This window comes from Lithobates pipiens, unplaced genomic scaffold (assembly GCF_037356315.1).
Source record: "Lithobates pipiens isolate NorthernLeopardFrog02 unplaced genomic scaffold, aLitPip1_a1.2 Scaffold_3, whole genome shotgun sequence".
NCBI lineage: Eukaryota > Metazoa > Chordata > Amphibia > Anura > Ranidae > Lithobates > Lithobates pipiens.
In genome coordinates this window covers 9,194,349-9,438,141 of record NW_027507790.1, presented here as the reverse complement: position 1 = coordinate 9,438,141, position 243,793 = coordinate 9,194,349, and the positions used below count along the sequence as shown (strand labels likewise).

General features: G+C 43.6%; 3 protein-coding genes across 10 annotated transcripts; 2 read left to right on the top strand and 1 right to left on the bottom strand.

Annotated features, from left to right (window-relative positions):
* The first annotated feature begins 243 nt into the window (after positions 1–243).
* EMID1 (EMI domain containing 1) lies at positions 244–170,291 on the top strand. Of its 7 annotated transcripts, XM_077461242.1 has the most exons (17): positions 247–775; positions 26,981–27,094; positions 27,267–27,370; positions 60,164–60,253; positions 93,601–93,662; positions 93,748–93,862; positions 104,906–104,950; positions 106,089–106,175; positions 131,747–131,866; positions 138,751–138,828; positions 139,091–139,143; positions 144,924–144,977; positions 145,052–145,096; positions 148,489–148,533; positions 157,510–157,594; positions 163,614–163,704; positions 169,059–169,193. In XM_077461242.1, the coding sequence occupies exons 1-16, from the start codon at positions 615–617 to the stop codon at positions 163,667–163,669; spliced, it is 1,314 nt and encodes a 437-aa protein (XP_077317368.1). In that variant the 5' UTR covers positions 247–614; the 3' UTR covers positions 163,670–163,704; positions 169,059–169,193. The 7 variants fall into 7 exon arrangements, with proteins under 7 accessions (XP_077317370.1, XP_077317369.1, XP_077317368.1 ...); XM_077461239.1 differs by lacking the exon at positions 157,510–157,594 and having other exon boundaries at positions 169,059–170,291; XM_077461241.1 differs by lacking the exon at positions 163,614–163,704 and having other exon boundaries at positions 249–775; positions 169,059–170,291.
* On the bottom strand, positions 168,992–198,146 carry RHBDD3 (rhomboid domain containing 3). The gene is made up of 6 exons (XM_077461246.1): positions 198,003–198,146; positions 188,486–188,671; positions 186,094–186,477; positions 180,381–180,540; positions 180,012–180,257; positions 168,992–170,693 (listed from the first exon to the last, which is right to left on the bottom strand). The coding sequence occupies exons 2-6, from the start codon at positions 188,619–188,621 to the stop codon at positions 170,507–170,509; spliced, it is 1,113 nt and encodes a 370-aa protein (XP_077317372.1). The 5' UTR covers positions 188,622–188,671; positions 198,003–198,146; the 3' UTR covers positions 168,992–170,506.
* Positions 198,147–198,148: 2 nt separating this feature from the next.
* On the top strand, positions 198,149–221,323 carry EWSR1 (EWS RNA binding protein 1). Of its 2 annotated transcripts, none has more exons than XM_077461238.1 (17): positions 198,149–198,239; positions 204,718–204,754; positions 204,876–204,927; positions 205,752–205,878; positions 207,621–207,804; positions 207,908–208,075; positions 208,526–208,821; positions 209,927–210,101; positions 212,757–212,791; positions 213,434–213,466; positions 214,491–214,609; positions 216,853–216,982; positions 218,035–218,157; positions 218,268–218,406; positions 218,512–218,609; positions 220,399–220,642; positions 220,740–221,323. In XM_077461238.1, the coding sequence occupies exons 1-17, from the start codon at positions 198,227–198,229 to the stop codon at positions 220,777–220,779; spliced, it is 2,013 nt and encodes a 670-aa protein (XP_077317364.1). In that variant the 5' UTR covers positions 198,149–198,226; the 3' UTR covers positions 220,780–221,323. The 2 variants fall into 2 exon arrangements, with proteins under 2 accessions (XP_077317364.1, XP_077317363.1); XM_077461237.1 differs by having other exon boundaries at positions 212,754–212,791.
* Positions 221,324–243,793: the final 22,470 nt, after the last annotated feature.

Here is a 243,793-nt window from a genome sequence, read left to right as displayed (position 1 = left end):
AGGGACAATAGGACGGAGACACAGGATCATCTGAAAGTATACATATAGGGTATCGTTCGTTGTAAAGCAGCTGGGAGAGGAAATTGGATTTTCGGGAGACAGAAAGAATAAAAGGGGAAGACGGCAGCTAGGAAGTGAGTGAAGAGAGGAGGGGAAAAGAAGAGAGAGGGGTAGGTAAGAGAAGGAGGAGAGAGCATAGAGGAGAGGGGAGAGAGGGGGGGGGGGGAGATGCTATCCCAGTGATTTAAAAACCCAATTGTTTGGGATTTCTAAACCGATTGAAGACAAGTAGGCAGAGTCTGAGTAGACTTCTTTTCTCTCTTCTCCCTGCTGCGTGGGGGGCACATTCTGAGAAAGGCAGGAGGTAAGGGGGGAGTGAGACTTCTCACTTAGGGGCTGTCTGGAGGCCGGATTTGTCCTTAGTGACTTTGAGGTGGGTTTATCGAGGATCACCAGACACTTTTCCCACTAAGCAATTGGACGCATGCTGTCTGCTACCTGCGATTATGTAGAGGTCACCAGCAGTTAACTTCTAAATATTCCAGACACATCCGCGCCCCTGACATTTTAGGACCTGAAGCTGGTGGATCATCAGAGAGTGCACGTCCCTCATCATGCCCGTATCGGTGACCTGCTGGTCCTGTTGGCACGTTCTCCTGTGCCTGCTGTGTGCCCTGCTGGACAAAGGTTGCTGCACGTGGACCCCCGGCACCCAGTACAGATACTCACCGGCGCTGCAAGTCAAAACTAGAGAGTCACTCACTTCATCTAGAAGGTAACCCAGCAAAATCTGCTGTGCTTGCACTTTTCACGCATACATTGCTGTTTGACTTTGAATTTGAAGTGTTCATGCAGGCTGAAGCTTTCTGAGCAGACGGCTGCCCAGGAATACAGGCGCAGGGGTCGCAAATACGCTGTAAACCTATCGCAGAGACTTTGTTAAGTAGGAGGCAGCCTGGTTTGCGTCTGCGTTGCTAATTTGCTTGATAAATCTCCCTCACTGCTTATATATATATATATATATATATATATATATAGAGATAGATAGATAGAGATAGATATATAATCTATATCTATATAGATATAGCTATATATATATATATATATGGAGAGAGAGAGAGAGAGGGGGGAGGAAAGGGAAAAAATATGTTTTTGAGTGCAGCCAATCAGGATTCAGCTGTCACTTTTCTACAAAAGGATTAAAGTGCAAGCAAAAATCTGATTTGTTGGGTTGGTCTCAGTTTTCCCTTTCCTCAGCTTTCATAGAATACAATAATTAAAAGTGCCTTCACACTGCTTTGTTGTAAAAAAAAAAAAAAAAAAAACACGGTAAAAACGCGCATGCGTTTTTGTTGTATGTTTTATATGTTTTCAGTGCATTTTCTCGGTGCCTATTACCCAGCATGTACCTGGAACACTTGAACATGTGACTCAAAAAAAATGCACCGTGCATGCAACGCAGGTGCGCTTTTTTTTATGTGTTTTTGCCACGTTTTCTGTTTGCTTCAATGGAGAGCTGCGTTTTTTTTAAGCGGTTTTGAAAATGACACCAAAGATGCAGCACGCAGGACTTTTTAAAATGCATTGCACCTACAGCGCAGTGGTGTGAAGAGTCCCATGTGATTTAAAGGGATTGGGTTTCTTTTACATTTTTGGCGTTGTAAAAATGCAGCAAAAATGCATCAGTGAGGAAGTAGAGTTAAGAATAGAAATATAGACTTGTACTGCAGGGACACAGCTGTTCCTGATTTATTATACATTCTGATGGCGTGTGAAGGATGTCAGAAGTGCGATACGAAATTTGCATAGGTGTGAATGTCTGAGCATATCTTTTCCTTATCCCTGTGATTTGTGCTTGGGAAAGTGCATTAGGGGAGATTTACTAAAACTGGTGCACGGAGAATCTGGTGCAGCTCTGCATAGGAACCAATCAGCTTCCAGGTTTTATTGTCAAAGCTTAATTGTGCATGCTGATTAGTTTATATGCAGAGCTACACCAGATTCTGAGTGCACCAGTTTCAGTAAATCCCCCTCAGCCCAGGATCACACCAGTGTGATCACAGACATCACATGTGATTCGCACCCGCACCTGCATTGCCACTCACATGCGATGTCTGTGAGATGCGAGTTCAGCCATGCAGTTGTATGGCTGAACTCGCATTAGATTCGCAGGAATAAAAGTGCAGGGACTTTTTTTTTCCCGCACTGAAATCGGATCGCATGGGTGTTCTCACCTGTGTGAGTTCACAGTTCGCACTGTGATCTGTGAACCGATCTGGGGGTGTCATTAACAATGTAATGACACCCGCAGCAGTTCGCAGAAGGCAGTGTGAACTGCCTGCAGGAGAGATGCGATGCAGGAACTAGCGCTGTATTTGCACTGGTTCCAGCAGTGCATCAGTGTAAACCTAGGCTCAATGTGCCATTTAGACCCGTTTCACACTGCTGCGACTTGAAAGTCGCACAATTTTGAAAGTCGCACAATTTTGCGGCTGTGATTTTGCCGTGATTTTTGCTGTGATTTCAGGCAATGCCTGTGTAAACTTGAGGTCTATGGATATCAACTTGCGTCAAAGTCAGACCAAAATAGTACAGGGACTACTTTGAAGTCAGTGCGACTTGAAGTCGCACAGATATGAACGGTTATCATTGGAAATCATGGGGTACAACTTGTCATTCCACTTTGCAGTCCCAAGTCGCAGGACAAGTCGCACAAGTGTGAAAGGGGCCTTAAAGAGAACTTGTCAGTTCAGAAAGATGGGATCTGCTATTGCAGGCTCGGCTGCTATTGTCACCATCTTTGCTTGACTACAAAGGACTAGGGCTGTATTTTCCATAAGGACCAGTGCCTAGGTCATCGGTGTAGAGACAGCAGGACCTTGCCTTAACATTTAGGCCCCTTTCGCACCCTTTTTGCAGGGATAGGGACTACTTTTGAAGTCGTGTGACTTGAAGATGCACAGATATAAATGCTACTCATTGGAAACGACGTGTGATGCGACTTTGTAGTTCCAAGTCGCAGGACAAGTCGCACAAGTGTGAAAGGGGCCCACAATTGTCGCACGACTTTAAAGTCACGGTGGTGTGAAAGGGGCCCAAAGGCCCTTTCACACTGATCAGTTTTTAATGCGCTTTTGGTGTTTAAAAAGCATCCCTCTAAATCCCCTGGAACTCTTTACACCAATGAGCTGTGGGTGTGCAGCATTTTTAAAAGTTGTACATGCTGCATTTTTAGTGCGTGTGTAAAAAAGGCACCAAAACCTCACCTCCCTATTGAAATGAATAGGAAACGAATCACAAACACACCCACAGTGCTTTTTGCTTTTTTTGAAGTCCAAGTTTTATATGTGCATGCTGGGAGTCAGAAATCCAGAAGATACATTGAAAACGCATCAAAAATGCATAAAAAAGCATGTGTTTTTGCTGCGTTTTTTCAGAGGAACAGTGTGAAGGAGCTCTTACAGACTATTATAACTTTTTCCTTATATTGGTTCTGTTTTCTGTCCACCTCCTGGAGATCTGTGGCTTCATTCACCTGTAGGGGGGAGAGGTTGCAGGGGATTGAGAGGAGTCAGAAGGCTCTTTATTGTTCAGGTTTATAGCTGACAGTTAAAAGTATGATTCCCATAGGCAGAAGCATGATGGGACTTGTAGTTTTGCAACAGCTGGAGGGCCTCCAGTCTGGGACCCCTGATATAGATGTTAAGTAGACCCCATGCTGTGTTCAATAGAACTCTTAAAATAATCAGATACAAGATTATACAGTCCTGTCTAGAACTGGTCAGGAACAAGTGTGCAGGATGAGTTTGTCAGTTAATCTGTATGTAAACTCTGACTATACATTTCTCTTATTTGCTCCCGTTTGTTATTTTTATTATATCTTTTGGAAAAGTAAAAAAAAAAAATTAAAAAATGGCTTCAGACAGAAATCTTGAAAGCTGATATCTTCTTGTCCTCTCTGCCCCTGTACTGTTATCAGTTAGCATTGTTCCCTGCTATTTATGTGGACTACAAAACACTTCTCACTGTTATGGATAAAAGAGTATTATGTAATTCTAACACACACTGCCTTAGTTTAACAATGCTGTTCTGTACGGTTGTCACCCTAGGATAATCTATGAATAATGGCAAGGTTAGCAAGTTAAGAATTGAAGGGTGAAAAAAGAAAACAAATGCATCCACCATATCTAAAGACTGTTAAGCTATAAAACGATGGATTTTGTTCTTGGATTTAGATACACTTTTAGCATACCTCCCAACTTTTTGAGATGGGAATGAGGGACACCTATTAGCAAAAGTATGTAGGCATAGGACACACCCCCTGCCATGCCCTCTTAAAGGAGAATTATACAAAAAAATGTAGTTAAACCCACAAGTACTTTTTTTTTCCCTATTACTATTCCTTTATATTGTCTTTGGACATTTACAAATGCAGCAATTTAGAAGTTGGATGTAAGGTCTAGCAGTGTAAAACACTTATTGATTGATAGATAAATAGTGCATTTTATATACAACTATATAGATCAGACCAAAATGAGGAACAAATAAGGAGGAAGGAGGGACAATGTTCCAAATCAGGGACAGTCCCTCAAAATCAGGGACACTTGGGATCTATGCTTTTAGGCTTGAAGTACAACCAAAGGCTCCTTCATGACACTCTAAACAATTCCTAAATCCAGTTGCTGTAGATGATATGATGCAGAAATGTAATACAGTAAACTAAAGACTTGCTTTACCTCCCCTGACTGAGCCAAATCCTCCTGCCTTTGTGTCTCACATGCTCCCCCTCCCAGACACTGCAGCACACAGTGGGAGAGATTCAGTAATAGTGGCAGTGTCTATTTATTTTCTCTATTTATTATTCTCTATTATTTCCCAGTGCATTCTGGGATGCAGGAACCTCCACTGCCTCTCCCCCTGCACCCAGCTAACACTTTATACATGCTTGCAAATGCTATAGGTTACAGGCCCTTAAGCATTGATTATAAGCAGCAATGCCTCATGAAAACTATATACTGGGGGTTATTTACTAAAGAAGAATCCACTTTGCAATGAAAGTGCACTTGGAAGTAAAGTCGCTGTAGATCCGAGGGGGACATGCAACGAAAATAAAAAACAGCATTTTAGCTTGCACAGGATTGGATGATAAAATCAGCAGAGCTTCCCCTCATTTCGGATCTACCCCTTAGATTTAGAGCGACTGCACTTCCAAGTGCACTTGCAGTGCAAAGTGGATTTGCCTTTGGTAAATAACCCCCACAGATTCATTTTTATCACAACACAACATTTTCACTCCTGTGTGTACGGCACTGTGTGGTGCCCATTCTAATATTCCTGCCAGTCATTGAAGGGCAGCTATGAGGCTTTAAAAAAAGACTGCTTAAATGCTGCTTGCAGTTGTGGTTCGGCCCCATTCACTTACAGAAGACACATTCTGCAGAAGTACTGCCTGGCAAGCATGACAAGGGCAATCCATTTTTGTTGTGCTCACAAAGCATTGCAGCCGTGGCAAGCATGTATATACCCTGGCTTAAGAAGGGGGGGCAGTTGTTAGGGTGTAAAAACATGGCTCAACCACCTATTTTACTAGCCCCCAACCACAAGTGTAATCTAGGCCATAAAGAGAATCTGTTACTTTGCCCATTAAGGGAAGAAGGTCATTAACACTGTGTAAACTGACACCCACCAGAATAGAGATTACATAGGGTTTTGACTCCTGGTGCCAACAGAAAAGGCTGTTTTGAGAGCATGAGGAAAATGAGTATTTGGTTTATTTGGTTCTAGCAAAAAAAATAATAATAAACTGTCACTTTGTCCTAAATAGGTGACAGATTCTTTTTTAAAGCAAATCAATAATGACAGCTCCAATATTCCAGTCCCTATGTGGTTTAAAAAAAATCTAATTAAAAACACACCGCATGAAATAGAAGTTGTTCTATACACAGGTCCTGTTGCTTGTTCCCCATGGGACCAGGCATTGGGAGAGTGTTGGAGATACAGACAGTGGGACTGACGGCCGGTTCACACCACAATTCCTGCATTCCAGATGCGTTTCTGCATGTGCGTTTTTGATGCGTTCCATTTTTACCCCCTTTTTTTTTCATCTCAATTGAGGACAATTTGCCTCTTTCCATACAGAAAAAAATGCAACTTGTTCTACTTTAGTTGACTGCACTGGATCACACTGCATTGGTTTGATCGAGGGCCATTGGAATCCATGTTAAACAGGGTCCATGCACACTGGCTTACAAAACGCTCCTTCTAGACAGTGGTGGCCGCTCCATACGGGGCAGAGGGACGCCGCCCCCCTAATCCATGCGCCCGGCCCCTAATCTACATGCAGAGCGCTGGATGCATGGATTTCAATGGGGTTTCTTTTTTTGTTTTTAAGCACATGTTTAGATCCCAAGGCTCTAATTGGCTTTAAAAAGGGTGGGCTCAGGGTGCAGAGCACTGTGCCCTGAGCCCACCCACTTGTGTGATAATAGTGAATTAATATTTGATATTGTCTTACTGCTTCTCCTCCCAGCCAATCAGGAAGTGGGTCTTAAGACCCGATTGGCCAGGAGGAAAAGCAATTGTATTGGACAGCCGGGAGCAGAAGCAGGGGGGAGGCCGCCGAGGAGGAGACACAGGGAGAAGCTGCCGAAGCTGCCTGTCGACCTGGATGGGGTAAGTGGTGGTTGGATGGGCAAGCGATGGGGGGGTGGGCAGTTTGATCATCTGACCGACCGAACGGGGAGGGTGGAGTGCTTTGTTTACCACACCGCATTGCTTCTAGAGGAGTTTAGCATTTTGCCTGTAGAGGCAGCTCAATGTTATCCTCTATGTCCATTCATATTAGGACAATTAGAAGAATATTTTAAGCTCTGCTTCTAGCAGAAGAAAAAAAACGTTCTGGTTTGAGTTTTTGAGAGCAGTTTTCTGGCAGAAAAAAACGGGAAAAAGCTCCTAAACGCTCCTAAACGCCTGTACAAAGCGTTTTTTTTCTGCCAAAAGAACTTGCCCTTTTTTTTTATGCCCAGTGTGCATGGACCCTAAAAATGCACTGGACTGCATCTGATGTGAACCAGTCCTTATTTTTGCACTTTTTGGTGTGTTTTTATCATTTTTATCAAGAAGCAACCCATTCCTTTATAAAGGCAAAACATTTTTGTTGGTGTTTTAATACAGTGGAAAGGGATTAGAACACTTGTGAGGTTTTTTGTTGTTGTTGATGTCAGTGCCCCCATTAGGGAGATTCGCCCTCTCTATTTGACCTCTTTATCATTATCACGGAGAGTGAAATAAAATCCAAAGATTTTGGGTTGTCACCAAAACAGGAGTAGAGGGGAAATCTTCTAATGAGGAGACGAGTTCTGGTGATTTCCCTCATTTTGAGGGGGATTTCCTCTCACTTCCCGGTTTGGCATGGGACAGGAAGTGAAGGGAAATGTCCCCAATGGGACACAGTTGGCAAAAAACTTGTAGGGGTTATAACCTTGCCTTACTCTATCAAAGATGAAAATAAAATTAAAAAGTTTTTCCTTTTAGTTCTACTATAACATACCTCCCAACTTTCTGAGATGGGAATGAGGCCCACCTATCAGCAAACGTAGGCAGGCACAGGACACACCCCTTACCACGCCCCCTTAAAGGAGAACTGTACAAAAAAATAAGATTGGTTAAACCCACAAGTGCATTTTTACCACTACTATTCCTTTATATCAGCTTTTGGAATTTACAAACGCAGCAATTTAGAAACTGGATGAAAGGTTTAGCACTGGAAAACACTTTTTGATAGATAAAAAGTGCATTTTATATACATTTTATATAGATCAGACCAAAATGAGGGACAAACTAGGAGGAATGAGGGGCAGAGGGACGTTGCTCCAAATCAGGGACAGTCCCTCGAAATCAGATACAGTTGGGAGCTATGTATTAGTTCAGGTTGAGACTACAACGTACAGACTGGAATGGGAATCGTTGTCATTGATGAATTCACTCTTTAGATTGTATTTAATTGTTTTGCCATGAAAAAATGTGTTTCTGCTTGCCCACCCCTCTGGCTGCATTAGAGTTTAACAGATGTAGTTATATTTAAAGGTTATTTTAGGATTAAGGAATGGTAATACGTTCAGGCAAGATAGGGCCCCTAGTAGCTGATGCTTTAATACGTTGTAACCCTTGCACTACCAGAGACTATCTGCATTGTGGCACAGACAGACATGTCTGACATGGGAAGAAGCCCCTCTGCTCGTAGAGCTAGATTTTAGGGGGTCATCCAGGGTTGACATTCTAATAAGCTTTTATAGAAGCGACCATTATGCCATTTACAATTCGCATTGTGAAATGAGCCGCAACTTTTTATTCCAGAACCCCCCCCCCATTTAACAGCGAAGTGTGAATTTAACTGCCTGTAAGAATGCAATGCATTGTCCATTGTGGAGCGAATCAGAATTGCCGGCTGGATATTTGTGACTCGAGGATGTTGAAGCAGGAACACTAACAATTTATATGAGAAAAATCAACAGAGGAAAAGCAGAGATAAACAAAATGTCAACAGAGCTGGCCTTTCAGAATGCGGCGCAGGGCACCTCCCAGCTTTCCCCCTTATACATCACTTTTTCTATTGCATTTGCTAAACTTCTCTTTTTTTTTGATGTCGTACTGAACAAATTTACCTCCTGCTACTTTGCACCACAAAGCATATAATGAAAGGAAATCCGTGACAAAGTGTGAGAAGCACTGGATGGAAGCTTCTGTTCGGTAACACCCGCTCAGCAATTCAGGGCAGTGAAGTTGAATCTATACAGATTTATGGCAAGTGCCATCAGTGAAAAAAGGTGTATACTGGTATGGCGCTCATATACTGGAACTGCATTGCAGTGTATGAGTGCTACACACCAGTATATTCCTTTTTATCCCTATCTTTTTAATGTCCCATAGGATATAAAATGGTGTGATAGCAGATACAATAGTTTGATTCCCCATAGTGTGGGAGTGTCACTAAACCTAGGACCCTGCATTCACTATATCTGGTCTCCCACAGCACACAGAACATGGAAATGTAAATATTATAGTAAATATAAACTGCTAAATACCCTTTCTCATCAGCAGTATATAGCAGCCTTGTGACTGCTATCAGTGCATGGTTAAAGCTGGTAGAAGGGTCAGGATGCAGGACCCCTGCCCATCTGTCTGGACAGTGCTGATTGGCCCTGTGCTGATCACATGCACTCTAACCTCTCTAGCAATACACACCAAACTGAGCATGTGCAACCTGACTCCAAAGGCTCTGTCTTATTTGGACATGTTCTGGAGTCAGTGGAAGAAGAGAAGGATCTGTGCATACAGGATCAAGCAGTCTTTTTCCACAATGCTTAGTTTGCACAGTGAGTATAACAAGCATGCTTTACTGTTTATACAGACTGATTTTACTATTGTGGGTTTTAGTGCCATCAGTGTCACTGTCACTGAACTAGTTTTTAGCCCACCATCTTGTAAGAGACCTCTAGCTGAAACCCGGACACATGATTCAAAACCCGGATGCAACCCTAGTACAGAGCAATCACCTGGCAGATCAGCAGCATGATGGCTATTTATCCAGTGCCATTTTTCCAATGCCATTCATAAACAACACTGGTAAATAAAGGGCCAGTGCTCCACCTATGAAAATCGGTCTGTGGTACATATGTGGTTAATGACATCCCCCTGTTATTCTTTGGATTCAGAAAACTGTATTAAAGAGAAAGTATATTGTATTGGTATAGTGTGTATTATATATTCAGTTATTGCAGCTGTTTACTTTAAGGGCCCATTCGCTTTTTTGGGTTGCAGTAAAACTACACTTTACCATAACACACAATCTGTGTTGTGGTGCAATTAATTTTGAATGGCACCTCAATGCATTGCCACCTTGTGTGTTGCACAGTTCTGTTTTATGGTGGGGAATAAAACCTCTTTCACCCTTCAGGCATTTTAGCGCTAGAAATAAAGCCTGTAAAGCGTCTGAAAACTGCCTCCCATTCTCTGAAATGAGTGCTTTCACACTGGGGTGGTGCGATTGTGGGACGTTCAGAAAAGTCCTGTAAGCAGCATCTTCGGGACGGGTTGGGAGCGCTGTATACAAAATGCCCCTGCCCATGGCAGTGAATGGGCATCGCTTCCGAAGCGCCGCAAAACAGAGGTTTTTAACTCCTTCTTTGGGGTTAAAAGCACAACTTAAATGGCGGTAAAGCGCCACTAAAACGAGCAGCGCTTTACTGCGAACGCGGCCCCAGTGTGAAAGGGGTCTAACTGATTTGCTCATAACTCCTGTACCGGTGACATCTTTACATATGGATGTTATAATATGATAATCTTATTTGTTGTTTTACTGCAGCACCCAGGAGCTTATGGCCTTTGGCTGTCAGAAATGCCCTGGACTATAGAAGCATTCACACTATTCTAAAACACATAAATATGACTTGTCTGTGTATTGCGCTGCAAAAAAAGTTGCTGGTCCATTTTATCTTATGTCAAAGTGTGCTGCCAGCCCATTCAAATGAAAGGGCTGCCTTAAAGCGGAGTTCCACTCAAAAGTGGAACTGAGTGGAAGCTCTGCTGATTTTATCATCCAACCATGTAGAAACAAACATTTTTTTTTATTTTCCTTGCATGTCCCCCTCAGATCTACAGTGATTGCACTTCCAAGTGCACTTGCAGTGCAAAGTGGATTTTCCTTTAGTAAATAAACCCCTTTAAGTTACCTTGTGATTTCTCACTGTCGCCAGTAGATGTCACTGGTATATCACTGGACTAGTATGAGATTTCACAAACAAAACGAACTATGAATATTTATATTTTCTTTAGCCAATAAAGTAGGAGGTTTATACCGCGTGTGCATGCTGGGTGAGGATATAAATATTTGGGACAGGGCATGGGCTCACTCCTCCCCTGGGCTGAGGCCTGAGGAGGTAGTGCTGGACAGAGCTCTGATGTTAGGTTCAATATCCTGTTTTTGGGCCTAATGTGTGCTGAAGTGGTCCTGAAACTGCCTGGTCTGGAGGAAGCTGTGCCAAGGAGGAAGTCCCTTGCTGGAGAGAGCCAGGAAGAAGTCTGGTCTCTCAGAAGGACCCGGTGACTCACTTAGAGGATGCACTGAAATTTGGAAACGTGTTTACAGTGTTGCCGGGTCAGCCTAAAGATTCTGATATTCTGAAGCAGGAAACTGATCTAGATCTGGAGAGTCGTCAGTGATCTTCTACGATATCTGGGACTCCTAACCCTCACCTTCTTAACCATTCTGCAATACAATTTTAAAAAGACAAAAGTGACTGGCATCCAATATCCTTTCTCTGCCTCCCCCCCCCCACCCCCCATTTTAGCCATAGACTCTGCCCTGGAGTAAAATGCTATCCTGCCCCTGCTTCTGGAGGTGCAATCCTGCCTTTGAGGTGCCAGAGGGGTGCTACATATTCATGTAAAACCTTTATCCTAAAAGGAAAAAAAGCTGTTTGCTGTAACGGCTATTAAAGTGTGAGCTGGAGTATGATTTGTTAGTGTATTTAAATCTGCTAGTACATCTGACACTCCCCTCCCCCCTCATTGACAGTGCTGCTGTCCAAAGGTGCTCGTGTGCTCCTTCATCCAAAGTGGAGGTGCTCTAATACACAAGGTATGTTATCGGCATGATCACCAGGTGAAAACAGAGGGCAAAAAAAAAAAAATAGAAAGAAAACGAATGCAGCCACCACGTCTACTGATTAGTGAGCTGCAATATAAAACATTTGTCGGCGTTGGGTTGAATACCGCTTTAATTCGTGAAAACATACTGTGAATCTGGCACAAAATAGGCATTGAGGTAAGATATCAGGCACATAAGGAATACATTACTTTTGTATAAAAAGATTTATAGATTTTATTGTGAGAATGTAATTTGTCTTTTTCCAACTTCAAAGCAGGAAACTGAATCTAATCTGCATGTGTAATGAGCAATTATGGCCGCCCCCATATACACATGCATTTATGATTTCAAAAACAGAAACTTTTTTTTAAATATTGGCACATGCTGATATTATTTACAGTATATCAAGCTGATGCGACTTAAATGCTTATCTAAGAAAAAAAATGATAAAGCAATGTACATTCCCTTTAAATAGAAACTTCCACTCTAGTACACATTGTTGTAGGTGATTATACAATGTCTGTGTGCTTATTGTTTTATTGTTGCACTTTTACTATAGTGTTTAAGTGTTATTACATGTGTATTCACCGTTCGCTGCTCCTTTAGCTAAAACGCACTCGGAATTGTGACCACACAACTAAACCTACCGGAAATAAGCTAGACCTGATAAAAGGGGTCATTGTCCCTGGAGATGATTGTGCAGGTCCTTCAGATGGCCAAGTGTAGAATAAACTGAATGGAGAGGTACTGCCCAACTATAAACTGACCTATGCTAATCGTAGTTGCTCTGCATTTAAAAAAACATTTAGGAAACTTGGTAATCCTCTGTTTTTTCAATATGACATTTAAACCTTAGGATATATATTTGTCTTTTTGCCCTACAGCCTTTTTTTTTTTAACAAGAAAGTAATCCTACAGCCTTTTTGAGGTTGGAGGTGGCCCATTATTGTGTTTCTACTTGTATGTTGGGGTAGTCTGACTTTTTTGCTCTGTATATGCCTTTATTTTTTAGTGTTCTCTTTTTCCAGTATAATCCTGAATAGCAGAAACAGAGCGCTTGCAGTACTTTTATGCATCAAGGATCGGTCTTTGCTTTTATTCAAAAGGCAGCATGTGCAGTCATTATAGAGGTCAATGATCACTTTCAGGTTCATTTACTCTGAGTTCCCTTAGATAGCCAGAGAATGTAGAGCAGCTTAGCTGGAAGTGCGGTGCAGAGCACAAATCCATATACATAAGTCAGTGCTACTCAGCTGTTTCCATCAGGACTATGTTGGCAATGAGCGTCTTTAAAAACCTTTTCCATGTTTCTCTTTACACAGTTTTCAAGGAGGGTGGAGAGGAGAATGAAATTATAACCTGCCGCTGTGCTATATCGCACACATTTGTGCTTTTTTTTTTGATTGGCACATGTGCAAGGAATGGTGACATCTTCATGTGTACAGGCATGTTGTGCTAGTTAAGATCCCCAATATTGTATGCAGTATACTGTAATCTGTAACCCTTTAGAGAAGTCACTTGGGCCCCTTTCTCAGCAGGGGATTCTGGACTGATCCCCTGCTGCGTTTCATCAGAATGAAAACAGATGTCACTCTGTGACCTCCATGTACGTTACAATTTTTCCTCCATCTTGTGATAGAGAAAAAAGAGACACATGTAATACCTATAGGTGGATGAATGGCTGTGTACATCTGTCAGCCTATGTCCACCACATCCATTTACCCCAATTGTCCACCACATCCGTCTGCCTATGTCCACCACATCTGTCTGCCTATGTCCACCACATCCGTCTGCCTATGTCCACCACATCCGTCTGCCTATGTCCACCACATCCGTCTGCCTATGTCCACCACATTCGTCTGCCTATGTCCACCACATCCGTCTGCCTATGTCCACCACATCCGTCTGCCTATGTCCACCACATTCGTCTGCCTATGTCCACCACATCCGTCTGCCTATGTCCACCACATCCGTCTGCCTATGTCCACCACATCCGTCTGCCTATGTCCACCACATCCGTCTGCTTATGTCCACCACATCCGTCTGCCTATGTCCACCACATCCGTCTGCCTATGTCCACCACATCCGTCTGCTTATGTCCACCACATCCGTCTGCCTATGTCCACCACATCCGTCTGCCTATGTCCACCACATCCGTCTGCCTATGTCCACCACATCCGTCTGCCTATGTCCACCACATTCGTCTGCCTATGTCCACCACATCCGTCTGCCTATGTCCACCACATCCGTCTGCCTATGTCCACCACATCCGTCTGCCTATGTCCACCACATCCGTCTGCTTATGTCCACCACATCCGTCTGCCTATGTCCACCACATCCGTCTGCTTATGTCCACCACATCCGTCTGCCTATGTCCACCACATCCGTCTGCCTATGTCCACCACATCCATCTGCCTATGTCCACCACATTCGTCTGCCTATGTCCACCACATCCATCTGCTTATGTCCACCACATCCATCTGCCTATATCCACCACATCCGTCTGCCTATGTCCACCACATCCGTCTGCTTATGTCCACCACATCCATCTGCCTATGTCCACCACATCCGTCTGCCTATGTCCACCACATCCGTCTGCCTATGTCCACCACATCCGTCTGCTTATGTCCACCACATCCATCTGCCTATGTCCACCACATCCGTCTGCCTATGTCCACCACATCCATCTGCTTATGTCCACCACATCCATCTGCCTATGTCCACCACATCCGTCTGCCTATGTCCACCACATCCGTCTGCCTATGTCCACCACATCCGTCTGCCTATGTCCACCACATCCGTCTGCCTATGTCCACCACATCCGTCTGCCTATGTCCACCACATCCGTCTGCCTATGTCCACCACATCCGTCTGCCTATGTCCACCACATCCGTCTGCCTATGTCCACCACATCCGTCTGCCTATGTCCACCACATCCGTCTGCCTATGTCCACCACATCCGTCTGCCTATGTCCACCACATCCGTCTGCCTATGTCCACCAGATCCGTTTGCCTATGTCCACCACATCCGTCTGCCTATGTCCACCACATTCGTCTGCCTATGTCCACCACATCCGTCTGCCTATGTCCACCACATCCGTCTGCTTATGTCCACCACATCCGTCTGCCTATGTCCACCACATCCGTCTGCCTATGTCCACCACATCCGTCTGCTTATGTCCACCACATCCGTCTGCCTATGTCCACCACATCCATCTGCCTATGTCCACCACATCCGACTGCTTATGTCCACCACATCCATCTGCTTATGTCCACCACATCCGTCTGCCTATGTCCACCACATCCGTCTGCCTATGTCCACCACAGCCGTCTGCCTATGTCCACCACAGCCGTCTGCCTATGTCCACCACATCCGTCTGCTTATGTCCACCACATCCATCTGCCTATGTCCACCACATCCATCTGCTTATGTCCACCACATCCGTCTGCCTATGTCCACCACAGCCGTCTGCCTATGTCCACCACATCCGTCTGCCTATGTCCACCACAGCCGTCTGCCTATGTCCACCACATCCATCTGCTTATGTCCACCACATTCATCTGCTTATGTCCACCATATCCATCTGCCTATGTCCACCACATCCGTCTGCTTATGTCCACCACATCCATCTCCCTATGTCCACCACATCCGTCTGCTTATGTCCACCACATCCATCTGCCTATGTCCACCACATCCGTCTGCCTATGTCCACCACATCCGTCTGCCTATGTCCACCACATCCATCTGCCTATGTCCACCACATCCGTCTGCCTATGTCCACCACATCCGTTTATGTAAGTACAAGTAGACTTGGATGCAAACATATTACATTCCGATCAAAATAGAAAACACACGTCCACTTACATCTGGCCATCCTTAGGGTCCATGCACACAGGACTCTCCTTAGATGCCTTTCTCCTGGCAGAAGAAAGACGCTGGACGCTAGCAAATGCTTCTACCGCATTTAGCTGCGTTTACATGTGTTTAGCAGCATCAATTGCTTGTATGTTAATTCATTTCACAGGGCATAATACTAATTTATTTTGGCCATTGAAGTTAGTTAATCCTTTAAGCGCTAAATGCACCTATCGTGCACATTTAGATACATTTACACATGTTTACACATGTTTTTTGCAGCATAAATTTTTTTCTAATAAAACGCTCCTCTCCTGAACGCAACTCTTCTGCATTCAGGGGTGGAGCATTTACTTCCTCTAACTACTGATGCTATATACTGGTAAAAGCTTATGTGTGCATGGATCCAATGGGGTTTATTTAAGAAAAGCAAATCCACTTTTCACTACAAGTGCACTTGGAAGTGCAGCCGCTGCAGATCTGAGGAGAAGACCTGAGATGAGGGGAAGCACTGCTGATTTCTATCACGTACAAACAAAAATTCTGTTTTTTATTTTCCTTGCATGTCCCCCTCGGGCCTACAGCGACTGCACTTCCTATGTCCACCACATCCGTCTGCTTATGTCCACCACATCCATCTGCCTATGTCCACCACATCCGACTGCTTATGTCCACCACATCCATCTGCCTATGTCCACCACATCCCACTGCTTATGTCCACCACATCCATCTGCTTATGTCCACCACATCCATCTGCCTATGTCCACCACATCCATCTGCTTATGTCCACCACATCCATCTGCCTATGTCCACCACATCTGTTTGCTTATGTCCACCATATCCATCTGCCTATGTCCACCACATCCGTCTGCTTATGTCCACCATATCCATCTGCCTATGTCCACCAAATCCATCTCCCTATGTCCACCACATCCGTCTGCCTATGTCCGCCACATCCATCTGCCTATGTCCACCACATCCATCTGCCTATGTCCACCACATCCATCTGCTTATGTCCACCACATCCGTCTGCCTATGTCCACCACATCCGTCTGCTTATGTCCACCACATCCGTCTGCCTATGTCCACCACATCCATCTGTCTATGTCCACCACATCCGTCTGCCTATGTCCACCACATCCATCTGCTTATGTCCACCACATCCGTCTGCCTATGTCCACCACATCCATCTGCTTATGTCCACCACATCCATCTGCCTATGTCCACCACATCCATTTGCCTATGTCCACCACATCCGTCTACCTATGTCTACCACATCCGTCTGCTTATGTCCACCACATCCGACTGCCTATGTCCACCACATCCATCTACCTATGTTCACCACATCCATCTGCTTATGTCCACCACATCCGTTTGCGTATGTCCACCATATCCATCTGCCTATGTCCACCACATCCATCTGCTTATGTCCACCACATCCGTCTGCTTATGTCCACCACATCCATCTGCCTATGTCCACCACATCCATCTGCCTATGCCCACCACATTCATCTGCTTATGTCCACCATATCCATCTGCCTATGTCCACCACATCCGTCTGCTTATGTCCACCACATCCATCTCCCTATGTCCACCACATCCGTCTGCTTATGTCCACCACATCCATCTGCCTATGTCCACCACATCCATCTGCCTATGTCCACCACATCCATCTGCCTATGTCCACCACATCCGTCTGCCTATGTCCACCACATCCGTCTGCCTATGTCCACCACATCCATCTGCTTATGTCCACCACATCCGTCTGCTTATGTCCACCACATCCATCTGCTTATGTCCACCACATCCGTCTGCCTATGTCCACCACATCCGTCTGCCTATGTCCACCACAGCCGTCTGCCTATGTCCACCACATCCGTCTGCTTATGTCCACCACATCCATCTGCCTATGTCCACCACATCCGACTGCTTATGTCCACCACATCCATCTGCCTATGTCCACCACATCCCACTGCTTATGTCCACCACATCCATCTGCTTATGTCCACCACATCCGTCTGCCTATGTCCACCACAGCCGTCTGCCTATGTCCACCACAGCCGTCTGCCTATGTCCACCACATCCATCTGCTTATGTCCACCATATCCATCTGCCTATGTCCACCACATCCGTCTGCTTATGTCCACCACATCCATCTCCCTATGTCCACCACATCCGTCTGCTTATGTCCACCACATCCATCTGCCTATGTCCACCACATCCATCTGCCTATGTCCACCACATCCGTCTGCCTATGTCCACCACATCCGTCTGCCTATGTCCACCACATCCGTTTATGTAAGTACAAGTAGACTTGGATGCAAACATATTACATTCCGATCAAAATAGAAAACACACGTCCACTTACATCTGGCCATCCTTAGGGTCCATGCACACAGGACTCTCCTTAGATGCCTTTCTCCTGGCAGAAGAAAGACGCTGGACGCTAGCAAATGCTTCTACCGCATTTAGCTGCGTTTACATGTGTTTAGCAGCATCAATTGCTTGTATGTTAATTCATTTCACAGGGCATAATACTAATTTATTTTGGCCATTGAAATTAGTTAATCCTTTAAGCGCTAAATGCACCTATCGTGCACATTTATATACATTTACACATGTTTACACATGTTTTTTGCAGCATCAATTTTTTTCTAATAAAACGCTCCTCTCCTGAACGCAACTCTTCTGCATTCAGGGGTGGAGCATTTACTTCCTCTAAATACTGATGCTATATACTGGTAAAAGCTTATGTGTGCATGGATCCAATGGGGTTTATTTAAGAAAAGCAAATCCACTTTTCACTACAAGTGCACTTGGAAGTGCAGCCGCTGCAGATCTGAGGAGAAGACCTGAGATGAGGGGAAGCACTGCTGATTTCTATCACCCAATCACGTACAAACAAAAATTCTGTTTTTTATTTTCCTTGCATGTCCCCCTCGGGCCTACAGCGACTGCACTTCCAAGTGCACTTGCAGTGCACTTGTAGAGCAAAGTAGATTTGCCTTTATTAACCCCCCTAGCGGTAATCCCGAGTCTGGCTCGGGTTAGGATTTTACTGATAGGAGCGGTAACCCCGAGCCAGACTCGGGATCGCATCGCTGGATGCAGGGGAGGACACAGTGAGTTACTTACCTTGTCCCCTGGATCCAGTGATGTCCTCCGCGCTGTGTGATCGAGCTGTCCTTAACTCGATTCACAGTGCCGAATGCCGCCGGGCTCCGTTCCCTGCAGAGTTACGGCACACGGGAGCGGAGAACGGCGGCAAATTCAAAAAAGTATAAGTACACAAAACACACACAGCACTGTAATCTTACAGATTACAGTACTGTATTACAAAATTACATACACCCTTTGTCCCTAGTGCTCTGTGCAGTGCCCTGCATGCACTTTTATATTATAAATACTGTTTTTTCTGCCTGGAATTTGGAGATTGTCCATAGCAACCAAAAAGTGTCCCTTTTTCAGTGTTTTAGGATTTGATTACATTATTAAATATTTTTTATTATTCTTTATTATATTATAAACTTTATCATACCCGGGATGTCTGCTAGACTCTGGTTTGAACATATTTAAGAGATTTATTCCTAAGAATTACAGGAATACAATATAAAACGCCAAATTTCCATGCAAAATAATTGTACCTCTTTCAGCACCTAAATCCAGACTGAATCATACCGCCAGGGAGGTTAAATTCAACCCCATAGGGGTTGATTATTCTAAAGGAATATTGACTGTGCACTCTGCAAGAGCAGTTGCTCCAGAGCTTAGTAAATGAGCAGAAGCTCTGCTGACTTCCATCAACCAATCATATGCAAACATATTGCTGAATCTGATAGTGTGTATGGGGCTTTAGGCTACCTTGAAGGACAACTTTAAAAAAATATTCTGTGACTATTTAGCAACCAGCAAAGGTTGAGACTAAGAAAACCTTGGTCAGAAGTATGTAACATACAGCTCAGGTTATAGAGTATGGCAGTCAAGAGTATGACTGGTTATGTATGAATTGTGCTGAGTGGTAAATATAGTACCCCCTTACATTGATGGTAATTGTAAGGCCCCCTTACATTGGTGGTGAGCATAGCATCCTCTTATGTTGGTGGTTAGTGGTAAAGTTCCCCCTCATATTGGTGGTCACTGATGAAGTGACCCTATATACTGGTGTTCAGTAGTGAAGGAAACAAAATATATCTTTGGCATCGGTGGTTACCGACCTGACAGGGAAGATGATCCCACAATGGCAGCTCTGGCTCTGCTAAGTTATGTCGGCAATAGAAATATAGAGACACTTTCAGGTGGGAAGTCACTCTTCCCAATAATGTCTGAATGTAGTCAAGTTGTCACAAAACAGCAGCAGACCCAAGGCACGTGCCACAGGTGCCAGAGTCTAGTGATAAGCATGTTCAGAAACACTGCCAGGGCTCCTGTGTGAATGAAGCCTGCAGTCAATGTTTGAAGGTTTTATTCAGAAATACATTGTAACAATATTGTTACATTTTATTTTAGTACTTATTTGCCAACCAAAGTCCTTTGATCTTTACATACCGGCAATATCAGTTCCAATAAACCTACAATTTTTAAAACACCTTATTAATCTTTTTACAAGTTGAAATAGCCCTTATAAAGTAAGTCTTCCCCTTTTTTCTGATGTTTTTATTTTTACTTATTGCATGTCATTTGTTTTTATTTGTGTACATTATTTGTTTTGTTTTCCTTGTGCAGCATTAAAAATATCAAACTTTTTTTTTCTTTTTTGAGTTGCTGTAAGATGGATACGTCTCGGAATAACATTTGCAATTTTGTAAGAGGAGTTTGAGTAACCTTTCCAACCTACATATGATTTCATCTCTTCCTATTCGTTGCAATTACTTCCTCTTTTAGGATTACTTTGATAAGCAATTAATCTTAAATGTGACTCTGGTGCCTCGCCTCCTCCTGCACACACCTTTACAAGCGCACATTGTTTCTTCAGGGGTCTCTGGCATACAGTTCAAATTTTTAGGAGAATCTTTGTTTACCCCTGGAGCAGTTTTGTCTGTGACACTCCCTATCCCCCTTCAACAAAAATATGCTTGAGCAATTCCAGTGAAATTTTAAAGTGTATCAAAAGGTGTGTATTCAGATATGTTTGAATTTAATTTTACAGTGGTACTAGTAGTACATTCAGTAGCACTAAAAATGAATTTCATATCTTTCATTGCATAAAAAACACAAGGAGAATAGATAGAAGAAGCTAAAGAGATGCGGGCACTGTGGAAATATGGGATCTGTCACTACAGAGCAAAGTATAGGATTATCTGGTCTTCACCTAGCTTCATTACCATGCCAGTCTCTGACCAAAAACAAGGTCTCCCATCATCACTGTAGCCAATGGATTGCTTTTTCTATTTGGGCAATTCCCCTTTACTTTTTGTGTCATAAACACATCCAAAGTAAGGAAAATACTCTCTTAGCCCTTGTACACACGGTCGGAGATTCCGACGGAATGTGTCCTATCGGACCGTTTTGTCGGATATTCCGACTGTGTGTGGTCTCCATCAGACTGTTTCCATCGGAATATCCGACGGACCAACTTTTCCAACTTGCCGGTAAAATTTTCCGACAAAATGCTCTGATCGGACATACTCCGATCATGTGTAGCCTACTCCGACGGACAAAGTGCCACGCATGCTCAGATCAAATTCCTAGACCAAAGCTATTGGCTACTAGCCTGAACGTAGTCCCATCGTAACAAAATAACGTCATCACGTTATGTACAATCGGATTTTCCGACAACTTTGTCCGACCGTGTGTATGCAACAGTTTCGGACAAAATCCGTCGGACAAAATCCAACGGATTTGGTTGTCAGAATGTCTGACCGTGTGTACAAGGGCTTAGACAATTGACACAGCAACAGATATCATCATTGGAAAATGATCCCTTATTTTCCTGTTCTAGCGGTAAATTAAAATGACAAATTTTTTATTACTTTTAGTCCCTGTGAAAAAGGGGGAAAAAAAAGCTATAGCTACATTTTAAGTTATACAACCAGCTATTTTGTTTTTTTGCAGAAGTGGTGTCTCAAACCTAGGTGTCACAAACCTTGAGCCCGATGTGTAGAGGGAGGCCTCTCATATGGTCCAGGCTTGGGGACCACTGGCCGCAATAGAGTAGTGTGGTATGAGTGCCTGTGTGGTCTTCTGCTGGAAGTGATGAAGAGTTGCAGGTGTGTCACCAGACCTGGCCAGATAGCTGGGACAGCAGATGACAGCAGGAACAGCAGTCCCTATACTGATAGATAGCAGGCAGAGGTGGCAGTGGCTGATAGCAGGTACAGGAAGACACACAGCGCATAGCTGTGTGCATGTGCATTTGCATGCACCCGTGCCCAGCAAGGCAAGCACCCATACCTGAGCCTTAGCATTCACCTTGGAAATCTAGTTGTGCTGTGGCCAGCATGTGCCTGACACCAGGTAAGTATTTTAGGGAAAATGAAAAATGTACACTTCAGTTCAATCCTTCCTGTATTTAAAATGTTATCAAGCTAAGAGTACACACTCATCCTGTCTGGGTTCATTCCTTTTACTCATTCAGAACTCTATGATTAGGCTCTAAATAGTACAGCTCTGAAATGCGTCAGTGGGGGAGGAGCCAAGACGGGATGAATATGGATTCTCATCTTAATAAAATTTTATTACAGGAGCACCAGAGTACAGTCTACATTTTTCAATTGCAATTTCAATCGTTTTGCCTTAATTTAAATATTAAAGGTCGTGAGCAGAGGAGTAGGAGATCCTAGTTTTGGCAATAGATCTACTTTGACTACCCAAAACTCTTTTTAATGGTTTCACCATCCAAAAAAAACAAGAATTTCTGTACCTGGCCCTGTAATGAAACATGCCTGAGTGGTGGAATGCATAGCTTTTTAGCTATTTTGCTATTTTATTTTTCCTTTTATTTTTTTGTAATTCCCGCTGGACATGGTCTCGTCTCAATTATCTAAATAGCTGTGTTGCCCACCCAATAAAGGTTCTTGTTATGGTAGTTTTAGACTGAAGATCTTCTCTGCATGCAGATGTTCTGATACACAGGAACAAAACAATGTGCTAAACATTCACAGTTAGAACTGATTGTTATTCTATGTAAAAGCAAAAAATATATCTATCATGTCTTTGCCCTTGTATAAGCTTGTTTTGTGTTTAAATTTTTGATAAATTTCAGTTTATATAATTATTTTCAGTAAGTGAACATAATTTATGTCTCATAGGCTTTTAGAAGTAGAAGAAAAATTACAGCAAGATACCTATAACAACTATTTAGATTTACCATAGTGCAATTAATGCCAGATGGTTTGTGATTGGTTAATAGAAGTTACTATGCTTTCTCTATCGCATTTGTAAGTGTAACCGCCAGCCAATTTTATTTTAGTTTTGTATAGAGTGGTGTGAAAAGTTAGAACCTGTATTTCTAGGTAGAAAGAGGATGTGGGTCATATGTTAATAAATGCCCCCAGTAAATTATCCCAAAACAGAAAAGGAATTATTACCCATAAATAGATCTCCCAAGAATAGTAGCGGAGGGTCAGGTAAAGACTAGCTATGCATGGAAAGTACCAGAAGCAGATCGTGTAAATTCCTGATTTTATTTAAAGTGATTGCAAAGTTGTTGTTTTTTTAAATAACAATAACAAATGTCATACTTACCTGCTCTCTACAATGGTTTTGCACAGAGCATCCCCAATCCTCCTCTTCTCGGGTCCCCCATTGGCACTCTTGGCTTCTCCTCTTTTCTATGTGCCCCCATAGGAAGCTACTTCCTATGGTAGCACACGTGTGGGCTTAATCATGAACCAGGCTGTGTGGTATACTAACACGCTCTGTCTCGCCCCCTGCTTCCTCCTCACTGGATTTGATTGACAGTAGCAGGAGTCAATGGCTTCCGCTGCTGCCTCCATGTCCAGTGAGGAAAGAGGGAGAGAGCAGAGCCGCTGCTCTCTTGCACAGTGCTGGATCAAGATCAGGCACGGGGGGGGGGGGGGAGGGGGGGGGCTGAAAATAGAAGTTTTTTTACATTAATGCAGAGAATGCATTAAGATTTAAAAAAAACTTTAGCCCTTACAAACGCTTTGCAGTCTCACACAATTAAAAAGAATACAATATGTTTCCTGGGGCTCTCCTTCTTCAGGGCTAGAAATAATAATAATTAAAAAATGCTATCAGTATTCAATAATAAAGGTAAAGACATAAAAGTCACCAAATGCAAAAAACATAGCCAGTACAACTTAAAATGCTACTAATACACACAGATGTGTATTATGTGTAGCACCCTTCTATGTAGGCTGCTAACAGTTTGAGGCAAAATACATTTTCTGCCTGGTTCTTGGGATGTGAGTCTGGGAAACTACCATGTGCTTGTTACTATAGTTACTATAAAGATACAAAAAAAAACACTATAAGCACAGAGTGGCTAGATACATGTTGCACTCAAGGTAACTCGGTTGACAAGTTTGGTTGTACATGTTTTGTTTTCTTCTCTATATGTCCTTGTTCGACTCCTTTTGAGACTCACGACGGAATTCATGTAGAAACTATCCTATCTACAGTGATTGATATATATATATATATATATATATATATATATATATATATATATATATATATATACTGTGGGGAGAACAAGTATTTGATACACTGCCGATTTTTGTACAGCTTGTATAACAGTGTGAATTTGCTGTCCCCACAAAATAACTCAACACACAGCCATTAATGTCTAAACTGCTGGCAACAAACGTGAGTACACCCCTAAGTGAAAATGTCCAAATTGGGCCCAATTAGCCATTTTCCCTCTCCAGTGTCATCATGTGAGTCGTTAGTGTTACAAAGTCTCAGTTGTGAATGGGGAGCAGGTGTGTTAAATTTGGTGTTATCACTCTCTCTCTCATACTGATCACTGTAAGTTCAACATGGCGCCTCATGGCAAAGAACTCTCTGAGGATCTGAAAAAAATAATTGTTGCTCTACATAAAGATGTCCTAGGCTATAAGAAGTTTGGTAAGACCCTGAAACTGAGCTGCAGCACGGTGGCAAAGACCATACAGTGGTTTAACAGGACACGTTCCACTCAGAACAGGCCTTGCCATGGTCAACCAAAGAAGTTGATTGCACGTGCCCAGCGGCATATCTAGAGGTTGTCTTTGGGAAAAAGACGTATGAGTGCTGCCAGCATTGCTGCAGAGGTTGAAGGGGTGGGGGGAGGGGGTCAGCATTTCAGTGCTCAGACCATATGCCGCACACTGCATCAAATTGGTTTAGGCATTAATGGCTGTGTGTTGAGTTATTTTGAGGGGACAGTAAATTTACACTGTTATACAAGTTGTACACTCACTACTTTATTTTACATTGTAGCAAAATTTAATTTCTTCAGTGTTGTCACATGAAAAAATATGATAAAATATTAAAAAAAATGTGAGGGGTGTACTCACTTTTGTAAGATACTGTATATAAAAGTGTACGCACCTTTGTGAGATACTGTATATAGCCCGGGAGCCAGGGTCCTAAAGAGACTCTGCCTGACCAAAATGGCCACCAGAGTCACATGGATCAGCAGTATCCAACCTGATAGCTTCCCCAGTGACCCAGGAAACCATAGAAGGACCATGTTCCTCTTGATTTCCTCCCCTCTGCGGTTCAGCACTATCTGCAGTGGAGAAAGTAGACTGCACCTGCCTACACACTCATAGCATTTTTTTTTCTATATATTTTTTTAATTTTTTAGAGCCCTGTTAAAGGGAAAGAGCCTCTGAAACATGTTGGCTTTTCAGGGTAAAAGAATTTCAATGAAATTACATCTGAACTGTTCACAATCTACTCCTGGCACTTTCCTTTTTGGATATCTAGTGTTTTGAGTTTTTTTTTGCCTCTTACCCATTTGGAATGCCCCTAACGTCATGTCCTGTCAACAATGTTGTCACCAGGATAGGAAGTCAGGGAAAATCAAAAAAAAAGAAGTTGAATGGATTTTTTATCACTCTACTAAAAAGGGCTTTATTGCTAATGTGCCGTTGTTGGGCACATTTCTCGTACTTCCTGTGCCACAGATAGAGTTGTCACAAGGATAGGAAGTGAGGTTAAGTATCCCCAGTGGAATAACTTGAATCTACAGGAAATGGAAATGATCGAAAGACATAAAGATTGGGAAACTAGGGGGATTGACAGGCTGGCCCAGTTGTACGAAGGAAACACAATAAAAACATTTAACGCGCTGAGAGCGGAATTTGATCTACCAAAACATTCATTTTATAAATACTTACAAATTAGACACGCCTTACAGAAACAATTTGATATACTAGGGCCAGTTTGGAGTAACTCCCCCATTTACAGTAGACTAAACTCCCAAGACAGAGTAAGAGGCTTTATAGCAGAAATGTACCCATATATATGTGAAGGGAGTATAGAAAGCCCAGGAAAACTCAAAAGTAGAAGGAAATGGGAGGAGGAATTAGGAACATTTTCAGATGAGCAGTGGATGAGGATACTTGGGGGGGTACTCGATATCCGTTTCGCCTGCCCAGAAGGTGTCACATCTGATGCTGATACATAGAGCATATTACACGCCGAAGAGATTATTTCATTTTGGGCGAAGAGTGGATGATGGATGCCCAAGATGTCAGGAGACTGGGGATCTGACATACATGTTCTGGTGGTGCCCTAAACTGTTTCGCTATTGGTCAGAAGTTATTGCTGATTTGAATGAAATATTCAGAGTGACGGTTAATGGGAACCCCAGAATGTGTGTGCTGGGCCTGAATGAAGGAATAGGAGGATCGGCTTGTATAAACAAAGCAGTAATGAGGTGTATGTTTCAGGCAAGAAAACTGATAGCACAGAGGTGACAGGCAAAAAACCCCCCTTCGATAGCAGATTGGAGGCAGTTAATTACAGAGACGGTTTGGAAGGAAAAGGTAGTATATGTAAGGAGAGGAAATTTTAAAGAATTTCAAAAAATGTGGAAACCATGGCTGGATAGATTGGGATATCCAGTGTAAGGGTTTGGAGTGACTTAAGATGGGGAGTAGGAAAGGTTGGAGGAGAAAATGAGTGAGGGAATAAAGAAAGAGAAAATTTGTGAATAGGTGATAAGAAGGCTGAGATGCTAGGAGAATCACGATCACAGGCTGTGCAAAAGGGACTTTCTGACTTATCCTGCCATGTTCTAAAAGGGGGGGGGGGCAGGAAAAGAAATGCTAATTTGTAAAACCGATTATTTAACTGTATAAAGTTTGTTTATTGTCAAATTATTATGAAAATAAATAAAGATTATGTAAATAAAAATAAAAAATAAAGTATCCCCAGTGGAGGTCACAGACAAAAGCGCAAAAATGTCCAAATTGTGCCCAAAACTAAAAAGAATGCAAATAATGCTTTAGAAAAATGTCTGTTGATTGATTATTGTAACTCATTTCCTTTGTACATAATAAAATAATATCTGTGTATTTTAGGAACTGGTGCTCTGTCCCTATCAGTCGAACAGTGTCTTGCCAAGTCCAGAATGGCACCTTTTTGCAGAGAGTGTACCAGAACTGTCACTGGGCAGCAGGCTGCTCAGGGGGAAGGTGAGAATGGGTGACCTATTTTTCTCTGTTTCTTGCTGCCTCTATTTTATTTTTTATTGCATTGCATTTTTCATTGCATAAATGTCATTTATATTACCACAGCTCTGATTTTCTTTGTACGTTTTGTACGCAGTATTCAGCAGTGGGTGTTATAGTTCTGTTTCATTTTTAGTTATAGGACTGTTGTCAGGCCAACCTATAGAGTCAGCTACAAGACAGTGACCATACTAGAGTGGAGATGCTGCCCAGGATACAGAGGGGCTAACTGTGACGATGGTGAGTATTAAGAATACACGGGGGGTGACAAAAAATAAAAACAGTAATAAAAAAGGAAAGTAGAGGTTTTCAATAGACAGTAATGCAGGAATACGTCATTCTATCCGTGTAAGGGAAAACACACATTACATTACAAATTATGAGCTTGAGAGAGACCTGCACCAAGTCAGTATCACAGTGAGCAATGTGTATTTTTATTATATGGTGTTATTTGGGGGGCATTCCAAAGACAGTCTAAGCATTTGACATTTAAAAAAAATATATATTTGTTTTATAAAAGGTTGATACAACTCCAAGTGGCTCAGCTCCATAGGGAAGTCTCAAATTTGCCATTGGTAACTAGTAAATGCGAGGTCGAGCCACACTGTGTGTGTCAAAGATATACATAGTGCGGCCGGGATCAAACCTGCACAAGTGCCCCCATAGTAATTGATGGGAGGAGGAGTCAGGAGTGTGGGCGGAGGATCCTAGAAGAGGAGGATCAGGGCACAGAGCAGGTAAAGCCTAGTTCACACGTGCCGAATGTAATTGGCTGGTGCAATAAAAATCACCCGACATTTGGCCCGTCTGTATAGCAGCCGATATGACAGAAGCCGTCTGTCGAAGGGTCATGTCCGAACACGGTCTGCCGACTGGCTCCCGTTCAGAGCTCTCAGCCAATGGCTGAGAGCGCTTACTGGTGTGTTTTGGCAGGGGGGCCACCCCCCTATCAGAACACAATAGAACAGTAGGGGAGATTGCTGTCGTAACATCATATTGTTAGTACAGCAGCTCTGACCCGAGCTGGGTTGAAAAAAAAAAAAAAAACTAGTAGTGTGTACGAGGCTTTAGTATAAGGCTCGGTTCACACAGGGGCGACACGACTTCAGGGCGACTTTGTGAGGCAACTTGGAGACGACTTGAACACGACTTTTAGACACGACCTGGGGCGACTTACAAGTCGCCCCAGGCCAGGCAACTTTTGCCGTGGCCAATGAGCTCTGAAGAGGGAACTCCACTCCAAATTTCTGTAAAAAATTTGGCGTGGGTTTCCCCTCCGAGAGCATACCAGGCCCTTAGGTCTGGTATGGATTCCAAGGGGAACACCCTACGCCGAAAAAACGGCGTGGGGGACCCCCCAGATCCACACCAGACCCTTATCCGAGCACGCTACCCGGCCGGCCAGGAAAGGGGGTGGGGATGAGCGGGCGTTCCCCCTCCTGAGCCATACCAGGCAGTGTGCCCTCAACATGGGGGGGTGCCTTGTCGGGGTGATGAGGACAAGGGCCTCTTCCCGACAACCCTGGCCGTTGGTTGTCAGGGTCTGCGGGTGGGGGGCTTATCGGAATCCGGGAGCCCCCTTTAATAAGGGGGCCCCCGGATACCGGCCCCCCACCCTATGTGAATGAGTATGGGGTACAATGTACCCCTACCCATTCACCTGTAATATAAAGTACAAAAAAAAACACAACACACAAGATATAATTGTTTATTGCACAGCTCTGGGGGTCTTCCGTCTTCAGGGGTCTTCTCGCCGGACTCCTCCGCTATCTTCTTCTAGCTCTTTTGCTAGCGGAGGAGCCCAGCTTTCTTCCTCGCCGCCGCCCTCCTCTTCCGACTTCGGGGGTCTTGTCCCCCTCTTCAGATCTTCTGCCGGGCCACCTCGCCTTCTTATAGCTCTTTTACAGGCGGTGGCCCGGTCTTCTGTCGCCGTGGCCGCCTTCCGTTCTTCTTCTTCTTCTTCTTCTCCCGGAGATGTTGACTCGACGCTCTCTCCGGCCGCAAAGCCAGGGACGCGCTGCGCGGCGACTTATATAAGGACAAGGGGCGGGGTCATCGGTTGATGTCACATGGGTTGATGTCACATGGGTTGATGTCACATGGTGACAGTCCCAGCATCCTCCGGGACTGTGACATCGTAAGGGGGCGGGGTCACCATGTGACATTAACCCGTGTGACATCAACCGATGACCCCGCCCCTTGTCCCTATATAAGTCGCCGCGCAGCTCGTCCCTGGCATTGCGGCCGGAGAGAGCTTCGAGTCAACATCTCCAGGAGAAGAAGAAGAAGAAGAACGGAAGGCGGCGACGGCGACAGAAGACCGGGCCACCGCCTGTAAAAGAGCTATAAGAAGGCGCGGTGGCCCGGCAGAAGAACCGAAGAGGGGGACAAGACCCCCTAAATCGGAAGAAGAGGGCGGCGGCGAGGAAGAAAGCCGGGCTCCTCCGCTAGCAAAAGAGCTAGAAGAAGATAGCGGAGGAGTCTGGCGAGAAGACCCCCGAAGACGGAAGACCCCCGGAGCTGTGCAATAAACTATTTTATCTTGTGTGTTGTGTTTTTTTTGTACTTTATTTTACAGGTGAATGGGTAGGGGTACATTGTACCCCATACTCATTCACATAGGGTGGGGGGGCCGGTATCCGGGGGCCCCCTTATTAAAGGGGGCTCCTGGATTCCGATAAGCCCCCCCGCCTGCAGACCCCGACAACCAACGGCCAGGGTTGCCAGGAAGAGGCCCTTGTCCTCATCAACATGGGGACAAGGTGCTTTGGGGTGGGGGGGCCGCACGCCCCCCTCCCCCAAGGCACCCCCCATGTTGAGGGCATGTGGCCTGGTACGGCTCAGGAGGGGGGGGGGGCGCCCGCTCGTCCCCACCCCCTTTCCTGGCCGGCCGGGTAGCGTGCTCGGATAAGGGTCTGGTGTGGATCTGGGGGGGACCCCCACGCCGTTTTTTTGGCGTAGGGGGTTCCCCTTGGAATCCATACCAGACCTAAGGGCCTGGTATGCTCTCGGAGGGGGGACCCACGCCAAATTTTTTTCAGAAATTTGGCGTGGAGTTCCCCCTTCAGAGCTAATAATTCTGTCAAAGTCGCCTCCGTATAGACAGAGATCCGACTTGGAGGCGACCTCCATTGAAATCAATGGTTACAAGTCGCCTACAAGTCGGATTGAAGTAGTACAGGAACTTCTTTTGAAGTCGGAGCGACTTCAGTAGCGTGCATTAAGACGGCTCTCATTCACTTACATTGATTTTTAAATGTTGTCCGACCTGAGGCGACTAGGAGCGACCTGAAGTCGGATCTGAGTCGCCCCTGTGTGAACCGAGCCTTAATGTTTATTTTAGAAAAAAAAATTGTAAAGCTTTACAGTCACTTTAAGGGGGGAGCCATGGTATTTCTCAATAACATCAAAGGAATCCCTTGAAAGGTTTTCAAGCCACATTGCTCAGATATTCATAAACATCTTGACATAACCTGTGTTCTTGTAGCTGTCCTGGTATAACAGCAGATTGGAATTTACCATTTTTTCCCCAAAACAATAGAAGGTGGATCTAATTTTTCCAACACATAGCTATAATTTTTTTCAGCATAAAAATGTAGAAGAATGTCCTCTACTACCCCGTTTCCCCCGAAGATAAGACCTAGCGTGATTGTCGGTGATGGCTGCAATATGAGCCCTACACCCCAAATAAGCCCTAGTTAAAGTCCTTGTAGATCTTATTTTCAAGGTAGGGTTTATTTTTGGGGAAACAGGGTAGGGCTTATTTGGGGGGTAGGGCTTATATTGCAGCCATCACCAACAATCATGCTAGGTCTTATTTTCAGGGAAACAGGGTAGACCCAATAGGCAGTTTTTCAGTGTAAGGTTCAATGGTGCCATATAACTGATTTTATACAGTCCATCACGTATTGCCAGAATAAGGATATTTTAGGATGGGTCCAAAATATATGGAAAACATTTCCTGTAATGCCGCGTACACACGATCGAATTGTATGACGTACTTAGTCCGTCATACAATCCTACGGACAATCCGACATACTTTCTACTGAACGGACTTGGCCACACACGGATACACAAACAGTCCGACGAAAGCTTGCGCGATGACGTACAGCACGTACAACGGGACTAGAAATAGGAAGTCCAAGACACAGCAAAGCACCCTTTGGGCTCCTTCTGCTGACTTTGCGTTAGTGGAAGTTTGGTTAAAGACGATTCGCACTTTTCAGACTTCAGCTTAATTCGTCCGTTATTTTTTTTTTTTATTTATTCTTGAATTGGAATATTAATCATAAGATGAGGATGAATAAAGACATTTGTGATAACTCTGTGTGAATATAAGCAGCAAAGCAACTTCACTTTTCTCGCATTATGAAGAAGAAAAGAATGTGCTATAATAAAAAAATCACAAAATTAGCAGCATGACGAATATGCTAGCTTCAATACGAACACTAGTTTTACAAGACAGAGCGCTTCCGCCCTGTAAATCCTTTCTGGGCATGCGCCATTCTTAGTCCGTCGGACTAGCATACTGACGAACGTATTGTCCGCTGAAACCAAAGTACGATGGGAAGATTGGTGTGCAAACCAGCCTTCTTAGTAGTGATGGACGAACTTCCGACGGGACGTTTCGCGAAAGCGAAATGCGAACGGACCCAAACGTTCGCGAAACCGAACGTTCGCCGCGGGCCCCATTGACTTCAATGGGAGGCGAACTTTGCAAACCTTCATGTCGAATTTGCGGCCACGTGGTAATTATTAGGGGGTAAAACGTAGTCCCACCATCTGGACAATGACATAATACATGTATGAGGTGAATTTGGGATCGATAACTACAAGCATTTTTATTTTATTTGGGAAATTGTTCTAACAATTCAGGACTATGGAGCTAATGAAGGCAATGGAGGAGAGGGAAGGTCAGGGACCAGGGTAGGCAAAGAAGAGGGTGCAGGAGATGATCACCAGCAGCGTGACATACCGGAATGACACATGCACCGTGATAGAGGCATCTGACAGCAGCACCGTAATACAGAGCACTGACAGCAGCACCGTGACATACAGCGCTGACAGCAGCACCGTGACATACAGCGCTGACAGCAGCACCGTGACATACAGCGCTGACAGCAGCACCGTGACATACAGCGCTGACAGCAGCACCGTGACATACAGCGCTGACAGCAGCACCGTGACATACAGCGCTGACAGCAGCACCGTGACATACAGCGCTGACAGCAGCACCGTGACATACAGCGCTGACAGCAGCACCGTGACATACAGCGCTGACAGCAGCACCGTGACATACAGCGCTGACAGCAGCACCGTGACATACAGCACTGACAGCAGCACCGTAAGCAGCCCCAGGAGGAAGTCAGCACAGCACAGGGATGGTGTGATCCCCTCATAATAAGAACCCCCAGGAGGAAGTCAGCACAGCACAGGGATAGTGTGATCCCTTCATAATAAGAACCCCCAGGAGGAAGTCAGCACAGCACAGGGATATCATAAGCAGCCCCAGTAGAAATATGACACCGCTCAACCTCTTCAAAGAGGAGGGTAGGGGCATATAGTACGGTGTGCTTTTTTGGGTCAAGGAAGTGAGCCAAATGAATTAAGAAGGTCTGTGTGCTTGATTAAAAAAATAGTTTATAGACATATACATGGTCTACTGGTCACATGTGTTGAATTCCTCCGAGATCCATGCCTCATTCATTTTTAGAAATGTGAGGTAGTTAACACTGTGGTGAGCTAGGCGAGTACGCTTATCGGTCACAATCCCCCCTGCTGCGCTGAACGTCCTTTCGGACAGGACACTGGATGAGGGGCAAGCCAACAGTTCGATTGCAAATTGGGCAAGCTCTGGCCAGAGGTCAAGCCTGCCCACCCAGTAGTCTAGGGGTTCATCACTCCTCAGAGCGTCCACATCGGCCGTTAACCCAATGTAGTCGGACACCTGACGGTCTAGGCGTTCCCTGATGCTGGATCCGGATGACACCTGTCGATGGGTCGGCTGAAAGAATGACCTCATATCCGAAGTCACCAACACATCTTCAAACCGGCCTCTTCTTGCAGGCGCTGTTGGATTGGTACCCGCAAATCCTTCTCTGGGAGTGGGAATTGCTCCTCTGCCAGCGCACGCAAAAGCAGAATGCAGCATTTCTCGAAGCAAGGCCTGGAAGTGCTGCATTCTGACAGCCCTCTGCGACGGCGGTAACATTTCCGCCATTTTGTGTTTGTACCGGGGGTCTAAGTACGTTGCCACCCAGTACTGGTCCTTGACCCTCATGCTTTTTATACGGGGGTCCCTATTAAAACACTGGAGCATGAAGGCCCCCATTTGCACTAAAGTGGAAGCGGTGTGGTGGCCTGGCTCCTGCTCATCATCCAGGATAATGTCGTCCTCTTCATTCTCCTCTCCCCATCCTCGCACAACAGGGATCCCAGAAAGGTTTAAAGCATGCTCTTCTTGCTCCTGCTCATCCGCCCCGGCACCATCCTCCTCTGACTCCTCATCAGACTCCTGTTGTTGACTTGTCTCAGATAGAGTAGCCCCCCCTGGGAATTCATCCAGCATTGCGACTTCCTCATCTTCCCGCTCCTGCTCCTCCACAGCCTGATCAATGACACGACGCAATGCACGCTCCAGAAAGAAGGCATAAGGTACCATGTCACTGATGGCGCCATGGCTGCGACTGACCAGTTTGGTGATCTCCTCAAATGGCCGCAGAAGTCTGCATGTGTCGCGCATGAGCAGCCACTGGCGCGGTGAAAAAAAACCCAGCTCCCCAGAACCGTTTCTTTCGCAGAGTTCATACAGGTAGACGTTAACTGCACGTTTCTGCTGGAGCAGCCTATCAAGCATATAGAAGGTTGAGTTCCATCGCGTCGGGCAATCGCAAATAAGACGTCTGACCGGCAGATGGTGTCGCCGCTGAATGTCAGCAAGGCGAGCCATGGCCGTGTAAGATCTTCTGAAATGGGCCGAGATTTTCCTTGCCTGCCGCAAGATGTCCTGGACCCCAGGGTATTTGACAAGGAATCGCTGCACGACCAAGTTTAAGACGTGTGCCATGCACGGCACGTGCGTGATTTTGCCCTGTTTCAATGCGCTAAGCAGATTGGCACCGTTGTCACACACCACTTTACCAACTGTCAAATTGAGCGGTGTTAGCCACTCATCTGCCTGTGAACGCAAAGCTGAAAGGAGTGCCGGGCCAGTGTGGCTCTTTGCTTCCAGGCACAACAGACGCAGCACGGCATGGCAACGTCTCACCTGGCATGTGGAATAGGTTCTGGGGAGCTTGGGCGGTGCAGTGGAAGAGACGCTAGCAGCGGAAAAGGAGGAGGCAGCTGAGGAGGAGAGGGAGGAGGATGGAGTAGGAGGAGGAGAAGAAGAGTCAGGCCTGCATGCAATCCGTGGCGGTAAAACCAAATCTACACGGGTGCCACGGGTTACATGCTTGACGGCCGTCAGAAGGTTCACCCAGTGGGCAGTAAAACTGATATACCTTCCCTGCCCGTGTTTGCTAGACCACGTGTCTGTGGTCAGATGTATCTTGGCACCGACACTGTGTGCCAGAGATACATTCACTTGCCGCTGAACATGGCCATATAGCTCTGGGATGCCCTTCTCTGAGAAATACTTCCTTCCTGGGACCTTCCATTGTGGTGTTCCAATGGCCACAAATTTGCGAAAGGCCTCCGAGTCCACCAGTTTATATGGCAGTAGTTGGCGGGCTATGAGTTCTGACAAGCCAGCCGCCAACCGTTGGGCAAGAGGGTTATCCGGCATCATCATTTTTTTACGCTCAAACATTAGGCCCACGGAAGCCTGCCTTTTTGCAGAAAAATGTGAGCTTGGCGTGATGGAAGGTGGAGTGGAGGACAATTGTGAGGAGAGAGGAGAAGGAGAAGTAGAAGACGAGGCTGGACGGTGAGAGCCTGCAGTGTGGCTTTGTGTGTTCCGTTGCTCCCACTGGGCTCGGTGATGGCTGCTCATGTGCCTTCTTAAGGCGGTCGTCCCTAGGTGAGTATTGGGCTTACCGCGACTAACGCGTTGACTGCAAAGATTGCAGATGGCAACGCTATTGTCAGCAGCGGACACGTTAAAAAAAGCCCACACTGCGGAGCCATGTGCCGGTGTCCTGGGAGCGCCAGATGTGACCGTACATGGTCGATGACTCGCTCCTGATACATTTGCAGTCTGCTTTGTCCCTGCTGTGCAATGTAAGTCATTGCTGCTTCTCCTCCCTATCTGCTGGTCCATATCTCCCTCTGAACTCCCCTCCTCTTCCTCTCTTGTGGGCACCCACGTGACATCACTAGACACGTCATCATCAACGTCACCTTCCCCACCGCTATAAGTAGAGATCTCGGAGTAGGCAGCAACACCGGGGACCAACCTCCTCCTTGGGCTGATCTGGGTACTGGCGTCAGACTGCTGAGTAGCGCTTGTTGCTACCTCCTCTTCCTGATCCAATACCAAGAGTGGCTGCGCATCAGAAATGTCCTCTTGATATGGATCGGAAAATAATTCCAGTGACTCAAGCGGAAGGTATGTGGTGGTGGTGGTGGTGGTCGTGTTGTTGGTGGTAGTGTCTTTGGGGGTGCACATAGCAGAGAGTGAAGAAGAGGGTGCAGATCGAGAGGATGAGGAGGGTGCAGAAGAGTAAGGCTGAGCGAGCCACTCAACCAAGTCTGGTGCATCCTTTAAAGTAATTGAACGCACCTTCTGCAACTTCCCACTTTGGCTCAAGCCTGTTGCTCCTGCCCTACCCCTACCACCCCTGCGGAAGGGCCTGCCTCTTCCTCTGCCTGTCATTTTTTAAATGACCCTGTGACAAAACTCTTAGTCCCTATACCGCTGAAGGACTGCTGCAGTATAGGTGAGCGGTCAGCAGTGGTGCACGTCAACCCTATCTATTGTGGACCTATAGCGGTCCTTACAGAACAGCAGACTGTACCGCACTCAAGCCTATGTACCGTAGCACCCTATACCAAGTTACCAGTCCTTATAAGAACTTTTGTGGACCAAGCAGGTTGTGTATTAGTGTTTAGCAGACTGTACGTCAGTCCCTATACCGCTGAAGGACTGCTGCAGTATAGGGCAGCGGTCAGCAGTGGTGCACGTCAACCCTATCTATTGTGGACCGATAGCGGTCCTTACAGAACAGCAGACTGTACCGCACTCAAGCCTATGTACCGTAGCACCCTATACCAAGTTACCAGTCCTTATAAGAACTTTTGTGGACCAAGCAGGTTGTGTATTAGTGTTTAGCAGACTGTACGTCAGTCCCTATACCGCTGAAGGACTGCTGCAGTATAGGGCAGCGGTCAGCAGTGGTGCACGTCAACCCTATCTATTGTGGACCGATAGCGGTCCTTACAGAACAGCAGACTGTACCGCACTCAAGCCTATGTACCGTAGCACCCTATACCAAGTTACCAGTCCTTATAAGAACTTTTGTGGAACAAGCAGGTTGTGTGTTAGTGATTAGCAGACTGTACGTCAGTCCCTATACCGCTGAAGGACTGCTGCAGTATAGGTGAGCGGTCAGCAGTGGTGCACGTCAACCCTATCTATTGTGGACCGATAGCGGTCCTTACAGAACAGCAGACTGTACCGCACTCAAGCCTATGTACCGTAGCACCCTATACCAAGTTACCAGTCCTTATAAGAACTTTTGTGGACCAAGCAGGTTGTGTGTTAGTGTTTAGCAGACTGTACGTCAGTCCCTATACCGCTGAAGGACTGCTGCAGTATAGGGCAGCGGTCAGCAGTGGTGCACGTCAACCCTATCTATTGTGGACCGATAGCGGTCCTTACAGAACAGCAGACTGTACCGCACTCAAGCCTATGTACCGTAGCACCCTATACCAAGTTACCAGTCCTTATAAGAACTTTTGTGGAACAAGCAGGTTGTGTGTTAGTGATTAGCAGACTGTACGTCAGTCCCTATACCGCTGAAGGACTGCTGCAGTATAGGTGAGCGGTCAGCAGTGGTGCACGTCAACCCTATCTATTGTGGACCTATAGCGGTCCTTACAGAACAGCAGACTGTACCGCACTCAAGCCTATGTACCGTAGCACCCTATACCAAGTTACCAGTCCTTATAAGAACTTTTGTGGACCAAGCAGGTTGTGTATTAGTGTTTAGCAGACTGTACGTCAGTCCCTATACCGCTGAAGGACTGCTGCAGTATAGGGCAGCGGTCAGCAGTGGTGCACGTCAACCCTATCTATTGTGGACCGATAGCGGTCCTTACAGAACAGCAGACTGTACCGCACTCAAGCCTATGTACCGTAGCACCCTATACCAAGTTACCAGTCCTTATAAGAACTTTTGTGGAACAAGCAGGTTGTGTGTTAGTGATTAGCAGACTGTACGTCAGTCCCTATACCGCTGAAGGACTGCTGCAGTATAGGGCAGCGGTCAGCAGTGGTGCACGTCAACCCTATCTATTGTGGACCGATAGCGGTCCTTACAGAACAGCAGACTGTACCGCACTCAAGCCTATGTACCGTAGCACCCTATACCAAGTTACCAGTCCTTATAAGAACTTTTGTGGAACAAGTGAGTTGTGAATGTTTAGCAGACTGCAGCAGAAGGGCAGCAGTCAAGTATAATATCCTTTCTATATTTGGAAGAAAGAATATTATACATGTACAAGCCTATTACTGTACCACTGATACCAGTCCTGAAAAGAACCTTTGTGGAACTAATAATAACAGCAAGTCTTTAAAATTACCCTCACTGCCTGACAACACTGCTTCCTTCCTGTCCCTATACAAATTGGCAAAAAAAGAGAACGATTAGTGGTTACTGGAACAGCTCTTTTGTGGACCTTGATAGTAACAGCTAATGATGATGATGATGATGATGATGATGAAAGACTAATCTGGCTGTCCCTGTAGCATACACCGTCCTTTCCCTTTCTCTAAACTAACAAAAGACACTCAGGCTGCTGCAAGAATCAGCAGCACAGCAAACCTATCAACACCTAACACCTATACCAGTCCTGAAAAGAACTTTTGTGTACCAAATAGCTAGTGGTTTATCTCTCCCTACTCCACACAGGAACCTGTCCCTATCGTAACAGAAGAAAGAATGTAAAATGGCCACCGGATCGGGTGTATTTATAGGTTAGGGGGAATGTCCAAGTGTCCATGTGCTGTCATGTCTCAATTGGCTGTCCTGTATCACATGATAAACGTGTCACCAAAGGTTAAAGTTCTTGTATACATTAAACACGTAAGTCCGCCGCGGCGAACGACGGAAAAAGGCGTTCGAACGTGCGGACCGCGAATGTCGGAAATTCGCCGCGAAACGACCGCCGGGCGAAACGTTCGTCCATCACTACTTCTTAGTACTCCGGACTTCACGCTGAAAAAGTCCGCTGAAGCCCACACACGATCGGACTGTCCGTTGAAATGCGTTTCGGCGGACTAAGTACGCCGGACAATCTGATCGTGTGTACGCGGCATTAGATGTCCACATTGTCAACAAGCCAAAGAAAGAGGAGGGTTCCATTTCTGGAGTCTATAGGGTGTATAGTATGCTCTGTGAAGAATTTTGAATTGTACCTGCCTGTCTCTGACAGATACCAGCTTTTTAAAATGTATATTCCATACCTTGCCCCCAAACCACATCATCCGTATCTGGAACTGACATTTTTGTTTGATATTGTCAAGATCCAAGCCAGTGGAGAGTATAGCATGCTGATAAATTATAGATGAGGCTGGTTTTGGGGGAGTCAGTATGCAGCAGATACTTCAGAGAAGAACCGTTTGTACTTGTTATTGAGAGAATTGACAACTGATGGCCTGGGAAAGTCATCTATACATCTAAACTGGTAATTCGAGGGAACAGTCTGTCTATGGCAGAGAGTTTCAAATTTTAGTAAATTCCGATCCTCCACAAAATGTGTTATAGTTTATATTTTGTATTTTACCCAGAATTGGGGATCTGGGATTGTAAAACAAATATTGTAGAGATGGATTTCGCCACAGTGGGGCATTTGAATTAGGGGCTTGCGATTTCCAGCCAAGTCCCACTTTCCAGCCCTAATTGTGGTCCTCATGAAGGGAGTGAGGTGATACAGTGTTTTGAATTCATGAAACAGAAGAGACTGAAATGACTCTAGGAAGTTAAGAATGGCAGCCTCTGCCACTGATCCACATGGTTGCTACTAGGGATGAGCTTGGTGTTCGATTCAAACGCATGTTCAAGTCGAACATCGGCCGATCATCTGTTTGGCGAATTCAGAACTTTGTGGACAATTCGCACCACATTTTTGTGACACGAACAGCCCACAATGCACTACGCCATCGCAGTGCATTGCTGGCTCATGATTGGCCAAGCATGCGGGGTCACAGTGCCGACAGCGAGGAGAGCCATAATTGGCCACAGGCAGGATGCTCAGGGGGTTTAGTACACGGCCCACACTATATAAGACTGCCAGAGCGGCCGCCTTGTGTAGTGAGTTCCCGCGTGCAGGGAAAGAGCAGGATAGGCAGGGACAGTGTGTTCTTTTCTCAGGCATCTTAAAGTTAAAGTGGTGTTGTGTGCCTCCAGCACAGTATACACCTGTATCTACCCTTTATTGCTATTTTTCTCTAATTAAGGCATCTGCAGGAGTTAGTGGGTGTTGTATGCCTCCAGCACAGTATACACCTGTATCTACCATTTTTTGCTGGTGTTCTCTAATACAGGCATCTGCAGGAGTTAAAGTGGGTGTTGTGTGCCTCCAGCACAGTATACACCTGAAGATACCCCTTATTGCTGGTGTTGTCTGTTGCATATCTTGCATATTAGCCTTTAAAATAAACACTTTTGATTTAGAACGTTCGAATCCCATAGACTTTAATAGGGTTCTAAAGTTCGTACAAATTTTAGGTCCGTTCGAAGGTTCTTGTGCGAACCTCGGCTCATCCCTAAGTTGCTAACATGCGGATCAAGCATGTGTGCGGTGACCAACTGAGTGACTAGGAAATACTAATAGAAATCTGGCATGACCTGACTGCCCTGTAAGCTTGGTCTGGTAACTGTGTTGAATTTGTATCATGCCTGAGTACCCCACAAAAAAAAACGCTAGCAATTTTGATAAGTTGCTTAAAGCAGTATTTTGGGATCCAAGCTAGAGAATTGTGAAAGATAACTTAGGTAGGATTTTCATTTTAATTCAATTTATGCAACCAAGAAAATGACCAGGCAGGTTTCTCTGTGCCTTCAGCTTTGTCTTAACCTCCAGTCCTGCAGTACAGGTAATAAATTCAATGCAACGTAATCTTTAGCATTATCTGTTACTATAATACCAAGGTACGTGTAGGTGTCAACGTATTGTAACTGCATGCCATCTGTCATGAGGTCTTTGGCGGTTGAGTCTTCTGGAAATAACAGTGATTTTATGCCAGTTCAAATGCAGGTCAGAGATCTGCCAGAATTCAGTTAGGACTTGAAGTGCCCCTGTGTAGGGAAGGCCCTGAAGCATTTGACATTTTGATCTACTAACGTGGGGTCCTAACTCTGGGTCCTGATGCATACTGGAGCCCTACAACACTTCTTTGTTAGCAAACCATAATCACAAATTTCTCATACAATATAGGCTTGTGAGAATGAAAGCTTGTTCTAGACAAAACAGCACTTTTCCATTGGTTTAGTAAGAAAATGATATGCAACCATTTTTTTTTTAGCTCAGGGCAGGGCACCCAGGGTCTAGGGGCCTGCTAGAAGCTTCTACTGCTTCTCCCTGTGTGCATATACCACTGGCATTTGCTCTTTACTGGCAGCTTCAATCAAAGAGGTTGATTTACTAAGGACAAATATACTGTGCAATTTACAGGTGCAGTTGCGGTATGCAAGTGCAGTTGCTCCGGAGCTTAGTAAATAAGGTAAAGTTTCATGTAACAATAAATACCCAATGACATACAAGGAAAAAAAAAAACAACATTATTGCTTGCACATGATTGGATGATGGAAGTCAGCAGAGCTTCCCCTCATTTACTAGCCTAGTCTCAAAATACCAACCTAATTGCCCTCTTTGTTCCTCCCAAGACCTCCTGCTCTCTAGCTCCCTCATCACCCTCCTCCCATATCCGCCTCCAGAACTTCTCCCGAGCCTCGCCCATCCTCTGGAATTCGCTATCCCAATCTGTCAGACTGTCTCCAAATTTATCCACTTTTAGGCGATCCCTCAAAACTTTCCTCTTCAGAGAAGCCTATCCTGCCTCCATCTAACAACTGCACTATTTTCTACAATAGCTCATCCCCCACAGCTATTACCCTTTTGTATAACTTGACCCTCCCTCCTAGATTGTAAACTCTAACGAGCAGGGCTCTCTGATTCCCCCCTGTATTGAATTGTATTGTAATTGTACTGTCTGCCCTAATGTTGTAAAGCGCTGCTTAAACTGTTGGCGCTATATAAATCCTGTATAATAATGATTTACTAAGCTCTGGAGCAAATTCCCTTGCAGAGTGCAACTTCACTTACAAAGTGCACAGTCTATTTGCCTTTAGCAAATCAACCACATATTTTAGTTTTGCAAATGTGTTTATTTTAGCAATGATTTGCACTACAGTTAGAGCACACAAAATGCAAGCATCCTTTTCTGCTGTGTGTACTTGGATGTTGACATTTCTACTGGTGCTGGAGATTACCTAATAAAACCAATAAAGTGGTTGTAAACTCTTATGCCGTGTACACACGATCGGAATTTCGGCCAGCAAAAGGCAGATGAGAGCTTTTCATCAGAAAATGCGACCGTGTGTAAGCTCCATCGGAATTTAGCTGGCCGATTTCCCGCCAGCAAAAATCTCAATTTTTTTTTCTTCAATTTTTCAGACGGAAAATGTTTCTATCGGAAATTCTGATCGTCTGTAGCAATTCTGATGCGCAAAATTCCTACTCATGCTCGGAAACAATTTGACGCATGCTCGGAAGCATTGAACTTGAATTTTTCTCGGCTCGTCGTAGTGTTGTACGTCACCGTGTTCTTGACAGTCGGAATTTGGTGTGACCATGTATAGGCAAGACAGTTTGAGTGGAATTCCGTCGTAATTCCTTTGGGGAAAACCATCAGAGCTTTTTGCGACCATAATTTCCGATCGTGTGTACGCGACATTACATTTACCCAGTGAAATTACTATGCTCAAGTGATACAGAGATGAATCAAATCCTCCTACATAAGTAGTACCTGCTTATCTGCAGTCTTCTCTATAGCTGTTCAAATTGCAGAATTGATAAGCTTGTCTGAGCTTTCAGAAAGCAGGGGAGCTTAAGTTACACTCTGCAGATGTCAGTGAAAGCTATTGGAGGGAAGGGACACACTCGCTTTACACAGCATACAGGAACAGAGCTGAGGCTGTCAATCACAGGCCGTGTGACAGAGCTCCCTCCCCTGTCACTTCGTTATCTGTTAGTGCCTGGAAAACTTGTCAGAATTGACTCATGCTGATAGAAGAGGAATGAAGTAGCAGACAAAAATAGGAATAAGACCCCTTTTACACAGTGCAGTTCAGCTGCAGTGTTCGTTCCTCCCAAGGCCTTTAGTGCAGAATACCTGCATTTTAGAACTGTGTTTTTGAACAGTGTATATGTTATATATATATATATATATATATATATATATATATATTGCAGCACTATTTTGTGTACTAATCGTAAGTAGGAGCGCTGCACATATATATATATATATATATAACATATACAGGTTTCAGTTTTTTTTAACATTGTGGGAAGTGCCAGCAGCTGTTTTGAATTTTTAGTTTTAGTTTTTAGTTTTGGCAGCACACAAGGTTCCACCCACTTCACACTTTGTGTTTTTGAACAGGCAGAGCCCTTAAAGCCAGTACTATTCGGTACAGCGTTCAGCTCTGTCCAGCTGCAGCCCAAAGCTGAACAGCCCTGTGTGCAAGGAAAACAAGGAAACAAGGATTGGTGATAAAGCTTCAAAGGAGATATCCTTGTCCCATGATAGCTTATAGCAGGGATATGCAATTAGCGGACCTCCAGCTGTTGCAGAAATACAAGTCCCATGAGGCATAGCAAGACTGACAGCCACAAGCATGACACCCAGAGGCAGAGGCATGATGGGCCTTGTAGTTTTGCAACAGCTGGAGGTCCACTAATTGCATATCCCTAGCTTATAGGAATGAATTTCCCTTCCTGGGGTAGATTTCCTCCCACTTCCTGTTGTCTCCCTCCATTTGTATGTAGGAGTCATACATAAGTTGGATGATCATGTTTGTAACTCGGGGACTGCCTGTATGTAAAGCTCATACCTGTGTTAGTCGCAGCAAGATCAGCTTTCATTTTGTATGGAAAAAAATATTTAAAAAAAAATGCTGTAGTGTTTTATTAAAAGAGGATAACAGTGCTTCCAATCTATTTTGCTTTTGTGGGTGTAGTCGGTTTGTGAGCTGCATCTGTGTCTTTTCCTGCCTGTGACAGGAGGAAGATGTAAATCTACAGCGCTTCTAAGATTATTTCGGTCTTTGTGACCTGTGCCTCTCAAGCTGGATCGCACACAGGGCTTCATAACAAACACAGTGAACATCTCTAGCGTCTTGTGGAGGGGAGTAGTCAGTAAAAGGTGCAGGAAGGATAATAAGAAAAATGACAAACAGGAACTTCCAATATAAATGCCTTTTAAACAAACAGTTGTGGAAGTTAGTTATAAATAAACTGTGAGAAGAGCCAAGGCAAGCCGGAGAGTGGACACAAAGTCGCAGTGAACACAGTTTGCGGAATATAAATCTTACTAGATTTCCTGCGTTTGTCACTGAATGAGAACTCAACTTTGGGTGGGCTACGTTCTGTCATCCACCCCCTTTAAATACTTACTGTATATTTATAGAGTGCCCACACATTGCACAGCAGTTCGCATAGAACCATTCATAACAATCCACTTCCCTCGAAGGAGCTCATACTTTATTATCTCTATTTTAATCAGTGGCAGTGCGTCCTTAAGGGCACATGGGTGCCGCCCCCTCTCTCCAGCCACCACCCTAACACCAATAGATAGATTCATGCATTGCATGAATATGTCTATAGCCACCACTGCCACCCACTATTAATATAATATTATAAGCCACCCTTTTTGGGCATCGGCACCTGAATAACAGCGGCAGTTTTTTTTTTTGAAGCACCTGATTAGAGACATAGGCTCCAATAGGCGTCACCAAAAGGTGACCTGGGAGCTCCATGAATATTCGCTTTCCTAACACTAAACTGCCTCTCCGCCAATCAGGTGCTCGGATCTGTTACCCCTCACCTGATTGGCTGAAATGACAGGCTCTGTGATTGGACGCCTATCAGGTATGCTTACATTTACCTTTCATTTGTTTACCCCTTTAAAAAAAAAAACCTCAATCATTGGTGGGTGGTCATTGTTCTTTATCAGCCACATCCACCTCTTTAAAAATATATCCCACAATTAATGGTAGCCAGTGTCAATTTAAACCCCCATCTTCCCCTGATGAATATCAATAAAAAGTATAATGGTCTGGTTTACTATTTTACATTTTTTGGTTTGTTTTGTATGATCTTGAGATTATCTGTTCAGACTGGTGATTCCAACCTGATGGACCAACAGTATTCAATAATGGCACATTTCTGAAGGGACATTTGGGACAATTTTAATATTATAAGCCTCATATATAGCCTTATATAGCCTCATAGTTGTTGTAGTCATTCGCAAAGCTTTAAAGTGCTTGTAATGGATCGGGTTTTTTTGTTTTGTTTTTTTAAACAACAAACATGTCATACTTACCTCCACTGTGCAGCTCGTTTTGCACAGAGTGGGCCCGAACATTCTCTTCTGGGGTCCACTGGCAGCTCTCGCGGCTCCTCTGTGCATCAGATAACCTCCTAGGAGAAGCTCTGTCCAGAGGGGGTTACCTTGCGGGTACGCTCCCGAGTCTGGCATTTGCATCCACAGACACAAATGCCAGACTCGCCCCCTGGTACCCACGTCACTCGGTTTGATTAACAGCAGCAGGAGCCAATGGCTGCGCCGCTATCAAGCTATTCAATCAAGAACCAGGACCTCATGGAGAGAGGGACAGTGTGTCCCCGCCGAAGAGATGAAGGGGCTCAGGAAAGTAAAATGGGGGGGGGCTGGGGGGCTGGTGACTCCAGAAGTATTTTCACCTTAATGCATAGGATGCATTAAGGTGAAAAAACACAAGGGTTTACAACCCCTTTAAAGGCTATATTCCCTTTTTCCAGAAAATAGCCCATGCAGTCAAGGGGCCCCAGTGGCTGTTTATTCCCAGCACTGCATGAGGGAAAACCAGAACCAGTGGTTTTCACATTCTAGCAAAAAGCCAGATTGTGGGGTTATTAACTAGGAGCTTTCAGGCCAGGCCTCTGAGGGGAGCCAAATGGCCTATGGCAGGGATCTGCAGTTAGCGGACCTCCAGCTGTTGCAAAACTACAAGTCCCATCATGCCTCTGCCTCTGGGCGTCATGCTTGTGGCTGTCAGAGTCTTGCTATGCCTCATGGGATTTGTAGTTTTGTAACAGCTGGAGGTCCGCTAATTGCATATGCCTGGCCTATGGGAATGACAATAATATTACTGAACGTTTTACAAAGCTACGGTTTTTCAAACTCTAATGTTCTGGAAAAGGTGAGCTTTTAACCTTTAACATCAGCCTTATGCCTCGTACACACAATCAGATTATCGGACGAATGATTGTCTGTTTTTCTTTTGCGTGGCAATCTGATATCGAAGATGAAGAGGTTCCTAAAGTTAGGAAAATTCTCGTACGACAGAATCAAAAATCAGAAGTGATGTAATGTATTTGTATTGTATCTTTGGATGACAACTCTACTGATTAAACAAGAAATCGTACAATTTGGCATCGTTCAAGGGGAAATTTTTCATGCGTTCGAAAGCTGTGTACTAATGATCAGATTATCATACAATCACTTCAAAAGCAGTATTTTTGTTACGATTTTCAAGTTGTGTGCAGGGCCATAAGGCACTCTATTTGCATCCAACTGACTGTAATTTTCATATTTCATTGAACTCCGCTGAAAATAACTGAAAATAAGGATACTTTGTGTCGACTTTATTTTTTGCTTTCAGCTGGCTTTGCATTTTTATACTATAGTCTATGGGAATGCAAAACCTGCTTGACGGTTCAAACGAAGGAGGTCAACTGCAGGTCAAATATACCTGTCAATAAATTTTGAATGATCTCACAGGTAACTCAAACTGATATCAGACTAGCACAAGCCCAAAGTCAACATAGACCTTTATTCTGCTGTGTTAAGCACTCATCCAGGTACAACTCATTACTCTTAAGAGCCGGGCCTATTTTTTACACTTGTGTTTACAAGTTAAAATAATTTTTTTGCTAGAAAATTACTTAAAACCCCCAAATATTATATATTTGTTTTCAGACACATTAGAGAATAAAATGGCGGTCATTACAATATTTTACATCACACCATATTTGCACAGCGGTCTTAACCACTTCAGCCCCGGACCAATTAACAGCCTAAGGACCAGAGGTCTTTTTACAATTTCGCACTGCACTGCTTTAACTGGTAATTGCGCGGTCATGCAATGTTGTACCCAAACGAAATTTGCGTCCTTTTCTTCCCACAAATAGAGCTTTCTTTTGGTGGTATTTGATTGCCTCTGCGATTTTTATTTTTTGCGATATAAATGGAAAAAGACCGAAAATTTTGAGAAAAAAAGATATTTTCGACTTTTTGTTATAAGAAAAATCGAATAAACTAAATTTTAGTCATACATTTAGGGCAAAATGTATTCAGCCACATGTCTTTAGTAAAAAAAATGTCAATAAGCGTATATTTTTTGGTTTGCGCAAAAGTTATAGCATCTACAAACTAGAGTACATTTTCTGGAATTTACACAGCTTTTAATTTATGACTGCCTATCTCATATCTTGAGGTGCTAAAATGGCAGGGCAGTACAAACCCCCCCCCCAAATGACCCCATTTTGGAAAGTAGACACCCCAAGGAAATTTCTGAGAGGCATGTTGAGCCCATTGAATATTTTTTTTTTGTCCCAAGTGATTGAATAATGACACAAAAAAAAAAAAAAGTTTACAAAAAGTTGTCACTAAATGATATATTACTCACACATGCCATAGTTATATGTGGAATTGCACCCCAAAATATATTCTGCTGCTTCTCCTGAGTACGGGGATACCACATATGTGGGACTTTTTGGGAGTCTAGCTGCGTACGGCACCCCGAAAACCAATCACTGCCTTCGGGATTTCTAAGGGTGCAAATTTTTGATTTCACTCCTCACTACCTATCACAGTTTCGAAGGCCATAAAATGCCAAAATAACACCCCCCCCCCCTCCAAATGACCCCATTTTGGAAAGTAGACACCCCAAGGAAATTTCTGAGATGCATGTTGAGCCCATTGAATAATTTTTTTTTTGTCCCAAGTGATTGAATAATGACACAAAAAAAAAAAAAAGTTTACAAAAAGTTGTCACTAAATGATATATTGCTCACACATGCCATAGTTATATGTGGAATTGCCCCCCAAAATATATTCTGCTGCTTCTCCTGAGTACGGGGATACCACATATGTGGGACTTTTTGGGAGTCTAGCCGCGTACGGCACCTCAAAAAACCAATCACTGCCTTCAGGGTTTCAAAGGGTGCAAATTTTTGATTTCACTCCTCACTACCTATCACAGTTTCGAAGGCCATAAAATGCCAAAATAACACAAAACCCCCCCAAATGACCCCATTTTGGAAAGTAGACACCCCAAGCTATTTACTGAGAGACATGTTGAGTCCATGAAATTTTGCCACAAGTTGCAGGAATATTAAAAATTTTTTTTTTTTGCACAAAGTTGTCACTAAATTATATATTGCTCACACATGCTATGAGCATATGTCAAATTACACCCCAAAATAAATTCTTCTGCTTCTCCCGAGTACGGGGATACTACATGTGGGGGACTTTTTGGGAGCCTAGCCACGTACTGGACCCTGAAAACCAAGCACTGCCTTCCGGATTTAAATATAAAACGCCACCAAAAAAAACTGTTAGCGATCGCAGGGATCAGGCCTGACTCTGCGATCGCTGTAGTTATGTGTTTAGTGTTTTGTAAGTGACAGTGATCGATCGATACTGCACTTGGGTGGGCTGGGCAGAGGGGCAAAACGCAGGTGCTAGCAGGTATCTGGGCTGATCCCGCTAACAATGCGTTTTTTTGGAACCCTAAACTGCTGGGGACGCTAGTATAGATCTGATCAGATCAGATATTGATCTGTTCAGATTCTATACCACTACGGGAGGTTTATGCTTTGCACGTGGGTGTTAGCGGTACTGGCACTAACCTAGCGATGCCTGGGGCGACGCAGACCCTGACCCTAAAACCTAATTGATATCACCCGCCGGGTGATCAGGGGGTTAAACCTTTATTGGGTAATAAATGGTGGGTGCCCTGATGCTATAAAAAGCAAACTAACTAACCAGAGTCACCCGTAACACTTATACGGTGATCACTGGTGAAAGGGTTAACTAGGGGCAATCAGGGAGTTCAAATTTTTATTAGGTAGTATATGGGGGTCCCTGGAGCTATATAAAAACCTGACAGGGAACCTAAATAACGAACTGGCTAACCAGCGTCACCAGTGACACTTATACTGTGATCGCTGGTGAAAGGGTTAACTAGGGGCAATCAGGGGGTTGAAACCATTATTGGGTAGTATATGGGGGTACCTAGCGCTATAAAAACCTGGCGGTGAACCTAAAAAAATAACTAGCTACCTAGCGACACTAGTGACACTAATGCAGCCATCAGAAAAATGATTGCTTAGTGACACTGGCAAAAGGGGGTGAAAGGGTTAACTAGGGGCAATCAGGGGGTTAAAACCATTATTGGGTAGTATATCGGGGAACCTAGCGCTATAAAAACCTGGCGGTGAACCTAAAAAAATAACTAGCTACCTAGCGACACTAGCGACACTAATGCAGCGATCAGAAAAATGATCGCTTAGTGACACTGGCAAAAGGGGGTGAAAGGGTTAACTAGGGGCAATCAGGGGGTTAAAACCGTTATTGGGTAGTATATCGGGGTACCTAGCGCTATAAAAACCTGGCGGTGAACCTAAAAAAATAACTAGCTACCTAGCGACACTAATGCAGCGATCAGAAAAATGATCGCTTAGTGACACTGGCAAAAGGGGGTGAAAGGGTTAACTAGGGGCAATCAGGGGGTTAAAACCATTATTGGGTAGTATATCAGGGTACCTAGCGCTATAAAAACCTGGCGGTGAACCTAAAAAAATAACTAGCTACCTAGCGACACTAGCGACACTAATGCAGCGATCAGAAAAATGATCGCTTAGTGACACTGGCAAAAGGGGGTGAAAGGGTTAATTAGGGGCAATCAGGGGGTTGAAACCATTATTGGGTAGTATATGGGGGTACCTAGCGCTATAAAAACCTGGCGGTGAACCTAAAAAAATAACTAGCTACCTAGCGACACTAGTGACACTAATGCAGCCATCAGAAAAATGATTGCTTAGTGACACTGGCAAAAGGGGGTGAAAGGGTTAACTAGGGGCAATCAGGGGGTTAAAACCATTATTGGGTAGTATATCGGGGAACCTAGCGCTATAAAAACCTGGCGGTGAACCTAAAAAAATAACTAGCTACCTAGCGACACTAGTGACACTAATGCAGCCATCAGAAAAATGATTGCTTAGTGACACTGGCAAAAGGGGGTGAAAGGGTTAACTAGGGGCAATCAGGGGGTTAAAACCATTATTGGGTAGTATATCGGGGAACCTAGCGCTATAAAAACCTGGCGGTGAACCTAAAAAAATAACTAGCTACCTAGCGACACTAGCGACACTAATGCAGCGATCAGAAAAATGATCGCTTAGTGACACTGGCAAAAGGGGGTGAAAGGGTTAACTAGGGGCAATCAGGGGGTTAAAACCGTTATTGGGTAGTATATCGGGGTACCTAGCGCTATAAAAACCTGGCGGTGAACCTAAAAAAATAACTAGCTACCTAGCGACACTAATGCAGCGATCAGAAAAATGATCGCTTAGTGACACTGGCAAAAGGGGGTGAAAGGGTTAACTAGGGGCAATCAGGGGGTTAAAACCATTATTGGGTAGTATATCAGGGTACCTAGCGCTATAAAAACCTGGCGGTGAACCTAAAAAAATAACTAGCTACCTAGCGACACTAGCGACACTAATGCAGCGATCAGAAAAATGATCGCTTAGTGACACTGGCAAAAGGGGGTGAAAGGGTTAATTAGGGGCAATCAGGGGGTTAAAACCATTATTGGGTAGTATATCGGGGTACCTAGCGCTATAAAAACCTGGCGGTGAACCTAAAAAAATAACTAGCGACACTAATGCAGCGATCAGAAAAATGATCGCTTAGTGACACTGGCAAAAGGGGGTGAAAGGGTTAACTCTAAGGGCAATCAGGGGGTTAAATCTTTATTGGGGGGGGTGGTAGGGGGCTACCTTGGACCTAACACTAACTGCCCTCACAGTTTTTACTTTTACAACTGACACTGAATGCAGTGATCAGTAAATAAATGATCACTGCAATCAGTGACACTGTGACTGGGGGGGGGACATCGGGGGGCGATCGGGGGGGTGATCGGGGAGCGATCGGGGGGTGATCGGGGGGGGGGGGGTTTGTGTGCCTATGTGTTATTTAGTGTCAGTGTAGTGTTTGGTGCAGACTTACTGTGTCCTCTCCTCGTAGTCCGGTCAATAAGACCGCCCCGAGGAGAATGACATCACTTCCTCCCTGCCTGTGTATACAATACACAGTGGGAGGAAGCTTCTCATTCGCCAGGAGCGATCGAGAGGGGATGGCCAGAAACCAACGGCCATCCCCTCATCCCGGATCGCTCCTGAAGCGAACCGGACTGCCGCATCCAGCGGGAGGGGGTCCGATCGGACCCCCCACCCGCTGGAAGGCAAGCACGTACATGTACGTGCTTGTGCCTGTACATGCCATTGTAATGACGTACAATGGCATGCGGCGGTCCTTAAGTGGTTAATAAACCCAATTTTTTTATATTGTGAAAGATAATGTTATGGCAAAATTGATACCCAACATGTCATGCTTCAAAATTGCGCCCACTCGGTGAATAGTGACAAACTTTGACACTTAAAAATTTCCATAGGCGAATTTTAAAAATTTCTACAGGTTACAAGTTTTGAGTTACAGAGAAGGTCTTTTTGTAGAATTATTTCTCTACCGTCAGTCTCACAGCGCTATTCAGCCGCTAGCGGGATGATTTTACTCCCTGCTAGCAGCCGAGAAAGGGTTAAAATCACCCGCAAAGTGCTGCTGAAGCAGCGCTTTGCCGGTGGTATAGCTGCGGTGCCCCATTGATTTCAATGGGCAGGAGCGGTGGAAGAGCGGTATACACACCGCTCCAACGATGCAGCTAGCAGGACTATTTTTAGCATCCTGCCAGCGCACTGCTCCAGTGTGAAAGCCCTCTGGGCTTTCACATTGGAGACACAGGAGCCGTTCTTTCAGGGAGCTTTGCAGGCGATATTGTTAGCGCTGTAGCGCCTGCAAAGCACCCCGGTGTGAAAGGGGTCTAAAAAAGTCCTTCAAGCAGCATCTTTGGGCCGGTGCAGGAGCGCTGTATACACCACTCCTCCACTGCTCCTGCCCATTAGAATGAATAGGCAGCACTGCCAAAGCACCTGCAAAGCGCTTTGGCAGCACCGCAACATGGGTGCTTTTAATCCTTTGTTCGACTGCTAGCGTGGGGGTTAAAAGCTCCCCACTATCGGCTGAAAAGTGCTGCTATAACAGCGGTAAAGAGCCACTAAAACGAGCGACGCTTTACCGCTAATGCTAGCATCCCCGCAGTGTCAAAGTACTCTAAGGCCCCTTTCACACTGAGGCGGTGGGTGCATCGGCAGTAAAGCGCTGCTGTTTTTAGCGGCACATTACTGTCAATTTTGCATCGCTATTTAGCCGCTAGTGGGGTACTTTTACCCCCCACTAGTGGCCGAGAAAGGGTTAAAACCACTGCAGAGCGCTGCTGCAGCAGCGCTATGCTGGCGGTATAGCTGTGCTGCCCCATTGATTTCAATGGGCAGGAGCGGTTTACGGGCGGTGTATACAGCGCTCCAAAGTTGCTTATAGCAGAACTTTTTATAGAGTCCGGCCAGATCACCGCTCCAGTGTGAAAGCCCTCTGGGCTTTCACATTGGAGAGGCAGCAGCAACTCTTTCAGGGCGCTTTGCGGGTGCTATTTTTAGCATTGTAGCGCCTGCAAAGCACCCCAGAGTAAAAGGGGTCTAATGGCATAAAACTATTTTCATTTCAGCACAAGCATTTAACTGTTAGTTAAAGCTTTTTTATTTTTAATTAAATACAATGTATCGAGCTCTATGTACAGGCGAAAAATGTAATACAATGTATCGAGCTCTATGTACAGGTGAATGATGTGATACAATGTATTTCGCTTACCTCTTTTAGTGAATCATGATTATTAGCATGCTTTATTCTTTCTATCATGAATTAAAGTAAACTTCTCACACAAAACATGTGACTAACGTGCACAGAGTGCTGTCTTTTCATATGGGTCATTAAAGAAGAGGAGTGGGGCCCATATGTGCATATAAATCTCTGTGGAGGATTATGCCATATAGTACAAGATTATAGAGGATTTTGTGTGTTTCTGTTGGATTAGGTAAAGATTTGTACCTGTCTCCCAGTAACACAAGGGCAGCTTACAACACAGGCAGGATTGGAATTGGTATGCACTAAGAAGGATGCTTCCCATTCTCAGAGTTGATTTCTTAGTACACGTCACTTGTCTTTGGGGTTTGATCTATTTATGATCTATTTATGATCTATTATTTCTAGGAATACCCAGATCTGAATAAATTGAGCCAGATGACCTAAATGATTACAAATATTATTCAAATAATAACTGGTATCTTATAAGCAAGGTGTAGCATGTTTTCATTAAATTGGTATTATAGGATTGGCTCTTTTTTTTTAATAGCAAACATGTCACACTTACCTGCTCTGTGCAGTGGTCTTGCGCAGAGTAGCCTTAATCCTCCTCTCCCCCGCCAGCACTCCTAGCTGCTTCCTATTGACCAGTGCCCCCAATAGCAATAGCAAGCCACTTGCTATGGGGTATTGGTGCATGCTCACTCCCGAGCGCCCTGCTCTATGCGTCCATAAGACACATAGAGCTGTGGCTCAGCCCCGCCCCACCCTCCATTCTCTCCTCATTGGCTTCCTGGCTGTGATTGACAGCAGTGGGAGCCAATGACTCCCGCTGCTTTCTTAGCCAATGAGGAGAGGGTGTCCTGGGACAACCATGGCTCTAATGCACATCGATGGATCGGGATGGGGCAAAGGTGAGTTAGAGGGGCTGTTGGGGAGCTGCACCCAGAAGTTTTTTTCACCTTTGTGCGTAGGATGCATAAAGGTAAAAACCCTTCAGCCTGCACTTTAAACACCAAATGTAGGTCGTTATTGAAGGGTTTAATGACTTTCAAATTTTTTATAAGCTTACATTACCGTATTTTTGCTATTGTACTAAATATAGAGATTTGTAGATTATCCAGCAGAAAGAGCTGTCAGTGGTTTCATGCCATAAAGCTGGCCATATGTGGGTTTAATTTTTCCTTCAACCAGCAGGTTTAACGAAAGAAACTGACCATATTTGGTAGATTGACTTCTGTTTAACCACGGTGGCCATATATAGATCGAAATTCGACCAATCCCTGCTGAACTGGCCAAATTTCAATCCATGGCCAGCTTTACTCTTATGCCCTGTACACACGGTCAGACTTTCCGATGGAAAATGTGCGATTGGATTGTGTTGTTGGAAAATCCGATCGTGTGTGGGCTTCATCTGACTTTTTCTGTTGGAATTTCCGACACACAAAGTTTGAGAGCTGGATCTAAAATTTTCCATTTCAATTCTGATCGTGTGTAGACAATTCCAATGGACAAAGTGCCATGCATGCTCAGAATAAATTACGAGACTAAAGATATTGGCTACTGGCCGTTTATGTGGAGACCAATCATTATACAGTGAAAGTTTCAGAAGCAAGAGAACCTGGGTACAGGGTAAAAGTCCAATAATCAAGGAGGGGTGGGTCCCAAGGACTTCTTATAGAAAGGTTCCATATGGGCCAATACACTTTGTTTTAGGTGGCCCGGGGTGTGAGGGTGGGTATGTCTAAATCTGGTATCCAATGACAACTTGAGTGGGTAGAAGAAACAGGAGAGATAGGGTCTTGTGGAGTCAGGGAGCAATGAGGACTTTCCTGCAGTCTACACGGTTGTTGCAAACCCTGACAAAATAAACTGGGCATATGATGGAAAATTCCATTTGCAAATAAAACCTTATGTCAGAATGATTCAAATATTTAGAAATGTTGGCTGCTGCAAATCATAAATAGGTGGAGCATTAGGATCCTTTTCCAGCTTGACCTAAGCAGTAATAAAAATAGTGCTCAGTGGCTAAACCTGACATTTTTGCACACAAGTTGAAGAGTGAGGGCAGTGAGTCATTTGCCTAACCCCTTTCCCTCCCACAATTGTTCTATACTGTCTTTTTAGCTAACCCTTAGTGCTTTGGGAATCCTTTGTCCTGTATCAATGTGTATGTCAGGGAAAATAAAATAAACATGTGCAGTACATCTCTGCAATACGTGCGCATTTCCCCATATTTTATCCCTTTAAAGCCCCTGCAAGTACAGGGAAAGAAATGCCACAAATGCGTTCAGTTTCAAAGTCCTGTTGTAGGCTGACAACACAGCATTTTTGTGCACAGAGTGGTGTCAGCCCTGTCCAGTAGTCTTTTACTAAACTGTGCCACTCCCACTATCTCCACAACATAGAGACTAGTCATTTTATAGTCCCAACATAATAACTAGGAGGGCTAATTGGATTTTTGAGATAACACAGGAAGTGTAAACAAGAAATAGGGCAATCCTGAATTTTGAACAGTTATAACATCAAACATATACATGAACCACTTTCAATCGCACATAAAACAGAGCAAAAGGGAGCAAATAAGAGGAGTTCATTGTAGGCGTTTACACTAATTTTAAATATTTATTTGGAAAACAAAGATTGTATATGTACTGCACATTAAAAAAGCTATAAAGAATTGTTTTAAAACCTATAAATTCAAAATTAACACAGATCTATTATAGAGTCCCTTTAAAGACCCATAAACGGAACCAGAAGCATATTTAAAACCTAATTGCTAACTTTTCACCCTATGTAACCTACATGTGCCAAAGGACTGCAAACAATAGCCTGTATGTTTGCCCAAAGAGTATAAATTACCAAGCCACATGTGACATCCGGAGCTCCATTCTTCTGCCTATGAGAAGTATATGAGCAATGATGTACCCATTATATCACAGGAAACTCTGGGTACCACCTCAAAGCTTCAGAGACCTGAATACCAACCCAGAAACACAGTACATTCTCTGAGCAAGTTAAAATAATTTTTTATAGTATACTGCAAATGAGATATTCATAACTGCCAACTGCCCCTTTTTTGGAGGGACTGTCCCTCTTTTGAGACCAATCCCGCTGTCTCTCATGCTGTAGTTGTCCCTCTTTTTTGGTCTGATGTGGACATCTCTATACAAAATTTACTGTTTTACTACCAAAAGTGTTTTGCTGGACTAATATTTTTATCTTTTAATTTATATCACTGCATTTTTTATTTTGAAAAGCGATAAGCACATGTGGTTTAGTCAATCATTTTCTGCATATTAGGTCTATGCGGTCCGTGTAACTGGGGCTATAGCAAGGACGTGCCCTTTGCCTACATACAGTGCCTTGAAAAAGTATTCATACCCCTTGAAATTTTTTCACATTTTGTCATGTTACAACCAAAAACAAAAATGTGTTTTACTGGGATTTTATGTGACAGGCCAATACAGAGTGGCACATAATTGTGAAGCAGAAGGAAAATGATCAATGGTTTTCAAAATGTTTTACAAATAAATATCTGAAAAGAGTGGCATGCATAAGTATTCAGCCCCCTTTACTCTGATACTCCTATCTAAAATCTAGAGGAACCAATTGCCTTCAAAGGTCACCTAATTAGTAATTAGAGTTCACCTCTGTGTAATTTAATCTCAGTATAAATACAGCTGTTCTGTTAAGCCTTCAGAACTTTGTTAGCCAAAGTGAACAAACAGCATCGTGAAGGCCAAGGAACACACCACACAGGCCAGGGATAAAGTTGTGGAGAAGTTTAAAGCAGGGTTAGGTTATAAAAAAAATATCCCAAGCTTTGAGCATCTCACAGAGCACTGTTCAATCCACCATCCGAAAATGGAAAGAGTATAGCACAACTTCAAACCTACCAAGACATGGCCGTCCACCTAAACTGACAAGCCGGGCAAGGAGAGCACTAATCTGAGAAGCAGCCAGGAGGCACACTCACAAGAGGTAATGCTGGAGAGGCTGCAGAGAGCCACAGCTCTGGTCGGAGAATCTATTAGTGGTGCATTTCACAAATCTGGCCTATGGAATAGTGAAAGAAAGCCATAAGAAGTCCCATTTGCAGTTTGCAGGAAACCATGTGGGGGACACAACAAACATGTGGAAGAAGGGGCTCTGGTCAGATGAGAGCAAAATTCTGCATGTGGAGGAAAACAAACACTGCACATCACCCTGAACACACCATCCCCACCATGAAACATGGTGGTGGTAGCATCATGTTGTGGGGATGCTTTTCTTCAGCAGGGACAGGGAACCTGGTCAGAGTTGATGGGAAGATGGATGGAGCCAAATACAGGGCAATCTTAGAAGAAGACCTATTAGAGTGTGCAGAATACTTGAGACTGAGGCGGAGATTCACCTTCCAGCAGGATAATGACCCTAAACATACAGCCAGAGCTACAATGGAATGGTTTAGATCAAAGCATATTCATGTGTTAGAATGGCCCAGTGAAAGCCCAGACCTAAATACAGTTGAGAATCTGTGACAAGACTGACAGAGCTTGAGCTATTTGGCAAAGAAGAATGGACAAAAATGTCACTCTCTAGATGTGCAAAGCTGGTAGAGACATCCCCAAAAAGACTTGCAGCTGTAATTGCAGTTAAAGGCTGTTCTACAAATTATTGAATCAAGGGGTCTGAATACAAATGCACACCACTCTTTTCATATATTTATTTGTAAAGAATTTTGAAAACCATTTATTATTTTCCTTCCACTTCACAAATATGTGCCAATTTGTGTTGGTCTATCACAGAGATGGCGAACCTTGGCACCCCAGATGTTTTGGAACTACATTTCCCATGATGCTCACACTGCAGAGTGCATAAACATCATGGGAAATGTAATTCCAAAACATCTGGGGTGCCAAGGTTCGTCATCACTGGTCTATCACATAAAATCTCAATAAAATACATTTACGTTTTTGATTGTAACATGTAAATGTGGAAAATGTCAAGGGGTATGAATACTTTTCCAAGGCACTGTACTGTGTGCAACAAAGTGTCCCTCCTTTATTTTAGAAAGGTGGGAGGTATGGATATTCACCTGCTATTAAATATCTGTCATGGCTGCCAGCTACCTATTCACTCTATTAGCCCTTGTACACACGGTCGGACATTCCGACGGAAAATGTCTGATCGGACCGTGTTGTTGGATAATCCGACCGTGTGTGGGCTCCATCGGACTGTTTCTGTCGGAATATCTGACCGACAAAGTTTTAGAGCTGGTCTATAAAATTTTCTGACAACATAGTCCGATGGGACTTTGTCCTATCGTTTGTAGAGAATTCCGATTGGACAAAGTGCCACGCATGTTCAGATCAAATTCCTATACCAAAGCTATTGGCTGCTAGCCTGAACATAGTCCCTTCGTAACGAAATAACGTCACCACGTTCTGAACTATCGGATTTTCCGACAACTTTGTCCACCCGTGTGTATGCAACACAAGTTTCGGACAAAATGCGACGGATTTTGTTGTCGGAATGCCCGACCGTGTGTACAAGGGCTTAGAAATAGACCAAATTTAACCGTGGGGCATTTGACTTGTATTTTAAATCATTCCTCGGCATGCAAATACACATTTAGGTGCTGGAGTAATTTATAGGTAAATTGTTGCAGACAGTAATATGGTTTTCATGTTTAACGTTTAGCTACGATTTATTTATAATCAGTGATTTGTATAAGAACCAGATGATGTAGCTTGTGAAAAAAGCTTGTACAGAAGGAGACCGTGTGAAAGACTGATGGGCTATATATAGTATGGTGGGACAAATTTGCATTTTAAGTCTGCCTTTATCCTCCAGATTCTCCTCTTTTTATTTAAAGTAATGCTGGTCATACATGACAACTATCTTTTGTTGACAATGCTAAACGTGTGAATAGACCCTAAGAGGAATGTCAGACAGGTGCTCAAATGTGGAGCATTTATCTGGTAGAGAGTTGCTTTGTGTCTCTCCCGCCAGAGCCGCATCAGCTTAGCACAGATCTGAATGGGATCGGTCTTCCACTTGTCATGCAAGCTTGGCAGAGATCAATCCTCATTCATTTCTACTGCTGAGCTGTTGTAGCTCAGTAGGGGGGTGACACACAGCCTTTTTCTGACAGAAATGATCAGATCACCCATCTAAAACTATGCCAACACTTGCTAGTGCTTTTTCATTACTTTCCTTTCTGTGTGCCAAGTGCATATTCCCAGCTTAAAATGTCTACATTTGTAGAAGTATATGTATCCACAGTCAGATCTTTTTTTTTTTTTTCTTGTGTGTCATGAATGTGAGATCATATTCCTTCACTAGCTGTAGTAAAATAATGGAATGCTTTTTGCGTCACCAAACTTTGAGGTGTCCTACCATCTTCAAATATCTTCATATATAGTAACACAAGCTTGGATACCTTCTGGTGGTATGAAAACTGACCAACCATAAAGCTGAACTCCAGACACACTAAAACTTTCATTAAAATATGTTCCTCAATAGTCCAACATCCTTGGCAAACCCAGATATTACCATGTAAATATAGTAGTGACACCATCACTGTGCCGTACACAGTGCCGTTTTTAAGGCAGGGCAAAAGGGGCAGCTGCCCTGGGCCCTGTCATTGTTGTGGGGCCCAAAGCAGCTGCCTCATACTTCCTAACTATCCTGGTTTAAATTCCCTTGTCCCGTGAGGTTTTAGTCCTGTGCTGTGTCCCAATATCTCAGTGTAAATTGCTGCTACTAATGCTGCCCAGCTCTGCCCTATTGTTGTGTAAAGATGACTCGCCTGCAGACCCTGTGTTTACATGTACATTACCGGCATTTATATGTAAATATGGGCGGCATTCATATGTAAATAGGGGAGGCTGGCAGCATTGATATGTATATCATGGCCCCCTGAAGCCATATTCACAGTAATCTCTAGAAACTAATCAACAAGCAGAAATCATGTGTTGTAACCTCTAGCAAATAATCAGTGAGCCGTAATGTGTGCTGTAACCTCTAGCAACCAGTCATTGAGTGATAATGATACAGTGTAACTTCTGGCTACCGGTAGCTGCCTGATCTGATTCAGTAAACTGATTTTGAGTCTAGCCGTTATTTATTGTATGTCTCAGAGCAGGTGGAGAGAAAAACTGCATGGGGGGCCCAAGAAAAGTTTTGCCCAGGGTCCAATCAATATGAAAGACAGCCCTGGCCGTACATAGCGCAAAGCTATAGGAGGGACCATAAAGGCCCACCCACTACAAACTGCCTGCAGAAAATGACAGGAGGGGGCGGAAACAAGACCAGTCACTGGAGAAATAGCAGCAGTGACCGGTCTTTATTACAGGAAACTCCTGCATAGAGGTAAAGTTTTACACCAGATAACTGTGCAGATCTGGAAGAAATACACAAAGCACACCAATGTAAGAATACACATGCCTTTTGCATTTAGACAATATTTTATTATCCCAGAGTTCAGCTTAAATAACTTTTTAAAATACATTTATACAAATACAAGTTTAATCATAAAATGGTGGTTGGCCTGTCTTGAAAAAATGTATGTGTTACAGGCCCTGGATCCCTATCAGAGGTGCAAGACAGCCCACGGATCACTACCACAGTTCGTAAAATGCCCCCTAGGGATGGAGCCACCTTCTCAGGTAACTGGCGACTTAGTGATTTCTGGTACGAAAATCAATTTTTGTGATGTAGTAATTTGTAATGTTACCTGATATAATATAACTTTTGCAAACAATTACTTGCCTCCATGGGCCTGATTTGTGAAAGATGGAGCCAATGAAACTGGAGCTGCTGCTCATTGTAACCTATTAGATGTCTTGTTTAATTGTTTTACCAGGAAAGCCTTTTAATATGGAAACCGGGGCCCAATGGTTTGGCATTCCAGCATTGGTTTTGCTTAAGTTTTATAAGTTATACGTTTTGTAAACTATAGTCTGCTATATGTATAGATATGTCAGCATTGCTAAGGCTTACACCAAATTGTTTTGTAACCTTTCTACAATTAGTTTATATCCATTACCAGGCAGAGTACAGTATATAGATCTTTCCTATCTAAAGGCTGTGTCGATGGGCTTTTGTTCACTTTAAATGGGTTTGGATTACATAGCTACATAGTTAGTCAGGTTGGACTATATAAGACTATGGAAATACAAAACTCTGGTGAAAGACAAGCCAGCTGTCAAATGCCAATGAATGCTAAATGAACCCAGAAGCTTCTCAAACTGATGTCATATTGATGCAATCTACACATATAACATTTTCTGTATGTAACCTATATAAGGTAACTAGTATTGTAACATACTATCAGAGTTATTTACAAAAGGCAAATCCACTTTGCACTACAAGTGCACTGCAAGAGCCCTTGGAAGTGCAGTCACTGTAAATTTGAGGGGGACATGCAAGGAACATAAAAAACAGCATTTTAGCTTGCACATGATTGGATGATAAAATCAGCAGAGCTTCCCCTCACTTCAGATCTACCCCTCAGATTTGCAGCGACTGCACTTCCAAGTGCACAGTAATTTTGCCTTTTGTAAATAACCCCCTATATGTTTTTAGTTAATTATATGTACATAACTATTGTAATATTCACTATACACTATATAAGTATTGTAATTCTTCCATATTGAGAGTAGCAGTGGAACCAGACAGCACAGTGCAGCCTATGCCATCTGAGAAGTAGCATACATATGTGATGGCACCATTCTTTACAGGGCTTCTTGGTCTTTGCAGGCGTTGCACATGTCAGCTTTCTGGTTCAATAATTTTTATTCATTTAAAACCAAGTAACAGGAAAAAGCACCCAATCCGTCCATGCAGGGGATAGAACTGGCAACATAAATATAGGCAGGCTTACACAGTGCTAACAAAAAAGGAGGCACAACCATCACAATCACTTGTAATAGACATGAATACAAAACAGGAAAAGTCCAGGGGAAATACCCTTAGATGGAGGAGCAAACCTTGCCATAAGAAATTTCAGACAACGTTGCAGTATGTTCTGGACACATACTCTTTATGGTCCGGGGTGGAAAGTAGGGTTCTGTCCCGGGGACCAATCCTATTTAATTTATTCATAAACCACCTGGAGGATGGGATAAACAGCTCAATCTCTGTATTTACGGACGATACTGAGCTAAGTAGGGCAATAACTTCTCCGCAGGATGTGGAAACTTTGCAAGAAGATCTGACCAAATTAATGGGGTGGGCAACTACATGGCAAATGAGGTTTAATGTAGAAAAATGTAAAATAATGCATTTGGGTGGCAAAAATATAAATGCAATCTACTCACTAGGGGGAGATCCTCTGGGGCAATATAGGATGGAAAAGAACCTGGGGGTCCTAGGAGATGACAGGCTCAGAAGTGGCATGCAATGCCAAGCTGCTGCAAGCAAAGCAAACAGAATATTGGCATGCATTAAAAAGGGGATTAACTCCAGAGATAAAACGATAATTCTCCTACACTACATGACTCTGGTCCGGCCGTACCTGGAGTATGCTGTCCAGTTCTGGGCACCAGTCCTCAGGAAGGATGTGCTGGATCTGGAGAGAGTCCATAGAAGGGCAACAAAAATAATAAAGGGACTGGAGGACCTTAGTTATGAGGAAGGGTTACGAGCACTGAACTGGAGAAGAGACTCTTGAGAGGGGATATGATTTCAATATACAAATACCGTACTGGTGACCCCACAATAGGGATAAATCTTTTCCGTGGAAGGGGATTTAATAAGACATGTGGTCATTAGAGCTGTTAGGATGTGGAATTCTCTTCCACAGGCAGTGGTTTCAGCGGGGAGCATCGATAATTTAAAAAAACTATTAGATAAGCACCTGAACGACCACAACATACAGGAATATGCAATGTAATACTGACAAAAAATCACACACATAGGTTGGACTTGATGGACTTGTGTCTTTTTTCAACCTCACCTACTATGTAATTATGTAACTATATAAAAACCAAACTGAAAGAGGACACAAAGTCCCATCAAGAAAGGAAGATTAAAGGAAAGGGAAACAGTAACAAGGAGAGAACGCAAGGCCAAGAGGGGGAAGGAGGACAGGGGCTCAAGATCATCAAGGGTGCCAGTCAACACAGGCCCACACTAGTCAGGGTGAGAGTAGGGAAGGCATACGTCAACCATGGATCTCAAATCTTTAGGAATCTGGCATGGGAGTCTTTAGGGATACTGGTGACTGTGGGTTTATTCTAGGTCTGGGCAATTATCCTCTTAGCTGATATAAACAGCTAGGATATATTTTATTGGCGAGCAAACAAACCTGGGATGGGGCAATGTAATAAAGCAAATTTAGCATCCATTCAGGTGTTCAGGTGGAACAGGGTATGCAGTAGGCCGAACACTCAAGATCAAAAGCCTGCCAGTCACGGACATGTCCACCAGGTGTGCTTAACATCTCCACGATGACCACAACCCCGAAAACAGTGGTCACTGGAAGTTGGATTGGCATGGACAATTTTGTCAGGAACCTAATACCACTGTAAGAGCGCTCTATATGCCGCCTCTAAGGTGGCAGTGTTAAACGAGTATTTAGTGACAGAAGACCAGGTTTTGCTCCAGTCTGCCAATTCTATCTCAGATGCCAAGTCTAGTGCCCACTGGGTCACATAAGTGTAGCGCCGGCTCCTGAAGAGCACGCGCTATGTGTTTTGTCATTTAACTTTTCCTGGAACCGCAGTTTGGTTTTGGGTTTATTAACTCTAAATTTTGACCTCAGTACCAGTCTGGCTGGACTGCATGGTGTTCTGCCTGACCATGGGTGGCGCTGTCATCCCTGGCAGGGTCCAGAATGTAGTCTAGTAGGGTGTATTAAGGGTTTATTCTCTCTCGCAACCAGCCCAGTGGGATTGTCACTCTTGCTGTGCATTCTGGGAGAGGGCACTTAAGGTGCTGACATCACATGCTTCAGGGTTCTGGTCCAGAAGTGCTTTCTGGCTGATGGCCCTGGTCCTCTTGACCAGCCCCCAGGACTCTCATGGCCTTAGGTGCGGATCCACCTGACTACAGGTCTCAGGGCTGGCTAACCCGAGGCAAAGAAACAGAAAGTAGGATTGAAAGGTGGTCTGGTGCCATCTCAGTTAGCGGAGAGGCCCAGCAACTGTGAAGGTATCCAGGGGAGGACTCTTCAGGAGAAGGCCATGCAAAGGTTGGCTTCTCAATAAGAGCCTGGACAAGTTGAAAGACCCCAAGGGAATCTGGTCTCAGGTGGTATCACCGGACCGGCTGCAAGATACTGGTACCATACAAGGGTTCTCCAAGTGTTCTACAAACTTTCAGTTTTACTCAAGTGTTCTACAGCAAGTCTGTGGCAGAGACTTGGTTTGATTGAAACACCCTGCTGGCTGCTAGGCCTGGTGAGAGAAGGACTATCCGATAACGGTGAGGATCCAGCTTTGAATGGCTATTCTCTGGATTTCCTGATGTGAGAGACTTTTCCTACTTGAATTAGCACTAAGAATGCCTGGACTTTCCTACCTAAACCCTCTAACCCTATGTTGAGAGACTGTGTTTGTTGACTATTTTTGCAAATAAAAATCCCTTTAAGTGGATTTGGAGTCAGTCTCTACAGTTCTTGGGCCATCTACCACGGGAAACCCCTAGACACACACGAGATAAAGAAGGTAACGGTAAGCCCAATTAAATCAGCCGCTCCTTTCGGGAGTCAGTGCTACATAAGAAAGAGAAGTGAAAGATGATCGACTATTTAGGGAAGCAGAGAGAGTGGAAATGAGGCCCGGAGAGCCCAGAGAGTGCTGGCAGAATTGTTCAAACTTTGTTTTCTGAAATTCTGATATTCAATGCTGAAGCCGAAAATAGCGAAAAAACTTAGATTGCAGAGCAACGTGGGTCTCTTGAGGGTGGCTCACTTCGGGAAAGACCAAGTGGTCATAAAGTGTTGCACATGTGTAAGACCATGAGAAGTTTACCAAGAGAATGCCTGAGGCTGATCTAGGTCTGGGTAATCAAGAAGTTATTAATGATAGGAAACAGAGGTAGGAAGGGAGACATAAGAGAGCTCAAGTATCATACCGAATCCTATAATTTCTTACTGTGTTGCATAATTGGGCTCAAAGTCATGGGTCATAATTTATGTGGAAGCCATAGAAGCATATGCATGGAAAGATGGGCGCAACTGGGGAACTCCAGAAGCACTCACAGAGGAACCTCTGAGGAGGCATGAAGCAGAAATAACTGGGAAATATTTGGAGATATTGGAGACCCGCAACCCCCCTTGCAATCTTTGTGTAAAAAGAGTGGCTCTAGGAATTATGGGGCACTTGTTGGCCCAGATAAAGTGCAAAAATAGTGTGAAGGAACCTGGACGGATAGAGTGCGGATATAATACAAAGGTTTGGACAAGACTGTAATTTTTACTGAGTTGATACGACATATGCAAGACAGATTGCATGAGGACAGAACAAAGCAGTGGAAAATCATTGGTAGCAAACAAGGAAGAGTAAGTAGGGGTCAAACTGATACCAAGATATTCAATGGAAGAGAATGCCCAGCGGAAAGGGAAAGTGGGACTGCAATTGAGCAACCAGACCAGGGATCAGAGCCAGACCAGGGATCAGAGGGACATTTAAAGTTTTATCTAGGTTGATACGGAGGCCCAATATAGACGAAAAGCATGTCAAGGCATGTTGCAGGTCAGGGAGAATGGTGAGGGGATTAGTCAAAGTCAGTAGGACATCGTCTGCAAAGAGATTTCGCTTGAAGTTAAGGCCCGCATAAGAGACTCCAGTCACATTCTAGTCAACACAAAATGCAGTCAGTAGGGGTTCTAGAGCTAAGATAAATAGGGCAGGGGCAGGGGACAACCCTGTCTCTTGCCCCTGTATATTAGGAAAGGCACTGACAAAAACTCCAGCATATTTGACCAAGGCTGTCAGGGGTTGAATATAGAACCTTAATCCGGGCCAAGAGGGCTTCTCCAAAACCCCAGGGAGAGAGCACAAATTGCAGGTACTCCCAAGAAAGGGAGTCGAACGATGCACATGTGAGCTGTGATATGTTGGGGTTTTGTCACTCAGAGGTAGTGCCAAACAGTGAGTTCACTCCATGCCAGTAATAGTTTTCAAAGCTTTCCTGACAAATTTTATTTAAAAGAACGTCAAAAGTCCATACAGGTCTTCTCACGCAAGGGGTTTTCACCATCAATACGAACCATACATAACATTCAGCCTTCTATCTCTCTCTATCTCTCTCGGCAGTTTTACTGCTATGAGTAGTACCCTCCTGACCATCAAACACGTCCCAGTGTTCATGCACAGACACGTACCTCAGGTCTGCATCTTTCCTTGCAGCTTCCCAACTGCTCTTTCCCTCATTGACTCTCTCTCAGGTTCAGACCTTGATCTGTCCTGACCTGGACACCACAGTGCATGCAAGCACCTCTCCCTGCTCCCTTCACAGAGTGACCCCTCCATAGGATGCTCTAACTCTGGCTCTCATATGAAGCCAGCACACACCTGTGCCATTAGTGTGCTTGCTTCTTACAAAATCGGGCGTAAACCACCATATTAAATAGTGGCATGGGCTTGATCTGCCACATAGCTTTAACAGGATGTGTGTTCGGCTCTCTAGGCATACCACCACCCAGCACAGTTAGGATATGGTCATGCCATAAAGTTACAGTTTGGGGTGGAACTGGCACAAATCTAATAAAAGCCGCAGGCAGCGACTCATTAGAGAAAACGTTACCAAGAACAATAGCTTAGCGTTGGCATTTGGGGGCATAGTAGCATGACCTGTAGACAGAGGAAACCTGTGGTGGTTCACACTGGAATCACACAGGACCGCACTCTGCAGTGCGGGAAACACTCATGGAACACAGTGTGAATGAGTTTAGAGAGACTCTTTCGGGTCTGGTGCAGATTTTAAGGGGAACCCCATGGAAACATTTTAAAAAATGGCATGGGACCCCCCTAAATCCATACCAGATCCTTAGATATGATATGGATTTTGGGGGGAACCCCAAGCCGATTTTTTTGTTTTTTTTAATGGCGTGGGGTCCCCCCAAAAGGATGCAACCCAGAAGGCCAGGATAGGTGGGGGAGTGGTGGGCGAGTGCCACTCCCCTCCTGAACCACACCAGGCCACATACCATCAACATAGGGGGTTGCTTTGGGGCAGCCACCCCAAAGTGGCTTGTTCCCATGTTGATGGGGAAAAGGGCCTTTTCCCCACAACCCTGGCCAGTGCTTGTGGGGGTCTATGGGGTCCCCGCACCCCCCTATGTGGATGAGTAGGAGTACATTGTACCCCTACTCATTCACCAAAAAAAGAGTCAATAAGAAATAAACACACAGACAGTTTTGACAATTCCTTTATTAAAAAAAAAAAAACAATGTCCCCTTGTGTATATTCAGCTTCAATTGCGATGAAAAAAAAAATAAGAAGCTCATCATCTGCTCGCTCCACTGTCTGACAGTTATTAAATAGCTAAGGGGTGGGACCACCCAGTGACAACACCGGGTGACCCCGCCCCATGTGACATCATCGACCCAGCAAGCATGCACCTGTCAATGACCTCACAAGGGGACAGGATCGCACTGTGACATCGCCAGGTGGCCCTGCCCCTTAGCTATTTAAGAACTGTCAATGGTGGAGCGGGCAGATGGTGAGAGCCAGTGACGGGTGCAGAGCCTTTGTTTTTTCCCTTGTCGGCGGCAGTGGTGGCGTTCATTGTGATTGACACTGGATATACACCAGGGGACATTGTTTTTGTTTGTTTTTTCACTTTAAAAAAATACCCAATCACATGCAAGGAAAATAACAAAAACAACATTCTTGCTTGCACATGATTGGATGATGGAACTCAGTGAGGCTTTCCCTCATTAACTAAGCTGTGGGGCAAATTCCCTTGCAGAGTGCATCTGCACTTACAGTCTTTTACAGTCTTTTACAGTGCACATGTATATATGCCTTCAGTAAATCAACCCCATTACATCTCATTTTAATCTGCATGCTTATTCTAGGTCAATGGCTAGGAAAGGTGTAGGCATTTAATTTAGAAGGAGGTCAGTAATGACAATCCCTAAAGCCAGTTTTCTAAAAACCCATGCACCCCATGGGTTGTTTTTAAAAGTCTATGGACTGAACAAACGTTTTATATAGTGGACCAAAAAACACAGAGCCCAGGTTTTTGCCGCTACCATATTGTGGGTTGTGACCAAAGCTTCCTGCGGAGAATGGAGGGGTTGGGTTTATAAATCTGCTTGCAATAATCATTCAATGTAGATGACAAGAACCTCCAGCATAAACATTGTGCAACTTAAAAGCATTAACTAGGCAGAAAGCAAAGTGTTACACAGACAAGCAATTTATTTTACCACTAACCCATTGAACAGTTCTATAATTGTGCTACTGTTCTTGGTGATACAAGAGAAAGTCACAGCTTCATAGAGAGGACATTGAGCTAGAGAAAAAAAACAGTACAGCACAGAGAAGATTAAATTTCCCTTAGACAGAAAGAAGCTGTGGAAGAAAAGACGTTCAGTGGAATAACTACCTGCTACAGTTTCTAGTTCATTCAGTGGTCTTATGTCTTCTTTTTTTTTTTTTTAAACAGAAGAGGGTCTTATGTCTTCTTATGCCGCGTACACACGTTCAGACTATCCGGCGGACTCTGGTCCGCTGGACAATCCACCTGTGTGTGGGCTTCGGCGGACTTTTTCTTTCCAAAAGTCTGGCGGACTTAGAAAGAAGTTTTGACTCAAAATTGTCCGCCGGCCGTCTGTGTGCTAGTCTGCCAAACTTTTGAAATGAACGGACTTGCCCACATGGAGAAAAGTCCATTCATTTTGAACGCGGCTCCAGGTAGACGGGACTAGCGCAGGAAGTCAATGTTGCTGCCTCCATCAGCAAGATTAACACCTCGCTGGCCCCGTCACCTGGTATGGACTTAAAGGGGAAGCCCTACACCGAGAAAACGGCGCGGGGGTTCCCCCCAAAGTCCATATTAGACCCTTATCCGAGCACACAGCCCGGCTGGTCAGGAAAGGGGGTGGGGACAAGCGAGCGCCCCCCCCCCCCCCTGAGCCATACCAGGCCGCATGCCCTCAACATGGGGGGCGCTTTGGGGAAGGGGGGCCTGCCCCCCACCCCAAAACACCTTGTCCCCATGTTGATGAGTACAAGGGCCTCTTCCCGACAACCCTGGCTGGTGGTTGTCGGGGTCTGGGGGCGGGGAGCTTATTGGAATCTGGGAGCTCCCTTTAATAAAGGGGCCCCCAGATACCGGCCCCCCACTCTATGTGAATGAGTATTGGGGTACCATGTACCCCTACCCATTCACCTGGTAAAAAAAAGTGTAAAGAAAAAAACACAACACATGTTTTTAAAATAATTTATTGGACAGCTTCGGTGGTCTTCCATCTTGGGGGGTCTTCTTACCGGACTCCTCCGCTATCTTCTGCTCTTTTGCTAGCTCTTTTACTAGCGGAGGAGCCTGGCTTTCTTCTTCGTCATCACCGCCTCTGTCCGGGGGTCTTCTTCCAACTTCAGTGGTCTTGTCCCCCTCTTCGGTTCTTCTTGCCGGGCCTCCGCTATCTTCTTATAGCTCTTTTACTAGTGGGGCCCGGTCTTCTGTCACCTTCTTCTCTTCTTCCGACTTTGGGGGTCTTGTCCCCCTCTTTGGTTCTTCTTGCCAGGCCTCCGCTTTCTTCTTCCAGCTCTTTTACTAGCGGTGGCCCGGTCTTCTGTTGTCGTCACCGCCGCTTTCTCTTCTTCTTCCTTGAGATGTTGACTCGACGCTCTCTCTGGCCTCAATGACAGAGATGCGTTGTGCGGCGACTTATATAGGGACAAGGGGCGGGGTCACCGGGTGATGTCAGATGGTGACCCCGCCCCTTATGATGTCACAGTCCCGGAGGACTTAGTCCCGGAGTGACAGGGCCAGCGAGGTGTCAATCTCGCCGATGGAGGCGGTGGCATTGACTTCCTGCGCTAGTCCCGTCTACCTGGAGCCGTGTTCAAAATGAACGGACTTTTCTCCGTGTGTGGGCAAGTCCGTTCATTTCAAAAGTCCGGCGGACTCCCGCCATAGTCCCGTGGTTTGTCCGCCGGAAAAGTCCGGTCATGCGTAGGCAGGTCTGCTCGTTCAGAAAGTCCGGTGGACCTCCGCTGCAAAGTCCGGCGGTTTGTCCGCCAGATAGTCCAATTGTGTGTACGCAGGATTAGAGAAAAAGCATTTGTATAGACTGAACTTTTACTAAAGAAAAGTTCTGCAACTGTAAAATTGTACATTGGCCATACATAGGCAGGTATTCCAATGGAAATGGTAGGTGAACCAGCTAAGGTCATCTTAAAGATCAATCGACACAAAAGTGACATTTCAGTTGTAGTCCTAATGGACCTACCCATTAAATTCCCTTGCATGTAATTGGCACAGCTTTATTGTTCAAGGTGAACATTCTCTACACCTAAAGAATTCTAGGTCTGGATATTTTATACGTAGTTACATTGGTCCAGCTTGGACCAACGTGACTAGGTGTATATACCAAAGCTGGCCGAAGCCCCGGGAAGCTGGAAATCTCTGAAGTAGACTCTGCTACCCCAGTGATCCCCAACTGACTCTGGGTCCCCTGTCAAGTAGTTTCCATGATGAGCTCTAAACACAGGAGGTTGGCTGCTCACCACAGGCGCCATTCAGAGAATGCTTTGCATTTTCTGAAAGAATGCAAAGCATTCCCTGATTAGACAAGGTGGAGAATGTGTGACGTCACCAGCCAGCCTGTCCACCTTGTCCAGTCAGAGAATGCTTTGCATTCATTCAGAAAATGAGTTATGTATAAAATATCTAGGGCTGAAACAACTAATCGAAATAATCAATAATAATCGATTATGAAAAATAGTTCATCAGCCGATTAGTTGGCCTGCATACAGATTGCATTATTTGTTTACATATCAGAAAATACAGTGCAGCACTCATACAGTTCAGATCACCTTCCATACATGTCAGTAAGTGCCTAAGAGCTTGTGAATGTGTGAGGAGCAATGCCTCATGGGACATGTAGTCCTGGGCAGGAGAAGGAAGTGAGTGATTCTAAGACCCCTTTCACACTGAAGTCGTTTTCAGGCATTTTAACGCTAGAAATAGCACCTGTAAAGCACCTGAAAACTGTCTCCCATTCCTTGCAATGGGTGCTTTCACACCCGGGCGGTGCACTTTGCCGGACATTAGAAAAGGTCCTGCAAGCAGCATCATTGGGGCGGTTTGGGAGTGCTGTATACAGCGTTCCAAAAACACCCCTGCCCATTGCAATGAATGGGCAGCGCTTCCGAATCGCCTGCAAAGTGATTCGGAAGCGCTGCAACACAGGAGTTTTTAAATGCGCTGCTAGTGTCCGAAAAGCGCAGCTTAACCACCGGCTCACACTGATATACATTGGCGTAATGGCTATCCTGCGCAAACTGATGTACCTGTACGTCAGCCTGCAAAAAAAGGATATCGGGCACTTGAGCTCCCTGCCACGGGAGCGTGCCCATGGGTCCCGCGGATTCGATCTCCGCTGGTGGCCCGCGATCGTGGCGAAAAGAGGGAGAACGGGAAACTGCCTATGTAAACAAGGCTTTTTCCTGTTCTGCCTAGTGACATAATACATCTTCTGTTCCCTGTCATCGTCTGTCTTTTTTTAAAACCACAGAGGTTATCAAATACCACCAAAAGAAAGCTCTATTTGTGGGAAAAAAAGGATGTCAAATTTGTTTGGGTACAGCATCGCACAACCACGTAATTGTTAGTTAAAGCAACACAGTGCCGTATCGCAAAAAATGCTAAAACTTGCAGTGCTTTACTGCAAGCACACGGGCGGCCCCAGTGTAAAAGGGGTCTAAAGGCAGAAGTTGTTTTTTTTACCTTGCTATGGGGCACTCTATAATATACTTTGTGGCTTGACTCTGAAGACAGGACACCAGAAGAGGAAAATTAGGGCTGCTCTGTGCAAAACCATTACACAGAGCAGACACTTAAACCCCCCTCCTGTCCAGACCAATTTTCAGCTTTCAGTGCTGATGCACTTTGAATGACAATTGCGCGGTCATACAACACTGTACCCAAATGAAATTTTTAAAAAAATTTCCCCACAAATAGAGCTTTCTCTGCGCTTTTTATTTTTTTAAAAATATTTTTATTTTTTTTATATTTTGTTATAAAATTTTGCAAACATGTAATTTTTCTCCTTCATTGATGTACGCTGATGAGGCGGCACTAATGGGCAACGATAGGTGGCAGTGATGGACACTGATGCGTGGCAGTGATGGTCACTGATGGGTTGCAATAATGGGCACTGATCAGCACTGGTTGGTTACACTGATAGGCAGCACTGCTAGGTGACACTGATTGATTGGCACCACTTGTGGGCATTGATAGGTGGCACCTGTGGGCATTGATAGGTGGCACTCATGGGTATTGATAAGTGGCACTGTGGGTACTGGCAGGTGGCACTGGCAGGGGGTATTGGTGGGCATAGATGAGGCAGAATTGCCTCTTCCTCTTCGGGACCGATGTCCCTTGCACATAAGCCGGTGATTGATTTTTTTTCTCCTCACGCTGTCAGCATGGGGAGAAAAAAAAACAATTACCGAGCTTTTGTTTACATCATGTGATCAGCTGTCATTGGCTGACAGCTGATCACGTTGTAAGGGGCCGGGATTGGCTCCTTACTCGGATCTGTGATCACCCGAGTCTCAGTGACTGGGTGATAACAGCATGCGCCGCGCGTCCTGCAGGAAATATGACGGCCTCACAGAAATTTAGGTCCGCGCTGTGGCCATCATTTGGCTATAGCGCGGACGCCATTGGTTAAAAAAATTAATAATCCAATGTTTGCAATCACTTTAAGGGCTCGCTGCAAAGAAGATCAGTACAGTGATTATCTGCAGTTTTTGTACTATAAAGGGGATATTTCGTTTTTTTAACCCCATCATGACAGGTGATAAAAAAAAAGCTTGCTGCTGCTACTAAATGTCTTATGCTGACCATACACAGAAGTGCAGAATCACACACACACACATATGTATATAAGTCCAGCGCTGAAGGTAGTAGAGAAATGATTAGATGGTGGGTGCAGATGGACGTAGGGGTTAAAACACCTCACACCAACTTCAAAGCATAATGAAACAGACATTACCTTGCCGACAAATATATCTTCTTACCAGAAGTCAGGTAAAATCAAGCATTGGGGTATTTGCCACATCCAATAACTCCTGTCGGAAGCATCACCATCAGCTTTCACATATGGAGCAGAATGGAAACTCTGGGAAATATAAAGATCCTCTGCAGATTCCCAATAGCCAGCAGTGAGACAGCATCAGGCTCCAGTACCAGTCAATGGAAACGATATGTGCCATATTAGAAAACAAGGAGGCACATAGTGAAGTCCATAAAAGCAATCCACAGTCTTTTTTGATTTATATGCCTGCATGCATTTTTCATTTGTGAGTACTCCCTTATTTTTTAATATATCCACTAAACTGATTTTATATATATATATATATATATATATATATATATATATATATATACAGTCTCTCACATAAGTCAGTACACCCCTCAAATTTTAGTAAATATTTTATTATATTATTTATATTTATTATATTTATTATCTTTTCATGTGACAACACTGAAGAAATTACACTTTGCTACAATGTAAAGTAGTGAGTGTACAGCTTGTATAACAGTGTCAATTTTCTTTCCTCTCAAAATAACTCAACACACAGCCATTAATGTCTAAACTGCTGGCAACAAAAGTCTGTACACCCCAAAGTGAAAATGTACAAATTGGGCCCAAAGTGTCAATATTTTGTGTGGCCACCATTATTTTCCAGCACTGCCTTAACCCATTTGGGCATGGAGCTCACAGAGCTTCACAGGTTGCCCCTGGAGTCCTCTTCCACTCCTCCATGATGACATCACGGAGCAGATGGATGTTAGAGACCTTGAGATCCTCCACCTTCTGTTTTGAGTATGCCCCACAGATGCTTAATAGGATTTAGATCTGGAGACCAGTCCATCGCCTTTACCCTCAACTGCTTTAGCAAGGCAGTGGTCATTTTGGAGGTGTGTTTGGGGTCATTATCATGTTAGAATACTGCCCTGCGGCCCAGTCTCCGAAAGGGAGGGGATTATGCTGTGCTTCAGTATGTCACAGTACATGTTGGCATTCATGGTTCCCTCAATGAACTGTAGCTCCCCAGTGTCGGCAGCACTCATGCAGCCCCAGGCCATGACACTCCCACCACCATGCTTGACACACTTGTCGTTGTACTCCTCACTTGGATGCCACCACACATGCGTGACACCATCTGAACCAAAAGTTTATCTTGGTCTCATCAGACCACAGGACATGGTTCCAGTTATTCATGTCCTTAGTCTGTTTGTTTTCAGCAAACTGTTTGCGGGCTTTCTTGTGCATCATCTTCAGAAGAGGCTTCCTTCGGGGATGACAGCCATGCAGACCAATTTGATGCAGTGTGCGGCATATGGTCTGAGCACTGACAGGCTGACCCCCCGCCTCTTCTTCCTCTGAAGCAATTCTGGCAGCACTCATACGTCAATTTCCCAAAGACAACCTCTGGATATGATGCTGAGCATGTGCACTCAACTTCTTTGTTCGACCATGAAGAGGTCTGTTCTGAGTGGAACCTGTCCTGTTAAACCTCTGAATGGTCTTGGCCACCGTGCTGCAGCTCAGTTTCAGGGTATTTCCAATCTTCTTATAGCCTAGGCCATCTTTATGTAGAACAACAATTCTTTTTTTAGATCCTCAGAGAGTTCTTTGCCATAGGGTGCCATGTTGAACTTACAGTTACCAGTATGAGAGAGTGAATGTGAGAATACCAAATTTAACACACCTGATCCCCATTCACACCTGAGACCTTGTAACACTAACGAGTCACATGACACCGGGGAGGGAAAATGGCTAATTGGGCCCAATTTGGACATTTTCAATTAGAGGTGTACTCACTTTTGTTGCCAGCAGTTCATGATCATCTTTACCCCATAAGGCAAAATCTTGCAAGGAGCTCCAGACCAAGGGCAATTGATGCTTATTTTGTATTTCTTCCATTTGCGAATAATCGCTCCAACAGTTGTCTCCTTCTCACCAAGCTTCTTGCTTATGGTCTTGTAGCCCATTCCAGCCTTGTACAGGTCTACAATCTTGTCCCTGACATCCTTTGACAGCTCTTTGATCTTGCCCATGATGGTGAGGTTTGAGTGGAAGAAAGATTCTGTGGATAGGATTCTTTTATACACATAATGAGTTGTTGTTAGGAGCACCTTCTTAAATTGACAGGACTGATCTGTGTACCACATGAGCACATACTGTAGCCAGTCCGTGGGAGCCAGAATTATTGTTGGTTGGTAGGGGATCAAATACTTATTTTACTCACTGAACTGCAACTCAATTTATAACATTAGTATCGTGTGGTTTTTTTTCTGGATTTTTGGTTAATATTCTGTCTCTGTCATTTGAAATACACCTATGATGACAATTATACTCTTAATTTCTTTGTAAGTGGACAAATTTTCAAAATCTGCAGGGAATTAAATAATTATTTTCCCCATTTTATGTGGCTTTCTCTGTGAATTTAACCTCGACAGGCACACTATTCATCTAGTGTAGATGTTACTTGATTTGTATTTAAAAAAAGAAATGTACAGTGTAAAATGATCAAGAAAAAGAAATTGAACGCTGATACATCAAAATATTTCAAGGCAGCTGGTGTGTTGGCGGGTGGCTGCCCTGATGACCAGTGTATGTTAGTGACGTTGCCTACCAGCATGCCTGCCACCTAATGTTTCATATGGTTTTGTTGCAGGGCACGAAAGGGCTGTGCTGTCTTTACCCTTCCTGTTTTTCAGCCTTTTCCTGAGGTCAGATGGGGTTAAATGCAGAGTTCATAAACTCTGCCAAGCCAGCTGGGACAGAGTGGGCAGCTGTGTGGGAATCAGCTGCTTTAGACAAAACTAATTTAACCCATTCGCAGCTATAAACAAGATGGCAATCTTTAGGTTACAAAGCCCCTTTCTTTTTCCAGCTGCCTGTATGCTGCCTGTTACTGCCTGCTGCTGGCTAATATGAAAAGCACAATCCTTTTCGTGAGAGGTAGAAGGTTTATGTTATTCTTTTAGCCCCTCATTTACATAGTCTCAGATACCTGACCAATAGGGCCCAAGATTAGGAGGGGGGCTTGGTGACATCAGAGTGTAAAATAGGTCTCCAGTCTTGGCTGTTACCCATAACCCTCTAGGGGTTGGCGTGAGGAGACAACCTCCCCAGTGCTGCACAATGTAAGCCACTTGTTACCAAGGAAACCACTGTAATGTAGCCAGGAAAAGAGATAATTACAAAAAAAAAAGCCAAAGAGAGAATGAAAAATATGGAACGGGAGAAAATTGATACATTATGAATGGGGTGAAGGTGACAGAACACGGAATGATTTAGTGAGCATGTTAAAAATAAAGGTTGTCTGTGTGGAATCTGAAGGCTGTGCAAAATGCTAGAGAAGAAAGACAAGAATGGTGGTGAAAGAGAGATAAATGGACTGAGGAAAACAAGATTAGTGAAAATGAACAGACTAGAAACGAGTCAACGAAGAGAAGGGGGTCAGGAATAGAAAAGCAACATGTCGGAGACAGAGAGCAAAGAAAGTCAGTTTGGGAAGAATGATTTCATGGGAGAGTAGGGAGGGGAATGAGAGAAGCCGAGTGTGCAAGGGCTAGCGATGTGGAATTAAAACCATCTGTTAGAATATGATGGAGCGACTGACATACACACCGCTCTGTAATTATGTGTACATTGAACAGAAAGGAGATTTCTATTTATGTATGTGTGCCTACACTGCCAGGAGCTATGGCTTGTAATTTTCATAACCAACTGTACATAGTGTGCTGACTAATGTCTGCATAGACATTTATTGATGGAACTATGCTTAAAGGGGAAGTACCAGCTGTATTTCATATGTCTAACAGCTTGAAAAGTTCATAAGAAAAAAGTAAAAATTGATTTATTCAATAAAACAAGAGCAATGGTGGTGTGTAACGTTCAGTAAGCAACATCAACCATTAGTTACTGAGAATTACTATACGTTGCTCTGCCTAACAACCTATTTAAGAAAGGGCCTCATGTCAGCCATACACAGACATATCTTTGAAGCCTTTATAGCTATGGGGTGTCCCCCTAAAAAGCTCCTACACCCAGCATATATACTTTTTTCCCATCTGCCTATTGGCAGTCACCTGATGTCCCAAAGTCCTTCCTCTTGTTCTCCAGTGGCATTGGGTGATTATCTGTGCTGCAGAGAACGGCACTGATGATTTTACTGTATATTTCTAAGCAGGTGTAATCTGCATTCTCCAGGTGACGCTCGCAGTGCCGATGGTTACTGGGGAGCAGCTATTCTATTAGATGCTGGCACCCCATGTGGCTTTGGCAGCCATCTTAAGTCTGTTTAAATCAGAGCTCCAACCAAAAGGGGAAGCTTTGTCCTTTTTGCATCCTCCACTTCCACATTTGGCACTTTTTTGGGGGAGGGGGGACCTGGTACCTGGTTTTGACAGGTACCTGCTCTGACTTCCGGGTAGGATCGCTGCAGCAATCTCTGAGCAATTTCCAGGACCACCCCCCCCCCCCCCACACTTTCTGGGGGACACTCCATCGAGCGTGACTCAATGTTTATAAGAGTTTAGGCTCAAAGAAAGTTGTTTGAATGATGAAGGGTTTATTTTGTACTGGAAAAGGACCGACACCAAAGAATAAGCATTGTTTTAGCCTGAAGAGAATTAGGTAGTACTTTTATTATAACAGGATGGTGCAGGAACAGGATTAAAACATGGAGATAGGCTTTAAATAATAACAAAATATTGTATAATTGCCGTCCCTTTAAAAGGCTTTTGAGCATTGGTATCAACCACTTTTTAAATGTTACATGCAAACGAAATATCTGTCTTTTCTATTAGTAGGGGTCTATAGGCGTATAAATGGTAGACATTTTCGAAATCCTGGGCAATCTCCGAAATCAGTATAAATATTTTTCGACAAAAATTTTAGTCAGGCAGAGTTTAAGTCATGGATCAACAGCCAGCAGAACCAACATGTCCCAATGGAGAAATAAGCATCATTACAGCTATCATAGAATTGGATATTAGATGTCACCTAAAAATAACAGCCTATCATCAGCGTAAAGTGGTAACTTGCCTTTGGCATTTGCCCTTTGAAACCCCACTATAATAACTCTAATGGTCTCATGGGCTGTAATGCCAGAACCCACAGCAAAGGCGGTGATAGGGCACACCATGACTTGTGAAGGGAGAAAGACTCTGACAGCATGTTATTAACTGAATAAAGGCAGTGGGTGCTGAACTTAGATCCATGGAATAAACTGCTTAGCAAAAAGTATGTTTATTTAGCACCTGTCTTGAGTAATTTCACTCTATGCTGGTAAATATCATGGTGGCTTGCAACAATAAAATTTCTGACTGATCTGCGTGTATGGGTTTTTGAATAATTTTTCACAGGCTATTGACTAAAACTCTGGCAATAGTTTTTATTGTAAATTAAGTCATTGATGAACCCACATGATGGGACATGTAGGGCGGGAGAGGAGGCAGACATAGATCAGAAGTGATGCACAAGGAAGTCCCCGGTACTTGGTGTTGTTTTACTGTGGTTTTACCAAGTTGTGTCGTAAGTGCAATTTTAACCTTAATAAATTGGCATGCATTAATGTACTATACTATGGAAAGCCTGTAAATATTGTTTTCCAACATGAGTATGGCCACATGAGTGGTCCAGAGTCTTAAAGGGACCATACTTCGGATATTACTGGAGGCGCTGGGTGGGAAATACAGCAGGAAGGCTTTGAAGTGTCCAGAAATTGGAGATATCTTGGTGGATGATCACATGCAAGTGAGATTGTAATTGTTTGGAAGTGAGAATTCTGTGAGCACTGAGGTGGCATGCATGGTTTAACCATAGGAGCACGTTATATCTATATTGGTGTGGGATATTTAAGAGCACAGAAGAAGCAACGTGTTCACAATATTGGATGTTCAAGAAGAGACTGATCAATATACAGTATAATGTCTAAGGCTGCGTACACACGGGCGGATTGTCTGCCCAACTTAGTCCGCTGAACAGTGTTTCAGCGGACAATCCGCTCGTGTGTGGGCTTCAGCGGACTTTTTCAGCGGACAATCTGACGAACAAAGTCTTACGGAATTTCCGTAAGACAGTCCGTTCAAACTTGGTTTTGTCCGTCCAAACTTGGTTTCAGCGGACAGTCCGCTCGTGTGTAGGCAAGTTGGACGGACTAAGTATGGTGCATGCTCAGAAAGGATTTACACGGCCGAAGGTTGCATTGCAGTGTATAGGACGTCGTTTTTCTAGTCCCGTCGTACGTGCTGTAGACGTCATCGCGCACGCTTTCAGCGGACTGTCTGCTCATCGTGTGTGGTCAAGTCCGTTCATGCAAATTTTGAACGGACTGTCTGTCGGATTGTCTGACGAACTTAGTTGGGCAGACAATCCGCCCGTGTGTACGCGGCCTTACACTCAGAATGTTGTGTTTTGAATTGTATGACACTGATTAACACAATTTATTTTCCTGTGGGGGATATGTTGTCTGGATGATTTACACACAAGTAGTTTTTTAATATAGACATATTGGAATAACTTAAGTCAATTTAATAATTGGTTAAGCAGCGCAGTATCCTTTTTTTTCACCTATCACTTTAAGTTGTGGGAAACATTCAAGTGCTAGCAGCAGCTTATTTTAATTTGTCCCCTAGTTACAGTTAGTTTATTGGTGGTGCAAGAGTCACATCACTTTAAAGAGGAAGTAAACCCTGATGAGTTTACTTCCTCTTTCATTCCCTGTAAACGCAAAGCATAATGGACTACTATGCATCGCATAGTAGTCCATTATGTGTCACTTACCTGACACAGGAGCCAGCGAAGTCACCGCTGTCCCCTGTAGTTCCGAGCGTCCATCTTCTTGGTGGGTCTCCGTGGGTCTCGCTGCTCCGGTGCTGTGATTCGCCGGAGCAGCGATGATGTCACTCCCGCGCATGCGCACGGGAGCCGAGACTCGCGGCATTGCCGTCATCGACGCTGCCCTGCTCAGTGCGCCTGCGCGCCGCTGTCTACGGCGCATGCGCCGTAGATAGCGGTGCCCGTCTTCGGGCAAATATCTCCTAAACCGTATAGGTTTGGGAGATATTTCTTGGACCTACAGGTAAGCCTTAATCTAGGCTTACCTGTAGGTCAAAGTGGTTTGTAAGGGTTTACAACCACTTTAAAATTACAGTATGCTCATAGGCCACATTACTACTATAAAGCATATCTCCCAACTGTCCCTGATTTCGTAGGGACTGTTCCTGATTTGGAGCAATGTCTCTCTGTCCCCCATTCCTCCTCATTTGTCCCTCATTTTGGTTTGATCTATATAGATGTATATAAAATGCACTTTGTATCTATCAAAAAGTGTTTTCCAGTGCAAAACCTTTCATCTGATTTCTAAATTGCTGCGTTAATAAATTCCAAAAGCCCATATAAAGGAATAGTAGTGGAAAAAAGCACTTGTGGGTTTAACCAATCTTGTTTTTTTGTACAATTCTCCTTTAAGGGGGCATAGCAGGGTGTGTGTTCTATGCCTGTATACTTTTGCTGATAGGTGTCCCTCTTTCCCATCTCAAAAAGTTGGGAAGTATATATAAAGGTCAGCATAGAAGTCTTGATAGGATACTAAAATATCAGAAGAAGTGGTTGCTGCTGTCTCCACAAGCAGATATGACACTGACATGTGTAATAGGTCACTGAGATTTGGTTTTCGTGGCTAATAAATGACCTGTGTGCCCCACTCTTCAAAATGTGTTTCTTGAGTCATGAAATTACTTTTCTTCGCTTGAAATAAAGAAAGAGATTTATGTAAGTGTTGACATTCTATCCATGTGAATTGCATGTCAGGATTTGGGTTAGTAAAAAAAGCTATCTCAGCGTGTTAAATGTCTTTTATCTTTTTGGCTTCCCAGGCCCCTGACTTCTTTTTAATCCCAGCTATTTAGCCAATTAACACGCCTGTTAGGAAAGCCTTGAGAGCATCCCATACCACAAAAGAGTGCACTGTTGGCTTGTTAAGGTCAAGGAATTCTTGCATCTGAGCCATTACTCTCTTTTGGTCAGGGATAAGCTCCAGCCAGTATGAATTCATCTTCTATAAACTGCTAGTACAGGGGTTTTGATTTAACTGAACTATCAGGAAGACTGATCCAGAGCAAGACCAATGCTGAACAATGCCAGGTATGTAGTCGAGAAGCAGAAGTAATGCTGCTCTGTTTGCCTCCACACATCAGACAGACAAATCTCACCTGTATAGCAAGCAGATGAGGTCTCTGTTTATGGCCCCTTGTGGTTGCCATATTTATACAGGGCCGTCTTTAATACTGATTGGACCCTGGGCAAAAATTTTCTTGGGCTCCCCATGTAATTTCGCTCTCCACGTGCTCTGAGATATACAATAAATAGCAGCTAGACTTAAAGTCAGTTTACTGTATCAGATCAGGCAGCAGTTGGTTGCCAGTTGTTATAGCATATCATTACCACTTACTGACTGGTTGCTAGAGGTTACAGCACACATTACGGTTCACCAATTAGTTTCTAGAGGTTACAGCAAATGATTTCTGCTTGTTAATTGGTTGCTAGAGATTACTGTACAATATTACTGCTCACTGATTGGTTGCTAGAGCTTATAGCACATCATCTCCTCAGTGCAGGGGGGAATGATCTACATATGAATGCCACCTTTATTTACATATTAATACCGCCGGCCACAGCTACTTATTTATGAATGCCACCACTATTTACATATGAATGCCGGTTATTGGCATGTAAACACAGGGTCTGCAGGTGAGTCATCTGGACATGACAATAGGGCAGAGCTGGCCAGCATTAGTAGCAGCACTTCACACTGAGATATTGGGATACAGCATAGGACGAAAACTTCAGAGAACAAGGGAATTTAAACGGGGATAGTTGGCAAGTATGAGGCACTAAGGTGCCCTGGTCAGATGAGACGAGCATTGAACTTTTTGGCCTAAAAGCAAAATGCTATATGTGGCGGTAAATTAACATTGCACATCACCCTGAACACACCATCTCCACCATGAAAAATGGTGGTGCATGGATCATGTTGTAGGAAAGCTTTTCTTCAGCAGGGACAGGGAAGCTGGTCAGAGTTGATGGGAAGATGGATGGAGCCAAATACAGGGAAATCTTATGCCGCGTACACACGACCAGACTTTTCGAGGGATTAAGTCCGACAGACTTTCGAAGGAGTTCTGACGGAGTTCTGGCAGAATTCTGACGGACTTTCCGAATGAGCGGACTTGGCCACACACAATCACACCAAACTCCGACGGATTCGAACGTGATGACGTACGACTGGACTCGAATAAGGAAGTTCATAGCCAGTAGCCAATAGCTGCCCTAGCGTCGGTTTTAGTCCGTCGGAATAGCATACACACGAGCAAATTTTTCTGTAGGAACTGGGTCCGGCAGAGTTCTGGCGGAAAAATTTGAAGCATGTTCCATTTCTAAAGTCTGTCAGACTTTTGCGAATCAAAAGTCCGTTGCAGCCCACACACGATCGAATAGTCTGCCGTAATCATTTCGTCAGACTTTGGATGTTGAAAAGTCCGGTCGTGTGTACGGGGCTTTAGAAGAAAACCTGTTATGCCGCGTACACACGATCGGAATTTTCTATAACAAATGTTCGATGTGAGCTTGTTGTTGGAAATTCCCAGGCTTCATCTGACTTTTTCTGTCAGAATTTCTGACAACAAAAATTTGAGAGCTGGAGCTCAAATTTTTGGACAACAAAATCCGTTGTCGGAAATTCTGATCGTGTGTACACAATTCCGACGCACAAAATTCCACGCGTGCTCGGAATCAAGTTGAAGAGCTGCCCTGGCTATTGAACTTCCTTTTTCTAGTCCCATCGTACGTGTTGTACGTCAGCGTGCTCTTGCCAATTGGAATTTCCAAAAACATTTGTGCAACCATGTGTATGCAAGACAAGTTTCAGCCAATATCCCTTGGAAATAAATCCATGGTTTGGTGGTTGGAAATTCCGATTAGAGTCTGCAAAAGACTTGAGAGCAGGGTGGAGGTTCACCTTCTAGCAGGACAATGACCCTAAATATACAGCCAGAGCTACAATGGAATGGTTTAGATCAAAACATAATCATGTGTTAGAATGAGAATGGCCCAGTCAAAGTCCAGACCTAAATCCAAATGAATATCTGTGGCAAGACTTGAAAATTCCTTTTCGCAGATGCTCTCCATCCATTCTGACAGAGCTTGAGCTATTTTGCAAAGAAGAATGGGCAAAAATGTCACTTTTTAGATGTGCAAAGCTAGTAGAGACATAAAAAGACTTGCAGCTGTAATTTTAGCGAAAGAGGGTTCTACAAAGTATTGACTCAGGAGGGCTGAATACAAATGCATGTCACACATTTCACATATTTATTTGTGAAAATTTTTGAAAACCATTTATCATTTTCCTTCCACTTCACAATTATGTGACACTTTATGTTGGTCTATCACATAAAATCCCAATAAAATACATTTACGTTTTTGGTTGTAACACGACAAAATGTGGAAAATGTCAAGGGGTATGAATTCTTTTTCAAGGCACTGTATTTACTAGTGACAAATATACTATGTTGTACAGGCTGTGATATGGGGGTTATTTAGCTCACTATTAGATCTGTTTTTAGGGTAAGTTTACACAGGAACGCAGTGTGGAAAACCTGCGTTCTGTACGCTTTTCCCACATTGTTCAAGACACACTGCAGTGTGTGTCAGGTTGCAAACACAGTGCATTTTTCTACAGTTGTACCATGCAATCCAGTTGCTGTGTGGTTTTTAAAGTAGTGCATGCAGGACTTTTGGTAACTTACAGTGTAATTTCAGCCTATTCAAATAGATAGGCTGAAATTTCAATGCACCCAGATTGCATGTGAATCCCACAGGAATGCATAGTTCATTGCTGTGCGATTCATGGTGTGAACCGGCCCTCTCCAGTCCGAGCTGTGTTTTCAAGACTTGCCAGCCCACTTTTATTAAAACAGAAGTCAAGGCAATGCCTTTACATCAGGTTTTTCCATACAGGGGTTTCAGTATCACACAGCAAAACAGATAACAGAAAATTCCAAGCAACCTGGCCTCCTCTTTAGCAGCCCTACTGCTCTTGCACTGGTCTCTCAGACCACCCCAAAGCTCTCCTGGCTCTCTGAACTCTCTCCTTGGCTCACTCAGCATTTTGTTACAGCTCCCTGCTGTATGGGCCCACTCCTGGCCCCTCAATAGGGGTTCTCCTGACTAACACTGCGAAAGTTCGGACCCAAATGACAAACCCAATTACAGTCAATGAGACCCGAACGTCAAAAATCAAAAGTGCCCATTTTGAAAGCTTATAGGCAAGTAATTGGGCATACAATGGTTATAGGAGTCCAGGTCTTGACCTGGGGGACATGTATCAATAAAAAGAAAAAGTTGTGAAAAACATAATTTTTAAATGAGCAGTGATTTTTTTGGATTTTTTTAAGTGAAAGCATAAAAATGAAAAAATCTTTCCAAAATAGTGCCTGGGGGGTCCCCTTAGTCTACCTGTAAAGTGGCAGATCTGTACCATGTCTAGAATCTGCAGCGGCAATAATTGCATTTATAAAGCCAAAAAAATGACATCTTCCCTGCTGGCTGCCTTTATTTTGCTCAGCAACAGCTAGGGGATCCAGATGGCACAATTTAGTGCACTGGGAACAAGATTAGAGAATTTTTGGATACATTCTGGTGTCACTTTGGCTTTGGATGGAAGTAATAGATTCATAAAAATTGGTCTTTGGGTGTCGGTGACGCCTTCCCACAGCAACGCTATAGAGGTAAAACATGATGAAAGCAAGAATTGGCCTTGCTGTAAACAATTGCAATGATATGCATCTGTCAAACAGGAGCAGACAAATTGGTCTTTGGGTGTCGTGGCGGCACAATAATTCAATAGCATACTGGGCAAGTTCTGGCCAGTGGTCTATTCTCATGACCCAGTAAGTCAGTGGGTCGTCAGCAGGAAAGCTCTCCATCTCTGTTTTGGCCCCGGGGTAATCATCCGCCATGTGATGCAGACGTTGCCGATGGCATGTGGAAGCTGACAGCCCTGGGCGGCAAGGGCTAAAAAAATTCTGAAATGCCTCAGTTTCACTCTCCAACGCTCCTCTCTTGACCAACAGAAGACTCAAAACGACGTTTTCCACGACACTGTTGCCTACTAGAGTCAGGAAAAAGGTTCACTAAAATCCTCTTTAACGCGTCCTCAAGAGATTTTATCTTCTGCACTCTCTGTGGGGACGGGATGAGTTCTGAGAACTTCCCCTTATAATGGCTGGTCAAGGAGGACTGCCAACCAGTAATCATACTTCTCCTTTATTCCACGTATTCTTGAGTCCTTTCACAGGCTTTGAACCATGAGGTTGCCCATGCACCTCAAATTTGCAGAGGCTTGAGAAGCAAACTCCTCTGGGTCATTCAGGATGACAGCATCTGGAACTTCCTCCTCCCAGACACGTACAACTCCCAAGGGTCCTGGGGTTGGAAAGCCATCGCTTACAGATTGACACATGTCTTCCTTTTCTTCAAAGCCTATGAATGTGCCAGAATCCTCATCCTCCTCCCCTCTCTCCTCCTGTGTGTTCTGTGACATAGGAATGATGGTGTGTGGAAAGGAAGTCCTCCTCTTCCTCCTGCTGCTCTGCCTCCAGTGTCCTGTCCATAATGTCACGCAGAGTCTGCTCCAGCAGGAACACAACAGGGATTGTATCACTGATGCATGCACTGTCACTGCTCACCATTCTTCTGGCCTCCTCAAATAAATGACAATACAGTGCATGCATCTTTAATGATCAGCCATTGGCATTGGGGAAAAAAAGCTGAGGCGGCCCAAACCTGTCGTTGTGCCTTACAGACACAGGTACTCGTTGACGGCCCTCTGCTGCATGTATAGCTGCTGCAGCATTCCCAAAGTTGAGTTTCACCTGGTGGGCATGTCACAAATCAGGCGGTTTACAGGGCAGGTGGAATTCCCACTGAATTTCAGCCAGCCGAGCCCTGACTGTGTATGACCGCCTGAAATGGCTACAGACTCTTCTGGCCAGCTTTAGCACATCTTGCAACCCTGGGTGCATATTTAGGAAACACTGCACCACCAAATTGAGGACATGTGCCAGACATGTCAACTTTCCCTGTCTAAGGGCGGACAGGAGGCTTGAGCCATTAATAGACACCACCATTCCTGGTTCCAGCTGGCATGGTGTAACCCACATCTGGGCCTGTCCCTGCAGAGCTGCAAGAATCTCTGCTCCGGTGTGGTTCCTGTCCCCTAAACACACCAGCTGAAGCACAGCTGTATGGAGACATGAGGGCACAACAAGCTGCAGCATCGGGCCCTGTCCTGCATCCTTTCGAGTTGCAAGCAGTGTTATCCAATGTGCTGTGAACAAAATATATCCTCCCTGCCCATGCTTGCTGGACCACGTATCAGCAGTAAGGTGGATTTAAGGGATAAAATTCCCTTCCACGTGATGGTAGAGAGATGGAACGGCCTTACGTGAAAAGTAGTAGCGACTGGGAACCTGCGATTGTGGTACAGCACATTGTGTGGCAGAATCCACCAGGCTGAAAGGCAGAAGTTGGACAGCCAACAGCTTTCACAAGCTTGCATTCAGACGCTGGGCATGTGGGTTTAAGGGACTGTATTTTGTCTGCTGCAGCAGATGGGGCAGAGAAATTTGCTGACTACAGTCTACAGCTGGTGGTGTACTGCTGGCAGATGTGCTGCTAGGACCTGGGACACCCTGTGTTATACCATCATCTGTCAGGGGAGGTTGCTGAAAGGTAATGACTCAGTATCGCAGGGGCATACTGAAGTGGGTAAGGAGGAGGAGGAACAGATTAGTGCCCCTTTTGTGTGGCTTTTAGGTGCTCTTGCCAACAGGACTGAGTGGTTGGACGTTAAATGCCTTGTTAAGCATATGGTACCCAAATGGTTGGTGTTTATGCCACGTTTGATGTGCCTGACACATAGTTTGCCGATAGCAACAGAGCGATCTGTTGCAGATGTGCTAAAAAAGGCCCAGACATCTGAGCTTTGGGGAGTGGACCGGGAGATAATAGCTACAGAATGTGATGGAATAGGGTGGCTGCTCTCTCCTCTTTCTTGATATTGGACTCCTTGGGGTTGTGCCGCCTCACGTTCAGTTTCCTCCTCTGCTCTATCTGGCAGCCAAGTCTCATCAGTGACCTCATCATCATCATCATCTCCTCTATCTTCATCATTACCACTGGAGACAACTTGGCAATATGCTGCAGCTTGGGGAACATGAATGCCAATTTGTCTACCAGTGTTCCTCTCTCTAGGCTCATGTTCCTGTCATCCTCAACCTCAGAACCAACATCTCAATCCAGTATTGGTTGGGCATCATCAAGGTTCAAGTGGCTGACTCTGTGGTCAAATAACTCAGCTGACTCCTCAATGGCTGATGCTGGGGCTATGGCAGGAATAGATGTGAACAAGGAGGCAGGTTTATCCACTTTGGCATCTGCAGGGGACTGCACACTTGTCTCTGCTTGCGTGACAGAGGATGAAGAGGATGAGGAAGGTTTATTTACGCACACAAAACGATATGGCGTTAAACTGGCAGTAACGCACACAGAACTATATGTCATTAAACTGGCAGTAATGCACACAAAACTATATGGCGTTAAACTGGCAGTAACGCACGCAAAACTATATGGCGTTAAACTGGCAGTAATGTACACAAAACAATATGGAGTTAAACTGGCAGTAATGCACACAGAACTATATGGCGTGAAACTGGCAGTAACGCACACAAATTGATATGACGTTAAAGTGGCAGTAACACACACAGAAGTAAATGGCGTTAAACTGGCAGTAACGCAATCAAATAGACGGTGTTCAACCGTCACTACACTGACGCTATCTGAACTGTCCCTACTCTAGCTATACACTGTTAAGATTACTGACACGGTCTCACTACACTACACTGAAACTATATGGCTGTCCCTACTCTACACTAATGTATGTATGAATGACACGGTCTCACTACACTACAGTGAAACTATCTGAGCTATCCCTACTCTAGCTGCACACTATGCAAAGCTGAATGATGGTCTTCCTCACTACACTCACACTATCCCTAGACTGACACTAAACTAATATTCTACACTGGCAATTGAAGCAAAATAGCACAGTATAACACACTAACTAACTAATAGTTAATCAAAATCACACTGAAAATGGCTGCCATTGAAAAAATACTTTTATATTGTGGGGCGGCAATGAGCCATGATTAGATAAAGTCATGATGACAGTGTCCAATCATGACTCTGACAGTACTCTGTGCCCTGATTGGCTGAAGTTTTCATTGCTTCAGCCAATCAGGGCTTGCAATGCATTGTTCAGCTCCCCAATGCATAGTGGTCTGTTCGCCGAATGCCCGAACAATAAAATTTCAGCCCGAACTTATGCTCGGGCTGAACTGTTCGCCCATCCATACTCCTGGCATCCCAAGCTCTCTCATTCCTCTGAAACTTACATATCCCTTTGGTCCCCTGGACTTTTTCCTAGTTGTTGCAGCCTTCCCAGTCTACCAGACCCTTTTAGCAGTCCCAACTGTCTCAGTCCAATGGATAGTGAATCTGTCCAACATGGCATGCTTCTCCTCCTCGGCATCACTGCATTTCCTCCCTCCTCCTCCTAGGCCAATTTCAATGCTTCTCTTTTTGACCAATCGGGAAACGGGTCTCATGACCCGCTTCCTGATTGGCCGAGAGAAGAATCAGTGTGACAATAGGGAATATTCATTCGCTATTGTTACACAACTGGGTGGGCTCAGGTGGCAATGCTCTGTGCCTCAAGCCCACCCTTTTTTAAGCTTATTAGAGCCTCTGGCTCTAATCATGTGCTGCAAAAAAAACCTAATTGGAATCCGTGCGTCCTGCGCCACGTATGTAGATTAGGGGGCCGGATGCATGAACAGGGGAGGTGGCGCCCGTGTGCCCTGTATGGATTGGCTGCCACTGCCACTGCTTGACGCACACCCTTGTAAGCTTGAATCTATTGCTGCCACTGTATAAATTGCACTATGCAGATTGTTAGGCTGCCTGGGTTGTGAAAGGGTTCATGTGTTTCTCTCCTTTCCTGGGTTTTTCTTGGGTCCAGCCCCCTGGTGTGAATCTTTTAACACTGGGGAAGGGCCCAGGACAGGAGGCCTGCACATGAGAATACCAAAGGATATTCCCGAGGACTGCTAGACCATGTAGTCCTACCAGGGGCATGTGGTTCCCCTACTGGATCACCCACATTGAATCTCACCTGGAGACAGGAAACCACCAGCAATGGACTTGCATTGAAGGACTTGTTAGCTTGGAGAAGGTATGAACTTGGGCAGCCTGCATTGGGTAGTTAGGGTTTGACTGTGTTCATGTAAACTATACTGTTGGAGTGTTATACTGAATGTTCAGTACATTTTAACTGCTCAGTGCCTGGTCTGAAGGGGTGCATTAAGGTACATGGCATATCAAAAGAACAGGACTGGTAACATTGATGGAGATGAAGAGGAGAAACTAGAGCGCAACCAAGGAAGAACTAAGTATACCAGGACCGGTGGGATTGCTATAGCAGCCAGACAGCGGGAGAGTGGTACCGGGCATGGGTGGTGGGTCCTCTGGGTAGTGAGGGGATTGGTGATCTGACTCCCACCCTAGAGGTTGGTTCCCTAGAGCATTTGGTACTGAACCTACAGAACAGAGACCCCATGGACCTAGCTGCAAGCTCGAGAGAGTGAAGGAGTTAATTTCTGCATGGTAGAGAGCACTGCTCAGTGCAAGGCAAGACCTCTTTTCTGCCACTGGCAGGGTAGCTGAGCTGGTCGATCGAAATACAGGTTCCATGGTGTCACCCTCAAAATGCTGCATTTGTGAAGATAAGGTGTACAGTGCCATGGGAGAAGAGGGTCTCACAGTGAAGAGCCTCAAATTTTATGTATATCTGTGCAGCTTTAATCCTGATTCTCGCATTAACTTGGCCCCGTCTGGTCCTGGGCATTAGTGAGCGCTTATACAGGGAAGTCCACATCCACAGGGGGAGTAGGTCCTGCCCCACTCCCTAATGGACTCCAACAAAGCCTGGACACTGGGTTGGGGAATTCTTCACTTCCAAACCACTCTGAAATCTCCAAACTCTGGAGCCCGATACGGGAAGACCAAAATCAGTTTTCACTCATATCGCACATAATCGATACTCCCAAGTCAGGCACTCTGCATATCTATCCTGTGTCCTTTTTACAGCCATTTACACAGTGCCAGGGCCTTGCACTGTCACAAGGCTTATAATTACCTCTGGGATAGGTTCTTTACCAAGAAGGTTTTGGCAAAGAAAAAAAATCCAACATAGGTCCTAGCCCTTTCTCACTTTAACAAAAGAAAAATATTTGTCTGGAATTACACATTAAATTGCTGCAATCATTTCAAAACAAATCCTAACCTATGTATGGTATTGTCTCCTTGCGATCCACTGTTTGGGTGTAGGCATGCGCCTACTAAGAGGTTGTTATGTTATGTTTTCTTATTGGTATGCATTGACTGTACTAAATGTTACGCTATTTAGTTATGTTACACTTTCAGCTGGTGCTTCCAGGAAGTAGGGGGTTAACAATGCTGGGCAGGTTTCCCGGTGTTTTTGGCTGCTGCCACCCTCTGCTGGGGGCAAGTCGGTAAAAGTAGGGAGCCACCTCTAAATCACATTGCTCCACGTGTGAGAAGTGGAACAGGAGTTTTCTAGATGTAACTGATGCTTGCTGTTAGTTCACCCCTTGGCGGCAACATAATCAGGGTGCCAGGACATGGACTTGTACAAGGATCTCTCTCTTTCCACAGTTCCAAGGTATGACTACCTCAACGGGCAGTGAGCAGAGGAACTGAGTTAGGACTTTTTGAGAGGAATGTGGTGTCTGGGAAGAAACTATCTGTAAAGCTTGATTTTATTTAAACAACTTTTTAGTAAAGATAACTTTGTTGTTAACTTTTCCTGGTCTGGTCTGAAGTTATTTGGGGACATACTCAAATGTGTGCATGCAAGGTGTAACACACCCATGGTCACACCAGGGGACAAAACAATACAAGAAGGTACAGCACCAGTGTCTGAATCAAGCTAACCAGCGAAAGATATGTTGCCATTGCTAGAACCTCCATTACTAGTGTCTGTGCATATAGCAGTCAGCTGGTCAGGATGCTCAGGTGACTTGGTGTAAGTGGAGTAAAGAGTTTAACCTACGGATCAGTGTCACTGAGATGAGGTGACAGGTAACATGGCACCAGCTCAGAACTGCTGCATGGAGGGAAGCATAATGAGGAACTGTTATCAATGGTGTACAGTGCATAAAGTTGAAAGAACTGTGCCATGGAATCCCAGAATTGCGACCTTACATAATACCTGTTTTGGCATATGCCTGTGCCACAAAATCACAAGTGACCAGGTGCACAGATTAACTTCAAGATGGATGCTGAGTGAAATATCATCACAGTAGAGGCTGCTAGAATAAATTATATGAACATTTATGAAGGAATGCAAAAAATCACCACAATAGGAGCGTTATTAAGCCACCCAGCCTTGATATGCCTCTAGCAGCCTGCAAGGGCATGAGTGCACACTCCTCGGAGCCATCCCCACCTGGGCAACGCCCACACAGGTGATATACACATGGTCCTCTTTGGCTGGCTGCCTCTTCTGGGTGCAGGCAGCCAACTGCTGATGATGCACCAGACCCACCCTCTGTCCCTCTCCCTGGCCACTCTATGTTCCCCCTCATGCAACCTCCTGGGAGATGTGATGTAAGCATCCCAGAATGACTGCTAGGGTGGTGGCAATTTAAAAAATAAACACAGAGAAATACAAATGCAATTTGTTGAGGGGTGGGGGAATATTTAAACAAAACTAACCTAAGTTTTGGGAGTTAGGTTCAGCTTTAAGGTCTAGTATATGCAGGATATTGCACATGCAGAGGTGAGCAATAACTTATAAAGATAGGCATTGATGATGGAATCTGTACTTTATATTGCTTAGTTAACAGGACTAAATATCCCTACTACATTAGAAACATGTGCATTTGTTATCGTCCGAATGCATTTTTGTCTGAATTTCTGGGATTTTCGTGTTTGTTTTAACAAAATGACGCATCCGAAATACGAAAAAGATCCGAAATAGAAAAATGCTTTACTTTCGTATCCATTATATTTTTGTATCATTGAGAGAACAGTTCGATATAGATAGATAGAAGATTTGACGTGACAATAGCAATCTGTGTCTATAAAACCTGCGGTCGCATGTGCCTAACCTAAGTCTATTAGTCCAAGATTATTCGACATAGAGAGAAAAGATTATAGAGACAACAGTAAAAGAGCTGTTAGTAGTCGCCGCATCCACATGAAGATTTGACAAAGCAGCTAAAAAACATACGATCGCTACAAGTAAACATTTAGGATCAAATAGGCTGTTGAAGAATTCTAATGTTTGACCAGTAATAATAATTATAATTATTACTAGTCAGCACTCCACTGGAAATGTGCGATTGCGGCGTTGTGCAGTTTAGCTGCTTGGTCGAACCTTCTTAGAACATCCGACAGATACGACTTTAATAAATTCGGATTTTCGTACGAATGCATTTTTTAATGAAACAAATTAAAAACAAAATTCGGGAGTAAAAAAATTAATTTATTTTTCAGACGAAACGGAAATTCCGAAATGAAATATTTCAGTGTGCACGTCTACTGCATTATACTGCCCTTATCCAGCATTGTTATGTGTTATTGTCAGTACATGTGTGATGTTACTGTTATCAAAGTCGATTTAAACCCAATCACCAAAATCTCACACAAGCTGTGACATGTTTAATGTTTTTGCAATTCTTTAAGGTTAATTGAGATAATTAAAAATCTGCAGCTGTCATTAAAATAATACCTGGTGATCAAGTCAAGTGGGACCTTGTTCAGGAACTTTCTGTTGTGTGATCATTTTCACGCTGTTTTCCTGTGTTTTCACTCTTTACGACATAATTTGCGCAGACATGGTGCCTTGTTGTCACTATCAGAAAGCCAATTTGGAATAATGCTGTGCAGCTGACACTGGAGCAAGTAAAATTAGAAAAGGAGAGACTGGGACTGTATTCCAGAGTTTACCTTTATAGGAAATACAGATCTAAATGTGTTGTTACTTGATATATCCATTGATTTCCCACAGACAGAGAAAATTGGCTGATCATTCATAAACAATCTGATAGCTGCAAGCAGGCTTCAACGCTGTATATGTTTTTCTGACATTGTAAAACCTCTTCATGCCATAAGAGAAATGGGGGAAACCTCTCAACTCAGAATGCTTAGCATCATTTTATTGTCCAAAGATGAGTGTTAGGCCGGCCATACACAAATTTCTTTCCTGCAAAAAATGTGCACGATTACCCCATCAACACACACACACAGTGCTGACAGGGGAATCCCTCCTGCCCAGCAATTGTCTACTGTGGGTGGGGGAAGCCGCCCTCCAGGAGAAGACAGTCATTATTACTAACAGCTATAGCAGCCGCTAGCAATAAGCGAAAGATAATTCTGGTTGTACCCCAGTTGACTGATTGATCAACTTAGTACATTTAGCCTGCCCATTAATGGTTCGAATCTCGGCCGTTCCTGCTGAACCGGCAGAGCTTCGAACCGTGTATGGCCAGCCTTATGGTGCTGGGGATCATTCAGAAAAAACACACAAATTGATGGGGACTGGGTTTTATTGTTTAACTACTAATATTTATTTTTGAATCCATCTTTTTTATTGCACATAGGATGTCTCAACTGCAGTCAGATTCCAGAGCTAAGTGAACGCCTAAGCACTTTGGAAGCCAAGGTATTCTGAGTAATTATGGTATAATGTATATGTTTGTTGTCCACACTGTGTATCAGTGAAGTTAACCATCTACTTCTGTCATTAGGTTGCCATGATAGCAGCATCCGATGTTGTACAAGGGACTCAATCTCTACCTCAGTCAGCGGGGCTTTGGGGAAGCCCACAAGCACGTGGTGGTCCTGGGGAGGTGGGCATAAAGGGTAGGATTTATGTAGTGTTTACAGCACATTGATTTTACTTTAAATCGTTTCATTGTTTTGTCCTAATGTGTTTTAGTATAAAGAAGAACCGCAGATCTGTATTTACCTGATTTAGATAAGCTATATTCATGACATAAGTTATTATGAAAACCTAAAAATATCACAAAGTGAATTAAAGTGGTTGTAAACCCTCACATATACCCAATGTAGTGACTGACCTCACATGAAACAAATATTCCTACATCAGTTGTACTTGTTTATCTGTAGCCATCTTTCCCCTTTTTTCTTTCAAAGTGTGGAATTTATACATCTCTCAGCTCTGAAAGACAGGGGGGTGGAGAGCTGAAGTTACATCAGTTAGGAGAGTTCTGAGAGCTGATTGGAGGAAAGGGACACACCCAGTGGCGGTTGGTGCTCAAAACTTTTGGGGGGTGCAAAAAAACTGAAAAATACTGAAACCCCCCCCCCCCATCAATTGCAGCCTCACTGTGCCCATCAAATGCAGCCACTGTGCCCATCAATTGCAGCTATTGTGCCCATCAAACGCAGCCAATGTGCCCATCATATGCAGCCACTATGCCCATCAAATACAGCCACTGGTGCCCGTCAAATGCAGCCACTGGTGCCCGTCAAATGCAGCCACTTGTGCCCATCATATGCAGCCACTGTGCCCATCATATGTAGCCACTTGTGCCCATCATATGCAGCCATTGTGCCCATCATATGCAGCCACTTGTGCCCATCATATGCAGCCATTGTGCCCATCATATGCAGCCACGTGTGACCATCATATGCAGCCATTTGTGCCCATCATATGCAGCCATTTGTGCCCATAAAATGCAGCTACTTGTGCCCATCTCCCCCCACCACCACCACCATTCACTTTACCCGTTATCAGCTACCCTGTTCTCCCATACACACACACACACACAAAACTACCATAGCTTCTTCCTCCAGAATGTATTGTATTTATCCTTTTAGCATAAACTACATGTATGAGTGAAGACATCCATATCTATTTCAAGCAGCGCTACCCCTGAAGGAGACACTGAGTGTAACAGGTTCTTTCCCAAAGGGTTCAGAGGCAGTCAGGTACCCAGCAACTATATCCAATCTAGCTCATTAATCAGTCTAGGGGTTGTCTTTTGGAAGTTCATTTACTGGCAGAGATTTGGGAGGGGATTTGGGGTGATGAAGGACACTCAAAAAAAAACAATGTGTTTCTAGCAGAGGACTCTTCTTGCTTAGCAGCTGATGCACTAATATAGGTAAACTGAAACAGTGTCAGAAACCATGAATCAGACTGAGACCGAAGTACAGTTAAATCACACTTGTTTCATTATTATTATTATTATTATTCATAATAATAATAATAATAAAAAAGGTAAACAGAGTAAACGTAGTCAAAACATTGCCAGAGTTCAGGAACCGGAACGGATAGTCAGACAAATCAAAACGTAAGGGAGCCAGAGATGAGCATAGTAGAACAGCAAGCAGGATCTGAAGCCAGCTTAAGTAGGCAGGACTGACGAGCAGGATATCATCAGCAGGTGAGTCACTGTGGAGAGAAAGGAGCTGGCAATTAGCTGACAGATGAGCGGCCAGCTTTGAGAAAGAAGGGCTGAGCCCAGTCCTGACAGTACCCCCCTCCTCAATGACCCCTCCCCCTCGGAGGACCACCAGGCTTGAGGGGAAACTGTCTATAGAAATCACGGAGGAGGAGAGGGGCATGTACGTCCGAGGATGAGACCCAAGAGTGTTGCTCCGGACAGTACCCTTTCCAATGCACCAGGTACTGTATGCGCCCACGGAACCACCGGGAGTCAACAATGGACTGTACTTCATACTCCTCATGGTTCTCAACCTGTACAGGGTGAGGATGAAGCACAGAGGTGTTAAAGCAGTTGGTTTTAATAAGGAGACATGAAATACATTTGAGATATGCATATTAGAAAGGCAGGTCTAATGCGTAAGCCACTGGGTTAATCCTGCAAAGAATATGGAAAGGCCCAATAAACTGAGGTGCGAACTTCAGTACAGAGACTCTCTGGGACAAAGCAACGTTCACAAGGTTTCTCAGGAGGAGCATGGACCTGAGTGGCAAGAATTTTGTCACCCAAAGGAGAAGTGAGACTGGTGCAAACCATAGCCAGAATACAATCAGGAGGAATCACAGGAACCGGAACTCCATCAAGAAAGTGGAGGAAAATTGTTGTGACAAAGCGTCAGCCGTTACATTCTTAGTACCAGGTAAAAATGAGACAATGTAATTGAAACTAAACAAGAAAAGAGCCCAGCGTGCCCTTCTAGGAGAGAGCCGTTTAGCCTCAGGCAAGAATGTGAGATTCTTATGGCCAGTAAGAATGAGAATCGGCACAGTGGTACCTTCGAGGAGATGTCTCCATTCTTTCAGGGCTAAAATGTTCACTAACAGCTCTCTGTCACCACTCACGTAATTGCACTCTGCAGGTGACAATTTCTTAGAAAAGTAGCCACATGGATGCATAGCGCTCTCAGACGTAGGACGTTGAGACAGAAGGGCACCAACTCCAGTCTCTGAAGCATCAACCTCAAGGATAAAAGGTAACGTAGGATCAGGATGTGCCAACACAGGAGCAGAAACAAAGGCAGCCTTGAGACTCTCAACTGCCTTAATGGACTCCGGAGACCAACTCTGTGGGTTACCGTCCCCTCTGGTCATATCAGTCAGGGGCTTGACCAGAGACGAGAGGTTACGAATAAACTTCTGATAATAGCAAAGCCAAGAAAACGCTGCAGAGGATGTAAACCCACGGGTCAGGGCCACTGTATGACTGCTGAAAGTTTCTCTGGGTCCATCGAAAAACCAGCAGTGGAAATTACATAACCCAGGTATTTAACCTGTTCACGATGGAATTCGCAGGTCTACAATTTACAATAGAGATTTTTCTCTTAGTTTCTGAAGCACACGACAGACATCTGTGTGGTGGCTCTCCAGGGACTTGGAAAATATGAGGATATCGTTGTGATAAACCACCACATATAACTGCAACAAATCTTGGAGAACATCGTTAATAAATTCCTGGAAAACTGTGGGCGTTACAAAGGCCAAAAGGCATTATGAGGTACTCATAATGGCCTGTTCTTGTATTAAATGCAGTTTTCCACTCGTTGCCCTCCTTAACCCTCACGAGATTGTATGCCCCTCTCAAATCAAGCTTTGTGAAATCCAGTGCGGCAGGCAAATAACTCTGTGGCCATGGACAATGAAACCGTCTCATGAGTCATATGGGCAAGCTGTAGAGGTCTCCCATCAAGAGCCTCAATGACAGGATATCATCTACAGGTGAGCCACTGTGGAGAGAAATGAGCTGTCAATTAGCCGACAGCTGAGTGGCCAGCTTTGAAAAGGAAGGGCTGAGCCCAGCCCTGACAAACAGTCCACGGCTCATGGGTGGGGACCATGAAGTTGTATGAGCACAGGTAAAGTTAGACTGGAGCAGTCCACAGTTCACGGGTGGGGACCATGAAGTAATATGAGCACAAGTAGGGGCTTTACTTACTGGATCCTGGTACACAGACAGCCCATAGATACAGCCTTTTATAAAGTAGTCCAGCTTCCAGTTCAAAGGGCTCGAGGGGCATGCAGCCCTTCTCCTCCCAGCTCACTGACACATCTCCACAGGGAGACAAAACACCAACTTCTCAGGGCTCCAGACTATTAAACAGCAACCCAGCTCCATCTGGGCAAACCTCTCCCTACAGAAAAAAAGAAAGGAAAAACTGCCCTAATAAAAGTAAAGTGACCAAATAATACATCAATTATCCAAGCAGCAATTCTCCTGTGAGATATAAACATATATCAGTCATATAATAATCAAAAACAGTTATAGAGTCGCACTAGATAAATGATTATCCATATAAAATGAAAAAGTCCAAGGTAGTGAAATAACTTTCAAAGTGAGAATATTCTTGTCAGTGTATCAGCGTCGTCACCATCCGCCACTAGGAATGTGTAATTGTCTGAAGCACCACCACCAATACAGACTAAATGCTCATTTACCAGCTCATATAGACCTCCTATTACGGAAGGTCAGTGACACTTGTGGCTCCACACCGAGCCAGGGCTTTTTGGTGCCGTCTGAGTATCCTCTCAAAAGATTAACATAAACCGTCCATGTGTTGTTTTCATAAGTCATCCCCAAAATATAAAAAAAACTCTACAAGAACTTTAAAACTTTATTTGGAAAGCTCAAAATTGCACTTACACCAATAAAGGTTAAAAATTGCCTTAATATCAATCTCGCCAGCTGGTGATACAGCAGTAACCCATCCTTTCGGGATTCGTGGAATGCAATGATGTCATCACGTCGCTCCGCCCTACCTGTTTCATCATTTGGTGATGTCGTCTGGGGCACGGGCGGCGTGCTGTCTCATTGCTTAAATACACTAAAAACTAAACAAGCCTCAATCTGAGTCTCAAGCGGCCAATCAAATAATCAAATCGTGACTGGACCTTAAACAATTTTTTAAATCCAATCCCACACAGCAGATGGAGCCAAACAGCAAAAACTATCAAAAATAAACGTAAACCACTTCCTTCTCAAAGATGCCCCGAGGACAGCACAACCACAGCACTCACGCACCACTCAAGTATACACCAAAGATGAACTAGGCAACAGGAAGTGTCAAAAATAATCAGATGGAGTCACACCACCATATTAGGTTAGAGTGCCTTCTATTTCTCTTTGAACCCTAGATGTTCTATCAATTTTTGCAGCTGGGTCATGGCTTATATGCCAAATTTTCTTCTTCTCCTGTTTTATTTCCCCCCTGGTCCCAGTCTTGGAAAGAGTGATTCGGGCAACTGCTACTAAAGGTCTAATATCAGCTACATATAAGTCTCTATTACAATGTTCTTCTAAGAAGTTTCACTGTCCATCTAGAGAGATATGGGAGAGCGATATTGGTCCTATATCCGACCAGGTCTGGAATAGGATTCTTCGGGCTCTTCCTCTTGTATCTCTTTCACCCTCATTTAAATGAACACAGTTTTATATATTTCATAGGGGGTATAGGACCCCAGAATTTTTGTTTAATATTGGCTTAACAACTGACTCGGCTTGCACTAGATATGGCATTTCGGGATCATTAATACATTTACTATGGCGATGCCCGAAACTCCAGAGGTATTGGGCGGAGATTGTGGGTACACCTAATGAGATCTTAGATTTATCTTTCAGTGGATCCTTTAATATGTCTGCTGAGCTATCTTGATAGCTCAGTGCTTAAGCCACCAAGGTGGTTTACTGTTGCATTAGCGGTCTTTGTGGCTCGGAGACAAATTGCCATTAGGTGGACCTCTCCTCACCCTCTGACTATATCTAATAGGAAATACATCTATTCAGATTGACTATCCAATGAAAGGCATATTTTCTTTGAGGAACTCATCTAAAAGGTTCGATATTATTTGGAAGCCGTGGCTTGACTATATAGATACGGGATTGAGTTAGGAGGTACATTTGTCAGATAAAAGGATTGTGTATTGACTTGACAGTGGAAGGAGTGGGAAAGGGGGTGGGTAAAAAATTCCCCCCCCCCTTTTTTTTGGCCTTGTGCATGTTTCTGTGATGTTATGAACGTTTGTGTTTTGATTTCAATGTGTTTTTTTTTTTGTGTACATGTTGTGGTATAAAAAAATGGAAAATAAAATCTGATTAAAAAAAAAGAATAGTGGCATTTAGTATACAAAGATCATTATAATTACTATCTACAAAAGTTGTTTAAATAATCCTTATCAGCGCTCACTGACATTTCCACAATGCTAGTAAAGCCACCCAAAATATTCTATAAGCTATATTCAGCAGCAGAAAGTGTCACAATGACTTCAATGGAGTCATGTCACTACTGTCAATTGGAGTGACATCTAGTGGACAAAAATCATATTACACCCAATGAGTTTCGCTAATAAAAAATCACTGACACAACTAAAAATAAAAATATAAATATAAACTGAATGACCTGGGTTGCTATACTATTCACTGTTTATTGACAAACAAAACAATGGATAGTAATGAAGCCAAAAACCACGTTCCAGGTCATTTATTGTCCCAATCCTCAAACTGAGATATGAACTTGCCAGCAAATCCAAATTAACTAGTGGCCTGCTTCAAAAATAAATATACACACCTTTTAAATGTTACTATATCAATTAAGCATTGAAAATGTATTATAGAGATAATATAAATAATATAATGATGGAAATTGAGGCTCCCTCACTCAAGTTATATTGTATTCAAAATGTTCCCCCTTTAGCCCTAAATCAGCTGACTGAGACTCAGGTCAGAGAATACAAACATCTACAATGTAGGAAAAACGGTACACCATATCAGTGAGCTCAATAAAGACATTGGAAATAAGGACTGTCTCAAAAAAGCATTATCGTTAACATCTACATTTAAACCATAGGGGACAAATTATTTCAGTTAATGTATCCAATGCATTTCAAGTTTAGAGATCTCCATAACTAGAGAGCTACCTCTCCAATGAGGGCTGTACCTGTAACTGTCCCAAAAAATTGTATTTGAAGGGTCCTTATTGTGTACCACTGCATATGTACTGCACAAGTACTTGTTGAAATAAAGCCATTCGTTCTCCTATTCGTAAATAGTACTTCTTGTGCTTTTAGACTAGAGCTATTCATCACATGCTCCACCACTGGGGTAGTGTACCTGTTACAATGCCCTTGTGGGCTCCAATATGTGGGCAGGACCAAGTGGGCCCTGCAGGTTAGACTAAATGAGCATATTAGTAATATCAGAAAGGGTTTCAGGAATCATTCCACATTTTAGATATTTAGTATTCTCTGACCTGAATCTGTCAGTCGATTTAGGGGTAAAGGGGGACATTTTTGAATACAACATAATTTGAGTGAGGGAGCCCCATTTTCCATCATCATATTATTTATATTATCTGTATAATATTAGATTTTCAGGGCTTAATTGATATAGTAACGTTTAAAATTTGTATATATTTATTTTTGAAGCAGGCCACTAGTTTATTTGAGTTGCTGGCAAGTTCATAGATCACTTTGGGGATTGGGCATACTAAATGACAGGGGGCTCATTTTGGGCCTCATTACTATCCATTGTTTTGTTTATCAATAAACAGTGAATAGTATAGTGACCCAGGTCATTCAGTTTATATTTATATTTTTACTATTTAGTTGTGTCAATGATTTTTTTATTAGTGGAACTCATTGGGGGTCATTTACTAAGATGAATGCGCTGCACCGGTTCATACCTTAATTTGTGCACCAGATAAATCATTAATTGAGCGTGTGAACCGGCGCACTCATATGCGCAACAGCAATAATAATATGCCATTGATAATAGCGCACGCCAAATCATTAAGAGTCCATTCACACAGGGGCAACATGACTTCCAGCGCAACTTTGAGAGGCAACTTGGACATGACTTGAGTATGAATCACAGCACGACTAGGGGCGACTTACAACACGACTTTAAGTCACCCCCAGGCCAGGTCACTTTAATTTTAAATAAAAAACCGGCATGGGTTCCCCTCCAAGAGCATACCAGGCCCTTGGGTCTGGTATGGATATTAAGTAAACCCTGCGACAAAATTTTAAAAAAAGTGGCGTGGGGGTCCCCCTCAAAATCCATACAAGACCTTTATCCGAGCACACAAACTGGCAGGCCGCAGGAAAAGAGGGGGGATGAGAGAGCGCTCCAGGCGTACCAGGCCACATGCCCTCAACATTGGGAGGGTGCTTTGGGGTTAGCCCCCCAAAGCACCTTTTTAAGGGGACCCCCAGATCCCGGCCCCCCGTGTGTGAAATGGTAAGGGGGTACAAAAGTACACCTTCCATTTCACAAAAAAAGTGTCAAAAATTAAAAAAATGACAAGAGACCGTTTTTGACAATTCCTTTATTTAAAGTCTTCTTCTTTCCATCTTCTTCGGGTCTTCTTCCTTCTTCCTTCCTTCATCCTTCGGTTTCTTCCTCCATCTTCTTCTTCCTCTGCTTCTTCCTCTGATCCTCTGCTTCTTGCTTCGGTGTTCTCGTCCGGCATCTTCCTCGCTTCGTTCTCGGGCCACTCCGCATCAATGGGAGGAAGAAGGAAGGAAGAAGACCCGAAGAAGATGGAAAGAAAAAGACTTTAAATAAAGGAATTGTCAAAAACGGTCTCTGGTCATTTTTAAATTTTTTTGAAACTTTTTTTGTGAAATGGTAGGCCCTTACCATTTCACACAGGGGGGTGCCGGGATCTGGGAATCCCCTTGTTAAAGGGGGCTTCCAGATTCTGATAAGCCCCCCACCCGCAGACCCCCACAACCACTGGGAAAGGGTTATGGGGATGAGGCCCTTGTCCCCATCAACATGGGCTACCACCAAAGCACCCTCCCAATGCTGAGGGCATGTGGCCTGGTACGGTTCAGGGGGGGAGCTCTCTTGTCCCCCCTCTTTTCCTGCAGCCCGACAGGTATGGATTTTGAGGGGGACCCCACGCCATTTTTTTTTTTTTTTTGGCACGGGGTTCTCCTTAAAATCCATACCAGACCTGAAGGGCCTGGTATGGAATTTCGGCGGACCCGCACGCATTTTTTTTTCTTAATTTTGGTTGCCTAAATTGACCTCACGCATTTCTAGGTGTACTTGCAGGTGCAGCAGGCTTGTTCAGAAAAAGTTACTTTATCATTCTATTTTGTGCATATTTGTTACTTGGGCAGTTATTACTATACTTCCTCACATCACCCCCATAATATCGGCACTTCCAGCTTCTATAAATTTTGAGTTGAAGAATGCGTGCACCATGTCTATAGTGGCGCACCGTTTGCTGCGCCGAGAATATTATAGTAAATGAGGAATTGCGCTTTGTTACAGGTGCAAATGATTTGTAAATACAAAAATGACCATTGCGCATCGGCGTGCGCCGAAACTCATGGCGCAAACTGTTCATAAATCAGCCCCATTGGGTGTTATATGATTTTGGTAAACTAGATGTCACTCCAATTGACTGTAGTGACGTGGCCCCAGTAATTGTGACACTTCCTGCCGCTGAATATAGCTTATAAAATATTTTAGGCAGATTTACAAGCATTGTAGAAATGTCAGTGCCCACTAATAATGTTTATTTAAACAACTTTTGTAGATAGTAATTATAACGATCTTTGTCCACTAGATGCCACTCTAACCTAATATGGTGGTGTGACTCCATCTGATTATTTTTTACACTTCCTGTTGCCGACTTCAGCTTTGGTGTATATCTCCTCAGGGCACATTTGAGAAAAAAGTGGTTTAGGTTTATTTTTGGTAGTTTTTGCTGTCTGGCTCCATCTGCTGTTTGGGATTGGATTTCAAAAATTTTTTAAGGACTGGTCCTGCTTTTATGATTTGTTGATTTGATTGGCTGAGACCCAGATTGAGGCATGATTAGTTTCTAGTGTATTTAAGCTATGACGCAGATGCCGCCCATGCCCTGGACGACATCCCCATATGATGAAACGTGTGAGGCAGAGCGACATGCTAACATCATTGCGTTCCATGAGTCCCGAAAGGATGGGTTGCTGCTGTATTGCCAGCCGGCGAGATTGATATTAAGGAATTTTTTAACCATTCTTGATGTAAGTGGAATTTTGAGCTTTCCAAATAAAGTTTTAATGTTTTTACACTATGTGGAGCTTATTATATTTTGAGGATGACTTATGAAAACACCATGTTTACCTCCATGTTTTGAGAGGGTCCACAGATGGTACCAAAAGGCCCTGGCTCGGTGTGTAGCCACAAGTGTCACTGACCTTCCGTAATAGGAGGTCTGTGTAAGCTGGTAAGCTCATTTTGTCTGTATTGGTTGTGGTGCTTCAAACGATTACACATTCCTGGTGGCAGATGGTGATGACGCTGATACACTGACAAGAATACTCTCACCTTGAAAATTATTTCACTACCATGGACTTTTTAATTTTACATGGTTTGTTATATATCGATAATCATTCATTCACAGCGACTCTGTCAATGTTTTTGAATTGTCCCACCCTAAACTCTAGAAACATCTTCTACTGTAAAGGCAAGGTAAAATAAATAAACTCGTAAGCCCCATACACGCCATCAAATTTTCTGCTGATTTTTGTCTTCAGATTTACCAAAACCATGTAGTGAAAGGGCCTGGCTGATTGCTTACACATTGAAACTCCTAAGGTTTGAACTCATATTATATGGTTTTGGTAAATCTGAAGGAAAAAAATCAATAGAAAATCTGTGTATGGGGCTTTAGGCTGCTCTGGGCAGACCAAACAATCATTACTCTAGTAATTACTGCAGAAGCCAAAAACTAAATTCACATAGAAGTCCAACTAGGAGGGCACAACACATACAGTATCCTGTGAAAAAAGGCATAATTTGATCACATTCACATTCATTCAATGGACAGGTTAGAATGTTTTTGATCAGTCCACAGGTTTTAGCACATGTTGTGTATCAGATGATATTTTATTTATATATATATATATATATATATATATATATATATATATATATATATATATATATATAGCCTTTTACAGCATGCAAAAAAATTATCACATGAAAAATGTTGTGCTTGTTAAAAAAAAAAGAGAGCAAACGTGTAACAAAGAAAAAAATTATAAAAAGCCAAAACTGATGTGTGCAAACTAAAGCTGCTCAAAAAGTAGAATAATGGATGGGCACATATGTGTTGGTCTTATGCTTCTGTATGCAGTTGTTTCTATATTTATGTTATTTATATGACATGACTGTCTGCAGTAATGTAAAATATTTGGAGAAAAGATGCGTCACAGGACACTGCACACATGTGAGAAAGGAAGGATTTTGTCACAGGAAAGGTGGATATCCGTCCTGTGTGGGTCAGTGCAGTGCCAGTAAATCTCATATGTTAACCTCTTACACATGTCCGTGTGACCCACACTGTAGTGGTATGATTTGTTAGCTCTTCTTGATGACAATTTGAGTTGACACTATCTTCCTCTCCACCGCATTTATCTTAACCAATATTCTTATGTTGCAGGATCTATGACACCAGCATCAAGAGACTCCCTAATAGCCCAGGAAGGTGAGAAACAGGGTGACTGGTATTGTCATATTTAGAGTTCATACTGCCCTGGGCACACATGAATGAAAACACCATTTTATGCATGCTTTACCGCTTTGTCATCAGTTTTTGCATAATTAATTTTTTGTGGAAGTGAAAACCCTTACACATATTTAGAGGCAGCAAGATGCCTGCTTTATATACGGAGTTACCAATGAACAGTACAGTCTACTAATTAAAAGCATGCAAAAAATAGATGATTGTGTGTTTCTTGATTTGCAGAAGGGCTTGTGACTAACCCCAGCTTATTTTTTTTGCTGGATTTATCTATAAAACGAAATAATCACAGACTACAAATCTGCTTTTCTTTTATGGCGTGTACACACGATCGGAAATTCGGCCAGCAAAAGACTAATGAGAGATTTTGGTCGGAAAATGCGATCGTGTGTATGCTCCATCTGACTTTTGCTGGTTCTCAATTTTTTGGTCGGAAAAAGTTCCTAACCAAAAATGCGTTTGTGTGTATGCAATTCCGACGTGCAAAAACTCATGCATTCTCGGATTCAACTACGAGACGGAAGCTATTGGCTACTGGCTATCGAACTTCCTTTTTATAGTCTCGTTGTACATGTTGTACGTCACCGCGTTCTTGGCGGTCGGAATTTGGTGTGACCGTGTGTATGCAAGACAGCTTGAGCGAAATCCCATCGGAATTCCATCGGGAAAACCATCAGAGATTTTTCCGACCAAAATTCCGATCCTGTGTATGCGGCAATAGTGCTTTTGTGCACTTACAAGATTGTATATTGAAAATAAAATGGACACACTGTACTTGTCAAAGTTCATTGTTTAAAAATGATCATATTTACCAGTTTTGGAAACAAAGGTCCTGCATGCTGCTTTTTATTCAATAACCTTTGTTTTCCCAATCAAAGCAAACAAAAGAGATCTTTCACAGTACTTTGTAAAATGCATGTGTACACATTTAATAGGTTATTTTATTAGTAAAATTGGGTTATTTTTTAATGTAAACCTAATTTGGTGAATCATAATAATTTAAGACAGGCACTGGAGAGAAACATTTGTGTAAAAGTAGAGGAAAACAAGTTCTATAGAAGATCTATTTAGTGTGTTAGGTACTCACTGTTCTTTCTTCCAGGCATGAGCACAAGAAAAGGCCCAATAGGGCCAATAGGTACTCCAGGAGGCCAAGGATCTCCAATGAAAGGCCCAGCAGGACCACCAGGTAGGGCAACAGGGTTACTGATAAACACCTTCATGCAACCTTCCGGCGGCCCTTTAAGTGGGTTTTATTGCAGAAAGGTGGAGTGGCTTCCCGATCACGCAAATGCTATAATCTGCTATCACAGTGGTCACATGATCAGGGAGAAAATACCAAAATTCCCCCTCTGCGCGCACAGGTGTATCCTGCCAAAATGAACCTTTATCGCCAGTGATATTGAACAAATGTAGCCAGGATATGTGCAGCTGCTCCATTACCTTCTCTGACAAAGGTCTTGGACACAATCTGTACAACAAAGGAAACAAAAAGGAAGCTCAACCTAGCACAATCAATTTTATTAAAATAGAGTAAAAACAATAAAATACCACTTATATGATTCCAACTTGTATGCAGCCATATCATTATGAATGATGAACATCAGTTGTGACAGCCCTTCTTTAACACAGCACGATCACTTGGTTCATCGGCTGGATGTCTTGTGTGCAGCCCAAGCAGCTTCTTTCGACCATCTCAATGTGTGAACAGAAAGGCAAAGTGTGTGTGTGTGGGGGGCACACCCACCAGCTGCTATGTCAGTTATACACTGACAGGCACTGGGACCAGAGCAGGAGACCAGCAGACTCACTAACAGGAGAGGTGTGCTGGTAATCTAGTCACATGACGCGTTTCAGAGGCGTGACCTCCTTCCCCAGATTTGCCAGCGGGTCTGTCTCCCTCCATATTATAGCAGCTGAGCTCTGACCTTAACTTAGTTAGGGGAGGAAGACAGACCTAAACATGACCGATCAAAGGTAGTCTGATGCAGATCTATTTTCATCCGACCCCTGTAGATCCAACATAAGTCTGCAAAAATAGTATGTTAGTGCAGAAAAAAACCTGAATGAGCACGGATGTCACAAAAGTGAAATCTGTCCCATTCTGCTCCGATTCACCAGGGTATCTGTTCACAGATTCCTGGTTTGGACCAATCTGCGGGCCTTGAAGAAATCCCTCACTGACCTCTCAAGCTGCTTCTACAGTAGACATGTGCATTCGTTTTCGTCCGAATGCATTTTCGTACGAATTTCAGCTATTTTTCGTTTTCGTTTTGACAAACGATAACGAAAGCACAAAATCCGAAAAACTAAAGATCCGACATAAATAAATGCTTTATTTTCGTTCGTTTTCATTGTTACAACAGTTCGATATAGAATAGGAGATTGGGTCCTGCCCCAGGGGACATGTATCAATGCAAAAAAAAGTTTTAAAAACGGCCGTTTTTTCGGGAGCAGTGATTTTAATAATGATTAAAGTGAAACAATAAAAGTGTAATATTCCTTTAAATTTCGTAGGGGGGGGTTGTCTATAGTATGCCTGTGAAGGGGCGCATGTTTCCCGTGCTTAGAATTGTCCCTGCACAAAGTGTCATTTATGCAGGAAAAAAAGTCCTTTAAAATCACTCGCAGCTATAATGAATTGTCGGCTCCGTAATACAGAGAACACTCATTGAAAGTCATTGATAAAAAAATAAATAAATAAATTTAAAAAAAAGCGTGGGGGTCCCCCAAATTCAATTACCAGGCCCTTCAGGTCTGGTATGGATATTAAGGGGAACCCTACCTCAAATTTAAGAAAAAATTTGACGTGGGGTTCCCCCTAAATATCCATAACCAGACCCTTCAGGTCTGGTATGGATATTAAGGGGAACCCCGCATCAAATAAAAAAAAAAATTGACGTGGGGTTCCCCCTAAAAATCCATACCAGACCCTTTATCCGAGCACGCAACCTGGCAGGCCGCAGGAAAAGAGGGGGGGACGAGAGAGCGGCCCCCCCTCCCTCCTGAACCATACCAGGCCACATGCCCTCAACATTGGGAGGATGCTTTGGGGGTCTGTGACCCCTCAAAGCACCTTGTCCCCATGTTGATGAGGACAAGGGCCTCATCCCCACAACCCTGGCCGGTGGTTGTGGAGGTCTGCGGGCAGGGGGCTTATCAGAATCTGGAAGCCCCCTTTAACAAGGGGACCCCCAGATCCCGGCCCCCCCCCTGTTTGAAATGGTAAGGGGGTACAAAAGTACCCCTACCATTTCACAAAGAAAGTGTAAAAAATGGTTAAATAAAACAAACACACTTTTGAAAAATTCCTTTATTAAAAATAAAAAAATAAAAAAAAGATTCCAGCGGCGGTAATCCACTCTTGCTATCCAGCGACGGACGGTCATCTCTCCAGCGATGTCTCATCTCATCCAGCGCAGCGAATACATCCTTCTTCTGTCTCCTCCACGGAGACACTGCAGGCATTCCGGCGGCTGACGTTTCTTATATACGGAGGGTGGGGCCACCCGTCACCTGACCCCGCCCCCCTCTGACGCAAGGGGAAACCCGGGGTTCCCTGTGACGTAGGGGTGACCCGCACCCCTCTGATGTAACACAGGCAGGTTTCCGTTACATCAGAGGGGGGCGGGGTCACCCATACGTCACGGGGAACCCCGGGTTTCCCCTTGCGTCAGAGGGGACGGGGTCAGGTGACGGGTGGCCCCGCCCTCCGTATATAAGAAACGTCAGCCGCCGGAATGCCTGTAGTGTCTCCGTGGAGGAGACAGAAAAAGGATGGATCACTGCGCTGGATGAGATGAGACATCGCTGGAGAGATGACCGTCCGTCGCTGGATAGCAAGAGTGGATTACCGCCGCTGGAATCTTTTTTTTTTTTTTTTTTTTTTTTTAATAAAGGAATTTTTCAAAAGTGTGTTTGTTTTATTTAACCATTTTTTACATTTTCTTTGTGAAATGGTAGGGGTACTTTTGTACCCCCTTACCATTTCAAACAGGGGGGGGGCCGGGATCTGGGGGTCCCCTTGTTAAAGGGGGCTTCCAGATTCTGATAAGCCCCTCGCCCGCAGACCTCCACAACCACCGGCCAGGGTTGTGGGGATGAGGCCCTTGTCCTCATCAACATGGGGACAAGGTGCTTTGAGGGGTCACAGACCCCCAAAGCATCCTCCCAATGTTGAGGGCATGTGGCCTGGTACGGTTCAGGAGGGAGGGGGGGGGCCGCTCTCTCGTCCCCCCCTCTTTTCCTGCGGCCTGCCAGGTTGCGTGCTCGGATAAAGGGTCTAGTATGGATTTTTAGGGGGAACCCCACGTCAATTTTTTTTAAAATTTGATGCGGGGTTCCCCTTAATATCCATACCAGACCTGAAGGGTCTGGTTATGGATATTTAGGGGGAACCCCACGTCAAATTTTTTCTTAAATTTGAGGCAGGGTTCCCCTTAATATCCATACCAGACCTGAAGGGCCTGGTAATTGAATTTGGGGGACCCCCACGCTTTTTTTTTTATTTATTTATTTATTTTTTTATCAATGACTTTCAATGAGTGTTCTCTGTATTACGGAGCCGACAATTCATTATAGCTGCGAGTGATTTTAAAGGACTTTTTTTCCTGCATAAATGACACTTTGTGCAGGGACAATTCTAAGCACGGGAAACATGCGCCCCTTCACAGGCATACTATAGATAACCCCCCCCTACGAAATTTAAAGGAATATTACACTTTTATTGTTTCACTTTAATCATTATTAAAATCACTGCTCCCGAAAAAACGGCCGTTTTTAAAACTTTTTTTTGCATTGATACCTGTCCCCTGGGGCAGGACCCGGGTCCCCAAACACTTTTTAGGACAGTAACTTGCAAATTAGCCTTTAAAATTGGCACTTTAGATTTTGAACGTTGGAGTCCCATAGACTTTAATAGGGTTCTAAAGTATGCTATATAGTTAGCTCCGTCAAATCTTCTTTATACATTGACAGACACCATAAGCCTTCCAAGACAGATTCGAACGTAATTCATGTGGATTTTCGGACGAATGCAATTTTTGAATGAAAAACGAAATAAATAAAAACGACTTTCGGGAGTAACTAAATAAATTAAGTTTTCGGACGAAAACGAAATTCCGAAACGAAATATTTTACTCTGCACATGTCTATTCTACAGTGAAGTAAAGTAATTCATCCTCTAAGATCCCAGCAGAGAGTTTGTATCCAGTCAGCAACTTCCACTAAACATTCGCTGTAAACATCCACTATGTGTATACACACAGGCTGCCAAGATTCTGCTCTTTAAAAAATAAAAAATAAATGACATGGCGATTTAACGTGAAGCTGTTCCCAGATCATACACACTAAAGTATTTATACATCATGAACAAGCAGTATAAAAACTTTAAAACAAGCCCTCATTAAACTGTATCTATAGGCATTGTGGATAAAAATACATTTCAAAGTTCACAATACAGACAATAAAATTTAACTTTGGTAGCCTGACAACCTTCTAAAGTAAACTACCTGCAGATGTTTCTGAGCTGTTGAAGAACTGATGGAAACCAGACTTTAAAATGTTTGTTGTGATCTTTTAGGATCTTTGAGAATTAATTACTTCACAATAAAAGCAGCTAGTGAGCTGAGTGAGGGCTTCTTTACAGCTATTTTTACACCTTATTAAAGCCAAAGTTTAGTAAAAACAAAAATAAAAAAAACTACAAGGAGCAATACTTATCATTAACCTGATGTGTCTCTACTGGTTCCTGTTTATTCCTTGAAATCTTCATCCTTCCGACCCCCCCCACTTCTCCTGTCGCTGTAATCTTCTGTTGGGACGGGGGTTAAAAGAACTGCAGCAGCAGTAACATGCATTCATCAAGAGTGCCAGACTATGCCCACCATTTCTGCCAGGCTCCGCTACTCATAGAAAGTATAATGAAGCTTCTATGAATGAAACACCTCTGAAAAAAGGCGGACCTTTCAATTATCCGACCGTCTCCCATTCATGCATTGCATTTAATTAATTGAAGCTGTAGTGGGGCTTTGTGGGTGGGCTTAGTTGGGCACTCTTGAGAAGTGCCTGTCACAGCGCCCTCAGTTCTATTAAACCCCACTGCTCCAGAAGATTACAGTGGCAAGAGTAGGGGAGCGGTGGATGTATCAGAGGAGAAAAATTTCAATGAATGCAAGAGCTAGCATTATAGGGTTCACATCAGATTAATAGTAAGTAATATCCCTTGTGCTGATTTTTTATTTATTTTTTATTTTGACGAAATACTTAAGTTCTGTATAGCCTAGATTCACACTAGTGCTGCTGTATGATGCATTTTCTAGTGCATTTTTGTGGCATATTTGTGTACATTTTGTATGCATTTTCAGGCTTTATGAATGTTTTGTAGAAGGAGGCTGGTTTTTAAACCAGCATACAGAGTATAGCAGTTCTGAGCATGTAATGTACAGGGTATATTACAAAAAAAAGTTACCACTGCACCCTGTATGGTATGCCATACATTATATACTTTTGGTCACAGAATGCTGTGCTGTTCCCCAGAAAATGATCATGTTTTTAATGCCACTGTTAAGATGCATACCTAGGATTTTCACTAATATTTTGGTTGCCAGGTGTTAAAAGTGAAATAGGATGGTAATTGGTCTATGGGGTGCTATTTCTACTGGGCCTAGGCAGCATGCAGATGGAAGCCAACAAAGTATCCCCCCTCATAGAACCCTATGCCAGGATATTATTGTAGAGAAAAACTAGCTAAAGAACAAGTATTTCCTATTTTGTTTTACTGCAGTGTCGTAAAGCAACCTGGATCCGGTTGCTTCTGAGACATTAAAAAATGAATAGCTAATTGTACGTGTTGTAGAGAGATGGGGGTTTCGAGGAGTTGGAGAAGATCATCAGGAATGCGCGCAGGTCAGATTAAAGTCTTTTAGCCGCATAGGCATAGGCTTTTGGGGCATGGTACAACTTGGCAAAATGGTTATGAAACTCCAGAAGTATTTGGGATAGGTTACTCGTTTAGTCAGTTCTGTTCATTTTTAGGTGTATAGGTCTGATTAGGGGGTCTGGCCCGTGCAACCGAATAACCAAAAGCATGAGTAATTTATTGCCAACTAGTGAGTGTACAGCTTGTATAACAATGTAAATTAGCTGTTCCCTCAAAATAACTCAACACACAGTCATTAATGTCTAAACCACTGGCAACAAAATTGAGTACACCCCTAACTGCACATGTACAAATTGGGCCCAAAGTTTCAATATTTTGTGTGGCCATCATTATTTTCCAGCACCTCCTGAACTATCTTGGGCATGAAGTTCACCAGAGCTTTACAGGTTGCCACTGGAGTCCTCTCCCACTCCTCCATGACAACATCATGGAGCTGGTGGATGTTAGAGACCTTGCGCTCCTCCACTTTCCTTTGAGGATGACCCACAGATGCTCAATAGGGTTTAGGTCTGGAGACATGCTTGGTCAGTCCATCACCTTTACCCTCAGCTTCTTTAGCAATGCAGTGGTTGTCTTGGAGGTGTGTTTGGGGTCGTTATCATATTGGACAACAGCCTGCCCTGCGGCTCAGTCTACGAAGGGAGGGGATCATGCTCGGCTTCAGTATGTCACAGTACATGTTGGCATTTATGCTGTCCCAGACCATAACACTCCCACCTCCATACTTGACTGTAGGCAAGACACACTTATCTTTGTACTCCACACCTGGTTGCCGCCACACACACTTAACACCATCTGAACCAAATAAGTTTATCTTGGTCTTATCAGACCAAAGGACATGCTTCCAGTAATCCATGTCCGTAGTCTGCTTGTTTTCAGCAAACTGTTTGCAGGCTTTCTTGTGCATCATCTTTAGAAGGGACTTCCTTGTGGGACGACAGCCAATTTGAGGGAATGTGCCGCGTTTGGTCTGAGCATTGACAGGCTGACCCCCCCCACCCCTTCAACCTCTGCAGCAATGCTGGCAGCACTCATACGTCTATTTCCCAAAGACAACCTCTGGATATGATGCTGAGCATGTGCACCCAACTTCTTTGGTCGACCATGGCGAGGCCTGTTCTGAGTGGAACCTGTCCTGTTAAACTGCTGTATGGTCTTGGCCACCGTACTGTAGCTCAGTTTCAGGGTCTTGCCAATCTTCTTATAGCCTAGGCCAGTGATGGCGAACCTTGGCACTCCAGATGTTTTGAAACTACATTTCCCATGATGCTCATGCACTCTGCTGTGTAGTTGAGCATCATGGGAAATGTAGTTCCAAAACATCTGGGGTGCCAAGGTTCGCCATCACTGGCCTAGGCCATCTTTATGTAGAGCAACAATTATTTTTTTCAGATCCTCAGAGTTCTTTGCCATGTTGAACTTCCAGGGACCAGTATGAGAGAATGAGAGCGATAACAACAAATTTAACATACCTGCTCCCCATTCACACCTGGGACATTGTAAAACGAATGAGTCACATGACATCGGTGAGGAAAAATGGCTAATTTGGACATTTTCACTTAGGGGTGTGCTCACTTTTGTTGCCAGTAGTTTAGACATTAATGGCTGTGTGTTGAGTTACTTTGAGGGGACAGCAAATTTACGCTGTACATTCACTACTTTACATTGTAGCAAAGTGTCATTTCTGCAGTGTTGTCAAAGATGAAAAGATTTATTTGAAAAATATTTACAAAAATGTGAGGAGTGTACTCACTTTTGTGAGATACTGTAGGTCCAGTTGGGTTTAGGTTTCAGCCAATTCCTTGTAGAGGAATAGGGAAGGAAAAGACTTATGCCAAGCACTCAAACTGCATATTATGCTTCTACAGTAATTGTGTGGTTTTCTAAAGCCGCGTACACATGTGGCAGACTGTCTGGCCAACTTAGTCCGTCAGACAATCCGACGGACAGTCCGTCATACTTTCGAATGAACGGACTTGCCCACACACGGCACTTTTTGAGCGGACTAATACGGCGTACTAAGTCCGCCATACTATCCGCCCTACTTTTGAAATGAACGGACTCGCCCACACACGCGGAGGAAAGTCCGCTCATTTCGAGCGCGTCTCCAGGTAGGTGGGGCCCGCGAGGGAGACGTCGCTGACCCCGCCGCCTGGTATGGACTTAAGGGGGAACCCCAACGCCGAAAAAAATCGGCGTGGGGGTCCCCCCCAAGTCCACAACAGACCCTTGTCCGAGCACGCTACCCGGCCGGCCAGGAAAGGGGGGCGAGCGAGCGCCCCCCCTCCTGAGCCGTACCAGGCCGCATGCCCTCAACATGGGGGGGTGCCTTGGGGAAGGGGGGGCAGCGCGGCCCCCCCCACCCCAAAGCACCTTGTCCCCATGTTGATGAGGACAAGGGCCTCTTCCCGACAACCCTGGCCGTTGGTTGTCGGGGTCTGCGGGCGGGGGGCTTATCGGAATCCGGGAGCCCCCTTTAATAAGGGGGCCCCCGGATACCGGTCCCCCACCCTATGTGAATGAGTATGGGGTACAATGTACCCCTAGCCATTCACCTGTGAAAAAAAGTACAAAAAAAACACAACACAGGGTTAAAATATTTTATTGCACAGCTCCGGGGGTCTTCCGTCTTCGGGGGTCTTCTCGCCGGACTCCTCCGCTATCTTCTTGTAGCTCTTTTGCTAGCGGAGGAGTCCGGCTTTCTTCCTCGCCGCCGGCCTCTTCTCCCGACTTCGGGGGTCTTGTCCCCCTCTTCGGTTCTTCTGCCGGGCCACCGCGCCTTCTTATAGCTCTTTTACAGGTGGTGGCCCGGTCTTCTGTCGCCGTCGTCGCCGCCGCCTTCCGTTCTTCTTCTTCTTCTTCTTCTTCTTCTTCTCCAGGAGATGTTGCCTCGACGCTCTCTCCGGCCGGAATGCCAGGGACGCGCTCCGCTGCCACTTATATAGGGACAATGGGGCGGTGTCACATGGCTTTATGTCACATGGGTTGGTCACATGGTGACCCCGCCCCCTTACAATGTCATAGTCCCCATGTGACATCAACCCATGTGACCAACCCATGTGACATAAAGCCATGTGACACCGCCCCATTGTCCCTATATAAGTGGCAGCGGAGCGCTTCCCTGGCATTCCGGCCGGAGAGATCGTCGAGGCAACATCTCCTGGAGAAGAAGAAGAAGAAGAAGAAGAAGAACGGAAGGCGGCGGCGACGGCGGCGACAGAAGACCGGGCCACCGCCTGTAAAAGAGCTATAAGAAGGCGCGGTGGCCCGGCAGAAGAACCGAAGAGGGGGACAAGACCCCCGAAGTCGGGAGAAGAGGCCGGCGGCGAGGAAGAAAGCCGGACTCCTCCGCTAGCAAAAGAGCTACAAGAAGATAGCGGAGGAGTCCGGCGAGAAGACCCCCGAAGACGGAAGACCCCCGGAGCTGTGCAATAAAATATTTTAACCCTGTGTTGTGTTTTTTTTCTACTTTTTTTCACAGGTGAATGGGTAGGGGTACATTGTACCCCATACTCATTCACATAGGGTGGGGGGCCGGTATCCGGGGGCCCCCTTATTAAAGGGGGCTCCCGGATTCCGATAAGCCCCCCGCCCGCAGACCCCGATAACCAACGGCCAGGGTTGTCGGGAAGAGGCCCTTGTCCTCATCAACATGGGGACAAGGTGCTTTGGGGTGGGGGGGGCCGCGCGGCCCCCCCTTCCCCAAGGCACCCCCCATGTTGAGGGCACGCGGCCTGGTACGGCTCAGGAGGGGGGGCGCTCGCTCGCCCCCCTTTCCTGGCCGGCCGGGTAGCGTGCTCGGACAAGGGTCTGTTGTGGACTTGGGGGGGACCCCCACGCCGATTTTTTTCGGCGTTGGGGTTCCCCTTTAAGTCCATACCAGGCGGCGGGGCCAGCGACGTCTCCGTCGTGGGCCCCGCCTACCTGGATACCCGCTCGAAATGAGCGGACTTTTCTCCGGGCGGGAAAAGTCCGCTCATTTCAAAAGTACGGCGGACTGGCACACACATGGGCGGATTGTCCGCCGAAATGCGAGTCCAGCGGACAGTATTTCCAACATTCCGAAATACTTAGTCCGCCAGACTGCACGCTGAAAAAGTCAGCTGAAGCCCACACACGAGCGGACTGTCCGCTGAAATGTGTTTCGGCGGACTAAGTAGGCCAGACAGTCCGCCCGTGTGTACGCGGCTTAAGTGTATTTTTTTTAAATTTGGGAGGAAAGTTAGCATAATCTCCCTCTAACAACTAGTTTATGTGTACACCAGAGCGTTTCTGATGAGACTAAAATTGAACTTTTTAGCCTAAAAGCCAAACACTATGTGTGACATAAAACTAACACTGCACATCACCCTGAACCAGGGGCAGACTGACAACTCATGGCGCCAATGGGCAATAGAAGATTATGGGGCCTCCAGGCTTACAGGTGGCCACCATGCCAGGAGTAGGGATGAGCCGAACACCCCCCTGTTCGGTTCGCACCAGAACCTGCAAACAGACCTAAACTTCGTGTGAACTTTAGAACCCTATTAAAGTCTATGGGACTCGAACGTTCACAATCTAAAGTGCTCATTTTAAAGGGTAATATGCAGGTTACTGTCCTAAAAAGTGTTTGGGGACCCGGGTCCTGCCCCAGGGGACATGGATCAATGCAAAAAAAAGTTTTAAAAACGGCCGTTTTTTCAGGAGCAGTGATTTTAATAATGATTAAAGTGAAACAATAAAAGTGTAATATTCCTTTAAATTTCGTAGCTGGGGGTTATCTATAGTATGCCTGTGAAGGGGCGCATGTTTCTGGTGCTTAGAACTGTCCCTGCACAAAGTGTCATTTGTGCAGGAAAAAAAGTCTTTTAAAATCACTTGCGGCTATTGTCGGGTCCCGTAATACAGAGAACACTCAATGAGTGTTCTCTGCATTAGCCGACAATTCATTCATTCATTGATAAAATTTTTTTAAAAAAAAGCGTGGGGGTTCCCCTAAATTCAATTACCAGGCCCTTCAGGTCTGACATGGATATTAAGGGGAACCCCGTGTCAAATTTAAAAAAAAATTGACGTGGGGGTCCCCCTAAATATCCATAACCAGACCCTTCAGGTCTGATATGGATATTAAGGGGAACCCCGCATCAAATTAAAAAAAAATTGACGTGGGGGTCCCCCTAAAAATCCATATCAGACCCTTTATCCGAGCACGCAACCTGGCAGGCCGCAGGAAAAGAGGGGGGGACGAGAGAGCGCCCCCCCTCCCTCCTGAACCGTACCAGGCCACATACCCTCAACATTGGGAGGATGCTTTGGGGGTATGTGACCCCTCAAAGCACCTTGTCCCCATGTTGATGAGGACAAGGGCCTCATCCTCACAACCCTGGCCGTTGGTTGTGAGGGTCTGCGGGCGGGGGGCTTATCAGAATCTGGAAGCCCCCTTTAACAAGGGGACCCCCAGATCCCGGCCCCCCCCCTGTTTGAAATGGTAAGGGGGTACAAAAGTACCCCTACCATTTCACAAAGAAAGTGTCAAAATGGTTAAATAAGACAAACACACTTTTGAAAAATTCCTTTATTAAAAATAAAAAAAAGATTCCAGCGGTGCTAATCCACTCTTGCTATCCAGCGACGGGTCTCCGGGGTCCAGCGATGGATGATCATATCCAGCGACGGGGGATCTCTCAGTCCAGCGCTGTCCATACATCCTTCTTGTGTCTCCACTCCAGAGACACTGCAGAGATCCCAGCGCTGACGTTTCTTATATTAGGAGGGCGGGGCCACCCGTCACCTGACCCCGCCCCTCTGACGCTGGAGAGGGAAGCCAGGGGTTCCCCAGTGACGTGTGGGTGACCCCGCCCCCTCTGATGTAACGCAGGTTTCCGTTACATCAGAGGGGGCGGGGTCACCCACACGTCACTGGGGAACCCCTGGCTTCCCTCTCCAGCGTCAGAGGGGCGGGGTCAGGTGACGGGTGGCCCCGCCCTCCTAATATAAGAAACGTCAGCGCTGGGATCTCTGCAGTGTCTCCGGAGTGGAGACAGAAGAAGGATGTATGGACAGCGCTGGACTGAGAGATCCCCCGTCGCTGGATATGATCATCCATCGCTGGACCCCGGAGACCCGTCGCTGGATAGCAAGAGTGGATTAGCACCGCTGGAATCTTTTTTTTATTTTTTTTATTTTTAATAAAGGAATTTTTCAAAAGTGTTTGTCTTATTTAACCATTTTGACACTTTCTTTGTGAAATGGTAGGGGTACTTTTGTACCCCCTTACCATTTCAAACAGGGGGGGGCCGGGATCTGGGGGTCCCCTTGTTAAAGGGGGCTTCCAGATTCTGATAAGCCCCCCGCACGCAGACCCTCACAACCAACAGCCAGGGTTGTGAGGATGAGGCCCTTGTCCTCATCAACATGGGGACAAGGTGCTTTGAGGGGTCACAGACCCCCAAAGCATCCTCCCAATGTTGAGGGTATGTGGCCTGGTACGGTTCAGGAGGGAGGGGGGGCCGCTCTCTCGTCCCCCCCTCTTTTCCTGCGGCCTGCCAGGTTGCGTGCTCGGATAAAGGGTCTGATATGGATTTTTAGGGGGACCCCCACGTCAATTTTTTTTTTAATTTGATGCGGGGTTCCCCTTAATATCCATATCAGACCTGAAGGGTCTGGTTATGGATATTTAGGGGGACCCCCACGTCAATTTTTTTTTAAATTTGACACGGGGTTCCCCTTAATATCCATGTCAGACCTGAAGGGCCTGGTAATTGAATTTAGGGGAACCCCCACGCTTTTTTTTTTTTTTTTATCAATGAATGAATGAATTGTCGGCTAATGCAGAGAACACTCATTGAGTGTTCTCTGTATTATGGGACCCGACAATAGCCGCAAGTGATTTTAAAAGACTTTTTTTCCTGCACAAATGACACTTTGTGCAGGGACAGTTCTAAGCACCAGAAACATGCGCCCCTTCACAGGCATATTATAGATACCCCCCAGCTACGAAATTTAAAGGAATATTACACTTTAATTGTTTCACTTTAATCATTATTAAAATCACTGCTCCTGAAAAAACGGCAGTTTTTAAAACTTTTTTTTGCATTGATCCATGTCCCCTGGGGCAGGACCCGGGTCCCCAAACACTTTTTAGGACAGTAACCTGCATATTACCCTTTAAAATTAGCACTTTAGATTTCTCCCATAGACTTGTATAGGGTGTTCCGGCTTTTCGAATTTGCTGCGAATAGCCCAAATTGTTCACTGTTCGCTGAACAGGCGAACAGGCAATGTTCGAGTAGAACATGAGTTCGACTCAAACTCGAAGCTCATCCCTAGCCAGGAGTAAGTAACAAACAAAACAACATATAGAGTACAGCAGTCAGGATGAGTGCCACGCTCACATCAGAGTCCTCCCTTACACCAAAAGTCCCAACATTCTCCCTATACATCACAGTCCACAGAGTCCTACCTTATGGCAGAGCCCCCCCAGTGTGCCACCTTTTATCAGTGTCCCCTTACACACACCTTTGCATGTTAGTGCTTGGTGTGGTAGGCAGCTCGCAGGAAAAGGCCTTTATATGAGAAAAAAAACTACTTGTTGCAAGCTCTGAACTGTGCAAATGAGTCCTAGAGCCAGCAAAATATTGAACTGATGTGGTTGGCCTCAGATCTGGCAGTGGGGTGTGTGAATAAAAGCTATGCTTGACGTGTGCCATATCACCGCACAGGCACACACCCAGAGTTGCTCTGCTGCCTGATCCAAGGCCGGGCTTAGCAGTTCACCATTCAGATGCCTCTGAATGCCAACAAGTGGATTTTTCACAGGCATAGGATTGTTAGATCGACTGTTTAGCGGCAGTAGGCACAAATGAAACATACAGTATACATACACACACTGTATACATACACATAGACACACATGCACACATTATACATATATACACATAGACACCAGCGGCGCCTGGTGCTCAAAATTTTTGGGGGACGCAAACAAACTGAAAAAAAAAAACATCAAACGCAGCTACTGTGCCCATCAAATGCATCTTCTGTGCCCATTAAATGCAGCTACTGTGCCCATCAGCTGCTGCCAATGTGCCCATCAAGCGCAGCCACTGTGCCCATCAAGCAAAATCACTGTGTCCATCAAGAGCAGCCACTGTGCCCATCAAGAGCAGCCACTGTGCTCATCAAACGCAGCCACTGTGCCATCAAACGCAGCCACTGTGCCATCAAACGCAGCCATTGTAGCCATAAATTGGCACTACTGTAGCCATAAATTTCCGCCACTGTAGCCATAAATTGCCGCCACTGTACCCATCAAACGCAGCTACTGTACCCATCAAACGCAGCTACTGTGCCCATCAATTGTGGCCACTGTGCCCATCAAGCGCAGCCACTGTGCCCATCAAGAGCAGCCACTGTGCCCACCAAGCGCAACCACTGTGCTCACCAAGCACAGCCACCGTGCCATCAAACGAAGCTACTGTACCCATAAATTTCCGCCACTGTACCCATCAAACGCAGCTACTGTGCCCATCAAATGCAACTACTGTGCCATCAAGCACAGCCACTGTTTTGGGTGCCTTTTAGAGCTTACGGCTCTAATCAGGTGCTTCACAAAAACACCCCCGCCACTGTAATTCAGGTGCCCAGCGCCTTGCACCTGAATTACAGTGGCGGGGGTGTTTTTGGTAAGCACCTGATGGGAAGATGGATGAGCCAAATACAGGGCTATCTTAGAAGAAAACCTATTAGCCCTTGTACACATGGTCGGACATTCCGACGGATGTTGTCAGATAATCCGACCGTGTGTGGGCTCCATCTGAGTTTTTCCGTCGGAATGTCCGACCAACAAAGTTTAAGAGCTGGATATAAAATTTTCCGACAACTTGATCCGATCGGACTTTGTCTGATCGTTTGTAGAGAATTCCGATCGGACAAAGTACCACGCATGCTCAGATCAAATTACGAGACCAAAGCTATTGGCTACAAGGCTGATTACAGTCCCATCGTAACGAACGAACGTCATCACGTTCCGAATGATCGGATTTTCCGACAGCTTTGTCCGACCGTGTGTATGCAACACCAGTGTTGGACAAAATCCGTCGAAAAAATCTGACAGATTTTGTGGTCGGAATTTCCGACCGTGTGTACAAGGGCTTAGAGTCTGCAAAAGACTTGAGGCTGGGCAAAGGTTCACCTTCCAACAGGACAACGACCCTAAACATACAGCCAGAGCTACAATGGAATGGTTTAGATCAAAGCATATTCATGTGTAAGCCCTTGTACACTTGGTCGGACATTCCGACAGAAAATGTCTGATCGGACCGTGTTGTCGGATAATCCGACTGTGTGTGGGCTCCATCGGACTGTCTCCGTCGGAATATCCGACCGACAAAGTTTTAGAGCTGGGCTATAAAATTTTCCCACAACATGATCCGATCGGACTTTGTCTGATCGTTTGTACAGAATTCCGATAGGACAAAGTGCCACGCATGCTCAGATCAAATTCCTAGACTGAAGCTATTGGCTACTAGCCTGAACGTAGTCCCCTCATAACGAAATAACGTCATCACGTTCCGAACTATCAGATTTTCCGACAACTTTGTCCGACCGTGTGTATGCAACACCAGTTTCGGACAAAATCCGTCGGACAAAATCCAACAGATTTTGTTGTCGGAATGTCCGACCGTGTGTACAAGGGCTTAGGCTGGTCCAGTCAAAGACCAGACCTAGATCCAACTGAGAATCTGTGGCGAGACTTGAAAATTGCTGTTCACAGACACTCTCCACCCAATCTGACAGAGCTTGAGCTATTTTGCAAAGAAGAATGGACAAAAAATTCACTCTCTAGATGTGCAAAGCTGGTAGAGACATCCCCAAAAAAGACTTGCAGCTGTAATTGCAGTGAAAGGTGGTTCTACAAAGTATTGACTGAATACAAATGCACACCACATTTTTCACATTGTTATTTGTAAAAAAAATTGAAAACCATTTTCTTTCCACGTCACAATTATGTGGCACTTTGGGTTGTTCTATCACATAAAATCCCAATAAAATACATTTACATTTTTGGTTGTAACATGACAAAATGTGGAAAATTTCAAGGGGTGGGAATACTTTTTCAAGACACTGTAGCTTCCATCAATGAAAAGGGCCCTATGAATGGCAGATTGGCAGATGAATGAAAGGTCTGTGTACTCTGTTTATAGAGAGCTTTTCATTGATGAAAGCTAAAGTACAGCTTCTATGAATGGAGGAGGGGGCCTGAATGGAAGGGCATAGTCAGCACTTTTAATGAGTGTCTATGACAGGTGAGGTGTTGACCCCTGCACCAGCAGATTACCCCAGGGGTATGGGGGGGGGGGGGGGGAAGCAGAACATAAAAACTGTATCATTGAATGTAAGTACTGTCCCCTGTGCTGATTTAAAATAAAATAAAATTAGGCTTTACGGTCCAAATGCCATCTTGTGGTTTAACGGGATGGGCTGTGTAAATCTCAGAACTATGTAGACAGATATACAAATCTACTTGCAGGTAAATCAGCTTCCATATATTTATTTTAGTGGTAAGCTTTTATAGCTTAACTTGAGTCAAAGCTCTTATTTTATTTTGGATAAACAGGAGAGGGGTTAGATTCTCCATCTCATGTCTGTATTCTGATCTGATAGGGAATACCCACATTTCTACTTTTTATTTTTATTTTTTATTTTTTTGTGGTCCCTGAAGATTCACCCTCACTACGTGCCTACTTGTCCTGTTATCAGGGTGTCAAAGAGACCAGAAAGCATTGTTAATCTCTTCAATGGTAACGTAGAACACAGCATAAATATATTTTTAGTTGAGTGGGAAAGGGTTAGAACCTCTGGATGTTTTTATTGCTGTTTCTTCCTGTATTTGTGATACTCCCCTCATTCCTTGTTCTAGTGTCACCAGATAAAAAAAAACATTTTAAAAATATCCCAGTTTTACCACAGCAAAAAAGTACGAAACCTTTCCACACTCTGTCCCAGACCCAAACATGTGTATTGGCAGGAGTTACGCTTTATATATTGAGCCTATAATATTAAAAATTGGAAACATGCAACTATTTTTACCTTTACCCAGAGCTGTAACTAGAATTTTATTTTTGCAGCATTAGTTCTTTTTATTTTGCAACAAGACTGCCCCCTTCTGTGTTTTGCGTGAAACTTCACTTATAAGGGCTTAGCCGATTTGTTTGTAATAGAAAAGATAACTGTTACTGATGAAGACTGATAGAGTAATTATAGTATAATTAAATTATATGTTTTTAACTTCAACTGTAGAAACTTTCAAAAATATTGTTATTCTGTATGTAAGTACAATAGATTTGTGTGCACATGATTGCCTTATTTCTTAATATTATACCTTCAAGATGCATGGCAGCAGAAGCAGTTTCTGTTATTGGATTCCTCTTTGATACAGGTGACATAAGAAAGAATGCAAGGAAAAGGTTTTCTTATTCAGTACCATGGACAGTACTACCTACTTTAGCACCTAATGCCAAGGTGTATTAAACTTTTTGATCATAAAGTCTAACTGGCATTTTGTGAGGCTGCCCAATGACTTATTACTCCTTCCTTGTAATTGAAATGCCTACTTATCATATAATGTAATGACATATATAAATTACACAGGTTCTGTGGCTGCTTTATTCAGATAAAGAACTAATACAAATAAAGCACAGAACCTGTAATTTAGAGATTATTAGAAGGAAAAGTTGGCTCCCAGCTATGCTATGCAATCCTGCAAAAGTTTAAGATGTGGATAATAATGAACTAACAACATTATTTATAATTTATGTAAAGTACACCTCAATTTATTATTTTATAATATTTTTTAATAATATAATATATATATAGAGAGAGAGAGAGAGAGAGAGAGAGAGAGATAGTTGACCCCCGCAGAGTCGCTGTTCAGAGTTCGCGGCCCCAGACGTTTGCAGATTTTTCCCCAGCCCAAAATTCCTGCATCATAACAATTTACCGCATGTAGCTATCTCGAGTGTTTTGCTGAGTGTTCTTCGTTTTGTTCATCTTAAAGCCCTAAGATGCCGCCCAAAGGCCCCCCTCCTGAAGTGCCTGAAGAAGACGTGCCACCCGAGGCATTTAATAGGCACTTATAGGCATTTTTTTTACCACATACAAAATTTGCGGATTTTCACAATTCGCAGGTGCTCAAAGAACGTAACACCCGTGAATTTCGGGAGTCAACTGTATATAATAAAATAACAAAAGATGAACAGTGTTTCCTGTGAGATTGTAAATCAATAAATAACAATCATATATTGTAAATAAAGCCCCAATATATGAATCCGTGACTTGACTTCACCAAATCTTCAGTGTAACGCTAAATAATTCCAATAATGTGCTTGATAAGTCTAACCACTCACCAGAAAGTGGAAAAAAGCCCTTAAGAATGTGCACTAGCACGTGCTGACGCTATTACCACTGAGTCCTCGTGGCAGGAGCGGTGGCTTATCATGTTAGTTATTGGCCTATTTTTTTCAATTAAATTTTCTGTTTCTTAAATGTTGCTCTAATTTTATAGTTACATAGTTAATCTGGTTGAAAAAAGATAAAAGTTCATCTAGCTCAATCAATAAAATTATGTGACATAAAACATCATAACTACCACCATTTTATTCTCTTGGGTGTCTGCTTTCAGAAAATATATAATATTTTGGAGTTTTTACATACTCCCAGACCTAAAAAATTTTAACCACTTGACCTCCTTAAGATTTATCCCCCATTTTTTGATAAAGATGTCCTTTTTTTCTCACAAGTAGGGCTTTCTTTCAGTGGTATTTGATCACCACTGCGTTTTTAATTTTTTTGCACTATAAACAAAAAAAGACTGACATTTTTGAAAAAAAAAATTTTTTTGCTTTCTGCTATAAAGCGAATCCAAAGAAAAGTGTAAAAAATTGAATTTCTTGACAAAGTTAAGCCAAAATTTATTCTGCTACATAATTTTGGTAAAAAATCCCAATAAGCATATATTGATTGGTTTGGCGTTCTTATTTATTTTTTTTTTTTTTACTAGTAATGGCAGCGATCAGCGACTTCTAGCGGGACTGCGATATTGCAGCGGACACTAACTCACACTTTTGAAACTTTTTGTGAACTAGTCACATTAATACAGTGATCAGTGCTAAAATATGCATGGTCACTGTACTTATCAGGTACCTTTTCCGAGGCCAAGATGCTGAGAGAGGCTCCTCTTGCAGCTAAGCTCAGTATACCCCTGAAGGTGGTACAGGAGGTATAGGGCTCAAAGAAGCATGGGTTGCCAGCAGGTTGAGAAGGCTTAAGCTGATGATCACTTGCAGACTTTGCTTGAGAAGACGACAAGGAGTATTCAGAACACTTAGTAAAATCCTGGCTGAGGGTAGAACACAGGAGAGCAGATTGAAGGCTGTAGTGAGGCCAGCTGAGGGTCAATCACAGGTAAGTGATAAGTAAAGTCTGTGAGCCAAGCCGGGGGTCAAACACTGGTAATCAGGCAGGTGCAAATATAGCAAAGTCTGTGAGCCAAGCCGGGGGTCAAACACTGGTAATCAGGCAAGTCCAACTATAGCAAAGTCTGTGAGCTAAGCCGGGGGTCAAACACTGGTAATCATGCAGGTGCAAGTATAGCAAAGTCTGTGAGCCAAGCCAGAGGTCAAACACAGATAATCAGGCAAGTGCAACTATAGCAAAGTCTGTGAGCTAAGCCGGGGGTCAAACACTGGTAATCAGGCAGGTGCAACTATAGCAAAGTCCATGAGCCAAGGTGGGAGTCAAACACTGGAGAGGATATCAGAGAAGGTCAGGAGGCAAGCCAAGGTCACAACAGGAACCACTTGGAAGTATAACACAGGTTCAGGAACAGGGAAGAGCTGAAGACAATCCAGCAACTTGGGTCAGACAGAGGCAGCCTTATATAGGCCAGCAGGGGGAACAATCTGTCACATGATGCGCCTATGGCACCCATTTATTCTACTGGCAAGATTGCCAGTACTTCCATGGCCTATTCCCTGACACTATTTCTCTGACAGTACTAACGAAACTGGCTGGTAAGTGGTTAAACATCTAGGGCAATCGAAGGGTTAAATGTGTGCCTAGCCAGTGTTTAGGTGTGTTCGGATCCTAGTCTGAACATGCTTGAGATAGCCTGCCCACTTGATTGGCAGGGCACTGTGGGGTGGGTGGGGAGGCCCTGTCAGGTTGGCTGTATGGGGCCCCATGATTTCTAACAGCAGTCCTGCTAAAGGCTAGCTTGAGATTAGAAATGGTTCAGAAACAAAATCATTAATGTGAATTCTAGCCACCAGATCCATATAAAGCAATCTTATCCACTGTTTAGAGTTTGGTCCAAACCCAAATTTACATGAGATTTGTTTATCAAGTGCCATAAGCAAATTTCACAATACAAAAAATTAGGTTATTCGGATGCAGAGATAAGAATTTAGCGAGTATTTTGGTGTCTACATTTATAGATGAGATTTGCCTATAGAATTCCTAAAAGTGAGGGTCTTTCATACCAGTTGGCCTGGGAACAGGACCTAGGAATGGACATAGAAGTGGAAGAGTGGTCTAAATGGTCTTCCATGGTGCACAAAGGGATCCTCAATACCACTATGGTTGAGGCAAACTATAAGGTCCTTTTTCACTATTACATGGTGCCTGCAAGACTTGCTAAAATTTACACTGACTCTTCTCCTTTGTGTTTCAGAGGATGCAGGATGGGAGGGGTCCACGTACCACATTTGGTGGACCTGCTCGAAATTAACCACTTTTGGACCAGAGTGTTTACTGATGTATTCCGTGACCTTTGTAAACCTTACCAAGAATGCCAAAACGGCGCTCTATAACGATTTGGCGGATGACATTCCTAGACTTAGCCGATCCCTCATCTTCATCATTCTACTTGCTACAAACATGTCTATTGCCAAAGCTTGGAAATCTCCTGTAGTGGATATAGCAATAGCTAAACACAAGTTATCCTGGATAATGCTGCATGAAAAATTAGCTAGCATTCTCGGTGATTGACAAGCTAGATTTGATAAAATCTGGTATCTCTTGATCACATATTTATAGTCATCCATATGACGGGGTGTCCTATCAGAGGACCCGGGCATTGAGATGGATGGAGCGAGATACCCAATCCCTCATCATCTTCATTCTACTTGCCACAAAGATGTCCCTTGCCAAAGTTTGGAAAGCTCCTGTAGTGGATATAGAAATATAAACACAAGTTACCCTGGCTAAAGCTGCAACTTTCTCTTCCCAGGTCCGCTCTTATCTTTTCTTACTTAGCCCCCTCTATCCAGTTTTTTTTTCACTCTCTTTCTTTTTGACCCCCCCCCCCCATTTGTCTCCCTTTTTATTTCTTTTTCTCTTTATAGTATTGAGCCTTATATGTTTAGACAATGGTGAATGCTGACCCTTTATGCCTTACCTTTAATGTAAACCTAATATGGAACTGTCTCTAATGTCAACTTGCTGACAGTGCTTTATTATTCTGCTATGTTGGACACATCTTTATTACTTTGGTGGTCTGAATAATTGTTTGTACTTTGTAATGTCCCCTCACATTATTTTCACATAAACATATTAAAACAGAAAAGGGAAGGGCTTTGGTAATAAAATAATCAGCGCCTCTCTCATTTGGCATGATTCCTTCTTTCCATATATAATTATACAAATCTAAGAGGCAAACCGTTAACAGGTATGTAAAGGAAACCTACCATTCAGCAGGAGAACCATGGAGCCACGGTGTATTATTTTGTGGGAATGGTGCTATAGCTCCATTTATCTCTTTGCACATAATAGAGGGGTCCAGAAGGAAGAATGTTTTGTGATATGTGGTAAGGGATGGCAGGGATATCCTGCTAAGATAATTTAGCAGATCATCCTTGGAGTATTGTGCCCATGTCTTATATACCGTACTTCCTTGTATAAAGTTTGAAAGGATAGGGAGATCACTTCAGTATTCTTAACTAAACTTCCTGTTTATTATATACATTAGTGCATACAATGTATGCATTAGTGCATACATTGAGACGTAGCTAGATATTTGATTATACAATTAACCAAGGGTGCAGTATAATTACGGTTCAGGTTCACCTCCAATACCATATTATGTCTTCTGTAATACTAATAGAGCCAATAGCTATTGCAACATTTTTCCCATAATGTCCACCAATTTGACAATGGCAGAAGGAGGGGATAAATATCTATTAATAATCATAGGTAATCATAGGTAATAATGATGTACTTTAAATAGCAATACTACATAACTCCCCAGAAGATACAGTTTAATTTCTTCCATTATTGCGGCTAGGGATTTTAAGATTAGTGTAGTCACACCTCTTGAATTACAGGAGTATGTAGAGTGGTATGCTTTCTCTATATACAGTGGGTATAGAAAAGAATTACCCCCTTTAAAATAATCACATTTTGTTGCTTTGCAACCTGAAACGAAAAAAGACACCATTTTTGTTTTATCCAGTTGTATTTACTAGTGCAGCTTATAACATCCAAGTGAAAGATATAACACCAACATATCAGAAAAACATAAGGGGTGAGTTGGAGAAAGGATCACCCCCTTATGTCAGTTTTTGTTGAACCACCTTTTGCTTTAATTACAGACTTTAGTCTGTTGGGATATGTCTCCACTAACTTTGCACATCTAGACCTTGCAATATTTGCCCACTCTTCTTTGCAGAACTGCTCAAGTTCAGTTAAATTTGATGGTGACCATTTTGTGGACTGCAGTCTTCAAGTCATTACACATATTTTTAATGGGGTTTAAGTCTGGGCTCTGTCTAAGCTATTCAAGGACATTCACCCTTTTCTCCTTCAACTCCTGTGTGGTCATGTTTGCTGTGTGCTTTGGATCATTGTCATGTTGAAAGCAGTGGCGGCTGTTTTTTTTTTTTTTTTTTTTAGGGGGGGGGGGGCAAAAAGCCACCCATCCCCCCAAGCCTCACCCCCCCCCCCTCTACTGTTTGCCAGTCGGTCCAGCACTTACCCCATCGTAGTGGATGGCAAGCAGCAGGCAGCGTGGTGCAGCGGCTCCGTGTCCTCTTCTCCATGGCGGTCTCCAGCTCCTTCCCTCTTCCTCCTAGGCATCCAATAGGATCGCCTGTCCTTTCAGCCAATCAGATGACCAGTGTCAAAACCTGCTTCCTGATTGGCCAGGAGGAGATCATTGTTACATCAGTGTAACAAGCCTTGGTGGGATCAGAGCGCACTCTCTTTCTTCTATCCTTACAAATGCTCCAGTCCCTGCTGCAGAGAAACACTCCAATATTACAGGATATTACCACCTCCATTCTTTACTGTAGGAATGGTGCTATTTAGATGGTGAGCTGTATTGGATTTCTGCCAGATATATAGTTTCATATTGAGGCCAAATAATTCATTGTTAGTCTCTTCTGACTATAACACCCTTTTCCATGTGGACATTGAATCTTCAAGGTATGTTTAAGATGGTCAGATGACACTAAAATTTTATGATTTGGCCTCAAGACCAAACAATATGACATTAGGTGTGTAATTAGGAGTTGGTAACTTATGTCCTTGAGAATGGTCTTTAGTATCAAGCTACTGGGAAAGTGAAGAAAAGTGAAGAATATTGCATACTCATTGCTAATTTGTATGCCGCACGCCGATAACAGTAAACACAAAAGGAAGTGGGAACATGATCTTAAAATGAACATTTCTGAAAAGCAATGGGAAAAGGCGTGTATTTTGACACACAAATGCTCATTAAGCTCCAAATACCAAGAGATTTCCTATAAGGCCCTCACTCGATGGTATCTGACACCGCAAAAGGCCGGGAGATGGTCTCTCTCCACCTCAGATAAATTCTGGAGATGTAAAACTTGCATAGGCTCACTTCTACACATTTCTCTCATTAGCGCCTACTGGGATGAAATTAAGACCTGGATAAAACATATAACGGAAACCAATCTAGAACTAAACGCAGCCGCCTGAGTGATCAATTTAGTCCCAACTACCTTAAGTCGCTACAAAAAATCACTCTCTCGACACCTACTAGTTGCGGCTAAAACGCTCATACCCATCCACTGGAAAACCTCCACAGTCCCAGGAGTTAAGAACTGGTTAAATAGGGTACAATACATTTTTAAAATGGAGGAAATAGTGGCAATGAAAAAAGAGAACAGCATATCCTTCAATAGAACTTGGCAACCTTGGCTGGCCTTTACACTCTCGCCAGATTACCAATTACTCATGAGCTGAACTTCCCTTATCCATTACTCTACAGAGAAAAAGGTAATAGTAAGGAGGAAATAGAAGGGCTGTGTTATACATGTCTCTATTGGACACACACTGAACCTAAGGAAATGAACCCTAGTGCGATGGTACCCCCCCCCCCCCCCCCGTGACTACCAACCCCCTTTATCCTGTACCCCCCTTCACCCTTCCCCCAATACATAACCTACCTTGTGATATCACTAGTTTATACGCTTCTCTATTTGTCTTTGCTTTCTTTTTTCGTTCTAATTGAGATACTAAGTTAAAACACTAATGCTACCTAGTTGTATCAATGTTTGTATACATACCATTGTTGATAACATTTATAATTCTATGCTAATTGTAAACCTGAACATACTCTCAATAAAACCTTTTTTGACTGTGAAAAGTGAAGAATAGTGCCATCCCTCTGCAGTTTAGCTGGATAAAGTGTTTTAACATTTGTAAAACTGTAAACTGTGTTTGTCTAGTGGCAGAGCAATCTAGATTTTTGGAAACTACAATTTCATTATATAGTTGTTTTTTAGATGTTCTAGCTAGTCTCAGTATTGTTTCAAGTAAAGGAGTTGGGCAATAAGAGGCCGGAGGGGAGTACCTGGCGGAGGAGTTCTCATATGAATTCTATATGCATGTTTAATGGCAAACAGACTGTAGATTTCCCACTCTTTCAGAAAGATTTTAAGCCATATTTCTAAACATTCTTATGGTTTGTGGCCCTCTGAGCCTTCAGGGAAGCCCAAAAGGTGAACATTATTCCTCCTCAGCCTGTCTTCTAAATCACCACATTTGGATACATGATCCATTATGCCCTTCGTTACCTCTCTCACTTGATTATGCATAGGGGTAATAGTATCCTCATGATCACTGACTCTCTGTTCTGTGTCAGTGACTCTGTAGCCTTGTACACGCAGTACGATTGTTGGCCAAATGACCGTCTAATTTTTTGTCAAAAGGGCATGTGCCAGGATCTAACGTTACACGATTCCCATGCCACAAACATGAACGTAGTGACATACTACAAGGAATTTCAATATTTTTAATCATGCATCATCCACAGTTAGTGTCTATTTTCTAGACAGAAATACTGGCTCAGTGACGATGCAGTATGTAAATCCAGGAATCTGTGAAGTTCTAGTTCTTGTCTGTATTCACAAATATCTGACACAGAACAGCCCCTGCTGCAGCCCCTCACTTTGTGACAGAGTGAGCAGACTGGTTACATCTTCTTAGCCTATGCAAAGTCACATGACTGTAAGAAACTAAAGGACTGCTTGTTAATGATAAAAGGAGTAGCTGTTTTGAAAAATTATACCGTTGTGTATTATGACACGTCAGGAGTTTATGCAGATTTGCAAAGTAATTGAAAGGTCCCCTTTAAGTCTTATTGGTTAAACCAAAGTTAGTATAGCACCATAGTGTGTGATTATACATTTCTAGAACACTCAAATGCCTTTGCAGTTGTGAGAAAAGGTGCAATTGCCCACAGGATACTATATATGTTCTGCCACTGATGCATGTTCCTCTAAACCAGTTTACAGTTCTATTATATCTATACTTAGGTCCTCCTGGTGCTCCTGGTCCTCCTGGAAGGGATGGTGCAGCAGGTGCCCCTGGAGAGAGAGGTCTTCCTGGGCCATCGGGTCCCCCTGCTCCAGCTTACCAGAGACTTGTGGATCAGGGTAAGTATTAGGCTCATCAATGCAAGTATAATCCATGAACAGTTATTTATTGTATTTACTTCACCTTGTTGCATCTGTCAATGTATGCTAATCCAAAATTGTGTCATGCAGAACATCATTTCACATGATTTTAGTAGATGTAAAACCTAATGGAATGTAATTTATTTGATAACAAACAAATGCCTTAATTTTACATAGAATGCTTGTTTTCGCCTTTATTAATCTTTGGTTGCGTTCCAGTGCATGTCATCTTTTGAAAACTTTTTGCAGCCACTTCCATGTCTTCATGCATGCACTCCAGCTTCAGCTGCTTGGCATTTTTCTAGGCATGTTTCCTGATGGCGACAACATTGTGTCATGTGTGTTGAAATTGTCACCTATAGTCCCCAGTGGTAGCCCATGTGTCAGCGTAAAATAGCACAGTAAGCAGACAGAAAGGGTGTTGTCACCCTATATGAGCAAATGCCCAAACAAGAACCTTCATGGCAGAATCACCAGATAATATTTAAACAAAAGCCTTAGATTTTGGAGGATTGGAAATAGTTTTTCAAATTACATTAACAAAAGGTTTCCCAAAGATGGGAAATGGTCAATAGTCAATGGTATTATCCAAAACATTGAAAAATGTCTGGGGGCCAAAAGAGGGTCAGGGAATGTCTAGGGGTCAGTAGATGATTAATAATTGATGGAAGCTTTATTGCTGTCATATATTTCTTTGAGGTCTCTGTAGAACTCCATACCAGTTCCTTGACCTCAAGGTGCAGTGGCTAATGATATGGCAATGTTTCCCAGGATTGGATGTTCCACCCCAGTTCTGTCTGACCATAGGGATGTAAGCCCTTTAAAGACAAGGCTGAGTGACATGGGTGCACCTACAAACAAAGATATTGGAGGGTAGAACCCAAGGGCTAGAGCCCTTCCAGATGCTTAAATAATATAAATTTGTAATCCTTGATGGTTTAGACTTCTAATTCTTCTGAGGATTTGGCAGAGGAGCAAAATGGCCGAATAGGTCTGGAAATGTTATTAAAGGAGAAGTTTATGCAGTCCTAAGCCTGAATATTGAGCGATCACATGACCACTGACCACTGTCAGTCACTGCTCTCTACTTTGCCCCTTCAGCGCTCACTGGAGTGCCATGTTGGAGTGGGGACGGGCACATAAAAGCCGTAGCCAGCTGTCAATCAAGCAGCTGGGTGTATCCCCGACAAAATAGTCAGGATCCTTCCAGACCCTGGGGCGGCTCTGTGATGTCAGATAACAGTAAACTGATTCTGGCTCACAGAAGAGCACAAATAACTGTACTCCTGTGACCCACAAGAGAAGTATTGGCAAAAAAATATTTGGTCATACTTCTCTTTTAAGCACCAGGCGTTTCAATAAGGAAATATGAAATTAACTGAGAATTAAGAGGTGAGAAGGAAATCACAGGCTATAGTTAACCAGATTGATGATTGGGATGATATGAAGACAAGGAAAATATGAAGTCGAGAAGTTCAAAGTGATGCTAAATGCCCTGCATGAGGCCTTCCAAAATCTGGAGGTAAATTGGACTCCCCTTCCTGAACCAATGTGAGTGGGTTGTAGTTTTGCCAACCTATCAGATTGAAGTTTACTGACACGACACCCAAAATTTACTGGCACAGCCAAGCTTTTACTGGCATTTCCAAAAGTTCCAAAATCACAGTTTTACGTGCAAATATCAGTATTTAGGCTACAAACAAATACAATATGCAAATAGCAATGCGATTTAAGATAGATACTAAGGCAAAAAATATATATTTCTTATTTTATTTTTAAAATAGTAAGTAAGTAGCTCAGGGACAGGACTCAGGAGGGCAAACAAATAGAATGGGCAGGCACACACACACACACACACATGAAATTGACTCTTCCAAGGACACTGACAACAGTGTGCAGCAGCACAGATGATGATGACACTTCACCAACACGCCCCCTCCTCACAGTTACAGTCTCTCCAGTCCAGGTGGTCCCCTCAGTCCACTCCAGTCCAAACAGCACTGACAGTCCTGCTCCTGGCTTGCCTTACTCCCATCCTGCAGACCCGCACACAAGGCTCCGCTCGGTTTCCCTTGCACCATGACATCACACGACACGATCAGACACTACCTCTGCCAGACCCAGCCCCTGCCAATGCAGCCCCAACACACTGTAGCAGGCACTCTGATGATCTTGGCTGGCTCCAGACCAGAACTGCCATATTCTTTACTGGCAACCTTTTATTATCACTGGCATTTACTGGCAGGAGAAAAGTACCAATTTTTTACTGGCTGCCTGTAAAAAAACTGATGGTTGGCAACACTGGCGGGTTGTCCATGCAGACAGAAAATCTACTTAACAAAGACAGGAACAAGTGCAGGTGCAGAAGGCAGAGATACTAGGGGAACTAAGTGTGCCTTTTGAAAAAATCTGTATACTGCTACCCAGTTGATGGTGCAATCTTCGAAGGGGGGAATATCAATAGTCAAATCCATAGAAACTTGTGTCAAGGGTTTGTCTGGAATTGGTAGATGATGGATTAATCCAGAGAGAGCCTAGAGGGTGAGAATTTTTTGGAGAAAAACGTATGCAATGTTTTTGCCAGCCTGAACCTGAAGCTTCAAAAGAAGTTGCATCCACATCAGGAAAAAATGTTTTTTGGGGGCCTACTCTGGATAGAATGTGACCTGAAAGGAAGGCTTCCTTGAGCTGGTGATGTTAATAGCATTTTTCAGGCCTAGCATTAGCACTTTTCCAGGCAAGAGCCATAATGGGGGCCATCAGGGTGGAATAGTTGTTAATGAATTGATGATAGTAATAGGAGAAACCCAAGAATCTTTGGGTGGCTTGAGGCTAGTGGGTACGGGTCCATGCGCAAATTGTATTCCAAGATGATGTATTCCTAGGAATAGCACTTCAGGGAATTCAAAGATGCAGTTTTCCAGTTTCGCATAAAGGTTGTTTGTACGAAGCCACTAGAGAATGCTATGGATGTGAGATCAGAAGAGAACACCAGAATATCTTTCAGGTATATTACCATGGATTTGTAGAATAGGTCACTAAAGATGTCATTAACAAAATGCTAAACAAGAACACTGGGGCTTTACACAACCCAAGGGCAGGGTTTTTTTTCTCTCAATAACCCTGCCCCAGCACATGGAAAGTAGAAGAGACAGGTGTAGATGGCAGTCCAGGAGCAGGAGACAATGGAGGCAGGCACATGTATGCTAGACATGTGCGATTCGTTTCGTACAAATTTACGGAAATTCGTACATTCCTACGAATCCGAAATATGGATTTTTATGCATATGAATTCCGTACGAAATATGAAATTTCATTTATGAATTTCGGATCCAAATTCATAACGAAAATTCTTAATTGTTATGAAAAGTTAACAAACCTAAACGTTAAAAAACCAGGAAGTCAGCACAGCACAGGGATGGTGGGAACCCCTCATAATGATAAATTCATCATAATGAAAATTCGTAATTGTAACGAACAGTTAACAAACCTAAAAGTTAAAACCCCAGCAAGTCAGCACAGGGATGGTGGGGACCTTATGGGGAATTTCTATGCTTACGAATTTTATACGAAATACAAAATTTCGTTAACGAATTTCAGATCCAAATTAACAGAATTGTGACTGGTGTTTTGCTCACCAATCAGAGGAAGTCAGAACAGCACAAGGATGGTGGTAACCCCTCATAGGGGAAACAGCAGGTGTACAGACCTTTGAACTCAGCACAGGGATGGTGGGGGACCCCTCATAATGATAAATTCATTATAACGAACTTTCATTATTTTAATGAAAAGTTTACGAATCTAATGAAAATTCGTATTTCGTACTAATCCGAATTGAATTTCGTATACAAATTTTTTTTCGGACAAAAGGAAACACATTTTTTGATGGCACCCATGTCTAATGTATGCCACCTGAAGGTTCTGCTGTAACTGATCAAGGTGGTTGGATAGAATCTGTGGGAAGGTCATTACCTGAACTTAGTGTGACTTTGGGTCACCAGCTGAAGTAGGTCCTCCTCAGTTAGAGGTGCATCAGTAGGGTTCATGGGTTATGGCTCTGCAAACTGTTACAAAGCTGTATGGGATCCTCCCATGTAGCTTCCCCAGATACAGACGCAGTGAGAATATGTGATAGGATTACTGTTGGGATCAGCCAGTTGACCACTGAGAAATGGAAGAAGACGCCAGGAGCACAGAAGGATGATGATAGTATGTGTCCACCTGTGAGGGATCTGAAAAGCAGAGTAGGCAGATGAAGTACACCAGGATTAGCAATGCGGTGCCTGGAGAAGGATAAGATGTGGCTGTGGTAAAGATGGCAGAGGGAATGTTCCAGGAGCTGTGGCTCCAGGAGCAGATGGGTGGAGAGTCCAATGAGTCATGGCAGAGGATATCATGTTTTGCAGAGACGCTATAGAGACCAAGTCAGAAGAGGCTCAAGGGCAGGCAGGTAAGTAGCATGGGTGTTTGGTGACTATGTGGACAAAGATTGCACAGGTGTCTGTTCTTAGAGTAATTTCATCCTTGAAGGATACAGCCGAGTGCTGTGGATGTGCCTAAATGGCCCGGGTGCAATACTTGGGGTAAAACATAGAAGTGTCCATGGCAGCATGCCATAGGGAATATGGATCAGGGAAGTTAAGTAGCAGCCGCTACAGGCCTTAAAGCGATATTTCTACAATAAAAAACATGTTATACTTACCTGCTCTGTGCAGTGGTTTTGGATCCACCTCTTTTTGGGTCCCACACTGGTGCTCCTGGCCCCACCCTCCTGCCAGGTCCCCCACAGCAAACAGTATGCTCTGGAGGCACAAAAGCAGATGCGCTCCCTGTAACTCAGCCTGCCCCCTCCATCTCCTGATTGTCTCACTAGCCAATGGCTCCCGCTGCTGCCAAAAGCCAATCAGGAGTGTGAGTTTCCTGAGAGCCAAGGCTCTCATGGGCATCGCTGGCTCGAGAGGGGGAAAGGTAAGTATTAGGGGGGCTGGGGCTGCTGCACACAAAAGGTCTTTTACCTTTGTGCATAGAATGCCTTTACAACCACTTTAAAGCATTTTTTCACTCTAGAAAATTTTTAAAAGTCAGCAGCAACAAATACTGTAGCTGCTGACTTTTAAAAAAAGGATACTTACCTGCATCGACTTCACTTGGGCTAGTTCTTCACTAGCCTTCAGGTTCCTGGGGCCAGTGTCTTTAGTGTGGGAAGTGGCCTATGACAGCTTGCAGCTTTACAGCTGGCTTCCTAGTGCGCATGCACAAGCCAAGCTGTACTTTGTGAATGGTCCTTCTGGGACAAGTGGCACGTCCCACAAAGCTGCGGGTGAAGAGAGGGGGCCTCTGAAAAAAATGATATGCCAAATTAGGTAGAGGAGGTGGAGGGGGACTTAAAGTGGAACTTTCCCTTTTGGGTAAAGTTCAGCTTTAAGTTGGCTTTGCCATGTGTGTGTAACTGGCTTTATTTTCCAAAGCTCTGTGCACTGTGTGTCTGTGACATTCCACCCTCAACCTTTTGGAAAAGATATACATATATTTAGTAATCATGTACCGTATTTTTCGGACTATAAGGCGCACCGGATTATAAGGCGCACTAGCAACGACCGGCTGATAAAATGGATATTTCCATATATAAGGCGCATCGGACTATAAGGCGCACCGGATTATAAGGCGCACTAGCAACGACCGGCTGATAAAATGGATATTTCCATATATATAAAGCGCATCGGACTATAAGGCGCACGGTCGATTTTGTGAGCAAATTTAGGCTTTTACGTGCGCCTTATAGTCCGAAGGTTTACGTCAAGATGACAGATACTGTTAACAAAGAACTCCAGCGATGTCAACAGGTCATATATAAGGCGCACCGGACTATAAGGCGCACGGTCGTTTTTGGGAGAAAATTTAGGCTTTTACGTGCGCCTTATAGTCCGAAAAATACGGTAGTATTTCTGTTCCTTGCTGTATTTAGCGTACTCCACTGCCTCAAACTGTGTTGGAGATACAGTGAGTGCACCCACCACAAATTGTTTGAGAGACATTGAGTACACCAAAAAAGTGATTTGCTATGCAGTTGCTGAAAATTATTTATGTTAACAACCAGCTGCTGATACAAAGAGGAAGTGTCAACGGTATAAAAATGATCTATTATTATTATTATTGATATTTGCTGCACTCTAATTTAAAGCTGCATTCATGAAATTAGTCATATAATAAATGTTTAAAGGTTTATTAACAATCTGAAACCTAGTGAAGAAGTCAATGAGCGAAAGAGTAAAGCCCCATACACACTATCAGATTTTCTGCTGATTTTTGTCTTCAGATTTACCAAAATCATGTAGTGCAAGGGCCGGCCTGATTGCATAAAAATTGAAAGTCCTAAGGTTTGACCTCATATTATATGGTTTTGGTAAATCTGGGGAAAAAACTCAGCAGAAAATCTGAGTGTGTATGGGGCTTTAGGGGGTTCCTGCATTAACATGATTTTAGTTGTTGGGGTTACATGGACTTTAAGGCAGTTGTATTTGGTATAAAGATCAATGTAAAACTTTTTCACGTTATGTGTAGCATCTGGTCTGTTCCCTTCCTTTCTTTTATTTTAGATTGAGATTTACTAGGCTCAAGGTAACAATCAAAAAGAAAAAAGATAGATGACAGGGGAGAACATGGTTTGATCCTACATTATTTACATTATTATTGGAGCTCAAACAATATTGAACAACCAAAAAAAATTATGAATAGATAGGCACAATTGCTGTTATCACAATATGCTACTTTGTTTTATTGTTTTACCTGAAATAATTGAATCTAAAATGTGTCCTAAACTAAACATATTCTAAAAATAAGTAATTTTTCTTATATGTTTGCAGATCTTTTTAATTCAAATAGATTTTCTGAAAGTGGAGGATACAATGGTCAGGGACCCAGAGGTCCCCCGGGTCCAGCAGGTAACTAATGGATGCACTGGAGTTGATTTACTAAAACTGGAGCATGCAAAATCTGGTGAAGCTCTGCATAGAAACCAATCAGCTTCCAGGTTGCGTTTGTAAATGCTTAATTGAACAAGCTGAAGTTAAAAGCTGATTGGCTATCATACACAGCTGCATCAGATTTTGCACTCAGTTTTTATTAAATCAACCCCACTCTGTATTATTTTATTACTTTCAACGTTTTTGGCAGGATGGTTAATTATTATGCATTTTTTATTAGGGCCGCCAGGACCACAGGGAAAAACTGGGCCACCTGGAATGATGGGTCAAAATGTATGTTCAGAGTACGCTGAGATTCCTGTGTAACAATATCTTGTTTATAGTTATGTTTTCTAAAATGAAATCTAAAGCTAAATCCATTTTCAATTCATATGAGTAAGCTGTTTTACCTGCAAAAGGATTTGTATTTCTGTCCAGTTACTTTGCACAGCCTGATCAGAAATAACCAGGCAAGTAACATAAATTTTCTCTCCTTCAGTTATGCAGGGGGAGAGCAAAGGTAACTCCTCCACACCCCACTTTCACCCAAAGGCTAGGATCAGACAGTGAAGAAGTAGCAACACACTTACGAGGTCATCCCTCTGCTCCAGTGGTGGCTGGTGATCAATATTTTGGGGAGGGACAGCAAACCAATGCCACCCCCCCTGCTAGTGGGAGATGGATGGGAAGGCGGCGATAATCCAGCATGGGAGATGGACTGGAGGGCGAGGCTGGCGATCTAACATACCCCCCTCCCCCATGCTCTGCGGGAGACAGACGGGAAGGCGGCGATCAGAGGCCTCCTTACCTTAAGAGGGAGATGACAAGGATCCGGGGTAGGGCTTATGCTCCTCGCTCCAGCAACTCCTCACTCCGGGGCCATTGCTTCTCCTTCTGGCTGAACAGGAAGTGGGTCTGAGACCCGATTGGCCCACTTCTTGATTGGCCAGGATGAGTGTCAGAAAGCCAATAGCGAATATTAATTTGCTATTGTCACACAACTGGATGGGCTAAGGGCGCAGTGCTCTGTGTCCTGAGCCCACCCTTTTTTTACGCTAATCATGTGCTTAAAAAAAAAAACATTGAAATCCATGCGTTTGGTGTCTGGCACCCTGCATATAGATTATGGGCCGAGAGCTTGGATTAGGGGGGCGGCACCCCTGCACCCCTATGAATGGGCCGCCACTGCTCTACTCTCTCCTTCTGTCAATGTATTCCTTCTCAGCACACATGCCCTGCAGCAAAGTCTGATTGGCTCCTAGAGCTGCACTCCTAGTCTCTTTGCAGAGTGATTACAAGAAACTATGTCATATTCAGGGGCATACTGTATACTAATAGAGATGTGAAGATTCACCGCTCCAGAGTAATGACCTCTCCCAAATCAGCTGTCTCCACAATCAAAACAGGGTGCCGGCTCTGTTTGTAACAGGAATGAAGTATAAAAAAAATGTAGCTGGATAGCCGCACTCCAGATATTCAACTTTATTGAAAAAATATTTTTAAAATCAAGACATCTAGGCTAAGTACAGACTTATGTTTCACACCAAACATGGTGCTTAGACACGGTGCTATGACTATGCACCGTGTTTGGTGTGAAACATGTCAGCGGCTGTGCAGTTAGTCTGTACTTGGCCTAGATGTCTTGATTTTAAAAATATTTTTTCAATGAAGTTGAATATCTGGAGTGCGGCTATCCAGCTACATTTTTTCTACATACTGTATACTAGTTCCATTTAAAAGTACAGTACATTTAAAATTTAAAGTGGTTGTAAACCCTTACAAACCACTTTGACCTACAGGTAAGCCTAGATTAAGGCTTACCTGTAGGTCCAAGCAATATCTCCTAAACCTATATGGTTTAGGAGATATTTGCCCGAAAACGGCCGGCGCGCAGGCGCACTGAACGCGGCAGTTCCAAAAATGGAGCTGCCGCATTTGTCGACTCCCGTGCGCATGCGCGGGAGTGACGTCATCGCGGCTTTGCCGTATGACAGCGGCGGAGCTGCGAGACGCCACCAACAAGATGGATGCGGCGGACTACAGGGGACAAGCGACTTCGCTGGCTCCTGTGTCAGGTAAGTGACACATAATGGGCTAATATGCGATGCATAGTAGTCCATTATGCTTTACCTTTGCAGGGAAAAAAAAGAGGAAGTAAACTCATCAGGGTTTACTTCCTCTTTAAATACTGTCTGAACTTCAGCTTTAACCACTTCCCGACCGCCGCACGACGATGTACGTCGACAGAATGGCACGGGCAGGCATAAGGGCTTACATGTACGTCCTTGCCTTCCCGCGGGTCGGGGGCCCGATCGGCCCCCGCCCGGTGCCTGCGGCGGTCGGTATTCGTTCGCGAGCGATCCGGGATGAGGGGGCGGCCATTCATTCATGGCCACCCCCTCGCGATCGCTCCCGACGAATAGAAATCCTTCGTCACATCACTTCCTCTCCTGTAATGTAAACACAGGAGAGGAAGTGATGTAATCTCTCCTCCGTGTCGGTATTTTTCGTTCCGACACCGAGGAGAGAGGATCGGTGAGTTGCACCAACACGACACTACACAGTAGAACATGCCAGGCACACTCACACCCCCCCGATCACCCCCCCAATTACCCCTGCCCCCCAGTCACAGTGACACCAATGTAATTTTTTTTTTTTGCATTGGTGTCATTTGTGACTGTAATAACTGTTAGGGCAGTTAGGGTTAGCCCCCTTTAGTTCTAATGTACCCCCCTAACCCCCTCAATAAAGGTTTAACCCCGTGATCACCCCCCATCGCCAGTGTCACTAAGGCTGGGTTCACATTGCAGCGGTTTATGAGAACGAATGTGATTCGCACCGCACTGCAGTGCAAATCACATCCGATCTCTGTGCGATTCGAGTTCAGCCATACAGAGAGTATGGCTGAATTTGCATCGCACCCGCCGCACCCGCCGCAAATTCGCACGGGACCCTTTTTTTGGCCCGCAGCAGAATCGGATCGCATGGGTGTTCACACCATGCGATCCGAGTTTGCAGATCGCACTGCGATATGCGAACTGATCTGGGGGTGTCATTAACATTTCACTGACACTCCCAGCAGTTTGCATAGGGCAGTGTGAACTGCCGCCGGGAGGCATGCGATGCGGGAACCCGCCGCGGATTCGTGGCGTTCCCGCATCGCTCCAGTGTGAACCCAGCCTAATAAGCGATCGTTTTTCTGATCGCTGTATTAGTGTCACAGGTGACGCTAGTTAGGCAGGTAGGTATTTAGGTTCGCCGCAGCTTTTTATAGCGCCAGGGACCCCCATATACTACCGCATAAAGCCCCCTGATTGCCCCCTAGTTAACCCTTTCACCAGTGATCACCATATAACTGTTACAGGTGACGCTGGTTGGTTAGTTATTTTTTTATAGTTTCAGGGCACCCGCCATTTATTACCTAATAAAGGTTTAACCCCCTGATCCCCCGGCGGGTGTCATTTGTGACTGTAATAACTGTTAGGGCAGTTAGGGTTAGCCCCCTTTAGTTCTAAGGTACCCCCCTAACCCCCCCAATAAAGGTTTAACCCCGTGATCATCCCCCGTCGCCAGTGTCACTAAGGCTGGGTTCACATTGCAGCGGTTTATGAGAACGGATGTGATTCGCACCGCACTGCAGTGCAAATCACATCCGATCTCTGTGCGATTCGAGTTCAGCCATACAGATAGTATGGCTGAATTCGTGTCGCACCCGCCGCAAACTCGCACGGGACCCTTTTTTTGGTCCGCAGCAGAATCGGATCGCATGGGTGTTCACACCATGCGATCCGAGTTTGCAGATCGCACTGCGATATGCAAACTGATCTGGGGGTGTCATTAACATTTCACTGACACTCCCAGCAGTTCGCATAGGGCAGTGTGAACTGCCGCCGGGAGGCATGTGATGCGGGAACCCGCCGCGAATTCGTGGCGTTCCCGCATCGCTCCAGTGTGAACCCAGCCTAATAAGCGATCGTTTTTCTGATCGCTGTATTAGTGTCACAGGTGACGCTAGTTAGGCAGGTAGGTATTTAGGTTCGCCGCAGCTTTTTATAGCGCCAGGGACCCCCATATACTACCGCATAAAGCCCCCTGATTGCCCCCTAGTTAACCCTTTCACCAGTGATCACCATATAACTGTTACAGGTGACGCTGGTTGGTTAGTTATTTTTTTATAGTTTCAGGGCACCCGCCATTTATTACCTAGTCTCACTAGTGTACCCCTAAATTTGGGGGTGTCTACTTTCCAAAATGGGGTCATTTGGGGGGGGTTTGTGCCATCTTGCCATTTTATGGCCTTCAAAACTGTAACGCCCTTAGAAAGCCTGAAGGCGGTGCTTGGTTTTCGGGGCCCCGTACGCAGCTAGGCTCCCAAAAAGTCCCACATATGTGGTATCCCCGTACTCAGGAGAAGCAGCAGAATTTATTTTGGGGTATCATTTCACATATGCCCATGGCATGCGTGAGCAATATATCATTTAGTGACAACTTTGTGAAAAAAAAAAAAAAAAAGTTTGTAATTTTCCCGCAACTTGTGGCAAAATATAAAATATTCCATGGACTCAACATGCCTCTCAGCAAATAGCTTGGGGTGTCTACTTTCTAAAATGGGGTCATTTGTGGGGGTTTTGTGCCATCTTGGCATTTTATGGCCTTCAAAACTGTAATAGGTAGTGAGGAGTGAAGTCAAATATTTACGCCCTTAGAAAACCTGAAGGCGGTTCTTGGTTTTCGGGGCCCCGTACGCGGCTAGGCTCCCAAAAAGTCCCACATATGTGGTATCCCCGTACTCAGGAGAAGCAGCAGAATTTATTTTGGGGTGTCATTTCACATATGCCCATAGCATGTGTGAGCAATATATCATTTAGTGACAACTTTGTGTAAAAAAAAAAAAATTTTTTTTTTGTCATTATTCAATCGCTTGAGGCAAAAAAATAAAATATTCAATGGGCTCAACATGCCACTTATCAATTTCCTTAGGGGGTCTACTTTCCAAAATGGGGTCATTTGGGGGGGTTTTGTACTGCCCTGCCATTTTAGCACCTCAAGAATTGAGATAGGCAGTCGTAAACTAAAAGCTGCGTAAATTCCAGAAAACGTACCTTAGTTTGTAGATGTGACAACTTTTGCGCAAACCAATAAATATACAATTATTGACTTTTTTTTTACCAAAGACATGTGGCTGAATACATTTTGGCCTAAATGTATGACTAAAATTGAGTTTATTGGATTTTTCTAATAACAAAAAGTAGAAAATATCATTTTTTTTCAAAATTTGTGGTCTTTTTACGTTTATATCGCAAAAAATAAAAATCGCAGAGGCAATCAAATACCATCAAAAGAAAGCTCTCTTTGTGGGAAGAAAAGGACGCAAATTTTGTTTGGGTACAACATTGCATGACCGCGCAATTACCAGTTAAAGCAGCGCAGTGCCAAATTGTAAAAAGACCTCTGGTCATTTACCAGCAAAATGGTCCGGTCTGAAAGTGGTTAAGGTACATATTTTTGAAGTACCTTAATAAACTATAATACTCAGCATACTGAGAGACATTAAGCAGCAAAGCTTTGCTGACTATTTATCTTACATATTGCTATATTTACAATAAGTAATTTATAGCATTACCAATCCGCTGCAGATTGCTTTTCAGAGCGCAGCTAAATGGCCACTCTCAAGCATTCAGCAGGTGATCCTGAATGCCTTTATTTTGTTTGTTTTTATCATTTCTTCTGCCAAACAGCATATTACAATTGAGGTAATGACAAGTGTTTGGCTTGGGGTTGAGACTTGGCCCCATTGACTTGCAAACAGCTTCCTTCAGTTGTTTTGCTTATGGGTGTGAGCGACCAGTCGCCTGCTTTTTAAAATACTGTAGATTGCAAATGAATAGCAAAAGCTTTTAAATACAATTTAAAACAATAGCGGTATTTACCACACCGCCTAACATTCATAGTACATCCCAATAACAATAGCTGAATCATAAAATACGCATGCTTTGTGTTGTTGTTTGCATCATATAACATTAGAATTTACTGGATACTTTATTTGATTTATGGACTATTTTGTTACTCTGTAGGGGTTACCTGGCCCTCCAGGAAGGGATGGCCCCAGGGGAGAGAGAGGAGATACTGTAAGTAGAGAAATAAAACAGTTTGAACAGTTTGGTAGGTATATGTAAAATTGACAGTTTTCTTTTGCCCGCAGGGTCTAGTTGGTCAGCCAGGAGAACCTGGAACTAAAGGGGAAATGGTAAATATTGAGGACTGGTCTCTTACCATGCCTTTCTCTACTCATATTACCTCTACTGAATATTCACATGGGAAGTTGGACTGAAGATTCATGTCTGACAAAGCTCAAACTATATAGGAGAAATAGATGAGCAAATGTACGTTTGCAGTTGTTTAACCCCTAAGTCAACTGTTTTCCATGTGTGCTTTAATTTCTAAAAACATGTGCAGAATTATTAGTTCTGTGAAACTGCATGTATGCTTGCTCTATGCGAATGTCAACAAAACCGAATGTTATAAGGCTATTTTCTCTCCAGGTAAGTGTATATGATTCCACGCAAAGGAAAAAAAATATTTATATTGAAAAATAACAGCAGAGAAAAAATGTAGTATTTAAAAAATGGAGTGTGGAAAAAATGAGAATCAAGGGAACTGCTGCCTCTACTAATTACTCCCACCTGGGTAGGGTAAATGGTAAGAAAAAAGAAAAAATGAAGTAGGTGTGGCGCTGTTCATTTAAAGCGGTTGTATACCCCCAAAATTATTATTTTTTTCTATACGCTGTAAGGCAAAAGGCATAATGATACTTACCTTGGAACGAGGCGTCAGTAACTCCTGGTCCACCCGAGGGAGATGACATGTTGCCTCTGCGCGTCTTCCGGTTATCGCGGCTCCGTCGCTGTGAGTGGCTGGAGCCGCGATGTTGTCACTCCCACGGATGCGAGCGGGAGACTTCTTTCCAGCAAAGTCTGGCATCTGCCGGGCTTTCAGCCGAGAATCACCTGTGCGCATGCGCCGCTGAAGTCAGCGGCTCATTTCAGGGGGAATATCTCCTAAACCATACAGGTTTAGGAGATATTCTTTTTACCTACAGGTAAGCCTTATTATAGGCTTACCTGTAGGTAAAAGTTATACAATTGACTATACAATCGCTTTAATAGATATAATGCTAACTTGACTGAGAATTGGATAATAGTGATATAGTAGTAGTGATGCAATTCAGTGATTCAAAACTGAAGTACTATAATCAAATATGCTCACATACAACTATAATAAAAATAACAACTAATGGTGGTATATAAATATAAAAATTTGAACTGTTCCAAGTAAACTTGATATACAATCATGTGCAAATATGTGCATACAAATGGTGAACATAAAATCCCAATGCAAAATTTGAATAAAATTAATTAAATAAAATATAAAAACCTCATTGCATTAAGTAATTGATGTCCAATAAAAGTGCTTTGTGCTAGTGAAAAAATATTAAAATAACGCTGATCAAATTTCCTCTTCAGAGGGTGATCACAGCACACATGACTTATCTGTGATCCTACTGTGACTGCACTCACCAGAATTTTCTTACCCACCTTGGGTATAAGGCATTCACAGTATTTGCCACTGTGTAGCGCCCTGAGAGCTGGCCAACCCGAGGTATTTTGGTAATGTTCCACTCATGTACCATGTAAAGGAGAGAAGGACCCCAATAGTGTAATACTATTAAACCTTTTATTTCAGTAAAAAGATGTGATGGGATGTGATTAGACACAAACAATAAAGCATGTATTGTTGAAACTATTGTCGACGACCGGAAGTGATGCAAGAATGTGTGTTGACTCGGGCTCTGAATGGCACCGAACCATTCTGGCCAAATGCGGTACTGCACACCCCATTGGCTTGAATTGAATGCTGCTCATTTGAGAGACAACACTCACAAACCGAGTCAGGATTAAAAAAAAAAAAAAAGTTGCTCGTCTTTCAAAACTCTTGTTAACTGCCTTACTCATAAACTAAGGTTCCACTGTACTACTGTTAAGAGCCTTGATGCAAGCAGTGGGCTGGCTCTTGGGAGGAGTTATGCAAATATCACATGCCTTGACTTGTTGATGTTAGTTTGGAGAAGTGGGCATTGCCCACACATGATGCTGAGCCTTCAGAATTTAAAGAATCAAAATCCAACGAATCAAAGGGTAGACCAGGGACAGAGGCAGGGGTGGAAAGGGCTAAAGCAGTGGTCATCAACCCTGTCCTCAGGGCCCACTAACAGGCCAGGTTTTATGTATTACCTTGAGGAGATCCAGACTAGAATACTGCAATCACTGAGCAGCAAATGATATCACCTGTGATATATTTCAGTTATCTTGCAAATCTGGCCTGTTACTGGGCCCTGAGGACAGGGTTGATGACCACTGGGCTAAAGGACACAAAATGAAATGAGGCAGGCTCTGTGTGATTTGCGTCAGCTTCTAGTGTACACTGTGAAATGCTTACAAAAGTATTCAAATCCAGACAGAAGAGGAGCCTGTACAACCGTTCAGGCCTGCATTTAAAATGTAACTAAACCCACAAAGTTAAAATCAATCTGTATATTCAGTAAAGCATGCTCATTATACTCACTGTGGAACCTAGGCAGTTAATTTCTACATTGTGTAAAAAGAGCATTTGATACTGTCCTCTCTGATCCTCCCCTTCTTCTGCAGTCCCCCATCCATCTCCTGATTGAATAGAGCCTTGGGGACACTCTGCATGTGCTCAGTTTGGTGTGTATTGCTAGAGAGGTGGCAAGATGCATGTGATCAGCACAGGGCCAATTATCAATGTCCAGACAGGGGATCAGGGGTCCTGCAGCCTCATAGGACATTCAGGAGAATGAAAACTCCTCCTACAAGCATAGGCCAGTGCTCAGCCGGACACTGATAGAAGTCTGGTATATGCTACTGATGAGAAAAGGTATTTAGCAGTTTATATTTACTAAAATAATTGCATTTCCGTGTTCAGTGTACTGTGGGAGATCAGATATACAGTAGTGAATGCAGAGTCCTGGGTTTAGTAACACTTTAAGGCCTCATGCACACGGACGTTTTTACAGCCACTTTTTTGAGCTTTTTTTGCAGCTTAAAAACGGCTGTCCATGTTAGTCTATGGCTTCATGCCCACCTAGGCGTTTTTGAGCTGCAAATGGCATAGGCGTTTTTAAGCTGTAAAAAAAACCCAGGACCAGTGCGTTCCGTGGCGTGGAGCTAGAGCTGTAAAAACGCGAATCGCGGGAAAACGCGCATAAACGCGCAACATATTTTCTTTGTTTTCTGAGTGCTATAGCCAAGAGATGTGTTTCTTAAAAAACGCTACTTAACGCTAACGCTAAAAAACGCGCAAAAACGCGCAAAAACGCCAATGCAAAACGTGGTAAAAATCACGTTTTTAACAACGATTTTTCCAGGCATCGGAGCTAGCTTTGCAGCCAGTTTTTTTAAACGTCCGTGTGCATGAGCACTAAGGCTGAAACGCAGCTTTAACATGGTTGGGAAAACACATATCTGCATGTTTACGTGGTTTTCATAAAATTCATAACAGTCCCTTACATGTATCCTTCTAATATATCTAAACTTGTCATAATTTTCACATTTTCCATAGGGCCCTCCTGGACAGAAAGGGGAACCAGGAGAGAGAGGGGAGCCGGTAAGAATATTTGTAACCCATGTTCTATTATCACTTGCACCAGGAAACGCAGGAATCCAAATATCAGAGCACAGCAGAAGAGAAGCATGTGACAGCTAAATACGACACCTGTTATTAAAGCCAACCTGTCAGCCATTTTTATGACTTAATGGTAAAGTTTTGTCCTAGAGGAGACCCCTTAATATGTCTAGAACATTTTTTAAGCCAGAAAACCTTCTTCTGTGGCTCCACTTTGTTTAAGTATAACTTTTATTTAACATTATCAGAGGTTTGCACAAATTAAAGAGGAACTGCAGTCCTCTCACATAATTTGTAATAAAAACATCTGCTATTCTGAAGCTTCCCTCCAACCACTTTGTATATGATTTTAACTATCATTTTAACTGTGGGCAGCTGAAGCTGCTGCCTGTTCACTTCCTGGATTTACACACACACACACACACACACACACACACACACACACACACACACACACACACCTCCAGCTCTGCAGCCCTGCAGCTCTCATTGGCCCTCTTATGATTCATCTTCCCTCCCTTTCTGGCGAACTCTAAGCCCCTGTACACACGGTCGGAAATTTCCACAACCAAATCCGTCGGATTTTGCCCGTCGGATTTTGTCCGTCGGATCTTGTCCGAAACTGTTGCATACACACAGTCGGACAAAGTTGGCGAAAAATCCGATCTTTCAGAACGTGATGACGTAATTTTGTTACGATGGGACTACATTCAGGCTAGTAGCCAATAGCTTTGATGTAGGAATTTGATCTGAGCATGCGTGGCACTTGGTCCGATAAAAATTCTCTACACATGATCGGAGTATGTCCGACCGGCCCAGTTGGTCAGGAAATATTTCCAACATGTTGGAAAATTGGGTCCGATGGATATTCCGACGGAATCAGTCCGATGCATACCACACAGTCGGATTATCCGACGACACGGTCCGATAGGACACATTCCGACGGATTCTCCGACCGTGTGTACAAGGGCTAAGAGTTAGAGTGAGAGCTGTGCATGATGTCATACGCCTAGGCTTTTTACCAGACAAGAAACAGGAAGTGGGCTGTATAAGGTATTTACTGGCAGAAAAAAATGTTTTACTATCCAAAGTTAAAAAAACAAGGGCAGAAGATTTAATAGATGGAAAGTTAAAAAAATTACTGAAGGCCCGCTTTAAGTACACGCATACAAAAAAAAATGAATTGACAAATAAATAAAGCCCATTAATGAGGGTATTGTTTGCTTCATGTGACCTATATCATAGCCAGCAAAAAGAAACAAGCAATAAAAGCTCAGGTCTTTGCCTTAAAGAGGATGTCGCCCCCCCAGTCAAAAATTAAAAGTCAGCAGCTACACATACTATAGCTGCAGACTTTTAATATTAGAACAATTACCTGTCCTGGAATCCAGCGATGTCAGCACCCCAGCCGGCTCTCGGGTGCTGCGGCTGACATTCATGGTAAGGAAACCCAGCAGTGAAGAATTGCAGCTTCACAGCCAGTTCCTTACTGCACATGTGCAAAGTGCACTGCGCTTTCTGAATGGCCGGGCGGTGGGGGAAGAAGAAGGGGGGCAGAACTTCTGAGTGGCCATGGCGCGATCTCCCAGAAGTGGGGACAGGTACCTGTCAAAAACAGGTACCTGCTCCCCACCCCCCCAAAGGTGCCAAATGTGGCAGCGGAGGGAGGAGGAGTCAGATAAGCGGAGCTTCCACTTTTGGATGGAACGCCACTTTAAGGCTGGTACATATGGGCCAAATATCCATTCAGCAGAAACATTCAGCCAGTGTGTATAGCAGCCTGCTCGATAGGTCTAACAACCGGCTTCTGTTGAACGAGCATGCTGGAAAACCAGCATCTGATCAGCACTGGCAGCCAATGGCTGCCAGCGCTGATCAGTGTGTTCTGGGCGGGAGCATTCACCCTGTTAGAACACAATAGTATAGCAGGGGAGATCACCACACTAACATTGCTTAAGCCTAATACACATCATCAGCTCTGGTCAGAGGCACTGTTCTAACATTGGGTTGTTAGTACAGCAGCTCCAACCAGAGCTGACAGTGATGCCCCCCCCCCTGCCAAAACACTCCAGTCAGCCATTGGTTGAGAGCGCTGATCGGGAGCCAGTCATCTGCTGGTTTTTCAGCAAGCACATCTGACAGAAGCTGGCCAACCGGCTGATGTTGCCCAATATTCAGCCCGTGAGTACTAGGCATTGATTATTACGGAGACCTCTCTGTTTTTTTCATTCAGCCCGCTAGGTTGAACGAAAAACAAACTTCCTTTGTGTGCCTAGCATTACAATGGTCAGATGCAAATCAATGTCAACTGGAACATGAAACAACTCAGGGAAGGCAGAGAAACAAAAGAGGCAATAAAATGAGGCAAAAAGAGAACAGAGGGGGGAGAGAAAGGTGAGAGAAGGAGGAGGAAGGGGGAAGTCCTGATCCGGCTGCTGGCTTCTTCGCTGTCCATCTATGTGTTCCCGTTAAGAATTTGAATAACACATAAAAGAACTGAAGTTTGTCAGAACAAGAGAACTCGATCCAGGCAAATCAAAGTAGGCTGTAGGCTCCCAGTGAGTTCCTCCATTCTCATATATATAAGTTCAGCCACTCATTCCCCAACACTTAGAACAATAGGTGAGATCCAGTGTCTGGCAATTCGTTTTTGCACTGTGGAAAAAAATGAAACGGAGTAGACCTTTTTTTTCCGAAACTGCAGAGCTAGAGAGAACAGAAAGTAGTGGCACTTCTGGTAGTTCGGGTAAGGTTATGCCCATGATCTGGGAACACAGTTATAAAATAGCATCCCAGTATGGTGGACAGGACCACTAGATGTGATGCATAGTTCATGTGTCACCTCCACAATGGCATTAGCGATCAGGAAGCAATGGCAGCATCCAATGTTGCCCAGCAGACTTGATTTAAATGTTTGAAAAAAGGTTTATTTCACAGTCATCTGTAGAAAGCAAATAGCCCAGTTCTCTCTGCCAGTCCCTGATAAAGTAAGGGTGATGAAGGAACACATGCAAAAGAAGGATATAATAGATTTGGGATAGCGTGTGGAGTCAGTCAGATTGTTTGAGACATGGACTCCGATGGTGTTAAATCTCTAGTACTAAAACATGTTTTACTGTAAAATGACTTCAGGGGAAAGTCCAGTTGCCATTCTTCTCTCCAACAAGATTGTCCTTATTAGAAGGCAGTTGGTGGAGAAGTATGGAACATAATACCAAAGTAAAACTAGTTTCAGAAATAAGCACAGAGGAGAGTTTTCTGGCTAACAATGGCAATAGCAGGTAGCTTGTGGTGCCTGCTATTTGGCAGGGTTTTTAAAATGGCAGACAGGTTCCCTATACTTTTACAAAATGCCAGTGTTTGCTTTTCAAGCATATATATTGCCATTTATCATTCTTATACCTATCCCTTTTCTGTAATCATCATTTTCACATTGTAAGTGTTTGTCTTACACCTTCAGGGACGTCAGCCTGACTCATCTCATCAATTAGATGTTCTTGTGATCCCCTATGCAGTGTTCTTTGTGGAATTCTAGGTCAACATGTGAACTGCTATGAAACATGCATTTAAAAAAAAATAAAAAATTAAAGCCCAGTCTCATTCAGGAAAAGGAGTCTCCTAAACTGAAGATTAGACTCATTTCTCTTAGCCCTTGTACACACGGTCGGACATTCCGACAACAAAATAGGTCGGATTTTCTCCGAAACTTGCATACGCACGATCGGACAAAGTTGTCGGAAAATCCAATCGTACGTAACGTGATGATGTTATTTCGTTACGATGGGACTACGTTCAGGCTAGTAGCCAATAGCTTTGGTCTAGGAATTTGATCTGAGCATGCGGGCACTTTGTCCGATTGGAATTCTCTACACACAATCGGACAAAGTCCGATCGGATCATGTTGTTGGAAAGTTTTATAGCCTAGCTCTAAAACTTTGTCTGTTGGATATTCAGACGGAAACAGTCCGATGGAGCCCACACACAGTTGGATTATCTGACAACACGGTCCGATCGGACATTTTCCGTCGGAATGTCCGACCGTGTGTACAAGGGCTTAGACATGTTGAGGTCAGATTGACGTCTGTGGTTCCTTTTTGATTTTTTTTTCTATATACCTTTTCTCTCATCTATTTATGTCTTCTGTTCACAGTCTATAGGGTTATATGTTAAAATAACTCACACTTAAATTGGACATACTTAAATCCTGAACGGGTTCCTCTCCTAACATTTTATTTTACACTTAAACTACCTTTATGGGTGAATGCAATATTGGTTCGATTCAGCCAAAGAAAGTAATTAAATTATTGGGTTGTGTAATACAATAGATTGTTTTCTTATTTTTATATGAGTAGTTTAGAAATCAGATATCCCTGCTAGGCCAAACCAGCCAAGGAATTATAATTTTTTTACTGAATTTGTTATAATATAAAATACATACAAAGTCAAAGCAGTAGACTGAGACCCTCTTGTAATGGCCTACAGACCTAGAGATTCAGGTACAGAGATGTCACTGCCTCTGTCCTCGAAAGAATCCATAGAGTCTGTTGGGTGAATCAACCTACCAGCATCTTTGCAAAATGGAAATATCAGCTTTGGTTGAAATGATGTAATACAGCATGCAGATTCAAAAGTTCTTTGCAATGCTAGCTGAAGGAGATAATGTCCAGGTTGCTATCTCAAATCAGCAAGGGGCGTGCTGCTCCAAAGATTGGTCGACATGGTTGGAAGAAAATGTATTTTTTTCCAAATGATATACATTTTCATTCTTTATTACTTTGTAAACCAATATTGGATTTGCAAAACAAGTATATTTGGATATTTCGGGGTCCCATCATAAAATGTATTATGGGAATTCCCTAGTGATTATCAACATCAAAGCCTTGTTATCCTTGTTATTCATTCAGTGAAAAGGCTGGAAGGCAGATGTCTTCTGTCAGTCTGTCTACAGTCCAGACAGTTCTGGCAACTGTCTGGACTGTATTCACAGCTTACAGAGAAGTCTTGAATCTGTGTGCGTGTATTCTTTATTAGCCACTCTTGCTGGTTTGTGTTGTGTTAAATAAAATGCTGGAAGAGAAGCCCCCTAACTTTGAGAAACCATCCAGGCTTGTAAACAGACTATTCTAGTTCAAGGCTTACAACCCTAGGTTTTCACCATTTTAATACAGTGTTCCTTAACAATAACTATGATCAACCTTCAACTGTCCTAAAACTACATATTCAGATTTTTCTGTGTGGTCTGATTCCATACTTGTATGATGAGTCCATTGCATAAAGACTGATACAGCTGTGGGGATTTTCCTTGTCTCACCTTTTCTTCCTGCCCCACAGCCTGCAATCTAACTACCCCTCTACTTGTAACAACTTCCCTACTGGAGACTTTTGTGCTATTATCACCAAACGCTTGGATGATTCATTTAGAAAAGCTAAATTATTTTAGGTATATGCGATTTATTAAAAAGTAAAAAAGTAGTAATTATTCTTATTAGGCGAAAGTAGTGGTGTTTACCTGGAAAATTTCAAGATGAACATCTAACACCATTGGCTTATATTATCAAACTGATATTGGGGCCTATGTCAACGGGCTTTGGGCTTGTGTCAATGGCATCAGTTTGAGATGCTTATAAGAGCTTTCAGAATTTATTGACAGGTGCATATGACCTGCAGTTGACTTCCGTTTGAACTGTATGTGACTTGCTTCAAGCAGGTTTTGAGTTTCCATAAAGTCCAAAAACACGTTTGAATTGAACAAAAGCTTGTCAACACAGGCCCTTAGATATATATATATGCTATAACCAGCAGCAGACCTTCAGGAACATGCTACCTTTTCAACCTACTAATGTTTAATTTGAACCCTGGCAAAAAAAAAGACCCCCTCCCCATGCAAGTGTTAACTGCTCATGAATAAGGTAATATACTTACCTTTTTTCTGTGTTCCTGAAGGCTTCCTCCTCTTTATGCACTCAGTCCCCCAAAGCTCTGTGACTAATCCTGTAAAATGCAAGAACTGTTAGTCCTGCATTGTACAGGAAGAACTTGAGAGTTGGGACAAATTCCAGAGCATGGGGCAGTGGAAGAGTGGCTGCTAAGGGAGGCATAAGATAGTTTATCACTGTATTCCTTATCTCTAGGCAAAGCAATATGTTAACCCTTGCAGTGGGGACAGGGACCCACTGCATCTGTAATTTTTTTTTCTTCCCCAGAGGTCAGTTTTAAACAAAACAACAGTGCACACATCTATACAGTACACAGTATATTGTGTACTTTATTTTGATCTCCAGTAGCGAAGGAGTTAATGACATTGCAGCTTAATAACATTTATTGTGCTTGTTTGAACAGTATATTAACTAACTTATGGCTTTCTGAACTTACTTTGGGGCTAGTAACATCGTACTGTGGCGTGTAGTGGAAAGAACCAGCACAAATTTGTTAATTATTAATAAAATGTATATATAATAAAAGATATAGTACAAATAAATGCAATAAAAAATGTTGCTGGGTAATTGTACTAAAATCCTAGGCAGGGAAGCCTATTAAGACATTGGTAAAACATTAAGCATATCAGCAGTTACCAGATTTCAAGAAGGCCATTGTGAGACAAGGAGAAAAGACAAAGGTTAAGTAAATAGGGTAACACAACACCTACTGTGAGTGTGCTTGTAACTAAATATATGGCTTTGTAGCTCATTAATTTGCTATATAACCTCTGATCATACCTTGTTCCATTGTCATACCAATGTGTCAATCACAGTACATTCTGCGTGACATGGAAATTAAATCATGTGTTTTAAAAGACAAGGCAAGTCACCCAAACGTCAGAAGCATACACCTGTACAAATGTCGGAGGATGCCATGTGTAGATGATGTTCTATATGTATTATTGCTCTGACTATTCATGCAATCACACCTGTGGGTTATGAACCATCTGCATTTTTTACCTTATTGCAAAAACCTTACATTAACTACATATTGTAGCTCTCATTCCACTATACAGGACAAACTTTATAACTACATTACGCAAACCCCTAAAAACGTAATGTAATTTCGTCCACGCAATTTATATTTTCTTTACTTTATATAATTGCTACATCCTGATTTTCTTATATTTATTGATTGATTTAATTTATTGCCTACAATTACACTTACAGGAAGTCAGTCTATTGCAGTGATGGCGAACCTTGGCACCCCAGATGTTTTGGAACTACATTTCCCATGATGCGCAACTACACTGCAGAGTGCAGGAGCATCATGGGAAATGTAGTTCCAAAACATCTGGGGTGCCAAGGTTCGCCATCACTGGTCTATCGTTAAAATAAAACGTCTCTATTGACTCTATTCTCTGTGTTTATGCAAATGAAAAAATGAATCCTGCTTATTTATGAACCAGAAAAATATAAATGCGCACCTATTTTTGTGCCATCAACCCTATTGGTGGTTTTGTATTTAAAGTGTAACTAAAGGCAAATCTTTTTTTTTTTTCTTTTTTTTTTCGTTTTGGATAGACTGGATAGTGATTAGAACACCTGTCAATTTTTATCGCTGTCTGTGCCCCCGTTAGGGAGATTAACTCCCTCTATTTGCTGTTTACTGTTTTCATCGAAAGTGAAAGAAAATCCCAAATTTTGAGTTGACATCAGAACACTAATAAAGAGGAAATCTTCCAATGGGGACACTAGTTCTGGTGACCCTGGTGACACAATGGGATTCCTCACTATGAAGGGATTTTCTCTCACTTCCTGTTTTGTCTTTGGGAAATGAAGGGGAATCTCCCCAATGGGACACAAATGGCAAAAAACACCTTTGGGGGTTATAACTGTCCCTGAGCCCCGATTTCATTACTGCATGTCAGTCCCGATTTCGGCGGCGATTTCACAGACATCTGTGCAGGTTTCTGCACAGATGTCAATGGAAATCGCAAAAAAGTAGTACAGAAACTACTTTTTGAAATCAGCACGGCGCCGCAAGTGCAGCCTCGCACCAATTAGGACAGTGCCATTGCTGGCAGTTGCCGCCGATTTGACATGCGATTTGACATGTCAAATTGCATGTCAAAATGCACCAATGTGAACCAAGGCCTTACTCTATCCAAATTTAAAAAGTTTTGCCTTTTTTTTTTTTTTTTTTTACAAAACAAAGGTGCTTTATTGGTTTCTCACAGGAAAATATTCTGTATACAAATTCATTGTTGCCTTTAGTTACGTACACACACACACCTCTTATTATTATTAAAAATTACAAACTGCCAGCTAGATTTAGGATTGCATATTATTACTTATTGTAACTGAGCCATCCATCCCCTTGCATTTTTCCTGTATGTTAATGGAATTTCAAGAAGCGTGTTTTCCTTTAACAGGTAATCGTTCAAGGGCCCATACACACTGATCTTTCTTTTCTTTTTGTTGAGGCCTACCAGTTTAGCAGCAAAACACTTCACCTATCAACATTGTATTTCTCATGCTATCAATCGCCTTTTTAAATTATTTTCAAACCTGGGCTTTAAATGACATTTGAAAACTGGCTGTTTGTTATTGATGGTAGGAAGCTAATGTATCAAGCTGTACGTATAAAAGGAAAAATGTTCACAATAATGCACCACCTGTACAAAAACATCATGAGAGTGATGGGCTTAAAATAACAGTTCCCATTTTCTGGTTTTCTACCTGTCAAGCACAGTGGCATTGGCTTTGACAGGTGGTGCTGAATAAAAGCAGTGCGCCCGCATATTTTTGGTGGTTTGTAAATGACCCTTGCTGTTAATATGTTGCTATTAATTCTAAGCACTCTCTTCTTTTCCAGACTTATAGAGATTCTGCATGATTAATTATCTCCTGCCCAATTTAACTCTTTGTTTGTAAAAACTGTATTTAAAACCTGCCAAATGTATTAACCAATAAAGGGCTAAATGTGGGTGGGAGGGGGTTAATCCCTCACAGCTGTGTCTGTCTCTTGCCTGCACAGGGGGAGAGAATGCTGCAAATCAGAGAAGCTCTGAAGATTTTAGCAGAGAGAGTTTTAATATTGGAGACAATGATTGGAATTCACGGTGAGTATCTAAAGCTGAGGAAGGAAATAAGAATGTAAAAGATACAGCATGGAGGGGAATATAGATAAAAGTTAAAGCTGGGGGGAAGCAATAATTTGTGGAAAGACATCAATAGCATTGAGATTATCAGGATATATAAGAAAGAGGTGTAATACTGAGTAATGTGAAGTGCTTTTCAATCTGCAGATTCTGAATATACTTAATTATATGGATAAATGAACTGCACACATGTAACTCCTATTCTGTTGCCATTATTTTATAAATTTACAAATCATTCATAGAACAAAGATATTAAAACAGGTGCATACAAGTTTATTCAGCCTTCCTAATGTGTTCCCTGGTAGCCTTGCCCTGCCCTCTCCAGCCAATAAAGTAGCACAATAATCCACCAATGCTAAAGTACCTAAATAAAGTAAAATAGAGAAATGTCAGGCAGACCACTAAATATATTTTTGACATTTTAACTGTTGTACCTAAAGAAAAAAAAAAGAATTTGAAATTGGTAGCAGCTTCAATACGGTGATACAAATATAGGTTTTCCACCTTGTGGTGAATGAAAAATGTTATAAAAAATCTTTGTTTTGCATATCAGCACTAAAAATAGAGTAATGCCCCGTACACACGAACGGAAATTCCGCCAGCAAAAGTCTGATGTGAGCTTTTGGTCAGAAATTCCGACTGTGTACTTGGCTCCTTTCCATACCAAATGACTGCTTTTGAACACATTTGCCAGCACTGTCCAGGAGCTTGCGGCACCATCTCAATGATTTACTCCCTGCTTACTGCTGGCAGCATAACCTCTACACTTTCTTATGTGCCTAAATGGGAACGTGACCTGTCCCCCATAGATTTAGCGGACTGGAGTAAAGCCTGGTCTAGCATAGCAAAATGCTCCTTTACACCGCCACAATGGAGGCGGCCTATAAGGTCCTCCTGCGCTGGTACTGGTTCCCAACCCGTATCGCCAAGTCAAACCCATCATACAATGACAGATGCTTTAGGGGCTGTGGTCAACGAGGAGATGAACTACACACATGGTGGTCCTGCTCCCGTCTTGTCGGATTCTGGTCAAGGGTCTTCAGCCTATTATCCTCTCTATTTCATGTCCCCTTCCACAAGGATCCCAAATTTGCATTACTTCATTGCCGGCTCCCGGGCCTCTTCTCGCACCAACAGAAACTAGCCACGTATCTATTCATCGCAGCAAAGAGCACAATAGCGAGGGCTTGGAAAAAACCCTCTATCCCATTTGCAGAGGTAAAGAATACCCTGATGACCCTTATGATCCTCGAAAAAATGTCCAGCATCCTCCACAACTCCCATGCAAAATTTCTTAAGGTATGGGCCCCGTGGTGGTCCTTTGCACTCCCCAATCTAAATTCATCTAGCCTAGGCCTCTAGATTCAAATTGGCCCCGCTTCCAGCTTGGGGGACACCCCCTTTTTCCTCCTCACCCACTTTCTGTCCCTCTTGTTTGCTGCTCTGTACCTATCATCCCACCTTCCTACCCCCTCCCTTTTTTTTTTCACCGGTTGTCTTTTCTGATTTTAGTTTTGTCCTTTGTTTAGTTTTTATTGTTTCTCTCTTGTCTGTTGTGCGGCCAACCCGGGCATAATGCTCTGGCCCCCGGCTCCAGCTGGTGGGCCAGTGTCAGTCTATAAGCTAAACCCTCATAACATATGTTCTATTTTGTGCTTTCATGTCAGCCTCTTTCTTATGTTTCATGATCATATCCCCTGCAAGGGAATTTGTTATCTGGTTCTTCCCTTTTATATTTCAATAAAAACATTGTACCAGAAATTCCGACCGTGTGCATGCTCCATCGAACTTTTGCTGGCAGGAATTGAGATTGAGAGCAGGTTCTCAATTTTTCGGTCAGAAAAAGTTCTGATCGGAATTTCCGATCTCCTGTACCAATTCCGATGACCAAAATTCCTACGCATGCTCGGAAACAATTCGACGCATGCTCTGAAACATTGAACTTCATTTTCTCGGCTCGTCGTAGTGTTGTTCATCACCGCGTTCATGACGGTCAAAAGTTCAGAGAACTTTTGTGTCACCGTGTGTATGCAAGCCAAGCTAGAGCGGAATTCCATCGGAAAAACCATCCGAGATTTTTCCAACGGAAATTCCGCTCGTGTGTACGGGGCATAACAATATATTTACAGGCTTCAAACTATGTTTGCAGTCTTCATTCATAAAGAAGGTTAGGGTCATTTGGAAGTCGTGTATGGCACTGCCAGAAGAATTATTTTATGAACCAAGTACAATCTGGCACCTTTATGGTGCCTACTATGAAGCACTTACCATAATAATTTTTTCCCCAGGAGAGGTATACTTCAAAGAGAAACAGCGGGGCTGAATCAAGAGTAAGCAGCCCTAGCACATTAATCTAAATCTACAGTATGTGTCAGACCAAGCTTCGCTAAACTTGATGGGTAAGACCCAAGCTCAGAATGTATAGACTATGTTTTGTTAAAATAAATATAGACACAGACATTGGAAGACAGTTCAGGACTTCAGACAAATGGTACGAATGCCAGTGAAGCTTACCCAGAGATATTTTTAATAGGCTTACAAAATATAAGATTGTAATTACCCAGCTAAAAGGCACATCAATTACATGATCTACTGGTCTACTCTTAAGGCGCCCTTCGTGCCACTTTTTACTGTAACTAAGCATGCCAACTAAAAAGTAGTGTTTTCAGTTTAGAATAACAAAACACCTAACAACTTTACATACAAAATCCCCTAGTCACACAGGAGCTTTCGGAGATCCAGAGACTGAATTGGGTTGTTTATTCAAGCCATTCTGTCTAGATGCAGCTTCTTTCGTGCTTAGATAGAATACTAAGTAGAGATGAGCAAAGAGGACTGTGACCCAGATTGTGCATACTGCATTACCTCAATGTAGATCCCCCCAAATTTTATATAGTTTGTGCCATTGTAAACCTCTTGTTACCTTTGGCATGCTGCCGTACAAGACCCAAAGCCAATAAGGAGGAGTTGCATCACCAGATACAACCCTCATATAGGACAATACAGAAGCAGATTGGTCTGCATTTTCTGAGTGGGCACTTGGTCTCAGTGCTGCTTAGTGCAGTGGCATCATGTGTCAGAAACAAAGTCACTGCATAGTCAAGCAGGCAATCACAGTGTGCATTGGAGATTGCTCCAAAACGTGGTCTTCATTTCACCATAGACATTGCATTTGCTAATTGCAAGCATTCAAGCTTTCAGTTGCCAGAACACAATATAACACTGTTTAGAATGCGAGAGATTAAAAATATCATTGTTACTGTTCTATCTACTCTGTTTCACTCATCTGGAGATCAAAGGGATAGGCTTTGATCTGCATATGATGTCAGTTAAAGCAACCTGACGACAAGTTTTTCTTTTTTTTAATAAAAGTTCATATTTAGCACCTTAGTAAATCTTAGTTTACCCTACTCAGTGATATTTCATTTCTTTTACCCCTTATCCTCGTGACTATTACTTTCCTGGGGATTTTTTTTAATTTATATTTTTGTAAACTTTAATATTTAACCTTTTTAATTTTTTTTTGTTTAGTTCATTAATTTATTTTCTGTTATTTAAAAAAAAATGCAAAATAAAAAAAAACAGACAGCCTTTTTTTTCAGTAGCAGGTAACTTTGTGATGCTTTTCACCTGAATCATAAAATTTGAGTCAAATTATAGAATAAAATGTACACTATATTTTTTTCTACTGTAGCGATTTTTTTTTTAACTAAACACTGATCAAAGTCGAAAAAAAGGGCCTTTTTTTAGTTTTGTTTTGATTTTGTCCATGAATTGTAGAAAACTAGAAAATTATTTTTTCAAGACAATAATGCCAAAAGAAAGCCTTGTTTGTCCTAAAAAAACACAATACATGTATTACCTTTGTTATCTTAAGTAATGACAGCTAGTGACGAATAAACAGAGAGGTAACTGAAATTAAAATATGTGCCCTGGTCCATAGGGGATGTACAGGTATGAGAGCTTGGTATTCTTTGCAAAGTGAATTTGTTTAACCTGAATTTGTTTTACCTCATTCATTTAGTTAAGTGAAAATTCACTTTGCAAAGTGAAAAGTCACTTATCACAGTAAACACGCTCTTCTCTTTTAACCTCCCTGGCGGTACGATTATTTCGGATTTTAGGTGCTAAAAGCGGTACCATTATTTTGCATGAAAATTTGGCGTTTTATATTGTAGTCCTGTAATTCTTAGGAATAACTCTCTTAAATCTGTCCAAACCAGAGTCTAGCAGACATCCCGGGTATGATAAAGTTTGAAAAATGAAATCATAAATTATAATATAATAAATAACTATAAATAATTGTACCAAATAATAATATAACAATAATAAAAATTATTCAATAATGTAATCAAATCAAAAACACTGAAATTTGCTCAGTTGCAGAATTGTCACTGTCATTACTTTTCAGTATTTGATGATGGATCTCCCCACAAATCGCTATCGCTCAATTCTGCGAGTGATTCCAATTTATTATCGCTGTTTTTTAGCTGGTCTAAAACCATTTTTGATGTAAAGTCACAGTTTGGTTGCTATGGACAATCTCCAGTTTCCAGGCAGAAAGAACAGTTTTTATTATATAAAACTACATGCAGAGCACTGGACAGACCACTAGGGACAAAGGGGATGTGAAATATTTACATAAAGCAATGTAATCTGTAAGATTACATTATACTGTATGTATACTGTGTGTTTCACTTTTTGAAATTGGCGCCGGTCTCCGTCCCCGTGCGTCGTAACGCTCGCAGGGAACGGAGATCGGCTCCGTGATAGATCGAGTGAGACACAGCTCGCTCGTACAGCGGGGGGACATCGCTAGATCCGAGGGAGAAGGTAAGTAAACATCATCCTGGATCCAGCGATGCAGTCCCGAGTCTGGCTCGGGGATACCGCTTTTGGTATAAAAATTCCACCCCGAGCCAGACTCGGGAATACCGTCAGGGGGGTTAAGCCCAGTACACATGGGCCGAATATAACACGGTATCAGCCGGTTCAAATTAAACCAGGCCAAACATTCAGTCCTTGTGTACAGTAGCCGGTCCGTCAGAAGCCGGCTGAACATCCGGCTTCTGTCAAAGGAGCATGACCGAAAAAGGTCTGCTGATTGGCATCCGATCAACGCTCTCAACCATTGGCGGGAGGGCCATCCCACTGTCAGAACACAATAGTTCAGAGGAGGGAGATTGCTGTACTAACATCGGATAGTTAGTAAAGTGGCTTCTCTCAAGCTCTTCATTTTTTTGTTCCGTTCAGCCCGCTGGGTTGAATGGAAAAAAACTGCTAGCGTGTAACAGGCTTTAGTAAATCAATTCCAATGTGTTTGACTTTCTTCTCGAATCAGACAATATACGCTTGCAAATAAAGGTAAAACCTGAAACGCTTCCCATGCAGATCAACGACACTTTTTAAAGTTACCCTTTTGTTTGATGTCTTTATTGCCTGTCATTGTGGTACCATTGTTAAATGCATCACGCTCCAGCTTAGTTATAAGCTAAACCTATTCACTAAGAAAAGTCCCCATGTACTAAATAAGGCAATGTAATGTTTCTTTGTGCTGCCCTCTTGTGGGATGTTTGTATACATCGCTTCATATATTAACAGTGCTTAGCTTTCATTATAATATACAATGATCCTAGTAATTTGTGGACATTTACATGACAAAGTCACATATCCGTGACACCTATAAAGCATTGTTTGTGTTTTACATTCTGTGCCATCATATTATATTGCTTTTTTTTATCTTGCTTTACCTTGATTTGTCATATTACAACTTAAGTTAACATTTTAGGAGTGCACCAGCTTTTTTTTGTGTGTGGGTTCTACAAGTTTCTTTTGAAAACCCTTTTCCCATTCCCATGTCCTATTCTTTTGTATTTTCTCTTATCCTTAGCTACAGCATTCTGTCCTTTATTGCCACTCTCATATGCCAATCTCCATCACCTTTCTGTGTTGTCCCATTGTGCTGTTTTCGGTCTGGCAGGTGGTCAGCTTAGCCTCCTTCCTCCAGCTTCAAGAGCAGCTGGAGCTGCTGGTTAAAAGGGTCACTCTGCTTGAGTACATTATGTGGCCAGGTAACAAAAGCCATGCACTGCTCCTGCCTGTCAGTATGCCTGCAACAACCCCCTACCCACCTTTTGTAATCCATGGGCTGTAAATGTTGCTTGTTCCAACTGTGAAAGCAAAATCATATTCTGAGCAGAACATGCAAAGTGCTGCCAGCTATTCATATTTATTTTTCAGTATTCTTTATTTTTGTACAGTTAGAATGAAGGGCTTTGGTAAACAAGAAAGGGAAAAAAATTCCAACCTTCCAACTTGTATATATAAAAAATAGCATTCATGAAAACTTTGTTCAAAACCTGTTATGTTAACTAGTCTGATACAATTGTATAGGATACATTGGGGGTTATTTACTAAAGGCAAATCCACTTTGCACTACAAGTGCAAACTACAAATGCAAAGTCCACTTGAAATTGCACTGCAAGTGCACTTGGAAGTGCAGTCGCTGTAAATCTGAGGGGTAGATCTTAAATGAGGGGAAGCTCTGCTGATTTTATCATCCAATCATGTGCAAGCTAAAATGCTGTTTTTTATTTTCCTTGCGTGTCCCCCTCAGATCCACACTTTGCACTTGTAGTTTGCACTTGTAGTGCAAAATGATTTTGTCTTTCGTAAATAACCCCCATAGTCTTTATTTACAATAAGCTTATAATTTTATAATGCAGCAGATTTTTGTACAAGAAGGGTATTTCAAGTTTAAGATCCTGTGGAAAGTCTTTTAAAAGCAATGTTAAAGGAGATGAGAGAAGCACATGTGACTCCTAAGCCTATGGTTGGGGCCAATTCTTCTAACCATAATTTGGACAGTTTTTTTAATCAACTTAAAGCAGCAATATGTTTCTTGGAAGCACCGATTATACATTATTCTTAGCAACTGGGAATTTTATGATTTAAGCAGGTCATTTTGACATGGTTGGAATACCACTTATTGGTATTGCAATAACATCAAGTTGTAGTGTGTTTAATTATTTTACCACGTAGCTAACATTACAGCCCTTGTGATGTGATGGAATAGATCGAGTGTGCATGCTGCCTGTTTATTCTTGGTGCATGTGTTGCAAGTGTGCACGAGGTCTGTGTGAGGTCTGTGTAAAGACAAGTGCACGCTATTCGTATCCACAGTCTGGGCAATTAAAACTTCTTACAGACAAACCTATAGCTTCAGTAGTAAAAACAGTCCCTTAGGGCAATACTCTCATAAGTGGAGAAAGAGAATGGAGGAAAATCAAGGACAGATTACTAATAATAGCTTGGAAGAAAATACAGATAATTCGTTTTGAATCTATACAAATGTGATCTGTTCCTGCTGTTCTGTGTACTAATTTAATTTTTTGTTATGGTAGTTTGTCTTTTGCAATCTATGCATTTCTAAATCTGTCCAAGCATCTTTATCAGCATCTCCCTACCATAATAAAATTTGTATATGATTTCTCTATGTTTGTATTATTACCTACATTTTTGTCACATCCACTTATGAAAATATGGCCCTTTGGGGGTTATTTACAAAAGGCAAATCCACTTTGCACTGCAAGTGCACTTGGAAGTGCAGTCGCTGTAAATCTAAGGGGTAGGTCTGAAATGAGTGGAAGCTCTGCTGATTTTATCATCCAATCATGTGCAAGCTAAAATGCTGTTTTTTTATTTTCCTTGCATGTCCCCCTCGGATCTACAGCGACTTTACTTCCAAGTGCACTTGCAGTGCAAAGTGGATTTTTCTTTAGTAAATTACCCAATTTGTGTTGTACTTCCTATTGCTGGTGCTATTTTTGTTTGCTCTTGATTTTTTATGAATGTTTATATGAAAAGATTCATAGACAGTTCATGTTATTCATATAATTTATACAAGTGGTCCAGGAATTTGCTCTGTAAAGACACAATGGGGGTTATTTACGATAGGCAAATCCCCTTTGCACTACAAGTGCAAAGTACACTTGAAATTCCACTGAAAGTGCACTTGGAAGTGCAGTCGCTGTAGATCCGTGGGGGACATGCAAGGAAAATAGAAAACAGCATTTTAGCTTGCACAGGATTGGTTAATAAAATCAACAGAGCTTCCATTCATTTCAGATCTACCCCTCAGATTTACAGCGACTGCACTTCCAAGTGCACTTTCAGTGTGCACTATGCACTTGTAGTTTGCATTTGTAGTGCAAAGTGGATTTGCCTTTCGTAAATAACCCCCAATGCATTATTAAATGGGAAAAAAAAAAAGTGTATACATATTACTACTGTGCAAAAGTTTTAGGCAGGTGTGATAAAATGCTGTAATTAAAACATGGTTCCAGAAATACAAGTGTTAATAGTTTAATTTTATAAATGAACAGAAAAGAAATCCAAATCAAATTAATATTTGGCGTGACCACCCTTTGCCTTCAAAACAGCATCAATTATTCTAGGTATACTTGCACACAGTTTTTGAAGGAACTCTGCAGGTAGGTTATTCCAAATATCAGAGAACTAACCACAGACCTTCTGTGGCCATAGGTTGCCTCATAGCTCTCTGTTCTTCCCAGTCAGACTCGATGTTGAGATCAGGGCTCTGTGGGGCCCAAACCGTCACTTTTGAGACTCCTTGTTCTTTACGCTGAAAATAGTTCTTAATGACATTGGCTGTATGTTTGTGGCTGTCGTTCTGCTGTAGAATAAATTTGGGGCCAATCACACACCTCCCTGATGGTATGGCATGATGGCTAAGTGTCTACCTGTATTTCCCAGCATCGAGGACAACATTAATCCTGACCAAATCTCCAACTCTATTTGCACTCCAATGCAGCCCCAAACTTGCAAGGAACCTCTACCATGCTTCACTGTTGCCTGCAGACACTCATTATTGTATCGCTCTCCAGCCGGTCAGTGAATAAACTGCCTCCAGCTAAAGCCAAATATTTCACATTTTGACCCATCAGTGCAGAGCACCTGCTGCTATTTTTGTGCATCCAAATTTCTATGTTTTCTTCCATAGTTGAGTCCCTTAGCCTTGTTTCCACATCAAAGGTATGGCTTTTTGGACGCAGTTCTTCCATGAAGACCACTTCAGGGCCAGACTTTTCCAGACAGTAGATGGATGTATTTGAGTCCCACTGGTTTCCATCAGTTCTGTGCTGATGATATTGCTGGACATCTTCTGATGTCAAAGAGAAGTAAGCATGATGTGTCTTTCATCTGCTGCATTAAGTTTTCTTGGCCAACCACTACGTCTATGGGCCTAAGCGTTGCTCATTTGTTTGTGCTTCTTCAAAAGAGCTTGAACAGCACATCTTGAAACCCCAATCCGCTTTGAAATCTTTGTCTAGGAGAGACCTTGGTGATGCAGTAAAACCACCTTGCGTCTTGTTACTGTGCTCAGTCTTACCATAGCAGAGCTTGGCTGTACCTCATCAGTTTTAAGCCTGTTTCTGTTTCAGTTAAAAGAAAAGTTTGGGCTTCTTATAAAATAAAAAATACTGCTGCTAAGATTGAGCGATCAAACACCATTGATTGCTCGGTTCTCAGTTACCACTGAGCAGAGAGCTGGTCACTGGAGTGCCAGGCTTCCTGCTGAGCCTGCCATATTTGAACCTTCTATGGCTGCCTTAGGCTCTGAGCAGATCGCCAAGAGGGTGAGTCAGCTACCGGTCCGGGCATCTGGGAGGATACTGACTGTAAAGTCAGGATCCACCCATAGCCTGAACCGGCTGAGTAACTTCAGACGACAGAGGGCCTTAGCTGAAAACAGGTTTACAGGAGTACAAACTATACTCCTGTGATCCACAGGAGAAGTAGGACCAAGAAAGCTTTGGCCTTACTTCTCCGTAAATTACTGTGTTTCAACCTACATCTGAAATTGATGATTATTAGCACATGCTTGATAAAACTGATTAAATTCCTGACTTTGTACAAGTGTGCAAGTGTAAGAATTGATGCTTCCTAGACACCTGAAAGCAGATGTTTGATTGAGCTCTTTCCTTTTATTTTTCCTTATACACTCTATTTTTCTCTCTCCCCTTTTTTCCCCTCTTCCTTGATTTCCTTGTATATCCCTTTTAATTTATTTCAGTTTTGAAATTGCACTATGGCTAACCAGTTTAAACTGAAAAGTACTCCAGTTTTGAAGTACTTATGGATGATACTCACAAAGAGTGGCTGCTGTACTTTTGCTCTTTTTTAGCGAATCACCATACTGTTCCAGTTGCCAACATTGTGTTACCATTTGTTTTTTGGTTCCTATGATATGCATAAGCTGGTTCTTCCAATGGCCGGCACATTTCAACGTACCTTACTCTGGGAAGTTATGTAGCTGTTTTATATGCCGTGCCAGATTATTTTGGCTACCTCTTTGTATTTTGTTAGAACTGTGTTGTCATGGTCTACTTGGCTCTGTATTTTGTAACTACTGTACTTCCTTTTGAAAATTAATAAAAACTTTTGAAACAGAATTGATGCTGGTTTGAAACCAAAGGGTAGCCACACCAAATACTGATTTGATTTAGACTTTTCTTCTCTGGCTTTTCATTTGGTAAATAATAAAAATAAACAATAAAAAAAAAAAAAATACATAAATATAAATATATATATATATAATATATATATATATATATATATATATATATATATATATATATATATATATATATATTGAAAGCATTACTTCACACCTACCTAAAACATTTGCACAGTACTGTATAAAAAACTGTGGGCTGGTATTTGTGAACACTTTTTAACTTTGCCTCTACTTTAAAGCTACTTAACAGTTTATATAGGTTAACACAGTGGCTTTTAGGTAGATGATGGTCATCTAGTGGTCTGAGTTTACTACCTTGCCTTTAAGGGCAATCTTTATGGCTCAGTTTTTATGAACATGGACTCAACAGAATAAGGCTGTTCTTTTCACTTCCGTAAGCTACTGATTTCTGGATATGTAGAAAGAGAGAAAAAATTACTTCAACAGTTTTGTGATGAATTGTCTAAATTCATTTTCATCACTGATGCCACACTAGTCTGCTGATGTTGCCGGGTGGGTTAACTGAAACCAACAGTACCAGAACCCCAGTATTGGTGGTTTATATCTTCAGTATACATTCTTGTTCGATTTCTGTGAAAGAGTCCAAATAATAAGCAGTAAATAAGGCTGTAGTATGTGACTCCTCAGAGGAGCCCATTGCTGGATTAGATAGTGAACTGTAGTATTAAGGAAGCTGGGAGTATCACAAAAGAAAGGAGAAGTAAACTGCAGTGAAAATAGTTTTTGGAAAGAATTAACAGGAAACATGCAAAGGAAAGAGTGAAGTATAGGAAAATCATATGAAAAGAACAGGAGAATTTTATAAAACCAACTTAATTGTTAAATGCCTTTGTTTATTTCTACTTGTGCTTGCTTTCAATATAGAGACAGATGGAGGCTCTGGAACAGAACCATCGCCAACAAGTTCCAGTGGATTTTATCGGGGACGGCGCAATGGACCATCAGCTTACAGAATTTTGCAATCTCAAAATGATGAGGAGGAAGATGACAGCTTTTGATGGTTATTTTTCTGCTGCCATTGCAACCCTCACAAGGCTTACCCACCATGGACCTTATTTGTGCCTTATAGCCATGCTTTACTTAGAGTAAAGAACAGGCACAGAGAATTTTGGCTTCCTGCAAGCAGTCTTCATAAAAAGCTCATCTCAGGCATGAACCTTGGGATCTTACTGCATGAATATTAAACAAACCACATAGGTGGTTGTTGTACATTATTCTGTGCACAGCAGGACATGTATATAAAGTATATTCATTCATTCCTTCAACGTATAGTACATTCCTTATAATATTTATGGTGTCTGGAAATTCAGCAACATATCATCAGCACATCAAGTTGCTGGCACAGCTGTGTAAAAAGAAGGCTTGATTTTTAAACCTGTTGCATTTGTATTTACTGAAGATGATAATGCTGGACCTAGAACCTGCAATGGTGCAACTGCAGCCTTTGTTGTAAATAGAAAGGAAAGATTGTATTATTGTTCACATCCAAACAATGTTATCTTTTCTATGTATTGTTTAATATCTATTTCAGCAACATTATTAATACCTGATGAAAAGATCAAAGTAAAGCATTTGCATACTGAACAAAAAAGTGAAGAGCCCATTTACTACAGATCATAATCTAGTGTTCACTGGATTGGATCAGTTGTGCCACCCTCTGGTTACTAAATCAGTCACTGGAAGTGGCCTTCAAAGTAGTTTATGGTGTATAAACATTCTTGTTGCAGCACATTGATCAGCTTTGAACTGCACGTGGTGCTTCTCCATGGTGACTGTCTCCTTATTGTGCATGAGTGTAGTTGCAAGGCATGAGAGACCTCTCCAATATTATTTTTTGCATAGTAGGAGGCAATCACCATAGATATTATAGTTAATCATGATGTTATGAACACAAATCTAGTCTGTGCTGTTGCATGTGTGTATACATAACCCAAGGTACTACGTTGTTATAATTAATACATGATAAAAAAAATGGTTTGTTATTGTTTATAATATAGGTGCATCTTTTCATTATTTGTTTTGTACACATATTGTATCATTATTTTGATATCCATGATGGGTAAAAACACTTTGTACAAATAAAACATTTTTATTGAGCTCCAGTGAGGAAACAAACTCACATAACAAGATAACTGATTCTATGCAAGAAATAAGTATGATTGTCTGTGTATGTCCTTTGTTGCATTTTTTCTAAAATGATCGATGACTATAATTCCGTGAAGATGATTATATAAGTCTTCTGACTGCTTTGTATGAGCCAGTCACAGCATTTTATAAATGTCTTTTAGAGTCAAAAATACCAAGTCCATATATCATAGATTTAATTGGCGTGATGAGTTTTGCAGGCCACTGCCTGTCTGCCTTTCAGTGGTCACTGCAATGTCTTCACCAACCTGTCCTTCTACAAGAAGGGATACTGCACCCTCTACCTTCCCTGTTGCTGCTAATGCAACAACTGCAGGTCCTGTGGGAAATCCCATACGTTCTAGTTGCTGAAGCCTAGGAAAATCAGTATAAAACAGTAAGGTGTTATAACAAAAGTATTGAAAACAGCTGCTGCAAAACATATACTCTGTGAAAACACCTTGTTGCCTTCCGTTTTATCCATTTTTAATCTCATGCATAAGGAGAGCTTGTAAGCAATTTTAAGATCACAATAAGTACAAGACAATAGTCTTGGTATGTCCAAAAATGGCAAGATTAGGAGAACATTCCATAGGCTGCTGCTCACTTTGCAAATAAATTTTTACTTTGCAAGGGATTTTTTTTTTCTTTAGCTTTGTGAATGTGGTGAACTCACTTTGCAAAGAATATACAATCGCTTGCAAGAAAAAAAAAAATATTGTATTTTTGCTTGCACAAGATTGGGTGATGGAAGTTAGAAAAGCTTTACCTTACTCACCAAGCTCTAGGGAATTTCCCTTGCAAAGTAAAGTCTATTTTGCCTTCAGTAAATCAACAACAATGTCTATGGAATGCCTTAAAGACAGTCTGAACCAGGCAACAAAGGTTCAGCTGAGGAAATCATTCATGAGCATCTTAGCCCAGCCCAAGACAAAGTATGATTCAACTGTTCTCAGTCATCTCCATCTTCCATCAGGTCCCTGAACATGTGACTGCTTATATTTAGCCTATGGAGCCAAGCAGGTTGAGCTGCATCTTGATATAGCGCAGTCCTTTACCCCGTAGGGTCCCGACATGCTTACAAACACATATACACAAATTTATAGACAGGATCTGATTAACCTACCAGCATGTCTTTTGGAGTGAGGGAGGAAACTGGAGTACCCAGAGGAAACCCACCCAGGCACAAGGAGAACATGCAAATTCCAAGCAGATGGTAAAGAAAAAAAGGACTGGAGGTCACACATAACTCGGGACTTTAAAGGTGTCTATGTTAAAGGAATAGTAGTACCACAATGGTATAATAAAAATACAAATATTAATTTTATTTTACAGAAAAAAATATATCAATAGATGAATATAAAGAAGTCATACATTACATAAAAAGAAAAACCGTAAAAACAGTCAATAGTTCACTGCAGATTATATTTATAAATAATTGCTACCACTTTCTCAACATTTTCCGCTCGGCTGAGCTTCTTCAGGGGATAATGTCTGTGCTGACTGTTAAACAATGAAAAAGATATATGTAATATATAATATAGATTATTAATATATTACAAATCAAAAATGTATTTATTTATTTTTTGACTATTTGAATATGTCCTTTTTGATTTGTTTAAATAAGATTTGATTATTTTGTTTGATCGCTTACATTTTTTATTAGTAATACACTTCATTATTTGGATTTCTATGTACTCATGTATGTATATTTATCTAGATTATTCTATATTGTATATTACATATATCTTTTTCATTGTTTAACAGTCTCCACAGACATTATCTCCTGAAGAAGCTCATCCGAGCGAAACATGTTGAGAAAGTGGTAGCAATTGTGTATACCGGTAAATATAATCTGCAGTTTTGCTTTTATGTAATGTATGACTTCTTTATATTCATCTATTGAATTTTTTTTTTTTGTAAAATAAAATTTATATTTGTATTTTTATTATACCATTGTGGTACTACTATTCCTTTAACACGGACACCTTTAAAGTCCCGAGGTATGTGACCTCCAGTCCTTTTTTTGCTTTTCAATATAATTGGGGATGTGGTGTCTTGTTTTGACTCCTCTTTTCTAAAATTGGTTACTCTAAGCAGATGATGTCGTGGTCGGTATTTGAACCAGCAACCCTATTGCTGCTAGGTGAGAGTGCTACCCACGACACCACTGTGCTGCAGGGGAGGCTTGCTGCAGCCACCACTGGCACCATGTGAACAGGAAGGAAAAAAAAAGTCAGACAAGGATCTAGTTCAGGCCAGATTAGAGGACTGTCATCTATTGTCTATAGGCACTATTCAAAAACCAAAACCAATCTTTGTTTTCCCTTGATAGGTCTGTGGTGAAGATGTCAGCAGTGCGCTTCCACTGCCCTCTTCCACAGGCTACACATAAACTGTTGGATGATTCGGAAGTTCATGTTTAGGGGTGTCACGTACCTGGTGATGGAGCCCGGAATGCAGGGAGCGGCCCCTCGTATCCCCTGGCTATTGAACCCCTGGAGATGGGAACAGGTATTTCAACAGTTCAGGGGGCACAAGTGCCTGGCAGGTGGTATAGGTCCAGTTGGTCAGCTGGCACAGAGAACAGGCTGGAACAGTGAACGAAGCTTGATGGTAGGAGGTAAGCACTTGTGCGGGGACTGGCTGGTGGATAGACGTCCCGTAGAGCAGGAACTCAGGTAGGTAGCAGGAACTGCGGTAGTCAGATACAGGCCGGGTCAGCAGGATACGATCAGCGTGGTACAGAAGGATAAGGCAAAAACGTAGTCAAACAAGCAGGAGTCGTGGGCAGGCAGCAGTCAATCAGAGTCAGAGAACAAGCCGGAAGTCGGGAATCAGGTAACAGGTTCAGGTTTACGAATAGCACGGATCACGGACACGCTGTAGACTGGACAGCACGGATGGAAGGGAGCTCGTGACTTAAGAAGGCCTTAGGGCGCCAATCAGACGTACGACGGGTCAGCGCGCCCTCACACGTAGACGTGCCTCCGTTCGTGACCTACGTGCGTGTGCGCGTGCGTTCGTGTTGACGCGGATGCGCTCGTTGGCTTTAGCGCGCGTCAACGGGAAACGACGAGTTCTCCACGACGGATCTCTACGGGTGAGTCTCTTGAACACGATCGGAGTGCCCGAGTGGTCGTGACATTGCCCCCCCCCAAGGGGCAGCCTCCGGATGCCCAAACGAGCCACCTTATTCGGGTAGGACCTCTTGAAGGCGCGGATAAGTCTTTTGGCGTGGATATTGGTTTCCGGCTCCCAGGAGTTTTCTTCAGGTCCATACCCTTTCCATTTGACTAAGAATTGAGTCTGGTTTTGCCTCTTCCTGCAATCCAGAATAGCCTCTACCTCGAACTCCATTTCCCCATTGACCAGTACGGGTTCCGGAGGGTTAGAGATTCTGTCGGTGAAGAGGTCCGTGACGGTGGGTTTGAGGAGTGAGACATGAAAAACTGGGTGGATTCGGAAGGACTCTGGGAGTTTGAGTTCGAAGGCCACATCGTTGAGTTTCCTCTTGATTGGAAAAGGACCTATGAACTTGGGGCCCAGCTTTTTAGAAGGGCAAGAGAGTTTAAGGTTCCGGGTAGACAGCCAGACCCGGTCTCCAACCTTAAGGTCCAGCTCCCCTCTTCTTTTGCGATCAAATACAACCTTATTATGTTCCTGTGACTTGGCCAGGGTTTCCTGCAGAAGCTTGTTGTTCTCCTCGAAGAAATTCAGGTTTCTCTGGACCGCTGGTACGGAGCACTCGGGAAGGTCACCAGACAGGAACAACGGGTGAAACCCAAAGTTTGCGTAGAACGGGGATTGCTGGGTGGCCGAATGAACAGTATTATTATATGCGAACTCCGCCATTGGTAGTAGAGAAGCCCAGTCGTCTTGGGAGAAGGACGAAAAGCAGCGAAGATATTGTTCCAATGTTTGGTTTGTTCGTTCGGTCTGACCGTTGGTCTGCGGGTGGTAGGCTGAGGATAGGCGAAGGTCAATCTTCAAAGCTTCGCATAGCGCCTTCCAAAATCTTGAGGTAAACTGCACCCCCCTGTCGGAAGTGATGTTGGCAGGAATGCCGTGAAGCCTCACAATTTCTCTTATAAAAATGTTGGCTGTCTCCGCGGCTGAAGGGGTGCCCTTCATGGGCAAGAAGTGCGCCATCTTGGTGAGTCGGTCGACCACAACGAAAATCGTGGAATGGTTCTCTGAAGGAGGGAGTTCCACAATGAAGTCCATGGAGATCATTCTCCATGGTCTGTCGGGGACGGGTAGTGGTTTCAGAAGGCCCCAGGTCTTTAGTTTGTCGCCCTTGCTTCGGATGCAAGTGGTGCAGGCTTGTACGTACTTTTTACAGTCGTCCTTCATCCGTGGCCACCAGAAGGTGCGTCTAAGTAGTTCCAGTGTCTTGAATGATCCGAAGTGGCCAGCCAAGGGGTGGTCATGACAGGAGGCCAGAACCAGAGTTCGGGCTGCCTGGGGGACGAAAATCTTGCTTTCATGCCAAAGAAGGCCATCACTGGAAGATAACGGAGTGCCAGCTGGAGGAATGGTGCCTAGGGACGCCTGCTTGAGCTGAGAGATCACGTCTCCTTGAAGAAGAAGGAAGTTCCCCGCCGGGAGAATGGTGTCAGAAGATGGTAAGTTCTCCGGCTGACTGAACATACGGGACAGAGCGTCCGGCTTAGTATTTTTGGATCCAGGACGGTACGTTATGTGGAATACGAATCGGGAAAAGAAGAGTGCCCACCTGGCCTGACGAGGTTTGAGTCTCTTGGCTGACTTCAGATACTCCAGGTTTTTATGATCTGTGTAGATCAAAATTGGATGAGTAGCCCCTTCTAGTAAATAACGCCACTCTTCAAGGGCGGACTTGATAGCTAAGAGCTCACGGTCTCCAACATCATAATTTCTTTCGGCCTCTGATAATTTGCGGGAGAAAAAGGCGACTGGGTGGAGTAAGGACTTGGGTCCCTGCCTTTGGGACAGTATTGCTCCTACAGCTATTTCCGAGGCGTCCACCTCAAGGATATATGGCAGAGCAGGATCGGGATGTTTCAAGACCGGTGCAGAGACGAATAGGTCCTTCAGTGACTGGAAGGCTTTTTGTGCTTCAGGGGTCCACTGGAACCTTTGGTTCTGTTTAGTCAGTCCAGTGATGGGAGCGATGATAGCAGAAAAATCTTTAATGAATTTGCGGTAAAAATTAGCAAAGCCTATGAAACGCTGGACTCCCTTTTTATCTGAAGGAGCAGGCCAATCTTGGATGGCTGAGATCTTCTGTGAGTCCATCTCTACTCCTCTTACCGAGATGACCAATCCAAGGAACTGAATGCTCTGCTGTTCAAAGGTACATTTTTCTGGTTTGGCATACAGACCGTGGAGACGGAGACGGGTCAGTACCTTCTTCACGTGTTCCCGATGAATGGCTAGAGTGGAGGAGAAAATCAAAATATCATCCAAGTAAATTATAACAAACAAATCTAGATAGTCCCTAAAAATATCATTAACGAAATGTTGGAAGGTGGCCGGGGCATTGCATAATCCAAAAGGCATCACCAAATATTCGTAATGCCCAAAGCGGGTACGGAAGGCAGTCTTCCACTCGTCACCCTTCCGGATGCGTACAAGATTATAGGCACCCCGAAGATCTAACTTCGAGAAAAACCTAGCAGATCCCAGTCTTTGGAAGAGTTCAGGTACCAATGGCAGGGGATAGCGGTTTTTGATGGTAATCTTATTCAGGGCCCGGTAGTCCACACAAGGGCGTAGCGAGTGGTCTTTTTTTTCGACAAAGAAGATGCCAGCGCCTGCCGGAGAGGTGGACGGCCGAATAAACCCCTTCTCCAAACTGTCATCTAGGTAAGATTTTAGGGCACTCAGCTCAGTCTCAGAAAGAGGGAAGATTCTTCCGAAGGGGATTTCTGCCCCCGGGAGTAGTTCTATAGGACAATCATATGGCCTATGAGGAGGCAGGGTCTCTGCACCCTTTTTACTGAAAACGTCTAAGAAGGCGTGGTATTGCTTGGGTACCGCTAGTCGAATATCATCATCATCAGATTCGGAACAGAGGAGGATTGAGGAGTCCCCGTCAGGGTTCTGGCAGCAATGCTGATGACAGTAGTCCGAGGGGAACTCGATGGTCCCGGTGGTCCAATCAATCCGCGGATTGTGTGCCTTCAACCAGGGCATGCCGAGGATGATTGGAAATAGCGGGGACTGAATAACATCCAGGCACAGAAGTTCTTGATGAGTCCCGGCAATGACAGCAGGTAGAGGACTAGTTTCCAAAGTCACCGGTCCTGAGCCTAAGGTAGATCCGTCAGCCAAGTATACGGAGAGTCCCTTTTCCCTTGGTCTGAGGGGGATCCTATGTCTTCGGGCGAAGGATGAGTCGAGGAAGCCACTGCAAGCACCGGAATCAATAACCGCGTGGGTTTGGATAGTCCTTCCTGGGAGCTGCAAAAGGACAGGAACAGCTAGATGAGAAGTGTTATCAGGCAGCATAGGTGAGGGAACAGGAGGAACAGGAAGACACTTACGTATCTTGGCTGGGCAGGCATGAACAAAATGTCCTGGTTCTCCGCAATACAGGCACAGGTTATTGGTCCGGCGACGTTGGCGCTCTTCTGGTGTCAGAGACGGGCGCAGGAGGCCCAATTGCATGGGCTCTGGGGTGTCCAACGTGGATGCAGATGGAGCAGGGGGAGTAGGGTGACTAGGCACCCGTGGTAGCATCCAGATTGGACGGGTAGCCGAAGAAGAGCGTTCCTGGCGGCGTTCTCTCAGGCGTCTGTCGATCTGGATGGAGGTGTCTATTAGAGCTTCTAATGTCCCGGGGATGCCTACACGGGCCAACTCATCTTTCAAGGCCTCGGAAAGGCCCAAGCGGAACTGAAAACGCAGGGCCGCGTTGTTCCATTCCGTGTCTGCACTCCAACGCCGGAATTCCGAGACATAGTCCTCCACTGGTCTACGACCCTGCTGCAGGGCACGTAGGGCTGCTTCTGCGGTAGCAGCTAGTTGGGGATCCTCATAGAGCTTAGACATAGCCTGAAAGAAGGTATCCATGGAGTCAAGAGAAGGGTCTTTACGCTCTAACAGACGGTGTGCCCAGGTCTGAGGTTCATCTGTCAGCAAGGAAATGATGAATCCCACCTTCGTTGCTTCAAGAGAAAAGGTCCGGGGTTGCAAAGCAAAATACAGCTCGCAGGAATTGCGGAAGGCCCTAAACTTGCTTCGGACTCCCGTAAATCGTTCCGGAGTTGGCACCCTGGGTTCCGGTGGTAACATAACTACCGAGGGCGAAGCATGGGCCCCTGGAGCGGCCGGTGCTGAAGCAGATAGTGCCTGGACTTGTTCCTCCAGTCTTCCGTAGCCCTCCTGCAAACTCTTAACTGCTTGCGTAAGGCCGGCCAGATGATGGCAGAGCTCGTCCATGGGGGAGGCTCCCTGCGCGGGCTCGGACATGGCTGTCCAGTACTGTCACGTACCTGGTGATGGAGCCCGGAATGCAGGGAGCGGCCCCTCGTATCCCCTGGCTATTGAACCCCTGGAGATGGGAACAGGTATTTCAACAGTTCAGGGGGCACAAGTGCCTGGCAGGTGGTATAGGTCCAGTTGGTCAGCTGGCACAGAGAACAGGCTGGAACAGTGAACGAAGCTTGATGGTAGGAGGTAAGCACTTGTGCGGGGACTGGCTGGTGGATAGACGTCCCGTAGAGCAGGAACTCAGGTAGGTAGCAGGAACTGCGGTAGTCAGATACAGGCCGGGTCAGCAGGATACGATCAGCGTGGTACAGAAGGATAAGGCAAAAACGTAGTCAAACAAGCAGGAGTCGTGGGCAGGCAGCAGTCAATCAGAGTCAGAGAACAAGCCGGAAGTCGGGAATCAGGTAACAGGTTCAGGTTTACGAATAGCACGGATCACGGACACGCTGTAGACTGGACAGCACGGATGGAAGGGAGCTCGTGACTTAAGAAGGCCTTAGGGCGCCAATCAGACGTACGACGGGTCAGCGCGCCCTCACACGTAGACGTGCCTCCGTTCGTGACCTACGTGCGTGTGCGCGTGCGTTCGTGTTGACGCGAATGCGCTCGTTGGCTTTAGCGCGCGTCAACGGGAAACGACGAGTTCTCCACGACGGATCTCTACGGGTGAGTCTCTTGAACACGATCGGAGTGCCCGAGTGGTCGTGACAAGGGGCCTGTTGGAAGATGGAGAAGCTTGAGGAGAGTTGGGTTGTGCCGTATGTCTGACAGGGGTTTATTTACTAAAACTTCAGTGCAAAATCTGGTGCAGCTGTGCATGGTAGACAATCGGCTTCTAACTTAAGCTTGTTCAATTAAGCTTTGGCAAAAAAAACAAAAAAAAACAGGAAGCTGGTTTCTATGCAGAGCTGCACCAGATTTTGCACTCTCCAGATTTAATAAATAAACCCAACTGACTATTTTTTTCTTCATCCACTGCTTTGGGCCCCGGACACATAACTGTCTGAACAGAGAACTCAATGGATGTTCCAAATGCCCACTGAGTGCTCCCTAAACTTGTGCAGTAAAAAAAGTGTATTGAGTCGATAGCTACGAAAAGTTATTCCTGGGACTCAACTGCTAAAGCCGATCTTACGTAAATAGATTTTTAAATGAATATTTGTGCAAACCTTCAAGTACCTTCAATGACATTACAAATGTCAATTGAAAGTAAAAGAAAAATTTTCCATCATGCTCCTTCAAATCTTCTTATTACTGTGGTTCAGATCGAATGTTGATTTCATCCCACTAAAGCCCCATACACACTATCAGATTTTCTTCAGATTTTTCCTTCAGATTTACCAAAACCATATAATATGAGGTCAAACCTTAGGAGTTTCAATTTGTATACAATCAGGCAGGCCCTTGTACTACATGGTTTTGGTAAATCTGAAGACAAAAATCAGCAGAAAATCTGATAGTGTGTATAGGGCTTAACAATTAGAGAATCGAAAGAATATACTTTAAATTTAAAATTTCAAATAAAATTCTACTAGTGTATGGCCACCTATAGCCTTTCATTCACATACTATGCTGCAAACAGCTACAAAAAAAAAAACAGCCATAGAAGTTGTTTTCATTGCTGAATGATATAGTCTAATTGCAGATCCTGAGATAAGTGCTAAGCTCCATTTTCAGTAAGCATGCTAATGAAATACATGAATTGACTATTAAAAGAGAGTATTTGTACTGAGTTATATGCTGGCCTTTTTTTCTCAAACAATAGGTGCTGGAACTCAACCATGACCCCTTAAACCCCTCCCCCCACACACACCTTCCAAATCACCTCAAATAGTGGGTGTGGCCAGTCAAATTTCATGAACAGTAGGAGGGTCTTAAACGGGCATTAGGGCATTAAATACCAGGTTTGCATTACATACAGAGTTCAGGGGGGTTACAGACAGAGTGCAGAGCTGTCACTTGTAAACACAGAAACTGGACTTCTGTGTTTACAAGTGATTGCGGTGAGCAGCACCACCCCCCCACCCCCCCGGGTCTGAGCCAAATTTCCCTGAAAAAAAGCCCTGGTTATATGACAAGTCTATATAATAAATAATTCAGTAAACACAAGTTTGCAATAAAAAAAAAGGGGAGGCTGGTATGAGATAGCTCCATATGGGACCATATAAAGGCATGTTATATATATATTTTTTAATTATAATAATAGCAACTTACCTAAGTGCCGACACACTGGATTTGTTTAAGGTTAGTTCATGTCTCTGTGTTTCCTGTTGCTCATATTCCCTTAAAGATGCCAGAATGCCAGCTTTCAACATTGCCTCTTCCAAAGTCTCCTCACGTCCAAACCAAACAGGAGTGTCTTGGAAATGGCCAAGGGATGCAGTCTGTGCAGCTGCCCCATCCAATGACATATCAGCAAACATGTTGGGCTCCTGTACATCTGTATAGGTGAATGGAAGTCTAATAAAGAAAAAAATATATATTTCTTGAAAGTGATATAGTTTTTTTTTTAAGATACAGACCTTAACATGAAACTCAGTAAAATCTTTAAAAAGATTTACTGTATATGTTGATTTCACAAACCTATCTTGTGCTCCAAAATTTGTAATATGCAGCCCAGATCCTTCCTGCCGTGAGGGTATAAACCGAGCTATAGGAATAGATTTCAAGCAACTGAATATTCTATCTAGTGCTCGTATTCTGGTTTCTGATGGCTCCAGGTAGCGGAGTATTCCCTTGCGGACTGTGGTTTTACTGTAAGGATCTAACTTTTCAGGCATTTTTAAACAGATATATATATATATATATATTTATATTTATGTGTTTTAGCAGTAAGGAACAAAACATAGATGCACATAATGTGTGTCCATGTGTTACCTCAATTAACCTCAAAAGAAAAGTGTTAATGGGTTGTCACTTGTCACATCAACATGCAAAGCAATCTGACCTAGCAGACATATAAACAAAATATAATCTTTAGGACCGATTCACACCTTTCCAGTGTGAAGCATTGCGCAAGCGTTGCTGAAACACATGTTAATGTATGTTAAGTATGTTGCAGTGCTTTTTCTTATTTACAATAACTAGCACCCCAACACACGTGCATTGTGGTGTGATACAACAATTAGTAACTCACTACCATGTGTTGTGGTGCGTTGCAATGGAAGAAATAGTGCATGTCTGATTGCGGGACTTTTGGGGGTATGTCCCCTTCTTCATGATCCCAGCAGTACTCGAAGAAGGGGACATACTCCGAAAGTTTGTCCTGAAAAATTGTATGTTAGTGTAAATAAAAAAAAAGTATCACAGACAGTGCTCAATTGTTTCTGTCACAAGTGCACTAATACGACTACAATCACTTGGAGCACAGTTATTCCATGTACACACGACCGGACTTTCCGGCAGACTAGGTCCGACGGGATCAGTTCGTCGGACAATCCGATCGTGTGCGGGCTAATCCGATCGCTTTTCGTTATAAAAATCAGACGGACCTAGAAATAGAACATGTTTCAAATCTGTCCAACGGACTCCATTCTTATCGGGATAACTGTTCGTCTGTATGCTGGTCCAACGGACCAAATATGATGCAAGGGCAGCTATTGGCTACTGGCTATTGAACTTACTTTTTTAGTTTAGTTTACGTCATCACGTTCAAAACGAACAGACTTTCGAATTAACTTAGTCTGTTCATGTGTGGCCAAGTCCGTTAGTTTGGAAGTCTGTCGGAACTCCGCTGAAAAGTCCATCGGAAGACCGTTGGATCTAGTCTGCCGGAAAGTCCGGTCGTGTGTACATGGCATTAGAGAGATTTTTCCTGACTTTTTGTTATGGTGACACTGGACAGATAGTAAAGGAAAAATCTGCAGCAGGAAGACAGTAAGCAATAAAAACAGGACAGGGGTTCTTTCTATCATTCCGCTTCTCTGACTGTGTCTGTTACAATCTTCGCACACTAAAAAGTTGTATGAATGTCATTGGGTGTCACTCAACTTTGAAGAGGATCAGTGCTGGCATGTAGCGTGCTGAATCTTTGGGGGGGGGGGGGGGGGGGGTTGGAGAATAATTAAGTATTGCAGAGCTTTTTTTTTCTTTTTTTTTTAATGCCTGCTGTCCACTGTTTTTTCTTACATTGTGGGATCATCAATAAAGTTGCCAGTTCAAATTTTGCCCTATACACCCAGCTCTGACTCTTTACATATGGGGTTATATCAAAGATAGCACTCTCAGCGACTTTTTACATGAACATGTTTCCTGGCTCAAAATTGGCATGAAGATGGATGAAAAAGGAGCACATCTAAAAAAGATACTGTAAATGCATCAGTCCTTATAAAATGGACTACCGTTTATTTCCTGCAATTCCCTCTCTTTAGCAATAAAAACGTATTGCAAGTCTATTGATTCATGTTTAATTCTTATCTTTGTAAAAAGAAACGCTAAATGATTCCCCAGGAATTTATATCTTTCTGGCTGTTATTACTAACTGACAGCTCCTCCCCTGTATGAAGCCTAAATTGTGATTGTGGTGCTCAAGCAGAGCTCTGTTGTTACCACCCCCTCTGCTGTGAGCAGGACTGTCAGAAAGTCCTGTGTGTTTGCAGTGACTCTAGAACAGTGTACAACAAAAAATAACTTAGCAAATATTATTCATGCTCTATCTCCCCCACTCTGTCAACATCATCTTTTCAATTGATAGTTATAGTCTGGTTGAAAAAAGACACAAGTCCATCAGTTCAACCAATAAAAGGGAAATATAAAATGTACAATCCTTTATACACAATCCCATACCCACAGTTAATCCAGAGCAAGGCAAAAAAAAAAAAAAAAAAGCAGCAAAGCATGATCCAATTTGCTCCAGCAAGGGAAAGAAATCCTTCCCTCCATTTAGGAAAGAATTCAGGCCTTTTTTAAAAGCAATCTATTGAGCTGGACAGAATCAGCTCTTGAGGGAGTCTATTCCACAGTTTCACAGGTCTTACTGTGAAGAAACCTTTTCTTATTTGGATTTGGATGGCTGGGTTCACACTGGAATACGCAGCGGCTCACAGGAGTCCGGTGCGTCTCCATTTATTGTTTCAGGTCTGATTTTAGCCTGAATTTTGGGGTAAATTTGAACCTGAAATGGACCAAAAGATGCACAGGACTCCTGGGCAATTTGTGCCGGTAGCGCTGTGGAGATGTTTGTACTGGCTCCATAGAGAGCTGGTCACATTCTCCTGCTATGCGAATTGGATGCGGATAAGCCCCATCCAATTTGCATAAGTGTGAACCCAGCCTAAGGCCCCATACACACTATTAGATTTTCTGCAGATTTTTGCCTTCAGATTTACCAAAACCATGTAGTGCAAGGCCTGCCTGATTGCATACAAAATGAAACTCTTAAGGCCTGTACACACGATCAGAAAATCTGAAGTTACATTTCATTCGATGAACGATCTGCCGATTTTTTGATTGTTAGAATGCTGCTTTTGACAGCTGATTACAAATTTCAGACAAAAACTGGATGTGCAGGATCCAAAATTTTTGCCTGATGTGACCACAATGTCTGATTTTCTTTCCATTAGTATGGTTCTCGGCCCAAAAAAAATCTAAAGAGCAAGACTAGGCATGCTCAGAAATGAAAGAACACATACAAAACAATTCAACACATTACGTCACTTCTGACGTTGAATTCTGTTGTACAAAAATGTTCTGATGGTGAGTATCCTCTTCACTTTCAATTTGAGACTAGCATGCAACAAAAAACTGACCAAAAATTGTCCAATAATCTGATCGTGTGTACAAGGCTTTAGGCCTCGTACATGCGGTTTGATTGTTGTACGACCGTGCGTCTGATTGTTGTCAAAAGCACGAGTGCAGGATTTTGTCTAGCATACTAACTATCCGCAAATTGTCATTTGACAAACACGAATGTAGTGACGTACTATGACACTATAAAGAGGAAGTTAATTTCTCAAGCGTCGCCCTTTGGGCCCCTTCTGCTAATTTTGTGTTAGTAGAAGTTTGGTGAAAGTTGATTCACAATATTCAGATCATACAAAACAAATGCATTTTAAAATACGTCTGGCATAACTACATGCAAAGCAGCTTGGTTATTATCCCATTAAAGAAGATGAGAATGTGCGCTGCATTTCGACATTTCATCCATTGACCCGTCACAAATGTTAATTCTAGATTACGAACAGTAGTTTACAAAACCAAACTCTTCTCAGTCATTCCTTGATTTCTGTACTGACCATCTGAAAATCAGACGTTGAGTTCACATCTGACAAAAATTTTATAGTCTGCACATCTAGCTTTGTCTGACAAAAAAGTTAAATCTGCTGTCAAAAGCACCGTACTACCATCTTATGAATTTCCCCTTCTGATTTTCGTATTGTGTGTACGAGGAATTATGGTTTGACCTCATTATATGGTTTTGGTAAATCTGAAGACAAAAATCTGCAGAATATCTAATAGTGTGTCTGGGGCCTAAATCTATTTTCTTCCAGACCTAAAGAGTGCCCTCTTGTCCTCTGTGATGGCCTTAAAGTGAATAACTCAACACCAAGTTCACTATATGGACCACTTATGTATTTATACATGTTTATCATATGCCCCCTTAGTCTCCTCTTGTCAAGAGAGAATAAATTCTGTTCAGCTAGTCTTTTCTCATAGCTTGCCCTGATCTCATTCTTGTGAACTAGTGACCAAAACTGAACTGCATACTAATGATCTGTACAGGGGCAAAATGGTATCTCTCTCTGGAGTCTATACCTCTCTTAATACAAGAAAATTCCATCTGCTCCATCTGCCTTATTCTGCCCATTTCAACTTCCATTCACTGTCTGCTCCATCAATCTGTCTCCTCCAGCTTCCATCCATTTTGTTTGCTCCATTTCACTCACTGTATTATCTTCAGCTTCCATCCCCTCTGTCTGCTCCATCAGCCCTCACTCTATTATCTCCAGTTTCCATCCACACTGTCTGCTCCATCTCCCTCACTTTATTATCTCCAGCTCCTATCCACTCTGTTCCATCTCCCCTACTCTGTCTGCTCAAGCTTCCATCCATTCTGTCTGCTCAAGACCATTCTGTCTGCTCAAGCTTCCAACCATTCTGTCTGCTCAAGCTTCCAACCATTCTGTCTGCTCAAGCTTCCATCCATTCTGTCTGCTCAAGCTTCCATCCATTCTGTCTGCTCAAGCTTTCATCCACTCTTTCTGCTCCATCTTACACCCACTCTGTCCACTCGAGCAACATTAAACAGAGCACATTTCTTTCCTTGCAACCACAGTGTTGACTCCCTCCCGTGGACAGATTACAAACTTTCTTAAAGGGTCACTAAAACCTTGTGTTTTTTTTTTAAATAACAAACACATCATACTTACCTCCACTGTGCAGTTCGTTTTGCACAGAGTGACCCCGGTCCTCCTCTTCTGGGATCCATTAGCGGCGCTAGTAGCTCCTCTCTACATCGAGTGACCCATTGGAGAAGTGCTCTCCTATGGGACACCCATGCGAGCATGCTCCTGAATCCTGCTTCTGCGTCTATAGACACAGAAAGTAGGACTCAGCCCCGTACCCAGCACCCGTGTCATTGGATTAGATTGACAGCAGTGGGAGCCAATGGCTGCGCTGCTATCAATCTATCCAATCAGGACTCGGGACACCAGCTAGAGCTGGTGTGCTTGCCCCCGGGGAGAAGGAAACCAGGTTCAGGTAAGTAAAAAAAGGGGGCACTGGGGGGGGGGAGGGTGCAGCACTACAGAAGATTTTTCACCTCAATGCATAAAATGTATTAAGGTGAAAAACCACCAGGGTTTACAACCCCTTTAACTCTATCTATCAGAAACTTAAAAAAAAAAATGGTTTCTGCTGTAGTCAAGTTTCAACCACATATTTGCACTTGCTTTCAGACACTTCAGTAAAGTCATGGGCTTAAGGGCCTATTCACACTTGTTTGTTTTGATGCAACAAAACTCTTGCACTTTGCTGCATGAAAAAATACATGTCAAGTAAAACCCACATTCTTTCCTATATGGCTGAATGAATGAATGAATGAAATACTTGTATAGCGCACAATGCGAACTGAATCGCCTCTAGGCTGGTTTACATCTATACATTGCAGTTTATTGTGTTGACAAAGGGAAACGCTATGGGTCCGTCCATTCACACCTACACGTGTGCATTACTATGCATGCTGTATACACAGAAGACAGTGGAAATCCAGCCTAATGATATGTTATTAATGGTGCTGATCATGCAATAGATGATTATCATCACAACGGCATACATAGTAACTGATAAAAAAGGATACTGGCTAGTCCACTAATCATTCCACAGATGTGGTATAAAAACGAAGATTGCGGCCACCAGTATTGTACAGTTATTGTTATCCCGCAACACAATAAAGGTAGCATCTTCTTGCCCCATCGCCATGGAACAGCTGGGCTATGAGCTATCAACAGGGACAAATTGGTAGCGAGGTATCCAGAGGCTGGGGCAGCAGGAAGAGGCAGAAGCGTGGAAATCAAAATGTAAATTGTGGCACTGAAAAAAGTGCACATACAGGAGAGATATAGAAAATACAGGGTGCCAATGCGGTTTTCTAATTGCCAGTGCAGGAGCAGGAACAGGAGGAGAGATATTATCATAAGCTGAGTGTTAATGGAACACAGCCCATGTGTTAGCAAACGATGGCCTGAAACAAAATACAAATCAGATGTCAGTAATCTAATAAACAAAACACTACAGAAGACTGTATGAAAAACATAGTAAAGTAGTAAAACTATTCATAGAAGACACAGCAAAACATCCCAAATGATTTTTTTTCATTGTCCGTAAATATGCCTCCGTGTTACTAGAATAGCTTTTAAGACTAGCAGGATAACAGCTCTAAAGCATAGCAAAATGACAGTAACCTGAATATGGCTGAACAAACTACTGTGACCCTTTTGTTATATTTACATGGATGCTGCCTATGGCTTTGCAACCCTTTGTATTTTGTTTCAAAAGGGGGTTGTCAGATACTGAATGTAAAAAAGTGTTTTAGTCATCATGCCCATTCTAGTTTGCAATTTGTTAGGTCAACATGTTTAACCTAGTTTTGTGTCCAAACAGAGATAGTCCAAAAATGTTCTGAATTCTGTATAAGTAATCAAATGAGTTGCATTTATTCTGCACACAGAGAAAAACAAACATAATAAATATTCAGTAAAAAATTACATAAAGTAACTTGATTGATCTTTCCTAGATATCTGTTGAGACCTAGATTAGGCAACCTAGGCCTGAGCTTATGGCAGATAAATAGGACCCATCCAAGAGCCTGTGCAGGCATCTCTGTGGCCCACAAACCACTACTAAACAGGAAGCATTTACACTGACTATAAACTGAATGTGCTAAATTAATCTGATTGTGGAAGGCCACATTAGGGACTATTGATGGTGGCTAGTGGAGACAAGCGGAGGACTTACGGCGGCTGAATATGAGGAGAAAGGAGTAGAGACCACCAGGAGCATCTTGTCATTTTTTTTTCATTTTAGGCCTAAGGTTCCACTTTAAAATAGGTTTCTTTGGCTAGCTAGCAGGATAAGTGCTGAGGATTATTCGTATTTAATGTTTAACTCTTAAGATAGATGGTTCAAAATGAGTGAACAATAGCGAAAGCACCAGATTTGTATGCATCACATGCTGCCTTTAAAATAGGAGTTTGGACCTAGGAACAGACTGAACATGACCAGTTGACCGAGTTGCTGCCTAAAGGTACATTCCATAGACATTTCAACAAAAAAGAAACATAATATTTATGTACATTCCCTGGAATTAATAAAGACTGGTGCAGACATAGCTTGCAAAAGTGTCTCTCATGCATAAAAGTGGTGTAGTATGTGCCAAATTCATGTACAGTGCCTTGAAAAAGTATTCATACCCCTCGAAAGTTTCCATTTTGTCATGTTACATCCAAAAATATAAATGTAGTTTATTGGGATTTTATGTGATAGACCAACACAAAGTGGCACATAATTGTGAAATGGAAGGAGAATTATAAATGGTTTTCACATTTTTTTTACAAATAAATATCTAAAAAGTGTGTCATTTGTATTCAGCCCCCTATACTCTGATACCCCTCACTAAAATCTAGTGGAACCAATTGCCATCAGAAGTCACCTAATTAGTAAATAGAATCCACCTGTGTGTAATTTATTCTCAGTATATATACAGCTGTTCTGTGAACTTCTCTAAACTTCTCCACAACGTTATCCCTGACCTGTCTGGTGTGTTCCTTGGCCTTCAAGAGGCTGTTTATTCACTAAGGTTCTCTAACAAACATCTGAGGGCTTCACAGAACAGCCATATTTATACTGAGATTAAATTACACACAAGTGGACTCTATTTACTAATTAGATGACCTCTAAAAGCAATTGGTTTCACTAGATTTTAGTTAGGGGTAACAAAGTAAAGGAGCTGAATACAAATGCACGCCAAACTATTTAGTGATTTATTTGTAAAAAAGAGTGAAAAGCCATTTAGCATTTTGCTCCCACTTCACAATTATGTGCCACTTTGTGTTGGTCTATCACATAAAATCCCCAAAAAATATATTTATGTTTTTGCTTGTAACATTACAAAATGTGAACATTTTCAAGGGGTGTGAATACTTTTTCAAGGCACTGTAGGTCTGTTTAATACACTATAAAAAAAAACTCACCGTCCCAAATTTCCTGTAGGGTTTCAAGGTGCAGTTCAAGATCTGTGCATGACAGCATTAAATTCCCAAACACTATCAGAAGCATCAATAAACAGCATCCTAGTGCTGGGAATGTCCCCAGCACCAGTCTTAGCATTTCAAATAAAGTCTATGTCCTCTCCAGTGTTTTGTAATCCTCTGTATCACCTGCAAGACAGAAATTGTAAAAATGAACAACATAGGCAATCAAAATGATAAAACCACAAATTATCCACGCTACCTATAGTAGAATTCATAAAACAGCAGCCAGCATTAAAATTTGTTGATTGCAAATACAAGAATTAAAATATCAATATGCAGCGCTAAACTGATATAATACAGTGGGGACGGAAAGTATTCAGACCCCCCCTTAAATTTTTCACTCTTTGTTATATTGCAGCCATTTGCTAAAATCATTTAGGTTAATGTTTTTTCCTCATTAATGTACACACAGCACCCCATATTGACAGAAAAACAGAATTGTTGACATTTTTGCAGATTTATTACAAAAGAAAAACTGAAATATCACATGGTCCTAAGTACTGTATTCAGACCCTTTTGATTTAATACAACCATGAGTCTTTTTGGGAAAGATGCAACAAGTTTTTCACACCTGGGATTTGGGGATCCTCTGCCATTCCTCCTTGCAGATCCTCTCCAGTTCTGTCAGGTTGGATGGTAAACGTTGGTGGACAGCCATTTTTAGATCTCTCCAGAGATGCTCAATTGGGTTTAAGTCAGGGCTCTGACTGGGTCATTAACAGTCAAGGAGTTGTGAAGCCACCGTTAATTTAGCTGTATGCTTAGGGTCATTGTCTTGTTGGAAGGTAAATGTCCGGCCCAGTCTGAGGTCCTAAGCACTCTGGAGAAGGTTTTTGTCCAGGATATCCCTCTACTTGGCCGAATTCATCTTTCCCTCGTTTGCAACCAGTCGTCCTGTCCCTGCAGCTGAAAAACACCCCCACAGCATGATGCTGCCACCATCATGCTTCACTGTTGGGACTGTATTGGACAAGTGATGAGCAGTGTCTGGTTTTCTCCACACATACCGCTTAGAATTAAGACCAAAAAGTTCTATCTTGGTCTCATCAGACCAGAGAATCTTATTTCTCACCATCTTGGAGTCCTTCAGGTGTTTTTTAGCAAACTCCATGCGGTCTTTCATGTGTCTTGCACTGAGGAGAGGCTTCCATCATCCCACTCAACCATAAAGCCCCAACTGGTGGAGGGGTGCTGTGATGGTTGACTTTCTACAACTTTCTCCCATCTCCCGACTGCATCTCTGGAGCTCAGCCACAGTGATCTTTGGGTTCTTCTTTACTTCTCTCACCAAGGCTCTTTTACCCCGATAGCTCAGTTTGGCCAGGCGGCCAGCTCTAGGTGTTTTGGTCTTCCCAAATGTTTTCCATTTAAGGATTATGGAGGCCACTGTGCTCTTAGGAACCTTAAGTGCAGCAGATTTTTTTTAGTAACCTTGGCCAGATCTGTGCCTTGCCACAATTCTGTCTCTGAGCTCTTCGGGCAGTTCCATTTACCTCATGTCTCTCATTTGTTCTGACATGCACTGTGAGCTGTAAGGTCTTATATATACAGGTGTGTGGCTTTCCTAATCAAGTCCAATCAATATAATAAAACACTGCTGGACTCAAATGAAGGTGTAGAACCATCTTAAATATATGAGTGTCACAGAAAAGGGTCTGAATACTTAGGACCATGTGATATTTCAGTTTTTCTTTTTTAATAAATCTGCAAAAATGTCAACAATTCTGTGTTTTTCTGTCCATATGGGGTGCTGTGTGTACATTAATGAGGGAAAAAATGAACTTAAAGGATTTTAGCAAATGGCTGCAATATAACAAAGAGTGAAAATTTTAAGGGGGTCTGAATACTTTCCTTCCCCACTGTATATGACATATAAAGTCCATATAGTGGATGATGAAGAGAACAGATGAAAGCCCCGTACCAGCTTCAGTGTGAAGAATTATACACACACCACAGTGTTTCCATCAAGTCTCCTTACCAGAGGTGTTGGACCCTCAAGTTATAGAGTGGTCATGTATGCATGTGACATCATGTGACTATCCCAATCCTCAGCACTGGACATCAGGTGAAATGGCTCACATCAAGATATATTTTGGCAGTATAGCATCACGATCATATATACACTCTGCGGCTAGGTCACGACGTTCAGCGGGGTAATAAAACATGAATTCCCATAGTGAAGCATGTTTAAAAAGATCACATTTCTTTATTAAAAATTGTACTTACAAACATCCTATAAAATCAGGCACAATCAAGTGGGACATCGTAATGGATAGGGCAGGTGAGCCTGGAAGGTGCCCACCCCTCATGTTCTTAATGCATATTGTTGGACAGGTCAATTCAGTTGGTCGCTGGCTGGTTGGTAGGTTTGAGCTGGAAATCTCTTTGTATTTGTTTGACAAACATCACCCCTCTAGTGCTCCTTGCTGCAAAGACCAGTTATAGGTGGGGGCAGTGGCCACTTGTTTGTGTTCTGATTTGATGCCTGATTTTATAGGATGTTTGTAAGCAGTGGCGAGATTGCAGACGAGGCGCTTCATTGGCGGGGTTTGGAGCTGCTTTGTGGAGCATCATGCCGAGCAGCATCCACCCGGCGCCCGTAGTATATCACTACGGCCGGGTGCTTTGCTCTCGCTGTGAGAACAGAGTCACTTCCGGCAGGCTACAAAAATATGGCCGTCGCCTAATCCCCTTGTGTTCAGTGGAGAGGGGGGCACCTGATGTAAGGAGGGACTCTGCTGGGGGCACTTGATGTAAGGAGGGACTCTGCTGGGGGAACCTGATGTGAGGAGGGACTCTGCTGGGGGAACCTGATGTAAGGAGGGACTCTGCTGGGGGAACCTGATGTAAGGAGGGACTCTGCTGGGGGCACCTGATGTAAGGAGGGACTCTGCTTGGGGCACCTGATGTAAGGAGGGACTCTGCTGGGGGCACCTGATGTAAGGAGGGACTCTGCTGGGGGCACCTGATGTAAGGAGGGACTCTGCTGGGGGCACCTGATGTAAGGAGGGACTCTGCTGGGGGCACCTGATGTAAGGAGGGACTCTGCTGGGGGCACCTGATGTAAGGAGGGACTCTGCTGGGGGCACCTGATGTAAGGAGGGACTCTGCTGGGGGCACCTGATGTAAGGAGGGACTCTGCTGGGGGAACCTGATGTAACGAGGGACTGTGCTGGGGGCACCTGATATAAGGAGGGACTGTGCTGGGGGCACCTGATCTAAGGAGGGACTGTGCTGGGGCACCTGATCTAAGGAGGGACTGTGCTGGGGCACCTGATCTAAGGAGGGACTGTGCTGGGGCACCTGATCTAAGGAGGGACTGTGCTGGGGGCACCTGATCTAAGGAGGGACTGTGCTGGGGGAACCTGATGTAAGGAGGGACTGTGCTGGGGGAACCTGATGTAAGGAGGGACTGTGCTGGGGGAACCTGATGTAAGGAGGGACTGTGCTGGGGGAACCTGATGTAAGGAGGGACTGTGCTGGGGGAACCTGATGTAAGGAGGGACTGTGCTGGGGGCACCTGATGTGAGGAGGGACTCTGCTGGGGGCACCTGATGTAACTATGGACTCCACTGGGGGCACCTGATGTAAGGACGGACTCCGCTGGGGACACCTGATGGCATCTGGTGGCAGGTGACATGGCAGGTGACACACTCTGGGCTCCCACTGATTCTGCATTATAGTGAGTTGAATGATTTCATTTTATATGACAATGTAATAATAGAAATAATGCGCTTAAATCATTCTGACACCATAACAACCATGGTGCCGGGATGATTGAAGTGCTAGCACCAAGTGTTTGGAATATCTTTATCTGCCGATAAACTTTCTAGAATACACATATTTCTATTATTGTGTAGGATCCGGGCCTGCTTTCCCTCCATCTCTCGTTCATCTCAGATGCTAACCACACCCCCTTAGGGCCACACCATTTAAGCCACACCCAATATTCCGCTGAAACCATGCCCATTTTCAACCAAGTGGCAAGGGTCAAAAAGGAAGGGCAGGGTCTGGCGCCCCCGACCCTAAACCTTCACCAACTGCCACTGTTTGTAAGTATGATTTTTATTAAAGGAATTTAATCTTTTTAAATATGCTTTACTATGGGACTTTTTATGTTTATTACCACACTGAACGTCATGTGATCTAGGAGCGGAGTGTGTATATGATCGTGATGCCAGTTGCATGAATTGAGAGGTTACATATACAGCCCAGCCCATAGAGATCTTGATGTGAGCCGTTTCACCTGATGTCCAGTGCTGGGGATTGGGGTAGACCTGTGTCACATGCGTACATGACCACTCTATAACTTGAGGGCCCAACCCCTCTGGTAAGGAAACTAGCTGAAAAGACTGTGACTGAATGAATGAATGAATGACTTGTATAGCGCTGCAACTCCGAACTGAATCGCCTCAAGGCGATTGATCCGTCCTGTGCTTTCCTGCTTCTTAGAAGAGGTGGGTTTTGATTTTTCTTTCTGAAGGCCCGATGGTTTTCTTCCATGCGGATGTTAGTGGGTAGAGTGTTCCATAGCCATGGTTCTTGGACTGCAAATCTTCGTTCTCCCTTTGATTTGTAGAGGAATTTGGGGATGAGGAGGAGGTTTTGGTTAGTTGATCGGAGGCTGCGATTGGGTGTGTAGTGTTTTATTTTCTCGCATAGGTATTGAGGAGCATTTCCTTGTGTGCATTTGTGGGTAAGGCAGAGGGTCTTGAAAGTGATCCGATCCTTTACGGTTAGCCAATGTAGGGTCCTCAGGGTTAGGGAGATGGATTCCCAGGTTTTTTTTCCTGTGACTTGTCTTGCTGCTGTGTTTTGAACAACTTGTAGGCATGCAATCTGGTATTTGGGTACTCCTATGTTTGCGTAGTCGAGTCGGGAATTGATAATTGTTCCAACTATTACTGATTTCTCTTTTTCTGGAATGAAGGAGAAAATTAAGTACTGTCCGTGATACTTTTTTTATTTGCACTAACATCCAATTATTCAGGACAAGCTTTCGGAGTATGTCCCCTTCTGGAATGAAGGGAATGAGTCTACATAGGAGGCGGAGAAGATGGTGAGATCCACTGACTACTGATCCTATTTGTGCATCCATCGACACATTGTGGTGTGTGTATCCTTCCTCACACTGAAGCTGGTTCGGACCTTTCATCTGTTCTCATCATCATCCACTATATGGACTATATATGTCATATATTATATAAGATTAGCACTGCATATTAATATTTTAATCAAAATCACATGTTTGTCTTTATGTTGTAGACTCACTGCCACATTCATCCATGCTAGCTTTCCTACAGCTTCACATCAAAGGGGAAATTTAAATGGCCAACTCTGTACTCATACACTGATAAAAATGATTCTGTTGGCTTGTAATTTTAGCATAAATATGTTATCCTTTTCAACAAATAAAAAAATGTTAATTCACTTATTTTGTAATTTTAAGTACCTTACTTAATTTCCATTAGTTCTTAAAACACAGCTCTTACATTTACAAAAATAATGTATAATACTGAGTAATCTAGATAAAACTTTTAAGGTATGTGCATTTCCATATTTTAATTGATTTACGTTTACTTAAAAAAATTATCTTTTCATTTGACTGAAATTTAAGCAGATGTTTGCCAAACATGCAACTGCACGAGTTTTGATGCTGTCATTTCAAAGAGTGTGACGTCTTTTGGAACTTTGAAAACCTGCACAAGGCAGTTCCCATACATTTGAGGCCCATCAGGGCAAAAGAGCGTCACCTCAAGTGCAAGCTTGCTCTGGGGTGCCCTTGGCATGAGGGATGGTCCAGAAGCACTGAGAAGAGGAGGATCAGTGCTGTTCTGTGTAAAAAAACTGCATAGAGCAGGAAAGTATGACATAATTGTTATTAAACAAAAGCCTTTAATATTACTTTAAATGGATGGGTTTAGTTCTGCTTCATGATTTATTGCTGCTCAGGGGCTCTGGGCTTCAGCAAAATGGAAGCCTCCAGCAAGAAGAAACCGGAGCAATGCTGGAGGCAATTTACAGCACACACTCATTTTGGTAGCATAATTAAACGGGTTGTAGAGGTCATTAAAAACATAAATAAACATGTCTCTACTTACCTACTCAATGCAATGGAATCACACAGAGTGGCCAAGAACCTCCTCTTTTCGAGTTCCCCACCGGCGCTCCTGGCGTCACCTCTTTGTCCAGTGCATCCACGGGAAGCAGCTTCCCATGGGGGCACTTGTGTGTGCTCACACCTGAGGCCCTCTGCTGCGTCTATTAATACAGACTCAGCCCCGTTTCCTCGTCACTGGCTTTGATTGACAGCAGTGGGAGCCAATGACTCCCCATGCCTCAGCAAAGTCAGTGAGACCCAGAAGTGAGGGAAGAAACAATCTGTGGACATGCATGGCATTTGAACGAAAGGGGTCTCAGGTAAGTAAAGGGGGGCTGAGGGGGCGATGCTGACACCTAAACATTTTTTAGCTTAAACACTTGCCGACCACCTGCCGATCGTTCCCGTAAATCACCATCGGTGTAAGTCGGCCCCTTCAATGGCGGGGGACCCAATGCGCGTGGCCTGCAGCCGTAATGTCCTGGCCACCCACGATCGTGTGAACAAGAGCCAGAATGGGGATCTGTCAATGTAAACAGACAGATCCCCATTCTGACAGGGGAATTAGAGAGAGATCTGCTGTTCCTAGTGCTTAGGAACAGCGATGCTTCTCCTCCTCCAGTCAGCCCAGCCCCCATACTGTTACACTCCCGGGAACACACTTAACCCCTTGATCGCCCCTCTGGTGTTAACCCCTTCCCTGCCAGTGACATTTATACAGTAATCAGTGGCTATTTTTAGCTCTGATCACTGTATAAATGTCAATGATCCCAAAAAATTTCTAATCTGTCCGCCACAATGTCGCAGTCCCACTAGAAATTGCAGATCACCGACATTACAAGTAAAAAAAAATAATAATAATAATAAAAATGCCATAACTATATCCCCTATTTTGTAGACGTTATAACTTTTATGAAAACCAATCAATATATGCTTATTGCGATTTTTGTTTACCAACAATATGTAGAAGAATACATATTGGCCTAAACTGATGAAGAAATCTGTTTGTTTTTTTAGGGATATTTATTATAGCAAAAAGTAAAAAAAAAAATACTTTTTTCAAAATTGGCACTCTTTTTTTGTTTATAGTGCAAAAAATTTAAAACGCAGAGGTGATCAAATACCACCAAAAGAAAGCTCTATTTGTGGGGAAAAAAAGGACATCAATTTTGTTTGGGTACAGCTTCTGCTTTAAGCCTGAAGGAGAATGTAGCACTCTCTAGTGTGCTCGATGTAGATAGGTTTGTTGTTATTGTAGGTAAAAATGTGTTTTACCTCAGGGCTAAGCCTTGGTCAGGGTTTAGTGACTCAGGGCTGGATGACTCATCCTAGCAGCTTCTCTGGCGCCTCCCCCTGTTTTCTGGGACATTGGAGAAAGTTCCAGACATAGTGCGTGGAGGTTAGGAGGAGCTGCTTGGAATATTTATGAGGGCCTCAGCCGATCCCCAGTAAAGGGCTGGCAGGGGGCAGGCCACCCCATAGATAGGCAGGAGGGGCAATCTGGTGGAAGATGGAGATGGAGCGCTGGGAAGGCTGTTGGTGGCCCTTGAGGGTGACCTAGTCTGGGGGGGGGGGGCTGTCGACCTCAGGTGCTGGAAGGATCCTGACAAAATACACGGAGGAGACCCTTCCAGAAGGCACAGGAGACAGGAGAGAGGCCAGCAGGTGTAGGTCAGCACATCTGGGAGATCTCCTGATAGTCAACTGGTAAATGTGTCAGTCTGGAGGACTGTGGGGAGAAGTTAGCCTGTAGGGCTAGTGAAAGGGGCAGCTGCAGCCAGGTGGGTTGGCAGTGCCTGAAGAAGTAATGCTGAGATCAGTAGCTACAGGAGTGATACAGGGGCCTTGCCTTGGGTTGCTGCCTGTATCGGGCCTTTGCTTTGATCTGACTGAGTGACTGTCAGGTATTCGCAGTGTTCCAGCTGCGTTCTGAAAGTGGAGCTGTACATAGAGCTGTATATAGAGACTGTATACATGAAGAGTTGTCTCTAAAGTTGTTGTTGAAGTCCCATAAACTCCTATCCAAGTTATTACCCTCAATAAGCAACAAAAAAACAAAGCCACGGACTGTTGTCCGACTCACAAATGCCTGTGAAAATTTGGCGTGCCTGGCTGTGCAAGGTGGGGGCTCCCAGTTTTCTTGTGGCTCCTTAGGAGGTGCGCTGTAAGAATAATCAGGCCAAGAACTCTTATGAAATTCCTCAGAGTTGACCGACACTGAGAACAGAGTTACCAGCCCTGAGATTAAAGTCTCACCAACTTTTTCTGAGCAAAAAAAAAAACAACTCAGGGTGGTGTCTGGAATGAGACCCAGGTACACAAGGTGATGCACTGGAGTGAGAAAAGATTAATAACTAACCAAACGCCTTCAGAGTCTATAAAGTTACCACTGCAGTAAACCTTCTATATGGCCTAAAATCAGAATGCCCTGGGGTTGGAGGATGGCTAGGACTGGGGCAAGCATTTATGTAAGACCCCTTTCACATTGAGGCACTTTTCGGGCCTTTTAGCACTAAAATAAACGCCTGTAAACTGCCTCTCCAGTGTGAAAGCCTGAGTGCTTTCACACTGGGGCAGTGCGCTTGCGGGATGGGAAAAAGAATCCTGCAAACAGCATCTTTGGGGCAGTGCTGTATACACTGCCCATACCCATTGAAATGAATGGGCAGCACTTCTGAAGTACCTGAAAAGCGCCACAATACAGGTGCTTTTAACCCCTTCTTCAGCCGCTAAAACCACAGTAAAGTGCCACCAAAACTAGCGACGCTTTACAGCTAACGGACCCGCCGCCCCAGTGTGAAAGGGGTCTAAACATCTTTTGCGCCAAGTCAGGCCAAACAGAAAGTGAGAAAGCACTGTGGTCATGTCTACCGTGGTCAGAAAGTATCTCAGGTGAATGGAGGATACCACAGAATGGAAACTTGGGAATGCACTAGGCTTCTGCGCCATTTGTGTTTCAGTTCATGCCCATGGTTCAAGATTCCCTGGTCTGAGGAGGGCAATATTGGCGCAGTGTACCCTTTTTTATGAGAGTCCACCTCAGATTGGCCATGTAATGTAATACAGCAAATTGTCTTCTCACTAACTCCTTGGTGCTATGGTGTCACGTGTGTGTATAGTGTGGTGTGTACAGGCACATGACTGACAAAGAAAGGACATAAGAGGCCACCATACAAAGCACAACAAAGGTCTTCTATGTACACAGGTTACACAATACCCGCCCAGGACAATAGCATTTCCCTCCCCAGCCATCTTTCCTTGCCCCCTCACTGTGTCTCCCTGTAACTGTACCCTTCAACGGATCACACCACTACCGCCCATACAGGGGAGGACGTATTATGCGCCCGTGTCAAATACCTTCTCGTAGCTTCTCTCGTCTCTTGCAAAAGCCAGTTCACCATCCACACAAAATTGGACGCAAAGATACCCCCCTTGGTATTTCTTTTGAATGTGACGCAAAGGCAGGTCCCCGGATCCTCCCCCCGCCCCAAAACTGAAAGTGGTACAGTCCAGCCGATGAGTACCGCGCTTGCGCGGACTACTTCCCTTACACGGACGTTGAAGCGGCGAGGGCACACAAAATGGCTTCCACCGGTGAGTAGTAGCGGGTTTTGCTCGCGTGATGAACTATTGCTGACTGAGAGTCCTGCACGTTCGACGTTCTATTGCACGCGGCATTAGTCTCCTCTTGGCGGGGCCGTTGTCTCGTAGTCGGTAGAGCGCGGGCTCGGTTTGTACGGTCTAGGCCTCAACCAGGCACGTCGCTTCGTCCTGTCCCGGTACACGAGGCGCCAAGCCGTATTGGTAATGGAGAACCAGGCCAGCGACCCACCGCCAGCGTTTATATCGGTGCCGGCAGTGCCTGGCTTTCAGGGTGGGTGTGCTATTTTCATTTCCAAGTCTCCCGCTCCTTAGTGTCGGGTCTGTATATATGGGTAGGGGGTAGCGGCCTAGTGTCCAGCTCCTCATTGTGGCGGCGTCTATCTATGTATTGGGGAGGGCGGGATAGCGGCCTAGTGGCCAGCTTCTCGTCGTGGCGGCCTGTATCTGCGTATGGGGGGGGGCGGCGGCGGAAGCGGCCTAGTGACCAGCTCCTCAGTGTGTCGGCCTGTATCTATGGCGGGGGCAGTTCCGCTTCTCCCGCTCAATGTGGCGGCCAGTAGCTATGTGTATGTATGGGGTGGGCAGCGGTCTAGTGACCAGTGCAGCTTCCGGCCGCCTTTTAGCTCTGTGCGGCCTGTATGGCGGCAGAGACCCCATCGCTGGGGAGGATTAGCATGGCCCTCGTCTACACGATGGTGTACGGCCTCGGTGTACTTACTGATGCGCATCGTTTTATGAATAGGGATCTTGTGCAGTATGTGTAATTTCTGCATACTATGTAACACATTGCAGGCGAGACATGCATCTTACTAAGAGGTCCGTTGTATGGAGTGCATGTGGCATTATTCAGGATTTATATAGTGCGCAGAGCTTTACAGCGTGGGGGGCAGACAGTACAATGCAATACAGGAGGGATCTTAGAGCTTACAATCTAGAAGGGATGGTGATAATTCTGTATGAACGCACAAGCATTGTTTCATTGTAGCATGCCAATCCTTACATGTGGTGGCTGCATTTCCTTTTTATGCTCCTTTATACCTGGTGATCCAGCAGCCATTAAGTATTTTTCAAAAGAACAGGCACGCTTGCAGTTACTGAAATGAGACAAACTTTATGGCCAGTTCATGCCAGATGCAGTTCTGTTTTTTTTCCTGCACCAATAGTCAGTTCCGGTCAGTTGCTGCACTAGAAACTGACTGCATGGTGTGAATTAGAGCCATTGGCATACATGGAAAGGGACTGCATGCATTTTTAGTGCTGAAAAAAAAGCTGTGTCTGGTGTTAACTGGCTCTTACCACTGATCAGGGGGGCGTACAATGATCAGACTTTTTTAATGTAAATCCCTTATCTTAAAATGAAGACTCTTTGCTGTAACTGGTTATAATGTCTTAGCTTAAGTTTGGCTTCAATTTGCACCTCATCCCTTTAAACCCAAACACATATGACCCAAAAAAATATATGCAGCCATCACATCTAATTCGTAAGTTGCGATATAATGCCCTTTTATTGGGGTTTTAATACCTTTGTAGCTGGCTGTACTCCATACCAGTGTTTCCAGGTTTTTTTTTTTTTTTTTTTTTTTTCCTTGAAGGAACCCTTGAAATTACTGCAGGTGTAGAGGGTACCCCTGCTTAATCATTGTATCTACAACTCACTGCTCATTAGTGTTATGGTCAGAAGAATGTTCCTTAACGCCACCCATACCACCTCCCCACATTTCTAATTAAAAAATTGTGCCAGCGGTTGCTTCAGAGACAGAAATTTGGTATTTATGGTACCCCCTAGGAACCCTAGTTTATTAAAGCGGGAGTCCACCGGGACTCCGTTTTTTTTTTTTTTTAAAGCCAGCTGCTGACTTTTAAAATAGTGACACTTACCTGTCCAGCGCGCCCGCAATGTCGGCACCCGAAGCCGATCTCTAGATCGTCTGTAAGGTGCTGCTGCCGCCATCTTGGGTATGGGAATCAGGAAATGGAGCCTTTCGGCTTCATTTCCCGGTTCCCTACTGCGCGAATCGCGCTGCGCAATAAGGACGGTCCCCGCTGACTCTGGGATCTGTGTTTCCCAGCAGGCAGCGAGGCACTTGCGGAAAGGGGCGTAATCTACGCCCCTTTCCGCAGAGAGCTATCCCGGAAGTGGGTGCAGAATACCTGTACTGTACAGGTATCTGCACCCCCTCCCCCCTGAAAGGTGCCAATTGTGGCACCGGAGGGGGGGAGGGTTCCGATGAGCAGAGGTCCACTATTGCCGGACAGGTGGAGGTAGCGAGTTCTGGAGGACGAGCATGAGGAGACGAGAGAGCTCGAGTAGGAGGTCTTGAGTGGAGCGGACGATTTGGGTGATATTTAGAGACAGGATTGGTTATGTAGCTCGGGTCAGAGTTGTGAATGGCTTTGTATGTTGTGGTTAGTATTTTGAATGCAATTCACTGGGGGATTGGGGGAGCGGGTTGGCAGACACTGAGCAGTTGGTAAGGTGGATGAGTCTTGTAGTCTTCATGGACTGAAGAGGGGATGGCCTATGGAGAGGCAGGCCAATGAGAAGGGAGTTGCAATAGTCAAGGCGAGGGATAACAAGGGAGTGAATGAGGAGCTTGGTGGTTTTGCTTGTTAAAAACGTGCTGCAGCTATCCCCCGGCGCTTCTAACACTGAGAACCGAGCGATTGACACTGGCGATTGCTCAGTTCTCACAGCTCCCTGACCAGAGTTGGTGATGGCTCACTGCTGGGCATTGGAGGCGGCAGGAGTGGCCTGCTCGGCTCTGTGGTGAATCCTCACTCCATTGTTTTGATCTTGCCGGACGCTGGACTGGCTCTGAAGTCGGCCAGCTTCAGCCCACTGTCTGGTGAAAATGGGTCACAGGAGTGCAAAATCAACTGCACTTCTGAGATCCACTGGAGAAGTACAGCCAAAAGAGCTCTGGTTGTACTTATCCTTTAAGGGCTCTTGTATACAGCTTTATCAGTACAGCGCTTTTTTTTTTTTTTTTTTTTTTTTTTTTTTCTGAGCACAGAAGTGGGCCACACACTGAACATTCTGTAAAGATGAGTAAACTTGTGCCACATTCAGATCTCTAAAATTAAAGAATCTTTGGGGGAATTCATGAGCTACATAGTGATTACAATGTTGTGGCACAGCACTTAAAGTGTTTGCACCAATTAGTGTCTACCCTAGACGCTTCTTCAAGTCACTCCCACCCTCTGGCCATTCATTCTTTAAATGGTTAGTTCATCTTTTCAGAAAAAGTCTCCCATTAATCTGAATGACTTGGACTTTGTCATCTTTATGAAGATCCCCACTCATTTACTTCCTTTGAATTCTGCGGCATGTGTTCACTATACCTTGCGTTGGCACTGCTGTGTCGCACATTTCAGTGCTTGCCTTATGAACGACGGGTGCTGAGAAGTGTAGCCAGCACATGGATTGCTGTGCAGGCAGCAAGAGACCATGGGTTATGTAGTCCTTAGAAATTGAAGCAGCAAAGCATGTTGGGAACTTGGGAAGTTGAAGAATGATTTCCGATGTTATCTTCCATAACTTGTAGGAGAGACGGCACACAATCTGGTTGTATAAAAAACCCTTCAAGCCCCCAGGTCCTCCATTCTGTTTCCTCCAGGCAGATAAGACACATCACCTGTTCTATCAGGCCTTCAAGCTATGTGCACCGCCTGTTGAGCGTGGTCATTCCTTTAGCAAGACGGGGTTCTTGCGATATGACCTCCACTCAGGCATTTCTGGCTCTCTTTTTTTTTTTTTTTTTTTTTTTTACACTTTATGGTGCCTGCTGTCAACTGCATCGCGTGGCGAGCCGCCCATAGCAAACCAGTTGGGGGAATAGGGCTGCTGGCTAATGACCTGGTGAGTTATTACCTGAAAAAAATAGATTTATCTCCATCTCGCCAAATAATCCTTTGGTTTAATCCAGCTCTTCCCGAGTTGCTTGCCATTCCTGTTCAGATGGTCATCAAAAAGTGTTGTGTGTACCATTCACTACTCAAGTCTTTTCAGAAATCGCAAGAAGAATTTGGCCTCCCTATCTTCACATTTATGATCAACTTCACCATGCTGTCCTGCTTTTGATTGGCCCTCTTGAAAAAGTGGGGAGACTTGATGCAACTAAATTTCTTTCTGCAATTGTGGTCAATTCTAACCCCAGATTTCCCCTATTGCTCAATATATTGACACCCCCCCCCCCCCCCCCCCCCCGCCCTACAACTTGCCAACTGGTGTAAGTGTAAAGACCTATAACAGCTCGGTAATTGCTACTAAAGACAGGAAAATTCAATTGAAGTAATTTAAGCAATCTTGCACCTCCCAGACTACATCAAATGGGCTTGTGCTCAACTTCATGACTGATTTTGAGGCTACACCACTTTTGGTCTTGTCCATTCAAACAAGCATTCTGATTGTATGTCATTACAATTCTGTGTTGGGTCTTCCCAATATCGCACTATAAGAATTGCTTGTTGGCTGTTCTCATGGATCTTTCAATGTCTAAATCGGAGGTCGACCGATATGGGATTTTCTCTGGCCGATGCTGATATTTAGAAGAAAAAAATGAGGAGCTCAGAGGGCATCTATGAGCAACCAAAGGGGGGGGGGATATGTTAGGCTTTTTTTTTTTTTTTTTATCCCCCTTCATCACATAAAACCTAACACACCTTTCCCACTGGGGCCTCTTTTTTTTGGCGCTTTTGGGCTAAAAATAGCACCTGTAAAGTGCCTGCAAAACGGCTCCCCTGCAGTCTGTGTGAAAGACAGGGTGCTTTCACACTGAGGCGATGCGCTGGCAGGATGTTAAAAAAAGTCTTGCAAGCAGCACGCTTGGAGAGGTGTATACCGCTCCTCCACCACTCCTGCCCATTGATATTAATGGGCAGCACTGTCGAAACGCATGAAATGCGATTTGGCAGCGGTGCTTCACAGGCGCATTTAACCTCTTCAGCTGCTAGCTGGGTTATATGCGCTCCACTAGCAGCCGAATAGCACCGCTAAAATGATGGTAAAGAGCTGCTAAAACTAGCAGCATTTTACCATCAACACCTGCCCGCTCCAGTGTGAAAGCAGCCTATAAAATAAACAGGTAGTCAAAACTTTTGGACAAAAAAGGGCTAACTTTACTGTTAAGTTTTTTTTTTTTTTTTTTTTTTTTCCCCAAAAAATTGCATTTGAAAGACCTCTGCGCAGATGCCGTGTGACATAAAATATTGCAACAACCGCTATTTTATTCCCTCGGATCTCTGCTAAAAAGATATATAATTTTTTGGGGGTCTAAGTGATTTTCTGGCAGAAAATACAGGACTTTTACTTGTAAGAAACAAGTGTCAGAAAAGATTGTCTTTAAATGGTTAAACTGAGAACTTCTACACAGAGCTGAGTTCATTCATTCAAGTGTAAACATTGTATCTTTTTGCTCTTTTCTTGGCAGACTGCCCAGAGAGGAGGAAAGTGCTTCTATGAAGACTCAGACAACTTGCACTGACTTCTATTACAGAAGTCGTTTCCAAGTCGCACTGTAGCTCTAAATCGGCCTTTTTATCAGCTCAATTGGCCGGCCGATGTATCGATCGACCTCTAGTCTAAATATGCCAAGTGTGTTTTTTTTTTTACGTGAAAAAACCCAATTATGTTTTGGAAAGGGCTGTCTATCCTTTTACTAAACTGGCTACAATTGAGTCTTTTTTTTTTTTTTTTAAGCTTTACTTTGAACATGGGAATAAACTGCTACTGTTTGACAAAATATGGTATAAATGGATTTTCAGTCCTTGCACTGACCTCTGGAACCAGAATATTAACATTGCTTTATTTCTGATATCTACTGTGGCCTTATACACTGTGTACTTGTGATAAATATTGTTAAAGTGATTCACTTAAAATGTTGGGTCTAATCACTTGTCTTAAATGGTTCACATGTTACAAATTCTGCCAGGTGTATGTAAACTGAGTGCAACTGCAGTTTAAAAATGCTGCAAATTTTGTCAATCCTCAGCTGGCTGTTTACTGGAGATGTCTTTGGGTACCAAGCCATGCTTCTTAAAGTTGTGTTTCCACCAAAAAAAGCTTAAAATAAAAAACATTTTACTCGCATCTAAATGCCTGTTGCTAGAGGGTCCCTTGTAGTCTACCTCCTTCAGTGGCCGGGCACTAACATCACTTCCCCTCGGCGCCATAGTCATCTGGGACCTGTCGCGTGTCCCAGATGACTGTACGGCGCATGCGCAGTGGGTGCCCACAGTAAGAATGCCGGTGCCACAAAGGAGTGCTTCGTTCCCCCGCATCGTTGGACCCTGGGACAGGTAAGTGTCTGATTATTAAGTCAGCAGCTGCAGTATTTGTAGCTGCTAACTTAATTTTTTTATTTTATTTTTTAAGAGGGCACCCCACTTTAATCACCAGCTATACATATTTTCTTTTTTTTTTTTCCTTTTGTTGGTGATTCACATTTTAACATGTTTCTATTTCTCGTAGATTACAGCACCTATAGCCAGGCTGGTGCCCAGCAGAGGTAGGTATTTGCTTTTATTGATGGTCATTATTTTTGTTAAAGCATATTGTGGCGGGGGGGGGTATCTATTGTGTGCTTTTATACCTTTCTATACATTTAATGCTTTTTACTTTTTCTTCAGCTACAGTGCTTATTCTGCCCAGCCAGCTCAAGGATACACACAGACTGCTCAGGTATTTGATTCTGTAAAAAGCGAGGCATTTATGCATGTAGTAAAATGGTGGGACTTGATTATCGGGACAAGTATAGTGTATTTTCAGCAAGCATGGGGGGGGGGGGGGGGGGCGTGTGTTTGGTGTTCATGTACACTAGCAGCTCTTAAAGATGAGTTTTAGGAGCTTTTGTCCTTTTTATAAGGGGGGGGGGGGGGACTTAAAGTGATTGTAAAGCTTTGTGTTCTAAAAAAAAAGGATTTTGCACAGTGGCCCTGATTCTCCTTTTCTGGGGTCCCTCAGCTTCACTCCTGGCTCCTCTTGAGTGCCCCAACGAAGAGATGCTTTCCATGGGTGTGAGCGTGCTCAGTCCTGCTGCGTCCATTGACAGACAGCAGGACTCAGTCCCGCCCCTGATTCTTTGGATTTGATAGCAGCGAAAGCCAATGGCTCCTGCTAGCTGTCCAATGAGGACCCGAGATGCAGCTGGTGCTGCTCGCTGAAATGCTCGTGTGTTTTTTTTTTTTTTTTTTTTTTTTTTTATGTAACAGTTGCCCTTGGTGATCAGACTGCATCTCCCACATAGAGAAATTGCTGGCTTGTAGCATTGCTCCAAAACTAGTCCTGAAGGACCTCTTGAGACTTTTGCAAATTAAGTTTCTCTACCTCATAAGTTTATATCTAATTGAGAAAATCTTTGACCTTGACATAGGTGGGGCAATGGAATCTTTCTCAAAGCTTTTATAGGCAAAGTCCATACGGTTCAAGCTTTAAATATTTTCAACAAGTTTAACAAATTTCTTCAATAACACTCTTCTGCTCCTTTTTATTTTTATTTTTTTCAGGCAACCTATGGACAACAGAGTTATGGCACTTATGGGCAACCTACTGATGCCAGTTACACACAGGCACAAACCACTGCCACTTATGGTCAGTCAGCCTATGCTACTGCTTATGCACAGCCTCCTGCTGGTAAGATTGACTAATCTATTATAATATGCTAATTAAGTGTTTTTGTGAAACCTGACTGCTTTAAAATTGTATTTTTACCTGTGGTTCTCATCTCCTGTCCTGGACCCACTAACAGGCCAGGTTTAAGTATTACCTTGGAGATGCAGGCTAGAATACTGCAATCACTGAGCGGCAAATATCACCCATGATGTATTATCTTGCAAACCTGGCCTGTTAGTGGGTCCTGAGGACCGGAGTTGAGTACCACTGCTCTAGATCGTGTGTGCATTTTAACCCGTTAAATGGTTGGACTGCTTTGTTCACAATTGGGGAATGTGATTAGAAGGCTTGGGTAGCAGCAAACCTTGCGGTGTATCTGGCCCTGTGAAAGCACAAACACTCCCTGCTGCTGCAGCCTTGGCATTGTCTGTGTAAGCATTACAAGCAGACTGCTTTTAGTTGGGAGTGATCAAACAGCTTATCCCATAGCTAAAAAAATCCCAAAGGCTTTGTTTCATTACTAGTTTGCATATCTATGCGCAGTTATCCTCAGTGGAGGAGACGCGTGACCATAAATGCATGCATTGGGCACCAATGTATGAAAACCGTGATTACATTGCATATCGCCACACACCAGAGCAGTAATTCTAGAGCGCTTTCACACTGGTGCAGTGTACTTGCAGACTACCTGTGCTTTGCTATGGACTTCTATTACATCAGGTGGCTTTGGAGCGTTTCCTAAAAGCACCGGAAAAGTCCTGCGTGCTGTCTCGTGACAAGCCCAGGTAATCTGCACAACCTGCAGCTACACTACGCTGAACCTGTGGTCTTGGAGAATCGTACTGAACCAGTGTGACAGCACCCTATTACCCTTATGGTTAACACTAAATGACCTGTAAGGACTTTTAAAGCATAAACATTGAATGTGTACTGTAAGTTTGTCAGGTTCACAGGTTGGTGCAAGTTGAGGTTTGTGTTGGGTATCCACTTGACGCATCTTCATTTAAAAAAAAAAGTTAATAGTTGTGACTTTGTAGCATAAAATGAAACTACCACAGTTTAAAAAAAAAAACTCCAGGGTCTGATTTTAAAAAAATGAGGGTGTGAGCTAGTATTTAGGCCTAAAATATGCAATATAAAACGTGTAAAATTACTCTGGCAGCTAAAACTTCAAAACTGTAGAGAAGCCCTAAACATCTTGCTACTCATATTTGGCATCATTCCTCACTGTATACAGTGCAAGTAAATCATTCTTGTGCAAATCTGCTACCAAGATTCTTACCCGAAGGAATCCTGCCAGTAACTGCACTCCTGTTGCAGGCTGAAACTAAGCCACTGGCTTGTGATTAGCTGTAGTGATTTTTCTCTTCCAATCTCTCAAATACACTGACTTGGGTTTTATTGTAAGTTCCTCTTACAGGTATCCCTCCATTCAGGCTAAATCTTTATTGCTCCTTATCAGTCCTTGGATATTGTGGCTACCCTAGTTTTAAAAAAAAAAAACTTTAGGCTACTTGCACTTGGTGATTCTAGCAGGAACAGTTACTATGCTCACTCGCCATTTGTATATCTATATGCATACCTACCCCTTTCCTCTAAAACATCAGGGGGAGATGTGTTTTAGTGTAAAGCTGTTAACTGCAGCAATGTCTACAGGAATGTATAACCGCTCATGTCATAGTCCTTATAAAAACAAAGCATGTGTCTGTACAGTGACAACTTCTGTTTATCCTTTTTTCTTTTCTTTCCTTTCCTGGAATTAGGCTATACTGCTCCAGCAGCACCCCAGGCCTATAGCCAGCCTATACAAGGATACGGAACAGGTTATGACAGCAGTACTGCAACTACTGCCACTACCCAGGCATCATATGCTGCGCCCACTGCTTATGGTGCCCAGCCAGCATACCCTTCCTACGGACAGCAACCTGCAACCACTGCTCCAGCAAGGTAATGAACAATGTCTACAGTCATTTATTGCAGAAAAGTGTTTTAAGTCATATTGCTGTTGGTCTCTTTGCGTTACATATGTTTTTTTTTTTTTTCTATTAAGACCTCAAGATGGAAGCAAGCCAGCAGATACAAGCCAACCTCCACCAAGTACAGCCACATATGCACAGCCCAGCGTGGGCTACAGTCAAAGCAGCTACAGCTATCCCCAGGTCCCGGCCAGCTACCCTATGCAACAAGTGACTGCGCCACCATCTTACCCACCAACTAGGTACAAAGAATGTGTTTTTAGCAGTTACCAGCCTTTGCGCTAATTTTTCCTGATAATCTATGGGGCTTCTGGAGCATGGAAAGAACAACCTGTTGGCTCTAGGCTTCCTGTCCCCAAGGACCATATTAGGCCAAGCACCAGCAGTCGCATGCGTCTACCTAATAGCAACTGTTATTTCCATTGCTTCCACCAGCTGATCAAAGCAGTATAGGCTTCTGGGGGACAAGGGCTTGGAGCATGCCTATTTTGCTCTTTACCACGGATGTTGAAATTGCATAACTGCATTTCCACATTTTTAGTTGTATGACATAAGTTGGTGGCCGTGAAAAGGCTAGACAGCCTGCAGGGGGAAGTTATGCGGTTGCTTTACAGGGAAAGTCTTGAATATTGCTGGTGTATGTTAATATTTGAGCTTTGGTTCTTGTACTGATATTTATTATTTTCCCCCAGTTATTCCACATCTCAGCAGCCTTCTAGTTATGAGCAGAGTTCCTATTCCCAGCCAAGCTCTTACACGCAACAGAGCAACTATGGGCAGCAGAGTTCCTACTCACAGCCGAGTAGCTATGGCCAACCAAGCAGTTATGGCCAACAAGGTGGTTATGGCCAACAGAGCAGTTACCAGCAGCAACAGCAGCAGCCACCTCAACAGCCACCTCCTACAAGCTATCCACCACCTTCGTCGTCATATGGCAGCCAGCCACCCAGCCAGTATGGGCAGCAGAGCAGTGGCTATAGCCAGCAAAGTGAGTAAATGGTGCAAAAAGTCTTCTTTATATATATATATATATATATATATATATATATATATACACACACTCTTTTTTTTTCTTTACTGTGGTTCTGTAGGGCTTCTGGAGCATGCTGTGACCTTTTTAAGTGTATAGTTGGTTTTAGAGAATTTGAGAATGCTAGGTACAGGTGTGCCTAGCATTACATTGCCAGAAAGTTTTTATATTTCCATTTTGTAAACGAAATTTATTTATTTTACATATATTTCCATTTTGAAGTCTCCCAGTGCACCGAGAGCTGTTTTGCCATTTTATGGTGTGCGTTTATCTAGATGACAAACTAGATTATGCCAAAACCACTGACTTTGATTTGTGCAGATAAGCTTGCACTGCTGAGTGATTACTCACCAGGTTTTTTTACAGCAAAAAGTGATGCCATGTCCAATCAAAGTAAGCCCCTTTGACCATTGAATTGATTGGGTGTTTTAGGATGATCAATGATTGAAGTAGTCTTTCCCAGCCCTAATTTACTAAAAATGTATTCTATTTGGACACTATTGGCTGATTTATGGATAACTAAGTCAAGCTCTGCTACCAAAATTAAATGCATAGCAGTTTGACAATTCGGTTTAGGCCTCATGCACACTGGACGTTATAAAAACACCAGTAGTTTTTCAACGTTCTCATTTTTGTTTGATTTTTTTTTTTTTTTTTTCAATATATCAAAACTTAAACGATGAGCAATGTTTTTGAGCATTTATCGACTTTTATCAGCGTTTAACATCTGAAAAACATCTCTCAGGACCCACTAGTTTTGAAGTGGTGTGTGTTTTTTTTTTTTTTTTTTTTTTTCTCAAAGGCCACTGCCCAAAACAGCCTATGTGTGCATGGACACAGGATAACTTGGAGAGGTTAATGACTGTAGAAAGGTCTACAGCCAAAAATGGCTGCTGTAAAAATGTCAAATGTCCAGTGCGCATGAGGTCTCAAGTGTAAAATTCTACACATGGTACTCTTGCACTGCAATGTGACGAGCTTTGTATTAACCAATTTCTACCAGTCTCTATCCTTCCATATAAACACTAAATTGTTTCTTTTTTTTTATTTTTTGGCTGTTTAGGTAGTTATCGTCAAGACCATCCAAATAAAGGCTCTTATGGGCAGGAACCCCACCAAGGTTATTCTGGTCCTGAAGGCCGCAACTCTGGAGGCTCGGATTCCCGCGGTAGGGGCCGGGGCATGTATGACAGAGGTGGCATGAACCGTGGCGGTAGGGGAGGCCGTGGAGGCATGGGGTAAGGACAAACCTACTATTTAAGGATTAACCTTTACATCCCTCTAGATGGAGTTGTCCTAATGATTTGAAAACAAGCATCTGAGTGTAGCACAGACGTGCTTTTTTAAAAAAAAAAATTTTTTAATGGGCTTACAAAGCCTGAGTCTTTAGTGGTAGTGATTTGTATTTTTTTTTTTTTTTCTTTGGTATTTGAAGTTGCTTCCTTTTTTGATAGAAGGCAACTTCCCAAACAAAACTGATCTGCTTTGTCTATCCAATAGCAAATTGGTCACTGATAACTTGTCTGGTATTGCAGGTTACGCACATCATTGCTGGACATCCAGCAGGATATGACACAGGACTGCTTATAAAAATTGTTTTAGTCTTAGTCCATCGCTAAGCTTTGGTTTCTATTCTAACTGCCAAGCATTAAGACGTCCGTAACATCGACTTTTTATTTTTATTTTTTTGCAATCTCTACTTTAATTTTTATTCAGTCCTTGCTTTCCTGTTCAATCTCTCATTCGGATCCTTAAATTGCATTTTGGAACAGTGTGTACTTGGGCCCCAGTGTGCTGTTCTGAACAGTCACATAAGGAAGGGTCAATAATATCGTAGTGGTTATTGCTTATTAATGGCTTTGTTTTTTACCTTTCAGAGCAGCACTATTAGGGGTATCTGGGTTTACAGGTCATTTGTTTGGGAGGCTTTGACATGAGTGTCTATCATCCCTTACACTTCAGTAATTGTAGAAAGTGGGTTTCTGTAAGTATACATGTTTTCATGTAAAGCTGCACAGAGCTCTGCAGCCCTATTGGCCTTTTGATCCATTCATTGTCTGTTTTTATTTTTACTGTTCTAAACTAAGGCCATAATGTACTACATTGTCTGTGCAGCTTGTGTTAATGAATTCACTTGTGGAGCCAGTTAAGAGGTCATTCAGTGCCTCCACTTTATTTTTTGTTCCTAAAACACTTATGAGTTAATGGTTTATATTAAACTGCCTGTAGCTAAAACCTCTGAAAAGCCTTCCTGCATAGAATTTTTATTTTTTTCCTTTTAGAAGACTTATTTTCTTTTTGTGCACATTTTTTAAACCGGTTTTAGTCTTGTCGTTTTGACATCACAAAGCATTAGTGGGCTTAACTTTAGAATGTAAATATATGCATGGATTTATAATTTGGCCTGTTAGGTGCAAGCAGAAATTATGTAATCTGCGTCATTTATCCAGTGTGGGCAGGTTTTTCAGAGATGTCACAAGGTAGGTAATATTTGGCTCAAGTGAATACCACATGAATGTTTTTTTTTTTCTTAAACTTTTTTTTTTTTTTTTTTTTTTTTGATGTTTTGTTGATGGTTGTACATGAAAATCCCTTATTTTAACATGCTTTGTCAAATTTATATGCCACAGGTTACAAAGTGAGAGCGTTGTATACACTTCAGTTCTATAAATTACTCAGCCGGCAGCATAATGAAAAGTGGGACTCGGTGTCTAAATGGAGAGGAGAATTTGCTAATTTTTCAGGCCTAAATATAAAAGTGTTCTGTAAATTGTAACTTTTAGACTAAAATGTAACCAAAATGGTTAGTTAGTACACTGTAATTTGTCTAGTTTACAATTTTTGTAACTTTGTATGGTGTTTTTAAGAGCTGAAAGCTACACTGATGTAATTTAAAGATGCAGATATGAGTATTAAAGGTGCAATGCTTCTACAGTGTGATATTTTTGCCCTAATTTTTATTGCTCAAACTACTTGACATTAAATGGAACCTGACAGTATAGAATTATGGAAGCAATCAGTGACCTTATGAATGGCATTATCCAGAGTTGATCTACTTGTCCTGGAACATAAATGTGCATATTAGGTGTTGGGATATTTCAAATGCACTTGCTTTTTGTGGGTTAGTTGCAGGCCAGAGGAGAAATCTGGATGATGCACCTTCAGAAATTCTGCAGCTCATGTATTTCTATACTGGCAGATTTCTTTAGTAACCATAAGCTCCTTTTAATCAGTCCTGCATAGCCATGGTGTTCTATACCCTAGTTGTATAAAATCTTAGTCAGATGGACACAAGCATCTCAAAAAGCCCCAGCTTATTGCCCAACAATGTTGCATGCATTAACATGTTTGACTACCTTCTTCATATTTTAAGTCTTACACCTTGTGCAAGTTGATAAAGAAAACCATTAGGATGGGAAATGCATTACTGCATTGTGGTTCTTTAGATTTACATTGTGGCTCTTCTGGTTTATGAAGGAGGATGTTGTACATGCTTTAATGGTGCTGAGTAACTTAAACAATGTGTCCTTCTGCATTAGTTTTTTATTTTTTGGTTCTCAACCCATGCTGTTTTTTAGTTTGCGGGTTTCACATTTTTACAGCAGTAGAATCTGTAAATTGAGATGAGCATTGCACGCTTAATACAGACACTTGAGTTTTTTTGAGCCCACTTAGCAGAAAGGTCTGTTTTTAGATATTGAAATGTTTAGGCTGAATCTTGAATCAAATACAAACATACTTGAAGATTAGTGCCACGCTGAGACAGATGCTTTGTATGGACATGTTAAGCCACTGCCGGCTCTGTACCCTTGAACCCCCTTCGAGGCCCAGAATGCTTTATGGCTCTTTAAAGGGAAAAGGCCTTCATTTCTTCACCTTTATTCTCCCAGCAGCGGTGGAGATCGAGCTGGCTTCAGTAAGCCTGGTGGTAAGTTTTTGAGTATTACAAATGGGTAGTGTAACACTGAACAGTTTTTCCCCTTTCCCTTTTTTATGATTTTAATTTTTTTACTTTTTGAATTTTATATTTACTTTGGTCACACCTAAACATGGTGTAAAAGTTACTGTGTGCGAAAGTTTAAGGGTCTGGCCGGCATTACTTAAGGGTATACATGGTTATTTGGTTACACAAAATGAAGACAAAAATCCCAAGCAAATCCAGACGTGTGTAATTTGGGGAAGTGTTGTATTCACTGATTTTTATTTTATTGCACAAACTTTTGTGCAAACGCTTATGTACACTTGGGCACACAAAGGTTTACATTTGGTTGGTCATAAGTGTCCCTGCCCCCTCAAAAGCCTGGCCTTTTACTGCTACCATACATCTATATTGTAGCAGTAAATGTGCAATATACAAAATTATTATTTTTTTTTTGGTCCTGTCCCACCCCATGACTTAAAGAATTTTATGAAGCACACATCTACCAAAACTGGTTCTCATGCCCCTGTTCTGTGCCTTTTGAACCCCCATTTTTCATGGTGTTATTTTGTAGGTTTTGGATGTTAATGTTTGTTTGCACAGGCGATCTATTTATGTTAATAACTTCTCTTTGTACTTTTTGCTTCTCAGGTCTCCTGGATGATGGTCCTGAACCTGACTTCGGTATGTATTGCTAAGATACTGCTTGTATGTCATGACAAACTGTGCTGTAGTGGTATGATCTTCATATTTCTGAAAGGACAGTCCTTTAATCTGTTGGCGGTCAAAGATCCTGCAGCAGGATTTTCCAGCCTTAGACCTTTCACACTGGGGCATTTATATGTGTGCAGTGTGCTTGCAGGACAGTCCTGCAAGCAGCATCTTTTGAGCGGTGTATACACTGCTCCTCCACCTCCCCCAGCATATTGAAATGAATGGGCAGCAATGCCAAAGCGCCACAAAACGGGCACTATTAACCCTTGGCCCACTAGCAGCAGGAGTTAAAAGCGCCCCGCTAGTGGCCATAAAGCACCGCTAAAACTAGCGGTGCTTTACTAACAGACCCGCAGCCCCAGTGTGAAAAAAATCTTGGTGACAGGTTTATTTAAAAAGGCTATACTTGCCTGCTCCGTGCAGTGGTTTTGTACAGAACAGCTTTTTTTTTTTTTTTTTTTTTTTTTTTTTTTTTTTTTTTTTTGTCCCCCGCCAGCATTCCTGGCTCCTCTTCAGCCAATGCCCCCCAGTAGCAAGCCACTTGCACTGGTGCGTGTTTGCTCCTGGTCCCCGCTCTATGCGTCCATAAGATGCCTAGCTGCAGCCCTACTCGCTTGCTGTGCTTGACAGTAGCAGCAGTCAATGGCTGCACTGCTATCAATCTATCCAATCAAGAGCCGAGATAACGGGCAGATGGGAAGAGTGCATCTCTGGTGTGGGAATTACGGGATATAAGTGAGTAAAACGGGATGCATCAAGGTGAAAATAAACACAAGGGTTTACAACCCCTTTAAGTCTTGTGTAGGTGAGGAAAATGTTGGTTTTAGCTTGCCTTTGAGCTCTTCAGAGGGGGTACTCTGACCAACTAGGCCTCATTTTTTTTTTTTTTTTTTTTTTTTCTGATTTGAGGATGAAGGCAGTTTAGATGTGAGTAAATGCCCTTACTGTCTTGGGGGTTTCTTTTCTTTGATACCAGTTTTTTTTTCCATTTTAGTACCCCCTATGGAACCAGAAGAGGAACCGGAGAACACTACTATTTATGTGCAGGGTCTAAATGAAAATGTGACCGTTGAAGAGTTGGTGGAGTTCTTTAAAAACTGTGGGGAGGCCAAGGTGGGTGATGCCCAAGTATACTGGATGTTTACTATATACTGGCTTTCTGTTGGGCAGTTCTTGTTACGCTCGGCTTTTATAAGCCACAAAGCCTTCTATGGCCCTTCCTGGTACTGTTTATTGCAAGTGCCCAAAGACTATATTTATGTAAACTGAAACATTACTCCCATTTTGTTGGTATATTGTCCTATGTAAGGGTGAACTAACCTTATTGTCAATCGAAACATGCAGCTTGATGAAGCACCCCCTAGTGGGCTGTCTGTAGGAGGAATGGACATGAAGTGCACAAAGTTGAAGGCCAGCCCCTTTGAGGTCTAACTCTTCCCATCGACCCTATTTTGCTTGGTGTCAAAGTGTTTTCTACTACATTTTAATAGCATTGCAAATTTAACACCTACTTGTAGCTTAGATAATTAAAATCCTGAAAATCTCCCTAGCTAGCCCCCCCCCCAGTTTAAAGTAGAATTCTGGTATTTTATTACCTATGCTTTAAAATGCTCGCTCCCCACCTAAAACCAATGCTAATGTGTATAGAAAGTGTGTGCCTATTACAGGTACTTGTATAGAACCATCATTTTACACAGTGCTATATTGAAATATGTATTGAACATGTCACCATTTCTAAAGGTGCTAGTGACATGAGTTTCACAATGTTGGTAACAACCCATGCAATCCATACATACAAACCATAACAAACAAGTTTAGAAATTCGGTTATGTGTAATAAAATAGAATGACACATGTAGAAAGTATTGAACGCATGAAGAAATTGAGGTGCAAAAGGCATGAAAAGCCAACACTCAAACTGAAATATTTCAGTAATTACAAGGCAATCCTGGACATTTTAGCAAGGCAATGATCCCAAACACAAAGCAAAGGAAACTTTCAATTGGTTTCAGAGAAAATAAAGCTGCTAAAATGGCCCAGCCAATCACCCGACTTGAATCTAATAAAGTTCATAGAGGCCCACAGAACCTTCCACATTTGAGTATTAAATTTCAGTTAGCGTGTTCAATACTTTTTCCCTGTGCCATTTCATTTTATTACACTTTTTTTTTTTTTTTTTTTTTTTTTTTTTTTTTTTTTTTTCATGCATGGATTGCATGGGTTGTTACTGACATGGTGAAAACGTCATGTCAATGACGCATACATATAGTGACTTGTTCAATGCTTATTTTACATTTTTGTGCAATAAAACTTGTGCTTACTTTATAGTATGAAGGGGCTTGGTGTGTTTAATTTTTTTTTTTTTTTTTTTTTTTTTTTTTTTTTTGGAGAAACTTATAATTCAGCACAGCATTATGAGGGGGAAACTCCAAATTTTAAAGCAACTGTTCATGTCAACCAATCCACTTCCATCTTAAAGTTTTTACTTGACAATATTAAGATGGAGGCTGGTTTCTATGCAGTTGCTTCAGATTCCTTCCAATATGCTTTCATTTAAGTGTTGTACAGGACGTGAGCAACACATTCATGAAACATGGGTTATAGGCTTACACCTTTAAGGTAATTACACTGGTAATCTTTTGTGAGCACCCCCTTGGGGTGCCTTCCCTATAGCCCTACTTTACTTCATGAGTCCTCTGGGTTATTATTTTTTTTTGTGTCCGATTAGCGATGGGTCTCTTCTTGGAGATCTGCTTCTCTTGTTACTTTTTTTTTTTTTTTTTAACACCTCACTGTCTAATGTCCACTTAGTCCTGATTGGTGCAAGCTTGGGAGTAAGACCCCACACTGGAGACAGCCTGTAATATTGCTATGGGCACTCTCTTGCCTTGACATTCACTGCAATTCATTGTCAGCCACAAAATGCTATACAGGTCCATTCACAAGTGCACAATCTTATGACTAAAAGCTTGGACAGCTGAAGTTGCCTCTATAAATTGCCTTACATGTATGCCGTTTTTAAGGAAGACTGCTGTTTGCACATATGAACTCTACTGAAGGGACTTGGAACAGATCTTCCACCTTCAACTGAGATCACGTTCCAAGTATTTGCTTTTTATACAGCACCTTATTTTTATTTATTTTTTATCCCCCCCCCCCCCCCCCCCACCTTTTTATACTTTTGTAACTCGTGGATCTAAATTTTGCAGATATTTCCTTTTGAAATTTGCTTGCCTTGCATGTGGTATGTAGGAGGCTTTTGTTATAGAAAATTGATCATACCCAATTTATAGCAAAGTATACAGTTTTGTGGTGTTTTAGCATGCGATTAACTCGTAAATGTCTTATCTTTCATAGATCAACAAAAGAACTGGGCAGCCCCTAGTGAACATTTTTACAGACAAGGAAACTGGAAAACCAAAGGGTGATGGAACGTTTTCATTTGAAGACATGCCTTCAGCTAAAAGTGCTGTGGAACTATTTGATGGTAAATGTTATGTATTTGTAAAACCTTAAGTTATGGAAGACTAGGCAGGTAGGTTTATTTTATTGCAAGAGACCTTGCATTTCTCTTCTGCAATAAACTGCCTGCTTCGCTTTTATTTTATTTCCCTCTCTAACTTAATGAGACATGAAAATTGTTTACTTGGCAACCAGCTGCTGTCAATCTACTGGGGCAGGTTGGCTCGTTCCCGCTTATTGCTGTAGGTGTACGCTAGCTCCTTTAAGAGCTATAGCAGGCGTGCACCCGTTGCACAGCGGGGAACATGATGTGTGCCATCATGGGGGAAAAAAGACAGAAATGGGATCTGTTGATGTAAACTAACAGATCCCTGTCCTGACAGGGCGAGAGATCTGCTGTTCCTAGTGATTAGGAACAGCGATCTCGTCAGTCCCATCTCTCCAGGGAACACATTTAACCCCTTCCCTGCTGGTGACCTTTACACAGTAAAAAAAAGCAGAGGTGATCAAATACTAACTCTTATTTGTGGGGAAAAACAGGACGTCAATTTTGTTTGGGTACAGCATCGCACAACTGTGCAATTGTCAAAGCAATGCAGTGCTGTATCGCAAAAAAATGGCCTGGTTAAGGGGGAAATCTTCTGGTCTGTGGTTAACCACTTGCTTACAGGGCCAAAAAATTGCTCTAGTGTTTTAAAAAAAAGTCCTTGTTTACATTGGGCCAGAAGTGAAGACATGATGCTGTGATCCTTGGCAATGGAGATGAGCAGAGACCATCTTTCCACTGCTAATGTCTGACCAGCAACCGACAGATAGGTTTTTGGGCTTCCCGATACGCCAGGTAAGGCCAAGAACTGGGAAGCAGTGGTATCGGCTCCTGGTACTTGGGGAAAAATAATACTGGGGTTATGTCATATTGCTGCAGCCATACACTTGTGCACATACTACACGTTTTTTTGTTTTAGCCCCTTCTCACCATAAAGTGCATTTAACTTAAAAAATTTCATTACGAGAGACCATTTCTTTTTCAAAGTATTGTATAAACAAAATCTGATTTTAAGTTTTTGGTTGGTACAGGAAAAGAATTTCAAGGTAATAAACTGAAAGTCTCTCTGGCTCGTAAGAAGGCTCCAACTAGCATGAGAGGTGGATTATTGCCACGTGATGGTCGTGGGGGACAACCCCCACTCCTTAGGGGAGGTAGGTATTTTTGTGTAATCAAAGCTTTTACGTGTATTTCCCTGTATGTTAACTCTGTCTTCCAAGTATTCAGCAGTGACCAGTTTAATTTTATTTTTTTCAAATTTCAGGTCCCATGCCAAGAATGATGGGCAGAGGAGGGGACCGTGGTGGATTTATGAGAGGGGGGCCACGTGGTGGTCCACGTGGCAGCCCGGTCAGTGGGCCCAATGTGCAGCACAGAGCCGGAGACTGGCAGTGTCCAAACCCGTATGTATTGTAGGCCAACTCCAATAATGCTTGGTTATAAGTTGGGATGTAAGTATTTTTTTTTTTTCTTCTGGAGTAGTTAATGGGCTTTATTTTTGTTTTCAGTGGTTGCGGTAATCAGAACTTTGCCTGGCGAACAGAGTGTAATCAGTGTAAGGCTCCAAAACCTGAAGGCTTCATTCCTCCTCCATTCCCACCCCAGGGTAACTTCCTTTACTGTACTGAATAGCTTTGTCTGTTCCATAACAGTGTGACTTGAAATTGTTTGGAACCTTTGCTCATGTCCAAAATATAGAATCGGGCTAAAGTGTATGGGGGGGCTTGGGTGTGTCTATTACGCTTGATCAATTATAAATGCTTTGCCAGCCATGTGACCCCAAGCCAGAGTATTAGTCACAGGGTCTGACACTTTTCAGACACAGCTGCATGACTGCTCTGCCTGATTGGTTCTGAAAAAAGTTATTGAAAGATGTCACCAGCACTGACATCAAAAGGGGCATTGATTAGTTTTGCACATTTTAGGATTTCTAACTTTCACAGTAGCGTTTACATATAACACAGCTGAAATTCTCAAGTGCTTTAGACACAGCACTAACAGTCATTATGTTTAGTGTTTCTGTTTCCCCTGTGAAAACCTGGGTTAAGATCCCTGAATCATGTCATGGGCTCTCTACGAGTGCATGTATGTTTTGTAACTTGGCATTGGTAAATATGGGTAATACTTTCTAGATTTAGATCACTTTTTTTTTTCCCCCAGTAGCAAACTGTTTTAATTCAAACTATGATTGTATTATCAAATTTCTTTTGATGGCAAGTTTGGAAAGCTGCTTTAACTCTTATGCAGTCTTGAGGCTGAGTTCACACTGAAGTGGCCACAGTTCCCAGCAGGGGGTCCGGTGCATCACTGTACGCCAATTCAGGTGCAAATAGTCTGAATTTTTGCCTGAATTTGCACCTGAAACAGAGCAAGACACAGAACCCTTTTCCAATGTGGACCACGGCTGCCCCAGAGGTGTGAACCAGCTCCATTGAGAGCCAGTCGTGTGATTGGATGCAGATTTCCCTGAATCTAATGCGCATCTATAAACCCAGCCTAAAGCTGAATAAAGTCTATTATAGGGAAAAGCTACATGGGCAATTTCAAATAGCTTGTTACTGAAAAGTTAATCTATTTACTCACCATCACATTGATAGAACAAAACTATAGTTGCTCAGTCATGCTTGTGAATAAATGCTAGAATTGGCAATTGACTGGTGAAAACAAATGGCTCCCAAAGAAGTATAGTACACGGCAGCATGCGGCAATCAATCTAAAATGACTGGACTGTTGGGAGATCATGAGATTGCTTGCTACCATGTTTGTGTCGGTAACTCCTTAAAGCTCCAAGCAGGAAAATTAATACCCTTGCTACCAACCACACTCTAGGACAAATGTTTAAGTCTGTGGACGAGGAATGCAGTTGTAATATTTGCTTCCTTTCAGTCGGCTAGCTCTATTAATCTGTGAGCCCCTCTTGTGAAACACCTTCTCTAAGGTGCAAAACCAGTTGCATTAGGTTCACAAAAAAGGCCAAGGGCTCGCTTCAACAGCTCAAGGTGTTAGAGAAGTTGTGGGAGTGAAGAATAATTTAAGTATTAAGTCCCTAACCTTTTGGTCAGGGGCAATGTTGCGTTTTTCAAGGGCTTTTAAAATCCTGGTGTCCAGCCTAAGACCCATTTGCTCAGTTTGTAAAGAGATGTTGCCACTCCAGAAAACTTTAGTTGCACAAATGAAAACGGCTCCTTGCCTCCTGTGTTGCTCTAACCTAGAGGTGCTTGCTAGCAAGATTGACTGTGTATCACTACATAACTGTCTGTCTTAATAGTGCTGCTAAGCGCAGCAGAAGCAGAAAACTCGGTGCATGCATATGGCTTACATTAACTGTCAGTTTAGCTTGTTTATGCTACCTTCCATCCACATTTTTGAATTTTTTCCCCCCTTCCCTCCATTAGGTAATGAAAGAGGTAGAGGCGGTCCTGGCATGAGAGGAGGCAGAGGTTTGATGGACCGTGGTGGCCCTGGTATGTTTAGAGGTGGACGAGGAGGAGACAGGGGAGGCTTTAGAGGTCGGGGAATGGACCGAGGATTTGGTGGAGGAAGGAGAGGTGGACCACCTGGTCCCCCAGGACCTCTCTTGGAGCCAATGGGAGGAAGAGGTGGCGGTGGAAGACGTGGTGGCCCTGGCAAGATGGATAAGTAAGCATTTGTTTTTGTTTTTTTTTTGTTTTTTATACTTGTACAAACTCCCACTCTTCCCCGGATCATCCAATAATGCTGGTTTTCTTTTATTTAGGGGTGACCATCGCCAGGAGCGCAGGGAGAGACCCTACTAAAAGTTGAAGGCCTCCTTTACTCAAGATTTATTTTTTAAGCCAGAAATGTTTTAAATTTATAATTCCATATTTATAATGCTAGCATGGAGTTCCTCCATTGTTACATTATGACTATTCTTTGTCTGTACCTTTAGTATTCACAACTTGTGGAGATATTAAAATGAGAATTTAACGGTAGTACCAATGTTCGTTTTTTTTTTTTTTTTGTTTTTTTAATTAAGAATCCAACATTTTTTTTGCAGGCTCTTCAGTGTGTAAGTTGTAAACAAGGTTTTGCTGAAGTGGTTTTGTCAGCACTTAACATTGTGGTAAAATATGGCTGGAGGGAGTGTGCCCATGAAGATCTATTGTACTTTCTAAGCTTGTTCTAATGTGTTGGGCCTTTTTTGCGGGTCTCTTCATTTGCAGTTTTGAGTCTAACAAGGTCAGTGATCTTGTTTTAATATTTCCTGCAAGATGACTGAAGAGAAGTCATGACTGTTTTATATTCTAACCTGTACAAGTTTTGTTGACATCCACATTACAATAAAAACCTGCAAACCAACCCCTAGATTTATAGCTTCTGATTTTAGTGTGGTTTGGTACATGTGTTTTTTTTAGAAATTTACTAATGAGTATGCCCATTAGGTCTGACACTTGCTTTTCTGAACTACGTACTTGTTTAAAATGTGTACTTCAAATATGGAGGCTGCCATTTCTGACCACTTTTGAAAATTCTATTTGGCTGTTTCAGCACCCTGAGACAGACATGAGACCGATACATAGGTGTTCTGACTTTTCTAAATGCTGATTTTGTTTCCAAGGTCAAAAAGTAGCTTTATCCTCGGTTCACACTTGTATGACAAACGCTCCAATGTTGGGAGCTCATGTTGCATGTGAATCAATATTTCCTATGGGAGCCATCTTAACTGGACAGACTTTGAAAATTCTCCCTACACTTCTTTGATCCTACTTCAGCCAATTTAAATATCATTGAAGTCAGATGAAAGGTAGGATCCTTGTCCTTGCCATCAGACTTGTGACATCCAACATGGTGATTACAGCAGTAGGAAATTTGTCAAATGGACTGTTTTGATCGGTCAAAGGTCAAGTCGGACTATCACAAAGTAGTCTGTTCAAGTCGGTTGAATGTAGGACTGTCACAAAGTAGGATGACAGTCGTGTAGTTTCAGTGTGAACCCAGCCTTAAAGCAGTTGTATACTCAAATTTTACACTTTTATCTACAGGTAAGCCTATAAGCTTTACTTGTAGGTAAAATATCTCCTAAACCTGTACTGTTAAGGAGATATTCCCTATGCATGCAGCCGCTGACATCAGCAGGCGCATGAGCTCTGAAGGTCCAGCAGCCTTGCTGAGAAGAAAACTCCTGTGTGCGGGAATAACATCATCACAGCTCCAGCCACTCACAGCACCGAGGGCAAGATGTCTGCTTCCTCAGCGTGGACCAGGCACAGATATGGGGGCTTCGTTGTGAGGCAAGTATTTCACAATGAGCTAGTATGCACTGCATAATAGCTCATACCTTTGCCTTGCAGGGTCTTGGGTTTACTACTGCGTTAATCCAGATACAACCAAGCAATTGGTATACTTGGGCAGTAGCAGCCGCTGTATTTTCTGAGCACCAGTTCCTTTTTAAAGTGGGTCCCCATGACTAATGGCCAACTAATGTTTTTAGAAGGTTAGCAATAGTAGCCCCTTTATTTCATGCCATTACATGTTCACTCTGAGGACTTTTCTTCTCCTCCAACATGAGCCAAATGGTTTTGGGTTGACAGGAGCTGCTCTGAGAATGTGAACACTTGGGTATTTCAGTCTGTGCCCAAGGATGTTTATGAATGACAGCCCAAATTTATACTTTGGTTAATTTACGGAAGGAATAGACTTGTCTTGGAAGGAAGTATGAATCAATGGTTGAGTTTTTATGTCCCTTGAACAACTATATAATTGGCAAGTTATGTTGATCTGTTCTCTGCAGAAATTCATCTTGGATGTGCTCACCTGGCTGGATGACTTCAGTGCTCCACATGACAATCGGACCTGTGGGTTAGACATTTGGAGCTGAGCACTGCCATATGCAGTAATCACATGTGGACTGCTGCCCATAACTAAAGGATAACTGGTATTTGGGTGAAAGCAGGCGTCGGGCACTAATTCAGAAGCATAAACGTGGAGTAAGACTGTTTAAAACCAACCCGGTGTTTCAGATGTTAATATGGCTGTGTATGGCCCCAGCCAGTGCTGCTCTGACCATGCCCCCTGACATGTTTTGCCCTGCCTATGGGGGCGGGCAGGCAAGCATTATCTCTATCTACACCTAAAGCGCTGGGTTCGTTTAGAGTGGCCCCACATGCAGAATTGCATGCTTCCCCATGGCCAGGAACCCTACTCTTAAATCAACAGAGAAAGGGTGGTTGGTAATGAAAAGGGCAAGTGCAAACAATCTGAAGGGGTAGACTGCACCACATTTTGCTAAAAAAAAAAAAGCAACAAGTGTTCAGGATATTTTAAGTTTTTAATCTTTTTGGTCATTTAAATAGTTTAGGCCAAGCTAGCCCAAACTTAAAGTGGATGTATGAAAATTAAATATGGCCTCGCTAAGAAGTATATAAGCATACAATATTACATACTGCACAATCATCCCAAATATGAAGTGAATTTTTTGGAAAATCTGGTCCCCAACCAGAAATATCAACAAAGAGAGAAAGCCAAGGGACTATTACGGTGCACATATACGGATAATAAAGGCATTGAGAAAACAGTTCTATAAAAATAACAAGTCAGTTTATTTGAACATAAAATCATTACAAATAATCAGGGGCTGGTATAGAAGGTGAAGTATTTCAACTAGTTTCGCTTTTTCAGCTTCCTCAGGAAATCCCAACATCTAAAATACATATATGGATAAAGATCACAATTAAATATACGACAACATAGTAAGGTACAATCGAAAAGGAGGGGGAACATTTATTTGAAATTATATTCAAGGTCTTACCATCGCGCCCAGGTCCCCAAGCTATTTCAGGTGACCGAGGGAAGTCTCCCCCGGCGGCTGGGGGAGGTATTAATCCCAGCAATAACCGAAATCTGTGTGGAGATATTTCTGTTGATACTTATTGGTTTATAATCTGGCCTCAAAACATTTAGGGGTGATAATTAGTGTGGAAAACATCTCAACCATCAAAGATAAACCAATGTGGTTGAGAGGAGGTGGATGTGCTCGTGAGATGGGAAAAGCGCGTGGTTATGGCTATACAAGTGTACAGATTAGTGTGCACAATGGGTCAAACCGCATTAGCGAGACTATCCAAGAGTGAAAAGTGATACAACAGTGGAGTGTGCGTGAGTGCATACCAAAAGAGAAGGAAACAACCCCATAATGATCAGTGTATAAGTGAACCAAGGTTAAACCGAAAATGTGAGTTAAGATGAAGGAGAGGGGGGTATAGAAGAAAATGCCCCATGGATGTGAAAAGGATAAAGTATAGTGATAGAGATAATTAGTGAAATCCAGTAAAGGTAAGGGCAAGAAGTCAAGATGGTTACCCGTAAAGAAATATATATATATTGGTATCTCAAGGGCCCGGAGGGGGTAGCAAGGGTGTCCACCCATCGATAGATAAGCAGGTCAGCCCGGCTGGATGTGGGCAGTGTACAGAATAGGAGAACATCCACAGCATCAAAGTATTCTATATTTGGAGAGTAATCTGTGTAAATATTCAAAGGGTAATCTATCAATCTATAAAACAATACTTGATGTGAGGGAGCACCATCATAGCGCTCAGTCCAAGATATACTAACTTACCGATCACGGCACCCCCAATGTTCACCGGGTGAATTCGGTATACAGGGTAGCGGAGGACACGCTATAAATACCCCCCAACCCCGCTAAATGACTCCAGCGCCAAGTCGCCGGCGCATAGCGTCACGGGTCAGGGGCTCTAGAGTGCGCACGCATTGGCACCCAACACGCACGCGCCCCTAGTCCGAGGCATCCTGCAACGTCCACGAACAAAATTGTTACGCATCAACCGTGCAGCGCCCGGCGCGGTCTGCGCATGCGCGGAAGAACCGCACGAGCATCTGCGCTCCCGTCCCTAGGCCAATAATTCTCGGCCAGGACGCGGGCAAGGGGAGAGGGGGCCGGCGAAGCATTCAAATGCAATGCCTCACCCTCCCCCAAACCAACCCCCCAAGAGCCCCACCAGCCGCCGGGGGAGAAGCCCGGGACCCAAACCCACAAGGGGGGGGGGGGGAAACAGGCAGGAGGGCAAGACCTATCATAATGAGCTAATTGAATGTTGTGATACGGCACATATAAATAGTACAAACAATCAGTAAAGTAACAAGACACATATAGTGTCAAAAAGGTAATCATAATGAACTCATATATGGTTATCAACACAGTCCATATTCACATGAGCAGCAGTTGTTAGTTATAACCACCGTTTGAACACGATGGTATATAACCAGCGGGAATATCCATTTTAAATGGCAAATTAGGATCGTTTGTAGATAATACTTACGGTAATAGTTGATTCAATGATTCAAAAGGTGCCCTCCATTCATTTGAGATAGGAGGAAGAAAATATATATCAAAAAGATATGTATACAAAAAATTCCCTCGGTCACCTGAACTAGCTTGGGGACCTGGGCGCGATGGTAAGACCTTGAATATAATTTCAAATAAATGTTCCCCCTCTTCGATTGTACCTTACTATGTTGTCGTATATTTAATTGTGATCTTTATCCATAAATGTATTTTAGATGTTGGTATTTCCTGAGGAAGCTGAAAAAGCGAAACTAGTTGAAATACTTCACCTTCTATACCAGCCCCTGATTATTTGTAATGATTTTATGTTCAAATAAACTGACTTGTTATTTTTATAGAACTGTTTTCTCAATGTCTTATCCGTATATGTGCGCCGTAATAGTCCCTTGGCTTTCTCTTTGTTGATATTTCTGGTTGGGGACCAGATTTTCCAAAAAATTCACTTCATATTAAAGTGGATGTAAACTTAATTCATGAAGTTTGACCTGGGAACATCTATCTGTAGTGTCTTCTTATTCCTCTCCAAATCCCTGAGTCCTGTGTCTTTCTGCTGCTCGGTTATCAGTATTTCATCTAATTGGATGTCTTGTTGGGTAACTGGTAGGTGTTCTCAGTGAATTAACCCCTTTGATGCTAATCTCATTCCTAGTACTTAGAAAAAACATTAAAAGATATTATATTTTTCCCTAAATCTTTCAATGTTACAAAGATCTTTAAAGGTGACCAATACACTGCCATCAATTGGATCTTAAAGATTTAGTGCAAGAGCCTGTTTGGTTTCCTATAATTTGAATTGTTCAAATGCATCTTCCTATTGCCCATTTTGCTGAAATATTGGCCAGATCAGATTGCATAGTGCATGACCTGTGTCTAATTTGGAATGTAGATGTGCTATGACCCACTTGTGTTTTCCTATTGATATTGGGCATTATAAAAGGCACACGAGAAACAACCTTTTTTTGTTTTCAAGAAATGCTAGTCACCAGGAATTACACATCCCATGAGGCATTGTTAAACTCTGGCATTCACAGGCATGATGGGGATTGTAGTTCCTGAACTGGAGGGCTGTAGTTTGAAGTCCCTGTGCTAGACCATTGTTATGCCTCCAGAACTGGAAGTGTGGTATCTACCCATCTTCTCTCTGCTGGTGGACACAAGAACCTACAGCAATAGATATATATTTGGTTAGCATTTTCACCTAGCAGCAAAAAGGGTTGTTGGTTCGAATCCCACCTGTGACACAATCTGCCTGAAGTTTGCATGTTCTCCCTGTGCCTGTGTGGGTTTCCTGTCTAAATTGGCACTAATGTCTGAATGTGTGTTAGGGACCCACACAAACGCTACCTCATGTTAAAAAAAAAAAAATTCTAAATTTGAAAAGGATCATCTTTCTCCAGAAAAGGGATCAGGGCATGGTGGTGGGAAGAAATTAACAGCAGTACAAGCCCCTTCCTGGAGGGGTGTGATGTCATTCCTGTGTTCTATACTTCACTTCCGGGAACCAGATATGCGCACACAGCACTCGCGTATCTAGGTGCATTTGGCTTCAGAAATCCATATTTCTCTTACGTTCACCGACTGACACTGCTCCTTTCTTATACCATCAGGTTGTTATGCCACTTTCAGGAGAGGACCAGGCAGAATGGGTCCCTTGGGTAACAACCCTCCAGCCTGCTCCTGCAGCCTCATGGTTTTTTTCTGCCTAGTGATGAAGGACTTAAAAACCCTGTGGGCCCATCGGTCTGGATTTTTTTTTTGCAGAAGTTTGCCTTTTTGCACAAGATTAAAGATCCTGTGATCTATCAACAGCTGGCTGACAGGCTGGGTCGGCTCTGTGCTGGGTCGGCCACGACATGCCCCCAGCTCCAGGGGTTGGCAGGTGGGTGTAATACCCCAGGGCACACATTTGACCGGGCTACTGCTGTCTGCATCAATATGCTGGGCCAGCAGCCACCCTGTACTGATCGGAGAGTGGGTCTCTGATTGAATGTCTCCCAGCTCTTCAGGGCTGGCAAGTACAGCTCTCCCTTCCTCGGTTGGGCTGAGCAGCTGGGCATTCCCTGGGAGGTTAATTGGGGGGGGGGGGGGGGGGGTCCCTTGCTTTTTAAGGACTGGCCTGGTCCTTTATCTAACCTAAGGCGATGGCTGCTACAGTAGTAGCCAGAAACATGCAATGCTGGCTGGAACAACTTAAAGGCCATGTGGTAGCAGGCACCTATAGTAAAGATTTACTAGAGTCCTTCCCTACCCTTTTAAGAGCAGTCAAATACATGGCAGATGCCTTGGTGGAATCCATTAGAATGTCGGCCAGGACTTCAGCCCTAGTTAATTCAGCTAGGAGGGCTCTTTGGCTTAAGACCTGGTCAGGGGGCTCTGCTTCAAAGCTAAAGTTGTGCCGAATTACTTGTTACAGGAGATCTGATGTTTGGACTAGAATTAGAAATCGTCCTTGATAGAATTTCAGACAAGAAAAAAAGCCTTTCTGCAGAAAAAGTGGTGTAGCAAAGGGAAGAATTTTTATCCTTTTCAGCAAGCCCATAAAGAAAAAGATCAGACCCAGAAAAGACTCAAAACTACCAGTAGGCAGGAGCTTGCAGGCTTTAATGCCAGATTGGGAAAAAGCAACAAAAAGCCAGTTTGTTCTGAATCTAATCAGTCAAGGATATTGGCTAGAATTCTCAGACTGTTATACATTAAACCTTCCAAGGGATCAGGAAAAAGCCCTGGCGATGTCTCTTCTGAAAGAACTGATGCAACAGGGTGTTATTTCCCAAGTCCCGAAGGACCAAGGAGGGAGGGGCTTTTACGCCCACATTTTCTTGATCAAAAAACCCATCTGCCATTCTCCATACTGGGCCAAAATAAATATAACCGGTCCTGATAAACACAGCCACTGGAAAATTAATCCATTCTGGTTATCCTTGTTTCCTAACCATTAATAAAAACACAGCAGCCTCAGGCATGTGCTAGGATGCCCTTAAGGCTTTTCTTAGGGGCCAGTTCATAAAAACTATCGCCTCGATAAAGACCAAAACATGGGACCTTTCTGTGCTTCAGGAATTGAAAGAGGCAGAACTTGTGTCAAACCTGACTAACCACTCAAAGCAGATGGTTAGAAGTGCAGAAGTTGGCCAATGATATGACAACCTTAAAGGCAGAAAACTTCTTTTTGCGACAGAAATATGAGGAGGGAGAGAACGCGGGCCATATGCTAGCCATGATGGCTAAGGCAGGTAGAGATCCATCCTACATAGCAGCAGTCCTAGACTCCACCAGATAGTAAAAGACCACACAGAAGTAGTCACGACAGTTTGAACATTCTACAAAGAGGTATACTCATCTAAGGTCTCCTGCTCCCACTGAGATCCCAGACTTCCTTGAGGGATGCAGTCTACTGTGTCTTGACCAGTCTGATAGAGTCATGCTTGGTGCCTCCCTCGCGATTGAGGAACTCTTGGAGGCATTAGCCCTCTCACCTCCAGGTAAATCTCCGGGAGCAGATGGACTCCCGGCAGAAGTGTATATAAAAAAAAAAATTTGGATATTCTGCTTTCACAACTACAACAAACACTAACCGAGGCCCTAGAGCTTGGTCAGCTGCCTCCATCCATGGCAGAGGCCACTATCATTTTGATACTTAAAGGGGAGGGCCACCCTGAAAAACAAAAAAATGTTAAAAATTACAAAAAATCTAAAAAAAAAAAATGAAAAAAAATTTTTTTTTTTACTTACCAGAAATGCCTGTTGCTAGGCACTTTCTCCTAATCTTCCTCTTCCTCCTCCGCGGAGATCTTCTGTCTTCGTCGCGGCGTCTTCTGGGTAATGAGTCGCGCTGTGTTCTGGGAACTGTGTGTTCCTGAACACAGCGCGTCCCATTCAGAAAGCGCTGCGGGACTCGCGCATGCGCAGTAGCTGCGGGACTCGCGCATGCGCAGTAGGAAACGGGCAGTGAAGCCATAAGGCTCCGCTGCCTGTTTCCCTTACAAGGGATGGCGGCGCCGGGACCCGAGAGCCGAGGGACGGGTCGGCCTCGGGCGGCCGACATCGCGGGCGCCCTGGACAGGTGAGTGTGTTTATTAAGTCAGCAGCTGCAGTGTTTGCAGTTGCTGACTTTTTTTTTTAATTTTTTTTTTTTTTTTTTTATAACCGGCCCTCCACTTTAAGCCAGGCAAGGACTCCCTTCTATCAGACTCATACAGGCCCATATCCCTATTGATAATGGACATTAAATTACTGGCCAGAGTATTGGCCATCCGGCTGGCTTCGGTCATTCAAAAAACTTGTACACCTTGACAAATCTGGGTTTATCCTATTCAGATCCACAGCCCTGAACATAAGACGCCTGTTTCTTAAAACACAGATCCTGGTGGACAACTCGGGCAATAGGGCAGTTCTGTCTCTCGACGCTGCCAAAGCTTTCGACAGCATCGAGTGGCAATACCTGTGGAGAGTTCTGGAGAAATTCAGCCTGGGAGAGAACTTCATTAGGTGGGTTCAGCTGTTGTACTCGAACCCTACCACTAGGCTGCGTGTTAATGGGGACCTCTCTGACACTTTCCGTCTTTTTATTGAGGCACGCGACAGGGGTGCACGTTGTCACCCCTGCTATTCGCTTTAGCTCATGAACCTCGGGCAGGGACGGTGAAGGAGTCCCCATTGATTACAGGCTTTATCAGAGGCAATGCCGTGGATAAGATATCATTGTACGCAGGCAATACTCTCTTATACCTGGGAGACACATCCACCTCATTAGTAAACGTAATGTCCCTAATTAAGCAATTTGGCACCTTTTCAGGCTTCTCCATTAATTGGAGTAAGTCGGCTCTCCTTCCTCTGGATGCCCTCACAAATCCTTTGCCGGACTGTGCCCAGTCCCTTCAGGTAGTCACCTCATTTAAATACTTGGGGGTGATGGTTACCTCTGACTCCTCCAAGTATCTATCCCTAAATCTCCAACCCATGCTAAAATACAATCTAAATGTAGCGCCTGGTGAAAGATACCTATCTCGCTCATAGGTAGGGCTAACTTGATCAAAATGGTGTGTGCCCCACAACTATTATATATACTACATATCTCCCCACAATGGATCCCGCCGCAAATATGGTTCACCAAGATCGACACAATATTTAGAAGCCTTTGGAAAAAAAAAATAGAATAAAATTATCTACTCTACAGTACTGTAAAGACCGGGGGGGGGGCTGGCAGTCCCAAACATGCGTCTCTATATCCAGGCCGCACAACTGCAGCATTTGGGTGGCTGGGGTGAGATAGATGTGACGTATCCCTCCCATAATATTGTTCTGACCGAAAATGACTTACCTGCAGCCTTGTGTCTTGAGGCTTACATCCCCCCAACATCCCAGCTCAACACCAACTGTTGACCTACTGATTAAATTATGGAACTTGCTTAGACACAACCTAAATCTGAAGGGCTTCACGACATATACCCCGATTTGGCAAAATTCCCTCTATCCGGAGTTGCAAAAACTAGCAGGGTTTTGATCATGGGAGGTGAGGGGCATTAAGTATATATCACAACTTTATTCACAGAATATATTTAAGTCCTTTAAAGACCTACAGGATGAATTTGGGTTACTGAAACACGACTTCTACAGCTACCGCCAACTCCGGCATGCTGTACTAACCCAAACACAATCCACTCGAATGGAACAAGTAGAGCACCCAACAATAACCTATATCAGGGATATGCAATTAGTGGACTCCAGCTGTTGCAAAACTACAAGTCCCATCATGCCTCTGCCTCTGGGTGTCATGCTTGTGGCTGTCAGAGTCTTGCTATGCCTCATGGGACTTGTAGTTCTGCAACAGCTGGAGTTCCGCTAATTGCATATCCCTGACCTATATCCTCACCTCACAAAACAAAAAAGGTATGATTTTGCAAATATACAGCTCACTATTGGCCTTGGTGCAGGATGCAACAAAAGTTCCGTGCAGACATAGATGGAAACAAGATGTAGGAGAGCTAGGGGGTGAAAACTGGAAACTATGTTTACAGGCCATACCAAGTGTGTCAGTATCCCCATGGGGCAGACTATCCCAACTTTTCATTCTACATAGAACATACCGAACTGCGGTACTACTCCACAGAGTGGGCAGGAGGGACTCCCATGTGCCCCAAATGTGAAACAGCTAATGGTGATCTTATACATCTAATGGGGCGATGCCCCCAAACTTTTCAGGGACTGGAGGGAGGTGACCAACACTATATCAATCCACTGTTCAGCTTAACCCGATCACCTGCTTGCTAGGAGCCATAGATGAGGAACTCTTTATCCCTCCAACAAATTTAGCTGTATCGAGGTTATTATACATTGCACGCAAGCAAATAGCTCGGCTATGGTTGACGGCACACAGTCCTACAGGTAAACAGTGGATTGAACAGGTTAACACACTTATAAAAGAAAAAATGACGTATCAACACAGAAATGCGATTAGAAAATTCTACAAAAGCTAGCAGCTATGGCTAGATACCCCCAGGCACCTCCACAGTGCTGGATAGGTTACGTCAGATGTAAGCCATCACAAACTCATAAACATTAGCCAACCATATATGCACCATGTACAGACACCATATAGTAGTAATATGGATTGGGGGAACAATATTTGCATTTGATGCCATCCCCGTGGGAGCTCAATTAAAGGGTCAATCTGCGATGACAGATCAGGTTTTCGGTTATGTGAGAAGGCATTTGTACAGTTTACCTTCTCGTTGGAAGGCTGTTGGTGTAATTATAGTTTCTAAATGTTGTCCAGAACTATCAATGTGTCAGTTACACTATCTTTTAATATATGAAGACAATGTATAGCAACTACAGAAACGACTATTTAACTCTTTAAATGGTATGTTAAGATTTTAAGTATTGCAACTAGAGATGATCTTCCGACGGGACGTTTTGCGAACCACGAACGTGGCCAAAAGTTTGCGGTGGGCCCCATTGACTTCAATGGCAGGCGAACCTTAAAAACCTACAGGTCATATGTTCAGCCACAAAATACTTACTAGCTGTGCACACATAGTCTCACCACATGGCCACTGACATAACACATGTATGAAGTGAATCTGGGATCGACAACTATAAGCATTCTTTTTTTTTATCTGAAATTTTGACAATTCATGACTCAGGAGTGCATGAAGGCAATTGAGGAGAGGAAAGGTCAGGGTAAGCTATGAAGAGGGTGCAGGAGATGATCACCAGCACCGAGATAGAGAGCACTGACACCAGCACCATGATAGAGAGCACTTACACCAGCACCATGATAGAGAGCACTGACACCAGCACCGTGATATAGAGCACTGAGACCACACCAGCACCGAGATAGAGAGAGAGTACTGAAACCAGCACCGAGATAGAGAGCTCTGATACCAGCAACTCGCTGCTGGGCCCCAAAAATATGACACCGCTCAACCTCTTCAAACGAGGGTACGGGCATATAGTACGGTGTGTTTTTTTTTGTACAAGGAAGTGAGCCAAATGTAGAAAAAAGGTCTGTGTGCTCGATTAAATAAATCGTTTATAGAGATATACATGGTCTACTGGTCACATGTGTTGAATTCCTCCGAGATCCATGCCTCATTCATTTTTATGAATGTGGGGTAGTCAACACTGTCGTGAGCTAGGTGAGTGCGCTTATCGGTCACGATCCCCCCTGCTGCGCTGATTGTCCTTTTGGACAGGACACTGGACGAGGGGCAAGCCAACAGTTCCATTGCAAATTGGGCAAGCTCTGGCCAGAGGTCAAGCCTGCCCACCCAGTAGTCCAGGGGTTCATCACTCCTCAGAGCGTCCACATCGGCCGTTAACCCGATGTAGTCGGACACCTGATGGTCTAGGCATTCCCTGATGCTGGATCCGGATGAGACCTGTCGATGGGTCGGCTGAAAGAATGACCTCATATCAGAAGTCATCAACACATCTTCAAACCGCCCTCTTCTTGCAGGCGCTGTTGGATTGGTACCCGCAACTCTTTCTCTGGGAGTGAGAATTGCTCCTCTGCCAATGCACGCAAAAGCAGAATGCAGCATTTCTCGAAGCAAGGCCTGGAAGTTCTCCATTCTGACAGCCCTCTGTGACGGTGGTAACATTTCCACCATTTTGTGTTTGTACCGGGGGTCTAAGTACGTTGTCACCCAGTACTGGTCCTTGACCCTTATGCTTTTTATACGGGGGTCCCTGTTAAAACGCTGGAGCATGAAGGCCCCCATTTGCACTAAACTGGAAGCGGTGTGGTGGCCTGGCTCCTGCTCATCATCCAGGATGTCGTCCACCGCGTTCTCCTCTACCCATCCACGCACAACAACAGGGATCCCAGAGAGGTTTAAAGCATGCTCTTGGTCCTCCTCATCCGCCCCGGCACCATCCTCCTCTGACTTCTCTTCAGACTCCTGTTGTTGACTCAGATAGAGTAGCCCCCCCTGGAAATTCATCCAGCATTGCGACTTCCACATCTTCCTGCTCCTGCTCCTCCACGGCTTGATCAATGACACACGCAATGCACGCTCAATAAAGAAGGCATAAGGTACCATGTCACTGATGGCACCATGGCTGTGACTGACCAGTTTGGTGATCTCATCAAATGGCCGCAGAAGTCTGCATGCGTCACGCATGAGCAGCCACTGGCGCAGTGAAAAAAAACCAAGCTCCCAGAACCTGTTCTGCCGCAGAGTTCGTACAGGTAGACGTTAACTGCATGTTTCTGCTGGAGCAGCCTATCAAGCATATAGAAGGTTGAGTTCCATCGCGGCGGGCAATCGCAAACGTCTGACCGGCAGATTGTGTCGCCGCTGAATGTCAAGGCAAGCCATGGCCGCGTAAGATCTTATGAAATGGCCCGAGATTTTCCTTGCCTGCCGCAAGATGTCCTGGACCCCAGGGTATTTGACAATGAATCGCTGCATGACCTAGTTTAAGACGTGTGCCATGCATGGCACATGCGTAATTTTGCCCTGTTTCAATGTGCTAAGCAGATTGGCACCGTTGTCACAGACCACTTTACCAACTGTCAAATTGAGCAGTGTTAGCCACTGATCTGCCTGTGAACGCAAAGCTGAAAGGAGTGCAGGGCCAGTGTGGCTCTTGGCTTCCAGGCACAACAGACGCAGCACAGCATGGCAACCTCTCACCTGGCATGTCGAATAGGTTCTGGGGAGCTTGGGCGGCGCAGCGGAAGAGACGCAAGCAGCGGAAAAGGAGGAGTCAGCCAAGGAGGAGAGGGAGGAGGATGGAGTAGAAGAAAGGAGAAGAAGAGCTAGGCCTGCATGCAATCCATGGTGATAAAACCAAATCTACACGGGTGCCACGGGTTACATGCTTGACGGCCATCAGAAGGTTCACCCAGTGGGCAGTAAAAGTGATATACCTTCCCTGCCCATGTTTGCTAGACCACGTGTCTGTGGTCAGATGTATCTTGGCGCTGACACTGTGTGCCAGAGATACATTCACTTGCTGCTGAACATGGCCATATAGCTCTGGGATGCCCTTCTGTGAAAAATACTTCCTTCCTGGGACCTTCCATTGTGGTGTTCCAATGACCACAAATTTTCGAAAAAGGCCTCCGAGTCCACCAGTTTATATGGCAGTAGTTGGCGGGCTACCAGTTCTGACAAGCCAGCCGTCAACCGTTGGGCAAGAGGGTTATCCGGCGTCATCATCATTTTTTTACGCTCAAACATTTGGCCCACGGAAGCCTGCCTTTTTGCAGAAAAACGTGAGGATGGCGTGATGGAAGGTGGAATGGAGGACAATTGTGAGGAGAAGTAGAAGACGAGGCTGGACAGTAAGAGCCTGGAGTGTGGCTTTGTGTGTTCCGCTGCTCCCACTGGGCTTGGTGATGGCAGCTCATGTGCCTTAAGGCGGTCGTCCCTAGGTGAGTGTTGGGCTTACCGCGACTTATGCGTTGACTGCAAAGATTGCAGATGGTAACACTATTGTCAGCAGCGGACACGTTAAAAAAAGCCCACACTGCAGAGCCATGTGCCGGCGTTCTGGGAGCGCCAGATGTGACCGTACATGGTTGATGCCTCGCTCCTGATACATTAGCAGTCTGCTTTGTCCCTCCTGTGCAATGTAAGTTCTTCCTGCTTCTCCTCCCTATCTGCTGGTCCATATCTCTCTCTGAACTCCCCTCCTCTTCCTCTCTTGTGGGCACCCACGTGACATCACTAGACACGTCATCATCGACGCCACCTTCCACACCGCTATAATTAGAGATCTCGGAGTAGGCAGCAACAGCGGGGACCAACCTTCTCCTTGGGCTGATCTGGGTACTGTCGTCAGACTGCTGAGTGGCGGTTGTTGCTACCTCCTCTTCCTGATCCAATGCCAAGAGTGGCTGCGCATCGGAAATGTCTTGATATGGATCGGAAAATAATTCCTGTGACTCAAGCGGAAGGTATATGGTTGTGGTGGTGGTGTTGGTGGTAGTGTCTTTGGGGGTGCACACAGCAGAGAGTGAAGAAGAGGGTGCAGATCGAGAGGATGAGGAGGGTGCAGAAGAGTAAATCTGAGTGAGCCACTCAACCAAGTCTGGTGCGTCCTTTGACATAATCGCACGCACCTTCTGCAATTTTCCACTTTTGCTCTTGCCTGTTGCTCCTGCCCTGCCCCCTACCACCCCTGCGGAAGGGCCTGCCTCTTCCTCTGCCTGTCATTTTTTAAATGACCCTGCGACAAAAGTCTCTAGAGACGTGCAGTATGTATGTGGAAGAAGGTATATAACACCCCGCTTCAATCTGTCGTTTTTGGGGGCCACTGGTCTATCACACCAGTTATAATACTTTTTTTTTTTATTGCGTTTGTCACTCTTTGTAGTATTGCTGCAGAACCGCTCAGCAGTCACAATACTGCACAGTGGAAATGCACTATACTATGCTTTCTATATGTGCAAGTATTTTATACGTGTATTACACACCTATATACTGCACACCAAATAGAACACCTATACTAGTCCTTACAAGGACCTTTTTGGACCTAGTAGCTAGTGATTTGCAGACTACCTCAGTCCCTACACTGATAAAAGACTGCTGCAGAAACCAGCAGTAATCTGCAGCACAGCCCTGCACCACAACCCTATATATTGTACACCTATACTAGTCCTTACAAGGACCTTTGTGGACCTAGTAGCTATTGATTTGCAGACTGTCCATCAGTCCCTACACTGATAAAAGACTGCTGCAGAATAGGGCAGCAGTCAGCAGCAGTGCACCACAACCCTATATACAGTGGTGTGAAAAAGTGTTTGCCCCCTTCCTCATTTCCTGTTCCTTTGCATGTTTGTCACACTTAAGTGTTTCGGAACATCAAACCAATTTAAACAATAGTCAAGGACAACACAAGTAAACACAAAATGCAATTTGTAAATGAAGGTGTTTATTATTAAAGGTGAAAAAAAATCCAAACCATCATGGCCCTGTGTGAAAAAGTGATTGCCCCCCTTGTTAAAACATACTATAACTGTGGTTGTCCACACCTGAGTTCAATTTCTCTAGCCACACCCAGGCCTGATTATTGCCACACCTGTTCACAATCAAGGCTTCACTTAAATAGGAGCTGCTTGACACAGTAAGGTCCACCAGAAGATCCTTAAAAGCTACACATCATGTCGAGACCCAAAGAAATTCAGGAACAATTGAGAAAGAAAGTAATTGAGATCTATCAGTCTGGAAAGGGTTATAAAGCCATTTCCAAAGCTTTGGGAATCCAGCGAACCACAGTGAGAGCCATTATCCACAAATGGCGAAGACATGGAACAGTGGTGAACCTTCCCAGGAGTGGCCGGCCGCCCAAAATTACCCCAAGAGCGCAGCGACGACTCATCCAAGAGGTCACAAAAGACCCCACAACAACGTCCAAGGAACTGCAGGCCTCACTTGCCTCAGTTAAGGTCAGCGTTCATGCCTCCACCATCAGGAAAAGACTGGGCAAAAATGGCCTGCATGGCAGAGTTCCAAGGAGAAAACCACTGCTGAGCAAAAAGAACATCAAAGCTCGTCTCAATTTCTCCACAACACATCTTGATGATCCCCAAGACTTTTGGGACAACATTCTGTGGACCGATGAGACAAAAGTGGAACTCTTTGGAAGGTGTGTGTCCAAGTATATCTGGCGTAGAAGGAACACTGCATTTCATAAAAAGAACATTATACCAACAGTAAAATATGGTGGTGGTAGTGTGATGGTCTGGGGCTGTTTTGCTGCTTCAGGACCTGGAAGACTTGCCGTGATAAAAGGAACTATGAATTCTGCTGTCTACCAAGAGATCCTGAAGGAGAATGTCCGACCATCTGTTCGTGTACTCAAGCTGAAACGAACTTGGGTTCTGCAGCAGGACAATGATCCTAAACACACCAGCAAGTCCACCACCGAATGGCTGAAGAAAAACAAAATGAAGACTTTGGAGTGGCCTAGCCAAAGTCCTGACCTGAATCCTATTGAGATGTTGTGGTATGACCTTAAAAAGGCCGTTCATGCTCGAAAACCCTCTAATGTAACTGAATTGGGACAATTCTGCAAAGATGAGTGGGCCAAAATTCCTCCAGGACGCTGTAAAAGCCTCATTGCACGTTATCGCAAACGCTTGGTTGCAGTTGTTGCTGCTAAGGGTGGCCCAACCAGTTATTAGGTTTAGGGGGCAATCACTTTTTCACACAGGGCCATGATGGTTTGGATTTTTTTTCACCTTTAATAATAAACACCTTCATTTACAAATTGCATTTTGTGTTTACTTGTGTTGTCCTTGACTATTGTTTAAATTGGTTTGATGTTCCGAAACACTTAAGTGTGACAAACATGCAAAGGAACAGGAAATTAGGAAGGGGGCAAACACTTTTTCACACCACTGTATTGTACACCTATACCAGTCTTTACAAGGACCTTTGTGGACCTAGTAGCTAGTGACTTGCAGACTGTCCCTCAGTCCCTACACTGATAAAAGACAACTGCAGAAACAAGCAGTAATCTGCAGCACAGCAATGCACCAGCACCCTATATATTGTACACCTATACCAGTCCTTAAAAGGACCTCTGTGGACCTAATAGTAATAGCTAGCTAGTGATTAAACTGACTGTCCCTGCTGCACACAGCATCCTGTCCCTACACTGACAAACGACAGCTGCAATCACCAGCACAGCAGTGCACTGAACCCTATATACTGTACTACACCTATACCAGTCCTTAAAAGGACTTTTGTGGACCTAATTTAAGCTAGCGATTTGTGTCACTACAGTCTCTCCCTGCTGCACACAGCGTCATGTCCCTACACTGACAAAAGGCAGGCTGCTGCAATCACCAGCACAGCAGTGCACTGAACCCTATATACTGTACTACACCTATACCAGTCCTTAAAATGACTTTTGTGGACCTAACAGCTAGCGATTTGTGTCACTACAGTCTGTCCCTGCTCCACACAGCAACCTCTCCCTACACTGACATAAGACAGAATGTAAAATGGCCGCCAGATCAGGTCTATTTATAAGGTAGGGGGTATGTCCAATTGTCCATGTGCTGAAATGTCTCAATTGGCTGTCCTGTACCCCATGATGGATGTGTCATCATGGGTCAAAGTTCTTTCACACTGTAAACACATATGTCCGCCGGGCGTACAGCGGCAATAGTCCGCCGATCGGGCAAATGGCGAACACGCAAAATTCGCTGCGAACCGACCGCCGGGCGAACAGTTCGGCCATCCCTAATTGAAGTTAAATCAAGCATATAATACGGCTGTTATCTGACTTCATGTAACACTTGAATATATTTGTTTGTACTGTACATTCCTTAATATGAAACAATAAAAACCTTTCTGATAAAAAAAAACATCTGAGAAATTTTGATTCTCAACCTGAAGATTCTGAACCAATCTATAAAGTACAAAACGTTCCGAATGGACATGATGATTGGGGGGGGGGCCTCTGGGATCTTCCCTTTCGTAGATTAGTTTTATCGTGAGATCAGCTTATCCAATTTAAAGTTGTGCAGTGCATAGAGGTCACAAGACTCACTACAGACTTCATAAGATTAATCCGTTGCATCCACAGGGGTGCTCGAGGTACAGCCATTCTCTTTAAATAGAAAAGGACTATTCTGCAAGTGGATCCTGCCATTTCTGCCAATTTTACAGTCCCTACTGAGGCTGTTCCCACCTTTAAGGATTCTGTTAATGCCCGTTTTAAAGCCCCTTTAACCCTTTTACCGCCACCACCATATACCGTATGGAGGTAGCAGTGGGAGGTTTCACACACACTCTGCAGCCACCTGATCACTTCCACACACACCCATAATTGCTGGTGCCCTTTCCATGTTTCCTTGGCTCGGTGCCAATTGGCAGACCCAGGACTTTCTGGATCCTAGCATCACTTTCCCCAGCAAATATGGCAGGTTTTTAAGGTGTTTTTCAAGCGCTTTTGAAGCGTTTGAGTTGACTGACAACCACACATCATATCCTGTGCACTTCCTGGTATTTCGTGGGAACAGAGAGAAGATGGAGTTTTCAGAGCTGCTGTTGCTCTTTGTGCTAATGTATGGGAATATATCCTGAAACAGGCAGCAGCTTTGTTTTTGGGTTCATCCCATCCTACAAACCCACGGCTCAAGAGGACAATTTGTCTTGCTTTATCAAGAATTAAGAGAGCACCCAACATAAAGTTAAAAAAAAAAACACACGGATGAGTATTGCAACATATGTGAAAATGCCAGTCCCTATCCCCCAATCCTTACCCTACTCCAGTCCCACTATTCCTAATTCTACAAACCTAACCCTAATCCCAGTTTTACTAGTCCCAATCGCCTAACCCTAATCCCAGTCCCACTAGTCCCAATTGCCTAACCCTAAGCCCTTATCTCAGTCAAACTTGTCCCAATCGCATAACCCTAACCCCAGTCGAACTAGTTCCAATCACCTAACCCTAATCCCAGTCAAACTAGTCCCAATTGCCTAACTCTAATCCCTGTTCCACTAGTCCCAATTGCCTAGCCTAAACCCTAATCCCAGTCAAACTAGTCCCAATCACATAACCCTAATCTCAGTCCAACTAGTCCCAATTCTAACCCTAAACCCCATCTCAATAGTCCCTATCCCCCAATCCTAACTCAAAACCCAGTCCCACTAGGTCCAATCCCCCAACACTAACCCTAATCTTAGTCAAACTAGTGCCAATCCCTAACCCTAATCCCAGTGAAACTAGCCCTATCACCAAACCCTAATCCCAGTCAAACTAGTCCCAATTTCCCAACCCTAGTCAAACTAGTCCCAATTCCCCAACCCTAATCCCATCAAAGGAATCCCAATCCCTAATCCCAGTCAAATTAGTCCCAATCGCCTATCCCTAATCCCAGTCAAACTAGCCCCTATCACCTAACCCTAATCCCAGTCAAACTAGTCCCAATCCCCCAACCCTAATCCCAGTCAAACTAGTCTCAATTGCCTAACCCTATTCCCAGTCAAACTAGTCCCAATCGCCTAACCCTAACCCCAGTCAAACTAGTCCCAGTTGCCTAACCCTAATCCCAGTCAAATTAGTCCCAACTGCCCAACCCTAATCCCAGTCAAACTAGTCCCAATCCCCAACCCTAACCCAAGTCAGACTCGTCTCAATGCCCCAACCCGAATCCCAGTCAAACTAGACCCAATCTACTAACCCTAATCTCAGTTTTACTACTCCTAATCACCTAACCCTAATCCCAGTCAAACTAGTCCCAATTGCCTAACCCTAATCCCAGTCAAACTAGTCCCAATTGCCTAACCCTAATCCCAGTCAAACTAGTCCCAATTGCCTAACCCTAATCCCAGTCAAACTAGTCCCAATTGCCTAACCCTAATCCCAATCAAACTTGTTCCATTCCCCAAACCTAATCCCAGTCAAACTAGTCCCAATGCACCAACCATAATCCCAGTCCCACTAGTCCAAATCCCCCAATCCTAACCCTAATCCCACTCCCACAAGTCCCAATCCCCAACCCTAATCCCAGTCCCACTAGTCCCAATTACCTAACCCCAGTTTTATTACTCCTAATCGCCTAACCCTAATCCCAGTCTTACTACTCCCAATCGCCCGATCCTAACCCTAATCCCATGTCCGCTTATGGTTTAGCATAGTGTTGAGTATGGTTGGCACGTGGTTATGGTTTGAGCTAGTGAGTTGTGTTATGATTAGCATAGGTTTAGGGGTAGGGTTGGGTTATGGTTAGCATAGGGTTAGATTTAGCATCTGTTCATATTTATGTAGTGTCAACAACTGACCTATTTCCTTTACCAGATTTGACTTTCTCCTTGACATTTTGACACCTCACTCGATGAGACAGGATACCAATTGCAGGGTTGCAGTATCACCATGTGTGTTTACTCATAACGCTAAGGTAAGTGTATATAATGAATTGATCTGACCACATGTAAACACGCAATAAAACGCAAATACAACATATTTTTCAATGCAAAAAATGTATTAAAGCATATAATCTAATTGCAAAACTGCAGAACATGTGCAAAACGCAAACATCATAAGTGCAATATGTGCATTACATAGAAAAGTTTATATTTAACAACTTTTAATCTTTACCAGACTTAAAAACCTTATGGTATCCGTGAACCATACCAAATGGGACATTTGGAAACTTATATATAAAAAACCTTATGTTCTCAAGGAGTCCCCGATGGGATGTAGTGCCCCAGAAGGGGGACACTGACTTGGACGATTGGTTTAAATACTTCAACCAAGCTGGTGTATCCTTTCTTAATTTCTTAGTTGAGAGGAAGACTGCTAAATTGACCAAGCTAGATGAGGAAATTAAACTCATCAAAGTTAAGCTTAACCCCAATAAAGAAGGAAAAGAATATAAAGATAAATCTTGTAATCTTCTGAAAATCCTTGCTAGGGAGGATAAGGATCAGAGGTTAAAAAAGAAGAAAAAATACAATTGGGATCTTGCAGATTATCAAAATAACATTGTGTTTAACTGGCAAAAGAAACTTTTGGAGGAACAAGCCAAAGTTTCCCCTATTGAAATGTATACCTCTGTACCAACAGTACAATCAGCAGGTGCTGCCGGGTATCAGCAGGTTCAAGCCTCTGTTCGCAAACGTACCCAACCTAAACCCAAGTCAGGGGGTAACCAAACCTACCAGTCACCAAGGGGTTATGGTGCCCCTAGAGGTGGCTCTGTATATGGCAATCAGGGACATCCCCCAAGGATCCCTAGACTGGGTTACAGTTCGGGGGGTGAATCAAATTCATACCCTCAAGATCCATCTTATAGACAGAGGGGCTTTACCCCACGGGGAGAGGTTGGGGTCATATTAACCAAAGAGGTAGGGGGACCCATACTGATTATTCGGATGGATGGAGGCCAAATCAATACAATCATTGGGATCAACAACAGCCCCCTTGGATTCAAACTGATGTGGGATGGGACTACAATGTTCCAGCCCAAAACTCTTTTTTCCCTTTTAAAGATAAGGAATGCCGGGGGGGGCGTGTGTGTGAGGAGCTCCGGCCGTCCGCATCCTAATCCTTTGCCATCCTGCAAACCTAAAGGCCTGAACGGAGAGATTTGTCCGCCAGAGGGACTACTGCACTATTGCACTTCCTCCTGAGGGGAAATAGTGGAACATTGGGACAGTGGGTGCCCGGGAAACGGCTGCTCGTCCTCCTCGTGACTGTCGCCATCTTCCCAGCCTGTGCGGGGCAATCGGGTCCATTCTGGGGCCTGCGGGAGAGGTAAGAGGCTCCTCTCCATCCATCCATCACCCCCCCTTGTGCCCCTGGGCTGACCCGCTTTCCCGAGGACCGCCGGCGCTAAGTTTCGGGTCGAGGCCTAGCGCGGCCTAGTGCAGCCTGCCACGGACCGGACTTTCCTGAGCGGCCGTCCGGCAGGGGGAGCACCGCAACTGGCCTGAAGAGCAGCGCAAGTTGCTTCCGGCTGGCGGGAGACTGTCACATCCATGGGCATCCTATCTGGAGTTGGTGGAGGGGCTGTGGAGCCGCCATTGTTGCCTTCGGCCTAGTGCGGCTTAGTACAGCCTGGAAGTGCACTGCAGCCCCTAACCTGTGGGCTGGAGGGGGAGTGATGTGGCCGGCCTGACCCTTGAAGATCAGACATGGCTCCCTTCATCCCTCGCTGGACACTGTTAGCATAGAGCCACAGGCCGATCCTTGCTGCCAGAGGACCGTCAATTGTGGGGAGCTGAGGCCCACAGACGTCTACAGCCCAAATCTCCTTCATGGGCCCTAAACACCGGCCTAAGAGCTAATCCGCACCGAGCTGTTCTGCGCCGGCACAACAAGATCCCTCTCTTATTGGGAGGGTGCAGCCGCTGCTTGCGGAATTAGCCATGAAGCCTGGGTCTTCCCCGAGTGTGGCTCTGCCTGCCCCTCCCTCCCAAGACAGTACTGCGGTGATACTGGCAGCTATTGAACAAAGTAAAACCTCTATGCTGGTAAGAATAGACCGCCTT

Bases quoted from the DNA above. Each gene is read 5' to 3' on its own strand.
- RHBDD3 (XM_077461246.1), bottom strand. From the start codon at position 188,621: ATGCTAAGACTGGTGCTGGGGACATTCCCAGCACTAGGATGCTGTTTA. The intron at 186,478-188,485 runs GTGAGTTTTTTT...ATTTTGTTTCAG, and splicing joins CCTACAGGAAATTTGGGACG to GCCATCGTTTGCTAACACAT. The intron at 170,694-180,011 runs GTAAGTTGCTAT...TGATTTTCCTAG, and splicing joins TCCAGTGTGTCGGCACTTAG to GCTTCAGCAACTAGAACGTA.
- EMID1 (XM_077461239.1), top strand. From the start codon at position 615: ATGCCCGTATCGGTGACCTGCTGGTCCTGTTGGCACGTTCTCCTGTGC. The intron at 106,176-131,746 runs GTAGGGCAACAG...ATCTATACTTAG, and splicing joins AGGCCCAGCAGGACCACCAG to GTCCTCCTGGTGCTCCTGGT. The intron at 138,829-139,090 runs GTAACTAATGGA...ATTTTTTATTAG, and splicing joins AGGTCCCCCGGGTCCAGCAG to GGCCGCCAGGACCACAGGGA.
- EWSR1 (XM_077461237.1), top strand. The intron at 205,879-207,620 runs GTAAGATTGACT...TCCTGGAATTAG, and splicing joins TTATGCACAGCCTCCTGCTG to GCTATACTGCTCCAGCAGCA. The intron at 218,158-218,267 runs GTAGGTATTTTT...TTCAAATTTCAG, and splicing joins ACCCCCACTCCTTAGGGGAG to GTCCCATGCCAAGAATGATG.